The 279211-nt window shown below is 41.3% G+C and overlaps 17 protein-coding genes and 3 long non-coding RNA genes across 31 annotated transcripts; 12 read left to right on the top strand and 8 right to left on the bottom strand.

Moving 5' to 3' along the window:
* Positions 1-656: 656 nt before the first annotated feature.
* Positions 657-10882, bottom strand: syngr2b (synaptogyrin 2b). The gene is made up of 4 exons (XM_086034532.1): positions 10421-10882; positions 5694-5931; positions 3224-3360; positions 657-2657 (listed from the first exon to the last, which is right to left on the bottom strand). The coding sequence occupies exons 1-4, from the start codon at positions 10529-10531 to the stop codon at positions 2415-2417; spliced, it is 729 nt and encodes a 242-aa protein (XP_085890658.1). The 5' UTR covers positions 10532-10882; the 3' UTR covers positions 657-2414.
* A 2762-nt stretch (positions 10883-13644) lies between these two features.
* Positions 13645-23337, bottom strand: LOC147145669 (platelet endothelial cell adhesion molecule). Its single transcript, XM_086033859.1, has 13 exons — positions 23198-23337; positions 23090-23116; positions 20400-20523; positions 20137-20312; positions 18509-18695; positions 18297-18403; positions 16440-16712; positions 16050-16355; positions 15866-15967; positions 15748-15775; positions 15381-15426; positions 15189-15254; positions 13645-14169 (listed from the first exon to the last, which is right to left on the bottom strand). Exons 1-13 carry the CDS (start codon positions 23229-23231, stop codon positions 14110-14112), a joined length of 1536 nt encoding a protein of 511 aa, XP_085889985.1. The 5' UTR covers positions 23232-23337; the 3' UTR covers positions 13645-14109.
* Positions 23338-23553: 216 nt separating this feature from the next.
* LOC147145668 (Fc receptor-like protein 5) lies at positions 23554-30551 on the bottom strand. 2 transcript variants are annotated; one of them, XM_086034234.1, is made up of 11 exons: positions 30471-30551; positions 29022-29039; positions 27026-27304; positions 26655-26951; positions 25797-26069; positions 25373-25705; positions 24486-24542; positions 24300-24401; positions 24164-24188; positions 23994-24089; positions 23554-23798 (listed from the first exon to the last, which is right to left on the bottom strand). In XM_086034234.1, the coding sequence occupies exons 1-10, from the start codon at positions 30508-30510 to the stop codon at positions 24002-24004; spliced, it is 1512 nt and encodes a 503-aa protein (XP_085890360.1). In that variant the 5' UTR covers positions 30511-30551; the 3' UTR covers positions 23554-23798; positions 23994-24001. The 2 variants fall into 2 exon arrangements, with proteins under 2 accessions (XP_085890360.1, XP_085890361.1); XM_086034235.1 differs by having other exon boundaries at positions 27026-27326; positions 30471-30543.
* An 80-nt stretch (positions 30552-30631) lies between these two features.
* Positions 30632-41003, bottom strand: tmc8 (transmembrane channel-like 8). 3 transcript variants are annotated; one of them, XM_086034231.1, is made up of 16 exons: positions 40487-41003; positions 40098-40320; positions 39735-39877; positions 38925-39059; positions 38768-38820; positions 38528-38667; positions 37996-38143; positions 36700-36870; positions 36454-36605; positions 36299-36368; positions 35594-35691; positions 35290-35476; positions 34074-34237; positions 33806-33961; positions 31948-32026; positions 30632-31025 (listed from the first exon to the last, which is right to left on the bottom strand). In XM_086034231.1, the coding sequence occupies exons 1-16, from the start codon at positions 40521-40523 to the stop codon at positions 30921-30923; spliced, it is 2061 nt and encodes a 686-aa protein (XP_085890357.1). In that variant the 5' UTR covers positions 40524-41003; the 3' UTR covers positions 30632-30920. The 3 variants fall into 3 exon arrangements, with proteins under 3 accessions (XP_085890357.1, XP_085890356.1, XP_085890359.1); XM_086034230.1 differs by having other exon boundaries at positions 39735-39883; positions 40487-41001; XM_086034233.1 differs by lacking the exon at positions 38925-39059 and having other exon boundaries at positions 39735-39883; positions 40487-41002.
* Positions 41004-42355: 1352 nt separating this feature from the next.
* On the top strand, positions 42356-59912 carry tmc6b (transmembrane channel-like 6b). 2 transcript variants are annotated; one of them, XM_086033764.1, is made up of 21 exons: positions 42356-42428; positions 47935-48099; positions 48859-48989; positions 51093-51251; positions 52500-52655; positions 52988-53096; positions 53183-53267; positions 53739-53996; positions 54781-54995; positions 55118-55262; positions 55777-55932; positions 56147-56325; positions 56434-56524; positions 56609-56706; positions 57505-57600; positions 57695-57770; positions 58013-58146; positions 58274-58450; positions 58600-58678; positions 58933-59019; positions 59396-59912. In XM_086033764.1, the coding sequence occupies exons 2-21, from the start codon at positions 48044-48046 to the stop codon at positions 59408-59410; spliced, it is 2502 nt and encodes an 833-aa protein (XP_085889890.1). In that variant the 5' UTR covers positions 42356-42428; positions 47935-48043; the 3' UTR covers positions 59411-59912. The 2 variants fall into 2 exon arrangements, with proteins under 2 accessions (XP_085889890.1, XP_085889891.1); XM_086033765.1 differs by having other exon boundaries at positions 58892-59019.
* Positions 59913-60874: 962 nt separating this feature from the next.
* On the top strand, positions 60875-72962 carry aspscr1 (ASPSCR1 tether for SLC2A4, UBX domain containing). The gene is made up of 17 exons (XM_086033766.1): positions 60875-61004; positions 61218-61273; positions 61593-61707; positions 63236-63336; positions 64195-64252; positions 64339-64412; positions 64521-65088; positions 65949-66008; positions 66095-66234; positions 66510-66591; positions 66681-66747; positions 67547-67609; positions 69171-69223; positions 70628-70679; positions 70815-70884; positions 71473-71663; positions 72672-72962. The coding sequence occupies exons 1-17, from the start codon at positions 60915-60917 to the stop codon at positions 72680-72682; spliced, it is 1851 nt and encodes a 616-aa protein (XP_085889892.1). The 5' UTR covers positions 60875-60914; the 3' UTR covers positions 72683-72962.
* A 2841-nt stretch (positions 72963-75803) lies between these two features.
* LOC147145664 (myeloid-associated differentiation marker-like protein 2) lies at positions 75804-79420 on the top strand. The gene is made up of 2 exons (XM_086033812.1): positions 75804-76152; positions 78380-79420. Exons 1-2 carry the CDS (start codon positions 75872-75874, stop codon positions 79032-79034), a joined length of 936 nt encoding a protein of 311 aa, XP_085889938.1. The 5' UTR covers positions 75804-75871; the 3' UTR covers positions 79035-79420.
* An 11795-nt stretch (positions 79421-91215) lies between these two features.
* pycr1b (pyrroline-5-carboxylate reductase 1b) lies at positions 91216-112506 on the top strand. Of its 2 annotated transcripts, none has more exons than XM_086033252.1 (9): positions 91216-91334; positions 91815-91908; positions 98717-98787; positions 99853-100032; positions 100131-100238; positions 100729-100842; positions 105304-105396; positions 105537-105700; positions 111644-112506. In XM_086033252.1, the coding sequence occupies exons 2-9, from the start codon at positions 91842-91844 to the stop codon at positions 111822-111824; spliced, it is 978 nt and encodes a 325-aa protein (XP_085889378.1). In that variant the 5' UTR covers positions 91216-91334; positions 91815-91841; the 3' UTR covers positions 111825-112506. The 2 variants fall into 2 exon arrangements, with proteins under 2 accessions (XP_085889378.1, XP_085889379.1); XM_086033253.1 differs by lacking the exon at positions 111644-112506 and adding an exon at positions 108848-109971.
* LOC147145662 (uncharacterized) lies at positions 108624-116176 on the bottom strand. 2 transcript variants are annotated; one of them, XR_015087114.1, is made up of 3 exons: positions 115953-116176; positions 109977-111801; positions 108624-108984 (listed from the first exon to the last, which is right to left on the bottom strand). It is a non-coding gene; the product is annotated as an uncharacterized LOC147145662 (long non-coding RNA). The 2 variants fall into 2 exon arrangements; XR_015087113.1 differs by having other exon boundaries at positions 108624-111801.
* Positions 116177-122407: 6231 nt separating this feature from the next.
* On the top strand, positions 122408-145288 carry mafgb (MAF bZIP transcription factor Gb). 4 transcript variants are annotated; one of them, XM_086034212.1, is made up of 3 exons: positions 122408-122671; positions 138152-138217; positions 139323-145288. In XM_086034212.1, the coding sequence occupies exons 2-3, from the start codon at positions 138182-138184 to the stop codon at positions 139800-139802; spliced, it is 516 nt and encodes a 171-aa protein (XP_085890338.1). In that variant the 5' UTR covers positions 122408-122671; positions 138152-138181; the 3' UTR covers positions 139803-145288. The 4 variants fall into 4 exon arrangements, with proteins under 4 accessions (XP_085890338.1, XP_085890337.1, XP_085890341.1 ...); XM_086034211.1 differs by lacking the exon at positions 122408-122671 and adding an exon at positions 122782-123178; XM_086034215.1 differs by lacking the exon at positions 122408-122671 and adding an exon at positions 123241-123346.
* A 2179-nt stretch (positions 145289-147467) lies between these two features.
* Positions 147468-162116, top strand: cp110 (centriolar coiled-coil protein 110). Of its 2 annotated transcripts, XM_086034514.1 has the most exons (11): positions 147468-147751; positions 148026-148158; positions 150300-150425; positions 151793-154040; positions 156369-156478; positions 157791-157892; positions 158512-158628; positions 159495-159593; positions 159747-159863; positions 160929-161011; positions 161343-162116. In XM_086034514.1, exons 2-11 carry the CDS (start codon positions 148036-148038, stop codon positions 161497-161499), a joined length of 3282 nt encoding a protein of 1093 aa, XP_085890640.1. In that variant the 5' UTR covers positions 147468-147751; positions 148026-148035; the 3' UTR covers positions 161500-162116. The 2 variants fall into 2 exon arrangements, with proteins under 2 accessions (XP_085890640.1, XP_085890638.1); XM_086034512.1 differs by having other exon boundaries at positions 147468-148158.
* Positions 162117-164024: 1908 nt separating this feature from the next.
* On the top strand, positions 164025-171098 carry sirt7 (sirtuin 7). The gene is made up of 10 exons (XM_086034616.1): positions 164025-164200; positions 164303-164440; positions 165760-165864; positions 165941-166011; positions 166111-166183; positions 166260-166358; positions 168471-168707; positions 168895-168975; positions 169081-169187; positions 169707-171098. The coding sequence occupies exons 1-10, from the start codon at positions 164096-164098 to the stop codon at positions 169906-169908; spliced, it is 1218 nt and encodes a 405-aa protein (XP_085890742.1). The 5' UTR covers positions 164025-164095; the 3' UTR covers positions 169909-171098.
* Positions 171099-172889: 1791 nt separating this feature from the next.
* Positions 172890-186346, top strand: pcyt2 (phosphate cytidylyltransferase 2, ethanolamine). The gene is made up of 12 exons (XM_086032699.1): positions 172890-173149; positions 177125-177213; positions 177536-177697; positions 177781-177932; positions 178700-178741; positions 178850-178988; positions 180403-180485; positions 180594-180671; positions 180793-180858; positions 182335-182400; positions 182909-182997; positions 183100-186346. The coding sequence occupies exons 1-12, from the start codon at positions 173022-173024 to the stop codon at positions 183197-183199; spliced, it is 1194 nt and encodes a 397-aa protein (XP_085888825.1). The 5' UTR covers positions 172890-173021; the 3' UTR covers positions 183200-186346.
* A 2341-nt stretch (positions 186347-188687) lies between these two features.
* gnav1 (guanine nucleotide binding protein (G protein) alpha v1) lies at positions 188688-229531 on the top strand. The gene is made up of 9 exons (XM_086032700.1): positions 188688-189169; positions 193131-193222; positions 199627-199719; positions 200108-200268; positions 203965-204093; positions 224277-224406; positions 224506-224577; positions 227404-227491; positions 228622-229531. The coding sequence occupies exons 1-9, from the start codon at positions 189040-189042 to the stop codon at positions 228810-228812; spliced, it is 1086 nt and encodes a 361-aa protein (XP_085888826.1). The 5' UTR covers positions 188688-189039; the 3' UTR covers positions 228813-229531.
* A 269-nt stretch (positions 229532-229800) lies between these two features.
* On the bottom strand, positions 229801-231862 carry npb (neuropeptide B). The gene is made up of 2 exons (XM_086032701.1): positions 231435-231862; positions 229801-229995 (listed from the first exon to the last, which is right to left on the bottom strand). Exons 1-2 carry the CDS (start codon positions 231693-231695, stop codon positions 229867-229869), a joined length of 390 nt encoding a protein of 129 aa, XP_085888827.1. The 5' UTR covers positions 231696-231862; the 3' UTR covers positions 229801-229866.
* A 2705-nt stretch (positions 231863-234567) lies between these two features.
* On the bottom strand, positions 234568-249472 carry sgsh (N-sulfoglucosamine sulfohydrolase (sulfamidase)). Of its 2 annotated transcripts, none has more exons than XM_086033756.1 (9): positions 249092-249472; positions 247565-247725; positions 246434-246539; positions 245988-246358; positions 245077-245158; positions 244790-244993; positions 237844-238010; positions 236120-236244; positions 234568-234888 (listed from the first exon to the last, which is right to left on the bottom strand). In XM_086033756.1, the coding sequence occupies exons 1-9, from the start codon at positions 249177-249179 to the stop codon at positions 234705-234707; spliced, it is 1488 nt and encodes a 495-aa protein (XP_085889882.1). In that variant the 5' UTR covers positions 249180-249472; the 3' UTR covers positions 234568-234704. The 2 variants fall into 2 exon arrangements, with proteins under 2 accessions (XP_085889882.1, XP_085889881.1); XM_086033755.1 differs by having other exon boundaries at positions 236120-236337; positions 249092-249471.
* LOC147145655 (uncharacterized) lies at positions 243978-244603 on the top strand. The gene is made up of 2 exons (XR_015087173.1): positions 243978-244083; positions 244411-244603. It is a non-coding gene; the product is annotated as an uncharacterized LOC147145655 (long non-coding RNA).
* Positions 249473-249934: 462 nt separating the features above from the next.
* Positions 249935-252639, bottom strand: LOC147145653 (uncharacterized). The gene is made up of 4 exons (XR_015087172.1): positions 252218-252639; positions 251008-251120; positions 250685-250724; positions 249935-250616 (listed from the first exon to the last, which is right to left on the bottom strand). It is a non-coding gene; the product is annotated as an uncharacterized LOC147145653 (long non-coding RNA).
* Positions 252496-264459, top strand: slc26a11 (solute carrier family 26 member 11). Its single transcript, XM_086033754.1, has 16 exons — positions 252496-252782; positions 253291-253489; positions 253567-253734; positions 253844-254102; positions 254962-255154; positions 255361-255446; positions 255657-255879; positions 255969-256147; positions 256232-256304; positions 257336-257447; positions 257557-257612; positions 258295-258435; positions 258519-258646; positions 260232-260331; positions 260406-260539; positions 262051-264459. The coding sequence occupies exons 4-16, from the start codon at positions 253890-253892 to the stop codon at positions 262153-262155; spliced, it is 1743 nt and encodes a 580-aa protein (XP_085889880.1). The 5' UTR covers positions 252496-252782; positions 253291-253489; positions 253567-253734; positions 253844-253889; the 3' UTR covers positions 262156-264459.
* Positions 264460-268548: 4089 nt separating this feature from the next.
* Positions 268549-273692, top strand: LOC147145651 (uncharacterized). Its single transcript, XM_086033569.1, has 11 exons — positions 268549-268571; positions 268656-268741; positions 269239-270024; positions 270107-270592; positions 270796-271110; positions 271192-271400; positions 272056-272207; positions 272577-272819; positions 272903-273062; positions 273167-273242; positions 273327-273692. Exons 2-11 carry the CDS (start codon positions 268678-268680, stop codon positions 273344-273346), a joined length of 2511 nt encoding a protein of 836 aa, XP_085889695.1. The 5' UTR covers positions 268549-268571; positions 268656-268677; the 3' UTR covers positions 273347-273692.
* Positions 273693-279211: the final 5519 nt, after the last annotated feature.

Below are 279211 nucleotides of genomic sequence, written 5' to 3'. Positions count from 1 at the left end.
TTTTACATTGCTGATTGTGTCTTTTTATACATTATCAATGTAACCACAACACTTTCAGCAGGTTTTATTTTAATAAATTATTGTATAAGTATTCACTTGAGGGCTGTTTTTCATGTTTTTTGTTTTTAACATGACTTGGTTACGTTTATCTATCTTTTTGTATGTATACTTTAGGTTGCATTTTATGAGGGTACATTTCTGATTAGTGTAATCTGCCAGTTATGTTTTTTCTAAACAACTCTGCCTTTTTGGTGGTTTAATATGCAAAAACTTCTTAAAGCCGCAGGTATGCAAGGTCTTATGTAGGAGCGTGCATTTAATTAAGACAGCCTGTAACTGGGCATTGGTTTATAATTTTGTGACATGATTTGACTTAAAGTGATGTTCATTGCTTATTAATTACCGGTACATAAGATGTGACAGTACTTATATGATGAACTGATATATTTCTGTGCATGTTTCACATCACTGTGTCCCTTACAGTTTCTTTGAGGTTTTTAGAATTGCATGGTGGACTGGATCTGACTTTATGGCCTGTGGTAAACTTCAGTGTCCGCCCTTTACAAATAGCCCAATGTAATGTGCTTAAATCCTCCCAGTTGACGTGGCTGTGCAGTGAAGTGATAGGCATTGAAATGATCTATGTTTATCTGCAGTTTAGTAAAGCAACTCCAAAAACACATTTTATTGCATAAACGAAGCTGTTGTGATTACAAGTCACTGATATCAAATAGATGTTCTTACCTTGGCTAAATCTTTAGTTGAAAGTACTAGTTAGGGGTGTGTGTGTCTTTTGGCTGGAAAGAACAAGAACATTGCTCAAGACACATTTTTTTTTTTTCCCTCTACATTGTGAAAAACTTCCCTGTCCAAATTCATTCATACATTTTCTCAATCCAATGTTGTCAGGCTGAACAGGAATCATTTACGACCGAAAACATTGAATATGCACATATGTCTCCTACTATGTATCTAACCACTTGTTGCCGTCATGTCATAGTCTTGTCATTTCCAGCTTTCAGATACCCCTTCAAAATAAACTATTCGAACTCGAGATTGAATATTTGTTGTCCGAAAAGAAATTTAAATATTGTCGTTCTTGTACTAAGCATACAATAGTGTAGGCTACACACAAGCCAGTTGATCGTTATTCTGTTACATGGCTACACTGGCTAGAGGAAATATACTGTTAACTTCTTTTTTCAAGGAGGGTGAGTTTAATAGTGAAGTGCAGCTATGCTACAGTGTTTAAAATGTATTCATGACGTACTATTCCCTTCAGTTTGTCTTTATATGTGTGTGTCTACTGTATACAGCGTGTATATACAGTATAAATAATTTTTTTACTCTTCTTGGAACCCAATGGGTAAATCATTAGTGTTTCCATGTTTGTTACTGAGGTAACCCATAGCAGTGTCAACGAGATTTAATGCCAGGTTAATCATTCAGCTAAACGTAGGTCCAAGTAGGGATGTTGCTATAATAATGCATAACCAAGAGGCACAAACTGAATAGTACACACATATTGTCACTTGACACTGACAAGCCTTCATGACAGAATGATCTTAAGAAGTGTACAGCAGTGTCAAAATGAATTTGCATTAAGAGTAAGCATGTTGAAACTTCTCTTGTTAATTAGTTACTGTTCAATGGGTGCACCCTTATCTGCACTCCCACCCACCTTCACTATCGTAATTCAAACTACAAGCTTAAAGGGCACCCGAATGAAATTTCACACAACCAGTACTCTATGGACAGTTATTTTTTGTGGCAAAAGAGGAAAGACCCTAAAACTGTCTCAAAGATGTTTTATGATATGACTAATTTAACTGCACAATCACAACAATAAACAGAGGAAAATCTTTGCGCCGATATTGCCATAACTACTTGTACTCAAAGTAATACCTTCCGAGTTGTTTACGGCTAATAAAGAGAATTCAATTCATGGGAGATGAAAATAAGTTGTGGTACACAGCAATTAAAATGGCAACAGTTTCACAAGGAAATACAAATGTAAGAGAAACACAGTGTTGATCACATCAACTGAAATTGGCAGAGTCACAAGTAGTCCAAAATCCTGGGTGCATCCATTTGCCTATCAGCCTGCTTGAGGTAAGCGTTGTGTCATAGCACAGAGATCAGCTGATCCAAAGGTCACATCTAATGTCAGCGTGCAGTCCGATGCGAAGATCTGATCACAGAGCAGAGAGCCTCGGCCCCTTGCCGTAATAATCCGCACTGTCCCTCTTCTATTCACTTGCATGCAGTTCTTTCACTTTTCAGGCTTAACAATTAGAGAAGTGTTAAATCCGATGAGAAGCCATATCGTCAATGAAGAAATGTCTCGGACACGCCGGCTCTGTGCCCAACCAACAGTCAGGAGCCTTGCTGTGTCCACACCAGCGCCCTCCGCATCAGTAATTAGGCGGCTGATAGCCGGGCGTCGGCTCCAGGTTCGGAGTGAAGGCAGGCTGCTGGCTCAAGTCGGGATAGGCGCTATAGGTGGTGGGAGTGTATGGCGTAGGGTTGTAGGAGGCGGGGGCGTAGGTCGGCGGGTAAGGCGTGCGTTCGTCGGTAGGCTGCTCACTATAGGTCGGGATGGCGACGTCGTCAGCGCCTCTACGGAAACGACCCAAGGCGAAGTAGGTTAGGATTCCCTGCATAATACAACAAAATAAGAGATTGGGGTGAATACGAGTCTGAGTGCTTCATAAGCTTTACACACTTTTTCTACTATTAAGTATACAGGAGGTAAATTATTGTGTGTGACAACTTGAGATAACATTTCACAAGTTGTAATACATGCACGTTAACTTCTTGAGCACAAGCCTTATGAAAGCTTTCAGCTACACTACAGTATTCATTTATATGAAGCAAAATTCAATTATTCGTAGTTTCTATAACATAATTAACTAGGCAGCTTTAACAAAACACTATCTTTAAGCATGTATGATAGTTATGGTGGTGTCTTTTCAGATAATTCTAGTCTCCAAGTCAACTGATTTGTTCTCAAGCTATTTTTCACTTTCAATTGGTTGATAATGTATATAAAAATAACACACTGACCATTAGGATTGATGAAAAAAAAAAAAGACCATATTTTGACTTAAGGGGTCTCTGCCCGACAGCAACTACATGCTAAAAGACTCACACGGTGTTGTTTGTTTGTGGCTGCTGAGTTTTTGAAACAAACAAACAAAAAAAAAACTGCTGCATTGCTCACCCAGGTAGCGATGGAGAAGAATGAAAAGGCCACAGTCGCATGCGCAGCATCCTGGGGGATTCCGCTGACGTCGTATGTGCGACTCCATTGACTGGCCAACAAGCAGAAGCACACAAACCACAGAAAGGTCCATGTCCCTGATACGAATACACAGACACAGATGCAGTCGCTGCATGAGAAAATCAAACGTCACTGATTTGTAAAGGCATCAAAAAGAGAAATGACAAAATGATTTTTGTTTCAAAGGCCTCCTCTACTGTCCACCCATCACTGAGTGGCCATGTACCCCTGCACTAGTGACTGGATTCTTTACAGATTTTACAAGTTTTGCCATAAAATATTGGGAATTTACCAATGAAAAGATAGTACTGATAATGTCTTAGATTTAGGGAGCCCCATATTTCTGGCATGTATTGTATTGTGAACTGATGATGTAACTGTGTCTTGTTATTTGGCAAAAGAACACATTCAAAAGAATCAACCTTTTGTATCACAACAGCCGCGCAACTCAGAATACAGATGTGGAAACCTCATTAACCCATATCGCATTATTGCTAACATGTCAGTTCACTTTAATGACATTAGGCAACAATCGCAGAAATCTATGGTGGGCCAAGCATTTGGAACGTGGGCCTTCAGTGGGGACTTACCCAACACAATCCATCTACTAAGCCATCAATACTATACAAAAATGCAGTACAGAATCAATACTTGTTTTAATTACATGACAAAAAACATACAACAATTCAAATACATTATACTCACAAGAGATGCTGATCATTAATTGTATTAATGTGTGCAGATTGCTACGGATGTGATTTGCTGGTCAAATTTGGCTGCTATGAGTTTGATTCTGACCAACCAATCAGAGGACAGAAAAATGCCAAGGTCATTGGCGGCCAGCTTGCTGGCCCTGTGGGGAGGACTTTGAAATCAGATTCTTTCAAGCAAATGTGTCAAACTCAAAGCCCGGTTGTCTAATTGCAGTGTACATATCCACATCAATGCAAATTGAGAAATATAAATAATGAGCCCAAATTGTCCTTTGAGGGCCACCATGACATTCCCATAGCTTAAAATAAATAAATAAATAAATAAATACATTTAAAAAAGTGCTAGTGATTCACAAACATAGGCTGATATCTAATTGGACAAAAAAAAAGATCATTGACATACATGCAGTGCAGCCAAGAGAAACACTATGAAATGAAGAGGCGAGACTGTTGGGAATAAATGCACACAAATTTCACCTAGCACTGGGTAAAAACAGTGGAGGGTGTCTTCCATGATGCAATTATCCTAAATGACCACAAGGTTCACAGTAGCACGTCTTTGTTTCCGTGAAGAATGTCGAACAAACACCGTCATGTCCAGCTGATGAATTTAAAGGGGATCTGTGAGGTCATCCTCGCCCTCCGCTATGCTCACTCAGCATCATCGGCTACCGATTGCAACAATGAATAATGCGTTTTGTGATGCAAGGATAACAGTGAGTAGTTTGTCTTGCATTATGGAACACTAAGGCTCTCTGTATGAGGCGGGGTGTCAAGGGAGTAGAGGACCAGCGGTGAATCGCCAAAAAGAAATGATCACGAGTGGCTTCTAGCATCTCCCGATGCTGTCAGAACTAACTGTACGAAGTGCGTATAGCCTATACAGTATAATATTTGTAGCTGTGACACATAATGTGAAGAGTACGGACTGGTTCATACGTACTGTATTTTAGAACACTTAAAGTGAAAATCAACCCGAACACATTTTTTTCAAGAATATGTTCCCAGCAGGCCCACTAGTTGAAACACGGCATTCTGGTGAATATTGCGTTTGTGGAATATGAGTTAAGCAGCAAAATCCACCCCTTTTTAGCTATCTCAGGGGGCGGCCATTTTGTCACTTCTTTTGCCTGAAAATTCCATCACAGCATCTCAGGGCTCAGATAACGACCAATCATGGCTCAGCTTCAGAAAACAGGTGAGCCGTGATTGCTCGTTACCTGAGCCCTGAGCAGTTGTGATGTCAGTCGACAAAAGTAACAAAATGGCTGCCCCATGAGATGGCTAAAAACGGGTGGATTAACTCTTATTCCACAAATGCAATATTTATCAGAAAGCCTTGTTTCAATTAGTGGGCTTGCGTAGAATATATTCTTGGAAAACATGTGTTTGGGTTGACTTCCCTTTTAAGAGAAAATGTTGATATAAACATGCAATCTGAGAGAAACATATCTGACAGTTATTGTACTACAGTAATGAAGAAGAGATAACATCCTGTGTGTCACGGTCGGTGAAGTGAAGTGATGAAGAAAATAGATGAAGCAAATGCAGTTCAATCAGTATATGCACATTTCATCCTAGATTCCTAATCCTAGTTACAGTAAGCAACTAATTTGACACCAAAACAACAGCCAAAAAAAGAAAGAACCACAGAAATGGTTTCACTCTGAAAGCCATTATGAAAGTGATGTCCTCACCAGAGAATCCCAAGTCTGCCATGACAGCGTATTTCCTTTGCTGTGCGTTGCTCATAAAAGGCATGTAAACATCCAAAAGCAGAAATCCCACACAGGCCAGGAAAGCGATCACGCCGATGCCGACGGCGTAATGACATGCCGAGTCGTTTTGGTTGAAGATGCACTTTGGCTCGGCACTGTAGACCGGGTTGATGTAGCCCTCGGTGGCGATGCAGGCAAAAACCACAATGGCAAATAGCTACAGTGAGACAAGGGAACAAGAGAAGTTAGAAAATACAGTCAAGGAACAGCAATTATGATTTACTTTTCTTGACCAAACTAGACAAACCTGTCTTAGTGACTACATGGTGCTCATTAGCAATATTGACATGTATGATGACTACTTTGAATTCCTGTTTGAAAAGTAAACTCAATTTATGAGCTAGGGATGTCACGATATCCAAAGATCACGAAACGATAATATCACGATATGAACCTCACGATACGATAATTATCACAATATTGTCGGGAGGTTGGCGATATGTTAAAAGCTCACGATACTGTATTAAATCTCACAATATTGTCAAACAAAAGCGATATTAAAAATAAAAACATCCATTTTTTTTTTACATGATAACAGCATTCACAAAGAAATTAGATGACCTACAATGACCAAACACCTAATATTGAGGCACTTACTTGCTAATACACGCACACATTGTGAATCGGGTCAATTTGTGGAGGAACTCAAATGTTCCCCTTTATCTGGTGATTAGCATGGGTCTTAAACATCTATCCAGCCATTATAGGTGGCAAACAAATTGCATCAACTTAAACTGCACTAATAAACTAACCATCAGAGAGTGCTGGAACTGCACAAATGGAAAACAGATTTTAAACAGATTTGCTGCTATTAATATCATGACACGGCGACGCCGATATATTGTGGCAATTTTAACATCGCAATATCACGATATTGCCGATTTTGTAACATCCCTAGTATGAGCATATTCCCATTGTCAAGTTATACTTTGATGGGGCAAAACAAAAATGAACATCTATGATACAGTTGATATATAAATGCTGAGAATATATTATGATTTTGATTATGTCTAAATGTTTGTTAGCAGCAGGTAACACATTTGCTAAAAGTTGTTGGAGTGGTGGATTCACATTTTTATTCTAAGATATTCTAACTCCAGTCTACTGAGTTTCATGAGAGGTCCTCGTGCACATGGCCGTACAACGGGAATAAGGCACAGCATAGCACCTAAATAATATGTTGATTAATTTTGGTCAACTGGTTCCTGGGGCCATCCCGTGGTTGTTGCCATCCACATTTGCAAACCACCTCATCATGTGACCTAGTTCTGAGTGCTGTGGCCAGTCTTGTGACTCCAGAGACATCAGCAGTCCCCTAATAAGACTCATAATGAGGTCTGGGAGGAGGACAGAGAGGGGCTTTTGGGCTGGTGGGGAGGAGGAGACAAAAGATCCAGACAATGACCTGTGGGGTGGGAATACTGTATGTGGAATCTTAAAAAAGGCAAGACTATTCCATACTATTAAAGGTAAATTGACATGAATTATATGTTGAATGACAACTTTTTCACCACTGCGATCAACTATAAAAGAAGTAGAGTGGTACCTTGACTTATGAGTGCCCCAAGTTACGGCTTTCTCGAGTCATCCATAGCTCAGTCTATTTTTTTTTTTTCATTTGTAATGTACTGTATATGTACTGATGACGCAGCATCAGGAGCAACTGGGGGTTCAGTATCTTGCTCAAGGACACGATGGCCGGGGGTGGAACCCACAACCTCTGGATTGGGACACAACCACTCTACCACTGAGCCATGCCGCCCCCAGCTGTGTCAACTAGGACAACCCCACAACATCCAGAGCCTTTTGGAACTCCACCTTGCCATCAAGGAGCTTTTGAAACCACGTCAGCGTCAAACGGCGGCTCCGTTCCTCACAATCACGCCCTTCAAGGTCTCCCGAGCCACAACATACAGGCAATAAACCGGTGGGGGGGAATACTGTAAGTATGCACACACTGGGCCTGCTAGGCGCCTCTCATCGCGGGCAACTCAAGAGTGGAATAGAGATGAGACATAAACTGGAAAGGAGGTTCAGCCAGGCAGAGATATCATCTTACCTGCAAAAAGCACCTGTTTAGTGACACACACACACCATTGACTGTAACGCCATGCACACAAACACACGTACACCCGCAGCTCCAAGCACATTCTGTCCTCACCCACCATTGGTAACATTTTTAACTTTGTGACACAAGTCTGTGAAATTCACGATGTGAAATTCACGACAGAGAGCAAGCCAAGGATAGATGGCATTGGAATGAAAGTGCTCTGAAGAGTTCAAACATTAATCCTACAACCTGCTACCTCACATCAGTCAGGGTAAAGACAGCACGCATTATTTAGCTTGCCAGGTTGTGGTTAATTTTGGACTTTCTATAATGGGATCCAAACCACAGACTTAAAAAAAAAAAAAGTAAAGTGTAACAGCAATGATCAGCACTGTGACACTTCCCAGAACTGCTCCAGCTGTGCCAGGGGAAATGATTTAATTTCACTTAATTAGACCCAAAATGAGTTTATTTACTACAGGTACATCTGTGTCCATCAATTTCAGCCAACGACAATTAGTGACCGGCGGAACAATTAAAAACGCTACCGGTAGATGGCAGAAGGTACAATTAACCTGTTTATGCACCTGTTGCCATTCATACAACAGAGTAAATGGTGGCTTCCTGTGACTGTCAGCTTTGTGTTCAAATTAATAGGCCCAGATTTCATACTGAGAGAGAAAATTATTTCAATTCAGATTCAGAGAACTTTATTGACCCTGGTGCATCCTAGTTTTGCAGCATCTGTCATTGAAATGTGCATTCAGCTTTAGCAATATAAAAGACACAACAAATAGCTTGTCAGACCGCTTGTAAGATTTTTTTTTTTTTTTTAACGAATATTGAGAGCAATACAAAACAAGTGTGTCTTCATTAGGGGCACACCACGGTGAGGCCAAGTGGGGGGCAGGAAAAATTCCTTGGCAAGAACATGTTCATTTGGATTTGATGGCCTTTTTGGCCTTTTCAGCCACCTTTTTCTCCCAATGAGAGCCCAAGACTCTCTCTGCTTGACAGGGTTTGTCTTTGACTGACAAACCCACTGACCAACAGATTAACAAAAAGAAAAGTTAAAAGGCCTTCAACAAAAGAATAATTTAAAAAATACATAATCTCGTGTAAAATGCGTGAGTAAATTGAGAAGAGATCATAATTATGTCCGTGTATACTTTGTATAATTTTTGTGACATTTTTGTTCGGTGGTGTGCCGTGAGATTTTTCTCATGTAAAATAAGTACTTTGGGTCAATAATGGTTGTGAAACACTTAAGATAAAGTAAGGATCCTTCATTACTGTACTTAAATAGATTATTCAGGTATCTGTAGTTTACTTAGAATTTATTTTCCTGACAACTTTTTACTCTTACTCCCTACATGTGACAACAGCTCTGTACTTTCTATTCATATTTTGTCATGATAGGCTCATAATTTTTTTCAACTGCTACGGAGGGGGAAAAAGCAGGAGACATTACAACATATGCAACAGATTCGGAGAAGCAAGATATTCCCCATCCACTCAATTATTTAAGCGAATCGTTTGATGTGGTCGGCTACAAAATAGAATTGTGGCTAATGTGTTTTGTCCTGTAAAAAATCGTGGTTTAGTGTAAAAATGTAATCTCGCCTGTTTTAGATTATTACTTTCCTAATCTTGGCCTTATGACAGTATCTTTTCTTTTTTTTATCACTAAATTCGAACAGGCCTTACAACAAAGTCACGATGCGCACTAACAAAACCGGAAACGGAAACTTTGCAACCAATCACGAGAGCAGCATGGAAGAAGAGCGGCGAAAATGCGACTGAGCATGATGGAGAGAAAATTGAAGAAGCTAGATGTAGTCTTTTGAATAATGACCCTGTAAAATTCACAGTCTGTAAAATCTCAGTCTGAGACTAAAAACTATAACTTGTCTAAATGTGAGCAGGTGTGAGATGATCGCTTTCCAAGGGTTTGACTCAGGTAGCTCAATTGTATTTTTTAGTTGTTATCCTTTTGCAAATTTCATTACCCAAATCACAACGTTAGCAAATCTATGGGAACATATTTTAAATAGAATAAAAGTTGAGCCAATGCTGGCAGTTTACTTTTGTACGTAAGTACATTTCAGAATCAGTTCTTTTTTGTTGCAAGTGCAGCAGTTGAATCGGTACTTTTACCATGTTTACGCAGTCATCTGTACTTCTACTTTTATGTACAAAGTGAGAGCTTGTACCACGTCCGCCTCTAGCCAACTCTTCAACACAACAATTAAATTACAGAATGCTCCGACTGACACAGTTGAAAGTGAGTCGTAGAATTATTAAGTACTGCACATGCAACGGATACCTTTTCATTGTTATCTAACTTTATAGTTTCATTTAAAAGCATGCGTTTTTTGATCATAGGGTGCATGCTGTCACCCGACAGCTGCATATGCAACATGACGCCTCTTAAGACGCTTCCTTGCGCTTGTGTCCGAGCTAAGTCGTTTAAAAAAAAAAACCCATGGCAGCTAGCGGACGGGTGCACCTGTTCGCCTACTATTCTCCTTCTTCTTTTGTTCAACCTCAGGACCTTGCATATCCAGTAATTTCTTTTCCACATCCAAGTACTCACCCAGCTCAGCAGCCGCACAATGGTTTGCGGTTTTCGGGCAAACTTAACAACGTCGAAGCCTCCTCCGGCGAGTGAAACGCCGTACGCACTCGTGGCTCCGGTCTCCTCCATGTCTGTCTTCTTTGACAAGCAACTCCCTCTTTCTGTCGCTAGCCAAGTCGGTTGGAGACTCGTCGGGAGGCTTGAATGTGACAAGCAAATACCGCCTCCTCATTCCACCGCGTTGCTTGATTTGACGCCGTCAAGAGGAGTTGATCTGCGGAGTCACAAGGGGTGGAGATTTGTCTATCCTGGTGCTGGAGGGGAGGGAGCGCCTGATATCTTGCGCCTCTACTGTACAGTATTGATTAGCATTTAACTACTGTACACGGGTAAATACACGGTCAAAGTTATTTGAAGCAACCAGAGTTAGCAAAAGTACAGCATGTGGAAAATAACAGAGCTGGGCGTTCGTCTATGCTTTAAGGCTGACCTGTTTTCTGAATCTGAGCCGTGATTGGTTGTTGTGAGCAGTTGTGATGTCATTTTCAGTCGACAGAAGACAAAATGGCCGCCCCAGAGATGGCTAAAAACTAGTGCATTTTGCTGCTTAATTTATATTCCACAAACGCAAAATTAATCAGAATGTCATGTTTCAACTCGTGGGCCTGCTGGGAACATATTCTTGAAAAAATTATGTTTGAGTTGTCTTCCGCTTTAAGTAACAGTTGCTTTATTTCTTCTTTTTTTTTCAGACTCTCAAATGTACTTAAGTACCTATGTAAAAAGTACGAAATTTGAAATGAGAATTTTTGGTGTCAACTATATACAGGCCCGTCACCAGACCTCATTCTTTAGGGGCAAGGCCGAGTCAAGAGGGGGCTGCCACAAATCTCGAGAGGGCATTGTGCTCCGGCACCTTTTACCAGTGCTGGGCATTTTACTAAAAACTTGTGGTCCATTTATTGCCTTCCGCCTACAGCCGGTGTACCCTTCCACCATTTATCCGCTATTTTGTCTGGCCAGACCAAATAGTAATCGCCTATAGGCTGGTCCAAATATAATTTTAAACAGAGCTGGGCATCGCCTAACTGTCACTGAGTTCCCGTCTGCATATTTAAACGACCCACGTGCCAATCGGGGTCGAGAACATAATCTTCACGAGTCCGACACACGTAGGCGTCCACGAGCAGACACGCCGCCAATCAAAGAAAAAATATCAAACAAAAAGAACCGACACACACACGCACAGCATGGTGATCGGTGAAATAAGATAAGATAAGATAAGAATGCCTTTATTGATGCCACAGTGGGGAAATTTTCATTGTTACAGCAGCAAAGATATAGGTCACAGAGGGACGGCGGCATAATGTAGCCATTAATGTATAACATTGACGGCAAACATTCAGGATCAAACCTATGTAAATATACGCAGTAACGTGTATATACACATGTATATACACACCAACATACAAAAACATACAAAAACAATATGGGACACGTCATTGCGTCTGTCAGACCGCAAGGCACACAACACTGTTTTTAATTTTTTTTCCTTACTCGCCCGCGTATCAGGTGTCCTGCGTGTGACATGGTACAGGTTAAGTCCGTTCTCTGGCTGACTCGGACCGACTGGGACCACGTGGGTCATTTAAATATGCAGATGGGCCATGCCCACCTCTGATTTTAAACTAGCTGTGTAATCTGAGTGCAAACATATACACTCATCGAACTTAATTTGCAGCATGATATGCTGTTACGCATTCGATTCCCATCAATAAAACAAAACGCCACTGTTCCTTTATTTTTTTAATGTCTGAGTGATAAACAACTCAACACGAGCATTTCTTAACCCAAGAATAGAAACTATGATGGGGGCGTTGTGCTACTTACTTACTGATTCAGGTAAATGAGCTGTCTCACCAGTGTATTGGCCAAACACTACTTGAGGCCAACTCAAAATGATTCCCAATAATACACAGGACCAACTAGTGGGACTTCTGGGGACATATTCTTGAAAAAAATACGTTTGGGTTGATTTCTGCTTTAAGCACGGTTAAGATAGCAATATTTAATCAGCAATTCTGTGTATTAGTAGCTGCATCTCCTAGTCTGTGCTACTGTGAGTTATGCTTTTTTTCTCCCTTTCATTTCCATTTCTCCGTTAGCGGTAATGTGCTAACGAGAGAGAGGGAGAGAACAAATGGTCTGTGTTTGCTTGCTAGCAGTCATCCTCATCAACAGAATAGCTCTGATTCTGTTTCCTGGTCACATGGACACATTTGTGCAAACAACTTGTTGCTGTGAAGAGTTGAGGAACACCATTATTTTGTTCCCAAAGCCAATAAAATATTGTTTTTTGCCAGCCATGCTCATTATGCTGCTAGCTACCTGGGAAACCTGGGACAGAGGGCTACACTGCCCCCACAGCAGAGAAAGGTCGAGGAGTCCAGGCAGGAACAATAACCTTTCTTCCACAGGACACTAGATAGAAGTGACATCTGTTCGTATGTAATTTGTACATTATTTTTATTAGTTTGAATTTCTTTAGCTTTTGAGCATATTACTGTAATTTACCGTGTGGCTCCACCGGGGGCGATTATGGGATTAGAAATTGAGGGTTGCTGACAGTTTTGGCATCGGATCATATCCGATAGGGGGGCATTCACTCGGCAAGGGGGATGATGGGCACTTCACATTTTACCATTCAAAAACATGCACACACACACACACACACACACACACACACACACACACACTAGAGATGGGCATTCCGTTCCAGGGATCCCATTTTGTGGACGGACGGAGGATGAGAAGTCTAATCTAATGATAATGTGTTGATATTGAGTGGTAGAACTCAAAGTAAAATCAATCCAAACATAAGAATATGTTCTATGCAAGCCCACTAGTTGAAACAAGGCATTCTGATAACTATTGCGTTTGTGGAATAAGTTTTAATCCACTCGTTTTTAGACATCTCTGCGGGTGGCCATTTTGTCTTCTGTCGACTGAAATTGACATCACAACTGCTCACAACGACCAATCACGACACAGATTCAGAAAACAGGTCAGCCGTGATTGGTCATTACTTGAGGCCCCTGAGACACTATGATGTCCTTTTCAGTTGACAAAGTGAAATGACAAAATGGCCGCCCCCAGAGATGGCTAAAAACAGGTGGATTAACTCTTATTCCACAAACGCAATATTAATGACAACAGAATGCCTTGTTTCAACTAGTGGACTTGCATAAAACATATTCTTGAAAAAATATGTTTGGGTTGACTTGCACTTTAAGTAAGGTAGGGCTTTTAAACTACTCCATGTAACTGAAAGACGCGCACATATGCTAGGCTCATGGCTCAGTCAAGAAGTGATGGGAGGGATCGGGTGGATCAAACCATTTTTACCTTTTTACCATTTTACCTTTTTACCAAGTACTGTGTAGTTTTAACGCTTATCTAGCTTGTCAAAAAAGGACATACAGTAAATAAAATCTTAAAATCTCTCAAAGTTTGGCAATGCTTAGATTTACTTTAGGGGTGCTTCAGCACTCTCAAAAGCAGGCTAGATACACCTAAGGGCTCCACAGAGAGAGGCCTGAGCTAACATTCAAACTTGAGTCTTTTGACTCTAAAGCACCTGCTCCCTAAAGATACAACTTTGTTGTGAAAAAGAAGGCAGAACCCCAAAAAAACAGCAATTTGATCTCTCAGTGCTCATCAGCTGGTTCATCCACAAACATTGCATCGTCTTCAGAGGTTTGTGATACCTGAAAACAACACACATTCAGTAACTCAAGAGGCCACTTGCTTTGTTAGAGCGACATTTAGAGTTGAAAGAAAAACTAAATGAACACTTTGAAAATTACTTCATCTGGTTTTATGGTTTAATTGGTCATAAAACATGAACTGATCTTCATCTAAGTCACAATATTAGACAAACATTTTTCTTAAACTAATATCACACAACCAATTACATATTTTCATGTTTTTACTGACCCCTACATTTAACCGTCCTATTGCAGGTTGGAAAAAGTATGGGTTAAGTTCTCCTGCAAAATATCTTGATAAAACCTGGGAATTCATTTTCCCCCAGAGACAATAGCAATGCATCCCCGAGGGAGCAAATGAGCCCCAAACAGTGACGTCACCTCAGTCCTACTTCCAGAGGTAAGCACATAAGTCCACCAGTCACAATTGCATCATTATTTCAGGCCGGCCGAGTTCGTCAGTCGTCGGCGGCAACATCCAATCGGTGTCGAGATCATACTTATTACATCATACGAAGGCGCAGCACAAGAAGACTTGAGTTTAAAAAACAAAATAACAAAACGGTGTTGTATGCCTTTCGGTCTCACAGACCGCAATGACGTTGTCCCATATTGTCTTTATTTCGCCAATCACTACCACACTGTGTGTGTGTGTCTGTTGTTTTTATTGCGTGCGTCTGTGTGTGACGTAGTAAGCACATGTGTGTGTGTGTGTGCGTGTGTGTGTGTTTTACAGGGCAGCTTTAACCAACACCTCCAATCTTGTTACATTGATTGGATTGTTGGTTAGCTGACTCCTCTTAGCTTTTAAAGAAGGCACTAGCCTAGGTTTTCACATACTTTTCCCACCCTGGCATAGCTTTTTACATGGTGTGTGCAATAAAAAAATAATTGTTTGTGTGGTATTTGTTTCAGAAAGACTTGTCCTTGTATTAGACATTTTAGGAGCAATTAGTGCTGAAATCCAAGTAATTCCACTGGGTTCATATACTTTTTCTTGTAACTGTATTTTATCTTACCCGATCGAACTCATCACTTCTGGCTGACCTCACCACATCATTGTCCTCGTGGTAATCTGACATTGCCTGCAAGAGTAGATTTAGATAGTAGTTTGAGCATATGCAACGGCATGCTTGACACCTCCATGTGATCAGCCTCTAGGAAGAAACACGTTTCTTCCTAAACGGCAAATATCCAGAAATCTGACAAACCAGCTCATCCTCGTATGCAGCAAATGTCTCCATCTCCTGTGTTACCCTGCGAGATAAAAGAAAAAAAAACAACAACACATTGACAACAACTTTGAACTTGCAGATGATTCGCTGGCATTCGTTATTTTGTTTTGTGTTTAAAATTTGGGACTATATTTTATTTATTCAGAATTTATATACTCTAGTGAAGACATGAATGCGTGCCAGATTAAAGTTATACATAGATAAACAACAACTTCCTAGATGATGATGGTTTTATGCCAGATTAAGAGCTCTGGAACTCCCTTTGGTTTTAAATACGTGCTATATTGGACAACAATTTTGTTTGAAAAGAAATAAAACCAACAACAACTGTGCTGGAACTCACAGGCACTCTTCTCCACTCTTTCCTCTCCCTGAAAGAAGAGTTAACATCAATACACAACTCTTTGAGAAGAGAAACCAGAGCAATTAAAAAGCCAACATCCGTGACTGATTGGACTTACTAAAAAACACTCCAACGAAACAACAAGCAGAGACCAGGACGCCCAAGAAAGCGAAGCATCCAAAGACAACAGCCACCACAGAAACAGGGAGACGATTGAGCACTAGCGGGACGAGAAGAAGACCGGAGGCAGATCAAAAACCTTCAATTCAATCCAAGCAGAAGGAAGACTGGAATAAGATTACCCTTTTTGTCTATATACTGCTTCTTGCTGCTGATGGCAGTGCTGTTGTCAAAGATGTCAGATACTTGACAATGGTACGTCCCTGCACTGCTGCTTCCGACAGACAACAGGAGGATGGACTGGTCTGGTGGCTGATTGACCGTGTAGTAAAAGCTTCCTCGACTTTGGAGGAGACTTTGGTTGAGGAACCACTGGTACCGTGGATGAGATCCTTTTGTTGCCTTGCAGTAAAACCTCAGGCCAATGACAGCATAGTTTTGTCCAATGTCGTAGTCATAATGCATCATCACCGGCCCGCCAACACTAACTGTTAAGAATAGACAAATTCAGACTCATTTAAAGCGGTCGGTCTCGCAGTATTTGCAGCACCTAGCAAAAAAAAAAAACCTACCAACTTGTAAGGGCAACCACCGACTGTATGCAATCTCATCGCCATTATTGACTTGGCACTGGAGCCACCCTAAGTGTCTGTCCAAAACCAATGGAAGCTTGAAGTTGACTTTTCTCTCTTCAACTGTCGTATTGAAAGCCAATTTTGTTCTGTTGTAGAGGGAAAAGGTGATGGGCAGTGTCCCTCTGGTTGACTGGCAGGTGACCACAGCAAAATAGTTGCTGGAATTCTCCTTCAGCACGTTGAAGGAAATGTCCGAGTCAGTCACCAAGTCTGAGGGAAGATGTTGAAATAGGCTTTGTTAATCTTCAGTCAAAATAAATCCAATCCAACAACATACCTAGAAAAGCTGTTGTGCTCCATCTTACAATGCCCGGAATATCTGCCCACTCATCAAGTGTGAAATGATACAAGTAAATATTTTGTTATCTTTTCTACTATATCTATTTGAGAGGTTAGGGAAAGGAGTGTATAGTTAAATTAGTTAATTAAGTGCTGGCTTTGCACACACCCTATTCATTTGTCATCTGAACGCGGCGGGTCGAACATTTTCTGCTCTGGACGGACCTCATTTCAGAAGTCTCCAAAACCTCCATTAAAAGTTGCTAGACTTTTGGGATATAGTTTTTTTTTTCTCAAGAGATGTCAGAAAGGTCTCTAAAAATAGTGACAAATGAGGAAGTTGGCAACACTGAGTAGACTCGCTTCATCGCATGACCAAGCTCTTAACTGTTATAAATTGTGCTGGGAAAAAAAGAAAAATATGTCTAATTTAAAGGGGAAATCAACCCAATCATATTTTTTCAAGAATATGTTCTCAGCAGGCCCACTAGTTGAAACACGGCAATCTGATTAATATTGCGTTTGTGGAATATGAGTTAAGCAGCAAAATCCTTCCGTTTTTAGCCATCTCAGGGGGCTGCCAGTCTGTCATTTCTGTCGACTGAAATTGACATCACGCACCCTCAGGGCTCAGATAACGACCAATCATAGCTCAGTTTCAGAAAACAGGTGAGCCGTGATTGGTCGTTACCTGAGCCCTGAGTACAGCGGTACCTCTACTTATGAACGTCTCTTCATATGAAATTTTCAAGTTACGAAACGCCTCAACAGGAAAATATTGCCTCTTGTTACGAAAGATATTTCAGGATACGAAAGGTAAAATTATGGGGTGACACTCGTAGTATGGGCTGCTAATCGCAGCTCCGGAGTTTCCTGAATGCAACATACTCATAGCTGCTCTGCCATTCGCTAGCCTAGCATCTTCCTGGCATCCCATTGGCTAAGAGGGACCTCTTCCGTATGTCTCTGTGTGTGTGGATAGACAAGTAAATAGATAGATAGATGCAGGAAATGCCCCAGTGTGTGCGCGCCCTAAATAACCGTGTAGTGGCTGATGATGCTGTGCCGTCGCACAAATAACAATTTTCCTCTCTAAACAATATTTAAATAATTGAATCAGTGATCTGTATTGAATATGAATTACATTTGAGGAAAAACAGCACCGTTGGGTGCAGCATGTGCCTCTGCCCTGCAACAATACAAACTTTCAATGTTCACACTCATGGTTTGAGTCCTGCTGCCACTGAATAAAATGGCAGCGATCCTCCCACATCCCCAAGCTCAAGAAGCGCAGCACAGTTTTTGTGCCCCTTCACTCATCGATCCTTGCCCGCACATGTGCGATTCTGCTTCTTTATGTGGTGTGCAACACAAAATACACGGCAGAGTTGAGGCCGAATTTCCCCTTGAGGGATTGTAAACAGTAAAATAAATGTTTTTTTTTAAAATAATTATATTGAATAAAACAATTGTTTCCCCCCTAAAAATTATAAATGGAATGACAGTTGAATTAACCTTTGACTGTGATTTCCACTTCTGAGCTATTAGATGTGAAGACTCTTGTTGTGTTGTAGAAATTTGTAGCAACACACATGTATGCGCCACTGTCTGCAGAGGTGGTTCTGAGGGTGACACACATCATCATATCTTAACTGCCGTTGTTACATACTTCTTCTTTCAAACATGTTCATTCAGACCAAAATGTTTGTCATTGGGGGATGGCTGACCTGTAGATGAAAAGCTGGTCCTTTGCAACATTGTGGAGCGGCGACTGTAAAACAGGCTGAGCATTTACTAGCCACTTGTAAGAGACATGATTCCCGGCTGTAAGAGTACACCTCAGCTCCAGTGTCCTCCCCTCAAAGAACTCCTCTGCACCCGATTGAATGATGACCTTTGCACCTGCAACTGGCTCTGTAGAGCAGATGTAGTAGGAATCATTATGGATCATATAGGCTGTCATTTGCATTTCTGGATTGTCCAATTAGAATTGCTTAACAGGTGAAAGTATTTAATGTGCATATGAGCTATGGTTTGCATATGATGGTAACATCACATGTTGGTCTTCCTCCAGGATTCTAGTTATAACCTCAGTTTGTAATCCACAGCCAAGTCATTGAACAAATGGCAAAAAGGGGGCCACAAGACCGTGAAACTCTCAATTTGTTTCCAGGTCAGGGGCTGACAAAGTATTAAGCCATTGAAGCATTCTGCATTTTGAAAATTTCATTCAGTGATTCTTTCACACTAGAGGGAGCCCACCTACAGTATCACTCACTGGTGGTGCTCGGTAAATGAAATTAATTTCAGAAAGTGAAGGGATAGTTTATATTACCTTTCATTTATTTCATTTTCATCAAGTAAATTGACAGCAGTTTTCTTCAACTATATGGTACTTCTAAAACTATACGAAAACTCAAACATGTTCTGTAGATCCAAAAATGATGACTAAAACTCAATCACATTTTGGTTAAAAGACTTTGACTAAGGGACGGCACGGTAGTCGACTGGTTAGCACGTTCTCCTCACAGTGCAGAGGTCATGGGATCGAGTCCCTGTCCTTCCTGTACGGAGTTCGCATGTCTTCCCTGTGCCTGTGTGGGTTTCCACCGGGTACTCCGGTTTCCTCCCACATTCCTAAAACATGCTAGGCAGGTGAAATGAAGACTGTAAATTGTCCCTAGGTGTGTGCCCAGCAATTGGCTGGCAACCAATTGAGGGTGTCCGCCACCCACTACCGGAAGACAGCTGGGATAGGCTCCAGCACGACTGCGACCCTTGTGAGGAGAAGCGGTTTGGATGATGGATGGACTTTGACTTTGAAATTAAATCAAAATTTGCTGTCAAAATTAGCACTGTTGAAGACTAAATTCCCTATAGTGTGAATGCGAATGGTTGTTTATTTGTCCTGCGTCTGGTTGGCGACCAGTTCAGGATGTAAACTGCCTCTCGCCCAAAGTCAGCTGGGATAGGCTCCAGCTCACCCTTGATCCTAAAGAGGAAAATAACCAATAGATGGGCTTTTTTCTATTATTTTTCATGACAAATTTATATACTGTCTCAGTGCAGGCATGTCCAATGTTCATAATTTACAGTGGATTAGAATGTGAGAAGTCGTCAGGATCCTTTAGAATATTGTTTCCTCAAAATGATCTGAAAAGATCAGGCATTTGAATCTCATTTATTTGATGATGATATGATTGATATCTCTAAAATAATTATAGTGGACCTTTCTCACTACCCCCGAGAATAGGAGTGTTCCACTGACATACTACGGTATCAATGATGGCTGTATATGTACCAGTATGTGTGTGTAATGGGTAACACATTTCCCTTGTACAATAGAAACACTTACCTATTACCTTGAGGTTGTGTATATAGCTGACAGAGGGCGACACGTGAGAATTGTTCTGCGCTCTGGCCACACACTCCAGGTTGCCCTCATGAAAAGTTGAGATTACAATCGGGAAGGATGCAACCTGCCCGGATGGGGATCTGTAGAACCCCAGCAACTTGTTACGGTTTTCCTCCCTGGCAAAACAAATCTTAGGGATTTATACGTTTGTAATGTATATGGAAGAATAAATGATGGTATGTTTTTTATCATGTAATACGCACTTGTAAAACTCCAGTAAGATAGTTTCATTCTCCGGGTAGATCAACAGTTGACAATTAAAGACGACAATGTCATTCACCAAAGCCAATGATGGACCAAACAACTCCGGACGTGCCAAAGTCAGACCTAATTAAAAAAGGGATTAGAACCTCCGGAAAATAAAACCCCCGGCAAAAATTATGGAATCATCAGTCTCAGAAGATGTTCATTGAGTTGTTTGAATTAGAAAAAAAAGCAGATCACAGACATAACACAATACTAAAGGCATTTCAAATGGCAACTTTCTGGCTTTAATGGGGAAGTCAACCCAAAAATGTTCTTTACAAGAATATGTTCTATTCAGCCCCACTAGTCCAAACACCGTATCCTGATTAATATTGCATTTGTGGAATATGAATTAAGCAGCAAAATCCACCCGTTTTTAGCCATCTCCGGGGGCAGCCATTTTGCCACTTCTGTTGACTGAAAATGACGTGACAACTGCTCAGGGCTCAGGTAACAACCAATCGCAGCTCAGCACGTGACCAAACTCACCCGTGATTGGTCGTTACCTGAGCCCTACCTAGATAAAAAAGGGTGGATTTTGCTGCTTAATTCACATAGCTGGCCACTTGACACTTTTTTGCCGTCCTCCGTCCGCGACCAGGGTATCCCTCCATCCTAAACTGCTTCCGTCCTTGAATTCCATTGGTCCACCTCCCCCCAAAACGCCAATAACAAACAAACAAACAAAAAACACAGCTCCCTGCACTTATAAACATTATTTAAAGATCGTTAGCTGGCTAATTTCCATTTAGCGGCTGCGAGTTGTTTACAACTGTTTAACCAAGATAGCATTTAGCTGCATCACAAGATCATCGTGATGTGATGAAGACGATGATGACGATGATGCCCACTAGAGCAAGCCGGGGGATACCAGGAGAATATTTAAGATGGAGTAATAATGCAATACTATTGCATTTTATTTCAAAACCTTTGCGTTTTAACGCAAGACGTTTTCATTTTTTTATAAAATAGTTATTGCAAAATAACGCACGTTATTTTAAGGGAAGGAAATCAAAGACTTTCACTTCTAGGTTGTCAGCGCTGGCAGAGATTCTTATGGTCCAAAGGTGTCCCACACAAGGACGTACTTCGCATTCAAAGGGTTAAGGTACTAAATGTTAGCAGTTAGTTAACAAAAGAAAATTGCATTAAGCAATATTAAAAGAAAGAAGAAAAAACATGTTACATTTTTAGACTAAGCAGAATGAAAAAATTATGAAATGACCCTGTGAATTTCCATTCCGAAAACTAACACCTGCATCACATTAGATCGGCTTCTTAGTTGAACAATAGTGCTCCCACCTTGGAGAGCTGTTGCACCAAGTGGACTGACATGAATCATGGCTCCGATACGGGAGATGTCAATTGACACAAAGGAGAGATGATCAAACGTCTTAAAGGAGGTAAATCATCAGGCAAAGTTGCAAAATATGTGGTTCTTTTTTTCTCAAATCTGGACCATGTACAAACAATATGGGAAGGTTGTTAAAGGCAAGCGTACTGGTAGACCAAGGAAGACATCAAAGCGTCAAGACAGAAAAGTTTAAGCAATATGTCTTGAAAATAGAAAATGCAGAGCAAAACAAAAGAGGAACAAAAATGGGAGGAAACGAGGGGTTGGAGGCGGGTTTCAATGTCTGTGACTAAACTGTAAGAAACCACCTAACGGAAATGGGATTTACATACAGAAAAGATAAGCAAAGGACAGCACTTAAGAAGAAAAAAAACAAGGTTACAATGGGCTACGGAAAAGCAATCATAGACTCTGGATGACTGGATGAAAGTCATATTCAGTGATGAATGGCAAATCTGCATCGGACAAGGTGAACTTTTGTTTGGTGCCGTTCCAATGAGATTTATGAAGATGACTGCTTGAAGAAAACATGCAAAGTTCCACATTGATGATATGTGGCTGCATGTCAGGTAAAGACACTGGGGAGGTGGCTGCCATTACATTTTCACGTTTACATTGACTTTGGACACTTTTCTTATCCCATCAATTGAAAGTTGCTCAGGGCTCAGGTAACGACCAATCACGGCTGACCTTTTTTCTGAAGCTGAGCCGTGATTGGTCATTACCTGAGCCCTGAGCAGTTGTGATGTTGTTTTCAGTCGACAGAAGTGGCAAAATGGCCGCCCCCTGAGATCGCTTAAAAGGGGTGGATTTTGTTACTTAACTCTTATTCCACAAACGCAATATTAATCAGGATGCCATGTTTCAACTAGCGGGCCTGCTGGGAACATATTCTTGAATAAAATGTGTTTGGGCTGATTTCCACTTTAAGTCTATGCCACTGAGACTGCGAGCTGTTATAAAAGCCAGAGGAGGTGCAACAAACTACGAGTGGTGTGTTAAAGTGTTCTGTTGTTTTTCATGAATCAATTTTTTCCTTAGAATTGAGTGATTCAGTTGTTGTTGTTTTTACTCTGCATGAGCTAAACAAGTCACTTTTACTGACTACCACATTCCCGCCTTGATTTCTTGTAGTGGTTCTTCAAGCCAGTAAGTTGCCATTTGAAATGACTTGAGATTTCTGTGATCTGCTTTTTTTTCTACAAATTTAAACAACTGAATGAACATTATCCGAGACCACAAAAAAAAAAGCTAATCAAATACAACCACATTTGTTATGAAGAGTTCACTTACTGCTTTCCTCGCTGCAGTAGCATGACCCTAAGTAGGACAAGAACAGCTTTTAAAACTATCAAATACAATGCGTGCTGCAGTGTACTTACTTTGAATTTTTCTACTTACCTAGAAGCATGCCCACAAGAAGGTATGGAAACATTCTTGAAGAATATATTGAGGAAAATCTTGTTTATGTTGTGTTGTAATAAGATGAATGCATGAAGCATGAGTTTTGAGAGTTTTCCAAGACACACACACACACACACCCCCACACACACACACACATACACACACGCATGCGCAATTCATTGAAAGGTGCAAATAACTGATAGCATGGTACACCTCCCTCCCATGGCCACCCCCTCTTTCACAGTACATCAAAAACCAATTCTCTCAGACTGTCATGCTATTATTTACATACTGTGCATATCAGTGAAAGAGCAAAAATTCATGTTTGCTGAATGGAAAAAAAAACCACCTCATTTTTAAATTCACAATTTATTTGTCAGAGACTCCCAGTGTACAGTAAAGTTGGTCTTTTAAATGTGTCTTGAAGGGATTGCTTTAATGTCCTCATAAGCAATATGGGTGAACTGAAATTGTGTCAATTACAATAGCATCAGAACTGACCGCAGAAAATTTGGATGAAAAAAAAAAAATTGAAACAGTGAAAATATGCTTGAAGAGTCTGATGATAGGTGCACTCTCATACAGGGATCTCCATAATCTAGAACAGCAAAAATGAACAAATGTCATGATGTTGGCTCGTAGCTGATCTAGAGTTTCTATTCAAAGCAGAAAATATCATCTTTTAATTCTGGAGCCACAGTCAACGAATGTTACTCTACACAGGTAAATACTATTTATTTTCGTTTGTTTTTTGGGGTTTTTTCAGTTCAGTAGTTTTACTTTCTTGTGTTACCTGAGTGTTTATACTGCAGTCTGCTGAGCATGTATCAGCCTGTTGTCCTCCAAACGGAAGATAGGTATAGACAAAGGCAGTACATCAGAAGTGGCACTGGAAGGGAGAATCCTTTACAAACAACTTTGTTTTTGTCATCATAATACAGATGGCAAAGTATAATCACTTACATTGGGACCGAACTGGAACGAAGACCTGAGTAAGATTGGCGTAGGGGGAAAAAAAAAATCACATTGAATTCTGCAGCCATGGAAATGCCCTCTCGCTTTTACGAATACACGCAGACACATACATATACACACTCACCTTTTTTGTTGTCAATCATCGTGTACACGCAGTAGCTGCTGACTGCCAAAGTCAGGAGGAGAAAGCAGCAGAATATTATGGCAATGATCTCCGTGGTCACTTGTGTAGTAGAAAAAAATGAAAAGTTATCGAATTTGCATACATGGTAAAGCACCATTTAACTGACAAGTTTGAATAAAAACTTTTTACTTGGTGATGTTTCATGAGACGCTGCTTCCTGGGGTGTGTTTTCAAACATCCAGTCTGGTGAAGAATTGGAAAAAAAAAGTGCACAAATCTTACATAAAAGGATAATTAAATGTGTTTTGCATTCTATTAAAGGCATCATTTGGTATTTTTGAAATACAGTCCAGCATAGCTTGGGAGATGAAGTATTGATTTGCTATCTTCGTGCACCATTCGGTGGAATCTAAGTGTACTTGGTAATCCCACTAAATACACCATACACTTCAAATCTCATCTCTATCATTTAAAATTTGCAGAGAATTGACAATTTATCTTGTTATTTCGTCATTGTTGTCCAGTATTGTACAGATAGCATGTTCTTTATAACTTAATGGCGAAATCAACCCAGACATATTTTTTTTCAAGACTACATTCCCAGCAGGCCCACTAGTTAAAACACGTAACCTGACTAATATTGTGTTTGTGGAATATGAGTTAAGCTGCAAAATTCACCCCTTTTTGGCCATCTTAGGGGGCGGCCATTTTGTCATTTCAGTCGACTGAAAATGATCACGGCTCAGCTTCAGAAAACAGGTCAGCCGTGATTGGTCGTTACCTGAGCCCTGAGCAATCTGGTTGTGATGTCATTTTCAGTCAACAGAAGTGACAAAATGTCCGCCCCCAGAGATGGCTGAAAACGGGTGTATTAACTCTTATTCCACAAACGTAGCAATTTATCAGCATGCCTTGTTTCAACTAGTGGGCTTGCATAGAACATATTCTTGAAAAAAAATATGTTTGGGTTGACTCCCTCTTTAAATGGAAGATACAGTGCAGCGCTCCACTTCTGCATTTCTGACCTGGTATTCAGAACAATACATATCAACTTGCATAATTGAACTTTTCACCTTTGACTTGGATGAGGACAGCTCCACTCTCCAGCCAGGAACCGGACTCATCATATCTGTCCCTGGCCCTACACTGGTAAAAACCTGAGTCTTTGGGGTCCAGCTTGGCTAGGATAAGAGTACGTCTCCGGCCCATCAGGGCATACTGAGGACGGACCTGCTGCACCTCGGAATCCATTTGTGTTTCAGAAGGAAGTGTGGCGTTATTAAAAAGCCAAGAGATGAAAGGAAAAGACCCTCGACTGACATGACACGTCAGTCTGGCCGCAGCCAGTTTGGAGTCCGATCTGTAGAGATATTCAACTTCAACGTTTACGTCACCTCCAACTGGGACTGGATAAGCAGAGAATAATGAATTGTTAATAAAAAAAAACCCACACACAATAAGCAATTAGCAGAGTTCCTACACACGGGTAGCTCATACCCACTTCCAGTGTCAGAGGCTCACTCATCAACTCCTGCACCTCATTTTTCACCCAACATCGAGCCGCGCCCATATCTAGCCCAGGGACCACTGCTACAGTGAACCAGGCACTGACAGAGTCAGAAGCCCTAACGGAGGCCACCATCTTGTTGTCCACCGAAAGAGAGAAGTTGACAGGAGGAGTTCCTCTGGATGACCAGCAGGTCACGTTACCACGGTAACCCATTCCCTCTTTGAAGATGGAAAGAGAGATCTCTGGTTTCAAAAGATGGACTACAGTATGAATGAAGAGGGAAGAAAACGATGAGAGATGACAAGTAGAGTTAGACGACAGCAAAAAAAAACAAAAAACAAAAAAAAACAATTGATCCATTTGCTTTTACTTTGGAAAGTGACTGGACGATACTGCACTGTACTAATAAAACCTCATGGTGCATGTGTACAGCATTTCTAACGTGTCATCAAGGTAATTGTTTGGTACCTCATAAAGTGTTTCCCTCCACAAATTTAGAACAAGGCACAATCCAGTGAGACAAATGTTACTCTCCTTAAATCAACTTTTTTTAAAAACGTATTTATCTGTCTTCATTAATCCTATACGGAATTTTAAGAAGCAAGATTTTTTCTGCTCACGCCCATTTTTAAAATGTGAAATCCCCTTAAGTGTAGTCGAGATGAGCCAGACAGTACATCACACACATAAGCCTTTTTTTTTTTTAATCTTATCTTGTAAGCACATTACATTCCCAAACTTCTTTGTCATTTCTCTTGTGGTGAATGATGTTATACAAAACACTCAACACAACCAGATGCTCGATTTGTGCCCGTCAAAAGCGCAAGCATCAGGTCGCTCCTTACCTTTGACTACCACCTTGACTTCTGAGCTGCTGGAAAACCTTTGGACGTCCTGCACCCTGGACCATGCCATACATGAATAGTAGCCAGCATGCTCTGGAGTTGCCCTTTCCATCACAAGCTTATTCCCGTTGAGGTGGAGCCGAGGTGAGGTAGCGGAAGTAACTTGCTTTCTGTTGAAAAACCAGCTGTAGGAGAGGTGGGAGCCCTTTGCAGCGTCGCAGCTCAAAACCATTCTGGACCCCTCATATAAGACTGCTGGGAAGGGGTCAGAGTTCACCCTGGTGTTTGATGCTGGAACTGCAAGTGAGGTAGTTGAAGATTAGTGTGGACATCAACTTAAAAGAAAAAGAATCTTTTAGCTTGATACTCACTTACGACACTGAGTCTGATGCTGTTGCTCATTACCATGCTTCCTTCGGTCTTTGCCTCACAACGGTACAACCCTCCTGATACCACAGTCACCTTCAGCAAGAATGATGCAGGCTGCTCCCCTTGGATTTTTGTTCTCGCCTCAATCAGGAGGCCGTCCCTTCTCAGTTCATATGTGACCGGTGGAGAGGAGTCGGGCGCGATACAATGGAGAACCACTTGTGAACCAAGGTATGCCAGGCCAGGACCGTTCAGCACCGGGCGAGAAGTTATGGATCCACCTGAGGAAATCCATGACATGCACTGCAACTAGTTACTCACCTGAAACGGTTGGTAAAAGTGGGGGTGGGCTGTCATGTTTAATTATTAACAGAGCTGGGTGCTCCGCCTATGTGACGGCCCGGTCCGTCTATCAGTCACTGGCGGACGCCCTGGCTGACGATTGGCTGACGATTGATGGGAAAAATTTTAAACTAGATGGACTAAGCATAGACGGAAGTCCCTTTATTTAGTCCGCCATTTGTCAGTAGTCCACCATTAGTCTATTTTTTGAGCGCGGGTAGGATAATAGTGAGTTGTTGCTGCTTTTGGCGACATATTTGAGTGAGGGACCAGGCTGTGAACAGGCTTCCAAAGCGCTGTGAGTCACTATGGCCCATTCCCAAAGGCCACACTTGCACTCCTTGTGCCCCTCACTTGCGCGTTCCCGCCAAGGGTACACGTGTGTAGGGTGTCACAATTCTGCGAAGTGCTGTCGCCCCGCCCTCTTTGCGCCCTTGTTCCGCACTTCGTTTGAGCCCGCATCCATGGCCCCTAAACCGAAGCAATTACCCACAATTCATGGCGGATTTGACCCAAATAGCGGGAAACTGACGAATTTCATTGGAAATCCTGCACATGTGCCAAAAAAGCCTCAAGAGTAAATATCGAATTATCACAAAGTTGATCATTTCTATATGTGTAATTTAATCTATGTTTTAAAGTCACAGTTTAACCACTAAGTATTAAGTGTAGCTGCCTTACTTAACAACCTTCTGCGCAGGAGCCGCAAGTAGTCCCAATAATGGAGCCATAGGTCCCACCGACTGGAAGACCGAGCCTGAGTTTTACTTTACTACTACTTTACTGAAGTTTTAATATAATTTTAAAAAGCAAAATTGCCAAAACAAAAACCTGTGCCGCCATGCTCGCTGATGTAGGGGCATACCTCCATTACGTCACAATTCTGCAATTTTTGTACTCTTTTAACCTGCGCCCTCGAACCCTTCGTGCACTTCGACAACGTGTGCACTTCAGCGAGGATTGTAGGATGCAAATGTGGGCATTGGGATTGGGCCTATTTCTGTTCAAATATCGTCCAGCGCGGGGGGGGGGCGGTGGTGCTTGTGAAAGTTTAGTCGGAATCGCCGACAGAGAGGTGCACCGGCGAACAGTATAGACAATTTATTTGAGCCCCGGAAAAAAGGCGAAAGACGGACGACGGAAGGGTACCCACGTTGCCGACGGATGACGAAGAACGGACGCTCATTTTGTAGTAAAACGCCCATCTCTGATTATTAAGAATTTGGTCAATTGTGTGGAATTGACTAACTGAAAGAAATGATTTCAAATTGAGCAGACTACTTGACTTCAGCCAGCAGGGGCGCTGTTGATTTAGTCTAAACTTTTGTGTGATCTAAAACAGTAAGAACAGAACAGAATAGAACTTCATCATCACTGTCACAAGAACATTGAAAATCAGTTAGGTATCTCACAATTTTCAGCACTGGGTAAATTTTTTTTTTTTTTAAAGTTGAGCACGCAGTTATCAGAAAGACACTTTTTTTTCTTTTTACAGAAAACACAGCTATACAGACATTCAGGTTAATATTATATAGGTATATGTAATATAGTATTAGTAGTATTGTATAGACCAATATCCTAAACTAACTGGAGAACAGTATGGATGTGGCAAACGTACTGTATATCAAACAGGTCAACATTTGGATAATCACTTACTTGTCATATTTCCCCAGGCTGAAAAATAGAATGGTATAATATTAGTCCTTGAAGGAATTTTTATTTGTAGTGGCAAAGTTTGTTTTCTATATCATTCGTTGTAAAGGGTTTACGTGACATACATTTTTGTTATTAGTTTTTTCTTAAAATCTTAATGTTTGTGCAGAACGTTGGTTCTCCCTGTGTAGTTCAATATCGATCTCAAACAAATTGCTATAGTTTCTTCCTAATTAAAGGAAAATGAAGACAGTAGAACCACATTAAGCAAGTGACCGTTTTCATGCAGTGGCGAAAACAAAAAATCTTTCTGCTGATGGAAAGCAAGGAATAGTCCAATGACTTGCAAAAGGAATGAAAACACCGGACATTTCACACTGCTAAAAATTGTGGGCATCCCATACCATTGAAACTATGGCTGCAAAAACTGATGGAGTGGCCATCATCATCTCATGACCACAACACTATTGAGAACCTTTGGAGCAGAAGTCAACCCAAACATATTTTTTCAAGAATATGTTCCCAGTAGGCCCACTAGTTGAAACACGGCATTCTGATTCATTTCGGGTTTGCAGAATATAAGTTAAGCATCAAAATGCACTCGTTTTAGCCATCTCTGGGGGAGGCCATTTTGTCTTCTGTCGACTGAAAATGACATCACAACAAGTGATCACAACGACCAATCGCGGCTGACCTCTTTTCTGAATCTGAGCCGTGTTTGGTCATTGTGAGCACTTGTGATGTCATTTTCTGTCGACAGAACACAAAATGGCCGCCCCCAGAGAGGGCTAAAAACCAGTGGATTAACACTTATTCCACAAACGCAATATTTTTCAGAATGCCCTGTTTCCAGTAGTGGGCTTTCATAGAACATATTCTTGAAAAAAAATGTTTGCGTTGCTGATGGGCTGCAGTAGACTTCCAAACAGCAACTATGGGAGTCAATTCTTGCATCGTGAAATGAGATGCGGGCAGACACTATGCGTGGGCTCATAAGTTCAATCGATGACAGAGTTGTTAAGGTGATATCGACGAGACACTCCCATGTTAATATTTAACTTGATTGGCAATTGGTCAAAATGATATTTTAAAAAAAAGAAATATGTAATGCAAAATATTTGAGTTTTTTATAACCTATGTACAGTGTATATATTTTTGTGGAAAATGTTGAGCATGGTAATTTGAAACATGGTATTTTTAGTAATGTTACTTTGGTTTTGTTCAATAGACTACCAATTATTTTGGAAGCCAAACGAGCCTCGAGAGGAAAAGCGGTTTGGATAGTGGAAGGAAATAATTATTTAGTATCAAACATTTTTGTATTCATTGCGAATTTCATTGATTTTTATTTATAGATTTTACAAAAATGAACTAAAAATGCATATAGCAAAATAATTTGAAACACGGTGTGTTTCATTTTCCTTTTCAAACGAAATTGTTTGTTTCACTCACCCAGAAGTGGCAGCAAAAAAAGTGCGTGTAAAGTCCTCATAACACTGCCCCAAATTCACCACTACACATTTTTTTCTCTGTTTTCATGTGCTTGCGTAAATTCTATGAATCCTACTGCAGTTATACGCATGTTAGAAATAGATAACAACTTAGACGTCATATTTGGCTTCATGGATGGCTTTACTGATAGGTACTTTGAACGTTAATGAGGCTTACAAAAGCACAAGCAAATGAAAATGTTTCTACAGTATTTAACTGAACATATCTAAACCTACATTAGAAGCACAATTAGTACAGTATAACCATAAAAAAAAACAATGAAAAAGGGTGTTACATTGGTTTTTACATTGAATTGATCAAGAACGTGTTGAGAGTATTATGTAATACTGAAATGCGGAGTGGGTTAGTGACATGTTCTGGTTTCAGTAGAAGGAAGGCCAATAGTCCAGTTCATGTGTGTTGAGTGGGCATTCTTCTAGCATGCAGAGAGAGCATGTTCTTACGTCGGAGCACCGTCGCATGCTTTTTCACCAGGAAACGCTTATCTGAACTGCTCTGTGAAGACGAGGAAAAAAAAACCCCAGTATATTATTCAGAAATAAAATCTGTTGCAGTTGTCTACAAAAACATGCAGTACTGTGCAGAGGTCTGGCTTTCTGCTTAAAAAGCCTTTTTGTCACAGCAGTCCCTTTTGATGTAGTAAATAGCGGGAAAGACATTATTTCGGTTTCCATTCTATTCAGACAGGTTCCTGCAGCTTTAACATTGGTGTTTTCTACCAGTTTTTTTCTTTCTTCCAGCTAATAAATAACTTTGCAATGCACCATTTTAGTAATTGTTCATTTGTTCATATTTTTATACAACAATAACTAAAGCACAGTGTTCCCCTGCATATTCCATGGTTCACTATCCGCAAATTGACCTACTTGCAGATTTTTGGGGAAACGAACGTGTGTTATTTGTTGAAAAACTTCCCTACTTGCTGTTTTTGACTAAAGCCACGTCTAATATGAAATCTTGTTGCCTAAGAACTTTGTTAAAGTGAGTTGAGGAGCTCCATTTAGTCATGCCGTAACCCTGTCTAATACAAAAGTAGTGCTTTGCCACCAGCTTGCAGAATCTATGGGCAAATATAAACCAATTAGTTGTGTGGATTTTCGTTATTAGGATTCGGTCCCTATCCCTTTGGCGGCACTGCATATACAATATGTCTAACCCTATCCATCTTCATTCATAGCAAATTTGCATCAACAGAGTGATTTTCCAGTCAATAAAACACAAATAACACAAAGACAAAACAAGTGACTAATAGAAGTAGAATGAGACAACAAAGTAAGTCAAGACAAAGTGTGTTTTCTGGCTGCATTCTCATAAGCACACTTAGAAATATTCATATGGCATCATTGCAGAATCTCTAAAACAACAAATGTACTTTTGCACAATACTGTCCCGTCCATCGACAGGCCTTTTGACTTACCATAACCAGCATATCTTTGAGTCTCTCAATTGTCTTTTGATTGGCTCGTCCTCGTGACACATACGAGGTTAAGATAACACTGAGGGGAAAAAAATGTCACACTTCACTTTCAGGCACTGCCAGCAGATCTGATCAAGTAACTGGATGAGTTCAATAATGACATTTACTGTTAAAGTGTTTGCAATTGTGAACATAACTATAAACGGTTATCTTTGGCTATTTGTTTTTGGATGTGATTCTCTCATTATACCCGTCAGTTACATATAATTGATCCCCACATACTCATGGTTCGCCACCCACGGATTTGCATATTTGCAGATTTTTTTCAATATTTTTAAATTATTTTTAGTTTTTTCCCCATTTCCCCTTGTTTTTTCCATTGAAAATCTATTTGAATGTTTATCAACATTTTTGGAAGATTTTTTGTGGTTAAATGTATTCATATTTTTCCATAATGCATTTCAGTGGGCATCAATTACTATATGTGGATTTTTGCTATTCGAGGGCGGGCCCGGTCCCTATCCCCCGTGAACCACAGGGGTAGACTGTATTAATGAAAGGTAAATATTTTGTCTGTCAGAATGGATTTTTAATTCTACCATACAATAGAGTTGTCATACTTAGAGCTGGGCATACCGCCTTTGTGACCGACTGGTTCACCTATCCGCCTATGACGGACGCCCATTTTGTAGGCGATAAACGATGGACGCGAAACTTAAAAAAAATAGTCGGGACTAAGCAGAGTCGGAAGCCCATTTTTTGCCGTCGATGTAATTGTCTATTTTCTCGCCCCCCCCATCCCTATGCTGACACTGAATTATCTTGTTGTTAACTGACGATCTTTCACGGACCTGACTGAGGCATTGTAGATACGCTGTTGGCATTCAAGCAGGAGTAAAGAAAAGCTATCTACATGCTCGCAGTTGTCCCACGTTTTTATTTGTTTAATTAAATAACAGGTCACACGGCATGCGTGTCAAGAAGTAGTCAAAGAAGAAGAAGAACGGAGATGGAGGAGTCAAACGCAGGAGAACTCAAAAAGATCATCAAGCATCTGTGAAAAGAGGTGATCCTGTAAAAAGTAAGCCATTTTAAACTTATAAACTTTTGGGTGTTTTAAGTTTGAAACTAAAATAAGTGCATGTGATGCTTTGTAAAGCTCTTTGGGCAGAATGATGTTGATGCACAAAATAACCTCATTATACTGCACACTATCTGTTCATATATGACATAATTTTTGGGGGCGTGGGGGGTGGGGGATATTAGATGGCTAGACGGATCAATATTAACGCTAACAGAAGCCCATTTAAAATCATAGGCGGACCAGCCCATCGCCGTGTACTATTTTTTCCGGCTGGACAAAATGGCGGTAAAACGGGACGGCAGAAGGATACCCCGGCTGTAGACGAAAGGCAATAAACGGACCACAATTTTTGTAGAATGCCAAGCTCTGGTCAAGCTCTTCTTCATTTCATGTTCAATGCAAAGTTACAAGACAAAAATCTCATGTTTGGGGTGCACAATTTTGTGCGGATTTGATGTTTAATTCAACTTAACTAACTTTTATTCATCACAATCATCCTCAGTTTCTTAATAAAGTGTTCTAAATTCACTTTGTACATGTAAGCATGTCTACTGTACAGTAGTTATGTTTTTAAAAAGTTGACAAACACATCCATTCATTTAAAACATTATTGGGTTTCAAAGAAGAACAGCTTGGAAGTAAAACAGCCAGAAATTGTATTACTTTGTGTACTGCTTTCTGAAGTTGCTTTTAGGCATTTAAATAAATAGGCCACATATACAGAGCAGAACCCTTTGATCGTGGTTCAAACTATTGAGGAAGTGGGTGACTTACAGCTCAGCAAGTATGAGCGGGAGTGCAAAGGCCTCAGAGGTCAGGTAGTGGATAACGGTTTGTGCGAGGGTTGGAAGACTTTCCACACACACTCCCGTCACATTAACAACACTTTGTCCATTTCCAAATGGGCCACAGGGGGAATGTTGAAGGAATCTGACACACAAGGGAACAGCACAACATGAAATTGATCAGGAGAGTACAAATATTGTATAAGAATAAGCCTCAAAATCAAGTCAGTTTCTTTTGAAGTGAACAGACGGAGTACATGTTTTTTTCCACTGGAAGAGGTGTTTGTTGCTGGAAGAGGGTGAAGCCCAGCGTGGTGGCAGCCATGACAAAGCCGAGCAGCAACATGAAGTGGAATAAAACGGAGGAGTTGGAGGCTCGAAACATCCTCTGCTCTGCCACACAGCACCGCAAGACTGTGAACTGACATCACAGGGATGAAGATGTCAACATTCGTCTTAAACATAATTCATCAAAACTATTGTATTCCTCCATGGAGAGTTCCTTTTTTTTTTTTTAACAATTATTAGGTTAACAGTGGCACGTGTCATTTCCTAATGGTAGATATATACCCCCCCACACACATACATACATACATACATATGCACATGTACATATATATACATACATACATATATATACATACATACATACATCCATATACAATACAATACAATACAATTTTATTTGTATAGTGCATTTCACAACAGCTAGATCAATAAATTAACATAAAACACTATACAACAGACACCAGAAAAGAGACGACATTTCAGGTCTCAGGTCGGATCAAAAGCCAGATACATGCATATATGACATATATACAGTACATATACATACATACATACATACAGACATATACATATATACATACAGACATATACATATATACATACAGACATATACATATATACATACAGACATATATATATATATATATATATATATACACACACATATACACATACATACATATATATATATATATATATACACATACTGGATATATATGTAGAGTTGGGCATCGCCTATTTCCCGTCTGCATATTTAATCGACCCACGAGGTCCCAGTCGGTCCGAGTGGGCCAAACGACATTGAGAACGGACTTAACCTGTACCACATCATTCGCGGCCGAGTGAGGGAAAAAATATAAACTCAAACAGCGTTGTTACCTTGCGGTCCCACAAACGCAATGACATGTGTCCCATATTGTTTTTATTTCACAGATCACGACTCTGTGCGTGTGTATTTGCCTGTTGCTTTTGTTTGATATTTTTTCTTTGTTTGGCGGCGTGTCTGCTCGTGCGGCGCCCGCTTATGACGTGAAGATTACGGTCTCGAGCTGACAAGCGATGGACCTGGACCACGTGGTCGATTAAATATGCAGGACGGAACGCGGTGGTGGTTAGACGATGCCCAGCTCTGTTTATATGATGTATTTCCTAATGGTAGATTGTAGATTAGTAATTTTAGCCAACCTTCTTGATGTAGAACGTCAGTATCAGCGTGACAGTTCCTATCAGAGGCAGCAGAGGGCAGAAATAGACGCCCACCCAAGACACAGTTTGTCCATAGACCAGGTCCAGCACATTGAAGGGGACCAAAAAATGTTGCTTCCCTGATACCCGGCCTAGTAATGATGAGTTGAACTTCTCCTGCACCAGCCTGATAGTCAATACAGAGAATGCCGGGATAAACCAGGTTGCTTGGTACAATTGATCTTTAAATTCATAATGCAATCATACGTAAAAAATAGAATAACATAAAATAAAACAAACCCACTTCCTGGGATAGTTCACGAGGAAGGCATTGCAGAAAGTGGCAAGGAAGTTAAAGATACAGAGCTTGTACATCTCTCTTCCAAATTGATTTTCAGCGCACTATAAAACAGAAAGTGAAAGGTCCAAGGTTAAATGGCAGTTTTCTTTATATGCAATGTGGAAAAGAAGGTGCACCAAGTCAAATTATTTATGTAAGCTATAATTACAAAAGAGTCTAAAAGGGCTTTACTAGCTCACGGTTGACAATTAGACATCCCCTGAACTAAAATCCCCAAGAGGCTGAGGCTGAAAAACTCACAAACCCATAGAGGGGAAAAAAGAAGAAACATTGAGAAGGGACCACTTTGGTCGGCTCTCATGCTGAGTCGGGGTCCCCCAATATCACTGGCGGAGTTAGGATTTTTTCCTTGGTCCATAGTGGGGCCAAGGATATCTCAGTGTGGCTACACAGTTTTTTTTTTCAAAATTCATCAGAGAACCCTGATAAAATTTCATTTTTGTTCCTGACGGGGGGAAATGTACAAAAGAATTCACAGAAAAAAAGAAAAAAGATCTGAAATTACCAAAATATAAATAATCTGGTCTGGCACCTGGGCCCCGGAGGGTCCAAGCATTTTTCAGGGGGGTGCAGTGCACCAGCGACCCCCACCCCCCACCATGCATGAATGAGCAAAAGTGCTGGTCATGAAAGTAAAACATGTCTTACTTGCTCATGTGTTGTTGTGTAGACAAAAAATAAGTATATCCCCAGCGAGGCAAGCTTCAAAAAGATACTCCTGAAGAAAGACAATCTGAGCTCAGCTGTGTGTGCAGACACAAAAGCCTTTCCTTATACTGTGCGCAGTATGCTGTGCTTCTTACCTCACCAACGTGATATTGACCTGAATGGTGAAGGAGTAGTCCTCATAAAAGGAAATCTTTCGGAAGATGTGAGGGAGGAAAAGGTTAACAAAGGTGATGGTGATCGGCGGGAGGTACTGGAGGAGGAGCCTGACCAACCAGTAGTCATTGTTCTGGAGAACACGTGGAGATTCGGTTGCGTCACAAAGAGAAGAGAATGATTTTCAAGTCAAATCCAGCATATTACTGTCCGTGAAGTCCAACTACCTTTCCGATAGACTGCGATGTTTCAGTTGCAAAATAGATGAGGTAGAAAGCTCCACCCAGTAGAGACAGAACAAGCAGGTTGAGGATGAGCCGGAGCAGGTAGAGACGCACCCGCTGACACACTGTCCTCCTTGCCTCATACTGGGAGAAACGCTGTTCCTCCAAGTATAGCTGAGAAGATAAAGAACGTGTGTAACACCCCTCATACTATTGATTTGATTAGAATTATTACTTGGGCTTGGGTTTAATTCACTCGATTTACTCATATATAATTGAAGACTCCAAATAGTCCGTCGGTGTGAACGCGAGTGTGAATGGTTGTTCGGTTATTTGTGTCCTGCGATCGGCTGGCGACCAATGCAGGGTGTACCCTGCCTCTTCCAAAGACAGCTGGGATAGGCTCCAGCACGCCCGCGACCCCGATGGGATAAGCAGTACAGAGATTAGATGGATGGAATAAATTAACAATACCCCCGAAAATGAATTAAAAACACATGTTTTTAATCAAGAAAAATACCATTGTATAAAAACATAACTGAACATAAATACCATTGTATTGGATAAAAACATAATCGAACATAATCAAAGAGATTGTAAATGAACTAATTCTATCAAGTGGAATTACTGTACATTGGGAAAGCTGGAAGTCACAGCAACAGTGCACCTGAGCTGGGTGCTTTGAAGGGGCGTGGCTTAGTTAGGTATTCTCATTGTGTGAGGGTCTGGATGTGAGTTTCGGTGAATGTAACTCAAATTTTGGCTTGCAACACAAAGCCAAAAAATGAGTGCAATGCTACAATAATAAACGCAAATCCAGATTTTTTTTTTTTTACCACCAATATGGAATGACTTTTTAGCCTTAGCGACGCGGTTAGCCACCAGTTATGACGGTCTCAAGGCACTTCGCTTTGTTGACAAATCAGTTTTGAAGTCTGCATTAACTCTGTGCATATTGTGCAGAGCGGGCTTCCTTTGTGTGTGCAGATCACACAAGTCTGATATTATGGATTCTGAATTACTGTTGGACAAGAGGTCCTGGCACACAATCGCTGTTCAAGATCACCCCACTATGGTCAGGGCAATCATGTCACACTACTTCACTAGATGCCTTCTTCCACAGTTTTGTTTATATATAAATATTTGAAAATGTTGAATGAAGACTTCACAGTTTCCATTAGTTGATGGTTGAAATGAAGATATTCCCTTCAAAATTTGAAGACCCCACTTTAAAATGGTGGTAATGGCAATAGGACATATGGCATCATGCATGATGGGTCTGTGTACGTGTCCATTCACCTTGAGATCATTCCTCAGGAAGCTGCGGTTGAGCGTGGCTGCATCAGCCTCCTTGATGGTGAAATCCCAGCCGCAAAAGATTTTAAAGCTCACATTCATCCTGGAACGCTTTCCCAGCATCCATGTGTGCTTGTAGCCGACAGTTGTCCTTGTTATACGTTTGAAAAAAAAAAAAAAAGAAGGAAAAAGACAAATCAACACCGGTTCAAATAAAGGGGGAAGATATTTTGTGAACATTCGCTTTAAGTTGATTTCTGCCATGTTTAAAAGACTCATCACAGAGAGAACGGCACTTATAGTTATATCATGTGTCGCATTGCAGTATCTCAGAGAAGATATTGTCATTCAACACAGTAAATTAGCAATGGCACTCGTGCTAACAGAACTTGAAAGGTGTTCATCAATATTGAAAACTGAAGTGCTGCTCTTGTTCCAGTGTCACCCGTGCAAAAAGAAAAATAAATGACGCTTATTCCAAGCCAGCGTATCAAAATCAATCTTACTGACACAGATTTTTTGTTGGACCACTGACCTACGGATCTCCACGATTATAGTGAGAAGGAGGATTGCAATGATGCCTATGAGGTACAGCAGTGGAGTATTCAAGCAGGCATAATTGAGTGAACCACGTGTATAGAAACCATAGAAGACAGGAGAACGATCCAGGTAGCCCTAAGCAGATGACATAAAAGAGTTACTGTAAAAAAAAAAAAAAAGAAAAAAAAAAAAGAACATAAAAACATATCATGCACACAAACACATAGAATATTACCGATCCCAAAAAGAAATCCAGAACCGAGTCATTGCCTCCAAACCTTAATGGGTCTGTGAATTGACACACAACAAACACTGATTTGTGAATCTACAAAGTCTGTCAGTTGTGGTTCATTTCCTCCTGTCATATTACTCTTTTCGGCTAACTCACTCACCATTTTTGTTGCTTCTACCAAAAAATGTTGTAGGCCCCAGAATAAAAGCGCATATGAGAGCACAGTGTATTAGATTCAAGTATACCAGGTATCTGAGGAATACAAAATAGGCATTTACGCCTACACCAAACCGGCCTGAAACAGATCAGTCAATGTGAGGGTTATTCTATTATAAAATATCATCATCATCATCATCCATATATTGTCTGAACCAGTGGTGGAAAGTCAGGGTAAGCAAGCCCCTCTTTACTGGCCTAAACACTATCATAAAGACGCAATGACCTACATTTTTAACCTAAATTATATATATTGCATGAAATTGTATTCATTTATTCTCAACATTACATTCTCTTCATTTCATAGTGTTTCTCTTTGTTGCTTTGCTAACAGTACTGTATGTGGAAGTTGGATTTTGTTTTTTGGCCAATAAGATTTCAAACCTCTATGTGCTCCCACGTCAATCTGCGCAAGACCTTCAGAATCAGTAGTGCTGGCTGCTGACCTTTAACTATAGGTCCGAGACCATTTCTTTAATAAATCATTTTAAATAAATATAAACATGAAGAAATTTGGGAGGGGGGGCTGAAGGGAGTCTAGAAATATTTCTGACGAGGCTATAGTTCAGTTATAGTAGCACCATGTATCCAGATGATATACAGTACTATACATGGGACAATTTCATGCTGTTATATTGTGTTTTAGTATATTATTGATGATTTTTATGTTGTATTCTGAGGTAGTTTAGTCCCCACTGAAGGTCCAGGTACCAAATGAACCGCCCGCCACTGGTCTGAACAATCTATTCAATACCTTCAATGACATGTAACGTGTGCTGCCATGGTAACAGTCGTGAAATAACTCCTCCCAACTTGGACCACACCCTCTTGGTGTTGGTAATTTGACTCAGCCTCCATGACTCACAGAAACCAATGTTGCTGGTTTGCATCTTCCTTCTGTTCCTGAGAAACCCCACAGGTTGTAAAAATAAATAAATAAATTACTAAAACTGAAGAGCATGTTTACCTGCCGATTTTGGAGCATTGTACATTAGGCTTAAAAACACAATTACAAACAAACAGTTATTGCAGCAATTGTAATCATGTACATTTGCAGTGCAAAGTGAAGAAATAAAAAGAGGAAGCATTCAGCTTCATGTATGGTCAACCTGCCCACCTGGCATGTCTTTTCCCTTGAAAGCACATAGTAAGATTCCTGAATGGCTGTGTAGAAATCTTGTCTCTGGGTCCTTTGGACATGTGTCCGAGCCCCAAATCAGCCTCTGAAGCATCCTGTCTGATCTGCTCAGGCCGTAAAACCTGGATGCTTGGCAGCTGGTCATATATTTCTGTATGATACTGGCAGGAGTCTGACGACGGGGTGGAACAATTGCTTTCTTCTGCAGCCAAAATAACATTAAAAAATATTATTAAAATTAGAGAGCTGTAATTTTGTTTTGACTGTTTAAAATGTTTTAATCTAAGTGTCAGTTAAAAAAAATCCTCTAGCCTCCCATACACAGATAACAGATTTACAGATATATTTGGAATATAATGTTGTGTTACCTGATAAGAGTCTTGTGAAGTTGGCATTAGTCTCCATTTTATCTCAATGAATTAGCTTGTCAATAAACAAAATGTAAAAACTCTCAATGTCCGTCCCGCAAAAATATTCACACAGAAAACATTTTCTTCTCAGCAGCCACCTTGCCTTAACAAAAGTTAGTTCCGCAGTATCAATCAAAATATCCAGTTTTGGACCGTCGAATCATATTCCAAGTGCCTCACTGCCTGATCTAGAGTTAGCATTGGTCTTCAAAGTCGCGTTTGAACAACTGACATTATATTCAGTGGAGAAGACGTCAGATGTGCACTATATTTGACCGAAAAATACACTTCGACTCTACGGTTGACAGGAAATCACATGACAGGATGCAGGAACATGAGTACAGCGGTAATTTGTCAACACGACAATTTGCTGAGAAACATCGACCACGACCACAATCTTAATGAATTAATCCCTTCTCTAAAGAGACTCAAAAGCTTCACGGCGTCTAAAGCTCCGCAAAAGTAAAACTACGTTGTTGTTGTCATCACCAATAATCATCATCATCATCATCATCATCTTCATCATCATCATCATCATCATCATCATCATCATCATCATCATCGTCATCATCATCATCATCATCATTATTGGATTTCCAAGAATAAGTAGATGCAAAACAAATAATTTGTTTTATTCTTAGGAAAAGATTGATTTTTTTTAATTTTACTTTTTAAAAAAATATTTGTTGAATAAATTGTAAGCCACAAACACACAGGAGAAAAATAATAAAAATCAAACAGCAAATTTAACAAAATAAATAAACCATTACGTTTCAGCGCGTGACGGCCGCACTCCGTCGCCGACTACGTTTCGGCTCAAGACAGCCGGTCGACGACAACTTTTTAGCACATGACGGCCGCACGGCAAATTCAGATCACTCGACCCCCCACCCCCCGATCCCACCGTGCTCCGCCAGATTTAACAGGGAACGCAGTCATAACAGGGTCGCTCCACCCAGAGTGAATAATATTGACAAACTTAAGTGGATGGGATCTGTACAGCCAAAAAAAGAGCGTATATCTGCGCGCCTTTTCTGACTTGAGAACATGGGACATTATGCCCCTAAATGTAAACATTTGCCAGAAATGTCCACCCTGCCAGTGTCCACCTTGTCAACATGCATACATATCGTGTTGTTTCCATTTATGTTGTCTGCCTCAGTGCTTGCAATTAATTTAGGAAAAAATGTCAGGAGCTTGACCATTAGGATTCCTAACTGGTCAAAGGAGAATCTCAACGGTGAAATGGCTGGCCATGTATTGTTAGCTAAAATATATTGTACAGCCTGAGCCGATATTGTAAATTGTATTGCAGGGCTCACCAACCTTTTTTTGAAAGGGAGCGTACGTACTGTACTTCTTATGTTTTGATGCGAAAGGGCTACCAGCTTGATACACGCTTCTGATTGAATTAGGAAGTACAGTATACCTGTACTTCAGAGCTGTTAAAATCGACATTTACTTGAACCACTAAATCTGAATAATCTTCAGAAAGTGGTCGACTCAACCTTACACAGGCACTATACATTCTATAAATTATATACCGGTACTGTACTGCGTCGATTGTGCGTATTCGTGCGAATCAGGTGGAACCACTGCGAGAAATGCCTGGGGGGATCCTATAGGTTACTTGCCTATCAATCAAAGTGCCATGTCGCTAAATACATAATTTCAGTGTTGGCGCGAATGACAAAAGTCGTAAATAGGATGTATGACGTGTCGAACTTAACATAGCATTGCGCTTTTGCATTTTGTGCAATGCTAAAAACAAACAAACACCCATTTAAGCATGATGGTTTCCCCCGTGCGAGTTGGGTTGCTGGACTGAGGTGCTGCTCAGTGCTGACTGTTTTGACTACTGGTAAACTTAGAGTTGGCAGATTGCGAACTTTCAGAAGTGGTGAGTAAATACTAACTTCTTTGACTTGATATCATATTCTCTCAGTCAGATTAATCCATTGTAGTTATACGTCGCCTGATCGAAACGTTTGACAACTTTATAAAACTATTTGACGAAGTCCCCGGCACCAAACGAAAGAACAACTTTCCAAATTAACAGCGGATAATGTCGCAATAAATTGCCGAATATATGAATATTTTAATTTTTTCTTGTCACCCAGAGAAGTATGCTTGGTCAGCAGAAAAAAAATGCAGACATTTGAACCAAACACCGAGCCGGGTGAATGAGCTTGTGTCTTCTGTCGAACAATGGCAGGATGGTTTATTGTTGTTTAAAGGTTCCACGTATAAATTGTATTTGAGCTTTCCCACGTTCCTAGATGGGTGCATTGTGCTGAAACACGCAATGGGGGCTTTTCGGTGCCGATGAAGCCAGGATTTACCCTATATTTGCCCCTTAAGGTCTAAATGAATGCGTGCCCGCAAACCCACTTTTAACAATAACGGACTGAATTTGTTGCAACCGCCCCCCCCCCTTCAATCTTTCTAATATGTTCCAATAGACAGCATCATTCTTAATGTAGTGTAAATACATGCATTTGCTTTTCAAGGTATGCACACAATCAAGTTCAGTTATGGTTCTGTATTGTTGTTGCTCTTAGAACATATGTACGCTTTTTATTTGTCCCTCTGGGAATCTTCCATCCCATTCAGTAAGTTGAGCATTTCTTTACAATGACAGATGTGATACCACTCCTTTTTCCTGTTGTGATTTAATCGGCCTGTACGCCACTTTGAACACTCTGGCCATCTATGTCTGAGTTGTTCCAACTATTTGTTTTGGCAGTAGTGCAGCCTCCTCCCCCCAAGTGGCTATGTCACCCCCACACTACTCTGTCCTTGCTGTTACTGTCCATGAGAACAAAATGCACACTTTGTCATTGCGCCATTTTCCCACCAATTAAGAAGACAGCATAAACGCAGAAATATTATGTACAGTATTTTTCTGATCAAGACACAGAAAGGATAAACAGTTACAGCATTCGATTTAAGAAAGGGGGAGGGGGTTGTTTGATTGTTTAGTGTGCCGATGCAGCAGATACATTGCCCCCACACCGAGAATGGCGTATATACAGGTTACCAGAAACTGCTGTTGTCTACTTATGCTATCCTGTGCGTGCTGACACTTGGGATAGGTACCGAACCCCGGTACTAAACTGCCCCCGGTTTTCTGCCAAAATGTCCTACCCGTGTGAAACGTCCTACCGGAGGTTGATTTGACAGCCTGTTTTCCCAAAATGGCTTACCCTAAACCTAACCCTAACCCCAACGATAAGCAGTATCATTAAGAGTAGTAGTATGGATAACATCTTATCGATACCCATTCCTAGCTGACATTGCAGCTCTGCTCACCTTTTTAGTTTTACATGTGCTTCGCTGTCGTTGCATCAGTCTGGCAGTCTAGCTGCCATTTCATGGGCAAAGAAACTCACCGTGGAGGCAATATTATGCAAAATTCAAAACAGCTCACTCAAAGACACATTTTTGGAAAAGAAAACATTTACTTGGGTGTATCTTTTCACAGTTGATGGGTGGGCAGGCAGTCCCAACACACAATCATGATTTTGGAGATAATCAGCGAGTAAAGAAAAAACAAAAAACAATGATAATCAATCACAGATTCGATCAAAAGATGGACCATTTTATCCAATCCTTTTAAGATATAAAATAAACTCTTCTGAACTTGTGAATGTCCTCGGATGGTCCCTCATTTTTTTTCTCAGCTGAAAATAGGGATTTGAACTGATCATGCTAAAATGACATGATCGGACCATTAAGTCACTCAGGTTGTGTTGGACGCTATTCAGAAGTGAGCCCTAATTTGTTTTTGGTTTTGATATCAACAAAAGAGAGCAAGGTGGTCGACTGGTTAGCACGTCCGCCTCACAGTTCAGACGTCGTGGCTTCGATCCCGGCTCCGGCCTCCTTGTGTGCAGTTTGCATGTTCTCCCCGTGCCTAAATTTCCCGTAGGTGTGATTGTGAGTGCGGATGTTTGTCTCTGTGTGCCCTGTTGGCAACCAATTCAGAGTGTCCCCCGCCTACTGCCCGAAGTCAGCTGGGATAGGCTCCAGCACGCCCCGCGACCCTTGTGAGGATAAGCGGTATCGATAATGGATGGATGGATGGAAAAGAGAGCAACCAGAAAGACGTTAACTTAAAAACAAACATTCAGTCACACTAAAAACATTTCTTTACTTGAATGGCTTGGCAGGGCTGGAAACAATTCCCTCCAGCTATATTTTTTATTTTATAATACCGATGATACTGATTCCTCAGGAAGAATGATAAGGCAGAGTACTGGCCAGTGTCTATATGATTTTATTTGATTGGAATGCTTTCTCGGTTAAAGATTACTGTAACATGGTGTGTGTGTGGGGGGGAATGGCAAAGGACGTTTTCTTCATAAAGTACAAAAGGGAGAAGACTTTGTGTTTGTGACAGTCATGCCTGGTTGCAATTAGATAAGGAACTGGATACACAGTACATCCATTTCAATGGGAAGTCAACCCCCCCAAATTCTTTGTTTTATGCAACCTTACTATTGCGTTTGTGGGATGTGAGTTAAGCAGTATGACTGGGCTCAGGGCTCAGCTAACGACCAATCATGACTCATCTTCAGAAAACCATGAGCCATGATTGGTCGTTACCTGAGCCCTGAGCAACTGTGATGTCATTTTCGGTCGACAGAAGTGACAAAATGGCCGCCCCCTGAGATGGCTAGATTTTGCTGCTCCACTCATATTCCACAAACGCAATATTAATCAGAATCCCATCTTTAGACAAGTGAAGGCGCATAGACATATTATTGCAAATGTTTTTTTTTTCTTTTTTTTTTGTTGACGTCCACTTCAAGCTTCAGTCATTTCAAGTACAGCAGTGTAGTGTTTGACTCGGCTGACTTCCATGCAGCTGGCGTGGATTTCACTCAGTGATACTCTGAATGTGAATGCTGGTTTCCTCTGTGTGCTCTGCAATTGGCCCATCCAGGGCGTAGTAAGCCTATCGTCTGAATTCAGCCGGAATATGCATAAACCCTGACTAGGATAAATGGTGTCAAAAACGGATGGACGAATGGATGTCAACACTGCACATCCTAACTATGAGTGCATGGCTGAGGGGACAGAGGAGCATGCATTCAACAACATTTACAGGGGGGCCTGCAACGTGGAGCACAATCCATTCCAAGACATTTGTCCGACCTTAGTTGAGATTTCTAAACAGTTCTACCCATAAAAAATGAATCAAATTGCAAGGAAACTGTTACAAGAGTCAAACTGATGACTTCATAGAACCCAAAATAAGTTAGCCTTAAATTCTTGACGAAATGCAGTCTAGTATGAAGAGATATCGCAAGATTGGCTTGCCAACGTCTAGTTTGAGTTGGCACATGATGATGATGATGATGATGATGATGATGATGATGACGACGATTCAAGGTTTCTGCACTATTTTTGAAGCATAACCCTCCAGAAAATACTGAGGTACCAGTGTATTGTTATGGGGGGAAATACTTACTCTAATACAGAGGATACCTTAAAAATGTTAAGGATAGTTTATTATCTGTTAACACAGATAAAAGACACAATTTCAAACAGTGTAGTGATATCCATGCCCAACCCCCCACACAAACGAGTTGTGACAATACAACAGTGGAGGAACAAACAGAACAATAGTTGCGGTTGACATTACAGGGCGTCTTGGTTCAGGCCAGATGTTTGGAAGCCCGAATGTAAGGTTGTTTGGTGCGTGTTTGTAAAGCCGCTGGGCATATCTGTTCTTGGTCTGAAGGGGAGATTTATTGACACATCGAACCCAGAAAAGAAGTGCAATGAGCACAAACACATAAACTTCCTCTATGACACGTTTGTCACTAGCTTTAGGTAATGAGGGCAAAATCTTCCGTTATTTAAGGTATGGGAAACCCCCAAAGTTGCAGCTTGAGAAAAATTAGCATACAACTTATTTTTACCTTCATTCATGGTAAAGCTGCTGGGCGTAGCTTCTGTCGCCTCCTAGGCCGGAATTCTTCATTACAACAACAGAGTCATCGCTTTGATATGACATAGGCTATGCCTAGCACCTCCCTCCCTGTCTTGTGATTCGTTAGAATGTTTTTATTCTGTTTTGAAGACAGCCACTGAAGAAAATAGATGGATTCTTCGGAAGAGGTGATTATTGTGTGATTATGTCCTGCTACAGAAATGTATAGTAATATGTTAAGTTAGCTTTAACAACGGACGACAAAGGGGCCACAGCTCCAGTCGACGCAAAATATAAAAGCTAAAATACTGAAAAATAGTTCAAGATTTTAGAGGAGCTGAGAGGCTTAATCAGCACTGTGTTATCTCGTCTGGTGGGTGAAAATGGAGGAAGTTTACGCACTGCAGCTTCAAAGGAAACATGGATGTTGGTCCTAGCATGTGTTGGGCTGAAAAACTTTAAGGACTTTTGATTTGTTTTCTAACCGTGACTGACTGTGCTGTTGGACAAGAAGTAGCACTTAGTGAAGCTTTCTCTGTTAACCAGAGCTAGCTATATGGATGTTGACTATAGCGATATAGATATTATTGCAATATTTAACATGTACCTGAAGAAATAACATTTTTGTTATCTAATGGAAGAAGGAACATTGCATTTCATGCGACAGAATAAGCATGCTCAATGTGATCTTAGAAAATTGATTGTAATTCCCATAGATAATGTCCAACTATTGGGTGGCGATGCACATTTAAGTTTGCATCCGACTGATCAAAATCAGATAAAAGAATACAATTCCATAAGAAAATTATTGCATGTCTTTGCGATAAGCATATTGCAAAGGCCATTGTTGCGACATTGATATTTTTCCGATATATTGTTCAGCCCTATTAACAAAGCATGTGGATTTACAACGCAATGGAACCTTGTTAATACATGTGACAATAATGCACTTTAATCCCATGAAATTGTGAATGCAGTTGCGTCATGCGCACACTCACACACAATTCTGACAATGCACCATTCTGATTTCATTCATGAATATTCATGTTACAAGGGACACGGTGGCATCTGACTCAGTCCTCATCACATGCAGTTCTACAAAGGAGCTCTAGTGACTGCGACACAGTGACCTGACCTCTCATGACAAGCCCACAGTGCTGATTAATTTGGAAGACCCACAACCATGGATGCATACATTTTTCGGAGAGTCCTACTAGGGTTTAATAACTCAACTATGTGGCTGTAATATTCCTTTTTCACCTTACTAAGAAACATACTTGGACAGGATCTCAGTGATCATAAGCTACATAGACTTACAACATGAAACTGAACGAGTGCACCGGGCAAGTCAGGACTCGTGTGTCCAGATTCCAAAGTAGTGTGCTGGCTTTCCTTCCTACCTGTCGTATGCTCGTCATGTTCTCATGGTCCTGCCTCCTCTTTTGTGTCTCCTCCCACCTTTCAGCAGGTAGTAGAGTCAGCGCCATGCTGGGAGTGGAGTGCATTTATGAGCTGGTAAAGGTGTGAGCCCCGCAGCAAGTAGTCAACACACGCAGAGTCAACGGGAGAGAAGAATGGCTCGGAATGTTAACTTCGACCTGGGCCACCCCCTCATTGAAGCTGGACTGGAGTGAGTATGGAAATCCTTTTATTTTTATGCTCTTCCAGTGTCGTCTTGTGCTTTTCTCCTTGGCTTGTTTCAAGCTCCCCTGCCTTTGCTCAGCACAGTCAGTGGGCGGAGAGTAAGGAACACAGGTGGTTGGACAAACAAATAAATGCAGAGGCTTTATTTGTTTGTTTGAACCCTCCCTAGTTCCATAAAGAGCCTTAAATTGGTTCACAAGTTTCCCCAGTCTGAGACCTTATTGTTCCTTTGTCTCTTGAGCAGAGAGCTCCACTATAATTACTGTCGCACAACCATGTAGGCAGACTTTGACAATATCACCCAGATGCATTTAAGTGAAGTATTGGAACTCTTTGAAGTGAAAGAAAGATAGACACATAAAAAGGAGAAAGAAAATGATTTGACTGAAATGTTCTGAAAAGAAATATTGATTGATTGATTGATTTATAAATGCATTGTAGAGTGATTTCTATACAAGTGGGCATTTTATATAAACTATTATTGTTGTTGTCTCCAAGTATGTCTCTGTGACTGTGCCCTAAGAGCACCGATGTGAACTGCTTCTGTGTATTTTGTGTTGTCGGCTTTTGACTTTCCGTACATCGAGATAACACATCTGTTAACTGTTCCTTCCACTAGGGCCTCAACTTCTCTCAGTGCGGTGTTTGTACTGAAATGGCACATAATTCACCCTTGTATCTTTGTGCTTATAGTGCTGTTTCCTGTTTTTGTGTATGTGCTCTTATCTTTGCGGCATGGTGTCAGGAGCCCAGCAGATGAGGAAGGTGTTCATGACTCATTTCATCAGCTGATAGCAGAGCAGATTCATAATGGAGGCATGGGCGAAGCTTTCGAACTACAGCAATTACAGAAAGAACTGGATGAGGAGAGTCGAGGTACATACAGTAAGCTGCACCACTGCATTCCATCTACTTGCCAAAGTTCTTTTGACATTGAGAACTGTATAGCTCAGTGCTTATCAAACTTTCTACACGAAGTACCACCCAAAAAAATGTATACAAGTACCTCTCCAAGTACCACCATAATGACCAACATTGAAATACAGTAACGTAGTAGACCCAAGTGTTGATAAAAAATAAATATGATTTAGTAGGCCGAAGTGTTCAGCAAAAAATCAGGCAGAGGTATATGATTTATTATTATTATCAGTAGTAGTATTTGTTATTGTAAGCCACAGGAGTCAAAGCCAAGGCCCGGGGGCCAGATCCGGCCCTCAAGCTCAATTCATGTGGCCCGCAAAGGCAAATCATGTGTTTGAACTTCACGTTTCATGTTGCTAATTGTTTTCACTTTCAATAACACTGAGATATGAGATATTATTTGTTTCCAACCCTCCACTATAAAATAAAGTGAAAAATAATTTAACAATTTCAAATACTGTAATTACATCAATAATTTCAAAGCAACCTATCCATCAATTTGTTGTGTATATGTGATCATAAAAGGCGATCATACATTTATATGGGTTCACAGTCATAGCGGCCCTCCGAGGGACACAATAACTACGATGTGGCCTCCAACAAAAAATGAGTTTGCCACCCGAGTTGTAAGCCATTGTAACATTATGCACAGTTAGAACATTGACACTGCGCTTAAGTGTAGAAAAAGAAAAAAAATGTGCTTATAATGTGTGCACATACAAGGTGAATAAAAAATGTTTAAAAACAAGCAGTTCTTAAAGATTAAATGCAAATTTATTATAAGGTACTCACTGTAAGTTACAATACGTTAAAATGTGCTGTACTAGATTCAGAAAATTTTAGGCTATATGTCTAGCTAGCTACAAATCTCATAAGTTTGATTGAACTGCATGTGGCAGCACGCTGGACAGGCGCTTTGCACATGTACCTTACAGCTCTTGAGTTTAGGGGTTTGAATCTGGTCTACGGCCTTCCTGTGTGCATGTTCTCCTCGGGCTCGCGTGAGCTTTTCATCACACGTTCCAAAATCATGCATGTTAATCTCATTGAAGACTCTTAAGTTTCTCATAGGTGTAAATGCGAGTGTGAATGGTTGTTTGTATGTGCCCTGGGATTGGCTAGCAAGCAGTCCCGGGTGTTTGTCGCCTGTTGCCCGAAGTCAGCTGGGATAGGCTCCAACACACACCCCTTATCCTAGCCAGGATAAGTGGTATAGAAAATGGATGGATGTTTTTGCATGTTTCATTTGTATTTTTAAATAGTCAGGGATTCTTTTTGCGTAACACTAGAAGTAGAGAGAGCCCACTTTCAACTAGTGGTACTCAAACTACACTTTAAGTATCACTGGCATAAATCAAGAGTCGTATAAGAGCTACGTTGATATAATAAAACATACATTAACTTTTTGTACTGTTGGCAAGAAATGTCACACAGGGTCCAAGTTTGTACCAGTCACTAATGTTTTACAAACTGTTTTAGTTTGCTGAATGCTTTGATTTGGATACCTTAAAAGTACCAGTCATCACGTTTTAATCATGTGCTTGTAATTCAGTTTCTTAGTTACATCTGTGAGTAAATAATGTTTGACTCTGTGGTGTCCTCAGTCATCCTAAATGTTAGTCTGCAACTGCAAGTTGCTATTTTTTTGTCACGACTGTAGCCAATCAGTAGACGAACTCACTTGACATTGACTGGTTGGTTTTTGAGTTGTATGGTGAAAAAAGTGGGTGGATGTTACATTCATGTAGATGTATATGCATGTACCTGTATCTACCGCACACGTACTGAGCAGTCCCAACATTAGTTCGCAGTTACAGTTCGTATTGACACTGTCTAACGGGTATCAGTTTGGTCATTTGTTTATTGTTGCGGTTGTCGTTTAAAATTTTGCTAAGCTCTATTATTAAGTTGCATGAGAGTCCAATTATTGGGAATGACTTTCAATATGAAGCTATGCAGTCGCAGAGTACACCACAAATAATGGAATAATTACATTTGTAGTATGCCCCAGAAATTCTACAGTGACTTTTACTTTGAATTTTTGATTGAATTCCTTAGATTATGTGGCCTACCTGTCCAGCCCTGGACCAGAGCACAGTGAGCGGAGGAATCAGGTGGGAATGCAGGATGATGAAAGAGAACCTGACCCTTCCACTGGCGAACGTTGGTCTTCAGCCACCTTGAAGATCCTGTCCTCCATGCCCAGTCGCACCATCGGTTGGTCTTACCAAGCCTGTGGAGGAATAGAACTCATTAGCAGTTTTTAGCCGTCTCGTACATCGTCACTTGGCAGATAAATCCTTTCACATAACACAGTTGAATAGTATTTCCTAGTCAATCATGGAAACAGCATGGGCCTTATTTACTCAAGTTTTGGACGCGCAAAAACTGGTTAAATCTGCGCTCGTAAACAGATATGGAAGCTGATCGATTAACTGGGCATAACCAAAATGGTGATTTTGCACATTGCAGCCAAAGCTGCAAAATACTGGGAAGAGTAGATATAAATAAACAAATTTGGACACGTAATGTGAATTTTCAAACCAGAGACTTTGGCTAATTTGGATTCTTTAAATGCAGCGTCTGAAAGGCAGCTGTAAAATGTCACCGCTGTCTGCAACGACAGCTCCGGTTATTGTGGCGAGGCGGAGGCCTTTTGGGTTTTGAGTAAATCAGGCCATATGTGTGCATTTGGTTGGTGCTATCCTACCAATGTCAGCTAATGTTGTACCAGACATGCAACCTGACTTCAGCTGAGCAGAGTCTCATGGGGAAGTACACTGTGTGCTTTTTCCCTGTCAGCATCTTTGGCAGGTCAGGTGCTTCATCTTGTACAGTATGTGGCGGAAGCTTGAGTTATTTTTAATTCATCTTAAAAACTTAAAGTGGAATTCAATCCAAACATATTTTTTTCAAGAATATGTTCTATACAAGCCCACTAGTTGAAACAAGGCATTCTGATAAATATTGTGGAATAAGGGTTATTCCACGGCTCAGCCATGATTGGTCGTTACCTGAACCCTGAGCAATTGTGAAGTCATTTTCAGTCGACAGATGTGACAAAATGGCCGCCCTCAGAGATGGCTAAAAAGGGGTGGACTTTGCTGGTTAACTCATATTGCACAAACGCACTATTAATCAGAATGCCGTGTTTCCACTAGTGGGCCTGCTGGGAACATATTCTTGAAAAAAATGTGTTTGGGTTGATTTGCCCTTTAAGAACCACGTCATGGGAAATCTTTTTCTTTTCTCTTTTTTTTTTCTTTGCCTGTTTTCCTTTTTATTTCTTTTTTTTTTTTCTTTTTTGCTACTTTACAGACATGCATACCCGAATCCTGAAGCTATTTTACAGAGTTTAGCTGTCATCTGTGTAATTTATTGACTTTTCTATGTTGTGGAGCATGTAGGAGAATGAATTGTAAATGGCGATAACTGTTTTCTGAACTGGTTCTTGTGCTCTCTCAGGCCGCAGCAGGGGGGCCATCATCTCTCAGTACTACAACAGGACCATGCAGCTCCGGAGGCGCAAGCAGAGCAGACCCTCCATCCAAGACTTCTCACGCTCGGCTAGACCGAGCATACGAGGGTATGGCATCGAGGCAGACAGTACAGATGCAGAAGGTGAGAAGAACGTTTCACAGTTGAAGCAGGCAAATTAAATTAAAACAAAGGTATCAATGTGTTAAAAAACACTGTTGGATAAGTATTAATTTAACGCTATGATCATAACTGTTGTAGTTTAGGGACGAACTCCACTGCACCTTACAATATAGAGAGGATTTTCTAAAAGTTGCCCTGAAATTGAATTTTCATTGCAAATGAAGATTTTAAAATGGCTCTCGCGTTGGTTGCCTTTCGATTGTGAGAGTGTTCTGTACCTATTTTGTGGCTATTGCCTGCTGTCTCTTATGTATGTTTGTCACGTTTTTTTATTTACACAAACTGTGTTCTAGTTAACAAAAGGGATCGTCTAGTGAATAACTTGCAGAACCTGTCGGTAAGCGACAGAGTCAGGATGCTACGGGCTATGCCTCTCAGTGTAGCAGAAAAGAGCGAACTCAGGTACAATATTGTTTGATCATATCATTTTGTATGGACGATTTCTACTGTCCACTGAATATTGCGTTTGCCTCTGTGCTTATCTGCAGAAGGTTAGCTTTGCAAAAGGAGAGACGCACTGTGCCTGGCAATCGGATCCCCTGCTGCAGTCGACTCAAATATTACGTCATCATTGTGAGTTACTTTCACCTCCAGTGTCCCTTTTGTGTTTACAATACTTGCCTCTTTTTGTGTTAGTTGTTTGTTTCCACAATTACCCCGGCTATGAATAAGTGTAGTTAGCACCATTCAGTGTGTCTTTTTAAATTATGACAGTAAACCATATTCAGACGTTTGATATATGGCTCACATTTTTCAATGACCACATCATCATCACATGACAAGGTAAAGGTAGGGAAGGTATCAATACGTAAAAACCTATCAAAACAATCTTGTTTTGTCACAGTACACGCACAAAAGAACAAGCTTCTTTCAGTCCACAATTCAATGTCAGTTGTTTAAACATTGTAATCACTCACGTATTTACTGACAGTGGTTAACAGAGATGACATATCTGGACATTTTTCCAAGATGCATACTGTTGTGATCAATGCAAATGGTGTTAAGAAAAACATTGTCTGCTCACTCTCACTTCCCTACTCTCAGGCTGCAAGACAGAGTTGGTACAGTTGGCTGTCTTTCGTGCACTCCCTCCAGCTGTGGCAAGTGGCACTCAAGCGAGTGAGCGGCCGATTCGGCAGCGGGGTCCTGTCGTACTTCCTGTTTCTCAAGACCCTGCTCTTCTTCAACCTCTTCCTCTTTCTGATGACCGCCGTATTCGTAGTGCTTCCTCAGGCGGTGCACCCTCCGGCTCTGTCTGACGACAGACGCTCCTTCACTGGACTGGAGCTTCTAACTGGGGCGGTGAGATGAGTTTTCATGGTGTTGTGCAAATCACGAATGCCATTAGGTATTTTTAGAATATCAAATAAAATAGTAGAATAATAGAAATAAACAGTGGTTCCCAACCACTGTGCCGCTACACATTATTGCGCCGTGAGAAATCATCACTTGTGCTGCGGGAAATTATCCAATTTCACTAAATTGGTCTGAAAATTTGTAACTTTAAATTTGTTCATTTAGCTTTGCCAGTGACAGGCAAAACAATTATATACTCTTCCACTAGATGACAGAATATACAATTATCCTGTGCAACCATCTGTTGCCATTCATGCAACATGATAATAACTTTGTGTTAAAATAAACACGCCCACATTTCACACTGAGTAAATTGAGACCATCCTTATTTCAGTACACAATATATATGTTTCTGTGCCTTTCTCGTCAACTTTTGTTGCCGCGCCTCAGTTTTGGTTGGGAAACACTTTAACATGCACCTGATTAGGTTCACCTTTACATTCCATAGAGATCCAATAGAAGATACAGTACATAATAGAAAATGAGGTACCAGTAGTTTGCTTGTTCTCCATGTGGTTGCGCAAATTATCATAATGTGCCGGCGTCCTCCCACATTGCAATATTAACGCATGTAAGGTTAATTGATACGTATATTGCACGTAGGTACGAATGGTTGCATATTGTTTTCGACTAAGTCTATATAATATTCATGCTTGATTTTAACCAGATGAATTCCATTGCCTGTAATATTTTGAGAGAGCTAGCAAGTGTCCATCTGCTCATGTTTCAGGGATACTTCTCAGACACGGTGATGTACTATGGGTACTACTGTAACTACACGCTGCGTATGAACTGCAGAAATGAAAGTGGAGGGCAGTCTATATCTGTGTCCAATGGAAGCAATCTGGACTGCACGTTGAAGCGCCTGCCTTACAAGATTCCCCTTGCCTATTTCTTTACTATAGGCATGGCCTACTTTTTCACATGTATCATCCTTGTGTACAGGTATGTATTCTTTGTTGAGTGATGTGTGCAATGTAAACTCTCACTATTAGACCACTAAAGTCTCGACTGAATCACATACATGTAGCTTTTCTGATGCATACTCGCACGTTATCTCCCACCAGCATGTCAAAGTCATTTGGTCGAAGCTTCCGAATTGACAAATCTCATAGCATCCTAGCCATGAAGGCCTTCTGCTCCTGGGACTTCAAGGTCATCAAAAAATCTTCCATTAAACTCATGTCTGGGAATATCTGCACCCAGCTCAAGGTACAAGGAAAAATAACCACTTTATTTAACTGTAACTTTCCACCATGCAGTAGAGTTGAGTTAAGCCCACCCACTATGTACTAAGCCTCGTAATTCAAGTAGTAACCAGAACATTTTGTGTTCTACCTTCTGGGTGTATGGCTTTTTTTTTTTTTTTTTTTTTTAAAGGAACATTTCAAGGTTCTTCCTTTTTCATTACTGCTGTGAAGTACTCTCTCTACGTTTTCTATTCCAAGTCCCGGCCAATCAGCAGACTGCAATTTTCTACGCCTAGCTTTTTACTGCTCATTGGCAATCATTTGTGGGGACATAAAACGGCAATAATAACGTGCTGATCTTTCTGTTTGGTACCCTTCACACCTGATAATAGAAATACAAAAAAAAAAAAAAAATGGCATATCGTATCAAACAGAAATGAGCTTCAACTACTTGGTGGAAATGGGGCCATAATTGGCATAGAAGAATAATGCAAAAAAATGTTCTCACATCATATCTGTCAATGCCCACTTTGCAGGAGCTGCTAGCAGAGGTGATTCATAAACACTCCAAAAACACACAATGCCAGAAGCTATGGAGATTGGCAGTCCACTGCCTGGCGTGGGCTATATGTCTCGCGAGCACCACCGCTTGCGTGCTCTCCATCTACTACTTCTCTGAATACATGCATCGGGTATGGCGCTGAAGTAGCATTTTTATTACATTGATACCTATGTGACACTGTTACTAAATGTACAGTATTACAGTTTGGTCCCTCAATTAAAGACAAGAATGTAGATGTAGTGCTCTTTTTGGATTTCACTGAATTAACTTAACTTCTGAACTTAAAATCATGCTGGTGATTTCACGTCACCCAAAACTGTCTTGCTCTCCCCGTCTCTCACTAGAACCTCCAGCAAAGTTCTCGCAGTGTGAGCACGGCTCCGTTGTTGAACGAGGCCAGCCTCCTGGCTCTCCCCGTGGTGGTGTCCTGTATAAACTTGCTGCTGCCAATTATGTTCAACCTGGCATCTTGGATGGAGGACTACGAGTCACCTTCCGTCCGCACATACGTTGCCATTGGCAGGTACGAGTACGACTAACCGGAGCAATTCCTTGTGCAAGAATTCTATCAGGCTGTTAAAGAGGCATCAGAGTATTAAGATGTAGTTACCACCAGCATGTTGTTTTCTAGAAACTTGATGTTAAAAGTGAGTGTGCTTGGAGTACTTTGCTACCATTGGCTGGGTCGAGTGGCTGCTGATCCAAACAGTATTGGCCTCAAGGTACCTCATCATAAGAAGAAGAAATCACTTGTCGATTGTGCTGTTTTGTTTTCTTTGACGTTTGATGCTTTCTTTGATCCGCAGTGCTGGGAGAGTTTTGTTGGCCAAGAACTTTATCGCTTCCTCTTAATGGATTTCATCTTCGCTCTTCTAGACACCTTGTTTGGAGAGTTTCTGTGGAGGTGGGTTGTTCACAATTAGGTCTTTTGGTCACTGTTTATTGGTTAATTAGAGCAAAAATGTGTGGCAAGAGATTGTATTTTCATTAGTGTGTGTTAGTTAGTTAGTTGATTAGCTAATGAGTTAGGGGCTATGTGCGGCAGTGACCAAAAACATCCAGCATATGGTGGTGTTGTGGTGGTAAAAAAAAAAACACTTTCTGTTTGGTAGGTAGCACCCCCTGTGTCCCTACAGGCCTGGAATGGGAGTGTAATGCCAGTCAGATAGACAAGTTTAGGATTTGTTTGGTCTCGGCACACGTCTGCCCTCTACTGAGTGCCATTCTAGAGAGACCTTGAATCACCATCAGCCAATGACCATCAGCCAAATACCTTCTGGGCAAAGGTTTTATGGTCACGATATGACAAACACCGAGCTACTTGACCACAATGTGAAGAAGTACGTTTAGAGGCACAGGATGAAGCGTTTAGCCCTGAGCATGTCAATGGTAGCTTCATGCTGTTCGGCTGTTTTGCTGCCAATGGTGCGCTATATACTGGAATAATGAAGGACTACATCCAACTTTTTCAAATTTATCTCAAATTGACTGCCAGACAGCAAAAGATAACTCTATAGGGATTTGAGAAAAATACCAAATGAATTAACATTTCCAAATGTTGAAACAAATTATTGAAGTTGAATGTTAGCGTTTGCGTTATCGTTCCACCCTGGAAAAAGAACAACTCAAATAAATCTTTAAAAGCCCCAAATTAACATAACATATCATTCCATCATGTCACTTTTGCAATTTTCTTCTGCAGGTTGTTTTCAGAGAAGGTGCTGAAGAAGAAGAGGAAACCAGTATTTGATATTGCCAAGAATGTCCTTGACCTCATCTATGGGCAAACGCTGGCCTGGTACAGTATGCGCTCCTCTGCCTCTGACTGTACAAACTTCACTGTTGACTGACTGACCGATTACTACCGTTACACGGAACATTGTGTCGTTCAGGCTGGGCGTTCTTTTCACACCTCTGCTGCCTGCGGTGCAGATACTGAAACTCCTGCTGCTTTTTTACATTAAAAAGGTACATTGTCATTTATAGAGAGCGTGTAAATAGATGCATATACTTCAAATGAGGCAATTTGAGGACAGTATGGGAATGATTGTGGGACAAAAATCAAGTCATCATGTGTTATGTATAAAAGACTTCAGTGTCTGGTCGTGGTGGTCTAATAATTTGTTTCATGGCTGTCGTTTATCCTACTATATGTAATATTTGCATGTAAGCTAAAGATGTACACTGTTTGCAATTCCCCCCCCCCCTAGAGCAGTGTGATGATGAACTGTCAGGCCCCCAGTAGGCCGTACAGGGTCAGCCAGATGACCACCATCTTCATCACTCTACTCTGCTTCCCCTCCTTCCTCGGAGCCTCTGTGTGTGTCACCTACACCATGTGGAGGTAAACGCACAATGTGCATAACATTCAAGCGGTCTTTGTTCATCACTATTCAAACAGAGACCGCCTCTGACCATAATACTGTTATCGCTTGTCTCATTGACATCATATGCATTTTCTTTCTCTCCAGTCTCACGCCCTCCTCATCGTGTGGCCCCTTTCGTGAGCTCAAAACAATGTTTCAGGCTGGAAAGCGTTGGGTGGAGGACGTAGAAAAGGAAAATCCCAATTTATCAATGTTGTCCAGGGCTCACTCCTATCTGGTGGAGAACCCGCTCTTCCTCTTTGTGGGAGCAGGCATTTTCTTGTTAGTACTCAACAATGAAAATATCATATCATTGCATACAGATGCTATTGTGACAGTCCAACACAACATACCTGTACTTGCAGTGTCATATAGTTTGTGTATTCTGTAGTGGTATTGATTGAAGACACAATATCTGTTATTCCCATCAGGATCGTCATCTATTTCCACAGTCAAGTGGTGGATGGTCAAAGGAAGATCATCGGCTTACTGCAAGAGCAGATCGAGAATGTGTGTTAAGTTGCATATCATCACTGTCCTGTGAAAAACACTTATGTCCAATTTTTAATTTTTTTTAATTTTTTTTTTATTTCATTTTAATGTTTATGTGATGTCTGTAATGCGGAAACACCATTCATGTAAAAATAAGAAAATTGAAAAAAATGGACATGCGTTTTTTTCACAGGACAGCAACTGTGTAATACCTGCCTGAATGTTCTTTAGGATTATTTTCCCAAACGTCCTTTTATCTCTCTCCTACACAGGAAGGAGAAGACAAGAAGTTTCTCATCACTCGCCTGCAGTCCATCCATGAGCAGAGACGAACCCCCGCCCGGAGGCTCACAAGCCAGGTGAATAAGTCTGGGTTTACACTTTGTCTTAAAGGGCTCAGTTCCAATTTTGTGCCTGTATCAGTTTTGTTTTCCATTTACCGGTATTTTTTTTTTTTTTTATGTCCGTTCACTTGTACATGTTACACAAGTGTGTAGTTGCATTGACGGATATCCAATTCATATCTGATTAGTATTCACATCTGAAAGAGACCGTTTTTCAATATGAGTAGATGACATGTTTTTTATTCTCTTTCCATTCAGGATGATAAAAATCTAATGTCCTTTGAACAATGCAGTGTAAAATACAGCCCAAGATACTTTGATGATAGATTACATCTACAGTACATAGTGAAGGAATGTAAACCCTGCTCATCTCCAACATATTTCTTTCTAGGACTCTACGTGCTGAGACACCAACTACTGTACTCAAGCAGACAAGCTTCCTTCAAACCTGAAGGCCATTTAACTGGAAAAATCACTTGACAAGGGTAGTGTTCAAATGTGTTCAAAATTCAAATGTGTAATGTGCATTTGTTGAACTGAACATAGGGATATTTGATGAGTAAAAGGTTCTCTTGAGGAAATGGAAGATGAAACAGGTTTTGGCATAGGTAAAATATCTGAATTCACATTTTAGGAAGCCAAAGTAATGGACTGTATAAGTGATAAGGTAACTGATTTATTAATCAGGTTTTTAAAAAAAATGTAGATGCACTTTCATATGAACTGTGAACTGTTTTTACTTTTTAGCTCTTGTGTGAAAAGTATACAGTTGTCTTTTTTTACATTGTGGTATAATTTTCTATGTGTGTGCTGCAGACAACTGATTGCTGGAAATGGTATTTCATTTGTATGTTTTTAGAGTTATAACTATTTAGTTATACTATTAAAATTAAATTATATTTTATACAGATTGTCGTGTTCTCGTAATCAATCACAGGGCACACACAGGGGACAAACAAAAATTCAAGTCTAGACAATTAGAGTCTCCAATTAAGCTTACATGCATGTTTTTGGAATGTGGGAGGAAACTGGAGGATCCAAAGAAAATGATGCCAGTATATGGAGAAAATAATGCTTCACTGAAAGGTCTGAGACCAAGATCCAAACACAGAGCTGTTGCCTGGTTCACAGAATCGGAATACACATGCACCTATATGCATTTCACAGCTAATATTTGTAATAATTGGATTAACTTTCTGCTTCTTCAAATGCTGAATATTTTAAATGTAGTACACAACAATAGCTGTTAATGATACAATTGGTATGAAAAATAACTAATAAGGTTTAGATCAGTAGAACAAAGTATGTAAACAAGTATACAGTATGCTTTTATACTGCACTGGGATGTGCTAAATTTAAGTGTCTCACATCATTCTACAAACCCCCATTTTGTTTTGTTTGTTTGTTTTTTAATGCCCACTTACAGAAAGTGCATTCCACAATTTGGGTCTACTATCACCTTTAGTTTTTAATGTCGTGGGAGGGACATTGAGTAAAAGTTACCTGCTGACAGGACAACAAAATTATACTAAATCCCCATGTATGCAGGAGCCTATTGATTGAGGACTCTGATCAGTAAGTGACTCTTAAAATGTTGAACTGAATCCTAGAATTAACCATACATAATGTATAGATATCCCATAGGCAGAACAATAAACATATGTAGGGGAAGAAAAACACACCTTAAAGAATCATAAGTCAAACAAAAAAGGGAAAAACAAAAAAAAAGTGTCATGATACTACCCACATCCTTACGTGTTTAACTCCTCTAAGCTAATATGAAGCAGCATATTTTAATGTTTTTTTAATCGTCATTTCATATCACACCTTACAATTAAGTAGTGCTCGTACGTGTGTGTTTTGCTATCAATAAAGGTTGTTCAAAGAACAGTGTGACGTCACAAAACGCAATGGCAGCTAGTGGTACATCCGTGACTGTCCTAACTCCAAATGGAAGAAGACAGACAGTTAAAGTGTCCCCAAATACACCGTTATTACAGGTAATATTCATTTAAACCATATTTCACGTTTTCTGTTTGGGGCAGTTTGTTTCAGTGTTGGTATTGATAATTGTGCTCTCAATTAGCTTGTTTTGCTAACTGTAGCTATAGCTAGTGACAGCTCAGTTTCTGTGTTCCTGGGTTTTGTTGTGCTACACTTTGGTCGCACAACGTAATGTTTTGTATGTTAAGTTTTAGTTGTTTTTCGTGTAGGTGCTGGAGGAGGTCTGCAAGAAGCATGGATTCAATCCCGATAATCACGGCTTGAAGTAAGTAGAACGGTACTTAGTTATTGAGGGTTAGAATTCAGCAGTGAATTCAAGTTAACATGTTGTGATGTTCGTGTACAGAAGAGCAAAAACGTAAAACCAGCCTGCATGAAGTTGTGACTCGAAAGGTTTGACAGTCCACTATGTAGCTCTCAGCATAATCTTTCACGTTGATTCCAACAAATATACTGTTGATCCCATTCACTGTTAGGTCACATAAAGAGTGAATTTCTGACTTGCGCATAATTTGTATTGAGTTAATTGGTGGATGTGATTTTAAAATACAATTGTATGGACACCAATTGGCCTTTTTTGGCAGATTTCAAAGGACTGTTCTCGACCTGACGCTGCAGTGGAGGTTTGCCAACCTGCCCAACAACGCGAAGTTAGAAGTGGTGCCAAGTACAAGGACACAGACCGTATCTGACAGTCAGGTCAGTTACAAGACCGTATGCGCACTCTGAGCCATGTTCTCCCAAATAATTTTTACGCACTTATGGTGCATAAGCTGGCAATGAGCACTGAAGTACCCCCCAAAAAACATGATTCACTGACAGGATGGCTTCAAATCATGGAAACAAGGATTTTTCCTGAAACTTGTGAATGTCCTTGAAATCCATGAAAAAGATCAAGCGTGTAATGGGCCAGTCATAACGTGCGGACCGCTCCAGTTCCACTTATACTTTGAAGCAGAGGGTGTGAAGTGGATTAGTTCGTGAAAAAAAGTCTAAGTGCCCATATAATTTTGGAAATAATAAATCGGTACTAGCCGACTCAACTCGTGTCTTTGTTCAACTTGATAAAATGTTTTACTGAGGACCTACTGAGGACCCTGATCTAGCAGCATTAACAGCATTTTACTTACACAATAGATTTCAGATCTGTTCTTAATCAAACCAATAATGAAAGAAGAAATGCATATACCATCTGAAACGAAATGAGAGAAGGTAGACAATCAATTCTGTAAACCAAACAATCTGTCAGCAAGTCATTTTGCCAACCAGCTAATGACTAGCCTTTCACCTTTCTCCCTGGTCTTACTTAAACACAAATCAATGATTAGTGCAAAACTGTCACTCAATAATACAATGCTCTGTCAAGCTTAAGTACGCGAGCACCGGCTGGCCAGAGGTCCGCTGTAGAGGAGAAAAAAAGTGACGCCTTTCAGACGTTGAGTTACTTGCTCGCGGGTTGTATTGTACATGCGGGGCACACACTACACTGCAGATCTATTTTTTTATTAACTAAAGGCCCACTTGCCTGAGCAAATAGCGGAATCGCCGGTAGCCATGGATGGTGTTGTAGTTTTTCCGGTATGCGCGCTCGTGGGAGGTAGCGGAAATGCAGAGGAAACTACGGTGGCTTAGGTACACCAAGAATAAAAAAATCGAACGTGCCGATTTGAACGTTTTTAACATCGTTTTATCCAGTTAATACGGTTTTGGTTCAAAATCGCTTAATCGAGCAGCCCTAGCTCGAAGCATTAGGTCAGCCATGTGATTGATCTGACGGGGGAGTTGAGCCTTCATGTCCCCGTTTTGTATATTGTAATTGCATTCACACTTCAAGGTTAATATGATGCTGCACCTCCCCGGGGTGCTTGACTTACTTCAGCCTCTAAAGCGCAGAAGAGGAAATGTGCTTAAGGCGATGGGAGATTTTGCTCAAGGCCATATTTGACAGGGAACATCAACATTTTAGGGTTGTGCCACCTAAAAAGCATTTCACGGAATAATGATAAACCGGAGTCGATGGGAGCAGCCAGAAAAAATGTGCCCCTATTAAGCACAGAGGAGAATAAGCCTCAATTAGAGCTGTCCAGTAATAATAAATCCTTTGGCACAGCTAGCTTGTTGAATGAGCATTTTTTTTACTTTTTCCCCAATTATCCCCACTAACAATTTGGTGTTATTTAATAGGAACACTTGCTAAATATGTGTACTTGCCTACTGTATCTCCCAGGTGCGAATTGCGCTGCAGATGGAGGATGGCTCTCGTCTTCAGGGTGCCTTTTCTTGCGAGAAGAGCCTTTGGGAACTCCTGACACATTTTCCGCAGATCAGGTTTGTGTCGGGCTAGTTTAATGGTGCCCAATGTTTTTTTTTTTCCTCCCAGTCCTCAACTATGCATTAAACAGTTTGGCCTCAGTGTGTCTAGTAGTACACTGATGTCACACAAAACAAACTGTGCTCACACAGCTGTTGTCCAGCAGTTCCAGGTGTGCACTTCCAGTTGCTAAGCATCCATCAAACACTCATCTCAAGTGAATTGCATCACTCCACATTAGGCATGGGCCGATATTAGATTGTGACAACATGATAACTGTGAGCAAAAATCTTGCAGTATCTCAGTATTAAAATTACAGCTCTACAATGTCCTTGGTTAAAATATTTAGGTAAATAAAAACAGCATTTTTTCCATTGAACACAATCTATTTTTTTTTATACAAAATGCAATACATTAAGAAAAGGGTATAATGTTAATTTTCAATAAATAATGCAAAGGCACCCATGTAACTCTTCTGTCTTTCGTCTAACACCTTTCCTGCATCTCTCCTCATCCTCTTCTTTTTTCTATTCTGTTTGTCGGCCGGGAGCACCGCAGCGCATGCTCGCTCGCTCGAGAATGAACAGCTCAGACAGACAGTATTGGCGGTTATTAAAGCCTTGACTTTTTAAAACCACGGTAAATCGTCAAACGGGTTATCGGCCCATGCCTCTTCTACATCCTGATTCTTTTCCAACAAAGTTATGCCTTTGTAAAAAAAATGTTTCCTTTTTAGCTGGCGTTGATTTTTTTTTTTTTTTTTTTTTCAGAATTTAGGCAAACAATAGTAAAACATTAATACTTGCATGAGATTGTACTGTTTGTCACATGAGGTTTTATTTTTGTTGTTGCCCAATGATATGGCCTTTCCGCAGTGTGTCAGAGCTGTCCAAGTCTGGGTCCACTCCTGTGTGTGTTTACATGAGAGATGAGGTACGAAATGTACATTTCCCTGTCACAACAGCAAAAATATTTAGTGTGACACCCACCTGTTAGAGCATTTGACTGTTTGTGTTTAGGTGTGTGGCGAAGAGGCCCTCAAGAAGGCCACTCTCAAGTCATTAGGCCTTACAGGAGGAAGTGCCATTGTCAGGTAAATTGTCCTTTGAGGTTTACCTGTGATTTCAGATTCATAACCATCAAAACCCAGTTCATAAGTAAATCATTTAATTGTGTTGTGCTTATAATTTGCTCCGAATAGGTTTTTACTGAAAAGGGACAAAGCACCAGAAGATTGCATGGACCCAACCGAAGGCGCCATTGTGCCAGTGCCCCCTGCTGTTAATGAAGCCAAAAGCTCAGCCTCTCGGGCTCACCCTATTCCTTGTCATTCTGAAATCGCAGTCGCATCTCAGGAGACGGCTAAAAACTCTAAGAGTCAGTTAATGAAAACTGTCCCAGTGCTCAATCCTGTTTCTTCCACGAGTACACGTCCTGTGCAGCAGGAAAAAATCCAGGATAAAAATCAATCAAAGGCTCCTCCTGAAATAAGAGGAATGTCAGAGGCCTGTGGCGAGGAGGCAGGGCCGTCAGGACTGAACTCTCAATCATCGTCATCATCATCATCCTCGTCATCGTCATCATCATCATCTTCTGATTCCGTGGTGCCATTCATTCCTTTTTCCGGAGGCGGTCAGCGCCTCGGTGGTCCGGGAAGAAGTGCAGTTGGACACATACTTTCCTCATCTTTGTCTTCATCACTGTCAACGTCTGCCGCGGAATCTCCCAAAGCCAAGAAAGCCAAACCTTCCCATAGTTCTGCCACCAAGGTATGAAAATGTGAAAATGGACATGCCATTTATTTTTATTGTATATACAGTGGTACCTTGACTTGCAAGTGCCCAAATTAGCCAACATTTTTGAGTTGCGAGCTGCTGCTTTATGTTTTTATTTCTTTTTTTTTTTTAACACTTTCATCAATTTATTGTATGGGCCAAAGCACTTGCAAGTAGCACGTTGGAGATGCTAAGGGCCTGTTCACAATGCACTTAGTAGCGTGCAGTGACGCCACAATGCCATGTTGAGGCGCAGTTAACAGGGCATTTGCTGAAACAATGACTTACCTCTAAACAAACAATGTTCAATTCGAGCGCAGCTTCGTCGTGATGTCAGAAAGCACTTCCAATAGGGGAGGCTGGCAGAGTGATTTCTGATGAGTGGTGGATTTTACAAGTCAACGCCAAACGGCATGAGGGAAATGGTGGAAACACTAATGAGAGCGGCGAGAATTGGGCTGACTGTGCTCACCCTGAAATATACCTTGAGGCTTTATTGATGTAACTGCAGCTCACGAATGAGGTTAAACTTCTAGTTGTCGATCCTTTTGTATGGGATGCACCCGTTCGCTGTTTTTTCTGCTGCTCGTCTCCTCCTTAAAATGTGCAAAGTTAGAACTTTCTTTTGCAACAACGACAGGTGCATCTTGATGAGATGTGGTCTACATCGCATCTAAATCAGCGGGAAAATGCTCCCCGTTTACTTCCTGGTAGGCTGCTATGTCAGCGCTTGCAAATATGGGCGAGGTTGCGCACCATCGTCCTTTTGAGCTGCCTCACGGACCTTTCACGCTGAGCACATACATTTGTCTCAAATTCCCAACATTTTCTAATCGGAAATTCTTCCTCTGCAGTATCAAGCCACTGCCAAACAGTCAGATGAGATTATGGACGGAGCAGTACATTTCTTGGCGGTAAATACTTGCAATCGTTAAATGAAATTTGCTGGGAATTTGTCATGTCATGTCTTCAGCTTGTCGTTCACTCTCCATCACTGCAGCCAGTGGAGAGAGAGCCTCTCATCTACCACCTGGAGCGCATGTCCCATCGCTCTGAAGATGATGTGGAGCTGCCAGATGAGTTTTTTGAAGTGACTGTGGATGATGTACGCAAGCGTTTTGCCCAGCTAAAGAGCGAGAGGTTAGTGGATGTGACAATTGTGAGACAGAATATCAGTCTGCTATTTTTTTGTCTCAGGGTACATTATTGATGCACTAACAACCAAGATCCTTGCAGCAACTGTTAAATTTAAAACTCGTCTCTCACCTCTTGGTGAAGTTTGGCTTCACTTACATCACAAGTCGCCACACGTTGGAAGCTATCAGATATATCTAAAGGGATTGCATAAAAAATATTTGATTGATTTGACCAAAAAGATGCTGCGACTCAGCTCTGTGGCCCTTTCTTCCCCTCAGGAAATTGTTGGAGGAGGCACCGTTGATGACTAAATCTTTTCGAGAAGCACAGATGAAGGAGAAGATGGACAGATACCCCAAAGTGTGTCCACATGATACACACTCACTCCTGTTTTGAGACACGTGCCATTGTAATGTACCTACATACGCCCACTTGTGCTGTTTGTTCAGGTTGTGCTAAGGATCCAGTTTCCAGATCGCCATGTTCTACAGGGCTTCTTCAGGCCCCTCGAGACAGGTTTGTGAGCACTCCAAGTGTGGCAATAATCTTGAAGCGATTTGTGACCTCTTACCAACAGAAACAACAAATAATTGGGAAATTTCAGTCTAAAATAGGGCTGAACGATTAATCAATCTCGGACCAACGTCACGATGTAGTAGAATATCATTTTCAAATTGCAACGGCTGCGTTTGAGGGAGAACCTTCCGTTAGATTAAGCTACTAATGTCGCCACATCCACTTACATCTTTCTCTCTCAGCCACTCACTCGCACACTATCTGTCTATCTGTCTCTCACACACACCAGCATTTCTCCCCTGTAGTAGATTATTTGGAGTGGCCACTGGTCAGGTTAAGACCAGGTCCCCCTACTGGAGTATTTTATGTGCGCACAAGCACGCTCGCTAGAGTTTAGCATTTCCATTGTTTGACATGGCCATTAACTTATATTGTTTAACATACCATCCACAGTCACGATTTCATGAAATAAAATGCAAATGCATTTCTGAATTGCTAGCTTAACAGACCGTGTGAGCATTTCTCAGTAACGGCTGATGCCATTTTTCTTATTAAATCTGATGACAACTGCTCCCCAATCAACGGCTCATTCATCCAAATCATATCTAAAGCATATTCTTCGCAAGCACAAAGATAGAATTGCTAGACTTTATCTAACAGCAATTGCTAAAGAATTCGCGAACAGAAATGATAAGCAATTTTTTTTATACTCCCTAATCATTCAGCCCTTGTCTAAAACATAATTCTACGCCACACGAAACATGCTATGATTTTGATTTGTTTTTTGTTTTTTTCCTAGTTGGGGCCCTAACGGATTTTGTAAGGAGCCACTTAGAGGATCCACTGCTCAGTTTCTACCTCTGTAAGTGCCATGAAGTCACCCACCACACCTGTTTACTGTTAAAATATTCGGCGAATCCAGTCAAAGCACTTACAAAAGTATCTTAACCTGTTCACTACCTGAGTTCCTGAGTGCCGATTTACTTGGCAAGGTCATAAGGCAACTGTTATGACTACATCACAACGTGATTTGATAAAACGGGATTTGCTAATTGCAAGGGCTGTGATTTGACTGGTCATTGGGAGCAGAGCGAGAGGGGTCCGGCGTGCGGAGTTTTCGATGAGTTTTGTGAATCATGAGACCAGTATCTAACATGTTTGATCTTGGCCTCGGAAGTTTTCATTTAAAATAAATAAATAAAAACCGGTATAATCTTCCCCGTCCTCCACCGAAAAATGTGTGATGTGATTGGAGATTAACTTTTTTTTTTATATACCTATGCATTTTATTTTTCGATGTAGATGATGAGTGTTTAAGATGTGCATTTCCTATGTTTACATATTGTGTTTCATTAAACATAAGGTTGGATAATTTACTTTCGTGAAAACCTCCAAAATAAACACTTTTCAGGAGAGCCCAAAAAATTATTAGCATTGCATTGTGAAAGAGAGCAAGCAATTTTCCACACGTGAGATTCGTCAATAATGTGTAAAAATAACACACACACCTGCAGACTTATTAATAGTGTCAATTTTTTTTTCAATATAAAATTCACCAAAATGTGATTTAGGAGGTTTTGGCCCGACGCCAGCCATATGTTGAAGTGGTCAAATTGTAATTTGCAATTATGTCCTGATTTACATTATATGTTTACATCACACTTGTGTGACTTATGAATTATGTTGTCATGGTAAATATTGCAAGACTGCATGTCCAAGTATTTAATATGTTTACACCCGGAATTGCAGTCGAATATAAACATTCACAATTAATTCTTAATATGCTTTTATCTTCGTAAACTGGAGTGTATAATAGATTTGATATTGTTTATTTTAATTAAGACGAATTAATTGTGTTTGTTAAAAGTACAATAGAAAAGGACCTTGGAAAAATAATTGCCTGTTGAATGGCCATTGCAATTTTGAAGGGGAACCTTCCATTGCAATACAATTATATTCCATAATTGTTCAGCGCTACTCACAGCCAAAGCACTAAAAATATCAGCAAAAACTTGTTTGCAAATGTTTTTGTATGATAGTATTATAAAAAAATATACTGTACAGTGAACCCTTGTATACTCAGCTTTGGCACAAGTGGATTCACATTCACTGAGTGTAAAAAAAAAAAAAAAAAGTTAAATAAATAGAATTTAAAAAAAAAAGATTTATTTTATTAATTTTTTTTTTTTGGGCTTCTTTCCCTACCATTTATCCCCTACCTGATGGTGTTTCAAAAAGCAGACCTGGTATTTTAATTTGCGCTTAAATAAGTATCAGTGATACACTGCAAGGTCTGGCTCACCAAATAATAATAATAATAATAATATGAATGAATATACATCAAAATAAGAATAAACATGTTAATACCACTGTATATATTAGCAACATCCAACAACTCAACTTGATTTCATTTTTTTTTTCAGTTATCACACCCCCCAAAAAAATTCTGGATGATCCTGCTGTCACACTTTATCAGGTAAGAGGCATTACATTGTTGGGAGCTCACGGAGCGCAACCATTTAATTGAAGGATTGGATTCAAGCAATCCGCATCTGTCACACTCTTCTCTTGGAAAAATAGGAATTGGACTTTCACTATCAATACACAGTACACACACTGGCTGACTCTTATCTTCAAAGGTGCTCTACATTCTCGTTCTCCCCTGGTTCTCTCCTACTTGTACTCGCACTTGTTTCTCTCTCTGCTGTCCTTGACTCCAGCTGGACTTGATTTTACCCAGGCTGGCCCATAGGGTTAATACATGCTTCGCTTTGATCCACGCATGCACGCACACATCGGCACAGCCATTCTCATACTGAAATGAGGGAACGTACCGAACGAAATCCATAAAATGTAATTAAGCCGAAATACTCACTTGGAATTTTGACTTTCTTGGGAGCCATACTGAGGACTCATTTCCAGAACAAAGATACCCACAATACCCATTTTTACACTGTCTGAGAGAAAGCTGAACAGAAACTGAACAGCACTGAGCGTTGATGCCAGGAAGAACATTTCGTGAAGCCAAGCAAAATTTGTCCATAAGGTTTGTCTGTAACTCGATTTGTTAGTGAACTAAGGTTTCACTAAACTGTTCCACCTACTGTAAATTGCTCTGTTTTCTTTCACTTCTTTATAGTCTACTCTGGACTATGGAGTAGGGTGGCAAGATAGAAACCTTATCTTACAAAACAAAACAAAACATCCAAATAAAGGAATATTTTTCAAAAATGCATGCTTGGAATCGCCCAAATACATGCGGGACATTTTTTTTTTTATGGTCCACTGTAACTAATGTTGACTATAACAGCCAGTCTATTACTGGGCGAGTGAAGTGTTGCTCGGTTTATCTTGGTCTGACGCGCCGCAGGCTTTGTTTACCTGTTGCCTGTTTGTGTCCGTCAACAGAGAGTCCATAAGCCATTTGCTAACATTTGTGCTTTATTTATCACTTTCCAAGACTTAAAATCTCCATAAAACACAAAGCGTCTATAATCATAACAAGTTCTGCCAAAGCGGTCAAAAACCTGCATGCCCTTCCCAGTCAACCTTTCCACTGTTTCCTTCTCCTTTCTTATATACTCTTAAGTGACAGCACCACACAGTGTTCAACACAAGTAATACATACAAAACATTTGACCCATCTTTGGATCTTCTTATATTGACATTTTTGGCATTCTTGTTTATTATCAAGGTGATAAGTACAGTGTATGTCCGCGACCATACTTAAAGTACATCATCACAGTGTGCTTATAGCAGATTTTTCACTTGTTGTGGTTGTCAAATGCGATGTGTACTTGTTTGTACACCTTAATTGTATGGTGGATACCTGTGTCCAACCATCTTGTAAATTGATCATCTCTTAATGCGTTATCACCAGGCTGACCTGTTTCCGGGTGCGCTGCTGTACCTCGGCTCTGAAGTGAAGACAGGTTTCTATTGGTCTTATTACTAATGATACTTTTGGAATTAATTCACTAATACTTGTTGTGCTCCTTTGAAGTAGATCCCAGTGTGGCTTGTTCTTTATCACTTGTCTGTCCGTGTGTGTGTGTGTGTGTCAACAGAATTATACTTAAAGAGGGAACTCCTCGAATCTTCTGTTTCTGCTTTGCAGGCAAACGAATCCATTGCAAGGTACGTCACTGCACGTGTGCAGTTTATTCAGTGGAACAACTATTGGAGTAGGACAATTAATATTTTATTTTTTGTAAGGGAATGTCTCTGAAGTTACAAAAACAATATAACCACCATACACGAGTTCCTGTAAAATCGCAATCGAAAAACACCAGAATATTTTTTTCTTCGGGTTTCTTTTTCTTTTTTCAACATTCTTTGAAAAGCCGTCACACAGTACATGCCACGGGTGTCGGAATATCGCATGATACATGAGCTCAGTTCAGCAAACGGGAAAAAAAACGCGGTTGGATATTCACTAATGTAGCCAGTGGTTTAAAACTGAATGACTGTGGTGGACAGCACATTTACACTGTTAGACAAATAGTACGATGTCAACCTAACGTTAGCCAAATGTCATTTCCTCAACGTTGTCCCAGGAAATGATGTAATAGAATATGTACAAAAATGTGAGGCCGGTACAAGATTCATTTTTGTCTTGTATTTCTCTCCTGGTAGCAGTTTGCCTTTAACTAAAGTACAACATTCTTCAGACTTTAGTTGCCAACCTTCTTTTCCCTACTTTGTAACCCACCTCCGACATCCCAGCTGCATGCTCCAGTCAACAAAACACTCGCCCAGCTCTTTGGCCACTAAAGAGCTGCTGCCTCCTCCCGAGCCAACTGCAGACACTGGCGTCTCCGCGCAGGACCATCAAAAGCAACCGTCAACAAACACCCAGGCTGCTAAGCCTGGCATATCGGACGTGGGCAAGGTGCCCAAATGGCTCAAGCTTCCAGGTGAGGTTGGGGCACATTGTTCGCTCATGCTTTGAATTTTATCGTTTGATCCCAGACATTATGCAGAGTTGCTGACTAGATGTTCTCCATGCTTGGCAGTGCATAACTTGTGCAGGCAGATGCTCAAACACTTCATAGGCCATGCATGGACACACATTTCCAGCTCAATTTTTGTTTCTCTATAGACTGTTATGACTTGGGTTTAAAAAAAAAAAAAAAAAAAAACAGCAACAAAATAACCCTGAGCTACACAGATAATGCCAAAAGAAAAACATTGACATGTTTTACTTGGTTTAAAGCACCGATCCACGAGTCGTGCAATTTGCATGCACTCTTATTTTTCTCTTTAAAACCTTAGCGAGTTGTCGGATCAGGACTCGTTATCGGTTGATCCTCAAAATAAGGTGACACTCGGACTCGAGTGCAAAAAAAAAAAAAAAAATGGGATCAGGAGTCAGGACATCCCTAGCCACATCATACACCATGAGCAGTGTTGTATTTGGCCGTTGTTATTGTGATTGTTTTGTTGCTAATCATAGCGATGCTTGTTGGCAATACTGTAGCTGTGCTTTTCACTTTGTTCCACCGTGGTATTCATTTTTAGCTAGTTTGTGTTAAAAGTTTGGTATAGTGCAAGCATCACCAGAGACCTGGCTTGCAATGGATTACATTATCTTTTGGAATGGAGAGCTAATTTAGCATATAGAAAAAAAAGTTATCATGCTGTAGAAATAATGAATGCAATTAGGTATCTTATATTTCTATTCATTTGTACAATGTGAGATTTGTGTTTCTTTGTTCTGTTATCTTCATTCTAATTATTTACTGTATTTTAAGCAAAAGAATAACATTAAATGTCACTCTGATGTTTTTTTTATGTGAGAGTGTTGGGGAGCGTCACAAGGGGGCGCCAAAGAGGGGTCTCGCTCAGTGCACCATTCAAGCCAGGGCCGCCACTGGTAGAAGTAAAAGTGTTTTTAATTATGATTGTTTGTGCGTTCCTTCCAGGTAAGAAATAAGAGTGCGTGAGGGTGAGAAGTGCAACCAAGCCAGATGTCGGACACTCACTGCCTTGCACAGCCAATATATGCACTTCGACCTCAGCTTTGTGACTGCTGCGCACTTGGAAGATGCCTGTCACTACTGTGTGAGGTAACCATTGCTGGAGTGAAGAATTCATATTTGATGAAAAGACTGATGTGATTTCATTCTGGTTGATGCGTGTGAAGACTGCTGGATGTGTTTTATTCAACACAGCTAAAGAATAGTTCAGTAATAAAAGATGCTGTTTGAACAATATGTGATAGTGTTGGATACTGTTTTTTTTTTTTTTTTTTCCTACATTTTATTGGAACGTTCGTTTTCATTCTGATCATTGTTCGTGTTCTACCACAGTTCCATTCAGCAGAGGCATTCGTTTTAATATATTGGCGTGACAATTATTATTAATTTTTTTTCAATATTTTATTTGATTTTCAAGTTTTCCAAAACAAGCAAATACAAACATGACAATTGTTTCTGTCATTTACTTTCAGGATGTAAGACCGGGTGGTGGGTGAATAATCTTTGTATGATGTCTAAAAAAGAAACATCATTTTAAAGTTGTTCTTTTTAGGGAAGTGCAATATCAGTTAAAAAAAAGGTAAAGGCACAATGGGAGCATTCACACAATATTGCAGTAAATATATCGTGATATCAATACAGTTACAAAACCAAACCGTTAGCTTTTGATATTGTTCCAGCGGGTTTGTCTGATGAAAATATAATTTTGGCCTGCGATAGGATTGCTAGGAAAAAACTTGGCCTGCGGCCAAACTAAGTTGCTGACCCCTGTCTTACACAAAGTGAACAAATGCTGTGTGTGCGAGGCCTTGTTTGATCGAACGGATTACATCAATCAAGGTACCTAGTGCACTTTGACACAAAATGACTTGGAGTGGAAAAAATGTTGAATAGTGTTGGCCTACCAAATACATAATGGCAAGCCATTCATTCTGCCTCGGCATGATTCGAACCTTTCAAGGTTTCAAATCTTGAGCAGCACTTGGGTTCCCTCCATTCAATCAGCAAAGAGGAATTTCAAAAGGTGAATGAACTTCTCAAACACAGATTGCTCATTTAAAGGTCGGGCAGAAAAGTAGACATCGTTCGCCCCCAAATTTATGAAGCACTCGTATCAACTTCTTTAGAACATTTCACCGGCTACAAAGGTGTACAATGAACGGGAGTTCATCTAAACATGGGGACGTGACGGAGCAATTTATGTATGCCTATGTGTAGGGATAGACCGATATGTTTTTTTCAGGGCCGATACCGATTATTAGTAGTCAAGGAGGCCCGATAACCGATATTTGGAGGCGATATTCATTTTCAGCAAAAACGAAAACATTGGCGTCAAAATAACAAAAAGATTACAACTCTCAACTTTGTTTAAATGTTTTTGCAAAATGTTGATTATTATTATAAATTTTTCCAATATACATCTTTGTTGCAAAATTCTAACAAAAAGCTTGTCTTAGAAAGTGAAATGAAAACTTCAACAATAACTCCCTATATTTTCGAAAGTAAAGAAAGTTCTCCAAAATTTCAAAATGACACAAATGTTCAAATTTCCCTTATCTTTGTTTTGATTTCAAACAAAAACAAAAAGGTGCAGAATGTTGCCAGGGTCAGTACAATCTCTTATAAAGTTAACTGAAAATTGACACGAATAGTTCCTCGAAGTTAACGCAGTTTTAAATGGATTTATTATCGGCCATCAGGTTTTTAAAAAAGGCAGATACCGATATTCGGCATTTTCGATCATCGGCCTGGTCGATAATCAGTCCATCCGTACACTCAAAATTGTCGCTCCTTGCCTTTTAGTGGTTAGCCACCCCTGGCATATCTTAAAAACAGATATCTTACTATATTGTATGTATTTAAGCCAAAGGGGGAGTAATGACTTCAGAGTCTTAGTTTTTGAATTTCCAAGCCAGAAAGCCCTGAACTTTGCAGGAATTCTTGAAGAATTAATGAGGTCTGTACTTGTGTTAGAGCAGCGATGTCAAACTCATTTTCATCACAGTCCGCATCGTTATGCTTTCTCTCAGATGGCCGTTGCGCCTGTCAAATTGCATATTATTACATATTCACAATATCCCCATGCACTTGATCGCAAATTGCATTTGAAATTAGAAGTCACTGAAAAGGCAGCCACGCAAATATTTAAGTATGCAACTATTCTCAGGACATTGACTCGATTGCAACCGGACCGTCCTGGCTGTCTTAGAAGAAGTTCCGTCTCTCATCTGAGCAGGCTTCACCGGTTCATGCAAGAAGAGTTGGCTAGGTTTGCACCTGTCTCAGGTGTAGTGGGAATGAAATGAACTGGATGAATAAATGAGAATATTCATAGGTCTGCAGTTAATTTTACCAAGGCTTTTATTGGAGGAATAAATTTTAAAAGATAAATTACAATTTCGGTGCAGATTTTCGAGCAAAATGAAAAGAACAAAAAACAATAACAAAACTTATCATGCACAAAGGAATGAAAGCACAGAATCAAACCTGTTAAAAATGAATACGTCTGCTTCCTTCATTATGAAACATTGATCAATTGTTTGATTGGTGATATTCTTTCAGGGTTCAGTCGTGTAATTTTTAATCGTCCCTCCGATGTGTCTCCTTGGCTGGCACCCCCACGTACACACCCCTCACACTCATTAGGCCGTGACCCGTCCCAACCCTAAATAACTTCCATTCTGGTCTGACTGAGCCCCGGCATGCCATCCACACGGCACACGCTCTTTGCAAGGCAGCAAGTGTGTGAGGTCGAACGACATTTGAGAGCAGTCACATTTTGCCTTTGACTATTTTCTTTCTTTTGAAATGATCGACGAGCTTATCGTCACACAGAAGAACTTTTTGCTACAAGGGCCTGACTACTGTACATGGACTTGTGATCTCGGAGCGGATTGCAGACATTTTTCATTCTCCACGCGCTGATCACGAGGCGTCGAGAAGTGCGGAAAAATCAGCAGCGAAAACGGGGCACGACTCTTCACCGCGAGAATGCCCACTGGGAGATTTGCCTTCATAAAGAGCCAGACACCAAGGACGGAAAAGGTTTCAACATTAAATTCAGAGTGAAGGTTTAAAGTCGGACGTGATTTTAAAGAGCAGCGTGGCCTTCAGATTCCATTTGTATTCCGTTCAACCACCCGGTGATGGATTCGCAGGGCGGCCCGTACCTGAACATGAGGGCGCTCCTCTCCCCTCTCGGCGCCGCCCGCCTTTGCCAGCTGACAATGGGCTGTGCCGTGATCGCCATGGTGATCCACACGGCCGGTTACAGCGGTTCCCACGGCGTGTTCTGCATGGCCGTGTGGTGCTTCTGCTTTGCCATGTCGGTGGCGGTCTTCTTCTTGGATGCCACTCGTCTCTACAGCTGTCTGCCAATTTCCTGGGACAACCTCACCGTCACGTGTGCCGCCTTTGCCACACTCGTGTAAGTCACGTCAACGTTGCGACACTTGAAAACATGGACATCGGGGGGGGGGCCAAACATACTTTTGTTTTTTTACAAACTAAAATAACTCATTAGATACAAATATCTACTGCATCTATAACGGATGCACAAAAAATATTCTCAATATATAAAACATTTAATAAGGTAAATAGTGCTACAAAATGTTATGAATTGACATAGTGTTATTTTAAAAATACTGAGCAAACCAGTGTCATAGTAATTAATAGTTCATGACTATGTTGAACATAACAGATTGAATGAACTCCGCCGTGCTTGTCTTTCAAGAGAATAATTCAAATTGTTGTAGTCTGTTCGTGTGCCAGAAATATCCCAGTCCAATTTATTCTGTTTATCTCGTAATATGTTGTCATCGACTGCATTCCCTGAAACCCAAAAAGACAATTCCCAAATCAGAAACGGTTGTGTTTATTCTACAGGATAGATGATTGCAGTCGGTACATTTGAGGTACAGTTGGTTAAAAGAAAAAAAAAAAAAAATCAACATCCGTATTTGCTTGGGGCCAAGAATACGTTCTGGCTCTGAAGGAGTTGACTTTGCTTTTGCTTATGTATTTTCCAAGGCTTTGGGGAAAGAGCCTGCTTGAGGCAAAATGTTGACAGGAGTGATAAGAAACAAGTTTGGACTGAACTTTTTTTTTTTTAAAAAACGTTAAAAGTCACTGGTTTTACACAAGCATAAAGTGAATGTTTTGGAATTCAGGAGAAAGTCGAAGTACCTGGGGAAGAGCCACTGAAGCGCGGGTAGAACGCGCAAATTCCACACAGGAAGGCCGGACAAGATTCAAAGCTTGAACCTCGGAACTACGAGAGAGCCTTGCTAACCATGCACTCGCACATTGCTGCCCCAATGCAAATTCGAAATTTGGACATCCTGTCAGATTGTGTCAGAGAACAGGAATGAAGGGCTCAAAATCATATGGCCTGTGCTTGCATGGGAAATATTTTCCATTCATGAAATAAAACCAGACTAGAATTGAGGCGTTGGGTGTCGCAACACTCTTCCCCCACTTTTTTCGACGCTCACACTTTTCCCAAATATTGAGTATGTTTTGGGCCACTGAAAAAAAAAAAGAAAAGCAGGCCACAAATTGCCCATGGGCCATAGTTTTGACACCACTGATATAGAGAGCCCATGTGAAAAACACAATAATCAGAGGTGGGCATTTTACTCAAATTTGCGGCTCTGTCAATTGCCATCCTTCTGCAGCCCGAGTACCCTTCTGCCATCCGTCTATCTGTCTATTTGTTAAACAGGGCCAAATAGTAATCGCCTATTGGTCATGTCATCTTCCAAACCGCTTATCCTACATAAGGTCGCGGGGAGTTGCTGGAGCCTATCAATGGGCGAAGGCAGACTACACCCCGAACTGGTCGCCAGCCAGTCGCAGGGCACACATAGACACTGTCACTGCACACAACTCAGGCGTGTGTACCACTACACTATCAGGGACCCGCCTATTGGTCAGTCTGTCTATTATTTTAAACATGCTCCCGTCTTACCCTCCACGGCAGCTCACCTGTTTTCTGAAGCTGAGCCATGATTGGTCGTTATCTGAGCCCTGAGCAACTGTGATGTCATTGTCAGTCGACAGAAGTGACAAAATGGCCGGCCCCTGAGATAGCTAAAAATGGCACAAATGCAATATTAATCAGAATGCCTTGTTTCAAATAGTTGGCCTGCATAGAACATATTCTTGTGTCTTCACTAGTCTCAACACGGCATTCTGATTAATATTGCGTTTGTCAGATGAGTTAAGCATCAAAATCCACCTGTTTTTAGCCATTTTGTCACTTCTGTCGACTGAAAATGATATCATAGTTGCTCAGGTAACGACCAATCAAGGCTCACTTGTTTTCTGAAGTTGAGTGAAGCAGAAAGCAGTGTTTGGACTAGTGGGCCTGCATAGAACATTTGTAAAAAAAAAAAAAAAAAATAGAAAATTGGGGTTGCCTTTGTCTTCAACCTCAGTGCTGGTACAGTACCACGTTGTGTCACAGTATCATTTTTAGGAGGATTTACAGCAGTACCACTGGTATTAAAGGATGATTATGATAAAAATCTGTGATACAGATTTATTCCATATGATATGAACCACGATAAAGCGAGGCTTCACTTTACATTATGTGTTTGTTTTCATGACGCCATACTGCACGCACGTCTACATCCCCTCGTGTTTATTTGCAGGTATGTGACGGCCTCGGTGGTCTACCCCCTCTTCTTCGTCCGATCGGAGTGTCCCTACGCCGGCTGCCACGTGCGCAATTTCCGCATGGCGGTCACCGTCTGCTCCATCCTGGGCACTCTGGCCTACGGGGCCGAGGTGGCCCTGTGCCGAGCCAGACCGGGCCAGGCCGTGGCGGGCTACATGGCCACGGTCTCCGGCCTCCTCAAAGTGGTCCAAGGCTTCGTGGCCTGCATCATCTTTGGCGCCCTGGCCAACGGGAGCCAGTATTCCCTCTACGCCGCCACCATCTACTGCGTGGCGGTCTACGCTTTCTGCTTTACTCTGACTGCGCTGGTGGTCATCATGACGGTGTGCGGGCGCACCAAGTCGCTGCGCTGCATGGCCTTTGATCGCTTCGTGGTGGTGTGCACGCTGCTGGAGGTGCTGCTCTACCTGAGCGCATCGGTGGTGTGGCCCGTGTTCTGCTTCGACACCAAATACGGCTCACCCTGGCGACCGTCCTCGTGTCCTCAAGGGAAATGTCCATGGGACAGCAAAGTGGTGGTGGCCGTTTTCTCCTTTGTCAACTTGGCGCTGTACGTCGCGGACCTCGTCTACTCGCAGAGGATACGATTTGTCTCTTCACATTTGGCCAACGCCCCACGCCGGCCATAACATTCGGGAGTAGGGAGGTGGCTTAGAACATTTAGCTTTTTTTTTTTTTTTTTTACATTTTGTTGCTGGAGGTTGCTCAAAACAACGTACCTCAAAGGTGAAGTTTTGGAAAATATTACCTCTATTCATGGTTGCCGCCAAGTATTTTGGCCCCTCAAATGGCGCAAATTAAAAATTCTATTTTCTAGGTCCCCTTTCAATCATGGGCCCATAAAGTCGTCATCATCAAGCTCGGACAACGAAAGCTCCAAAGGGCAATCCGTTATTTCCAACTTTAATGCAATCTCCAATGCAAAATCACATACCGTTAAGTCACATTATGAACCAACTTCTAAGACAATGACGTGTGTTCAAAAGACATTTAGTCTGCCGGGCAGAGAATCGGTCAACACGCATCTGCGTAGTGTGACATCAAGTGACATTTAGACGTCCTGGACATGCATGCCTATCACAGGGGTCATTTTGACAACATTGATCGTGAAACTTTTCAGGAACCTGAAAGGTAAATCTTCCGTTTTTTCACTATGGATGTTCTCCGGAATGTGAACTTGGAATGTAACCAACACGTGTGCTTGACCACACCCCAACAAAGTTGCAGCTTGGTCCTTTGAACTGACCCCTCCTGCCCTCCGAGGGGATAAGGCTGATGAGAAACCTCACCCAAGCGGTCGCTTGGTATGTGCTGTCACATAAATTTTGAACAGGGAGCTCATGTTTCCTTTTGTATCCTCCCGATCAAAATAATGCATACAAGTGTGGAATATAAATAGTACATCTGCTACTGGCATCCGTGGTATGGCTGTTATTTGAAAAACTAATGCCAGGTGATAGAAATGTTACGGCCAAAAATAAACACACACGGCTTTCTGCACAGCAGTCAGGTAAAAAAAAAAAAAAAAAAATGAAATAAAATAGCCAAAGTTTAAATACACAACATTCATGATTGCACAATTTAAATATGGTCAGTTGACACAAATGAAATGTTTGCACAGACTTTGAAAGTGAACTCGCAGGCACAACACAATGATCATGTAACTGTTTAAAGTCTGCGTGCAGATTCACGCAAAACGTTTCAACTCCAACTTCAGCAGGATCTTCACACACACATACTCTGTAGTTGTGGTGACAGGTTTACATGTCATGTTTTGGGCTATTGCTGATTCATTTCATCCGTTCTTTTTTTTTTCAGTATAACATCTTCAATGAGTTTTAAAAAACAGAATTGGGTGCACAAGTTTGAAATTTGTGTTTTGGTATGCATGAAAAAATCATACCATTCCACTATAATTCCCCAGGTAAGCTCAAGTTTCAATTTGAGCTGACGGTCTTTGTAGCTTGTACAAGGGACTTAAAGCGGAAGTCAACCCAAATATATTTTTTTCAAGAACGGCTCACATTCAGGAAACAGGTCAGCCGTGATTGGTCGTTGTGAGCAGTTGTGATTTTCAGTCGACAGAAGACAAAATGGCCGCCCCCAGAGATGGCTAAAAAGTGCAAAAGTGCATTTTGCTGCTTAACTTATATTTCACAAGGGCAAAATTAATCAGAATGCCGTGTTTCAACTAGTGGGCCTGCTCGAAACATATTCTTGAAAAAAATATGTTTGGGTTGACTTTCGTTTTAAAGACCTTGTGTGATGTAAACTTGGCCAACTATCGTTTGAGTAATACTAACACCGGAGCCAACGATCTATGCTATGAGCTGGCATGACTGTGGATGAATGAACATTTTCCTCTTGGAAAACTGCTAATCAAGTCAGTCTTAGATTAGATTAGATTCACCTGCATTTTATGATTTATTAAATATACCTTAGTTGTGCCTATCAGTTCTATCACAACCAACCCAGTATAACGTACGTGGCTCTCAGTGCTAGCAGAACATATGGAACAAATACAGGTAATCTCAACGTGTGTAATTTACAGCAGCATTGGATTTCAAACAATAATGCTAGGTTAATAATCGTAGCTTAGTTAGCTTGTCAGTGGGTCTCATCTCCACTCCATGTCCGGTCGTTCGGGCGCAACGTTTTCATCACGCTGAGCATTTGGCTCGTACATGTACTGTTCAACATGCATTATGACAACAACCTCCTCCTGGTCCCCAAACACCTGGATCCCCTCAGAAAAATTCGAAATATCGCTTTCTGAGTCCGTTTCTGAGTGGCTTTGTACACTTTCCCCATTGACCGATGCCATCGTCGTTCATCTAATGACGTCGCACTTCCGGTTTCGAGCTTGTCATCCTCTCACTTCGGAAAAACTGTGATTTTGTCAAATATACCAAATACAAATGATTTTTTTCATGCTCTATTTTTTGTATCATGTTTAATTACTTTGCTTGGATTTCTTTTGGCATTTTCTGAAATTAGTTCACATTTGGTCTTTAATATTCGACCACTCGTCTGGGCCGAGGGTATAGAGTTCATTTCATTGATTGGTTCCCTGGCACCGATCTGACATTGAAGCGTAACCCACATACTGTTTGATCAATAGGGTTGAAGTCAGGTCGTTGGGAAGGCCATTTCAGAAATTTAAAGTTCGTCTGCTATATCTATCCCAAAATGAGTTTGAATGTGTGTTTGGGATCATTGTCCTATTGGACCCAGATGCTTGACAGTTGGTACAATGCTCTTTTGGAATGCCTCCTCCCATTGTATTGTCAATGTGACCATGCAAGTAGCTCATTCTTATGAATCTCATCTGAGCATAACAGTACTGCGAGTGTAACGTTCTCACTGCATCGGTGTACTGTATATTGTAATGTATAACGCCACATTACATGACACTCTCCGTCTCACAGTGCTGCCTCAAGACTGAGCAAACAGGTCCAGCGAAGACTGGCTGCTTTATTTATCCAAATCTGTCTCCGTTTTGAGAAAGCTCCATCACACCTTTAAACAGCGCCATTGTTTTGTCAACTACTTACACAAATAGTGTGCATATTATTCAGGAAAAGTTGTAAAAATGATGTGGTTTTTTTTTTTCTTTTCAAATCCAAACATTAAATTGGTGTTGCTAACCATTTCCAGCTTAAAGGTGTGCCACTTCCGAAACGGACTTTCTTGTGATAAATCCCACAGGGATATTTCCCATTAGAGGCAACTCTTGCATCACTTGCGCATCCATCCGAAATGACTGAATGAAGAGATGGAGCATCAGTGCAATACAGAGAGACACCTAGCAATAAAAATCAGGAACATTGGCCATGCTAGCACTGACAGCAAAACAATGACTTGTTGCCTCAATTTAAAGAAGGGCATATTTATTTTATGGTCAGGTGCCTGCATTTTTCAATGCAATATTCTCAGAAGCACTAAGACATCCAAGTGCACTGAGAGCTGTATTATATAGACGACTGTATCCCCATGATTGTCCACAATGATAGAAAAATAATTGAACTACAATAGAACATGCACATTCCTTATCCCCCACTGCCCCTCCGACAACGTCAATATGCAAATTCTTCCTTTTGTTGGTCGTTACCTGAGCCCTGAGCAGTTGTGATGTCATTTTCCAACGACATAAGTGACAAAACGGCCGCCCCCAGAGATGGCTAAAAATGGGTGGATTAACTCTTATTCCACAAACGCAATATTTATCAGAATGCCTTGTTTCAACTAGTGGGCTTGGATAGAACATATTCTTGAAAACACATGTTTGGGTTGACTTCCACTTTAAACTTCAAAGTAATTGTTTTCCTACAACTTACAGCAAGGGTGTCAAACTAATTTTTGTCGCAGGCCACATCGCAGTTTTGGTGTCCCTCAGAGGGCCGTTACAACTGTGAACTGATGTAAATGTATGGTTGCCTTATTTCAACACCTATACACAACAAATTGATGGATAACAAGTTTTGAAATCATCAGCCAGTAAATAGTTTGCTAAACTATGTTTCAATTTATTTTAAAGGAGGGATCAGTAACAAATGCTTGAAATATCTCATATGGACTGTAAAAAGTGAAGACAATTTGAAAGAAATATGTCAAGTCAACACACATGATTTGCAGAAACAGACAGAAAGTAACCTAGACTTTGGCCAACTTTACATCATCCGCAAGTGGAGATCTTCTTCTCCTTCCTTATAAAGTTCGCACCGAACTCCTGCACGGACTCCAGCGAGTCCGTTATTGCTTCTGCCATGTGCCTCTCCTGCGCTGAATTTAAAGGGAATGAGGGGAGCCGCTTTGATTGTCTGTATATTGGTATACACAACAACACCATTTGCATTAAGTCCTACCTCTGCCATGAATGTTATGTTTTTGGAATGTGTTATGTTCATTACACGCTAGTAGCAAGTTGCAAAAGCCATGAATATCAGTGTAACCTTCTGAATGTCTTTGAAAGCAAAAGACACTTATTTTGTACTCTGGACAGAGAGATAACATTTTTGGTCTTTTCTTCTGACGGTGAACGTGCACATCATCTTGTCTTGTACTTGCCATGGGAACAAACACTTCAACACCACCTAGGGCCTAATCACTGCCAGAAACAAATTGTTGTGATCATTTTGCGTAGGCTTACCTGTCAAATGTGTGCCAAACTGAAGGGGAAAAGGGTTGTCTTCTGTGGTGTTCTCTCCCCACCAAAAAATAAAGAATGCTGTCACACATTGGCACTCGGAGTGGAGTCTGAGTGATAATTACAACAAGGAGGCCAATGGATTTGTGAGATTCAGTGCATTGCGAAATATGCCCAATTTCTACAAATGACACTTAGAAACCTGTTTCGTTTACTGCACCATTACGCTGTTATTAATGCTTGAACTTGTACCGTATTTATAATTAAAGGGAGAGTAAGTAATTAGTCATTCAGTTTATCATCACTTATGACAGTTATTTTCTTTGGCAACCAGGCAGTTGTGTCAGGGCCCTGTGAATTCTGCCCAGCAACAGGCGCCATACAGCAATTTCAATTTTTACAATTTTGAACTGAATTAGAATTTTTTCAAAACTGGATTTAAGAAGAAGAAAAAAAAAAAGCACACGAGTACAGTTGTTTTGCTGCTATAAAAGCACCACTTACTGAGACAGGTTTACTTCATTTCTTTATTTCAAGACCGCTCTTCAGATATCATGAAGCTTCTCCTTAGCACATTGACGTTCTAATTGGATCTGTGCGGTTATATTTTAAAGTGTGGCAGCACAAGTTGCATTTGCAACACTAATCCCGCTTTACACCAAATTGGTCTTTTTTTTTTTTTTTTAGACCTGTCGATATCGCAATCCCACCGATCAAAGGAAAGCTTCAAACCTGAGTGGCCTAAAAACAAAAATGTCTTCATTACAAATAGAAATGAAGTTGGCGAGGCCAAGCCTCCTGTAATGAAATAAAAAGTCAAGTAAACCTGAAAATAAGTTTTTAATTTTCATACTTGTGCAAACGTTCCCCACCCCATTTCATTTCAGTCTCTCTATGTAACTGCTTCAGGGCAAAACTATGAACTTAAGGAATTTGAGTAATCAGCCCATGCTAATAATGCAAGTGGACTGTCTGTGTTCTAACCCCCCTACAGCCGCTGTTATCAATGCTGCTTTTCTATTAAATGAAGAAAAACTTGACGTCAAGTCAAAACCAAGACATCAGCCAAACGGGAAAAAAAAAGAATCCTCCAGAGCCACATAAAACGGTCCATCAAGCGTTCACAGGATGAATCGCGCTCGGCATGACAAATAACACATTTCACGTGTAAAATTGAGTGTATGAATTGAAAAAGAACTTGGCTATTTTACTTATTCTGCACATACTGTTCTTGCAGTGTCTATTAGAAAACACTTTCTCCCATGCATCTTAATCAGTGTCAGCCAAATCAAGCAATCATGTCTGAAGATTTTAACCAAAAAAGATGTCCACTTCATGTGGGTGAAAATCTACGAGTGTATTTTTGTGAAGACGGAAAGGATCGTAACAGCTGGTGCTTTTTGGAGGCCAACCCCGGGGTGTGCTCTCTGCTTTTTATAGATGTGAGCAATAAGCAATCCTTCAGCCTGCATTCCTGTCCAGTAGCACGGTGTGAAAATAGATGTGAAAGTCGGCCACGCAGAGGTGACTTCATTTCACACACAAGGGAGGACCTGTCTCAATCACATGTGCACTTTGAGAGTGAAACACCAAACTGACAGTTAGAGGGAGATAGAAAATTGTTCAACACCTGAGAAGTGGATGAGCCTGAATTAAAATATGAATAGACAAACATTCATTCATATCTACGGACAATTTGGAGTCTTCAATTAAGCCAACGCGCATGTTTTTGGAATGTCGAGGAGAAAGTGGAGTACCTGGAGAAAACCCAGGCAGTCTCAAGTATACGGAGAAACATGCAAAATCCACACAGGAAGGCCGGTGGTGAGATTTAAAAGACTGATGGACCCAAGGCAGTGTTTCTTAACCTTGTTGGAGGTACTGAACCCCACAAGTTTTATTCGTACGTGAGGCAAACCGTTCATAATTGTAAAGATACAATGTGTTCTTTTTCTAATTCAAAACATAGGTATTTGTGATATCCGTTCACAAAATGAACCGTTCATCAGATGCACACAAACAAGCTCAATAAAAACCAAGAAATCATGAATTTCACTGAATGGATATTCACTGCAAATCAACGAAACTTTTGCTTACAAAGATAAATTCGGGAATACTCAGCTTCACCTTGCCAAGAACCACTACCATCATTTTTTTTTAACCAAGTCTGTTTTCTTCAATTTTATGTCTACCATCCCAGATACGTTGTAGCTAACAGTACGAGTATGACAACGGCTTTCTAAGATTTGGTTAGGCCAAAAGGCTGAAAGAGTTGTTGTTGTGAAGAGTTGTCACAAATCCCACGAGTGGGGCGAACGGAAGTGACGCACAAACGGACCTCCACTGAACCCCTGAGACTGGCTCACAGTACCCCTGGGGTTCAATCGAATCCAGGTTAAGAACCACTGACCCAAGGTTCTCGTGTGGTCAGCACGAAAAGAAAAACAAAATCATCATCACGGGTTGAGATTTAAAACCACAGCCTCTCAACTGTGAGTCAAACGTAATAACCTCTAGTTCACCGTGCTGCGCCTTAGAAAATAATATTTTCGGTTTGTGGCGATGAAATGCTGGGGCCCAAAGTGATCATGGGCCCCTAATCCTCGGTAGTACCGCTGGAGCTGGAGCCAATCATCCTAGCTGACATCAGGCAAAACGCACTCTGGACTGCATGGTGGCCACTCCACAGGGCAGATACTCTATAAAGTTAGACAACCATTCACATTCACTGTCACTGACTTATTGGAAAGTTGCTTCAGCATTTATTTGATGTCCTTGACATCTAGTTAAAAGTCCATGGACAAGTGCACTCTTTGCACTCACTCGAAAGAAAATTCGGCGCATTAGTAGAACAACTGTCTCATTAGTATTTATTTGAAGGGACAGTGCAAGTAGATGAATGTCATGAACAAAATACAGATGTAAACAAGCCAGATGATAGCCAGGCTGATGTCCATCTGTTGTACCCAGGCAGATGTTCCCTAAAATAAAAAAAATATACAAACATAATCACAATAAAGATAATCGTGTCGTAAAAACAAATGCAAATATGTAGATTAACAAATAAAGTGCAACGTGCAAATGTTCAGAACGACATTCAAGAAAGGAAGTTTCGCAATGCACGCGCACGCGCGCACGCACACACACACTCATCCTAATCCAACGAATCCCGCTAACCATTACCCCTAGTTTAGGAAATAAATAGCTCTTGAAATAATAATTCGGATAGTAATTTTTGAAAGTGTGTACAAGACTGGTTTGACAACCGCCAGTGTTTTCGCTTTATTTTAAAGGAAGTGTAAGTGGGGCACTCTCTAACTGTCAGTGGTAGGCTGTTCCACAATTTCCCACCCGTGATGGACAGAGCTGCCTGACCGAAAGTGGTTCACCTGTAACTATAAAGGATTGCACAGTCTCCTCTCTCTACAGCTCTTGTTAACCTGGCTGAGGATTGAATATTTTATGAATTTCTTTTTTTAGTGGAGGAGGGGCCAGGTCGAGTAATGTTTTGTCCACTTTAGATTTACGACTTGCTCTCTTCCCACAAAACACGTCAGAGTCCAACAAATGAAAAATCCTATTTTGTCAAAATGTTAAATGTATTGGTAAATGGAGTGCACATATACAGATTTTTATCTTCTTCATATATTCACTTATATATCACTTATCTCATTCAAACGTATTAAACTGTAGCCTACACTGGTGCGTTGATGTGGCATAGGCTAAAACCGACGGAAAGGTTTTCCTTTTTAGTTTAGAATAACTGACTTTTGATCTCCATGTTACGCTGCCATAACATGGCCAAAGGCAGAATCCAGGATTTTGTTTCTATTTGGTCCAATTTTAAATCCATCCCCATGAGTGTTGCATGGGATACCGGTACCAGAACAGTACCATGATTTTTCGGATATGTGAATGGCATCCAAACATTCCTCTCTGACGACAATACCCGTTCTGACTCCAATCAGAAAATTCTGATCAGAGAATTCGGATTCGGTGTTCGTTTTCAGTGGCCAATCTGCAACTCAATTTGAGTCACCACCGATTCGTGCATAGCCCTAGTTATTAGTCATGTTTTTCCACTAATAGTGCCAGTTTGGGCTACTAGTACACAGTTAAACCTTACAGCTACGGTGCTGCACTAGTCGGGCCTAATAGTATGCATGTGTCACCCTGTAGTGGCCTGCTGGACTCTACTAGTGGGACCAAAATGCCCTCTAGTAGTTTTGCCAAATTTGACCGGTGTGCAGAAATGGTGGAAGGCAGAAGCGGGAAAGAAACATTGTTAGTGAGACAGTCAATCTGCCAGTGCACGGAATTGTCTTACAACGATCTTGAGCAGGATATCAAATAACTGCTCAAATGGGAACGCTGCCTATACATAAGTCAGGCGAACCATGACACAGAATGTGACTATTTTTCAGTCATGGCAGTGGGAGTTGACTGTGTTAGTAAATGACACACGCTGTACCATGAACAATTAATAGCTTAATAGGAAGACCATTGTGTTCTTCGGTCACGGCAGCACAAGGTGGAATGCATCAGAACAGGTTGGGCGTGGGTGTGGATTTTTATGTTGAGCAATGGATGTGGTACATATGTGAAGTAAGGTACAGTATTTGTCACACACGCCTCACAACTCACTCACATATTGATTTTATCTTGTGTTACTGCTCATTTTGCAGCACTCTTTATACTGTATACAGTTAGTCGTGACTCAGGGGGCAAAAGTATTCACGCATTGTACTTTAGTGCTGATACTTATGTCAAAAATGACTCGTAAAAGTAATGCACTTCTTTTTAAGTTCAAGTTTAAAAGTAGAGACTGCAGAAGTAAAAATGAAATTTTTTTTTTTACTATCAAATATATAGCTGGTTTGGTGGTGGTGCGATAGCCCCAAAGAGTAAGTTATGTCACATTTCTTTTTTTTTTTTTATCAAAGTAAAGAGCTATTTAGCATAGGCAGAGTTGGTTTTGCTATCAAAATGAGTACCCAAAGCTTAGCTAATGTGGGGAACTGACTAACAAAATGCAACTGAAAAAAATACACCTTGCCTGTGTGTTTTTTTTGGATTAGAAAGCTGATTTCTGGAAAAACAGAAAATGGTGGTTTTGAGGCTGGCAAAAGACAAAACGCATACACTATCATTCTTGGTGCCTACAACATTAATCGTGCCAAAATTGTATTACCCTATTATAAAATTTCTAAGAACAAACTAGTCATTAATTACATGCAAGTTCTGGAAAATAATAGGACACATATTCATATTCATTTCTATTATTTTTAAAATTTTAAACACTTTTCTAAGAACTCTTTGCATGCTGCTCGGTCCAAACATTTTGCTTATTCAGTGGTGAAAAGAAGAGGTTGGAGAAGGAGGGATGGCTGCTCCATTCTGAGCAATCTATTTAGCTGGTATTGAGGGTTAACCAAATCTCCAAAAATAATGCCATGGATGGGGGATACTCCAGGTGGCAAATGCAGGTCCGGAAAATGAAAAGCTTGCCACAGTTTGGCAGGTGCTTCTACTCAATGGGCATGTAAACTAGCTAACTTACCTGCCGGTTGTGTATAAGCACCTGTGGCCAAACATTTGCCACCTCTGGGAAATACATGTACCTTGTTTCTCGATTCTCTTGAGTCATTTTCATTGTTGCTCCCTGGTTTACGTTCCTCCATGTGGGTGCTCACCCCCCAAACCCCGTCCCCCTGCCCCGCCTCCATTTAAGTACCCAAGATCTAAATCAAATCAAGTGCACTAGTAGAATGACTAGGGCACACTATCAGACTGATTCTACCTCCCGTGATGTTTTGTCCACGACTGCCACTCCCGTTTGACATTTCTGCAAGCTGGCAGTATTACTAAAGCACATTAACAGAATTCCCAGGGCGCAATAGTATAATAACTACATGTAACTAGAAGGGCAAAACTGTGCATCTGTGTGCAACTAATGACATTATAAAATCATGCTAGTTAACATCTAGCACAGTGCCCAAGTCCAGTCCTCGAGAACCCCTATGCAGCCTCTTTTACATCTTTCCCTCTTCAAACACAACTGATTCAAATGATCAGGATCATTATATAGGCTTCTGCAAAGCTTGCTGATGAGCTGATCATTTTAATCAAGTGGAATAGAGAAACGTGTGAAACAGGCTGGATAGGGGCTCTCGATGACCAGACTCAGGCACCCCTGATCTAGCACTTATTTAAGTAGTGCTGGTATGGTAGGGTGTAAATGTAAAATATTGCACTGGTTTGACTCAATAGCAACATTTACAAGTGTGCAGAAATATCATTTAGTGAAAGGCAGTAGTGGAAAAACATCCCTACGGGCTGATCTTGACAAAGCCACCAGTATAAACTGCTGATACCTCAAATGTAGTAAGTAAAAGTAAAAAGTAATCAGAAAAATGGACTCTTGGACAGTAATTAAGTATTTGTACTTTGTTACTCCCCACCACAGGATTTATTTGGTTATTTTGTCATTAGTCCAAACACGTTAAACTACATGTTGGGTTTAATAGTTTGTCAAGTATGCTTTACAGCAGGGGTAGGCAATTAATTTTGCAAAGGGGCCACATGAAAAACTGGAATGCTTGCAGCTTTATTCTATTTTTAAAAAAAAATGTATTTAGGAAAAGCATATTAGTTACAAGTTTCATTAAAATGCTATGTATTTTGATGTGGTGTAATTAGGAAATACGCATTTTAAACAAAATTATAAGCGGTCATTCAAACAACATATTTATATATAAAAAAAAAATATTAATTTTGTGCACCAAACACCAACCATATTAGCTGTTCCTATCCAGGACTCCCAAATATACAGATGAGTGGGAAATATTGTTTATTGACTGTGATGTTTACATTGTTGACATATAATACAACCAACACATACAGTATATGAAACTGTAGATTTGCGTACAGTATCAGGCCAAATCTTTTTGGCCCTCTTCCCTCCAGGGTGAAGGAAATAAGAATGTTGCTAGCATAAGTATCACTGTTGTGATTTTTGGCCTCTTTTTGGGGGAAAAAATGTTGCCAGAGAGTTTGGAAAAGTTTGGAGGGTTTGGAAAAGTCACTAATATAACGAAAACTAAATAAACGAAAACGTTGCTAAGTTGGCATCACTGCAGACAAATGTTGTAGATCTTGCTCACTTCCTTGCTTGTAGCAATATCCACACGGGTGCACATACATTAGAAGCACAACTTTAAAAAAATAAAAGCACTTTCATGTTTTCTTTTGACTTTTTGACTTGGGTCACTGTGAGGGCCGGTCAGAGACTGTGGGCGGGCCGGATGTTGCCCCCGGGCCATATTTTGCTCATATTTGCTTGAGAGTAAATACATTACTTCATCCACAGCCATAGCTGCATGTCAACCCCGGGATGTACATTATTTTCGAATGCCTGCTACCATGTTAACGGAAATCAGTGATGTACATTGTACATTTTTTAAAAGATGTTTCCACCTGTACAAATTATGCCGAAAGTGTACAATTTGCCAGGTATGCCACATCCCAGAATAAACATAACCTACTTGTCAACTCAACACGTCACGCTTGATGAACCTGGCTGTGACGTTTTAACATATCCCGCCCAAGACCTGACAGATGCGTTCTGATTGGCTGCTGCTCCTGATATCCTCAATGTGATTGGTCTGCTTTGTCTAAATAACAATTGTGGAGCACTTAGCTCAGAGGTTTCTGTGTGAGGCTGTGAGCGGCAAGCCACGTTGACACCAAAAAGTGCTTGTTCCTTTTTCCCCGACGCCGTAAGGTATGTGTCGCGTAGACAGTTGTCATCTGTCAGTTACGGGTCATCACTTCGTTTACCCAACCAAAGGTAGCCATCCCGGCTTAAGCGCGTATTTGCCGTGTTTCCTGCTCATACTACTAAGTAGCTAGGAATGCTTGCTAACACTGTAGCTATCTAGCAGAGGACAAGTTGACATCCGTTAGCATGTCGTATGTTGCATCAGCATCTTTTGAATCAGCATCAATATTTGTATCACTAGATCAGTGAACTTGGCATGTGTGATGCATTTCGATGTGTATGATGAACAGAAATAGATTTAATGTTGCTCCTTAATGTCAAAGATCCGTGAGCTTCCGAAAGTTTTCAACTATTTTTTTTCTAAAACTGTTTTGGCATTCTCACCAAAATAAGACTTTATAATAAATACGTAATTTGTATACGATTGATTATAATGTCATTGGGGTCCATTTTGCTTTAATAATGAAACTTTTTTTCTTTCAGACCACAGAGGCCACATCATCAGTCAGAATGAGTGTTGGATTCATTGGAGCGGGCCAGCTGGCTCATGCACTGGTCAAAGGTTTCACGGCTGCAGGTGAAGCCAGTTTACGTTTGCCAGAAAATTGCTTGTTAAGTTTATGCTCAAGAAAAAAAACAACTTCTACTTGTATTTCTGTGCAATGCAAATACAACTTTGCATATTGAACCAAAGTGGTACTTCTAAAATGTGACTTGATGCAGTATAGTTTTTCTCAACCAAAATCAGGTTAGAATCTGACAAAAATCTCATGGCACAGCACCAAACAAAAGTGTCTTAAAAAGTATATATACTAAAAAGGATTATGATTTAGTGTAATCACAAATTCACTAATGCTGTGTGACTGTAACCTGTCCTTTTTCAGAGGTGGGCATTTTACAAAATTTTGCTGGTCCGTCATCCGTCTGTGGCCTCAGTACCCGTCCGTCATTCGTCAGTCCGTCATTTTTTCAATCTGAATAGAATTGTAATCACCAGTTGGCCAGTCCATCAGTTAAGTCCGTCAGAAGTCTGTTGGTTACACACAACAAGTGAATGAATTAAGATAAGATAAGATAAGAATGCCTTTATTGATCCCACAGTGGGGAAATTTTCGTTGTTACAGTAGCAAAGATATAGGTCACACAGGGGCGGCGGCATAATGTGGCCATTAATGTATAACATTGACGGCAAACATTTAGAATCAAACCTATGTAGATATACGCAGTAACATGTGTATATACACATGTGTATACACACCAACCTACATCTACATAAAAAATATGAGGAACACTCATTTCGGCCTGTACATAGTACAGAGGAAAAAATACTCTAAGTGACAGTGCTGCAGTGCTGTAGTGAAATGTAAGGAACAGCATTGGATAAAAATAAAACTAGACTAACAGTAGTGGGGAATGTTGAGTATTGCACGGTATTACAGTAGTGGGGAATATTGGGTATTGCACGATACGAGCTCAGGTGCAGGACTGCACAATTGCACTAATGACCGCCAGTTTGTAGAGACTACACAATGTTCTTGTTAAAGAGTCTGACAGCAGCAGGCAAGAAGGAACGGCGGAATCTCTCCTTTGCACAGCGAGGGTGTAACAGTCTGTCACTGAAGGTGCTGTGGAGTGCTGTTAGGGTGCCCTGGAGGGGGTGGTCCGGGTTGCCCAGCATTGATGACAGCTTGGCCAACATCCTCCTGTCCCCCACCGAGTCCACAGAGTCCAGGGAGCAGCCCAGGACAGAGCCGGCCCTCTTGACCAGTTTGTCCAGCCGCTTCTTGTCCCGGGCCGAGACGCCGCCTGCCCAGGTGACCGCTCCCTGGAAGATGACCGATGCAACCACCGAGTCATAAAAGTTCCTGAGGAGTGTCCCCTGAACCCCAAAAGACCTCAGTCTCCTGAGTAGGAAGAGTCTGCTCTGACTCTTCCTATAGAGGGCGTCTGTGTTGTCGCACCAGTCCAGTTTATTGTTCAGATGAACACCCAGGTACTTGTAAGTTGAGACTCTCTCAACATCTGTTCCCCGGATATTCACTGGTGCAGGTGAAGAGTGCTGGCGCCTACCGAAATCCACCACCATTTCTTTGGATTTCCCCGCATTGATCAGGAGGCGGTTCTGCTGGCACCAATCCACAAAACCCTGAGTAAGTTCTCTGTACTCCCGATCATCTCCGCCTGTGATGAGGCCGACAATCGCAGAGTCGTCAGAGAACTTCTGCAGGTGACAGGTAGGGGTGTTGTAGTTGAAGTCCGAGGTGTAGAGGGTGAACAGGAAGGGAGCCAAGACAGTTCCCTGTGGGGCCCCCGTGCTGCAGAGGAGCACGTCAGACACACAGTCCTGTGTTCTCACATACTGTGGCCGGTTTGTGAGGTAGTCCTGGATCCATGTGGTGAGGTGGTGCGCCACCCCCGCCCGCTCCAGCTTGTCTCCCAGTAGGGTGGGCTGGATGGTGTTGAAAGCACTGGAGAAATCAAAGAACATGATCCTCACAGTGCTCCCCGCCTTCTCCAGGTGGGAGAGTGAAGTGTGGAGGAGGTAGATGATGGCATCATCCACACTGATGCCAGGCTGGTATGCGAACTGGAGTGGGTCCATTGAGGAGCTCACCAGGGGGCGCAGGTGGACAAGGACCAGTCTCTCCAGGGTCTTCATCAGGTGAGACGTCAGCGCCACCGGTCTGAAGCTGTTGAGCTCCTTCGGGTGGGGGGTCTTTGGCACCGGGACCAGGCAGGATGTTTTCCATAGCTGGGGGACCCTGCCCAGCTTCAGGCTCAGGTTGAACATGTGCTGGACAATTCCACACAGCTGGTCTGCGCAGGATTTGAGGAGCTGGGGGCTGATGCCATCTGGACCCGCTGCCTTCCTCGCCTTCATCTTCTTCAGCTGGTTCCTCACCTGAGATGTTGTGAAGGCCAAGGCTGGACAGGAAGGAGTGGTGGCTATCTGGTGTAGCTGGGAGCTGGAGTCTGTGGAGAAAAGAGGGGAGGGGGTGACACGCCCAGCAGGAGGAGTAGGTGGAGACTGCAGCAGGAGAGACTGAGTGGAGGCAGGCATCTGATCGAACCTATTGAAAAAGAGATTCAGCTCATTTGCCCACTGCAGGTCCCCCTCAGTCCGGGTCTTGGGTTGTCCGTGGCCTGAGATGGTCTTCAGGCCCCTCCAGACTCCCCTGGCGTTATTCTGCAGCAGCTGCTCCTCCATCCTCTTCCTGTAGGACCTTTTCCCCTCTCTGATCCTCCTCCTCAGCTGGCGCTGCACAGTCCTCCGCTCCTCTATGTTGCCTGACGCAAAAGCCCTCCTCTTCTCCTTCAGGAGAGCTTTTATGTCTGGTGTGATCCAGGGTTTGTTGTTGGAGAAACACCTTACTGTCCTGGTGGGTATGGTGTTCTCCATGCAGAAATTTATATAGTCTGTAACAGTGTCCGTTAGACTACTAATGTCTTCCCCATGAGCATCGCTGAATACTTCCCACACAGTTGTGCTGAAGCAGTCCTTTAAGGCCTCCTCGGCCTCTCCAGACCATCTCTGAACCGTGCGGGTCACAGCTGGCTGCCTGCGGACCAGAGGTTTGTACACAGACTGGAGAGCCACCAGGTTGTGATCAGCTTTGCCCAGCGGGGGGAGGGGCAGTGATGTGTATGCCTCCTTGGTGTTGGCATAGAAAAGGTCCAGTGTTTTATTGTCTCTGGTGTGGCAGGTGACATACTGTGTGAATGAAGGCAGAGAGGAGGAAGGGGAGGCATGATTGAAGTCACCAGAGATGAGTACCAGGGCATTTGGGTGCTGTGTTTGTAGCCTGCTCACTGCTGCAGTCAAGACATCACAGGCTGTGTCGCAGCTGGCAGCTGGTGGGACGTAGACGGTCACCGCGATCACGTGACTAAACTCTCGCGGGATGTAGAATGGCCTCATGCCAACAGCTAGCAGCTCAATATCCCTGCTGCAAAGCTGCTCCTTAATCGTGATGTGCCCAGGATTACACCATCTATCGTTCACAAACACAGCCAGCCCTCCTCCTTTCCTCTTTCCACTCTCCAGCGTCCTGTCCGCGCGTATGATTTGGAAGCCGTCCAATTCTACGACCGCGTTCGGCGTTAGCGTTGTTAGCCACGACTCCGTGAATAGCATCAGGCTAGCCTCCCGGAAGTCCCTCTCGTGCCGGGTAAGCGCCGCTAGCTCGTCCATCTTGTTGGGGAGCGATCTAACATTCCCCATGATAACAGACGGGAGGACGGGATGGTATCGTCTCCTCCTTTCCCGGCGTTTAACCCCCGCACGAGATCCCCGTCTCTTCCTCCTCAGCTCACGGGGGATATCGGGTCTCGCCCCGGGAGCCGGCGCATGGTTAGCACGGAGTGCTAACAGCTGATTCCGGCTGTAAACAATGGGGGCTCGGCTCCGAGCCAAGTCGCCGGACACGATCGCGCAAAAAATAGCAATCAGCAGCAGCAAGAATACCGCAGTTTGGGTGTCCATTGCTACGCAAGTTACGACTATCAATTATACGAAAAAGGTATGAGGTAGAGTAATATTAAAGAACAAAAACACACGAAAAGGCTCACCGATGAGCCGGAGCTACTGTAGCGGGCTGCCACTCGCGCGGCGCCGGAAGTCGACATTAGCCTTGACGTTAGCTCAACCAAAATAACTTATGCCTTAAGTCAGCCCATTTGCGCCACGAGTTACGTGGAAAACTTTAAGCACAATGAAATTGATCACAAGCCGATTGTTGGATAACAGAGTGCAAGTAAATGTATACAGTATATGTTAACAGGACAAGTTGGGACAAAATATCAGTGTGGCGAGCCCTCAGATGTCGCTTGAGATTTGTCATTCTTTCCACTTTGTTTGTGGCCACATTCACCGTTACCGCTGTCTACAATGCATTATGTTGTTCTTTCTGCTGAGTTCTGCAGAAAGTATGTCTATATCCTTCATTTCGTTCGTTTCCGACCACTAAACCCATTTGCTGTCTCTGTCGCCATGGTCCGTCAAAGGAAATCGTGTCGGCGTGCGTGAGCCGAGACCAATGACCGCAGACCTGTTCGTGTTTTGTTGTGCTGGTGTGTGCGACGCGTGCGCTCTGCGTGCTGTCCCGGCGGTGGGCGTGCCCAAACGAGGATAGGTTACACCAGCATTGCAATTTTTTGAAAGACAGATTACGTGTACAATAGGAAGGGATGTCATAAATTTTGAACGTCTGACGGACCACACTCTAACAATTTTGTCCTGTCTCGTCTCATGTACATCACGTGGCTCCAAAGAGCCACGTTTAGCTCGTCATCGTCTCGTTATCGTCATGAAAAAAGAGGGCGTGAACTAAATATTTTCGTCATCGTCATCGTTGACGAAAACAACACTGCACCACAACCTAAAAAACAAAAACAAGAAAACAAGTCAACAAATCGGGCGTCTGTCATTGACGAACTGAGAGTTCCGTCGGTACATTTACTCTGACGGATGAAAATCCACATATCTCAGTGCTTAGTCCGTCATTTTTTAAAGTCCCCGTAATTCATCAACAAAACAGGCGTCTGTCAGTGACGGAATGGCGGACCTGTCAGTCATTTTGTACCCGCTGTCATCTAGTGGAAGAGCATCTTAATTATTCTGCTCATCACCATACTTCGCAGGCATGGATGGATACAAACAAACATATATCGTGTTAAATAACTAATACTTCTCACACCTATTCAGTGAAATTGAATCATTTCCTGTGGCAAACCCAATAATTTCTCACTGTAGTTTGGATTCAGGAATCACTGACCTAATGGTCATACAATTTGGAAATTGACCAAAATGTAAAAACAGCACATCGATGATGATGGAAAATAATCTAATTTTTTTTTTCCCCCATAATAATTGCGATTGCATTTTTTTTTCAAGGTACTTTCTAATGTATTTCTCAACAATTAATCTTTATTACAACAAACAATATTAGATCTGTTATGTATTATAGAATACTGAGGTAAAGGCAAATTAAGCATTACTTCATATGAAAGACAGTTTATCTACTACAATTAGAGGTACAGGTATATAGTTACTAAATATTTTGATGTGTAGTTTGGTAAGCGTTCACCACAACGTAATTCTGCCGCACAGGTTTGTTATAAGCATAAGTATATTGATACTATACTGTAAAGGCACAAACCCGAAGTGTAGATTATAACAATGTAAAACAAATCATTAGTTTTGCCACTTCCTACATATCACTTTGTTTCATGAAACATATGTAAACATGGACTACACTTTTTAAATCACTCACTCAACTTAACAATACATAAAATATACTGTATAAAATCAAAGCTTACCTGATCTCCAGTTAGTAACATCACACACGCCACCTGGTAGGAAAAGTAAGATAACGCCTGCTTACGACGTCATATTAAGCGTCAGCGGGCATTACCACTCGGCGGCGTCCCAACAGCTTTTCGTCTTTCTTTTGGTTCGAAACATACAGCCGAATTAATCCTCTTATTTCACCGCTTGACAACTTTACACGGATGCGGTTTTGTCGTGGCCCAAGAAGCCGCACACTGTCGTCTGCGTGTGTGCGCTCAAACTTCGAACACACACAAATCGAAGTCAACGGTGGCACGCACCGATGCCATGGTAGACACTTCCTCACACGCGCTCCGACATACGACAGCAGCTAAAAAATCACAAAATAGACAACACACGTACACGGTGAGTTTTTTTCCCCCCGCATGCGGGAAGTTTTAACCATGCGAGGTGAAAAAGATCAGGCATGCTGTAGCTGCAACGTTAGCTTCTGGTCAGTGAATCCCTCTCCCCCCTGTGCTGCCAATAAAACAATGACCGCAACCGCAGCCTTCACGATAACAAAATCTCAAATTGCGATTATATTGCAAATGCATTAATTGTTCATCCCTAATCAATAGCTACTATAGGTAATCATTTTTCAACGTTAACAATAGTTTTTATCCATTGTATCCCTTGCGGTGTAAAAAAAAAAAAAAAGACGCTGCTTTTAATAGGCACTTCAATATTTTAATGTTTCAACACTAACACTTAGTGGTTAACTTACTTCTACACTTGCATGGCAGACATTTCTATATAAATCCAAGTTGTTCCTATCATTTAAAAAAAAAAAAAAAACATTACCTACACTATTTCCTGTACAGTTCCTAAGGGTTTTATCATGTTGAGAATTTCATCCCAGATTGGAAAAATTACATATCACTATTGTCTTTCGGGAAAATACTGAATTCGGAATGAGCTCTAAGTCAAGCAGCATCGTATTCATATCCTATTGTACATACTATAAATTGTAGTTCAATAGGATCTGCCCCCAGTTTTCCCATCTTTTGTTTCTTTTTAAAAGTAAAAAAAAAATTCTTTAAATGTCATTCCTCAGGTGTGATCGCAGCACACAGGATCACAGCCAGCTCCCCAGACACTGATCTGCCGACAGTGACTGGCCTTCGGGTGAGTTTAACCTTTTAAAAATATACGAAATGGTCAGCTGCTGTATGTTGGGAAATTGGTCAAATTTAATCGTGATTTTGATTTTGGCTTCTCTCGATCATAAAACCATTATTAATTGAAGAAAAACGATTCAAGTGCTGACTGGCAGTTTCTCTGCAAGCTGCTGACATTATGAAAGTACCGCGAATGTACCATTTTACTTGTGCAGCAGACATTTGCCCTAAAGTCGTTCTCCCTTCCCTGAGCAAGCTTTAAACATTTTAATGACACCCCAGTTGGAGTTTACTGTAAAACTAAACTGTAAAACTAAACACACAACAAAAATGATTGCACACACTGTATATTTAAATAAACGACATGCTCTTTTTAAAAACATTGCCAATGCTAAAGTCAATGTAAAATTCCATTGACATGCGAATGGCAAAATTATCAACGATTCGCGAGAGTGATATTCCTTCAAATAACAAATATAAAAAAAACATATTTTAATAGAGCTCAGTCACAAATTTCTTCTAATCTTAATTAATCCCTTGACTGTTCTCCATGTACGCACGCATGGCACCACGCTGCCCCTGCAGGGCCAATGCACACACAGCAGGAACAGCCGATATTTCGGGGTTTTTTTGTTTTTTTTAATTGCTATTATTTTAGTAGATTCTTATTTTACTTTGTTACTAATTTGTCTGGTTGTTCTTTCAAGTTATATTTAAAGTTGAGTTTTTAAGGATTAAACGAATTTTAATTGTCGTACCAGCACACATTTTCACTTGATATGGCACAAAATACAATACCAGAAGTCCCAGGTTAGCCCAATAAGTCCCAAGGCTAGTGGAAATAAAAATAGAACAACAAAATAAGCTAAAACAGATATGATAACAAGATAAGGGAGATACTGTACTTATTCATGGTTTGAATTTTGCAATGCCGCACCAAACAAAAGTATCTTAAAATTTTTTTTCCCATAATTGCTCATTGAATGTGCGCCCATCGTAGGCTTGTCCTGATGCTGCTTGGTGCTGTCATTACATTATTTTATGCTGTATCTAAGTTACTTCTTTTTTGTAGAAAATGGGGGTGAGCCTGACCACGAGTAATAAAGAGACGGTCAACAAGAGTGATGTGCTCTTTCTGGCTGTCAAGCCACATATTATCCCATTTGTTTTGGATGAAATTGGGCCAGACATTGAAGACCGCCATCTGATCGTCTCTTGTGCTGCAGGTGTCACCATCAACTCCATTGAGAAGGTCTTTTTCTTTTTACGTATAACACGTAGTCTACTCATCGTTGTTGTATCTTTGTTATTTATAAGAGTTTCTTTTATCTGACCTGTGGCAACTCTTAGAAACTGCTTCAGTACCGCACAGCCCCTAAAGTCATGAGGTGTATGACCAACACGCCAGTGGTAGTGAGAGAAGGAGCGACAGTATATGCTACTGGCACACATGCAGAGGTAATGAGAGAAACCTGCAGGCACGCTTTGTGAACGTCATTGCAATGTTTGGTCCTTTTCATTGTTTTAGCTTTAGTCTGTTGTTGGTCTAATTTAAAACTGAGTGGATAATGGCTAGATGTATCTGTTGTCTTGTTAAAAAAAAAAAAAAAGTAATGTACTGCATATGTAATTGACATTAATTTCTTAAGTTTTTTTTTTTTGTCTGTTGATGACATTATACAAAAACGTTTTAGCAGTTTGTGCCTAAAATGTAAAAATGTCATTTTATTCTATATGATCTTGTCCTAGCAGTTAGCACATTCGCCTCAGTTTTGAGGTTTGCGGTTGAAATCTAGCTTCCTGTGGAATTAGCATGGATGACATCCCCTGGTTTGCTTTTTACCAGTTTCCTATGGTGTCCTCCCACAATGGAATAGTTGTTTGTGACCTGCGATCATCTTCGCTTTTGTTGAAAATGAGCTTATCTGTGTTGCGTTCTTCCCATCAGGTGGAGGATGGGAAGTTGCTGGAGCAGCTGATGGCCAGCGTAGGCTTCTGTACTGAAGTGGAGGAGGACCTCATTGATCCCGTCACTGGCTTGAGTGGCAGTGGACCTGCCTATGTAAGTTACTTGGTGGACAATATTAACTACTTGAGAATTTTGGCAGTCACCGTGGTACTGGAGATAATATTGTGTGATTGAATGAGCACAACCTCCACCCTTCATATTAGCAGTTAAGCCACAGCAGGTGTGGTTGTGCTGTTCCATTTCGCCGGCATCTTTGTAGTTTGACTTTCACAGCAAGATTGTTGCGTTGAAAATGAGGAAACAGGAAATTGGCACAGAGCCTACACTTCGTTTTTTGGTGTCTGAGATACCAAAAAAAATGAAGAGCAATAATACTTTTGTCAACATTTTTACCACCCACCCAATCATTTAAACCTCAACATTTTTACCACCCACCCAATCATTTAACCCTCGGGCCTTCTACTTTACTACCCTTTCAGATATTTTGTGGTCATTTCTGGCCACATGGTCTTTTTTTAATTTTGCTTCTTGTACCAGATTTTTAACTTGCACCAGTTCTTGTCATTAGTATCCATCCATCCATCCATTATCTCCCGCTTATCCAAAGCCGGGTCGCGGAGGCAGCAGCTTCAGCGGGGAAGCCCAGACTTCCCTCTTCCCAGCAACATCTTTCAGCTCTTCCGGAGGGATCCCAAGGCGTTCCCAGGCAAGCCGGGAGACATAGTCTCTCCAGCGTGTTCTAGGTCGTTCTCGGGGTCTCCTGCCGGTGGGACATGCCCGGAACACCTCACCAAGGAGGCGTCCAGGAGGCATCCTAACCAGATGCCCGAGCCACCTCAACTGGCTCCTCTCAACGCGGAGGAGCAGCGGCTCGACTCTGAGTCCTTGCCGGATGGTCGAACTTCTCACCCTATCTCTAAGGGAGAGCCCAGACACCCTGCGAAGGAAACCCATTTCGGCCGCTTGTATCCAAGATGTTGTTCTTTCGGTCATGACCCACAGCTCATGACCATAGGTGAGAGTAGGAATGTAGATCGACCGGTAAATTGAGAGCTTCGCCTTTCGGTTGAGCTCCTTCTTCACCACGACAGACTGATACAGGGTCCGCATCACAGCAGACGTTGCACCAATCCGCCTGTCGATCTCCCGTTCCATCTTACCCTCACTCGTGAACAAGACCCCAAGATACTTGAACTCCTCCACTTGGGGCAGAATCCCATCCCCTACCCGGAGAGGGCACACCACCCTTTTCCGGATCTCATCCACCCCCGGGGCTTTGCCACCGAGGAGCTTTTTGACTACCTCGGTTACTTCAACCCCAGAGATGTGGAGAGCCCACCTCAGAGTCTCCAGGCTCTGCTTCCTCAGTGGGAAGCGTGTCGGTGGAATTGAGGAGGTCTTCGAACGTCCCGAGTTGAGGTCAGCAGCACCCTATCTCCACTAGGGCCAAGGGTATCCTGGTCCCAAGTGCACATATGGACAGCCTTATGTTTGAACATGGTGTTCGTTATGGACAATCCGTGATGGGCACAGAAGTCCAGTAACCGAACACCGCTCGGGTTCAGATCGGGGGGTGCCGTTCCTCCCAATCACACCTCTCCAGGTTTCACTGTCATTGCCCACGTGAGCATTGACGTCCCCCAGCAGAACCATGGAGTCCCCAGGTGGAGCGCCCTCCAGCACACCCTCCAAGTACTCCAAAAAGGGTGGGTACTCTGCACTGCTGTTTGGTGCATAGGCACAAACAACAGTCAGGACCCATCCCCCCACCCTCAGGCGGAGGGGAGGCTACCCTCTCGTCCACCGGGGTAAAACCCCAATGTACAGGCGCCAAGCCGGGGGGGGGCAATCAGTATGCCCACACCTGCTTGGCGCCTCTAACCCTGGGCAACTCCAGAGTGGAAGAGTGTCCAACCCCTCTCGAGACGACTGGTACCAGAGCCCAGGCTATGTGTGGAGATGAGCCCGACTATATCTAGTCTCAGAACCTCTCAGCCTCACACACCAGCTCGGGCTCCTTCCCTGCCAGAGAGGTGACATTCCATGTCCCAAGAGCTAGTTTTTGTTGCCAAGGTCCCTGTCTTCTGCCGCCGCCCAGCTCACACGGCACCCTACCCCTTTGGTCCCTCCCACCAGTGGTGAGCCCATGGGAAGGGGGACCCACGTGTCCTTTTCGGGCTGAGCCCGGACGTGCAATCGAGCCAACAGGCGCTCGCAATCGAGCCCCACCTCCAGGCCTGGCTCCAGAGGGGGGCCCCGGTGACCCACGTCCGGGCAAGGGAAAACGTGATCCATTAATTGTATTCTTCATAAGGGGTCATTTTGAGCCGTGCTTGGTCTGGTCCCTCACATAGGACCTGTTTGCCATGGGTGACCCTACCAGGGGTATAAAGCCCCAGACAACTTGGCTCCTAGGATCATTGGGCGGCACAAACCCCTCCACCACAATAATGTGACGGCTCATGGGGGGGTCATTAGTATAGAATATCTTATTTTAAGAATATCTAGAAAAGAAAAAAAAAGATAGTCATTGGTATAGAATGTCTTTTTTTTTTTTTTTTTTTTAACCATTCAACTTTCACTTTGTACAATACCCTGGTTGGAAAACGTCTTACATGAAACTTTCATATTCTCAGCCAGCAGAAAGCTTCCACTTCTTAAAGGAACACTTGGATGATCTTAACATTGGCACTTATATACCGTATTGGCCCAAATATAAGATGGTGTTTTTTGCATTGAAATAAGACTGAAAAAGTGGGGGTAGTCTTATATTGGGGTCTAGACATTATACCCATTCACAACGCTTGATGGCGCCAGATATCATTGAAGCGAATGCTGAACTCCGCAGGCCAAAGCAACCCCTGTCACGTGAGGATGGGAGGAGCCAGAGGATGGGATTAAAGCGGAAGCCAACCCAAACATATTTTTTTCAAGAATATGTTCACAGCAGGCCCACTAGTTGAAACACGGCATTCTGATTAATTTTGCGTTTGTGGAATATAAGTTAAGCAGCAAAATGCACTTGTTTTGAGCCATCTCTGGGGCCGGCCATTTTGTCTTCTGTCAACTGAAAATGACATCACAACTGCTCACAACGACCAATCATGGCTGACCTGTTTTCTGAATCTGAGCCGTGATTGGTCGCTATGTGTGGATGCTATGTGTAGATGTTAACTACATCGTAGCTCGGTGGAAATGATGTGTACGAAGCGCACAATTTTATTAATTTGATTTACATGGACACATTTATTTGCGTTACAGGACAGGGACAACTTGGATTCTGAGAGGGGGTGCGACTTATACTCCAGTGCGACTTATGTGTTTTGTTTTGTTTTTCTTCTTCTTTATAATGCATTTTATGGCTGGTGCAACTTGTACTCCGGAGCGACGTATAGTCCGGAAAATACGGTACTTTTTATGTCCAAGAGATGCCGTCAATGCAGCAACGGCGCAAGATGAATGCTACCGTTTACTTATTTGGCGAGTGTCATTTTCAAAACTTATTACCGGTAATCAAAACAAAACAAAGCGGATGGACCAAGCAGACGATTGTAATTTGCAGCCATAATTTCAATCGTTGTGACTTGGAAGATGAAGTGTTTTGGTTGCAGTTTGGAAGGAAATGGCTCCATTGAACAAGAATCCATGGCTGCCTCACTTCGGACCCATGTCTTCTTTCCAGCTTAAGTTAAGGCGCAGCTCCTCAGGCTTGGCTGTCGTGGGAACCTCCTTGCGTGGGCATCGTTGTCTCCGTACCAGGGCTATGGACCTAATCGCCGTCACGCTCTGTGACAGACTGGTGGCAGTAAACTTCCAGCTGCTCACCCCGCTGACTAGACACTGGAATGATTTTTCCTTCAGCTAGACACTGGAACGATTTTCCTTGACTTCTGATTTAAAATCTCCTTATCCATCAATTTGTTGGAAGTACTTTATGTAATAATATGATGAGGTGATTAGACATTCATAGTTGCAGTCACAACTGCCCCGAGGGAAAGAATAACAACAAAAATGAGTTACCCCTGATTTATCAAGACCCATTTGCAAAGTCTAGTTGGAAAGGCAACTTCAACCTGAATACTACACACCAAGAATTTTGAAAATCCCTTCTTTGGTTAGGTGACACTAGTGTCAGATTCAATTCCATCTCCCAAGCTGTTCTCCAAGCCAACCAGCCTGCAAAATTGCAGTAAAGTCACGTCCTAAAAAATGCTCAAATTAAATTGGAACATTATTCATGAGAAGAGCAGTGTGAATAGGTCGTCTGCGTACTGTAGTCATCGTTGTTTTCTAGTGAATGTACTTGCCGTGGTGGATTTTCGAGGCATTTGAAGTGCTCATTCCGTGTTTGGAATATTCCACCAAGATGGCTGCCCCTTGTCACATTGCTGCTTTGACCATGCAGATTCATCTGCAGCATGTGTCTTATCTGTTGCAGAATGTACTGACAAAAGGCAGACAGCACCCTGGTGTAGAACAAAAAACTGCAGAGGATTTTTTTTCAATGACCGATGAATGCGATGGTATCCTGAAAGGATGTGTGTGTTTAAACAGGCGTTCACAGCGCTGGATGCACTAGCAGATGGAGGAGTGAAGATGGGGCTACCCAGGAGACTCGCTGTCAGACTCGGAGCTCAGGCCCTATTGGTCAGTGGCGTTCGGTCGTTCGTGTGTTTTTCCCACATTTAATTCTCTGATCCACTGGCAGTCTGCACACAGGCAGAGAATATTCTTATGTCTTAGCTTTCAGTTTGTACTATCTCAGTAATCCTTAATTTGTTCTGCAGGGAGCAGCGAAGATGCTGCTGGACTCTGAGCAGCACCCTGGCCAGCTGAAGGACAATGTGTGCTCACCAGGTGGCGCCACCATTCATGCCCTCCATGTCATGGAGAGTGGGGGCTTCCGCAGTCTTCTGATCAATGCAGTGGAGGCCTCTTGTATTAGGACACGGTAAGCCAATTGGACCTGGAGAGGCTAATCTGTTCCAAAATTGATCTTTTTTTGTTTTAGATGTTATTCTATATCACCGATATTTTTTGGGACTGTTTATATATTCTATTTAAGAAATTGTATTCTATTTAAGAAATTATATACATAAGTGTAAATATGTGCCACACTCACATATATACTTAATGTTGCTGTTGAGCTGAATCCCACTCCAACACCAATCCTTTAAGGAAGTTTAAAAAACAAACAAAAAGGCATCTTGCACCACACCGTTCTCGTCATTATTCGGTATGTCACTGATTAAAATGTGAAGACACGTCACCTACGCCAGTCATCCACATCAAAGTCCGCACTCATGCCAACCCCTGACCAAACTAGCTTTAAGGGTAAGTCAAACCCCCAAATTTCTTATTATCTTCTATGCAGCCCCACTAGTCTACTGTAAACATGGAATCCTGATTAATATTGCGTTTGTGGAATATGAATTGAGCAGCAAAATCCACCCGTTTTTAAACATTTTGGGAGGCTGGCCATTTTGCTACTTGCTGTTGACAGAAAATGATGTCACAGTTGCACAGGGCTCAGATAATGACCAATCACAGCTCAGCTGGCAAATGTCACATGACCAAACTCCGAAAACAGCTGAGCCGTGATTGGTTGTTATCTGAGCCCTGAGCAACTGTGACATCATTTTCAGTCGACGGCAATTGACAAAATGGCCATCCTTTTTAAAATGAGCAAAGACTGGGCTTTCTTTTGTAACAATGAAAGATGCATTTTGTAAACCAGTGTGAAAAGTCTCACTTTTTACTTCCTGTTCGGCTGCTAATACATAAGCACTGCCAAATATGGGCACGCTGTTGCTGCTTACCTACCAAGCGAACTTTCAAAATGGGAAGGAAAAAAAACAAGAGCATAAAAATATGAAGGTCAACACAGGACACGTCAACAGTTTTTGTTGAATGTAATGGCAACTCCACTAAGAAAGAAACTTTTAACAAAAACAAAACAGCATCACCAGCACAACTAGACGGCTAAACTAGCATAGCTTGTGATCTCATATGCTGGGAGGTTGTCTGCAAGGTCATTCTGCCTCACATCTTTGGCATCATTTGAGCAAGGCTTCACATCTTCAGCGTACTGAATTTCGCAAGCACAAGTTGCTTTCTTTGAAAGGCCAGGCAGGAAGTAGACACAGGTGTTCCTAAAATTTATGAAGAATTTGTTTCAACGTGTTAGAGTACTGCATAAGATAAAAAGAATATCAAAATTAGGGATGTCAATAGATTTAAAAAATTTATGGGTAGATTAATTATCATCTGATGGACTATTAAGTAGCTTTCCATGCTCAAATCAAAATGATAATGCTAATGTTAGCTATAGGAAATTTGGATTGCTAGCAATAAATAGCCATCAGCTTGATAGTTCGCTATTTCACACTCACGCAAACAGCCACGCAACAAACTCAAGAAGCCTGTAGAAAGAAAGAATAATGTGATGACTGCAAACCGCAAATACACCGTTTGAGTAAAATATATAGGAAACAACTGTGGAAAGATCAGCCATACTGCAATGTTTCCCCCAGAAAAATTGCTGAGCCTGGCGGTAGAAAAGCTGACCGGCGTCATAATAGACATTTCATTTTCGTAAACATGTAAAAACATGTTTAATGACCAAATAAAACAGTTGATTAAAAAAAAAAATCACTTACCATAGCTGCACTTCAACAAGCCGTGGCTGTTTGTATTCCAACAAGTAGTATGACGGTAACGACACAGTGCGGTATCGTAGCGTTTGCTATCCACCCACCCATCCATCCTTTGCTGAACCACTTGTCCTCACCAGGTTCGCAAGCGTGCCATAAACTTGTTAGTTAGCACATCTGCGCAGCCCCGCTTTTGTTTACGTTGCCTCCAGTGCCTTCACTGCCTGCGGTGGGTGCCAGGCCAGACAACAATGCGCGCGAGTCCTGCTTTCTCGTTCGGGATGTTGAAAGTGCAGTAAAAAGTCGCTCAAGCTCGTCCCTTTGGACTGTGAGACAATGTCGGTTAAATCCACACGATTACAGTATCCAGTGGTTAAGTTAAAAGGGAAATGCACGGCTCATTCGTCATCACACTCGGGCGTCATGGAGGCTGAAGCTGCTTCCCCGGAGGAGGGGTCACCACCAACCAACCCCATCCCCCATAGGCCGTCGGAAAGTCGGTACTAGCCGTCTGTTTGGCGTGTCCCGCAACGTCGTAAAGTCGGAGCTGTTGTCAGGCGTCTTCAACATGTAGAACTGGGTCGGGCTGTCGGGACAAATGATCAGTGTGATTGGCTGTTAGCTGGCGAATCAGGGCACTGGACAAGAAAGGGAAGTGACAAAGGCGGACAAATGGTGAAAATCGAAGCTATTCCTCAGGAACTACATCAACTTCGCTCATTTTTCTTCGCTCATGGCTGGCTGGCTGGCTGGCTGGCTGGCTGGCTGGACAGAAAAGTGCAAAAAAAAAAAAAAAGACTGCCTTTATTCGACATCACGGTCAAAGGCTGCGCTGATCGAATGATGCAAGGCAAGTTATGGGAAGCTAGTGAGACACAGCTAGTTATACCAGGTAGGACTTATTTTTATACTTGAGTTTATTTTGATACAGAAACCGTAATTGTTTGGTATACTAACTCCGAAGCCCTGGAGGGAGGTGGCTCTACTACTCACGCATGCGCAAAAGGTCCGGAGTAGTTGGCGTCTCCGTCGGCTTTTGCAGTGTGTTCTTCCGTCATTTTCCGGTCCGACGTGCCGACTTTTAGGCCAATGCGACAGTTGGCCACGGCGGTCAACGTCAGATTGGTGTGTCGAGACCTTAATGGTATACTGGGTGAAATATATTGGGCGCGACAAAATGTAAGGACCGAGGTGCTTTAAAAAGGATGAGGACGGACTGGGTCGGAGGACGACCATTTTTATTAATGAGGAACGAGAACAGAAGGGCACCCCGGTCACGCATTTGGAGGATGGACCGGCAAAAAAGGGTAAAGTGCCCATCTCTGCATTTATCAATGTTATCATTTAGTTATTTCAATCATTTAATTACATGTTATGTAAATTACCATCATCTCAAACAATATACTTGTCATGGTAAATATTTTTCCAAGTAATCGTATTTTCAGGAGTGGCCACAGAGATAGAGGTGGAGACGGACATACAGTGATGACACAGCCATGGATCAGACTTGACGATGAGTACCCTCAGCTGGAGCGTGTGACTTTGAGGACTCCGTGAATGCCGAGATGCCACCGGAACAGAGCTGCGAGAAAAGTTTAATCACAACATACAAATGAATGCACTTGACAATATCATGAGTAGAAAATTGCACAGATGTATAGCACATCATTCTTATTTGTAGTATTATTTGTAAAAAAAAAATAGTGAAATTGTATTTCAATTGTTTTAATTGTGGCCTTTGTAATCAGCGAAAACGTCGTCCTTATTTATGACACCATACAAGAATTTACACACTTTGATATATACGGGGGGGTGCAAAAATAGGTATGCAGTGGTGTCACATCGGTGAAATTAGTTACATGATGAATCTATTTTTCCTGTTTTCTTAATAAACAGTAAGTATTATATAGGTTATAATCTCTTTTTGTAACTCTACACCTACTTTTGATCCCCCGTATATTTACAGGTGATCTATTACAATAATTTCAAGAGAAAGAAATGTCATGGGGCATGCTGAACAGGAATGCTGATGACATTGTTGGAGCCGGGCTGATTTGCCCAGAATGTAGAAGCCACAAAAGAAAAGAAAAATAGTTGGTTAGACGAGTGTTATACGATCACAAGTATGCATTGGAAATAGCTACTGGGACAGACTGTGGCCCAGAATGAAATATTGACAAACTATAATCTGATGCATATAAAACGTACAGTGACTTTTCATACCATATCTAAATTTTGATTATCATTTATGCATACAGTAATATACATGTGTATATACAACACACTACTTCAGAAAAATACTCCCAACTTGTGAATAATTAACATTTCTACCACACAATCAGGAGGGCAATGACACTCTCAATGATTAAAATGAATGTTAGAAGACCTCACTCGCGTCACTATCTTTCAACATAAGATAGCTGGCAGTATAACACGATCGGACTGTAATCAGATACAATATCGATCAAATTACGAGGCATGTGTTTAGCGTGAATTTTTTGCATTATGTCCTTGGCTATTGTGTGCTATGACTACTTTTAATTAAACAATAAAAACTGAGTGACCAATACTTACCGAGTGCTTGTCATCACTCTGAAGATGACCCCGTTGGGTCAGTGACGTTAGCACACACTGGGTCAAACTCGCCGGGGGGGGCCAGTGGGCGTTCCCAGCTCACAAAAATATTGAGTTTCCTGCATATTTTGAGTTTTTTTTCATTGCTTTTTTAAAAAAAAACTTTTTTAACCAAAGTAATAATTGTGATCTTATATGTACTTGTACTCCTCTTTAACTCATTCACTGCCATTGACGAATTTACTTGTCTTTTCAGTCCAGCCATTCAATCCCAAGAATTTGGGGACAGATCAGTAGTATCAATTTCTGAAAACATGTGAAAATGACCATTTCTGTGCATATGAGGTTTTTGTGGGACAGTGATGTGTATATCAATGTTCCTGTGCCTATTTGCAACTCACTATCTGTTCTGATGTTTTCTAACCTCTCCTATTTGCTGAAACTCAGATGTTTGCTCTTTTTGTGCTATTTTTCAAACGGCCAAAGCTGCTACAAGATGGTGTCAAAGCCAGGATTAATTGAAAAGCACTGCTTTGACATCAACTTGTGGCCTTTTGGTGCCAAGGGACTAAGTTGAAGTGACGTGAGGAGCTTCTATTAGCAAAGTTAAAGCCCCTTCCACTTGAAAAGTCTCTTGTGGCATAGGTTCACACCGCAGGCAAATGCGTCCCTGATCTGATTTTTTTGCCCATATGCGACCTGTATCTGTTTATGACAGTCTGAACGGCTTAATTCCGATTTTTTTTTTTTCAAATGCGACCAGGGTCGCTTTCGTATGTGGTCCTAGATCGGATACGTATCCGATCTTTTCCATTGCGTTCGCGGTCTGAACGGCCAGGTCACATATATCCGACATTGACGTCATCCGAAGCCCAAAATGCGCCCCGCGTAGGCGGAGTTACAGTGCTGGCAGCAGGGAGATTGAATCTACAAAAGTTGTTTTGAGAAACACTATTGACTTGATATTTTCTTTAATTTAATCCCACTTGAAACATGAAGCATAAAATGGACATTTACGGCGATCGTAGTAATTCAGCCACGATCGATTCATTTTTTTTACGCACGGTTGTGATGTGACGTCATCGTTAGTGACGTCTCCATGAAATGAGATATTAAAGCCTCGCCTCGTGATTTTCCCCAAATACGGTATTTATTTCTACCTCCTACCTAATCGCTTGACTGTATAAATGCCCCAACACGCTGGACCACTTTTACTTCCGCAAACACAACGTCGTCGTCTCTTCTTCTGCGCATGCGGGTCACTTTCGTGACACGTGTTCATACTGCAGGCAAGACCGAGGTCACATTTAAAATGTAATATGAACGTTTACACCAAAAAATCCGAATTGAGCATTAAGACCTGCAGTGTAAACCTAGCATATGTGTCTCCTGAAGGATTTGCGCTATTCGTGTCAGGGTTTGTCTCCTGTAATACTGGATGGATGTGTAAAATGTACATCTGATGGTGCAGCCATTCAATCTTTAAAAAAACAAAAAACAAACACGGTCAGTCATATAGCATTTGTCTTGCTCATTCCTAATTGCCAAGTTACTGTCCAGACCAAATGAATGTTTGTCAGGAGCTTTCACTTGACTCTCCCTGTTCTTAATGGCAAGTGAAAAGTTTGAACCGAGTTTGACCGTGAGCTTCCTCTTTCTTCCTCCAGGGAGCTCCAGTTTCTGGCTGATCAAGAGCGCATCTCTCCAGCAGCCATTAAGAAGACCACGCTGGACAAAGTGCTTCAGCAGCCCGGAGTCACAGTCAGTGGAGTGGGCAATGGAAACGGCAAATCGGGGCTCAGCCTGTTCAACAGCAATCGCAACTCTGGAATCAAGAAAAAGAACTGAAAGTAACGAAACACAGAAAGACAAACAAGCATATTTCAGATAACCAACTTACAGACGGCCATGCGTCTCATATAGTGTACATCTGTGCCAGGCACCATGCTAGGCTGACTCAGGTGGTGTCTGAAATGGCCAGACCAATGATACATATTTCCGTCACCAAATTATTTATTTCAGCCTATTTTCTACGACAGTGTCTCTTGTGAAGGCACGTGTGCATCTATGTTGCGTTGCACCTGTACTGTCTCGCGTGCACATCAACATAGATGGGCAACGGATAAGCGCATATTGTCTGTTCAAAGGCAATGTATCGTTTGTCCGCTCAATAAACACTCAATAATATTTAAAAATTGGATGTTACCAAGCAAGATATTGACTCTTGTTTTTCGGAGACTTTTAAACAATTTTTTTCTTATACGAACACCATCTCTATGGACATATTGAAGACTGATGTTTCTTGTACAATAATGAAGGCATTAGTAACCCTTTTCAATTTCACAAGTGTCCAATGTATCACACGGTCCTGTTCGACCATGATTTAAAAAGTATCACTTAAGTGCAGTCCGTCCTTATTGTGTGTTTTATAATTTCCCAATTGTTTTGAATCAACCTTCATTTTGGAATGGCAACCACTTGTGGCTTGGTATTCCCATTTTATGCCACATTAAACAAATTGAAGCAAAAAGTCGTTTGGCTTCCATTTTGGTTTGTTGTGCTTTGTTTTCATGCTATTGATTACACATGGAAACTAAGCAGCTCTTGCTCTCCAAGCGATGATTGAGGATACACCCAGGCCTGCGGATGGTGGCTTTTTCTTATGTCCGTCCATTTGCATGTTTATGTAAAGCTCCAATTTGTCTATTGCCCTAACCAGTAGAGCTGGGCATCGTCTAACAGCCACCGCGTTCAGTCCTGCGTATTTAATCGACCACGTGGTCCCGGTCCATCCCTCGTTGTCGACAGCCAATCGGCGTCGAGAACGTAATCTTCACGCCACAAGCAGGCGCCGCACAAACAGACACGCCGCCAAACAAAGAAAAAATATCAAACAAAAACGACAAATGCACAGCGTGGTGATCAGTGAAATAAAAACAATATGGGGCACATGTCATTGCGTCTGTGCAAGGTACACAACATGGTACACAACACTTTTCTTTTTTATTTTGCCTTACTTGGCCGTGTGTCAGGAGTGCGGCACATGCATGTGACGTCGTACAGGTTAAATCCTTTCTCGACATCGTTTGGCTGACTCGGACCGACTGGGGCCACGTGGGTCGATTAAATATGCAGACAAGAAATAGGCGATGCCCAGCTCTGCTAACCAGCATCTGTCACTGTCATCTAAACTTAGTAAGGTTAGGGCTGTGTATAAATAATCGAAAAGCTTAGTAGTAGTGACACACAAAGGAGCTCGAGATCTAAACCCACCCCTAACGGAGTATGGCAAAAGAACTCGGCACTAAAGTAGAAGTGTGTGTGGGGACTGGTAGAAGTACTGATTCCACTCCTTAAAAGTTAAAAAGCACAATGACTTAAAATGTACTTGTGTATAACAAATACCTGTGATTAACATGGCACAATCTGCAGAGCTGGGTATTTTTCCCAAAATTTTCCTGGTTGGTTTATCACCTTCCGTCTGCAGCTGGGGTTTTGTTCGGCCGGACCAATTAGTAATCGCCTTGGGCTATGTGACAGACCGGTCCGCCTATGACGGACTCCCATTTTATAGGCGATAAACAGGAAACTTCAAAAAATAGTCGTACTAAGCATTGTCGGAAGACCATTTTCCCCGTTTCCCCACAATCCGTTGGAATTACATCGTTTGTACAAATGGTTCGTGAGTTGCGGTGATATGAAAAACATGTCATCTTCGACACTTTCCACTATGACGCCCGGCTTCCCCCGCTCTGTAATGTATGTGGTATCGACAGAAAGCTCCACTTCTCTGCTTTCACAATCAGTTAGAATTACCACAGCTGGGTATTCCATCAATGTGCCGAATGCCCATTTTGCTGACGGTCGACGAATGACGGGCCAAATTTTAAAATAGACGGATTAAGCATCGAGGAAACCTCTTTATTTAGTTCGTAAGATCTAGTTCGTAAGTAAGCTGTTTTAAGAAACTTGTTTCGTTGTTGTTTTGCTGAATGCGTCGTGCTTGGGTGGCTGAGCGCGCTCCGCTCGCAGGGCTCAACTCTGATTAATTTAACGGTATATTTGAATAACTTTATGAGTTTCCGAACAGAACATTGTTCAAAAATGCCGTTCATTGATTAGCGTGGACGAGACTGGTGAGATACAACAAGGGATATGCCGGGTGAGGCTGCGATGATGATGATGATAAATCCAGCCGTGCTCTCCTATGACTTCTCGCGCAGGGGTGTTTATAGTCAGACACGCTAGCAAAAGCCCGTTTAAAATTTTAAACGGCCCATAGGCAGGCACTATTTTTTCCGGCCGGACAAAAAGGCGGATAGACGGACGGCGGATGAGTACCCCGGCTGTAGGCGATAAACGGTCCATGAATATTTAGTAAAATGTCCAGCTCTGGTAATCGCCTATAGGTTTGCCTATCACAAGTGTTAGCGTTTCCGCCTACCAATTTCGACTAACTTCCACTAGCATCATCGTGACATGAAAGCAAACGTCTGAAGACAGATATTAACCAGACCCCACATAGGAGTGGTAGTATAAGAAGCCTCATGTAAAGATGCTAGGCTCTGTAACAAGTGTGACGGGGAAGCATGGCACTGTGGCCTCGGCACCTGTCAGTCAAAGATGAGTTCCCGCCGGGTGCGCAATACACATCGAAATACTGCATGAAAATCATCTAATTGAAAATGAGGCGACAGAGATTACATTATACATTTAAAAATAGATGCAGAAAACACTTTTTTTCAACAAGCCAGAGCAAATTTTTGTGAGAGGAGTGCAAAACTACAGAGCCCCTTAGGTGACATGGAAGTAAAAAAAAAAAAATGCGTTCCCTCGAAAAAAAATTTGCACAAAAATTGAGAGCTAACGCAAAGTTTTTTGCGAGGGAACGCATTTTTTTTTTGAATGCATGTTTATGTACTTACGGGTCATTTTCCGGTTAAACAAAAGCAACAAAGGGAGCGTTTTCAGCCGTGGGCGAGTTTAATTGAATTGCTTTGAAATTCGCCTGAAATACAAAGACATGAAATCAGTTTTTGACATTAAGCACGGTTTCCAAATAAGCTAAAGACATTTGAAGCGAGTGCTAAACAATAGAGGACATCTCTTGACCGCAAGGAGCATTCCAAGTTCTCCTCCATTATTCTTGCCGGCCGTCTCCGACGTACTGTCGTCTCTCAAACAGCCGCGCATTAGAGGCTAGGCTCGGCTAGCTTCCAAACTGAGCCGGAAGTATACACGCATTTAAAACAAAATGCGTTTCCACGCAAAAAACGTTGTGTTATCTTGTAATCTTTGCGAGGGAACGCAAAGTTTGTTTTTTTTTTACTTCCATGTCACCTTAGGGGCTCCGTACAAAACAAGACTTGCGCAACGTGATCACACGAAAATGGGGGCATGAAAAAGGCCGGAAACTAGTCAGTTGCCACAGACCTACATACTGCTGCATTTCACACAAGCACCATAATTCAGACCTTCCCTGAGGTGGTCAACTACCAATCCTCCGGCTGAATCGGAGTCCTATAGGCTCTAGTCTACGGCGCAATGACTCCAATATGGCAGCAATGACCCAACGTCAGATGAGCACGACAGCCACGACACATGTAGAGGGCGAAACAGCACTCGTGGTTGTATCAGCAGAAACAGAGGACCACGCCGAGCAGAAAAGACCACTGTTGGTGGAAACATCAGAAGCAACAGTCACCACATGGCCGAAAACGCACCGTTGGTAGAGTTCTCAGACGCCAACACGCCAGACGAGCCAAACACTCGAAAGGAAACGACGCTGAGAAGCAACGTATGGCTTGGCCAAACACAGCCAAAGCCACCATCAAATCAGCTACTTGGTGGTAGCTTTGAAGTATGATCAAACACAAAGCAAATGACAAAATATGTGTCGCCCTGTAAGTCTGCCAAAGCACCGCTGCTGAACCAAAACGGCCACAGTAAGAGAAGGACTGAATAAAAGTGTCTTACCTTTAGACTTACACTTCACCGGTACCGGACTTGACTGGCGATCCAGGTAGATTCCAGCATGAACAAGTGTAGCTCACGCGGCACCTCCGGGCTCGCTACCCCAGTTGTGATCCAAATCACAGGTCACTATGCAAAAAACGATAAGCAGTAGGAAAAGGAACGAGTTGTGGACTAAAGCTGGAAACACAACTAGCCACAACCACACTCTACCAAAGCACAAAAACAATAAAGAGACTTGCCTTGTGGTGACACGCGCTTATATATGCTAAGGGGCGGCAACGCTCACATTTGACTTTGTTCTTTTTCACATCTCGCCCTCTGCATACGTTCGAGTGTGCTGGGAGTCAGGGGATGAAATAGGATGGTATCCCTCTTTTATACCTCAGGCTTTCTTGCTGTTCCCAGCTGTCATAATGTGAACTTACTATCAAAAAGATGCTAAATTAGCTTGTGAAGCAATCGAAACCTTATATAAGATGGACAATTTGAACGACCGGAATCTGGTGGTTCTTAGGCTTGTACAAGGCAACACGTATGCCATGACTCATTCTTGGACCTGACAACATGAAACAATTCTCATAAATGAGGCCATGGACAGGGAATATCTTGCTTTTCCAAACCTGTTGGGTCATTGTCGTTAATGCACCCTGGGTCGCGTTCATCTATGTCGCTGCTGTCCCTCTTTTTTCCACCTTATACATATCCACAATCTCAATAAATTAACCACAATCTCTCTATGTACTTCTTTGTTTACATCGTTTCGTGTCTGCCGAGGTTGAAAAAAACAACAAGCCTATTTTTGACAAAGTAACCAGAACAAATTACAGATTTCTGTTTACAAATATGGGGAGAAAAGGTTATCAGTAAAGATAAAAAATCTACCAAAGTAAGTATTTGTACTTCATAACTTCCCACCACTGCACATGATTTACAATGCAGGGTCTTTTTTTTTTCCCTATCATTGATCCAGAGGCACAAGTCGATTGCTGTTTACTTCAATACCTTCAAAGATAAAGCGGATGTCCACCCCAAAATTATCTTCACAATAATAAGTTCTATGCAGCCTCACCAGTCTAAACTTGATATTCTGATTAACATTGTGATTGTGGAATAGGGCTCAGGGCTCAGGTAACAATCAGCTATGGCTCAGCTTCATTAAACAGTGCTGAGCAGCTGTGATGTCATTTTCAGTCGACGGCAAGTGACAAAATGGCCGCCCCCTTAGATGGATAAAAAAACGGGTGGATTTTGCTTCTTAACTCATATTCCACAAACGCAATTGTAATCAGAATGCCGTGTTTAGACTACTGGGGGCACTTACAACATTGTAAAGAACATTTTGGGGTTGACTTCCCCTTCAAGTACAAGAAGGGGAAATCAATCATAGACGCTCGAAGTGCAGTTCTGATGACCAAGGAAGTTTTTGTACTTGTAAGATGAGATGTGTTTGATCTGCTCCTGTAGTAAGTCCTGTTCCCTTTTAAATTAACAGATGCCACTTTGTGTTTGGCCTAAAATGTGCTTGTGGATCTCTCTGAGGATACGCAGGCACATTAAAATGGGTCAAGAATGATGGAGAAAAAGGATGGTCGTGTGTGAAGAACCACAATCTCATTCCAACTGAACAATGTATTGCTGCTTCCTTACACTAATATGCCCTTGCTTGTGTCACTTGCTTATAATGTGGCCACCCGCGTGCGTTTATTTAGGCCCGCAATGGCCGCTCCTGTTGTGTTGAAGTGTCTTGGTAGTCCCTCTTTTATGCTCAAACATTCAGTGCTTGCAACTGCTGCCAAGATTAGACATACCCCCAGATACATTCACTTTGGTCTCATTGTTAGATTTCTGCTACTTTGTGTACGCCGGGCACCTCTTGAAAGACTTCTTTTTGTCAGTCAATTCAACACCAGAACTACAACATCAGTACAGCGGCAGATAACACTTAGCGGATCGTGTCGAATGGGGGATTTGGTTTGTGCATACCACAGTCCAAAATGGGCTTTCTATCTACAGGTAAACCAGATGCTACCTGTCATCTGCATCCAATCAATTTAATCACTGACCTTTGCCAGCAACATGCTTGTTTGCATATCAAGGATGAGGATGCCAGACACCAACATGACTGAATTCAGTGAAGCACTTTTGCAGTCATCCGACAAAAGCAAAGAACATCTAACACCTTCCACACTGAAATGAACAATCGAGACAAGTGTGGTAAGAGGTGTTCTGAACATGTGGGGTTTTTTTGCACTGCTGTGAAATCCAGGCCGGTATTGTGTCAGTTTGATGCAGCTGTCACTTGAAACAATAAGACAAAACAAAAAAACAGTTTCTATACATGTCATGAATGTATTTAGTCGGGAGCTTCCGAGATAGTCCTTCAGGACTTGTCAGTGCCTTTTCTAGGGGGCTTGTCCTCCTCATTATAGAGTCACAGATGAGCTGCAGCCTAACCCAGCCGACTCGGGGCGAGAGGCAGGCTTACACCCTGGACTGGTTGCTACACAATCACAGGGCACATACAGTAGACGAACAAACAATTGACTGTAAACACATTCAAGCCTGGTGACAATTTAAAGCAATTTAGTGGCTGTCTGTGACTTTGGAAAATAAATCAGGAGAATTTCATTTAAATTTAAAGTAGTTATTTTTTGAATGTAATTCTAAATTAGAAGATGATGTTGATCTTGTAACGGTAGGCAAACAAACCATGAATAAATTAGAGAATAAAAAGAAAACAGAACGCATAATGCTATATGTGCTGCATGAACTGTATAAAAACAACAACAATCAATCGTGTGTGAAAATGAAGATGACATCTGTTGCCTTTATGTGCCAACGCTGTATGCTGAGGTTCACGAGCAAAAATTGTATTAACCAAGTAAAATTAATATTTTAGTTGGCTATTATTTTGCAAATATAGATTTGACATTAAGTGAAGCAGTTGTTTTTAACTCAGGTTGACAACTGAGTGCACACTCTACAAGCGATAAATGATTCAAATGATGGTGTGATTTTTGGTTCGCTGCAAGTGGATAATTTCAGTTGGGCTTGAAGTTCATGAATGCAAGGCGGAATCAACTAGACATTGAGCATTTTATTTGAAAGAAGCTTCGGCCAATCGTATTTTTTCAAGGTTCAAAATGTTTTTGTTTACATGTTCTCCATGGCAGGTCATTGATTTGAAATGCAACACAATATTGTTTTTTATATATGTACATTCAACAAAAATATAAACACGACTTTTTTGTTTTTGCTCCCATTTTTTATGAGATGAACTCAAAGGGATAAAACATTTTCCGCATACACAATATCACCATGATAGTGATAGTGAGCACTTCTACTTTGCCGAGATAATCCATCCCACCTCATTGGTGTGCCATATCAAGATGCTGATTAGGCCTCATGATTAGTGCACAGGTGTGCCTTAGACTGCCCATAATAACAGGCTACTCTGAAAGGTGCAGTTTTATTTGATGTTGCAGTGCCATCTGCTCCCATGGACTGAGCCAATGCAGGGTTAGTTGCAGAACTGGGCATTTTACTCACATTCCCGGCCCGTTTATCGCCTTCCGTCTATTCACCTTTTTGTCCTGCTGGACCAAATAGCAATCGCCTATGGGCCGTTCCGCCTATCATCTTAAACGGCCTCATTAGCATTTCCGTGTACCAACTTCAACTAGCAGGCTTGGATTTTAGAGACCCAACTGAATGTTACCATTCACTCTGGCCAGGTTTTGAACCCTGATTCCTGTACCCAAAAGTCAGTGGCGTTACCCACTGATCCATCCAACTGGCTCTAACGTCTTCAAAGAATGTTACATTCAATTTACTTCCAACTTCAGTAGAGCTGTCCAAAATGGTGAGCAGCTTCATTTCTTCAGCCCACCCAATTCAACTTTCAACCCAATCTGCTGGGTCAAAGTAATTAACCCAACCTTGGGTAAAAATAACCCAATCTGCTCAAAATCCACAGCTACCATTGAGTGTGTTGGGAAAACAAGCCAGCAATTTTTAACGTGTAAACATGCAAGTGTTGTATTTTGTCATTTTTGCACAGCATTGTTTTTGGATTAACAAACTTTCTCAGGTGTGTGTGACTTTTCCATCACTGTACTGTGTACCCTTTAGATTGATACTGTTGGAATGTTTTGTAGGTCTCGAGTTCATAAGCCCAATTAGTAATTTACAAAACAACTACTTACTCAATGCGTGTTTGTTTTATCTTTCAAGAAGGTATCCAATGTAAATAAAGACTCACACAAGTTGAGTGAATTTTCTCATCAGTTTTCTTTTCCATCTCTGAAGTTCAGGAATCATACAATCATCAGATCTGGGCAGCTTTTCCATTCTCCCGAATGCTCTCACAGAAAAGGGGCATGGACTAACATGCAGCCCTCACATTTATACTATCTTGAAAATCTAAACATAATGTGGGCTGGTCTCCTCCCCGGCTGGCCCTGCCTATGGGGCTGATCTTCTCTTTTAGCTGACTTTTAACTGATTATGCAATGTGTAATTCCTATTTTGGTTTTTGGTTAACCTGTTGGCTAATATAAAGCCATTTAATCTAGATCATAAAATAAATTTCATCAACCAAATATATCATGTCATGTAGGATTTTTTTTTTCAAATGCATCACGACACATCTCCCTGCTGTGTGCTTGCACAAACAGAGGCGACTACTTGAGATACCATCTGCGCTTATCTACTCTATGCTGATAAAATAAATGTCTTAGATGAAAAATAGTGCCTTGGGGGAAAAAAAGCCTATACAAAGATCCTAGAAGCATAACTTTAAATCAAGTAATACCCTGTTCAACTGATTTTAGGCTTGTGTTAGTTTTATACATTGTTTTTTTCTTAAGATGATGTATGCTATCGTGAAATCATTTCTGGCAGGAAGCTTTCAAAAACCCCATTGCACTGAAACAGTTTCTTCTTCCAAGCCAGCATTATCAACAAACCATGTCCCCTTCTTTTGACATATTATTATTTTTATTTATTTTTGTAATATTACTCTACAGTCTTGTGTAGGTTTCCTCCAGGTACTCTGACTTTCTTCCGCATTACTAAAAACAACTGTGAAGTTAATTGAAGACTCTAAATCAGGGGTCCCCAACCACCAGGCCCACAGATGACAGAAAGAAAGAAAAAAAAAGACTATCAAATATCAAGGCAAGCTCAAAGTAACATTTTCTTTGAGGAGCAATAATGCTAATCAATGACTTCATTTGAAGAACACTTCACAAATTTTAAAGAGCATTGTTTTTTTATTGCAGGTTAATCCCATGGACCTGAAGCAAGAGTTTTTATTTAACAATAAAAATATGACAATATAACAGCAGGTTGAATGTAGGGCTGCACCGATCGAATATTTCAGTATTTGAATATTCTCCTGAAAATTCTATTGGATAATTTTATGTTATTCTGATAAACTACATTTTCACATTGCATTTTACTTCATAACAAACAATCAATTGGTTTCCTTTTTAAGAGAATGAAGAGACTTTAATTCTTAAACTAACATTGTGCATAGCAACAATTAGTATTTTATTATCTAGAAACATTTTCAGTGAGACAATTTCAAACAAATATTAATTTAAACTAAAACTTAGAATTTATGTAGGGCACATCAGTTGTGTTTATCTTGGGCCCCAAATGACTAGATACGGTTCGGTGACATACCGAAAGTGTGTTTAGTGGCTCGTGCACAGAAGAAGAAGGCAGTTAGCTGTGAGGACTAATTTGAATTGCACATTGACCATCGACACTATGCTTCAGTTTGGCGCAAAGACTGTCTCACACACAAGTTAACCTCTCTTCCCAGATCGGTTATACTGAACCCACTGGGGCTGCTTTTTAAAAATAAACATATTTGTAACAATCATAACGTGTTACGGGTGTAATGAGTTAGCGTTCAGTAACATATGGCAATTTTGTTCCAAAATCCCATGTGCCGCCCTAGCATTTGCCATGAACCATTCTTGGAAATGACATCAAACAATTCTCTTAAATAAGACCATGGATGGGGAATATCTTGATTTTCCAAATCAGACCTATATCAATAAACCAGTCAAGCGCTGAATTGTGGAGGACTTCACTTCTCTTTTTATATTATATATTTTTTTACATCCTTTTGTCATTTGCAATAATAAGCTTCCAATATAGGAGTAAAACGTAATCAGAAAATAAATACAGGACAAAACCTTTAAAAAATCTACTGACAAGCTCAATAACAAAGTAACTGACTGTTTGTTAGGATACTTTTCATGACTGAATTTGGAACTTTTTTTATTCGAGTTTACGGGGTTTGAAAAAAAAAACGTAAGATGATAGGCAGCCTTCTGTCTTGGTAACCGAATATCCAGAAACGAAATCCTCCACTTAATCCTCCACTTGTGACTCGAGTGTTGTTGTTGTTGGTAGTAGTAGTGGGCCGTGTCTCTTTAAATGCGGGTTACGTAGCGCCTTCATGAATGAAACCATGTGATCCAAACATCACTTGACGTCTCTCGCCTGTGCCCAGACCGAAACAAGCGAGGTAGGAGTGGATCCAGCACACAGACGGTGCCACAAGGCGTCAAGCGAAGGAGAGGGGCCAGACCTTGCTCCTTCCTTCTCGCTCCGCAACCACTTGAGCACCTCCAACCGTCGGCCAACGCCGGCCATCGAAGGTCGGGGGCGGACGGACGGCGCCGGTCCGGTTTCCACTTCTGGTGAGTCAGCAGTCCAAATGCCAACTTGAAATCTCCACAAAGTGCTGAATGAAAGTGGCGTTGTTTCGCTGAGTGCGCACGGCGTCGAACTGTTGTTTTAAACGCCACCCCGCCCCCGTAGAAGCGCTGAATCATCACGACCCGGCCGGCCAGCCGGCCGCTCGTCGTCTAGTCGGGATCGAGCGAGCGGGTCTGAGCGGTGATTCCACAATCCGGACAAAGGGGGAGCACGATGTGCACGATGTGACGGGCAACCTTGTAAAGAAGAAGGGGCCATGTGTCGGAATGAGAAGGGCGAGCTAGGGCACGTTGACAGCAAAGGTCGGTGGAGGTGTCGACTGTCTGCTCGCCATTAGGCGTGTGTAGCAGCCGAAAAGCGGCAAAGTCGGCAAATGTGCTAAGTAACAAGTCGGAAGACGGCGAGCGAGGAACTCGCCTCGCCTTCCTCGCCGACTGTCCCCGCGCGGAGGTGCTGAAAGCGGCTCCATGGCCAGCGCTCGTTCGCAGGTACACGACGCGCACAGTCGCACACGCTCAGTTGTTTTGGTTGGTGTTGTTTTGCTGTCGATGTGTCGTTGTCTCGCCCTGCTCAGATTGACACTTTGAATTCAATTGGTGGCGGAAACGAGCGCCGTCTGTCAGCGGCTAGCTTGGGAGCGCCGTCGAGATGGAGCTGTGAGCGTGTGTTGTTTTGACATTTGCTTTGTTGCCCTCCGACGGGCCTTTCCTCCCACCCGGAGGAATGTTGAACGAAACGCGGCGGCGACACCTCGCCTCGTCGAGTCTCGTTTAGACGGCTGCGGTTCGGTTGTGTTTCTGACGCCGAGTCGTCACGTCGGTGTTATTTGTGAACGTTAACGGGGAGGCACGAGGGAGCCATGGCAACATGGCACCGGCGGGAGGCGGGCGGCGGGCGGACAAAGGTCTAGTAAGCGAGGGAAAAGCGCTCGCTTTCTATTGGGGGGCCTTGCAAACAAGTGCGCCCGCCCATCGCCATGAGGACGGTAACGCTTGACATTCGGAATTACGAGTGACTTCAGCCTCAGTTTGTCTGCTAACCTTTCTTCAGACAAGGTGCATATTTTACATTCGCAAAATCTCTGGCTCTACCCAGCAATCATGATGTGAGGTGGGAGCGGAAAAGCGTCTCTACCTGTGACTATCCATCACCTGCATAGATAGATGACCTAGGATACACAGTGTTTTACTGTAAATATTTTAAAATAGAGTATGCAATTTAATGTACAAATGACACAAATTGCATTGGTAAAAATCACACACATTTCACTTGACGAATAACGTTCAGTAATATATTTAACTTTGAAGTAACATACATTTGCATTCAATCTTTAAGATGTTTGTTTGTCAACATGTATTTAGATAGAATTTTGTAGATAGCATACATACTTGATGCAAGCTGGAAGGCTTGCAGTGTATCTATTGTGCTCTATTGCAATGGGCCTATCAATGACCTGAGCGATATACCTGAATGGTTCGACCCATGAAGTGGATGGTTGAACGGCCAGGCACCGCTGCCTTTGTAATAATAATAATAGGTAGCATTGTTATTTCACTGTTAAGTGCAATAGATTTCAAGTTAGTCATTATTTTAGTGCAGCTTTTGTTTTCCTGTCGTTAAGTGCAGTGTTAATACTCAAGCTGTGCATAATGTTTCAGTGCCTGGCAATAATATGTAATACTTTTTAGGAATAAAACTTGCCTTGTTTTTGATGAACCTTTGGGCCAACTATGCCTCTGACTTTTTTACGTCGGTCATGGTGGCAGTACTTGGGGGAGATAAGTATTTTTTTTTAGGTTGTGCTTGGTGTAAAATGTGTGCCAACCACTGAATTAAGTGAAATCGGTTATGCCCACACGTAAATCTGTGAGATCACACAGAAGATCACATTAATGGTGGGGCAGTGGTACCCTCTCCTGACTTCGGTATACCGTCAGTTGGATTCAATTCCCGGTCCAGGTTGTAGCCTGCCTTTCTCTCAAATGCAGCTTGCATCAGCTCCCCATGACCCTGAAAAGGATAACCAGTCTAGCAAATGGATGGATGGCTAACGGCCTGCTTATATACTGTATCTAAATTCATAATGAAACAATTGGACATATAAAGCAATTATCTCTTGGGTGTTGCAAGTGAGTGGCTCCTCCTCATTGACTTCTTATTACATTACCTGCTGACTGGTTGCAACCTGTGCGCATTGCAACTCAAGAGTAATAGCGAAGCTCTGTGGACCCAAGAAAACTGAAACTTCACCCCCTAATGATTCCAAATCAGCAGCTTTAGTCAGACTCAGCACTCTGCAGAGTGTATCAAAAGTATGTAGTAAGCAAGTTGGCAAGTACTGTAATAGAGGGTCATAATGATGAAATAGTTGTATCACTATTGGATAGAAAAGCACCCGGCCACCCCCCTCTCTCACCCCCCCCCCCCTCTCTCATACGCACTCAACGCACAGGCACACACACACAACCTAGGGGCTAAGCTTTTTATACTTGGTATCAGTATTTAATCAGTGCTTGAAGTGCATTTCTCTGTCAAGTACTTTCCCCATCCTTCCCTGGTGTTCACAGTAATTGAACGCTGACCAATGCTTATGTGTGCAACTTTGCTGATGGTGGCGAAGCGGCGGCAAAGGCGCGTGGAGCAAGGGGGGGGGGGGGATGAAGGAAGAATGAGAGATGGGATTTGCGGAGAGATTGAGAACAAGGACCTTTTTGTCTTCAAGGCATTCCCCTGAAAATGCTGAGGCGAAGCAAATGCTCCCTCGCTTGACAGATGGCGTTTTCACTTGTTACTTACCACAGCGAGTTTCTTTGACTTGTCCTGTGTACGTGCATGCGTGTATATGTGTGTGAGTGAGCGGGTGTGTGAGAGAGGGTGAACAGAGTAAGCAGGAAATGCGCCTAGATACAAAGATCGAGCCCGTAAGAGACATTTACCGGCACACACCGAGCAGAGGCGGCTGGCCGTGGGGCCCGAAGCAAAATTTGAATTTTGGGGCCCGAAGCAAAATTTGAATTTTGGGGCCCTCTGTTTCTTCAAATTAAATTGATTATTGATCATTCATAGGCCTACTATAAAGTTATCGCAGCCGTGATGAAGCATTAAGTAGGATACTAATCATGTCATTTAGGCCTACTAGGACACTGTTTATTGACTTTAAAAGTGACATCTGCTTTATTATTTTTGGTGTTTGAAAAAAAACTGCCACAGCAATGTGCAAAAGATATTTTGTATCACAAGAAGAGGAGTAAATGCTACAAAAAAATCGCATAGGTATAAACAAAATAAAATCACTTTTTGAAAAAGTTTAATAAAGTAAACTAAGGACCCCCACGTACCACTTTCAGTTCAATTTCCGGTTCCGTGGTCATCACCATACTTTCCCTTTGCAGTTTTTGGCACCCTTCCATGGTGCTTTTGTTACAAACACCTACACACACACAATCTGAAAAAGCAAAACACGCATCTGCTGGGCTGATGCCCTACTATGAGTTACAAATCTCACGTCACGTGAGACCCTCGAGCTCGGTTTTTGTGTGATCGCGCCCCCAGAAATTGTGCTTCCACTTTTGCTGCCTCTTGAGGCAAGGCCAGAGCAGGTTTGTATCTGGTGCACCGATTGATTTGAAAGTTAATAATACACGTCATTGTAACTTTCAGATGGTCCCGAGATTTTATTTTTATTATTCTAACAAATTCATTGCATTTTTGGCTCAAACATGAATGGAAATCAACCATACGGCAACCAATGTTCCCACCAGCTGCACTTTTGCCCATCCAATTGAATTTTGCAACGTACACATTGTACAAGTACATAATGTCTGCCCTGCTGAAATAAAGCAAACGAGTGGATTTCAATTTAATAGTGTATAAAAGGAACTATAGATTAAAGAGGATTCTCTCACCGAAAAATAGTGGACGATGTAGTAGACGTTAGATGGAAACCAAGCTGTGTGCGCTAGGAATGAACCAGGACAAATATAGAAATGAATGCAACTCTTCAGTCATGGAAATACTCGCTAACATTTGACCTCCCTTTACGTTCCTTACTTTCACAAAAACATTACTGATCTTGACTACCAGTTTTTTTCGGGGCTCTAGATTGCTCATATGGAGGGGGAACAATGTTTTTTTCCCCTAGTTTTTATCCACCCTCTCTCCTGTATTTCACCAAAGAAGGAATGGCACGAAGGAAGTGAATTGAGTATATCGAAGAGCCATCATAATGGATTTTTCATAATGTCGTGTTCACCTTCGATGAGTGTTTTTGTCAATTTTAATGGTGGTGTGTGTTGAGGGTCTTTGTTTGCTTATTTTGCTACTACACATTTCAGAAAAGTCTACTGAGAGTGAAGTGGAAGTAAAAAAAAGACGAATAAAAGACAGAAGAAGCACAGGGAGTATGTGAGGGGGGAAGCAGTTGGGCAGATCAATAGTTGAGCTTTTTTTTTTTTTCTCCCCTCTGTGGTAATGATGAAATATGGTGTAAGCAGATCTGGTGCATAATCATCTCTATGCTCCACAGTTTTTTTTTTGTATCAGTGTATGTTGCTTTTGCTTCCTGTGTGCGTTAAATTAGCTCAAACTCCAAAGTGTCAAAAGGTGTTCACCTCCCAGAGGACACAAAAAAAAATGTGAAATTAAGACATATCCAACATAATTTTTAAAACGGAAAGCTGGTTTAGTTGAGTTAAGACACTTGTTTTACTGATTTCACCCTCCAGTGGTGAAATGATTGCGGTGAATTCAAGCACCGATAGTACAAAGCAGCTCGTATTTATCACTTATCAGTAATCACACTACGACCTGTGCTCATGTCTTGCACCACTTATGTTTTCCTCCCAGGGGCTGCAGCATTCACTTTGGATCTCTTTGAAGAGGAGACACCTTGTTCGCACAAAGAAGTGCTCAAAACCACATTAGCGAGTTTGCTTTTCATGCCACGTTGAAATATTGGGAGTGGCGTGTAGCGCTTGAGATGCAAGGTGTTGGTCACAAGAGCATCTGTGTGAGCGGTTTTCCACCAGTTGCATCATCTTGCGCATTTCTGACTGCAGTGTGATGATACCGGAATTGTGGTTGGAATTCATGAAGCGTACTGATTTGGAAACGTGCACACATTGTGTCAAGTTCAGAGAGCGAAGAAAAGATAAGCGTGCGCATCACATGAAGCATCTCATCATCGCTTCCGTTTACCAACAGCGGTTTGTTGAAAACAGATGTAAGCTTGCAACAAAGCACTTTCTTAAATTGTCCTGTTTAATTGTGAGTGCCAGGGGTGGGCTAGTCAACGGGGAGGCGTGGTTTCCCTCGGTGGGCCGTGGTCGGTTGGTCCGAGGGGGAAAAAAAAGGGAAAGAAGTGTACGATATGACCACTACTAGGAATAGGTTGCGAAAGAATGCGTTAACTCTCTGCCGACTGTTAACTAGACAGACAACGAAAGTGTAAGAATATTATCATGAATTTAAAAAGTGGCCATTAAAATATATATAGCACCGAGTGACTGGCTGTGTTAGGGTGTCAGCAGAAGTCATAATTATTTAATACCAAAAATAGCAATAATTTAGTACATAACTAGAAATAACCCCCTTGTAACTATATTATGCCCTCCTTTTACAAAATAACACATATACGGTATCAATGAATACACTGTCACAAGTCTTAATTTTAACTGCAGCAAAGCATTGTGGGAATGACACTTTTTAATGGCCGTTGTGAAGACCACCTATTAATTGTGTAGAAAATGCCACAAAATCATTTATGCTTTAAGACATGAGAATGAAAGTTTGCCACGTAGTTAGCGCATGTGCACTGGGGCACGTGTAGCAGTCAGACGGCTGAAGAAAAAGTGTTGAATTGGCCATAGTCCGTTTCCAGCACAGTATTGAGTTTTGTGTGATGTTCCTTCACGTGCCCGTCACGATGAGATGCTTGTTAAGTTAGCGGCAGTACGCTAAGCTGTGCACCGGACGTTTTGTGACTGGGTCTCAAGCAGTGTTCATTTTGACAAGATATTTCAGTTTAGTTTTAGTTATAGTCTCTTGAATTAATGAAGGTTTTAGTCATAATTTCGTCATCTGATTGTGTTTTGGTTTTAGTCCAATTTTAGTCTGCGAAAATAAAGAGCAATTTTTTCCACTTTTTCTTTGTCTTGTGTCGACTGAAAATGACATCACAACTGCTCACAACGACCAATCACGGGCTGACCTGTTTTCTGAATCTGAGCCATGATTGGTCGTTGTGAGCAGTTGTGATGTCATTTTCAGTCGACACAAGACAAAATGGCCGCCCCCAGAGATGGCTAAAAACGAGTGGATTAACACTTATTCCACAAACACAACATTTATCAGAATGCCCTGTTTCAACTAGTGGGCTTGCATAGAACGAACATATTCTTGAAAAAAAATGTTTGCATTGACTTCCTCTTTAAATGTAACAGCATTTGATATCTCTGCCTTGTGTCAATTTTCTCACCCCATGTTATCTACGTTTTGCCAAGTGGTCCCTGTCAAAATTGTCAATTTTAATTATTTATGCTCTAATATTTGTTCGAATGAACACGGTCCGCCTCTAATAATACATACAGTAACCCTACCCATAGTTAACCACTAACCAATCAACCGACACCCTCAGCGATCGTAACCTCGTTTCATGCAGTTCAGTTAACTAGTTGAATGAGTGGTTAGCATCTGCCTCAGAGTTCTGAGATTCCGGCTTCAGCCTTCCGATGGGGAGTTCTCCCCGTGCTTGCCAGAGTTTTCTCTGGGTACTGCAGCTTTCTCTCACTCTTCCAAAACATCCAATGTTAGGGTCACCAAAATTGTCTATCGATTTGAAAGTGAGTCTGAATGGTTGTAAAAAAAAAAAAAAAGAAATCTGAAAACATTGAGAATGTTAAAACTTGTCATTTTAGGAGCAACAAAAAAGCGTCATCTTGTACCATTTTATGCTTGGATCGTCTTTACAATTATTATGAAATTGGACATAATGGGAGACACACACACACACAACTTAATAAGCGTAATAATTGAAATGACTCAAGTGAAGTATTTAATATTATAGCACAGTAATTGGGTTGAGTGCAGCAGCACAGTGGTATAATGGTCTATATGTGCCCTGCAATTGACTGGAAACCAGTCCAGAGTGTCCCTGCCTGTTGCCCGTGAGCTGGGATAGGCTCCACTAGAAGGATGGATACGTGGATAGTTTCCCCCCCCAAAATTCCAGTTTTAATTCATGGCGACATGCAAAGCACTTCACTAGCTGTGGGCCAGAAATGCGGCCTTCTGGTGACCATGAAACCTCACAGCTCAAGTGGACTAACTACACCAGCTACAAGATGTACGCTTTCTGAGATGAGCATGTGCTCTACTTCAGAACTGTGTGCACACTTGTCAGCAGAGAGCACGGAGTGACAGATGCACTTTGCATCTCTCCTGGGAGCACTGTAGTACAGCAAGGTAATAATAACATGTCATGATCGCACATATGAGTGCGTGCGTAGGCTTACACTACGAATGCAATCTGAGTAGGCTGTTTTAACTTAATAAAAGAGTGACAATAAATGGTATGTCTCACTACTTTTTTGTCAATATTGCTAAATGCTACTATAAGATATCTGGTGATGCTCTCAGAAATACATGTTACTGCATTGTTGAAGTGAATTGTTTTCATTTGGATGGACATAATCGTGAAAGAGTGGCACTTTACATGGTTTTACTTGTCAATAATGTTTTCCTTGTGGCCCTCTGACTATACACGCCAAATGAAAACCAGTTGGACCAAGGATGTTTTTCTCTTAAAAAAAAACAAAAAAAAAGCAGAGCCAGGGCTCAACAGTCTGACGATGCATTTTTTTTGCTTGTGTTGGGAAAATAGTCATCACACTCCGACTTACTACCTGCAATGGGAAAAACGTGTTGACGCCAGGACTTTTTTCCCTCACTTTTAATAACTCACTTTGCACAATCACTGGCTCATGCACACTTAACCATCTTGCACTCACAGGTAACCCAATTTAAACTCTCGAGAACGTGATTATTCCTAGATTTCTGTACATTTGCCGGCTAGTAAAGTACAGACCTCCAACAAGGCCAGACAATCCGAATGTGTCCCGGCGTTTACGCTTGAGGTGTCAGGCGATACTGTTCCCCTCTAGTCCTGTAGGTGGCCGTAATGCCCATCATAAAACATTTGGCACACACCGCAATGAATTTAATTGTGACTGGAAAGGAGTCCAGGGCGAGCCCTGCTTCTCGCTCAAAGTCAATCAAAGCTTGGTTAAGCTCCAGCTCACTGGTGACCCTAATGAGGACAAGGGGCATAGAACACGAATGGATGCAGCTTATGTAGAATTTACGTAATCCTACGCACGCACTATTCAACTAATTAGCTTACTATCTAATTTAATAACAAACTAAGGTCACTCACATTAGGCAGTCTGTACCATGCTTGACAGCTTGAACACATAAATCAGAGCCAAATTGAGGCATGTACTGTGTAGTCAATGTAATTGTTCCTCATGCCAGTCATTAATGATATATGGCACCTTGCACATGCGACAAGAACGACCGAATTGAGCCACAAAATACCAGGAAAGTTGCATCGTTGTCACAAAGCGTTGGATGAAATTTGCTGAAGCATGGATGCAGTTAGCACAATGCTAATGAAAATATAAACTTGCTCTTCATGCTTGTCGGAGGCATAATACTCACTTGTAACTTTGACTGGGGGGCAGCTCGGTGATCTAGTGGTTAGTACGTACTGTCCCGTCTTCCTCCCAGAGTCCAAAATCAAGCTCGTTTGGCCCGCCGTAACAGTAAAACCAAATAAGTGCATTATCGCCAGAAGTGCGATGCTATGCCAAAGATCACAGTTCAGTACATAGCTTGGTTTAAAGGTCACGGTTCGGCTCACATTCGGCATAGTAAAGGACAAAAATGCAAATTAAACAGAAATATTTTAAAACAATATCTAAAATGAAACAAATATATTTGGTCGAGTTCAACCTGAATAGTTAGGAAAGGAACAATACAGGCAAGTGCAACATTGTAAAAACTTTAATCCTGGCTCCATTTAACGAGCTCTGGAGAGTCTATATAAAAGCTGCTTGATGTTGCAATTGTACAACAAGTAGCCATGACTTCAGCTCTTCAGAAGCTGAGCTGCACTGTGTTTGCTTACAAACTTAGCGTGTGGCTAGAGCGCAAGGCAGTTCTACCTCTTGTTCCGGTCTGTAGACTGCCGTTAAATGGTCCCATTTTGCCCGTAAAATTTGAGATGGTGCGAGTTGATTTTTCTGACCAAACTCCGCCCACACCCATTTCTGCCTCAGCAACCAACAAAGCTTCATTCTGCTTGGCTGCCAGTACCCATCACCAGTCTCCTGAGCCAAAGGCCAAAAAGGGCCAATAGGGCTCCACCTTAAGCTTGGTCACATCCCTCATTGGGTGTTCACCAATGAAACAACAGTCAGGACCCTTCTCCCCACTTAAAGGTGGAGGGAGGATACCCTCCGGTCCACCGGTGTGAATCCCAACATACAGACACTAGTCTTGCTATATCTAGTCAGAACTTCTCCAATTCAGGCTTTTCCCCTGCTTGATAAGTAATATTCCACCTATCTCGAGCCAGCTTCTGTAAGCACGTCCCTTGCCCTTGATGACCCTTGGACACAGCTCAGGGTGGAGGCTGAGGAGAAACGCTTTAGAAAATGGATTGCTGAAGGATTTTGATTGACACTGTTATTGAACTTTTTTTTTTATGAATATAGTGTTGATTGGGGTGTCTCTGTTAGCCACTTAATGTCGACGTGACCGTATAGTTACTATTGTGGATGGTGGATGTTTTTTGCCATTTATGGGACAAGAGTTTTACTCTGTCTTCTTTGTCCCAATATGTTCTCCGTGTCTTCTGCTTCTCTCTCCATTTCCTCACACTATTTCACGCTCTGCAAACTTCCCATTTAATAACTTCCGGCTCTCTTTTGCACCCCTCCCCCCCCCCTTCACATTCAAACACACATGCACGGAAAGTGTCCTCCCTTGTATTCACCTCCTCGCTGTCTCTATGATCTCTGCTGCGAGGCCACTCCCACTCTCACAGGTTGCCATTATCACTGATCTGATTCCTAAATCTCAATTAGCCTCCCTGCAGAGCTCAACGTTAATTATTCACCAACGCTCACATCCCGCATACTGTAGATCATTGAGCACAGGTTTTGCTCCCCTATTTACATAGGCAAGGTGAGCTGTAGAAGTTGTAATTCTCCACTGTGATTAAGGGCTATATAAATAAACTGACTTGCCTTACATTTGCCTTTTGTCATCCGTGTCCTACTCCACTCACTGTTGTCCCCGTTTTGGGTGATTGCTGGGTCACTCGAAGGCACAGTTAAACTCTCTGTTATGCGAGGATTACTCACTAAATATAAACTTGCCGCTGCATCACTCGAACAAGCTACTGTATTGTTAATCATTCTCTCTGTGTTGACTTGTTTGTGTTGCGTACATCAATGCGCACAAGCCCCCGGGTTTATTTTAGTGTGTGTGTTTAGCAGGTGGGGGGGGGGGGGGGGGGTCGGAGCACAACACCAGCTGGGAGTCGCTTTCTAAGAAATTCCTCTCTGTGATGTTATTGGCCTGGCGCAAAAGGTTTTTCTCAAACAAGATTAATTAGGGTGCAGTCTGAGGAAGATATGCGCACGCGCACACACAGATACACACACAAGCACATATTTACAAAGACGCACAGTGGCTTCAGTCAGCAGTGCATGCAAAGTGTTTACTCTTTGGCTGTGTGTTGAGCATTGTCACTCTTTCACCTGGTCCAGGATTATGTGTTTGTGTGTGTGCGTGTGTGTGCGTCAAGATGCAGCAGTAGTTTCGTTGCACTGGATCAGCTTCAGAACTTTTCTAATTGGAGGTTTTAGCCGTGGTCGTTGCTGAGCTCAGTTCTTTTCTCCCCGACCCCAATCCCCCACCGCTGCAACCCCACCCCCCCCCCCCCACCCCCCCACTGGTGCTCTCTCTATCCTCCCTCCACCCACCTCCGTGCCCAACAGCTAAGCTCTTACAAATGTGTTGAGGATGCATTTTCACCCAAACACCCTCCCCTCCCACCCCCTCTGCCTCCTCCTCTCCTCCCTTGCCGTCCCGTCCCTCCATCCCTACCTATGCCCCCCCCCCCCGCTCAAGTTCTTTTCTGTCTCCCTTGTCATTTGCACCCCCCAGCCCGTCCTCTCTCCATACTCAGCATTTTTCCTCAGCTGTGGGTGTGATGTCTCCGCTGTAGCCCTAATCAGCTCTGGAGACGTCAGCATTCTTTCCGTCCTCCTTCCAAGCTCCTCCAGCATCACCTCCTCTCTTACCTTTTCTCCTCACCGTCTTATCTCAGCTTGTGTTTTACCCGTCTCCGCTGCATGTCATCTGTTTGCCTGTGTGCGCGTCTGCGTGTATGTTTGTGTTTGTGTTTGTGTGTGCTGTCTTTCAGCGGTAACCATAAGCAGCTCCGCTCTTGAGTCGTCAGCGTTCTTTCTGTGGCTACATAAAAATACAGCCTAGCACAGCAGAAAAGCTGTCTGTTGTAGCAAGAGTGGTCGCGGCATTGACCACAGCACCCCCGACCACCCCGCGTGCACTTTGGGAAGGACGCTAGTGGCAAGACCAAGATGAATGGCGATACCTTTGCTCAGCAGATGATCCCTAACCTGGGTGACTTACACATGACCTGTGCTGTCCAAGACAGTTTTGTGCAGCAGGGCACCTTTTTTTTTTGGGCTATGAAAAATGAGCTTCTTTCTTGTGTGCAGCACTTACTCGCAATTGTTCCCCCAACATGGATAAACTAAATGCTGAGTGATGTATCTTCACTTCAGAGTGTTTGTTTCCTTAGTGTCGATAGAACATCATGTCCACCTTCTAAACCTTTTTAAACACCCACATAAAATGGATATAATTGATACCTATGTATCTTTTATTTTCATTTCTGCCCATAGGGCTCTATTTTTGTAGACACTGAACTTGCGCTTGGGCATAAAAACTGGTCTATCTTGGTCCTCCTGCAGGTGCAAGCCTCCTTTAGCATGTTTAGGAATTTGCCAGACCACGTTGTGCCATGCTGGGTTTTCAGGGCGTTTTCTTTTACACAACCCTGGCGCACCCGTCAATTTGCTGGCTGAAAGCAGGTCTAAGTTGTGGCGCAGGTGCTGTAATGCAATTTTGGTGGATTTGATCGAGATGCAAGCAGACAGATTCTGAGCTCCGCTCCATGTGTAGGGGATGTCACTGCATTTCATTCATAAATATGACAACAGCATGGACCTGCTACCATTGGCGGGGAAGCAAGTCAGCTTTGTTGACTCCCACAACGGCGCAAACGCCTGTTTCTAACTTTGCGTGTCTACGAAAATACCAAAGGAAAGAAAACTCCACCCATGTGCATAGTCATACCGCACTTTGCGCTAGACGTTTGCTCGCCACGAAAATAGGGCCCTGAATGTTATCTTTTATAGTTACCGAAACCTCGGCTGAGTGTGAAAAAATAAAATACAGACCATATATCAGCACCCACATAAACATGATAGAAGTTACTACGATACACTTAATGAATAATGTAGTTGAGTGCGTGAGGATAAGTGTCTCGGATAATGGATGGATGGATGGATGCGTATGAACACACATTCACTTACAGATATGTTGCACTGATATCTTCTGTCAGGCAACTGCTTATCTTATCTTAGATGCACTGCGCTGTGACCTAAAACAAACATCATATTGTCAGCGATGTCACATGTGCAAATTACACATTTTCTATGTGTTATGTATTATTTATTATTATATTGTGCAGAATCATTTACAATCAAATATATCCACCATTTCTGTCAGTCAGGTTTATGCATTCCTTGGCGGGTAAAAAGGTCTTTTTTCTAGTTTGATTTAATTGATTTAAGTAATGTTGCTAACCAACCAAGTAACAACACGGCAATGAAAGCAAACCTTTGTGGGGGTAAGACGTTCTATATTTGCTCAAATACAGTATCTTACTTGACATCATGCCCCAGTTTAGCACTGGGTGTGCCACACTAGAATTACCGTTAATATGACATCTGATATCACCATGTGCCACGGCAGACATATTTACAACATAGGCCACCTACAGACCAGAGATGGTATCTGTAAAGCTGGTGTTGGTACGAAAAGTTAGGCTGTGGTTAGACAAAAAGTTGGAGCGTATTCTTTCCCTGTGAGATAAACATGTCCATAAAATGAAAAGCAATGTTTTCCCTATATGTGTTATACTTTGATAAATAATATTTTGTAATTAAAGATATGCAATATTATTGTATAAATGTATTTGTGCCATAAAGGCCTATTTTACACACACACACACACACGAGGAAATATGGTGCGGTACAGTGTGGTCCTCATTGCTGTGTTGATTGGGACCTTCCAGTGCTAATAGCTTCATTACGTTGATTTTTATGTAGCTCTTATAATTTTATGTCTCATTCTAAGGCACTGATGTCATGACGAAATCTGGACAGTCAGCTTGACTGTTTCCTTGACATTGCTTGCGTTGTGTTTAACTTGAAATTTGACCGCATTTGCACGTTTGGGTACTAGCAGTGGAACATGTGGATATTATTGTGCCCCCCTAGCATGGCGGCAGGGGAATGTGTTGGCATGCTTTTTGTTTGTATGTAAATGGGGGGTTATGGAGGTTGGGGGTTGGGCACGGGGGAAATAAACCTGTGCCTGGCAGTAAAAACGCCTCTTTTTTTTTTGCCTCTCTGTTTTCACTTCCCCCACCATCTCTCTACCCCCACCCCCAAAGGCACCCTTAGTCTTCATGTCTTTGATCCATCTATTGTGTGATGATGATGCACCTCCAGCTGTGGGAGCGTACAATGCATCCCAGCACACTGCATGCACAATTCAAGAGAGCTACCAGTATATATATATTAAAAAAAAAAAAAAATCTGCCTTTACAAACACAATAATTCTCAGTTTTGATTGACGGTCATAGAGAGATATTATATTTCTTTAGTGTTGTATTTTGCTGCCGTGTTGAATGTTTTGACTCTTTCGCGTCGTTAAATGAGGTCACCGAGAATGTTAGAATCTTTCTATAAGTGGTCATAATGTTGGTGGTTAGTGGATGTATTGGAAAGAGCAGTTGAAACTATGATGGGCGTAAAGTAATAGTGGCAGCGGCAGCACAGTTGTGGTTTCTGTCTTTAATGTGCGCTGGCTATATAGCGTATGCGCTTATAATGTATAATTTCTCGGATCTACTGCTATTTTTAACGACACACAGACCCACAGAGGTGCGCTGCGGGGGAGGTTGACTGCTCAGTGTTGCCAGGCCAAACTTATGCCGATATATGATATGAATTGTAAAAATAATAAATGACACTGATAGCGCTTTTCAGGACACCTAAAGATGTTTGAAAAAGCTGTTTTTTTTTTTTCTAAGCGTTCCTCAACCTGCAGCTCTAGTTACGGCAGTCCCATATGTTTGGTAGTGATGCGTGTCCTGTATTGTGTGTAAAAGGCGGCCCGATAGAAAGTGACAGAAGCGAGTCGAAATTTACGCGGCAGGGGAGGAGAGAGCAGAGGGGAGGAGAGAGAGTGAGGCCAGGAATCTGCTGAGTCATCGTGACTGGTCTCATGATGATCGCTTAGGTCAGAGCAGCAACAAGAGACACCCTTTAATGAACACACACACACACACACACACACACACCCACACACACACACACACGCACACACAGAGGTCTGAGAGATGAGAGACACACTAGCACACCCGAAGACAAAGCATCCCCTTGTGGAGATGTGCACTCGGAGCACTGATGTCATGTTTTGCACTCCTGTGTTGACTTCTTCATCTCCAGCCTTTTGTCTTTCGGTTCCACGTTTGACCAACTCCATGTAAACCGTACACATGCATCATGTTTTTGTTTCTGCCGTTAGACATTTGTATTCATGTCGAGTGTAGTTCTGCTTTCTCGTGTGCCGCTGCGAGCTTGGCTTAGGTGTGTGTACGGATTTGTATGAAAGTGTATGGGCTGAAACAGTTGACTTTCCCCTGGAGTCCTTCCCACAAATTCTATCACTTCCTCTTCTCTCAGTTCACTTCTTAGCGATTGGCCTGAAGCCAACCAATAACGCGTCAACTCGACAAAAGCAGTGGGCACTATCACTGTAACGATCATGAAACAGGAAGTCGGGGAAATTCATTGCGTGTCACTTTCACTCATACAACCTGATATTGATGCGCAACGTCTAAGATATTCAAACAACAGTCCTCCATAGACACAATAGGATTTGGTTTATCTGTGCTTGACGTGGTGGGTAGTGATCCACAAAAATTAATTGTGAAAATTATAAAGGTCTTTTCATCAAGCTGTTATTTATAAAAAGGGTGGATAACTGTGATGTTGTTTTCTGCATTTGTGCAGGTCTGTTCAGAAGAACAAGGCTCCTGTGGCATGACGACGACAAACAAAGGAAATAAAGCCTTAAAGGTGAGGGGAAAGCATCCACCAATCGGTACACATCAGGCAGGTTCACCACGGTATAATTGGAATCAAGTGAACCCCGATTAGGCTGCCATTTCCATTGCTGAGTTTTTAGGCAACATGGTAATAGCTGTGTTAGCTGCATAGATAATATCACATCATAGTTTAGTAGCAAAGCAGCATTTAATTTGACAATTAAGTAAACAGAAACTGGACATGACTGTGCGCAGTGCAGTGTACTGACAAATTGACAAATGCCTGCAAACAAGAACCACAGGCACTTTTTAGTTTCTTTATATTCAATCCATTGATTGTAACAGGGAAGAAGGTGCACCATTCTCAGTCAGCCTATCAAAAGACACCCTTCACCCCAGAGGAGGCTGCCATGTTTCGCCGCCGTCTTTGTGCTACGGATACTCGAAGGACACAAATTTAGCAAACGCAGTTCCTAAGCATCATGACTACTGCATGTGTAAAGAATGCATTGCACTTACTTCATGACTTGAGGGAATACTACAAGTCGTTTGTGATGACATTTTGCTTGCACTTCTGCTGCAGAAACTGTTGGTAGGCTTGCGACGTGCGGTCTCTCGGAGGCACCGTAGCGCGTGTGCTTCAAAATGCACGTGCTTCCATCCTGGGTCATTGCATTCTATTAGTTGACCTCTAGATAGCACTGAATTCTACACATTGTCCTTTTAATGGTGTTAATGCTACATTTTTAAAGTGACACAGTTGTCCAAGTAAGCTGGTCTTCAAGCTGTTTCATTGTCACTCCCAGATAACATTTACTGTGAAACTTGCATTTAAAACAAAAGAGAATTAAGCATTGTTTATTCAAACACCAAAATGTTCAAGGAAACCATACCGTATGGCATGGCATCTACTTAACATCCAGTAGAGCTCAACGCTGCCCGGCATGTTGTAGCACAACATGCTACACATTCAAGGCCCGCAACTCTAAATTCAGAATAGTCTGTAAACTGTAAAAAAAAAAAAAAAGATAGCCTAAAAAGATAGCGAGGCCGCAAAAGACGAGCCTCGATATGTCGGGAGTTCACTGCATACCACTCGCGTTGTTGTATTTGATTTGACTCCTTACTTTGTGTAGGTGAAGCGAGAGCCAGGAGAGAATGGCACCAGCTTGACAGATGACGAGCTGGTGACCATGTCGGTGCGGGAGCTTAACCAGCATCTCCGGGGGCTCACCAAGGAGGAGATCCTGCAACTGAAGCAGCGGCGGCGCACCCTGAAGAATCGAGGCTACGCCGCCAGCTGTCGGGTGAAGAGAGTTACCCAGAAGGAAGAGCTGGAGAAGCAAAAGGCTCAGCTGCAACAGGAAGTGGACAAACTGGCCAACGAGAATGCGTCCATGCGCCTGGAGCTGGACGCTCTCAGGTCCAAGTACGAGGCCTTACAGACCTTTGCCAGGACTGTGGCAAGAAGCCCCACCGTGGGGGTCGGAGTCAGGGCCGGAGGGGGAGGAGGAGGGGTAGCGTCATCGGTCATCGGTCCACTCATACCCGGCAAGGCGGCAACGGCGACCAGTGTCATTACCATAGTCAAGTCCAAAACAGATGCGCGGTCTTGAGGGAGGTTTCGATTGACAAAGGTGTGTCGGGATGGAATTCAGCTGCGTCGAAGAATTTCCGCTTCTCTGCTTGCCGCGCCTCCTTCACCGCCTTCGCGAGCTGTGTCACCGCACTGACTTGACACAGGTCACGAGCGCAGCGAAGGACGAGAGGGAAGCAAAGTATTTGGTCAGCGCTTGTTAACAAAGGATCAGGCAATTCGAAGTTGATCATTGCAATGAACTGTTGTTGTCGCGAGGACCCAAATGTTCCCATTCCATGGCTAAACAAACAGATGGATTTCGAGGCAGAATAGTCTGATAGATCATCCATCTTATGTGACCCGCTAAATCCATCGAGTGCAGATGAGTCCCGTCCAGCTGCAACTTTTTCATATCAGTACGACGGGATATATATAAGAAAGGCAATTGTGTTACCTGTATTTTTACTGTTTTGTACCGTGTCGTCATTCACATGAGGTTCAAAATGTATTCTCTGTGTGTGAATTGTTATATACAGTATCAGGAATTCTGTGAAATTCGTGATTGTTTTGGTATTTGTTAGGTTTGGTCAAGTTGTCTTTCTTTTTTTTACAGACTCTTCACTTCTCACTCATATTTGCTCTTCCCGTTTTTTTTCCGTTCCAATTGGCTTCTATGACTACACGGGTAGCCAGCAGATGAAGGACTTAGAAACCAAGGAAAAACTACAGAGAATTGTTTGGGGAAAAAAAAAATCTTGACACATCTTTTGTATGATTCTCTACAAGTAGTGTATACGTTTGGGAAAATTCTGAAAGGCAAGTGCCTTGGTCTGCTAATTAAAATGTTCAGAGAAGCGTTGATTATAATAAATGGGCCGTACCTGTGATCAATGGGGTAAACTGACTAGTCTGGATGTCTATGACATTATTAATGCTGCGTTGTTCTATGAGCGGTGTAGTAACCACTAATAATAATAATGATGATAATAAGACCCATTTATGTGATTTTGCACTTGTAAGTGCTGTATCTACAAATTGATTTTATTGAATTATTTCTCTAATTTCAACTTTTTTTATTTTATTTAGGAAACTCCCAACATAAAGCTTACTGAATGGCATCGTCCCCTTCTCAGAGTAGTTTAACCAAAACTGAACTGATTATTCCTCTCTTTTTTGTCTTAAATGTGGATTCACATACATAGGGATACATTGACACAAGCTTTACAATAAAAGTAATCTTATGTGGTGTTCTCTTTAAAAAAAATAATAAAAAAAGATTTTTTTTTTAAAATAAATTAATGAATCATTGTTCATGTATGGTAGTGTCTCAAAATTTTATAAAGGCAATTAGCTTTGCATTGTTTGTATTGACCTGTGACAAATAAGGTAACAAAATCAGTTTGATATACAGTATCTCTCTATTTTGCAATTGTACCAAAAGTGGCTTACCTACTGAATAGCTTTGTTCTTTCTCTAGTGACTAGGCACGTGTGTGTAGCCGTGAACTAGCGTGTGATGTGCTGTGTATGTGATGGGGAAACTATACTGTATAACTTTCACCGTATTTGATGGGTACAACTTCGATCCTTGTTCGATTTGAAGGCGAGTGATGACACAGCTGGTAACCGTGCTTGTTCTCTCATTACAAAGTGTGCCCCAGGACCATCTGAACATGTTAGATCATCTGGCCATAATCTGCATTTATGCTTTTTATGATGCTCCCTTTTTTTTTTTTGTAGCCCTATGTCCGCCTTGTTATGTTGTGCTCTCATTAGTGCAGACAGTGGCCAATTCTGGTGTGCATGGGTCACGTGCTTCAAGTTCCTATATTTAATGTTATGTTTGATTTTTATTCATGTCTTTCTTTGATAAAAGTCAGGGGAGTGACAACATGATATTGTACATGATGTCTTACAGAGTGAATGATAAATGTTGCTATTTGCAGGGGTGCACATATTTTTTTTCATGGGGTACTCACATGAGTACCAGGAGATTGTCTGTGGTACTCACTAGTGGTCCAACAGATCACATAAGTCACGGTTGGATCGGTCCCGGATTTTGAGTCACGTATCGGATCGTTTTTTTTTTTTTATCAGAAAAATAAAAAAATACGTTATATAGAACTTTGTCTTCATTTATTTTATAAAACGTTTTTGCCCATAAAAAAATCAACTCCTAATGTCTAAAATGGCCATTCTGGATATAAGAACACAACTTAATGCAATACAGTATAAGGCAGAATACATTATTTTGTAAGTGGTACGGTGTATAAATTCCAAGGTATCCTGCCAGACATTTTGAGCTGAATGTTTTCATTGAATTATTTATTGAGCAAAAGTGTTTTTATAAAATAAATGAAGACAAAGTTAGATTTTTATTTTATTTATTTTTCATAATGAAAAAGACCTTGAAGTGCAATTTAAGGCAGTACTGTAAGCCAAGGAACAGCTGTTGAACTACCAGCTAATGATAACAACTGCTAGCCACTAACGCCAGAGACTTGGAGCGTATCATACAATGACAGCGTAATTAACCAACGGTTTGTTCACGTCCTAAATTAGACACTGAATATGAATATGTTTCGGGACGACATTGCGTTAGTTTTGGTGGCAAGCTTTAAAATTGCCAAACATCGAAAATGTAAGTCACGTTAGCCGTTGCGCCACCACGCGGGCAAATTTCAAAGTAAGAGTCCAATAAAGCATTGGTATCAATGACTCAATGTACTTTTTGGTAAGATTTATTTTGAAGATAGCCTTTGCGGAAGCGGTGTGTTCATTGAGTATGTTTGCAAAACGCTCTCGTACATGCGACTTATGTGTTATCTTGAGGTTTTTCAACTTCCTTTGCTGAATGCAGACTAGCATTGCCTTAATGTGAACGCCCACTGTTTTTTTTCACCAACCATTCTGCAGATTGTGCCCGTCCTGAACCGTGATGCTTGATCATTACCGATCACGGGCCAAAGATGATTCGTTGCAGTACACCACTAGGGTGTACAGGTACGCAAATGCGAGTCGTCACGCAAATGACGGTACACATCAGTGATTTCTGTTGCGCATGCGTACCCGCGTACCAGTTATGTGCATCCCTGGCCATTTGGCTCATCTATCAAACTGAGACTTTTGGTCTTTGGAAAATTGGAAAACCTAATTTGAATGGATGATTTTGTCGAAGCAGATGTCAAATATGACGCTGGATCCTGATTTGTTTTGCTGAAAGTTTGAAACCATTGTTAAAGAGGAAATCAAAACAAACACTTTTTTTTTTTCAAGAATATTTTTCCCAGCAGGCCCACTCGTTGAAACATGGCATATTGCGGAATATTGCGTTTGTGGAATATGAGTTAAGCAGCAAAGTCCAACCCTTTTTAGCCATCTCTGGGTGCGGCTATTTTGTCACTTCTGTGGACTGAAAATGTCATCACAACTGCTCAGGGCTCGGGTAACGACCAATCATGGCTCAGCTTAAAAAAAATAGGTCAGCCGTGATTGGTCGTTAGCTGAGCCCTGAGCAGTTGAGACGTCATTTTCAGTTGACAGAAATGACAAAATGGCCGCCCCGAGATGGCTAAGAATTTGTGGATTAACTCTTACTCCGCAAACGCAATATTTATCAGAATGCCTTGTTTCAACTAGTGGGCTTGAACCACTTTTGACGTTTTCAAAAAGTTGAAGTTCACTAAGCTAGTAAGTCGTGTGCACACAACAGGCAGAAGAATCAACAGCTGATGCTAAGAAGGGGTTCCTGATTTAACAGATCGATTAATTGTCTAGAATCAAACAATTATAAACTTATGCAGCGAATGATGTGTCAGATAACAAAGTTAAATAAATGATGCTATTCATTTGCAAGCAAATCGTGTCCAGAATGCAAACATATATGTTTCATAGGCTTTACAAGTTTGTTCTTTTTTTGTTTGTTTTTAATATATTGTTTCCTCGTAACTGTGTGGTTTCCTCTCCGTCTCGAGCCGCTTGTTAAATGCCTTCATTGTGTTTTTGACTGTTGTGTTTGATATGGTGTACTTGGTTCTGTTTTTAAAAAAGGAGGAAAACGTTTTGCTGAAATTCTCAATGTCAAACGCACTGTCTCAACCTTCAGGATGAATACCATACGTTGTGAGTGTAACGGTGTCAAGATGGTGTTTAGTTGTCTTTTAATATGCAAACTGTGTAAGGCATAAGTAGAACTCCTGTCACACAGGGGCTGTACTGCTATTGTGGCTTGTGTCAAATTGTTCAGGTTCAGTGTGATGTGGCAAGGTTAAAGACTTTATATTCACAGTGTTTAGCAATATGTGACTGGGTATCAAATGTTTTTGCAGTTTATTTGTTTATATCTGGATTATGTGTTGTGACTTGCCTTGCTTCTCCCCAGCATATTATTGTATTTATTAATGTGCATAGACAGGAAAAATCAAATATTTTTCTATCCATTTCAGTTTTAAAGGCGGCACTTCCTGTAGTTGTGTTTTCCTCCTGTGTGAAGCTGTGTGTTTGGTCTTGAATGTAGTTCATCCAAACATTAAGTTAGCTGAAAACAGTGACCTTTAGTCATTATCAAACAGGGTTTCCGTAACGCATTTTTTTGAGCTTGACATGTTTTACTACTTCCTGCGCAGACATTTTACCTTACTAATGAAAAGACGTTTCCTCACCAGCCCAAGCAGCCGCTCCTAAATCATATTCATAAATATTTTATGGCCCAGGAGAAGAAATAGTTGTGACGAATATGATAAAAGTGAACAATTTTCATGCACAACAGACTGAAATAACCGGGCCTTAGTTGAAAACCTCATCTGATTGTGTCGAGGATGCTTATCGATAAATCCTTTTATCATTCTGCCGGGCCAATTGTTGTGTAGTCACTCAGTTATTTCCCTGTGTAGTCAATCACGCATCCAGACTAAAAGCCCTTTCACCCGCCTCCAAAGCTGATCAATGAGAGTAAACGAACCAAACATTCCTTTGATCGTTTGTTTGGTGTGTCGATCAATAATAATGTTTGTTTTGCTTCTGCTGGTCCTGCTCTGGCATCAAATCATTTCAACATATTTTTGCAGTTTTCTTCTTTTTCATCCCATTGATGAGAGTTTGCCCTTATACATTAAAGCTGGGATATTTTTGTGTCTGAAAGTAAATAATGGTCGATTTGAAGTTATAGAGAAGTAGTGAGTTTGTCTGACTATGACGCAGCCTGTTCAGAAAAGGCCCTGTAATAAGAAATTCTGTGTTTTGTACTATTTCTGTATGAGGTGTAATAAATTATTATACTGTTCTTTCTATGGGAAAATACTGAAAATGTGACAGTCTTTGTAAGTATTTATCTTCAACTAAATTATTGTTTTTTTTTTGTTTTGTAGATACTTAAGTGATGATGACAAGGTACTGGTAATTATGGAATTAACTGTTTCATCATCAGTCTAATGTTCTTTTAATTTATTGATGTATATACTGTATGTTTGTCAATAAACAGTTTACTTTATTTTGTATATGACCAATAAACATGGTTTAAAATAGATACAGTTTTGATTTCTCTTTGAATTGTTATTATAGCAGAGTGAAACTACATGAAGTATATTCCATTTCGATTTGATACACAGTTTTGACAGCATTTTTCCCCCAATATATTTCCACAAAGACCAAAGGACCAAAGGGACATTTTAGATGAAAAAGAAAAGGCACATTTGGAGTTCCTTGCTGGAGAGAGGAGGTGGCCAAGGCTATCTTTATAATGAATAAAATTTGCAGGCACTCACACACACACATATATTACACACAAAAAAAAAAAAAAATATATATATATATATATATATATATATATATATATATATATATATATATATGTATATGTACGGAAAGTATTCGGACCCCTTAGAATTTTAACTTTTTGTGTCATTTCAGCCATTTGCCAAAATCAAAAAAGTTAATTTTAATTCTCATTAATGTACACTCAGCACCCCATCTTGACAGAAAAAACAGAAATGTAGAAATTTTTGCAAATTTATGAAAAAAGAAAAACTGAAATATCACATGCTCATAAGTATTCAGACCCTTTGCAGCGACCTTCATATTTAACTCACATGCTGTCCATTTCTTCTGATCCTCCTTGAGATGGTTCTGCTCCCTTATTGGAGTCCAGCTGTGTTTAATTAAACTGATTAGACTTGATTAGGAAAGGCACACACCTGTCTAAATAAGACCTTACAGCTCACAATGCATGTGAGGGCAAATGAGAATCATGATCAGAGACAGATATTCTGGCAAGGCACAGATGTGGCCAAGGTTACAAAAAAATTCTGTAGCACTCAAGGTTCCTAAGAGCACAGTGGCCTCCATAACTCTGAAATGGAAGAAGTTTGGGACGTCCACAACTCTTGCTCGACCTGGCCGTCTAGCCAGACTGAGCAATCGTGGGGGAAGAGCCTTGGTGAGAGAGGTAAAATCGAACTCAAAGATCACGGTGCAGTCAGGAAATGGGAGAAAGTTCCACAAAGTCAACTTTCACTGCAGCCATCCACCAGTCGGGGCTTTATTGCAGAGTGGCCCAACGGAAGCCTCTCCTCAGTGTAAGACACATGAAAGCCCGCATAGAGTTTGCCAAAAAACACATGAAGGACTCCCAGACTATGAGAAATAAGATTTTCTGGTCTGATAAGACCAAGATTGAACTTTTCTAAGCGATATGTGTGGAGAAACCCAGGTACTGCTCATCACCTGCACAATACAATCCCTACAGTGAAACGTGGTGGTGGGAGCATCATGTTGCCGGGGTGTTTTTCAGCTACAGGGACAGGACGACTGGTTGCAATTGAAGGAAAGATGAATGCGGCCAAGTACAGAGTTATCCTGGAGGAAAACCTCTTCCAGAGTGCTCAGGACTTCAGACTGGGCCGAAGGTTCACATTTCAACAGGACAATGACCCGAGGCACAAATGAGCTAAAATAACAAAGGAGTGGCTTCAGAACAACTCTGTGACCGTTCTTGACTGGCCCAGCCAAAGCCGTGACCTAAACCCGATTCTGCATCTCTGGAGAGACCTAAAATGGCTGTCCACCACCGTTCACCATCCAACCTGACAGAACTGGAGAGGATCTGCAAGGAAAAATGGCAGAGGATCCCCAAATCCAGGTGTGAAAAACTTGACAAGAAGACTCATGGCTGTACTAGCTCAAAAGGGTGCTTCTTCGCAATACTGAGCACAGGGTCTGAATACTTGACCATATGATATTTGTTTTTCTTTTTTCATAAATATGAAAAAAATTCTTCATTTTCCGTTTTTTCTGTCAAGATGGGGTGCTGGGTGTACATTAACGAGTACTAAAATGAACTTTTTTGATTTTGGCAAATGGCTGCAATGACACAGTGAAAAATTTCAAGGGGTCTGAATACTTTCCTTCTTTCATGAATGAATGAATTTTATGTTTCCATGTTGTATTATCAAATCCATGAGTTTTTAGACATCTTGTTTTTCATCCCATTGATGAGAGTTTGCCCTTCAAGCTATGTGTCTAACGGTGATCATTTCGTCCGATTATACATTAAAGCTGGGATGAAATTGACCCATTTTATTTGAATGTTTTGTTTTTATGGAGCTGATTGGTAGAATGGTTGGACGTGCATTTTATACAAAACACGACCTGCCTTTTCCATTTTAACGGGGATGCACTCGTTTTGCCTGTAGGGGGCAATGGCGTGTTTGTATAACAGCGCACTTCTTCGCGCCCTGCGAACTGGAGCTTGTGAAAATATGGACTTCAATTACTTTTTAGAAATTGATACGTACGTTTATAACCAATTTGTTTGGTGGTAACGAGGGATTAACGAGTGTAAAGTTATGTATGAATTCTTTATGTTTACGTACATGTAATGTTTTTGTCCGTTTGGCATAATAAATCCGTGATCATACTGGGATCCACCCCTGGTCTTGCTGCTCTCCAAACTGTCACCGGTAGTTTCTCCGGGAAGAGAGGCGGGTAAAACGTAAACAGTAAACACTTCACTTGCAGAAATTGCGTTTAACTTTATTGACTTTAGTATTGTGGCTTATCCCCGAGTTTCCCCACCGATCTAGTGTAGTCTTGGTAGACCTACTACTCTCTAGTAGACTATTCTGAGAAATAGTGCGCTACTTGAGTATGTACCAAGATGTCTGTCTGTCTGGCTATAGCTAGCTAGCTAGCATTATCACGTCATAGCTACCGTTATAAAAGACAAAATAGCGCTGGACCCAAATGTGATCCATGACCAACTTCAGGAAAAATCCAATGGAGGACTACGACACATTTGTGCGGAATCGTCTATCACATCTGCGGGACGATGAGGAGGAAGACAAACAGCCTGCGTCTTCTGTCATTCGTTTCTATGGAGCGCCCATCCTTCCTCCAGTGGTATGAGCATTTGGTTTTACCTACCTAACTCGCATTGCATTCGAAGTAAACTCGACATCTATAGGGGCTTTAAGACCATAGGAACTAATTCTGGAACTTCCTTATGTTGCCTTTTGGGTACAAAGAGACTTTTCACTGGGGTAGAAACCTCTAAGATATTTTCCTTGAGGGTTGACTGTTAGAGCTCACTTGTGCTTTTTTTGATGGAAAAGATATATTACTCACCATAACTTACACATATTCTACTTTTGGGTCAAGTTTCAGGATGAACATATAATGCGCTATAATCTATACAAGATAACACATTTTGACCATGTCTACATTTTTTTTAATGCACACAAACTGTCCAATGTTTATGTACTTTTTGCACAACTTACTGCTCTCCAATAGCGAACTGAACGGCAAGTGTTTGTTCCATAAACGGACCAATACATTTCTCTGTTCAAATAGAATGATGATTTGAACAGGACCCTTCATCTGATTGATGTTCACATTTTGACACCGGGAGACCAAGATGAGACCAATTAGTTGATTACTAGTACATGATAGGTGGTCAAATAGCCACGTTTATTTATCTACAGTAGTCCTTAATCGCAAAAGAGTCTCAAAAGGCTTCACAACCCCGTACAGTAGTTGACAAATAATGTATTACAAGATCCGCTGATGTAAGCCCCCCAAGCGGGCAAGGAAAAACTCAAAAGCCCATTTGGGGGGAACTAAAGAAGAAACATTGCGAAGGGACCACATGTGGGAATCCACCCTCTAGGATGACCATGCTGCAATGTTTTGCAGAGTAAAATTGTGCTATCCACCTTATTCCTACACCCCATGAACCTTGCGTGAAATAGGTGTGCGTTTTTTTGATTGAGGCTGAATCACCATTTTTAGCTGATTTCATCTGTTGAGATGTCAAACTTTTTCAGCTTTTAAAGGGTTAAAATCCCAGCTGATGGCCTAACCTGCTTTTAGAAATTACTTTCCATTCATCTTTAAGCAGTTCCCAGCAATTAGGGATCAATTATCTTATCTTGGCTATGGACTTTGAAAGATGTATGTATCAAAATTTTAAATGAGCTTTTCCTCAAAACTAGTCATTTCAACCTGGAAAGAGAAGGTACTTTATTGGTCAGCGTCGCTGTCTGTCGTTGCGGTGTATTCCTCCAGCATGACGTGCCGACAGCCGGCCGGACGCCACAGGGGGTAAGCGCCTGTCACTGTTGGCCAGCGTCTTTTTGGTCTATTTAGGCCTTTAACCAGAGCCCATCACAAACATTTCAACTGAGGGAGCAGCTCTAATTTCCACAGGAAGGGCATTCCAGAGTAGTGAAGCCTGAATAAAGAACACTCTTGAAACTGCAGACTTCTTTTTGGCTCTGGGAATCACCAAAAGACTGGCATGTTGCTACAAAAGTTTTGGGATGGAGCTATCACTAAGTCAGCAAGATAAGGAAGGTGCTAAGCTGTGTAATACTTTATGAGTAAGCAACAAAACCTTAAACTCACTTCTGAAGTGGGCCGTGAGCCAATGCAAGTGTATCGATATCAGTCAGTATCATCAAACTTTCCTGTCCCTGTCAGGAGTCTTGCTGCAGAATTGTGTACTAACTGCAGGCTTTTAGGGAAAACCAGAAAGCAACACGTTGCATTAGTCAAGGTGAGACGTAACATATGCATGAACTATGGTCACTGCTTCACTAGGGAATCGAATGGGATTTAGCGATATTGTGGAATTTTGGTAATATTCTTGATGTGCATTGAGTGGTCCTTTGAAAATTTCATAGATCGGACACCTTTTGTGAATTTTGCCATTTAGCTCCTTATTAGACAACAGCAAGTTGTGCAAAAATAGTATTGAAACACTGAACATTTGCACATGTGCATTCAAAGGTTTAGTGAAGGCCAAATTAATTTCACCTTTAAATTTTGAATTATATTTTTGGTTCATCCTAAAAATTCCACCCCTCGAAGGATATCCCCAACTTTTTATGAGTAATGTTAGTGTATAATGGAGTCAATGTTTGGGTACTTAAGTGAGTCGTTTACACCACCTAATCCGATAACTCAATTCAGCAATGCTTTACTTGTGATGATGGTTATCATGCGTTTTGTTATGTCTCATGACTACTTTCTGTTGATAACAGCTCACAGGCACACGGAGAGAGGAAATGCAGCAGCACAAAGAAGCGGCGCAGAAAGATGCTGTCAGTCGAAGGATGCAGGGCAATGAAAGATTGGCGTATGTGCAAACAATTCTACATAGTGTTCAGGTACTTGAGATTTGGTATATCCTCCTTGTACGGTAATCACAATAGGTACAGTATATATTGTGGCGTGGACTAGGGCTGAATGATTTTAGGAAAATATTAAATTGCAATTCTTCTGTCAGATATTGCGATTTCAATTAATTTTTTCTTCAAATCAAGCTTCAGTGTAAAATTCACTCTCTACAGTGACAATTGCAAATATGACAGACAATTACATCATACCATTGAAACCTTAATTGCTATCCATCAACGCACAGACACTAAAGAGGCTGTGTAAGGGAGGAAGCCCTTTTTGACGTTTTTTAAAATGGTTCAATAAAGCAAGACCTACTGGTTACCATCGTACATGTAGACGTGTGCAATTATGTGCACGGCCGTACCGGTAAGAGTGTATCTAATATCGTAATAGTGGATTTTTTGGACACTGCTCCATGCTGTCAGGATCCACTGGAAAACCTCAGCAATATTTGCTCTTGTAAGCAAGTTAGCTTAGCTCGGAGCTGATTAGTTAGTCCATGAGCATCATGCCGCTTGTGGTTGGCAAGATTGGGGTAATAAGAGAGTATTTAATAACCCAGCTTTGACGATCGCGAAATCGCAGTGGTCACGAATTTGACCCCAAATGATAATTTGTTCAGCCCTTATACAGACATTTGACATTGTATCCTTCATTTGGTTTAATGATGTGACAAGGGGTGCACGTAAGTGCTGCAAGTAGGGCTGAAAAGTATATCACGATATAAGTGTTTCATATTGATCAATATCGATATATATTGAATTTTTACCCCCTTTTTTTTTTTTAACTGGTCAATATAAATATTAGATAAACTCAGTTTCAAACATAATGTGCTTATTAGTAGGGCTGGACGATGTGTCTGAAAAACTGTCACAATCTACGTATTCGATATTTTATATAATTATTGCTTTTGTTTTAAACCTATTTAAAAAAATAGTTAAGTGTTTTTGTGTACGTCGTTATGTAGCATAATGTGCAGTTTCTCATCCACCAGTGGATGCATAAAAAATCATTAAAATGCGGGACAGTCCCGCGCAAATCGGGACATATCCACACCCTATCTGACGATGCATATGGGAGTAACTCTGTCTGCTCACACATGTAAATGGGTTATTCAAAAAATTTCAGAAACCAGAATTTGGCCATAACACAAATATTCATGTTTGAAATTTCACACACATATACAGTATACGTTCAGTTAATCCAGTGAGGTTGGTAGTTTAGGAGGGAAAATGAACACCAATCAACAACCTATGGTGCTCCTGAGAGAACCAGACCAAAATGGTTATGTGCACCCCTTGATATGATACATTTTCTTTACTTAAAACATCAAGGTTTTTTCTCTACATTACAGATGAGGCAGTCGCCAACATTGGAGGATTTACTTCAGGAATTGAAGGTCACCCCAAAATCTTTGGATTCCTCACTCTCCAGTGAATCGAGTCAGCGAAGTATAACTACAGTGGCAGAAATGAATAGTCCACGCATCCGACCAATGTCATCAACAACAAATAGTGCCTTTTTCACCTCTCATGTGAGTCCTCAACCAAGTCACAAGGGAGGATGCCTTGTTGAGCAGTGTGAAAACCAACAAGCCTCGGAGTCTGAACCGAGCTCCTTTAATAGTGTGAATCACTCATTAATTATGGAAAATACCAGTGGTCTTTCAGAAAGTCTTGACATAAGGAGTATTGGCCATGGCCCACAGGGAACGAATAATACTACTGACTTCTTCCTACACAAGACCTCAAAGACAATTGTCAATATGCCAGATATTATTAGCTACCCGCCCATAGATGGAGAGGAATTGGAAAGAAGTGGACAAGAGTCATCCATTTGTCATGATTTTCTAACAATGAGTGACAGTTGTTGTACTGTAGTTCCAGAGGATTCCATCAGAAGTGATTATTTCTCTGGAGAGAGAAGTGAAACTAGTCAAATGGAAAGTGCAGAGAGACAAGATAATCTTCCCACGTCTACTGTACTTAACATGAAGGAAGGCCAAAAAATTCAGCAAGAGTCGATCCGTGTCCCCTTTTTGGACAGCTGTAGCGCTTCAAACCTTCCTGAGTTACCTCGAACACCAAGCATTACTCAGAGCAACACAGGAAATACAGAATCTGTGCAGGTACCCCAAGCACAATCACAGTCTCCTAATCGGCCAAGCCTCCAGGACCTGCTGAGGAAATCTCAGGAGTACCGCCGGCAACAGCGCTTGCTTAGGAACCAAGCCAAAAATGCTAGAATCCAGGGCAAAGCACAGGAACAGCCAAGAGTAGAGGAGAAGAGCCTCTCCGACAAGGAGAACAATGAGTTTCACAATCAAAGTACAGAGGGGAGAAAAACCAAAGAGAAGAGGTTTGTCAAAACAATGAATACCAACTGCAAAAAATACAGTGAAAAGAATCCAATGTTTCTGGATGAGTTGATCTGCAAAAAGGCAAACTATGATACTGAAAGAGTATCTGAACAAATCACCCTTCCTCACCCCCAGCCCTTGTCGCCATCCCAAACTCAAAAAGTCTATCACATGACCAGTGAGCAGGTAACCACAGACCCGGTTAGTTATCTGGAAGGGCATGGAACCCATCACTCCCACATCCCAGTGCCTAATTTCTGCCAGAGTCCTGTTTGCAATAAGAGCCCAAGTAGTTTGTCAGATGAAGCAGATAACTTCCGGGGGAAAGTTTTGATTAGCTCAAGCTATAATGAAAGCCACCAGGCTGATGAAGAACGTAACCTGGGACTGCGAAGGGATGTACCAAGCGTCATAGTCCAGAGTTCACAGCACATAAACCGGCTGGAGTCCTGCCTGTCCACCTTAAAAGAACTGATCTCTGATCTGGGCTCATCCCTCATGGAAATTGAAGGGAAATGTGAGGATAGGCCTGATGAGAGTGACGTAGGAAAGCAAGACCAGAGGAACAGTGAGGGTCCGAATAGGCAATCCTTTGACTCTTGCATAAGCATGCTCCAAAACACTGATGAGCAAAACAAGAGCAACAAAGACAACGTTCCGTCAATCTTTCAGGACAAAGAAAAAGAGGTTGTTAATATAGCAGAGCTCAGTCTGGTCAACACCTTTACCCTTCAGGGAAAAATCAATGAAGAAGCATTCAACAGGAATTCTCGACAGTTCGAGGGAAGCAGAAATCAACAGCCGCCAGCTAAATGTGTGCTCTCGGTAGCCAAGTGGATGCCGATTCCTGATGTTTTCAGAAATGTTCGATCAGAACCCACGGTTCCTCATGATGTTTCAGTACTGTTGAACAGCAGTTCGCATAATATAGAAGGAAAGCCGGAGTTCATCGAGGACTGTCGCAGCTCCACTAGCGTGCTCGCTGTCAATAGCCAATCGCTCGATGCTGTGGACACAGCATCTGAGGTGTGGCTCCTGGAGAGTTCGGGATCTGAGCAGGACTCAAGCGACCACTTGATTCAAACCAAGGGACTGACCCCCGTGAGTGTGGCAGCTATTGAGGGCACGTCATCCAAGGTCAAACGGAGACTGCTTATGCATGCGACAGCCAACCTGGACATGACTGCAGCACCCAGCAGTGACGACTTGTCAGAGGTCAAACCCAGCTCCGCTACTTTCAGAGGTAAGATCCTCATGTCAAATGCAGTGCTGCAGATATTAATTATATCGTTGGCTGTCTCACTAAGGCACCTTGGGGTTTTTTTTTACGTGTTTGGCAATTTATGTTGTGGCACAAATCTGAACACATCTCTAAGGGCTATGATATGCTCTACTAAGATTGTGATCTTTTACTAAAATCTCAAATAGTGGGTGCTGAAATGTGTGTTAACTCACAATAATGGATTGCAAGACTGCTGATGGTTTCACCATAGAGAATTTGAGAGTGCACCACAAGCACCAACTCCGGTCCTCCAGGGCACCCATGTTGCATGTTTTCGATGATGATGATCAGCTCATCAGCAAGCTGTGCAGAAGCCCGATAACGACCCTGATCAAGATTTGGTGGCAGACCATTCAGAAGCTCCAAAATTGCATTGCACTGATTAGGCTATATTTCTGGCATTTGGAATATATGTATGTATATGTTAAGAAACATGGAAAGTGACTATTTAGTCTGTATATGCCTTGTGCTAACACTGTGGGTATTTTGGCCCACTGATTCATTGGCTGGATGATTTTTAACTGCTTTCAAAATAATCAAAATCGTACGAAGTTTGTTGATGAAACGCCGATATATTCTTAATTTTCTCATGAAACTGTAAATAGTGTTAAGTGTCGCGCAGAATGATATCTTGCACCGTTTGTCCACTTGAAGTACTGGAGGTCTCATCTTGTGTTCCGTCGGATAGCGTGATGTAAAATGGGACATCGTAGTCAAATATTTCCACACACTTGCCTTGTAGCATAGTGATGCCGTACTGCGACAAGCGTTACGACACAAGTGTCGTGATGTAAGTCCTCCTTGGCCTGCTGCAGGGCGGCGAGGCTGAGACATCTTCTGACCCAGTTGTCCCCCCATGGAGCTCACTGCCTCCTCGGCAACCTCTGCGTGGTCAGCGTCAGTGCTACTCCCCCGGCCAGGGCAGCAGCAGTTTGAAAATAAATGTTTGCAAAAGTCCCTCTCTCGCTCTCTCTCCCTATACCTTTCCGCACGCCTGAGCAACGTCCAATGTTAATGACATAGAGTAGACAACAACAACACAAACAATCACCAGCATGGCAAACTTTGAGCAACAGGCTGATGCAGCGCTGCAGTTTGTCATCGCTTTTGACTTGGACTCGCGGTCAGGGACTTGAGACTTGACTTGGATTTGGCCTTAGAGACCCGTGCCCGTCTCTGGACCTAACCTATAGTGTCCAGTTTTTCCTGAAAGGTGCGCCTTGAAAGTGAATTTTTAATCACGGTCTGATATCATCCTCCATCGTAAGTCAAGCTTCGGTCGCACTTAGAGGTGAACCAATCAGAAGCGATAGTAGCTGAAACAATGAGAGGACAAAGAACCTCACTTGGCCTGTGGTCTGATTGGCTAAAAGAAAAACACGCCCCAAAAAAGTCAAAACAAAAGCCTGCTTGTAGAGTTGCTCATTTTAGATGACTAGTAAGATGAAGTCCTGTGATACTTGACAAGCTCTTTAATGCCACACATATGATGATGGTTTGAATTTTGATCCATACATAACATCTTTGTGGAAAAATTCATTCTAACTGGAAAACGTTCCGACTGTCTAATGATAGATTTGATGGATTTTTTTTTTTCAGCCATAGACCGCTTAGATGTTTACTTCCACAAGAGAGGACCACCTTTGTGTTTGGCGTCCTCCGTGTGTCTCATGTCAGGTTTTTCTAGATGTTGGAAGCTCTCAATGTGAATTAACTTCCTAATTACATTTATGGAATTACACATAGAAATCATTGGGAATTTAGCACAACTGCAGGTTAGCCTATCACCTACAAGTGACTATATTTTCAAAGAGGAAATGTTTACTATTTTTGAGTTTGTACGTTCTAGCCTGCACTGTGCAAGGCTCAGTCACATTCCCCCAGCACACAACAGTGCAAGTAAGGCGACAGACACCCTGATCATTCCTCCATCACATGATCAGATTATTTCTGAGATATTAAAGCCTGTAATACCACCAATTATTACCAGCAAAGTAAGGTTTGATATTACTGAGCCTACATGAAAATAAATCAGCAATAAAAATAAGACTTAGCGTGCATGTGTTTTTTATTCATTGAAAACAAGTGATTAGAGTCACAAATAAATGAGTCAGAAGTGTAAAAAGGTATTAAAGGAAAACCAGTCTGGGGTGTAACCAACCTCTTGCCCAAAGTCAGCTGGAATAGTTTCAAGTGTCACGTCTCAAGTGCGCTAGAAAATGGATCAATGGAATAATAATAGGTGGATGTTGTACTAACGAGCTTCCCTTTATCAATTTGCATTTTCAGTGGCTTCGCCGGCGAGTGACTGTTTTGCGGAGGAACTAAAACAGGTGCACGCTGCTCAGGTCAGAGCCCTGCAAGAAGAGCACAGGAGACAGCAGGATGAACTGTGCCAGGTGAGACTTAATTATTGTCAAAGATTGATTTCAGTGTGATAACAGAACGGAGAAATTCTTGGCTGCGGCTGTCAAGTTGTAGGGGCCAAAAGCTAGAAAGTGCAGGAAGAAAAGAATGTTGTTTCTCCGTGGCTGAACTACATGCAGTCCTTATTTATTACACCGAACATGATAAGTCCCACAAAAGTCATCCATCCCAGCGGGCCGCTTCTTGCATGATGTTGCATCACTTTCTGCAGGTCTAATAGTAATTGCTGTAGAGCAGCCATAATTCACTTCGGCGAGGTTTGCGATTTCGCCCAAAGTCACCTATACGAGACTGAAGAATCAATGTTTGGCCCATATTTTAAAGATTGGATGACATCAAAAGAGTCTGAATGAAAATATCAACCTTCATTTGAAACATTGGCATGTTTCCATACGCGCCTTGTGACACACACTCAAAATCACGTTGCATTACCTGATTGAGTGTTTTCCGAAGAGCCGGGTCGTGGCCAGACTACAGACATCAGCTCATTACGAGAGACCTTCAGACTCTTCTGATCCCCACAGAAAAAAAAAAAAAAAACCTAAGGGATTCCACATCCCTAAGAGTTGAGACGGTATGGCCGTCTGTGTGTGTGTGTGCGCACTTCAAGGGCTCCGTCTGTTCTTTGCCATCTACTTCTTCCATCTCCAACTTGTATCTGTACGTGTTCTAGTTCACTGTTCTCGCCCTGGTAATCACAGGCTCTGCTTAATTGATCTATCCTTGACAACAATAAAATGAACTACAGCTGTTAAATAAGAAGACTCCTTTTCGCGTCCCCTCTGCCCTGCTGTGATTTGTGAAGATGGGCGCTCAAGCTGGCCGCAGCCTTTGCTGAGAGGGAGGAGGGGAGCGAGGGAATTGACAGAGAAAGGAAAGGATCATTTGTTTAATTCATGAGTGTTCGTGGTTAAGTGCCAGATCGTCCTGCCGTGTGCCACCGCTAATGGTCTCCTTTTTTTTTTTTTTTTTTTTTGTCTCTCATCCCTCACATTGTTTTGTCTCATGCCTCCTCTGCTGTCCTTTTTGCTCTCTGGCCGTATTATTTCTGCCTTCTCTCCTGTCTCGTTATCCTCGTCGTCCCTCTCATGTGCCCCCATCCCTCCACTTGTGCCTCTTCCTCTCTGCCCTCAATTAATTCCTTCCTCCTGCCTCATTTTCTCTCCTTTCCAATTCAATATTTGCCAACCTTGTCTGCTTCCCCAAATACATGCTGGCGCTCATACATGCGCACACACACACACACACGCGCTTTTCTCACGTCTGCCCGACTTTCCTTCTTAGGCACTGGCAGTGCGTTACCGCCTGCTCCAGGGCTCGTCCTTCCCGTGCGCTCTATCAGGCTCTCGTCTTGGGGACACAGTGACATTCTCGAAGCTCTCTCAGGTATTACTCTTGCCTTTGTCACCGATATGAAACATTCTGCCGTTTATCTATTCATCACCAGTTGTTCTACCCTTTCAAGTAAAAAAAATAGTAAATTCCCCTAACCCATGTTTTTTATCAATTCTGTTGTATATGCCATTGTGTTGAAAAAAAAAAAAAAATGCCAGCCTCTAAGGCAAGGGTCACCAACTCTGGTCCTCGAGCTGCACCTGTCCTGCAGGTTTTCAATCTCTCCCTGCTGTAACACACCTGATTCAAATGATCAGCTCATCAGCAAGCTCTTGAGAAGCCTGATAACGACCCTGATCATTTTAACAGGTGTGTTACAGCAGGGAGGGATTAAAAACCTGCTGCAGGGCAGGTGCCCTCGAGGACCGGAGTTTGTGACCCCTGCTCTAAGGCTTACCAATCAACAAGTGAGTGACAACAACCTTTCAGTTGTCTATGATTCTGTATTAAAGCAGTGCACGTGCATGGATGCACTAAACAGATGCCAACCGAAAGACCTTGAGAGTCTGCAAAATTAATTGGTTGTCACTGGTGGAATTAGCATTCTCCTCTCTCTTCCCCTCCTGTTTTCATTATTCACCCGGCTCATCACTCGTTCCCTCTTCATTAGCCCCCCAGCTCTCACCTAGAGCACTGCCGCCCCCTGCTGTTAGCTGCTGTCAAAGGCTATCTGACGCGCAGGCTGCTCAGGACTGAGAGAGTGGCACAGCTGGTGCGCACCATTGGGGTGAGTGAAGCCTGCCATTCGCACATCTGCTCGAGCTGAACAGCGGTGCTTTGGTATGTTCGAGTGCCATTTTCGCTGTTGCTGGAGTTGTGGAAAGTGGGGTGCACACACATTGATTTTTGACATTATGGCATCCGGACTCTGGAGTACAGTGGACCATGGTTCAGCATTCACAAATCAACATTTTATGTTTTCGCCTCTATTATCCATAAAAAAAATAAAAAAATTGCCACTTGCTTAATTTAGACAAAAGTAGTTCTTTGACCCATCTTGTGGGATCTATAGGCAATCAGAGTAAAGTATACGCTTTTTTTAAGGGGAGGTGACAGTTACTTGTGGATTTTCAGCAGGGCACCATCAATAACAGGGGGAACACTGTAGTAGAAGACAAAATACAAGAAATGAGGCTAAATGTTAGGTTATCTGGTAATTACATTATGGTAATGAACCCTTGTCCTTGTCATTTTATTTGGGTCAAATTACTTTGGAGATGTGCAATAAAAACACCACAGCCAGTTACTCCTCCATTTATGTCCGGCAACAGTGCAAGCTTCAAGTCAATTTCTAATTGGCTGTTTTAAGTCCCAATCAGAGTCCTTCGATTGGCTGACATTGTGTTGACCACACAAAAATGTGCATCCAACTGATGTAATCTTATATTCAGACGGACCCTTGCTGACTGTGATTGGATGCAAGGAAAAATGCTGAAATTGGCCCCGGTTATTTGTGTGTTTATACTCTGCTCAAGACGAAACAGTACCGACTACAAATGAGGCGTTTAATTGAATTCCCTTACTATTAATTCTGTGATTTAAATATTTATTACCTTCTGTGATTACCGTAATTGTGTGTGTTTATTCTTTCAGGACACACAACAATTCCTGCAGGCTTTCCAGCTCCCTCCGTGCAGAGGCGATAGCTGTAGCAAACAGGATCGTTTATTGCAGCAGAGAGTCTCTCTGCAGGTATTAAGTCAGCCACATGTTGTAGCCATCTGTTGAGCTGCCTCCTGCCAATGCGCATTTATCCTTTAAATAGCAAATTACCCAGAACAGATAGTGAGATTTCACACGTTCACTCAAACAAGCGTCTGCTGTGTGATTGTTTCCCTCCTGCAGCTGCGAGCGGCGCGGTACGAAATGTACGATATCTTCTTCTGCCTGTCAGTGGCCGAACGGATGCATCTGATTAGTTTGGACAGAGAGCTGGCCAGGGAGCGAGTGCTCAGACGACAGGTAATTGATAGCTTTCACGTCATGTGGGAAACACGTGGGAAAGTCACTTTGTGACCCACCATAGCAGTACCCCGAGCTGTCTCTTGGTCGAATTTTATTTCTTTATGTTTGGATCTGTTCTATTTATTTGGTTATTTTTTGCTTCGTGTTGCCAATCAAAATTTGAGCACAAGAAATCCATCTCCTCGATTGAAGCGGGGAACACAAAGAAGCACACTCACTCATACGCTTTCAGCTGTTTATTGAATGGGATAATTAGCCAAGTGCACGAATACAAAATGAGAACACTCGCAAAGAGCATGGAACTGACAGTCCCGTCAGTGACTAAAGGCAGAAAAAAAAAAAAGGGCACTCACCGATGCACTTTCAGCCATTTATTGAACAGGACAAGAGCTGACTAACTAACTGAAACTACATTGTGTTTACAAAACTATTAAAAATTAACTAATTATAGCAAAAAACAACAACTTTATTTTAGTGTTAGTCAATTTGTACGTTACATAAGCTTTTAAGGTTAATTTTCAGTGTATTCATTTCATCCAACGGTCATTTGGAAATTCTAGTCTACTTACTGTGTGTGGCCTCGAAGCGACGTCATCGGCAAGTGCGAGACGTGCGGCGCCCGCCAGTGCTTGAGACAACAACACAGACCATAACGCTATGCTGGCTATCATGTACTCTAGTTTTTTGGGTAATGTATGAACAAATCGATGCTGTAAGTTCAAGCTAAAATAAACCAGGCGTGTTTTTTATCTGTCTGTCTGTCTGTACTGTCATAAGTAAAAGTAAGTGCGATAACGGAATGAATTAAACTAAAAAGCCAAGGTACAACTATATATTAATTTAGAATCATTTGGCTTTGCATTGTTTGATCCAGTTTTGTCAAAAACAGAACACCGGCCTGTCTGCATCGTTATAATATGGAAAACAGATGGATATTATTTGTCAGCAGCAGCTTTTGATTACAGTTAGCAAAGATTCAAATGTTAGCGGTAAGCACATTTCTGTGCTGCATCTGGGGGAATCACACCAAGACAATTCCAATGTGAGATTTTGTCTGTTCAGATGGGGCACACAAGCTGTCCAAAAGGAATGAGTTCTCTGTCTGCTGCAACACAGAAGTCACTTCTGAGGAAAAGAGGCATCTTGTGAGTACTCCATTGTGGATATTTGAGTCAGAACCAGCTCCTTTCATGAGACCTCTAAACCAAGCATACAAAAAATGTCCAGATGGAATAGGCACTATCACTATTTCAGCGGTAACACAATATCGTCGCTGTCCTGTGAAAAACGTATGTACAATTTTTTTTTTTTTTTTTTTCACATAATGGGTTGTCTGTAACGCAGAAACCCCATTCAAAGGCCTTGTACTACTAACGAGTCACATGTTCCATGTATGCTTTTATTAAATAAACCATTTTGTAACAGAGACAGAACCTTTTGTCAGCAGCTGAATTATTGCTGTCTTTTACCCTCCAGGATCCAGAGGAAGGTGTCAGAAAGACGCAGGGGAGTTGTGACGACCGAACACAAGACAGGATTCACTAGCGAGCAGCCGCTTGAAACCAAGCGAGGGCGGTTGAGAACAAAGCCTGCACTGAACTCTCAGAGCTTTTACTCCTGCAGACCCCGATGACACGTGCTCATTTGCCACCGCTGACAACTCAAGTTTACATTTGCCAAATCTGGGCTCCCTTTGAACTACTGTAGTGTCTTCATACCCCGTATACAACACCGGATGCGTTCACATTGACGCACTGAAATAGCTGAATTTGATTTCTGGATGGATGCAAATGGACATTGTTTTGCATTGGATCCAAAAATATCAACCTAGCTATGCCAGTGACTTCAACAACAGCCTTGGGTTCAGCAAATATTTGCTTGTGAAAATAACAGAATGTTGCTGTTGTTGTTTTGTTTTTGTAGTTTGTCATCCAGTTTTTCCTCATTTCAAGACGGAAAGCATATGGGTACTACTGAACTATAGTTTTCTATAAAGAATGTTATCAACTCACTGATTCAGTGATTTATGTTACAGTATTTTGTGGTCTTAGTTTGGACTATTGTTCTTCAATAAGTCTGCTCTCCCTCAAGTGTGGCCTTAATTAACAGGCCAGGATTATTGGTTTGCTTTACATACAGGATCTACCAAAAAAGCCTCTCGTTTTGTTTGATCAAGAGTCAAGTTTGTGTGTTATTTATATTTTTTGGTATGCATATTGTTAGTATGATAATAAAGGTTTTTAAACATGACCATTGTTAACCGTGATTTCTGTGAAGCGGACAGGGTGCCCTCGGTACCGATTTGTGACATTTCAAGGTTGCAAATGACTGTCATTGAACTACGTTTTCACAGTGGCAGAAACATCTCGTCACGCAGCACAAGGCGGCACGCTCGGTTACATCTGTAGTTTATATAATTTGAGCAATGACTAGTTTGTGCAGCAGTGTGAGAATGCGTCTCAAAAGACTCACTAAGTTACTTTTTCATTGTTTTATGTGGTATTTGTGGCCTAGAAGTGGTTTTCAAGCAAGTATTTACTGTAATTAAGAGATTCTATGTTAAACATGGTGCAATTAACTCATTTGCTCAGTGTAAGAATACATCACATCAAGAAGGCACACTCAGGTACTGAAGGACTAACTGTTTTTCACTTGATTGTTTTACATAAAGTATAAACTGGAAATTTACACACACTATTTAAAAAGATCTGCTTATTTTTCCACTGTCTGACATGTAATCAGAACAAACATTTACTGTTCTAGGCCAATTAGGATTACCAAAATTATTTGGTTTTGCTAAATGCCAGTGTAACGGGAGACATATAAAGATTTCAATTTTTCGAAGTCAGACGCTGACATTACATTACTACTGTACCATAGCCCTTCAAACTGTATGACTTGGGTCAGACGTTTTAAGATAATCGTGCCACAAGCTTCTCACAATCGCGGGCAGGAATTTGGGCCCATTCCTCCAAGTTTGTTAGCTGTCTTTCTCACAGATGCCTTTTCAGGTCTGCCCATGCATTTTCACTAGGATTGAGATCAAGGCTTTGTGATGGCAACTCTAAAACACTGACTTTATCATCAAGCCACTTTGTAACCACTTGGCAGAATGCTTTGTGTCATTGTCCATTTGGAAGACCCATTTGCGCCCAAACGTCAACTTCCTGGCTGATGTCTTGAGATGTTGCTTCAGTATTTTCACCTAATGTTCTTTCATCATGCTGTCTATTTTGTGAAGTGTGCCTGTCCGACTTGCAGCAAAATAACTCCACAACACGATGCTGCCACTCCTATTTCACAGTTGGGATGGTGTTCTCAGGTTTACATGCAAGCTTCTCCATTTTCCACCAAATGCAATGATGCTCATTAGGCCGTCCAAATTTAGTCTCGTCAGACCGCAACACATGTCTAAAAAAATTAAAGTTGTTGTCCCTGCATGCAATATTGCAAACTGTTTCAGGCTTTTTTTACATTTCTTCCAGGCACAGTGGCTTTTCAGCCCATGTCGGTACAGTACTCATTTGTTTTGCTTTTGTTTTTGGGCTGATAATGCACATTTTGGACCAAATCATGTTCATCTCATCTGAAAAAAAACCCCACCTACCTACAAATAGGCTTTACTTTTTTCAGTTGTAATTTAACAGTTTTAGTTTCTCAATTTACAGTGTTAGCACAGCTATGGAGACACCTTGTTTTGATAGCATGAAAGCATAATTATGTCAAGGTTAGCTGGCTCTTAAAAAGCATGTGACAAATATGATTTACTTCTTCTTAGTACACGTATTATGGAAGTTAAACGTTTTGTTTTCTTTCTTGTGCAAAGTTATTGAAATATTTTTGTAAAAGTAACAGTAAAAAAATATAATTACTTTTGTACATTTCAGAGTATGTATTTTATTACTATTTATTTATTTTGTACTTTTACTTAAGTACATGAGCTGACTCAGTACTTCTACAAGAGCATTTTTTCCATAAGTGTCTGCACCTTGGTACAGAGTACTTTTGCCATGGCAAGTAGTAGTAATTATGACTTTGCTACTGCAGTTAGACTTTACTCAGCAGTTTAGTATACACTGTAAATGTAGCTGTGCTTACAAAGAGTATGCGCACTCCGAGCCGCAGGGGGCGCTACCCGCTTTAGAGTCAACTTACATCAGCACTGGTGCGGCTGTAGTTAAAGGGAGTTTTGTTTTGAAAACGTAGCCGCTTAGCTGGTTAAATCTGTAATGGCAAACGAGACGGACAGCGGCGTCTCGTCCCGGGCGGAGAGAAAGGCTTTACAAAAGGCCAAGATACTGCAAAGAGAAAACGAGAGGGACATAATTAGGCTGGTAAGCTAAAAGAGAACAACGACATGCACGCTGTCTCCCAACTAACAAAATTAGTCGGCGATAGTCCTGTGGTAGCTGACCGTGGTTGGTCTTAAACTTCAGGTTGGACGGATCCTGAAGAAACCTGAGGCTGAGAGATCTGAGGAGGACGCCTCCGTGCTCGTGTTGCACAGAGACACGGTGGAGGAGCTCTGCAAGAGAAAGATCCGCACAAATGAACTCAAGCGGAAGAAAGAGGAGGTAAGACAGGTTCACACATGCTGGTCACAAAGCAACAATGCTGTACTGTATTTTTCACGGCATCCATTCATGATGCACATTAGTTTAGTTGAATACCAAAAATTCTCAAATGAGCTGTAGATTCCAGCTCACCCACGACCCTTATGTGGACTAGCGCCTTTGAGAATTGACTGGTGAACCTAAAGGGAGAGAGATTCACCAGGGAATTCCCGGGAGTGGAGGGAGTTTAACGCGTTTCTGGGTTCATAGAGACTATAGACGTGAACGAGTTGAAAGGGAGTAGCCTGGGGCTTGCTGTGAACAGTTTTGTTGTGGAGAGTACAGAATATTACGTTAAAAATTTGTAATGTTAATATTGAACGAGTTTTCGAAACAAAATTCCTTGGAGTTATGATAGATGATAAATTAACATGGAAATAACATATTAACTATATAAAAGGAACATTTTCTAAAACAATAGCAATATTAATTGAATAAGTAAAGACATCTTCTAAATCATAAAGCCTTACACATAATTTATTATTCTTTGATATTTCCCTATTTGACTTATGGCGTAGAATTGTGGGGATCTACACACAAAACTGCAATAAATGCAATTGTAGTTCTGCAAAAGACAGCAATAGGAATTATTAATAAGACTCATTATTATGCACATACAGACCCACTCTTTTTCAAATCAAACATTATGAAGTTAAAAGACACATATTATTATAAAATTATGCAAATAATGTTTAAAGCAAAAACTCAATCTCTTCCTCACTGTATACAAAAGCTCTTTGAAATCCGGGAGTCTCAATACTGCGTAAGGGTTGTAAGTTTGTAAGTTCAGCGTTCAAAAAGCAGTTAAGGGAATTAAAAGATGTGTTTCTATTGTCGGGGTGAAATATTGGAATAATGCAAATATACATTGGAAAACCTGTGAGCCGCTTTTTTTTTTTTTAATTGTTTGCAAAGCTATTTTGGAAAGTCGCAGAAAATGATTTAGATGATGAGTTATTTATTGCTATTTTTTGTGTTTTGTCTTTTTGTTTGCATAAAATGTAAATAGGTAAATGTAGTTTTTCATTGCCTTCAGGGGGAAAAAAGGCCAGGCTTAAATAAGCATTAGCTTCTGCCTGTGCCATTCTGTTATGGGACATAGGATTCTAACTGATATGTTGTGTATATATTATGGATTGTAATGATGACTGATGACAGAATAAACGATCAATCAAATCAAATCATATACCGCATCTCAACCGTTGGATGTGTAATCATTATTTTGTACTGCAATTTATTAAAATATTGACCATTAAAAAAAAATAATAAAAATCTTACAGGTGTTTGATACTGCTGATGACCTGAAAAGTAAAGTGTGGCACCTGGCTGTGGCAGTCAAACAAGCAAAACACTTGGTGGTTTACACTGGAGCTGGAATAAGTACAGTAAGAAACTCATATTGTTCTTTGACATTTTGCTTTTCCATCATTTGCCTGGCTAATATATTTTTTTTAATGGTAGGCAGCCTCCATCCCCGACTATCGAGGGCCCAATGGTGTTTGGACACAACTGCAGAAGGGCTGCGCCGTCAGGTGTCATGTCTATTATCAGCTATGATGGGATTTTAATTGTATACTGTAATCTGTTTAATGGGACCATCCACCATTTCCCTTTTTTTGCTTTTCAAACAGCTCCTCTGACCTCAGCAAAGCAGAGCCTACACTCACACACATGTGCATTAAAATGCTTTATAAGGAAATGCTGGTATGTTTAGTCTATGTGTAGAAACATTTAATGGTAGTCATTTCACGAGTGTTTAAAAATGTGCGTGTTTTTAAAGGTGAAGCATGTTGTGTCTCAAAACTGTGATGGACTTCATCTACGTAGTGGTCTTCCCAGACACGCCCTGTCTGAACTTCATGGCAACATGTTCATTGAGGTGAGACAGAGACAGACAGACAGACACGCACACACGCACACACACACACACACCCACGCACACTACGGGTTGAACGGCGTCTGTTTATTTGTATGCTTTGTATGCTAAGGTGATGATAGTCGAGTCAACATTGACTAATAAATGATGTTGTTTATGTTTGTCGCATGTCAACCAGTCGATAACCGTACAACTGTTAGCCTCCAGATACAAAGCTCACTATTTCTGCCACAGACATGCAGTATATTGCTTGTCAATATATTATTTTATGCTTATATAGTAAATGCCATTATGTAGCATTACAGCACAGTATTTATTGGAAATGTAGGAGTCACTGCCAGGGGTAAAAACAACCATGAACATAGCATAGAGGAGGATTGGAGATCGTTTGAATTCGGACGATTCCGGTTCCTTGTTTCCATTCCGATTCCAAACGATTCTCGTTTTATTATTCTTTACAGGGTGTCCAAAGTACGGCCATTCATTTTTAGCGGCTCGCAACACAGGCTAAAATAACATTTGACACAGCCCGTGTCCTTTGCCTACCTTGTACCACGGGACTTAGTTGCAGGAGAACACGCCCTTGTTTTCAACCCATCAGTCATCATTTGATAGGCCATGCCAAAATCTTGAAAAAAAACATTGTTTTGATGTATTGTGTAGCTGTTTTTCTTTTTCAAACTGTACAGTAATATATTATAGCTTCACATATCCTTACCGACAATGATGAATCCTCCACAAATGTATTTCTAATATCACCTTTGAATTTTTAGCCAGTATTATCAAATTTCTGGACTTGAATTTATAAGTTATTAACGTTTTACTTTTACTAAAAAGCTTTTTTAATTTTTTAAAACCATGTGAAAATAAATTCACACATAAGTGTAAATGAGTGTACACTACACTGAGATCCAACTGATGGGCCAACCTGCTGTGTCGACAGACTAAAGAGCAGAGCAATTTGGCAACCCGGTTCAGATTGGCAGCGGTAACTGTAAACAGTAATACACACTGTACCTGTTGTGGGCACACACGCTCGCATGGTATAGAAAATACCGTGCATATGCTAATGTTAGCTAGTTATTTGCATTTGGCACGATTTCCCTCACGCATCACCGGTCAAACTGGCTTGTAAATTTTTATCATCACCTGCCAGAATTTTAAGCCGGTTGGCAGGTGTTTACTTAGAACCCTGATTGTAAAACTAAAGACTCAACAAAAAGAATTACACACAATGTATAAATAAATACATCACATTTTTCATCTAAGAAACACAACCAGTGCTAGTACTAGCAATCTACGGGAAATCCCATTGACTAGAAAATGAGTGTAGGAAATTATCCGGTTGACAGTGGCGCATAGCCAATCAGACAGCGAGGGGACGGGGCGCCGAAGAAGCGTGGTAGGAAACCAGTCCATGAAAACAGTCATGCCGCAAGGATCACAAAATCTTTTCTTTTTGTGTCACCTTTTCCACTAAAAATAATTCTCAAACTAGCGCCTCTGTCAAGACACGACCTGAGACCCCTTCTGCCTTGTCATCCACCATGTTTGTTCACTCCGAATTCTCGTTTAATCACGAGGGGTTTTGTGAGATTTTCCGTCCGATGTGAGAATATCTGTGAATGAATGGGGTGCATGTGTGATGTGTTGATGTTGCCGTATGGCTGCACACCACACACGGTACGTTCAAAACTGTAATACGCATGATTTTTTTTTTTTAGTCGCGTGTGGGGTCTCTGATAGTTTGGAAGTCATTTAATTTATAATTTAGTATATAAAATTAATTCATAATTTAATATATAAATAATTTATGATAATATTAATCCTGCCGTGTGAACCAGGCTTTAGACAAGGATATGGGGCGAAGTTGTTCACTTTTACCACTCGGTATCAACACATAATCAATACCAGGCATAATTTCTGATGAATGTAACAGTAGATCACTGTTATGTTGTTAGTTTGGTGTTAGGTGGCACCCTATCGGATGTCCTCTGGCAGTCAAAGTGCCGGCACCCGTTAACCTCTGATCCAAGAATCCCCCCTGGTGTACAATATTGCATTTCTTTTTTTTTTTTTTTTTTTGAACTTGTTGCATTTTCCTCCATCGTTCAGGTGTGTACTTGCTGTTCTCCAGTCAGGGAATACGTGCGTTTATTCGATGTGACGGAGCGGACATCCCTCCACCGGCATTGCACGGGCCGCAGGTGCTGCCACTGCGGCAGTGAACTCAGGGACACAATTGTGCACTTTGGGGAACGAGGAACCTTGGAGCAACCTCTCAACTGGAAGGGAGCTTCTGAGGCAGCTAAGGCGGCTGACGTTATCCTCTGCTTAGGTTCCAGTCTGAAGGTAGATCTTGGCAATGACTTTGGTCCTTTTTTTGTCTAAGTTTGTAGTGTTTTAAAGATTACTTCAGATCTCGACATGGGCCTTATTTAGATCAATTTTGAATTGATGTTATGACATATGTCCTCTACGGCAGTTATATTTTTGTATTGCCGTATCTACTGTATGTTAAAACAGACTCTCTGTGCAGGTGCTGAAGAAATACGCTTGTCTGTGGTGCATGAATAAACCAGCAAGCAAAAGGCCCAAACTGTACATCATTAACCTCCAGGTACACTATTGTGAATAAAATGTAATTCACTGTAATAGGTCTTGAGCTGAATAAATAGTGCTGCACAAGAGTATTCACGAATGCCATTGTGCTCTTTTGTTTTAGTGGACACCAAAAGATGACTCTGCTGTACTGAAAATCAATGCCAAGTGTGATGACGTCATGAGACTTCTCATGGAAGAGCTTCATCTCCAAATTCCTGTTTATGACAGGTATGTCTATGCAAGTCACATTTGACCTAGGGGAACATTTTTTATGCCGTACTAGAATAATGTGTTATTGCACAATCATCACAGCCTATGGCAGAGACGCACATTTAATTTTATTTTTTAATTCAGGCAAATTGCTGCACTTCAAATCTTTTCTGTTACAGACTTAAAAACAATGTAAATTTAAAAAAAAGTTATTCTTCTTAAGTTGTATTTTTTTTTTTTCTTTCTAACAATTTCTTAGAAAATGCGACCGTCGTGAGGACAAATCGGTTCAGATAATGGATGGATGGATCATGCTATTTATAGTCGCGGCGGAGAGTTGGGGTTGGGCCCATAATGTTTTCTTGTTCCGACGGGGACGTAACAGAAAATAATTGAGAAGCTCCGTGTTAAACCCTCCCACGGGAGCCGAGTCAGTCGATGTCTAGACACAATTCCGTGTTATGCCTACAACGTGTACATTAAGTCCATCAAGTCACAGGCACTGATTAGCTGAACTGTTTTGTTTTGTCTTTTCAGGGCAGAGGACCCCATCTTCAGCCTTGCTGCGCCTCTGCAGCCTGAGGATGAGGACAGCCACACCCGCGCGGTCATTACTCTCCACGCCGATCCCGTTGACTCCTTTGCTCACCCTGGAGAGGCTGAGAAAGCCACGGCGGTGCAGGGTGGGTGGTTTGGAAGAGGCTATGGCAAAGGGAGGAAGAAGAAAAAAGCAGCCTAGAGGTGAATAATGGGCAAGAACATTGTACCAGTGATTCATCAGCTGGATTCATCGTTCGGTGGATAAGTTGGGACTGAGGTGCTAATGTCTTATTTTTCTTCATTCATGATGATAGTCCTAGACATATGTTTGGGACTATCGTAGGATTTTGGTTTTGAATGTTGTATCAATGTATTGATATAGCATCAGTTATTTATTAATAAGACAAAACAATGGTATAATGGATGAGTGAGCACAAATTCTTTTTTATAATCTTTGGATCAAAAAATGGGGTCAATTTATTCATGTGTCAAAAGCTTTGTTCGGCATGTTTACATTAAAGGCTTGGTGCGGTGTTGGTGCTCCCCTGGGACCTCGAGTGGCACCGGATGTTAGGCGGAACCACAAACTGCTTGTTCAAAGTATTATTGGGACTTTTCCCTGTGCTGCCATAAGGTGCGGCTAAATATTGTACTGTATTAGTGCAGCTATCAGTGGGTGTTTATATGTGGTTGTTTGTGCTTGTATAATGCCAGATTAAGTTTCTACAACCACTCTGCAGGTCTAGAACTAAACGAGTCAGTGCAAAGTCGACTTTTACTTGAAATTGAATTTGAGAGTAATTAGTATTGAGTGAAATGATAATAGATTCATTTCAGTAAGCATAATTCATACACATTAGCGGTCATAGTGCTTCTTTGTGCTTGTAAGAAATGTTGTTTTTCCGAGTGGTAAATTACTGCAACAAGCTTTGGCAGCTAGTCCACTGACAGTTTTTTCTACAAATGTATTCTATTTTTTTGCTTTCATCAATGAATGTACCAGACTTCCATTTATTTTCACTTTTTGCTGATGTACCTGATGGCAATTGATTTGGAGTTTACTAAGTTGTTGATCTGTGCTGTTTACATTCCATTTTTAATGTAAATCGAGGAAGTAGCGGTCCAAGACCTATACTATAAATTTGAATTTTTATTTTGTGGTTGTTGATTATTATGCTAGTCACTGTTTACTGGATTGAGGTTGAAGTACATTACGCCCATTCATTTGTCTCAGGAAGCTGCCATTGTGCACCATTTGTCTCTAAGGTTACATGGGGCCAAAGTAACCATATCGAGTGATGGACGACCATTACTAACACTTGTGCCAGAGTTACATTTGAAGATTAATATGATCTCTGTGTATTTTGCCCAATAAAAGATGGAAATGTGCTTCGTGTGAATCAATAAACCATACTTTATTTTGACATTGGTTTGTCCTGAAAATATTGAAGCCTTCTCTTACTGGTAAATAATTTCCCCATTCACCCAGTAATGTCACAAAAATATTAGACCACCTTTATTTCTTCATTATCTAATCCATCTTAAATGCCAAGTACAACTGATGATCAAATCAGTGATTTTGATGGGCTCCAGAAACAAAATGGTATTAAACTTTCTCACCTGTTTCACACTCTAAATTACCCCAGCTTTTAAATGACTCTTTATGAAAAATGATCAAATGTCAATTATTTTTATGGATGTTTTATTTTTTTTTAAAAAGTTAGTTTGTTCATTTATCATCCCAACCACATATAATACCAGGCAGAACAATCAAATGATCTTCCAGTAGATGACAGAAGGTACATAATTAACCTAGCCATCCACTAATTGTAAATCGGCAGCAACTTTTTATTGCAGAGTGGTGTGCCGTGAGATTTTTTTTTTCCGATGTGAAATATGTGCTTTGGCTCAATAAAGGTTAGGAATCAGGTGTAGAAGTACCTTTGTACTGCCTAAGTCATTTTAAAGTGGAAGTCAACCCAAAATTGTTCTTTACAATAATAGGTTCTATGCAGCCCCACTCGTCTAAACATGGCATTCTGATTGATATTGTGTTTGTGGAATGTAAGTTAAGTAGTAAAATCCACATGTTTTTGTCCATCTCAGGAGGCGGCCATTTTGTCACTTGTTGTCAATTGAAAATTACATCAGTGGCTCAGGTGACAACCAATCATGGCTCAGCTTCAGAAAATAGGTGAGCTGTGATTGAGCAGATACTGTATATTTTGCATCAGAATACTCACACAGTCAGGGGCTGTCAACTTTCTTTTTATTCACTACAGTCACTATTTTAGAAATGGGCTGGAAAGGGCCAAACAAAGGCCATACAATGAGGGGTTCACTCTGACACCTAATACCACTTTAAGACTGGTGTGTTCGGAGAGGCAGAGTGTGCTCAGAGCGTATTTCCGAAACCACTTGAGAGCGTGACCACAGGTCTGCTGCCATCTTCTGGTGAAGTATAAAATAGTTTTTTTCCCCCACGTGTACTTTCTACTGTGGTACTGACAAGTCCACACATTACTCTTTTTATGGCTGAGGCTGCGGGCCGCATTTGGCCTCCGGGCCAGACTTGCCTGCTTTATAGCTATGTACAAGGAGCACTGCCTTACCGCCGCTACTATATTTTGACATTTTGAAATAACTCACCTTTTCCCAAGAATGATGACAGTGTCGGGTAACTTTGTTGGGTTACATATGTCATTGGCTGCGGTGTCTGATGGTGCCAGCTATTCTGATCACTAACCTATCACGGGTAATCAATCACCAACACTGATGGAAAGCTATGTAAAAAAATGTATCCCAAGCTACTGTACGCCTCTTGCCATCCATCACGTGGTACACCACTCTTGCTAAAATGACAAGTAGACTTGGCGTTGAAAATGACAATGTTTTGAACTTAATTTCTTCTTCTTCTTTTTTTTTTTTTTTTTTTTGCAATTAGATTTTTCCAAAAAGGGTAAAAGCTGGGGTGGTATGGAGTATGACACCGGTATGAAACGCCACGCCAAGTAGAAATATTATTTCTTTTTTAATTTTATTTCTAACGTTAGCCGAGCCGCTCTATTTTCCCATGCAAAATTGTCGAAAACATTGCCACCCACAAGCAATTGCGGTATTGGCTACCTTGATCACGTGATCGATCAGGCGTAGTTGGAGGCGTTGTCTGAAACAGTGACGTCACTACCCTAGTACAACCGACTAGAGGGCGTACTGCATAATCTCCGTGAAAACAAACCCAATCGTGAGTGACTGTTTTAGCGACTATTAATTGGTATTACAGTCGATCTGTTTGTGTGGAATTCCGTGGAAATGATTAAAAACGGCCACCACGACACGGAGGAGCAACTTGGGGAAGGCGGCCATAGTACTCAGCCGGCAGGTTCAGGGTGCAGCCCGGAGAAAAGGAAGCGCGTTGTCCGGCTTTGGTGTGACGGCTGGTAAGGTTGCATTTAACCTCACTGCTGCTTTTATATCGGTGAAATCAACTCAATGCTTATCGCAGGATTGTCACAATACAGATGACTGGTCACTATTCTATGCATAGCATACTCCAGCTAGCCGCTTGGCTATGTCAGCAATGGAAGTAGTGCATAATTGTACTGCACAGCGATGTAAATAAGATTTACATGTCGTTTTGACGACTGTCTTTGTTCAACTGCGGTCATAAAAACGCACCATTTATGTTTTTCCGATTTCATTAGATTAGTGTCACGTTACGTAACGTCATCGTTCGGTTAGAAGTCATGTCCAGGGCAAGATGGGGACAATTTTGTCCGCAGAGACACCATTTATACTTGAACAACGCTTGAAGACAAGCATGGCAAATTCCAATGTCATCATGGGTCTACATTATGTAATATAAATACGATTCTGCCATTGATATATCGTATCTTCATTGGGGTCACATGTTAGACTGGAGCCTATCCCATCTGATTTTGGGTGAGAGGCGGGGCACACCCTGGGTTGGTGGGGTACACCCTAGACAGGTCGCCAGCCATATCACAGCACACAAATATATGAACAACCATTGATGCTTCCTACTGACACCTGTGGACAATTTAGTTTTCAATTACACCAATTTTCATGTTTTGGGAATGTGAGATGCAGCCACATTACACGAAGGGAAAGTCCACAATGGAGTGCCTGGGCCGAGGTTTGAGCCCAGAACCTCTCAACTGTGATACGGGCACATCTGCACTATGCTGCACCTCTTGAATGTCTATCCATTTTCTATAACGCTTGTTCTCATGTGAGTCACGGATGAACTTCAGCCTATCCCAGCTGTTTTTGGGTGAGAGGCAAGGTGCATCCTGGTCTGGTTGCCCAGCCAGTCATGTTGCATAGAGAGAAGACAACAAGTCACATTAACATGAACCCCAATGGAAGTCACCTGTTTTGGAATGTGGGAGGAAGTCTACCTATAGAAAACCCACACAAACATAGAGACGCCACAAAATATATTTAGCAGTTTTTTATGCTGCATTGGTTTTATGTGTGCAAATGGCTACCATGCTACCATACATGTAACGTCCTATTTTAAAGGTCAAAGGTTATTGAGGATTTTAAATTGCTGACATTCAGAGTAGAGGCAGTCCTTTTGACAGAGCAAATGGAGGTGGCCCATTGAAATACACTTCTTGCATAATGGTAAAGACAAACATCTTAATAGCATCGATGTCAGTTGCGCAATTGACACGTGTTGAGTCTGTTGACCTTCAAACTCAGCAGATACAAGTGCATAAATGATCCAAACGACTCACTAAGCCCATTACACTCTTGTCTTTATACAATTGTGATAAAGATAAAGACATGCAATAATTCTAAAAGATTCTTAAATTTATACTTACAGTGGAACCCCGCTATTCGTGAAGGAAACGGACCGGGCCAGCTCACGAAAGGCAAAAATCTGCGTTTACCTGTTGCCCATTCAATTACGTTTAGGAGCGGGGATTAAAAAGTAGAAAAGAAAAAGAAAAATTCTAACAAAAAAATGCTAATAATCATTCACATATGTTTTCTAGGAAAAATGGGGCCAAAATGGGGTGGGGGGAAATCTCAGAAAAACAAACCAAAAAAAAAAACTAAACATGAAAACGTTGGAAAAAAATATGGGGGAAATCTGCGTCTAGTAGTAACTTGTGCCACGTGACAATGTACAGTTGTACATTGTACGTGACATCGACAGCCTTGAAATGTTGCTCACCATAGACTGTGGACCCCATTTATAAAATGCAGTCTGTAAATACATTTGTTCAGTCGATGGATTTTTGGAAGTAAATGTCGCTCCAGGCTTTCCTCAAAAGCACCAAACACCCTCTTGTCACTTCATTAAGCACCAATTATAACATCCATATCCGGAGTCTTATCAATAATTTAAGATATGTTTATTACTAGAGGGAAAAATCAGTTGAAGGGTTCAAGTTAAGTCCTTTTAAAATAATAATCCGTTTTGATTGTTAGACTGTATGTTGAATAGTGTGGCATTAGTTTGCAGTGATACAAAACTGCGCTGCACTATACAGTGAGCTAAGATAAGAAAAATGGACACTTGGCTAATTGGGAAAAAATAAAGATCAATTCATGGATAAGTTAATTTTGAATCTTTTTTTATTATGATATGAGATATATAAGAAAGCTATATAAGAAATAAGTCTAGAGCTACTAACCTACTTAGGTTATCTTGTCAACCTCTGAACAAGCCAGTGTCTCTTATCACTGCAAGATTAGCGCTATTTAAGATTAGATCACGAGTCGACAAGGCACTATTAATAAATGACATCATTATGACCTACGATCTAGACTTATTTCTCCTCAGTGAAAAAATAAATTAAAAACATTCTCCTCAGTGAAACCTGGTTAACAGAAAGTTACCAAAAACTATCATGAATGACCAACGAGTTTTAGTTTCGTGAACAAACATTGCAGTGGTAGAAAAGGAAGCGGAATTGCTGCAATTTCTAGATGCTTATTTCAGTGTCAAGAAATGTCATTGCCTGATTTTAATTCATTTGAATATCTGTCTTTTATTAAAGTGGAAGTCAACCCAAACATTTTCATGACAATAATATGTTCTATGCAGTCCCACTAGTTGAAACTCTGCATTCTGGTTAATATTGTGTTTGTGGAGTATGAGTTAAGCAGCAAAATCCACATCTTTTTAGCCATCTCAGCGGGTGGTCATGTTGTCACTTTCTGTCGACTGAAAATGACATCACAGTGGCTCAAGGCTCAGGTAACAACCAATCACAGCTCACCTGTTTTCTGTTTTCTGAGCCATTATTATCGTTGTAACCATTTATAGACATGGAAGACAAAAAGGCAAATTTATGAAGCAGTATTAGAGGATATGCCTTCAGTAATCTGGTCATAATCGGAGACTTTAAGATTCATGTTGACAACAATTTCGTTAAATATAAAAAAGAATTTTTATACTACATGATCATTTTGGTCTGTCACAACGTAAAACGTTCAACACATGCTCAAGGTCACATTCTTAATCTATTTCTTAAGATTTTGACATTTCATTTGTTGATGTTCAAGATCTGGCCATTTCAGATAATTTCCGTGTGTTCTTGGAACTTCAAATAATCCCAAAAGTTCAGGCAACCACTTTAAGAAGTAACTGAGGCTGTGACTTATGCTGAAGACATGATTCCCATTAAAACGGTGGAAAACGAGGGCTTTAAAAGACTCTTCAAAGTACTAGACCCGCGTTACGAGCTGTGTTTTTATATTTACATTATGTTACCTTATGTCACTATTCAAATTACAACCTGTTCAGAAAGCTTAGCTGGCTTAAAATGTCTTTTTTTTTCTTTTACGGTTTTAGATTAATTTTAAATATGTTTTATGACATCATAAAATCACAATCGTGATTTTATTTTTTTTAAATCGTGATATGATGTCTTTGCCTGTCTGAAGCACATTGAGTTGGTTTATGTATGAAATCTGCTACATAAATAAAGATGCCTTGCATTTCCTTGCCTATATTTTACAGCCGTTTATACCAACACATTCTTTGTGTAGGAATATGTTTGGGTTGACTTGGGTTGAAAGGCATGTCTGCCTCACAGTCAAAGTCCCGGGTTTGAATCTCTGTTCAGGTGCTCGCAAGTAACACATATAAAACATAATCGGCCGATTAATGGGTAATCGTTTTTTGTTTTTTTTCTGCCAGTCAGTTAGGCCCTAGACAATTCATGTAATGGTAATCATCAATTCCCCTCAATCATCAGAATTCTTAACAATCATTTAAATGATCACTGATCAATAATTCTGTCCCTTGCGAGTTATTTCCCAATTTGGTGAAGGGCAGCAAGCACGTATTTTCTTGTTTACTGTATACAATCTTACTGTGTTTAGATTTTTCCCCACGCTAATGTTGTTACTCTGTTACTCTAACTTCTTTGTAGTTATGACATGGTCCACTATGGTCACTCAAATCAACTGCGGCAAGCTAAAGCCATGGGCGATTACCTCATCGTTGGGGTGCATACAGATGGTAAGGACCCAATTTACAGATTCACTTGATTTGATTGGCTGTGCTGTGTTGTTTTAGTTGTTGCTCCTCACATTTGTTATAACACTCCCAATTACCAATGCTGCCTTTTTATTTTCGACTACTTTTGTGGTGAACAGCTTTTGTAATTTGAAAGTCACCATAATATTAAAAGCAGCTCTCAGTGAAATAGTGAGCAGCTCTACACCACTGCAAACTACAACCACAAAATCCACTCCATTGAATTGGAGTGCATTAGTTTATTGTTTCCTTGTGGGAATGTATCAGTTGTTAGTTAGCATTCATTGTCTCATGCCATCAAAAGCGGAAATCTCCAAGCACAAGGGCCCTCCAGTCTTCACCCAGGAAGAGCGCTATAAGATGGTGCGGGCCATCAAGTGGGTGGATGAGATTGTGGAAGGGGCACCCTACGTCACCACCCTGGAGACTCTGGACAAGTTCAACTGTGACTTCTGTGTGCACGGAGGTAGAAATCTGTCGTCAGGATCCTCCGGCATGATGCCAGCAATGAAACTGGCCTCTTTTTAATTTTTTTTTTTTTTTAAACAGATGACATCACGCTGACTGTGGATGGCAAAGACACATATGACGAGGTGAAGAGAGCAGGACGTTATCGGGAATGTAAACGAACTCAGGGCGTCTCCACCACAGACCTTGTGGGACGCATGCTTCTCATGACCAAATCACATCATAGCAACATGGTGAGCTTACACATCGTTACGTTGGATCTTCTGATTGGGGTGCTCCTCCATTCGATTGTTTTCATTGTTAAGGTGGGTAACTCATTTTTCAACAAGAGTCAAGGAAAAATATGGAAGGGGCCAGCTAAAATGACCCGGAGGGCCGCTTCTGGCCAGTGGGCTTTGAGTTTGACACCTGTGGTTCTGAGGAATCAAATGTGCAAGAACACATCGTAATTGCTGTCACCTGTGTTTGTTGTTTGTTTGTACATTTTCAACTATTCAGTCCACATGCGGACTAGTAAGTAGGCTTGGGTCAAATCGCAACAGCGCCGATATTTTCATTCATCTTTCAAACATTGTGCAGTGTATGTGAGGAACTGTATGTCTTTGTTCCAGTTCGAGGTTGTGGCACTCAGAAGACAAGACAGTAGTCTGGTGCAAACACACAAAGCAGAAGGAACACATTTACAAACCAGAACATTTACATGTGCTGTGTGCTGAAGCCGAATGACATTTACGTTTCAAACATGTTTGGCCTTGAAATGGTCTGCCTGATTGACCTTTTGACAATTGTTGTTTGGACTTACCTCTTTGTTACTAATTGCTTAAAAATTTGGGTCACGTAAACACGAGCACTTAAATCTTAAATTCAAAATAAGTTCTACGACAAATCAGTCACTTTTTCGATTTCCAATTGAAAATGAAAAGAGCAAATGATATGTGGATTGGTATCCTGTATTTATTTGCTTAAGAAGACCCTACTTTCCTCTAATAATTTTTTGCAGGATAACCCAGATTATCAGAAGCATACAGACAATTTTGGGAAGGTATGTAAATCTCAGTAATTTATCATGTGAGTTATTAAAAAAAAAAAAAAAAAAAAAAAAAAAGAGTGAGTCTTTGTCACAATGACATGTTGTGGTCTTGTATTAAAGGGTCCTAAAGGCCACAGTCCATGGACTGGAGTGTCACAGTTCCTACAAACGTCTCAGAAGATCATCCAATTTGCCTCGGGGAAGGAGCCTCAGCCCGGCGACACCATCATCTATGTAGCCGGGGCATTTGACCTCTTCCGTATCCTTACATTGACAAACCAACCTCAACATTTCGACTGTGGCGTGTGTTGTTCACAAACGTTGAAAATGTGTCTCAAAGTGGATGCTTTGAACATCATCCGCTGTGTAAACACTGAAAGAATGTCACGTTCAGTCATGAATGGCGGAGCACACACAGCTTGATATCACGCTTTTCCAGCTAAGTGATATTTACTGAAAGCAGCAGGGACACATCAGTCACATAACTCAAATTCTCATCTCAACGATAGGCCAAAGTGCTACATTCAAAATGTGCTTTTGGATGAGAAGGTGGTGCGGGAGCAATTGGTGTGCTTGACAGCGGTATGGACTCATTTGTATGTCTTGAACTCTTTCTAAATGGGGATCGTTTTTATGTGGCTGCACGAGTGCATTTTGCTGCTTAATTTATATTCCACAAACGCAAAATTTATCAAAATGCCGTGTTTCAACTCATTCGCCTGCTGCAATAAAATGCGCTCGTTTTTAGCCATCTCTGAGCTATGATTGGTCGTTGTGAGCAGTTGTGATGTCATTTTCAGTCAACAGAAGACAAAATGGCTGCCCCCAGAGATGGCTAAAAAGGAGTGGACTAACGCTTATTCCACAAACGCAATATTTATCAGAATGCCCTGTTTCAACTAGTGGACTTGCATAGAACATATTCTTGAAGAAAATATCTTTGGGTTGACTTCCGCTTTAAGTACAGACAGCCAGAGGTGGGCATTCTGCCTGTGTAATGGACCTGTCCGTCTATCCGCCTATAACTAGGGATGCTATTCTTGAAAAAAATATGTTTGCGTTGACTTCTGCTTCAAAGCGGACGTCAACCCAAACATATTTTTTTCAAGAATATTTTCCCAGCAGGCGAACGAGTTGAAACACGGCATTTTGATAAATTTTGCATTTGTGGAATATAAGTTAAGCAGCAAAATGCACTCGTTTTTAGCCATCTTGGGGGTGGCCATTTTGTCTTCTGTTGACTGAAAACGACATCACAACTCCTCACAAGGACCAATCACGGCTCAGATTCAGAAAACAGGTCAGCCGTGATTGGTCCTTGTGAGCAGTTGTGATGTCATTTTCAGTCGACAGAAGGCAAAATGGCCGCCCCCAGAGATGGCTAAAAATGAGTGCATTTTACCGCTTAATTTATATCCCGCAAACGTAAAATTAATCAGAATGCCGTGTTTCAACTAGTGGGCATGCTGGGAACATATTCTTGAAAAAAATATGTTTGGGTTGACTTCCGCTTTAATGGAAAAAAACCCCCAGCTATTTTAACTAGATGTCGCCTATTGCCATCTGCTGGATATGTTGTGTAACTGCGCTTTATGCACTTTACAGAACGTTTAACATCAAATGTAAAATAACTTTTTGTATTAGTTGTTGCCTTTACTCGTGACACGTGGCAGACATCGGCCATGTTGACTTCTTAGCAGAGGTCTACAAGCTGGCAGAGAGACCCTACGTCATTGTTGGTCTGCATTTTGACCAGGTATGCCTCATAAGGTGCATCTCAGCACCTACCGCATAACTTTTAAAAACATTCAGTTTTTTGGTCTGGCACCTTTAAGCCACTGATGGAGTTATTTATTATACTCAGGAAGTGAATCGGTACAAAGGAAAGAACTACCCAATCATGAACGTCCACGAGAGGACCCTGAGCGTCCTGGCCTGTCGGGTAATAGCACAGACACACACGCATACCCGCCAACATTCATTTTCCTTTAAAAGCACTAAACTCATGTGCACAACCAAGAGTGCTTGATGGTGAGACTACAGTTGTCTCTCCATGTGCGCAGTATGTGTCCGAAGTGGTGATTGGCGCACCCTATGCAGTGACCAGAGACCTGCAGGATCATTTCAAGGTAGGTGCCTTCTTTTGACATTTTTCAACTATTTATAATACAAATTACCTATTTTAAAACCAACTTGCATTTTTCAACTGCATTCAAACTAGGCCTGCACGATGTGTCTTTTGAACATCGCGATTGCGACGTGCGCACGCGCGATAGTCACATCGTAGGACGTGCGATGTTTTAACTTTTTTTTTTTTTTTTTTTAGAACACGCAAACTTTTGTTTTGCTTCAAAAAAGCAGCAAGCTACTCCGTGCTCTTACACAGCTTGTCTCGCTCACCCCCTCCTTCCTGCCAATCAGTCACCGGCCCCTCTCCCTCCACTCTGCTGTCTGCTCTGAAAAACAGGCGAGGAGACGACAGCGGCAGAAGTGGATTTAGTCCCCAAAAGAAAGTCAACATCCAAAATATGAAAGTATTTCGGCTATAAAAAGGAAGATTCAGAACAACAAATCATCTTTTGCCAACAGTGCCTCACCAATGTTGCTGCAATCGCTGTCACAAGCCCCTGTATGAGCAGTTCAAACTAAGAAGTCGACTCAAAAAACAATTACAGGCTCCTTCGCCAGCGTAACTCCTTATGATAGGAAGTCCAAACAGCACCGACAAATCACGGATGAAATATGTTTTGCAGACCGTTCTAGTTATTGTTATATTTTTGTGAACAACTCGGGACTAATGCACCTGCTCTTTAAGTTTTAATATTTTTGTTCTAATTTGTTGATAATTTTGCTGCAGTTTCACAAAGGTTTTTCTTTTTTTACCTTAATGTTATATTTTTGTAAACAACTCAGGCACTAGTACACCTGCTTTTTAATTTTTTAATATTTTATAGTTTAGTTTAAAGATGTTTATCTCTGCTGCTGCTGCTTTAGACGTTTTTTATTTTCTTCTATGTTTTGAAATGACTCAAGGGTTTAGTGCACCTGCCCTTGTTATTTTTTTGTTTAAAATATGTTTAATATTTTGCTGGTGTTTACATTGAAGTGTGAAATACAATGTTAAATAATCTATTATATTACAGAGACATGCCCTCTGTGATCCCTTTTATATACAGCAATCATCATTCACAGATGAACCCCCATAGTCTGGATTAAACGATATTATTTGAATACAATGATGTCATGGTGAGTTAACCAAATTATTCCCAAACAAATCTATTCAAGTCATCTGGTGAAAATTCTATTTTTAACATCGCAATATCATTCGCAACCCCCCCAAAAATCGTTATGTCATTTTTTTCCAACATCGTGCAGCCCTAATTCAAACCATCTTGCATTTTTCAACTGCATTTTATCCCCCGCTGTTTCGACTGAAAATGTAGTCATACAAAATAAAGGAAAATATGTGATAGCCAAATATGATCATGTGATAACTAAGTCATCCTAATATGTGAGTTCAGTCAGTCTTTGAATAAAATTATATTTTTTGTTTTTGGAAGGTCGGCGGCTCAAATTTCAAATGATTTCTTCTTAATTATTTGCAGGTGGACCTGGTTTGTCATGGCATGACAAAAGTCTTTCCTGACAAGGACGGATCGGACCCCTACGCAGTGAGTACAGATTCATTTTGTGTGCAGCACAACTGATTTTATTATTTGTTATCATTTGAAGGGAAAAAGTTATTTTTGCCCGAGCATATTCATGGGTGACATCCGTCTGTGAACTGATTCTGTACAGAGACAAGGCCTTCTTCATTTAAGTCTACCCACTTTTGTTAAATTCAGGACCCATTAATGCAGAAATTCAATTTATAGATTCAAGTGGAACTCATCAGAAATTAAACTTGTGGAAAGTAAAAACTTGCAATTCTGAACTTCTCAAACAGTCCTTTTTTTTTTCCAAACAGTGCACCTTTTACAATTAAATATGAATTCACCATCGTTACTGTATGTTTTATTAATCCAAGTATCACACTGTAAATATTGAAAATCCTTGTTGTATTTTCTGTTTCGTAATGCTGATTCGTTATTCCAAATGGCACGGCTTGTTTCAAGCCTGTAGGTCCTAAATGGTGGTAGAATACTGTAACAGTGTGTGTCTTGTGTCTTTTCACTTCAGGAGCCCAAGAGGAGAGGGATCTTTAGGACCATTGATAGTGCAAACAGTCTCACCACCGATGATATCGTACAGAGGATCATTGAAAACAGGTCATCCCTTGAATTGCCTGCTTCTTTTGGTCATTTCTGTCTGCATGTCTTTGCCTCTGCCGAGGTCCCGTTGTCGCTAACGGTCAGCGTCCTCTTGTGCAGGCTGCAGTTTGAAGCAAGGAACCAGAAGAAGGAGGCCAAGGAGATGGCGGCGATTGAGGCCTTGAAGAAGAAAGAGGAGCAGAGTGAAACGTCTCACTAGAGAAATGGGACTCAAATGCATCTATATGCAATGTCCTGGCTCTGATACGTGGGTGAGCTGAACCAGGGTGGAAGATCCACACTATCTCAACAGCTGCATTCCATCCGGCTGGCTACAGACACTTTTCTGGGTGCACAACCCTGGTTTGTGTCTGGATGCTGCTGAGTGGCTTCTCTCTGTCTTCTGCTCCAGACTCGGCTTGACCTGTTTTAAACCTCGATCGTGTGTTAATTTGTTGCTGTGATCGCACAGCACTTGCCCCAGTAGATCTCTAACTTATTTGAAAAATAATAATAGTCAGTTATATTGGAATCTTAACTCAGTTTTTACAAATGATATTTTAGACTTGTTGCCAGTATGGTTTATTTTTAACTAGGGATGTAACGATTTATTGAAAATCGATACAAAATCGGTATGAATGCTTAAGATATGCATCGATTTAAAAAAGATGAACAAATAATCGATTCGCAACGCCGTGTTAACAATATCCGCTCTATCGTGTCCTGGCTTGTCTGCAACGCACATGCGCAGTAATGGTAATCCGGGTCATCCGTGATCTAAACAAGAAGCATTGTGAGTAATGGGTGTCATGGCTACTTAAGTGAAAGTTAACAACGCTCTTTCATAGCAGCACGGCGGTGATAAACGAGCATCTAAAAAGGAAGCACGTTGTGGCTGATGCCCGATTTCATTTATGACATAGCGACAGTCGTTTCTGGAAGCTAGCTAGTTAGCACACACAGGCTACGTCTGCGTCTGAACGCCGCACGCAAGTCCTGTTCTGGTACGCTAACATTTTGTAGCGTCTGCACAACGGACTATGGAGGCATTAGTCAGCAAACTCACGTTTATTAAAAACCAAAGCACAGTTTTTGTATACCCACGATCCCACTGTTGACATCAAATAGCAAGCGAGGATGTCAACATGCGCTGCCTCACAGTCACTGTGACCACGTACCGAATGTTGCGTTTAAGAACTCGGAAATCCTATCACTCAGTTGACACAACATGACTTATTTTACACAAACCTTCAATGGCAACACCTAACGATAAAGGACATAACATACCGAGGTATGTTGTTAGAATATACTAAATTAGAGTGGTAAAAAAAAAAAAAAATTTCCTCCTAATCTAAGTTTTTTTTTATTCCGAGTGCATACCACATTTTGAATGTGTATCTCTAATTAACGGTATGCATATTAGAGAAGCAAAACAAAACGTTTCGGATCAGAGTTAAATAAAAACAAAATTAAAAATGTATACAAGTGTTTAGTTTAGTTTTATTTAGCATAGTGCTTTTACCTAAGTTGACTCATATGAATTCACTCTCTTCTACATTTAAAAAAAAAAAAAAAGAAAAGTTAAATATGTTTCCAAGTATTTCTTTTAGTATTTATAGGTAGTTTCATAGTATTAGTGCAACTCAGCATAATGTATTGCTTTGGGTTCCATTTTAAAAGGCACTAAACATTTATAGCTAAAAAAAAAAAAAAAATGAAGGCCACAGTATCGCCTTCAATTTCAATTACTCCATCATTTATAAACATGTCAGACATGTTGGTACAAGCTGCAAGGTTTAATACATGTTGAATGTAATTCCTTTGTGCATAGCTGAAAGAATTGTAGTGGTAAACTACCAATGGTCATATAAGAGCCTGGTGCGATTATGCCGCGATTTACATATGTTCTGATTAGTCAACTATTCACGATTACTGTTGGTGATTAGTCGACTAGCAAAATAATACTTTGCGGCAGCACTACTTGACACGCTTGCAGCAAACATCATTGCGTATTGCGTTTGTGTATGGCAGCAGCACCTCACTAGCGCAGAGAGAAAGCGAGTATAAAAAAATCAAATCTAATTAAAAATCGTCAACTGAAAATCGAATTGAATCGGGGCGTGAGTGAATCGTTACGTCCCTATTTTTAACACAATAAGAATGAGAAGGGATTTTAAATTGAAGTTTTTGTCAGTCTTAAGAACCTTAAAAAGCACACAATTTATTTTTTAAGTAGTCTTTGGGCCTAGATAGACCAAAAAGACGCTGGCCAACAGTGACAGACGATTACCCCCTGTGGTGTCCGCCCGGCTATCGGCACGTCACGCTGGAGGAATACACCGCAACGACAGACAGCGACGCTGACCATTAAAGTACCTTCTGTGCATGCGTGAGATGTAATACCCTCCCATACCATCGGCGGCGGTAGTCACCATTTCTCATGGTTAGAAAAATCCAACCGGAAAGCTGTTGGCCGGGGGTGGATTATAAAAACGTAAACAATGCATTCAGCTATGTTCTTCGCTCACGATGAACTCCCACGCGAAGTAAACCATCACGTTCTTGACACGGTATTGCGAAATACTTACATTGTCATCCCTCGCTCTTGCACTTGTAAGAAGATTAAGGCGGCGGAGGCGCGCTCACTGATTTTTCCGCATTTGTCACTTCCCGTTGGTGCTCAGAGCGCTGATTTGCTAGCTAACAGCCAATCAGAATGACCAATTGTCACAACTTGGAGACGGGATACGACACTACGACGGTGGCCACTACACCAATCAGATGGCGCATTCAGACGCCACGACGCTTCACGACCTCCGACGTCGGTTTGGTCTATCAGGGCCCTTATAGGTATTTTATAAACTGGATCTTCAACTTCCACTCAGTTACCTGAAGAGGTGTGTGCATGTGTGTGCGTTGGTGTGCACGTGTCTGTGCGCTCTAAATGCAGCATTAAAGGAATGTTGGTTTGGCTTGTTAATTAAAGACATCTGTGCTTCATTCTTAAAGCTATAGCAAATGTCAGGGTTACACGTAAACTAATTCAAATGTTGACTTCATGTCTTCACAGTTTTTCTCAGTCCCCTGAGAAATGTGCTTTAGAATATGTCTGTCTTCATTTTTGGAGACTAAGGACTTAAATATTTCTATGTAGTTACTTTGCAACAGATTTTTTGCAAAAAAAAAAATGTCTGCAAGGTTTTGCATGTTCCTATGACAGAACAATGCAAATTAACATTCTTTGTTTGTCAGACAATGCATTTCTGAAGTGCGCCAGTGGGATGGAGATAACTATGTAATATGATTATTGAAAAGTTTCCACTAATTATAATATTGGTTAATGTAATAAACCTGCTATGTGGCAAAAGAGTCTTATAAATGACCTTGAGTGAAAGAGTTCCAGTGTGCTGCCAGGCATTTGAAGCACTGTGGAAAAAAACCAAAACAAAACTAACTTCTAGGGCTCCTGCCACTCATGGGCCTTTTGGAATGGCCATCAGTTTCAGTTGCCTGACGGCAACCTCGCCGATGACAGAGCTCTTTGTTGCATCAGCGTGCACCACGGCCCACCGAGTCCGTGAAATGAGGCCATGGCCGCGTCGAAGCTGCCAAATGTGATGGGTGCGCTCCAGTACTGGCCGGCTGCAGAAAAGTGCAAACCGTCAGCCCCATTATGAGAACAAAGAGCCGTGGAAGAGCTTCTGTCACAAGAATGGGATGGCCCAGCTGAGGGACACCAGAAGCCTGCCGTGGTAAAGCCATTCTGTTTGTAGGTTTACACTGCACCGCACTCAAGCCAGAAGTGGGCCTTGATGCCAAAAACAGCTGAAGCTTTGGTCACCAACATGTCCAGTTCAGTGAGGAAATTGTAAAAGACATATTTTAATTTCTGTAGTGTGTTTTGAAACAGATTAAGATGTTCTTGTTTTGTTTTTTTTTCCCAGTCGAACGTTTTCTCAGGTCTGTGACTGAGCAAAGATGACTGGCCTGATTGATGTCTCTCTCACCAACCTGTTAGTTTTGTAAGGGTCAAGTTAAAACGTTGGCACTTTCCCGAAGACCTGACTGGTGCTGATATATTAAAGGGGGAGGAAAGTCATGAGGATTCTAAGGACCTGTGAAAGACGGGCCCATGGGTGAAATCTTTTTCTCAGGGCCCCAAGTCCCTGGAGGCAACCCTAGATGTATCCTAGCAAAACGGCTCTCCACTGAGCTTAACATGTCAGTTTTTGAAACAATCGTCCTATCTATGAATTGTTATGTCAGTGTTATAGAAAATGGATGGCTCAATTGATTTATTGCAAATATTACATTTTGGGGGGGTTGCGAGTAAAGCAAAATAAATGATTTTCCAATACTATACTGTCTCTCATGTATCTCTCAGGCCTTGTTTGAAGAAATGTAGCCAGACAATCTAACAATACTCATTGGCATTAATTCTTTATCCTCTGCAAAAAATGACTGCAATTAATGCAGTTTACAGAGTCACAGAAGCTGAGAACACCTTCTTCGTTTGTATTGGCATGAATCCTGACTGTATTATACTGCCCCCTGTGGCCAAGTCATGCAGACCAGAAGAAGACGCAATGAATTAGTTGAGATGCACAAACAATTAAATTCTTTTCATTTTATTCAATTATATTAATCAGGGCTGCAACTAACTTATTTTAATAATCGATTATTTTGTTGATTCGTCGATGAATCCGATTTTAAAAAGATGTTATATCCCTCAGGCCTTTGTTGATTTAACTACTCTTTGAACTTGTTCACACATGCATGTGTATCATATGTATTTTTGTATGCATTTATTTATTTTTTGCTTCTTTTAGTGCATAAAGGTGTCCAAGAAAATAAAAATAAAGCAATTTTCTATTTTTTAACCCTTCAAAGAAATCTTTCTAATTAAGTAGGCTACCAGCTTTTTTCCCAGTCTTGGCAGCAGAGGGAGTTTTCACTTAAAAATGAAAATCGACCGTAACGCATACCATAATACAACACAAAAGATTATGCAACATCAGTCAAGTTATTACGTTCAGAAGCGGCCACATGAAACGATGATGAAGACACGAGAGCACGCCGCACAAGTAGCGCCCGTCCCCTCAAAATTTACATGTCAAAGAAACCCTTGTCATCCTGCACGACGTGCCGTAACTTCATGCATTGCTTGCTGGCAACTTTCAAAGACATGACATCAATCACTTCTGAGGTGCATAAACGATCATGAGTAGAAGAGCACTTTTCATGGGTTTCAGGCTACCGTAGAACCAAAAAGTACTATTTGATGCGAACAGGTCACGGTGAATGACATATTTAAAGAACTGGGTTTTTAATTAGCAAATCAGTCAAAAATCCCACCGTTGGAAAGTTTCATTACAGTTGCACTAACACAGCTAAAATAGTTAAAAAAAAGGAAGGTGTGTACACAAACGACCATCGTAGAGTCCAGAGATTTATTTAGGTTAACTTCAATAATAAATGGTAAATCAATTATAATTAAATGGGATTTTAATATGGATATATGAATGAGTATTCAAACAAACTATGATTTTGAAAAAAATATATACAGTATAATCTTAATCTAATCCGCGAATGAATTTGCCCGTCTGGCCATTTTCAAGATCCACTGTGGCGCACAGCAGTTTGCCCACCCGTGATGCAGCCTGCGTGCGCGCGCGTGCGTGGGTCTGCTGACCCTTGCATCCTGTCACACACTTCAAGGTGCCAAATCTGATTGGCTGCATGATGACGTCACTTCCCACGAACTCCAGCGCGTTCCCATCTGGAGTGGGAGGAGACACTGGATTGTTTGGGGTGAGCGAGCGCAACAATTTGGACTTGTGGTGAAGTCAGCGAGCATAACCGGGAGCGATGCGTGCAATGAGTTTGGCCTACAAAGAGGACTTTTTCGAGGGATATTTCGCACATGCTAACGTCACTTTTGTGCACGCCGAGACCGAGGAGCTGTGAGCATGCAGTTGAGTTTGACCAAACTCGCTCGGTTTGAGCCCAGTCAGGACTTCGTCTGAGTCCAGCTCCGGGAGGAGGACATGTGTGCTCGGGATGGGACTGTGTCTCGGTACCGACGTTACAGAGGAGGAGAAGAAGGCGAGGACACTCAGTGCCAAGATCGACAGAGACCTGTACGAGGGCGCCAAGCGGGAGATGAATGTGGTTAAAATACTCCTACTAGGTGAGAGACGCAAACTTTACAACGTCCTTCGGGGAACACTACTAAAATATTTCGTATTTTCTATGGTTCTAATAAAAATCTCTTGTCAGTCGTCGATTTTAACAAGCAACTTGTATCAACTTGGTTGTGCTGAAAAAAAATCATACCTTTCCAGCCACTTGTTGCTCGGTAGAGTTCAAAGGAGTTAATCAACTGCTCCTCACAGGCCAATGAAAAAAAGGCAGATTTTAAACAGTTACGCCCACTGGGCTGTTGAATGAGCGTTTCCCAAACTTCATTGAACCAAGAAATATATTTTACATTAGGAAAAGTCTCACGACTCACCACCAAACAAAAGTGTCACAAAAATTGGGTACAAAGGTGTGTTACATAAAGTACCTACTTCCATCTAATGCAAGGGTGTGTGTCAAAGTAACACATTTTTGTCAAATTGTAGTTTCCCCACAGGTGGCCGTTATGACCATATACATTTTTTATAGTTTAATTTTCTCATATATTTTAAAAACTACGGAACAAATTGATGGATAACTAGTTTTTAAATCAGATGTAATTGAGAATACTTTGTTCAACTATTGTTCTTGTTACTGTAAAAAGCAGTTTGGTAATAAAAATGCTTGCAATATTTCAACACTATTTATCAGAGCTGGGCACTTTACTCTTTTTTTGCCGGTCTGTCCTCCGTCCACGACCTAGGTAACCTTCCGTCCTCGTCCCTCCGTCCTTATTCATAAAAGTTATCGTCCTCCGACCCTGTCCGTCCTTGTCCTTTTGAAGCGTTTCCGTCCTTGCATTATCCGTAGGTCCGTAGCTGTAAGTGTTTTACAGAACATATAACATAAAAATATTGAGAATGCAATCATAACTATTCCTACATAGGGTTTGTTGTTTGAAGCGGTTAAAGATGAAAGAGTATAGATGAAAGAGGAAGCATTCAGTGGATCAGAGTCACCATCACAGCATGCATGACGTCACACATGTCTGCTACAGGCTAAATTGGAAAGTAAACAAGCAGCTGTAGTGTCCGTTGACGAGTAACATAACTAACATACAGAAAGAATAGTTTAATTCTATAGTCGCATTTAGATCCACTTCAAAAATTTTGATGAACAAAGATACGTTATTTGTAATAAATAGATCATTTTTAGATCAATTCGGTGAAACTGGATGATTTCCCACATAGAAATTAGGAGTTGAATCGATCAATTGACGTGTCAACTTTGCCATTTCTCATTGATGGGAATTGCTTTTCACGGGTACCTTGCTGAAATCAACAGGTGATGCTGAGCGGTTTGTGCAGCAAACTAGCAGTGGCACCTCAAGCATGAGAAAATATTTAATTAAAAATGAGACAGATAGCACAGTCACCTGAAAAATATGCATGAATGCTCTTACCTACAGAAGCACTTTTCAGGAGACCCCAAAAATGGTATGTTTGTTCAGCCATTAACATTACATCATCAAGGAGAACAAGCCATTTTCAACACTTTAGATTGGTCAATAAATAGGAAAATAACAATAAACAGGAAACAATAACAATAATTATTAAAAATAACACACACATATGGACTGACCAATAACAGATTTGTGGAAAAAATATAGAATTGAGCAAATTGTGACATAGGAAAAATATAGAATTGAGCAAATTGTGACATAGGAGGTGTCTGCCTGACGCAAGCAAATTATAACAAAGACACAAGTGCAATGCACATGCATCTGCAAAGGCACCCACTAACACTAGCTGAAAAACAGCCTTATATCCTCACGTCAGCCTTTGGCAAATTCACCAAATGCCAACAACAACTGTAACAGAAAAAAAGAGTGAAAACACTGTAGTGTCTGCTGACCGGTTGAAATGGATAAAAGCCATTGTCGATCAAGAACCTCTTCACTGTAAAAATGAACTGTTATGCCATCAAAGAAAATGAGCGTTTCTCTCTACAATCAGCCAGGCATGGGCACCTATGATCCTGGCACCCTCATACTGGTCTTTGGAGACTTGAATTTTACTAATCTCTCTCTACAGTTTCACACAAGTACAACAAGAGGAAATAAAAAAAAAGCACCTCCTGTGTGCTAAATGCCAATCTAAAGGAAGCACTTTTATATTTTAGTTAGAAAATAATATTTTTTAATTTGTATATTACAGCATTTTTTGTTTTATATACAGCACCTACTGCAGCTATTGTTGAAGCGCTCTAGAAGTAAAGTTGAATAAGTTGACAAGTCAGTGCGGGCAAACCCTCGCCTTCCCGTTGATGGTGTGAGCAATCAGTAAGCCCTACAACTTTTCCTCTTGTTGAAAAAGTTGTCTCTTTTGGAAATTCTTCGGCTACTGATATTTGCTAGAGGAATATCCAACAAGCGAAACTTGCTTGCAAAGAGTGGCCGCAAGTGGAGGCAATACAGGGAAGTCAACGCAAACATATTTTTTTCAAGAATATGTCTATGCAAGCCCACTAGTTGAAACAGGGCATTCTGATAAATATTGCGTTTGTGGAGTAAGTGTTAATCTTATGTTTTTTAGCCTAATCTGAGCCGTGATTGGTCGTTGTGAGCAGTTGTGATGTCATTTTCAGTCGACAGAAGACAAAATGGCCTCCCCCAGAGATGGCTGAAAACAGGTGGATTTTGCTGCTTAACTCATATTGCACTATTAATCAGAACGCCTTGTTTCAACTACTGGGCCTGCTTGGAGCATATTCTTGAAAAAAATATGTTTGGGTCGAATTCCTCTTTAAATGCCAAATTAAACTTTTGTGAGCACCACCCATCAGTCTGGGCCAAAATGTAATGTTATGTTAATATATTAATATGAGGCTGTTTTGAAATGAACATTCGCAACCAGATACGAGAATTACCATGCCTATGATTGGCAAAGTAAATACTGTGCTGTGGACTTGCTACAGAGGCAGATAAAATGGGTAACTAGCATGGCTAACTAGCATGGCTAATATCAGCTGGTTTCCGGCGTGACATGAGTTCACATAGAGGAGAAGAGCTGGGAGCTAGCTAATTGTTGTCAGAGAAATAAGTGGTTTTACTACAATTGTAAAAACAATACTGTTTATTTTTGTATTTATTTTTACTAATGTACCAAATATTCAATTTCTTGTTTAAAAATAAAATAGATTGCATTCAAAAGAAAAAAGGTGTTGTTAGTTAGCCAAACTTTTCCCATAGACCTGCACGATATGATATTGTAGATACAATCTAAAACATCTATTGTATGATATAATGGTATATACAGTACAGTATATAATGATTTCTTTTAAAGATTATGGATAATGTGTACATCGCAGGTGTTTTAACTTCTTCATTTGTGGGCTGCATACAGAAAAATGGAAGGATGCAATATGCAAGTGCCGCTTTGACCACCTTTTTGACCATATCGTACACTTCTACCGCCCATGTCTGTTCCCACGACAAATGTCACATGGCACAGTGGTAGAGAAACACTGAACCAGAGGCTGAAGGTGCTGGTGTGCCACTGTTAGAAGGATTCTGACACAACCTTAGCACGTTCATTACAGTGGCATCTACACTATATATTTGAATGCCTCTGAAATGGTGAAGGCCCTGTGATTGGCTGGCAACTAGTCCATGGTGTTGCCCACCTCTTAACCAAATTCACTTAGGATAGGCTCTGGTCCACCTGCAACCCGAATGAAAACAAGAAAATATGGACGGGTGGATGAAGTTGTATGACCAACATTTTCTGCATGAATACTATATGTCGTCATGGGAGACTTCAGTTCAGCTCCATAAGTGTTTAGGTTTGTCTTTGTTTTTCTTACTTTCTGTTGTGTGGCATAGAGGAGGAGACTTTGAAGAATTGGCAAAAATTGGAGTAAAAAAACAACAGTTTCTGTGATGCTGCGCTTGCAGAAACGGTGACAGAACTGATAGGACAGAACACAACCTAATTTGTACGTCATATTCCACACCTTGTGATGCCGTCCAGGTGCAGCAGAGAGTGGTAAAAGCACTTTGGTCAAACAAATGAAGATCATCCACAGCAATGGATTTACCAAGCAAGAACTCAGCAGCTTCAAGGTCAGCAACACACATTCAAACACACAAGAACACGTATCAGAGGACATTTTGTGACTTCTCTATTGTGTGTTGTTTTTATTTTGTTGTTTTTTGCTTGACTTGATATTCGGTTAATTACCATAATCAATAAACAACCATGAAAATAGAGAGTGTGAATTGAGCAAACCTTTAATTCAACCAGGGGATCAAATAATGATTGCCCTTCTTGTATATCTTTGACCATATCTCACTGCTGGTTGGTGAATTGAACCTGGGTCTTTAATGTGGAAATTTTCATTATTCCTCCTTTTTGTTTGCACTGTGATTGGTAGAGAAGAATGGAAACACTTGTGAAACGGAAACCGTTGTATTCTATTTTCTATCAACTCTTATCTTTAGCCACATGCCTCTCCTTCCCCCCCCCCCCACAGTATTCTATCCTCCCTCTGTTTCACCAGTCATTTCCTGTCTGCATTTCTCTGTATATCTTTCCACTCTGGATGGAGACTAAAAGGGTTCAATGCAGGCAGATAACGGTGATTGAATTGACCACTCTTAACAATCTATTGCGTTTTGATTCATAATATTCACAAAACAAAAGACTGATGCTCGCAGGGGGTTGCACAAAGACTCATATATATATATATATATATATATATATATATATATATATATATATATATATATATATATATATATATATATATATATATATATGTATATATATATATATATGTATGTGTATATATATATATATGTGTATATATATATATATATGTATGTGTATATATATATATATATGTATATGTATATATATGTATATATATATATATATGTATGTATATATATATATATATGTATATGTATATATATATATGTATATGTATATATATATATATATATATGTATATATGTATGTGTATATGTATATATGTATGTGTATATGTATATATGTGTATGTGTATATGTATATATGTGTATATGTATATATATATATATGTATATATATATATATATATATATATATATATACATACATATATATATACATATATATATATATATATATATATATATATATATATACATACATATACATATATATATATATATATATATATATATATACATACATATACATATATATATATATATATATATATATATATATATATATATATACATACATATACATATATATACAGGCATGTGTTTCCAAAGTTTTAACTTAAGTGCCATTTGACATTCATTTTTTCAAGTCAAGTTTTATGATTAAATAGGTCATAAACGGTTCCAGTAGCTGTTCTGACACACCGGAATGCAACATAAAAACAAATAAAAAAGATAAATAAAACTCCAATCGCAAAGGTATTCTGCCCGCCCTGAGCAGACTGAGTACAGTTTGGCAAATAGCGAACAGCCCCTCAAAAAGAATCCAATCTTGCTGCTTTCACGCCGTTTATTACACTCCAGCTGGAGTTAACTGTAAAACTAAACACACAAAATAAAGGGAATTACACATTGAGAACATTCGAACATAAATCACAGCACTTCGTTTTATTTCCCGAATGTACTTAGTATACGTGGACCCACACGTCCTCCAAGTGGCCAAGTCGTGCACAGCTTGAACAGCGCTCCCATCAAATACACGTACACACACACACCCGCACACACACACCCGCACACACACACACACACACAAACAAACAGGGCCATGCATAAGATATCAAAAGTATTGAAACTTTATCAACGTATCAATACTTGGTATCGGCACAAAAAGTACATCGCAAAATGTTATTTTTTCCCAGCCCTAATACTATAATATCATAAACAATCACAAGGTGCCAGTTGGAATACAACAATACATTTCTCGTTTCATATTAATATTTTTTGTGATTGATATAGTACGGAACTACATTGGACCACGCTGAGAGGCCTTTTAAATATTTTGGTTCCTATAACTACATTTTTCATTGTTTTTGTGACTTTTGCCTTCTCCTATCAGCAGCAGCCACAGCCAGAATGTGAGTCGGAATGGTTGTTTGTCTCCAGGTGCGCTCTGATTGTCTGGTGACCAGTCCAGAGCGTACCTCACCTTTCGCTCAATGTCATCTGGGATAGGCTCCACTTCAACAGTGCTACAGAAGAGAATGGATGGATGGAGGTTCATTTACAAGTGCTCTTATTAACAGTGTCAATCCAGAGTGAGCCTTAGTATCCTTACAAGGGTGCTCCAGTTCTTGTATTGCTTCATATTGGATTATTCAGGTGTACAATGTCTATTGAAATGGGTGTGTATAATTTGTATAGCAAAATAGTCGACATGTACAAGCTTGCGCTAGTTATTGCTGTAAAAACCTGTTGTTGTCTCTGCTTTCATTTGGGTTTCGCTCTCATGTGAAACCATTTCTATTTTTCTGCTGGAAAACGGACACCTCACCCTAAACGTGCTCGTCCGTGACTTTTTGACCACCCCTACCCACACACCCACACTGTCTTGTGCACACACTCACTCCTGATGTCACCTCTCTTTATTGGTTTCTGCGCGTGTTTATTTGGTGCGCCACCTTGCATCAATAGAGGAGGAGCGCTGGTCCGCTTGGCAGCTACTTCAAACTACATGCTATGCTCTCTCTTTAATGTCTTGCATCTCATTGAGCATGCTTCCCACCAACTTTGCGTCACATTAGGGCACTGCCATGTCTAATGTCCGGCATAGGGGAGCAAGGGGACTGACTGCTTCCCCTCTAATCCTTCCTTTATTCATAGCCAGAGGCAGCAGTGTGTTGACACTTGACTCCCGTACATTGTGTCAACAAGAAATATGACTTGTGTGACAATATGTGCAGCGCAGCTACTAATTGTATTGGTATTTGTCATTGGAGGAATTGTTTGACTTAATATGCCACTGATCTAGCACTTTTGACAGCTTGCTGTGAGATTTGGGGAAACCAATTAAGCTTAAAAGGCGCGCGCACACACACGGAGTTTAGTTCAACATTGTTGGCGCCGAACTCTGTGGTTAGTAAACATTAGGCTGTATTCTTTGTTGTGTACACGTCCCTCGTGCTGTGACACAAGGCGACTGTTTATTTTGTGTGTTAAAGATGCTGAGCCAAACACCAAGCTGGACAAGAACAATAGTTCAGTGTGCTGGCGTGGATTCAGGGATTACTGAGAGTTGTTATACGGCTGCTGACGCTGCTGCTGTTCCCTCTGCACTATCTCACGCATGCACACGCATGCGCGCACACACAAACACACACACACACAGACCCACACTCACATACAGGAGTCCAGGTGTCTTTTTACTCTAACCTTTCCCAAAAAGATTAGGTGGCAAAAAGACGAATTCAGATTGATATACTATCCAATGCGCTTTAGGCTTCATGCTAACTTTTTTTCTGTGTGAGAGAGTCTCCTTTATGGTAGTGGTTGTACTAGAGTGTCGCTAGTCTTTCCTTAAATATATGGTTGTTGATGTCAAATTATAACCCATTCAAAAATAATTTGTCATGCAGAATGACCCAACAAAGACTGATTAAGGATGTTTGCGTCCACTTGTGGACATAAAGGTGCGTCACGGAGGGAGAAGCAGAACTGGAGATTAAATAAAACAAAGGTGAAAGGGGCCAGGAAGAAGAAAAACACGAGAACGCATCCAAGGAATCCACTGTCTCTGCCAACAAATTTCCGACAGATTTGTATCTATGAAATGTGTTTTTGCTCATATTGTCGCTGTCCATAAACACACAAATCTCCAAATTTAGGCAAGGCAAGGCAGCTTTATTTCTAAAGAACGTTTTATACAAAAGGTCACTCCATGTGCGTCACATAAGTAAAAGTACATTTAAAAGAATTTGCAAACAAAACAGTGAAAGGCATTTAAAAGAAAAGTAAAGAAATGAGAAGTAGCTGACTAAAATGACCCCCAAAAACCTGGAGTGCAAATTGGGTTGGGAGCTTAGTCCATTTGTGTGCAGCATAACCTCATCACCTTCATGTTTGCGTTGACCTCTGGGCTCTAAAAGGTTGGCGCATACAACCCTTCACTCTGGATATGTTTTTCAGCTGGTAAAAGGCTGTTTTAGTGATTGATTTGATATGACTGCTGAAAGTCAGCACACCAGGGGTTTTGGACTTCGGTTTTTAAAGATAGTGAGACTCCCAGTGTTTACGAACAGCAGTCCTCTTTTTCTTTTTTTTTTTTTTTATTGCCAAAAACAATGACCTCAGTTCTGTTTTGGTTCAGTTGAAGGAAATGTCGGTTCATCCAGTTACTTCTTTGTTTTAGAGCAGTGACACAACACCTTAATTGAACTGTTGTCATTTGGGGACATTGATAGACCAAGTAGGACCTGAATCATTTTAAGAGTGTTCCATTTATCAAATTATCAAATTCTGACATTGTTATTCCTGGATGGGTGCTTTTCGGTATTGCATCCTTTTATGATTTTTTACTTTGAAACATTCTTTTGACCGTAAAAGGTGTACACAACGTCACGTAGCTGTTTTATTGGTATTTCTGGACTTGGGAAACTTGCAGGGAGCAAGAAAACGCATCCTGTGCTTTGCTGTTCCTTTGTCGGTATGTATTATTTAAAAAAACAAAAAAAAAAACAGATAAAGAATAGTAGAGTACAGGGGAGGAGCCAGAACGTGGCTAATGGGTGAGCCTGGAAAAATCAGGGTGGGCCTGAATAGTTCTCTCACTGAGCACAATCCTCCTGTCTCGACACATCGCACATTTAAATAAAACAACAACCTGAATAATATGAAGTTCATATATTCCTTAGACAACCATAATTATGCCATTTTTAATATTCAACAAAATTAAAAAAGCAAAACAAAACACTAAGTCAAAAATAATTCAATAATAATTTACTAACAGTTTAAAAGTATAGATGTTTATCATGAATCCCACTGGGTGGGCAGTCTGCCAATCTGGGTGGGCCTGTGCCCACCCAGACCCACCCATGGCTCCGCCCCTGGTAAAGCAGAGGAAAATGTTTGTTGCAGAGTGTCTGAGGATCCCTATCCCATTCGTTTATCACTAATTTTTCTGTTAAACTTAGGGATAGACCGATTATTGGCACTGCTATTTGGCTTTTTGACGAATATTGGCATCTGCCTTTTTTAAAACTCTGCTGGCCGATAATAAATCAATTTAAAACTGTGGAAATCAAAACACAGATGTATGAAAATTTAACATTTGTCATTTTGAAATTTTCATTTACTGTAGAAAACTACATTGCGCTATTGTTTAAGTTTTACTTTATCCTTTTTAAGACACGCTGACAATCCTGGATGCTCCCTGAACTTTTTGTTCGAATTTTATAACAGAGATGAATACTGTCAAAAATGTCTTGTAATAATGATTTTTTGAATTTTATAACAGAGATGAATACTGTCAAAAATGTCTTGTAATTATGATTTTTTAAAAATCACCATTATGCAAACCTGAAACATTGTTCAATAAACATGCTTAAAGACGTTACAACAATGTTAAGAGTACATTTTCTTTAGATTTTGATGCCAATATTTTCTTTTTCACTGAAAATGAATATTTTATATCGGTTATTGGCCTCCTTGACTACTAATAATCGGTATCGCTCCTGATCTGGTCTATCTCTATTTTTTATGTTATAATAATGATAACATATTTTTATTTGATATTTTTAATGGGCACAACGCACTGCCCAGTTCGATGTCGTAATTAAGCCTAATGTGCCTAATGTGTTGTAAACAAAGTTCTCGTAAAAGAGACCGATGTTTAAATGTGAAGGGGTGTCGCTTCAGGCTGCACCAATTCCGCTTGTGGACACTCACAAGAGCAGCCATCAGACTGTGATAGAATCGTAATGGAATGCAAAGCTTATTGCTAGCTGGCAGGAGACTGACGGGTCAGGTGGGGGTGCTGTTAAACACACACACCCACACACCCACCCCCACACACAAATACACACACACTTTTTTCATTCTTTGTAGGCGCCTCTCTGCTGCTAAATCAATTAAATCCCTTGTTTTCGAGCACTGTTTTGTACGTTTTTGTTATCGGGCTTTTGTCTGCACATTTTGCGTTTGTGGTATATAAGTTAAGCAGCAAAGTGCACTCGTTTGTAGCCATCTCTGGGTGCAGGCATTTTGTCTTCTGTCGACTGAAAATGACATCACAACTGCTCACAACGACCAATCACGGCTGACCTGTCTTTTGAATCTGAGTCTACTGGACCTGCTGGGAACATATTCTTGAAAAAAATATGTTTGGGTTGACTTCCGCTTTAAACTAGCATTAAACTGAATTTTTGTATTTTTTTTTTTTTTTTAGATTTATGCATGAGAATTGGCTCTGTTGTTACACTATGACATTCTTCAAAATATTTGGAACACCCTGTAGGCTATATTAATGTGTTTTCATCTGTCAGCCTGCAGTGTTGGATAACCTCCTGACCTCCATGAAGTTTGTTCTTCATGGCATGGGCATCCTCCGCATCAACCTGGCCAACAGCAGGAACAAGGTAAGCCGTTTGCTCTCAAAGTTCATCCTTTTTTTTTTATCAGTTTCATTATTTCTTGTACTGACACCAGATCACCACTAAGGAGCAGTATCTCACCGCTGTGAATACCTCATCCTCCCTCTCCGGATTCAATTGTATGCATGACTGACAATTTAAGATTCCTAAGGGGTATGATTTGATGTTAATCTCCTCTGTTAACATAGTAGAGCTCGCACACTTTCCACCCACTAATCACATCCTGTTGGGAGAAGATGACGATCAAAATATTTCCTCTGCTAATTGCCGCCAGTGTGTATGTGTCATCTGTCACGTTTACAGTGACAAATACATCTAGAGAGTAGCAGCACACTATGTGTTCATTTATCCAAATTGGTGTCTTTTCTTCCAGGTGCACGCCCACTCTGTGCTATCGTGCGGTCGCTCTTTTGATGAAGATCAGGTCTTTTTTCCCTTCCTGAGCCACGCCTTGGCCTGCTTATGGGCTGACCAAGGGGTGAGAGCTGCAGTGGCCCGGGGATATGAGTATGAGCTCAATGACTCAGCGCTGTAGTAAGTGCTCTCCTCGCATGCAAAGACGCGCACACACACTGTGCTGAAAAGATGCAGGGGTCCAATTAGCTGGACTTTACAGCTGCTTCTCAGCCATGTGCTTGCTGCCACTGGGTATTAATCTTACAGCGTAATGATATACAAAAACTAGAATCGCACCCAGCAGGACACAGCCATATGCCAAGGACAAACAATCCTAGAAATGTCTGGCTTTGACTGAAATATTACGATGCCCCCATCAATATTAGCTTATTCTAGGCTTGTGAGTGGCAGTAATTACAAAATGAGTTCCACACTCGCAAGCTTTTTTCATCACATCTCATCACCAGATGAATCTGGTGCCTCACTGCCCAACCCAGTTGTAATGGCGAAAAGATCACGGGCCACCTCTACATGGTAGCTTCTAGCTGATTATCCTAACTAATCAACTACCAGCAAACGGTGATCAAAACATGACCTCTTGCCTCACATTATTCTGCACTTGACGGAGGTAAACGTTTGCATCCTAAGACACTTATACTGCATAAACGGGTTTTATTTGTAAATAGCTGCCATGAATTTAATTCTAATTGTCCATGGCGGAAAGTCAGAGCATGATGAGAACTCAGAATGAAAGGTAACCGTCGAGCTGATAACGTGGGCAATGCACAAGTATGTCAGAGCTGGAGGAGGCCGTCTGGTCTCATTCTCCACCCAGCGAGAGGCTGCAGCTCTGCAGTTATCTACACCGACAGGCCACGCTCGTCCCCCACCGAGAGCCACCAGTGGTGCCATAAGTATTCACAAGTACAGATACTTGTGTAAAATAAGAATCTGGTAAAAGTAGTATTGCTGATTCAACTCTTGTATTTAGGTAAAAGTAAAACACTGTAGACTGTGAATTGTACTTAAAGGGGAAATCAACCCAAACATATTTTTTCAAGTATATGTTCTACGCAGGGCCACTAGTTGAAACAAGGCATTCTGTTAAATATTGCGTTTGTGGAATAAGAGTTAATCCACCCGTTTTTAGCTATCTCATTTTGTCACTTCTGTCGACTGAAAATGACATCACACCTGCTCAGGGCTCAGGTAACAACCAATCACGGCTCAGCTTCAGAAAACAGGTCAGCCGTGATTAGTCGTTACCTGAGCCCTGAGTAGTTGTGTTGTCGTTTTCAGTCGACGGAAGTGACTACATGGCCGCCCCCAGAGAACTGTTATTCCAAAAACGCAATATCTATCAGAATGCCTTGTTTCAACTAGTGGGCTTGCAAAGAACATATTCTTGAAAAAAATATCTTTGGGTTGAATTCCACTTTAAACAAAAGTGAACAGTAAATATGAATTTTCACCGTCAGTTATATACAATGCCCAATTTTATATACAATACCCGCTTGGATAACACAAAAAGGCAGAGATGGGCACCTTAACCTTTTTTGCCGGTCCTCCTCCGTCTTTATTTATAAAAATGTTGTCCTTCGACGCCGTCTGTCCTCATCCTTTTAAAGCACTTCCGACCTTACATTTCGTCTGTCCATCAATGCCCCGCTGCCCCCCCAAAAAAGCGTCTGTGCATGACACTTTTTCAAGCTCATTAGCTGACTAATATCCTATGCACAGCCACTTAACCGGCTGTGAGTATCGCGAGTGGATTGAATTGTTTACAATTGTTTAACCAAGATAGCATTTAGCTGCCAACACAAGACTATCGTGATGAAGATGATGATGATGATGATGATGCGGACCGGAGCAAGCCAGGGGACATCGCGACAATATTTAAGAATGCGTGATAATGCAATACTATTGCGTTTTATTGCAAAACCTTTGAGACGTTTTGAGTTTTTATTGGGTTATTTCACAATAAAAAGAATCATTTCAAATGAACGCAATGTTATTTTAGGAGAACGAACGTCTTCTACGAATGAGCATGGCAAAGTCACACCTCAGTGGGTTCTGTATGAAAGGCGCAGGTGAATGAAATTCTGGCTGTACTACGATGCCTCTAATGTGGCAGTTCTGTGGAAAGATTGTCAAAGGGGCTATTTTTTTTTCTACATGTGCCCTGCAATTGACTGTGATCAGTCCAGGGTCTAGAGAGACCGGCGTCAAGTGGGATAGACTCCAGCTCAAGCTTGACACTAAACAGGATAAGTTGTGGAAAATGAATGAATGAATGGATCATGGGTAGGTTAATATTCAAGTGAAGTATAAATGCACTTTATTGAGAAGTCTCTGGGTGTCTGCCTGTGTCCCAGCGGCAAGGTGAATCCATTTACATCATGTAAATACCAACACCTCATTTGTCTTTGATGACTTCCGTCATCAGCCAAGGCAGAGCTAATCCTCAAATGCATCTTGGTGCCTGAATCATTTCGCTGTCACATAGCTTTATAAGCTTCGGGGTCTTCAAGGGGGAGTGCGTCATTGCTTGTATTCGAAACGCCGCTTGTAAAAATTGGATGTGTTGTTGTAGGAAGCCATTTTAGGAAGTGATCTCCAGCCGACCAACATAATTATTTTGAACTTAATCCAAGTGTAATCTACATTCAGGTGTTCACATTTAGAGCGGTACCAAGCAATTTACAAATAATTCACTGTTTTCCAAATTATTAGGCAACTGATATTATTAGTATCTTTCCCAATGCAAATTAGCAGAACTTCAAAGCAAATATTAGAGTAAATTTGAATATTTGTTATCAAATGATAACACTATTTTTTCAAAAATGAATAACCTGAAGTGCAGTCTTCCAAATTATTACTCACCACAAAGTTTGAAGACATTTTATAGGTTGTAAAGAACTGAGGTAGCCTGAAGTAGGAGGTCCAAAATGGTAGTTTTGTCCGGTCGCCATATTTGGAGCCCTCCTGTACCCACCCCAAAGGCCGGAGTGCCTTGAAACTCTCGAAGTACGTAGTAGTGTTGCCAAATATGATGAGAAATCAGATGAAACCAACACAAAAGTGGTGCTTGATCATTTAGTGCTTTGTAGGTCAGCAGAAGGATTTTAAATTCAATTTAACAACTTAACTTAGTTGCAAAATTACTATTGGCAGCTCACTTGGTGAAGAGCAAATTGAGGCTTTAAATGCGCAATTGAAAATAGTTTAAAAAAAGCTAACGAGGAAACCTTCAACTCAGATTGCTCCTCACAGAGAAACAAAATCAGCAGCACAATCAACACACACACGTCGTTTGTGCAGTGCAGCATCTTCCAAGCAGTGTTGTGCTGTGTTTACTAAACAGCAGGATGCATGCTCTTGTCCAAGAAACTGATTCAGGATGACGACTTGAGAATGTCACCTCGCTACTTTTAGATGTTTTGTGTATGCGTGTGTGCTTGTTTACACAAGGATCGCACTTCCGCAGGCACACGGCACACTTGCTTGTGCTAATTGTCTTACTAGCGAATCTGCGTTTGAAAGTTTGCCTTGGAATGTTACGATGGTAAACCACAGTGTGAATATTCATCACGATGAGCCACTGCGCCCCCTGGGGCTTCAATCTTATCATTACACACTCAACCTGCTGCATCTTGAAATGGCCTTTTAACATGTACACACATTTGCAATTTGTTCCTTGTTTTCACTTTGATCTCAAGCTTGTCTGCAGGTTATTATTATTATTATTTTTTTTTTTTAAATTTTGCTAATGTCTCCTCTCTTTTTGACCTTTTGCGCCACTTTTTCTCCCTCTCTCTATCTCGTTTTTTTTAGTTTCTTTGAAAATATGAGCCGCATCTCGTCTCCGGACTACATCCCCACAGAGATGGACGTTCTGCGCGTGCGGCTGAGGACTACAGGCGTGATAGAGACCCAGTTCAAAGTCAAGCACCTCACTTTCAGGTAGGCTACATACACATTTGTTCACCCATACTCTGTGACATATTGCAGCGGTCTCCAGATGCCTCAGACTACTGAAGGTCTTAAACACGTCTCCGAAACACCTTTCAGCCGAAGTTACTCCACTTTTTGAGCTGCGGAACCCTTATCTCTGTCTACAGCCTTGTGATAGGGTGGAGATGTAAGATGGAGATAGGTGGCTTCATTCATCAACAAGTCAATACGGCAACGCACACACACGCACACACACCAAGTCAAAGGCATCTCTGTTGTGGCCTTATCAGCATAGGAGCAGAGCGTGGATGTCAGATCATCATATTCATCCGTGATCAATGGGCCAGTGTCACATAATACCTCCTCCCCCTCCCCTCTCAATGGCTAACCTCATTTCCACAAGCTGTTGATGGTCTTGACAAGGGTGACAGATAATGAATTTAATTTCTTTATGTCCTTAGTTGAACACTCCCATAATGTTCGGATTTAATACTGCTGCAAATATCAGACCATTGAAATGGTCATGTAAATAAAATGTACTGTACATACATGCTGTTGAGGATATTCAACATATATTTTTAACAAATTATCACTGAATCCATCCATCCTTTTTCTGTACCACTTACCCTGGCAAGGGTCACTGGTGATCTGGAGCCTTTCTCAGCTGACTTTGGGTAGGAGGCAGGGTGCGCTCTGATTGGTTGCCAACCTTTTACAAGGCCCAAACTGTATAGACCAGAGCCCTCTTCCGATCTCGTTGTTGCCAAGGAACTTTGCTTTCCTATCTTAGCCGAGTGAGATAACCCGGAAGTACGGAGCGGGAATGGGAAACAAATCCACGGGTGCCCAACTGCGAGTCTGCAGGGGTCGACTGTAGTTTTAAGTTGTAATATCAGCAATCACCACTGAATGGCAGACTTGTCTTAAGGCCCGGATCAGGGGTGGACAATTCCGGCCCTCGAGAGCCTGTGTCCTGTTTTATGTTTTATGTCACCCTGGTGCAACCCAACTGGTTCAAATGATCGGGATCGCTATCCAGCTTCTGTAGACCTTGCTGATTATATGATCACTTGAATCAGGTGTGTTGCAGTAGGGACACATGGAAAACAGGCATGATACCGTCACTCGAGGGCTGGAATTGCCCACTCCTGGCCTAGATGGACCATGCTCCACCAATTACATGTAGGCATGTGGGTCTCTGTTAATTATAAAATGCAATTAATTTGGAAGCTGTTTGTGTTGTGTGGCCTGTCATCAGCCTATCCCCCGCCCCTCTTCGCCTTGTGGTGCATTATGAAGCTCAAAATGGACAATGGAGACACCAGACTACTGAGCAACGGAAGTTGTACATGGGAAAAATGGGAAAGAATTCCACCTAAAGCTTCAACAATTGGTGTCCTCAGTTACCAAATGCTTAGTGTTAAAAGAAAAAAAAACATGATTCAGCCCCCAACCTCAGAACTTGCACCAATTATCAATGAAAGATGGTATCTGGTAACTTTCATTTATGTCATTGAATGACATTGATTTGAAAGAAAAAAGATGCAACAAAGATAATGCGGGTTTTGTTTATTTGACTTTCATATTGTCTTGCAGCTGCTGTTCGTGCTTGGCATTGTTGCGAAAGCGCCCCATTTATTGTCTCTAAATTAAATCCATCCATCCATGGGTATTGAAGACGGGGCTATCATGAAACCCGAGAATTTCAAATATTAGCGTCTCCATTTTGTTGTGTGGTTCATTTCTCCAAGGAGAACATAAGACTAACAGTATTGTCAGCACATGCATTTGCTAAAAACTGAGAAAATAATATCAGTAAAATTTGGTATACTGCACTATAATCACAGGTTTTCTGGGGTGACTTCATTTTTTATTTGAACAGAATGCTAGTTTAGATCAGAACAAACAAACAAGCCGCGAGCAGCTTTATAGGGCCCTTGCAGCTCTGGCCACATTGGGGTATTGTATTAGCACATTGGAATGTGATTTTTTATTTTTTGATGGCACAATAGACCTTGAACATATGAATTTTTTTTTTGCCAGGCCTTATGTGTATGCAAAGTTTAATGAGTTTTCACACGTTTAGACCCTCATCTGTGGTCCTTTCTCAAACTTTTGTCTTTTTTTCTGAAATGGGATTTTGAGTTTTTCCTTGCCCGGTTGGGGGTTTGGATTATAAAATGTCGCCAATCTTTGTCAGCTGTGGACCTTTGAAGCCCTCTGAACTTGACTTAACTTTACTCTTGTATTTGCTCTTTGGAAACACAAAACCATGGGAATTAATCCCCCATACACAATTTCTCAAGAAGAAACATCACATGAGTTTTGGTGCATTTTAGGCCTTCAAAAACAGCAGCAGCTTTTGACAAAATAAAAAGTCTTAGAGAACTTAATTTTCAATATCTTTAGATAAACCTCATATTAAATCTCTTGGAGAAGTTTGATAAAATCTGGATTATGCAAAAGGTGGAAAATGAGGCAAAATTTGAAAAGAAATTAAAAATGTTGAACTTTATGTTGGATTTAGGGCAGGGGCGGAGCCACGGGGGGGCCTGTGTGTGCACAGGCCCACCCAGATTTGACAGACTGCCCGCCCAATGAGATTCATGAAAAAAATATATACTTTGAAATTTTTAGTAAATTATTATTACATTATTTTTGAATGTGTGTTTTTTTATTCTACTTAATATTAAGAATGGCATAATTGTGGTTGCCTAAGGAAGTTCTGAACTTCATATTATTCAGTTTATCATTTTATTTGAATATACGATGTGTCGGGATAGGAGGATTGTGCTCAGTGAGAGAAATATTCAGGCCCACCCTGATTTTACCAGGCCCACCCATTAGCCACGTTCTGGCTCCGCCCCTGGTTTAGAGTATGGCTCCAATGCACTTTTCGTGTTTGTCTAAGGCTGTATGCCTCCATGTTTTCTTAGGCGTAGGTGAAATGTGGAAACGGGGCTGCTTTGTTCAAAATTTGTTTGTGACTCTATTGATTATTGCACTACAACCCTCTTGAACATTGAATTTATTGCTAGGCCTGATGTGCAAAGTTTCATGACCTGCCACTCATGTTTTGACCCACAAAATCAGTATAATCTTTTGGGGGTGGCAAGCAGCACCACAGCAATAGCGTTCATAGTTTTGATGTCGAGTTTTGTGACGATCTTACCTCCTAGAGCTAAAGTTAACTTATTCACTGCCAGACATTTTCAGACCCTCTTTTACCCTTACGTTTGAAATAATTTGAAAAAAATATAAACAAGTTCCTGGGATTGAATGGCTGTACTGTGAAAAGCCAAATAAAGACGTCAATGGCAGTGAATGAGTTAATTTGACAGCAGAGCTTAAAGATAGATTGCTGTAGCCTATATCTCACCGAGCAGCGAATGTTTGCAAGTGTGAGCGCATGTAGCAAATGTTTTTTTGTCAGGGTTCGTTCAGTATTGCAAACGGTTGCAAAGACAATTGCCAGACATTCCCAAACTGTTTTAATTGTTGAAAAAAAAAATTCGTGTCGCCATCAAATTTTGAACATGTTCATAATTTCTTTGTAACAAGATAAACTGTTAAAATTGTTGGCGAACGTCTTTGGGACCCTTTGCGACCTTGAAATGAAAAAACATTCACTAGGCGTGCACACATTTACAAACATTTGCTGCCCACTGGAGTACAGCTTTATGGCTTTAGCCTAGCCCATCTAGTTACTTCAACAGGCCCAGACTTCATTTAACTGGGAGTGAGGCCATCCACACTGTTTAATCCATTGAAGACACCGCTCCAGATGTGTTTTTGGCTTTGGGAATGGAAAGAATAGGTCTCCACCTGACAAAACTCGTAGGATACCTGGTGCCCGATTTACATAATCCATGGGCACATTGCTTCACCATTTTGCTTGTTGGAGGTCAACAGCTTGTTGGAATTTTTTTTGTAAGATATTAAGAATTTTTTTGTATCCATGTTATGGAAGTCTATGGACTATACACAAGCTTGACGGACCTTGACTGTTTAGGGATGTGGTTTGGTTAATGGTCAATTCAGTGATGTTTTCGCAATATTTTGTGACTCTTCTGACCCCTCTAGCAACTTTTTTTTTCCAAAAAAGAAACTAGCAAAAAATAACAACAGTGGTCCCTAATGTTAGCAAAATTCTTATTTCCTGCATGGTGGACTGAAGAGGGCCAAGTGGATTTGGACTGATGATAATGTCCGGCAATCTAAAGTGTCATAGACTGTACATATTGGGTGTATTGTAAGCTATCCATCACTATATAATATACATCACTTCAATAATGTTATACTTCCCAATATCTATATATTTGGGAGTTCTGACTGGGAATGGCTAATATGAGTTGGTGGTTGGTGCACAGAATTAATGAAAATTCAAAATTTGGAATGTGTGAGAATGTAATTTTAATCAATCAATCAATCAATCAAGCAATCACATTTTATTTAAATAGCACTTTTCATACATGAAAATGCAGCTCAAAGTGCTGTGCAATAAAAACATCCAAAATACAACATAAAAAGAAGACCCGCTCCCTACCTCCCAAACATACACAAAGACATATATCCACAAGCACATCAGCACTTACACACAATAATACAAGCTAAGAACTAAAAACGGTAAGATAAGGTAAAAAATAGTCCTAAATCAATCAATTAAAAGCGAAACTAAAAGGTATGTTTTGAGCCTCCCCTTAAAAACATCAACAGTCTCTGCAGACCTGATGTCTTCAGGCTGGCTATTTTATAGCCGTGGACCAAAATGGCTGAGGGCAGCCTCACCGTGTGTTTTGGTTCTCACCCTAGGAATAGTTAAAAGGCCGGTGTCAGAGGACCTCAGAATCCGTGAGGGCTGATATGATAAAAGCAGGTCAGAGAAATAAGATGGCGCCAGACCGTTAAAACATTTAAAAACTAATAAAAGCACCTTAAAATCAATCCTGAAAGAGACGGGGAGCCAATGCAGCGATTTTAAAACTGGTGGCCTAATATTCTTAAGATGATAAAAAACGATCTTAGTTACATTTTGAATTATGAGTAAAACTGAGCTCGAGTCAAAAATGACGCACAGTTTCTTCACACAATGTTTAAAATCTTGTCGTTTGGGTAAAAATTTCTTTCTCTCTTTGACCTTCAGGGCCGATAACTAAAACCTCAGGTTTGTCCTGATTGAGCTGTAGGAAATTATCTGCCATCCATGACTTAATATCTAAAATGAAATTTAAAAGGGTATCAATGGGCCCTGAGCCATCAGGAGACATGGCAATATACAGCTGTGTGTCATCAGCGTAGCTGTGAAATCTGATGCTCTGTCTCCTGATGACGTCCCCAAGGGAAGCATATAAAGATTAAAAAGTATCGGGCCTAAAATTGAACCTTGGGGACCCCACATTTAATTTCATGGGTTTTGGAGGAACAAGTATCCATACTTACAAAGAAACATCGGTCTGTGAGATAGGAATAAAACCAGTTAAAGGGACGGTGGGGCCGGGACGGCCATGTTTTCACTATCAAGTTCAATGAAAAGAGTTGTCATTTTCTATTTTATCAATAAATTTGGGAGAAATTAGGGAATAAGTGACTCCATGAATAACGCCCCTTGTTAAAGGGGAGTATGGCCGCGCCCCCTAGTGTTCTATCCTTGTTCGGCCGGAGTCACGGGAGTAACCGATTCCAAACCCTCCATTGGAAATCATTGTAATTTCATTGATTATAGCGTCCAGAAACGGCGATCAATTGGCAAGAAAATTTATGTGGACATCTCTACTAATGCCCACTTCAACATATCAAAAGCATTAACCTCTCCGTGGCTGATTTATATGAGAATGAGGAAATACGGAATTGAGCAGTGCTAAATAGATTTAGGCTGGGACCAGCGCACACTGCTTCTTTGCCTAAAAAGAAAAAACAAAACAAAAAACACTGCTTCTTTGTTGATCACGGTTAGGACGAGCAAGGCATTTGACACCAGTCAGGATATTTACAGAGACTGAAGTGAAAATGAGACGTGCACATTTATTTAGATGAGGAATGGCCCCATTTTCCCAACCGACAACACACCGTCCAATTTGGAATGTAAACAGACGAAAAGGTACGTTCCAATGCGACCACACTCGGTTGTGGAGTCAGCCTCGCTGGAACTTTATGTTCGCTGAACATTGACGCTTGTTCGATGAGGGCTTAACTCACTCTCTGGCGGCTGCAAGCTGTGTCTTGGCGACTGCTTGGGAGGCAACCCCGCGACTTGAAGATCGATGCAGGCTGGAAGCAGAGTAAGAAGCTAATGTTGTTGTGCTTACACCTTTTGTTTTAATGACCTGAAGCTAGTTGTTGCTATTAGCCGTCCCACTATCCTACCTTAAGCCGGGGAGAGAGTGGGGGGCGTAAAGCTCCAATCTGCCTGCTGCTGCAAGCCGCCGTCTCCCTCCTGAGAGTTGACACGAGTTTAGCGTCGCTAAATGTCCTAAACATAACCAGTCGGGGTTCGTGTGTCCGCTTCAGCTTGTGAAAGTGGAGGAGCAATCGCCACAGTATTTTTCATTTTGTGGAGGTGATCATGATGAGATCACGTTTTATGTCAATAAATCAAAACTATTGTCCATTTCAACCTGTGAAAGTATAAAAGTGTTCTCACTTTTATACTTTCACAGGTTGAAATGGGCAAGAGTAGTAATGTGCATTTGCATTTTGGTGGAGATCGGTCACCATGTTAGACAACAGAACTGACAAAGCGAGCAATATCACCACGCTTGGCTCCCTCCCGTGACGTGGATAGCTGAGACTGGAAACATAACATAAGCCACGCCCCAAAAAGGGGCGTTGAAATTTGCCGTAAACCTAATCACAAAAAAAGCCCTTAAATCACTACAGAGTCTTTTGAGGTGGACATTTTAGTACTAATGTCATTTTTACATGCAAACCTATTATAAAAGTGCCAATGTTAAGCTCACCCAAGTGTCCCTTTAAAAACAGTACCAGAGATGCCCACTAGGTTTTTAAGTCTATTTAATAAAATTTTGTGATCTACTGTATCAAAAGCAGCACTTAGATCCATTAGCACCCAGACTGAGAGTTTTTTCATGTCTGCAGTGCACCTGATATCATTGAAAATCCTTAAAAGAGCAGTCTTCGTACTGTGGTTCATATTTGTATTTAAAAAATGATTTAACTGGAGAAAAAACTGTTTTTCTAAAATCTTACTTAAAAATGGTAATGGTAATGGTATGCAGGTCTGTAATTATTAGAAACGCTGGGGTCAGAATTGCTCTTTCTTCAGAAGGGGCTTCACCACCACTGTTTTAAAGGGAAGGCAGGGAAGACACCCGTCTAAAGAGAGCAATTGACTATATTTAAAATCTGTTCCTCAAAGAATCCATAAAATGTCTTAAAAAGACATGTGGAAATTGGATCCAAAAGGCAGGTTGGTGGATTTACCTGGGAGAAAACCCAACCAAGTGTCCTTGCATCAACCAGGACAAAACTTTCCAGTGTTTCCTCATGTAAATATGATTGTTACTTCTGAAGTGGTCTGCAAAGTCTTCACAGAGAGCGTCTGTTGGTCTCTGCGGGGAACTGTTAAAATCAGAGCTAGTTAAGAGTTCAAAGGTGGAGAAGATAAATCTGGGGTTATTTTTAGTAATTGTAATGTTCGAGAAATAGGAAGTTCTTGCCCGTTTGACTGTTTTAGTGTAGGATTTTAGTTGTTCACATATTTCATAGTGCACTGTAGGTTTTTTTTTCCACCTCCTCTCTACATTCCTGTATTTTTTTTTGATGTTCTGATTGCATTGTTTCTCCACGGGGGTACAGTCTTTGTTTTTATCGTTTTTATTAAAAGTGGAATTACGGAATCTAATGACGATTTCAAATTCTTGTTAAAATTGTCAACAATAAATTCACACGGTGCAGGTAAAATGTCGGCAAGAGTGCTCTTTAAAATCTCTACAAAATGTGCAACCACCTCAGAAGATAGGTAGCATTTCCTCAGTTTTCACCGGGGCTGCCAGATAGTTAAAACTGGCGATGTTAAAGTACACACAGTAGTGGTCTGACACAGCCAGGTCATCAACTGGACACACCAAGCGAACATGCCATAGGTTATGACCAAATCCAGGGTGTGTCCTCTGATGTGAGTCGGTTGTAAGACATGCTGTTTAAAATCCATGCAGTTTATAAGGTTTAAAAATTCTCTGGACAGCGGGTCCGAGATATCTTCAACATGTACATTAAAATTGCCGGTTATTCAAATTCTGTTTTCTGTAAGTAGAATATAAAATGGATAAGAATTCTGAAAACTCACTAATAAAAGAAGTGGATGGGGAGGTCTGTAAACACTAATGCAGAGAATAGCGGGACTGCTAAGGACATGATGTTAAAATGATAAATAGCTGCTAAAAATGATCTCCTTTGAGATAAGAGTATTTCTAAATATTGACGCAGTCCCGCCTCCTCTTACTATCCCTTGTAGAAAATGAATCAGTGGGCAAGCCTCGGTGAGAGCAACTGGAGCATCTGTACCAAGCCATGTCTCAGATAAAAGAATACCGTGTAAATTATTGTCTAAAACCAGTTCGTTTATGATCAAAGCTTTGTTTAAAAGGGAGCGCACGTTCAGCATGGCCAGGTTAATTTTTGTGCTGAACGTGCGCTCACGGTGGCACGAATGAGAATTGTTAACATATATGAGATTGCCATTGTTAAAACCACGTTGTTTGTGTGTGCGAGGGAAGCATCTGCCTGTGATAGTTTGAATGGAAAAGCTGTCCGGTGGTGGTAATGATAACGGGGGCCTGCAGGGAGAGCTGGTGAGGGGGGTGGTGCTGTGAGCAACTGGAATTGGCCTATAGGTTGGTGTAGTGAAATCATCATTGCAGTGTTTAAGGGTAGAAGAAGAAGCGGGAAGACTAAAAAGTTTGGATGAACACCGTCCGGCTTGTAAAAAGACGGTTCCAGAATAGGTTAAAATTGTCAATAAAATCAAAATCAAAGTGGCCACAAGTGCGTAGTAGCCATGTATCCCGGTTTAAAAGGCGGCTGAAGCGCTCGCCCCCGCAAGACAGCGTCGGCAAAATGCCGCTCACCCAGACCAACAGACCACAGGTTCTTAGCAAGGCAAAGAGGGCATGAAAGTCTCTCTTCGTCTGCTCCGACTGTCGGCGTGTTGTTTCATTTGTCCCTACATGAGGAATGAGGCGGGATATGGATGGCGGAAGAGAATCAAGAACAGCGGGCAGGATGTTTACTATGTCCATAACTTTGGCTCCGGGATAACAGTGGGTGATAGTGCCGGAATAATGACCGCTCATAATTTTAAAATGTGTATTTCCTAATTGTAGCATTGTATACCATATCTACACATGAGGCATTTTATTGAAACATGATAATATTCTTTTCCTAATACATTAAAAAGGATATAGAAGAATGTTGGTGTTGGCTCGGTGCCCAGCAAGCATTCCAGTTTCTCACGTGGCCCCTTTGCAAAATTATTTGCTCACTCACCCCTGATTTAGAGGTACAAGAATTGTTTGAGCAATGGTCAACATCTTTGTTTCTCACAGGTCTTTGATGCATGTGGAAATACAACCTTTAGGAATGTGTTTTATAAAGACAGCCGGAAAAGATTAAGGAGGTTTTCCACTGTTAGTTGAATTGGACTGATGTTAATTAGCTGAGCTAATTGGTAGTGTTATTGTGACACATCTGACTAGCCATACACACAGTGTTGGGAGGGATATGTATTACATCAAAATTGAATTATGTGCTCTCTGTTGTTAGTAATGGCTACCTGAGGACTTCCTCGGCTGTGAAGCTTCCACAATATTAACTTGTCCCTCATCCCCACATCTCATATTGAGTGATCGTAATGAAACACATTAGGTCTGCTTTTCATAAGTATGTAAACAATATAGCCTGAGTCAGTTTGTCAGCAGATTACTGAACTCAACATCTAAATGTTGTTTGTTTGTCTCTGGGTGCTGCTGACTTATGGTTCTTTTCTGATATGCTTCGCTAATGTGTGTCATGTTGAAGAACATTACCCAGCCCCCTAAAAGCCACACTCTCTGTTTCTTAGGCCTGGCTCTACTTTGCTAACTGTACGCATTTTGTATGCCGTTGTTCCAGACTCTCATAGATTTTTGAAGGGTTTAAAGTCTTCTTGGTGAACAGTCTGTGTCAAATTGATGCATTTTTTACGATATCTTATCTTTCAATGTTGAAATATAATGTATTCAGCATATTAGCATCTTGATGTTGGGGCTAAATGATTGTTTTGGGACTGAAATTGTGATCTCAGGCAATGTGATTTTGTGATTGTCAAAGATGTGTTTATCGCAGTCTTATCCCACCAAACTCACCAATCAGAAGCGGCATGCTACTCGCGGACAGATCACACTAACCAATCAGCTGCGAGCTTGTTAAAAAAGTGTGGCATCCACGTCACACTGTCTACCATCGTCCCTGAAGTCCTTGCTCTCCCGACTACTCGCGAAAGCTAGGCGCTAACATAACTTTTTCTGCACAATTGCACATTGTCTGTGGCCAGCAGCTACAAGATGCACGGTGCAGATCCTCTCCACTAAGTAACTAATCCTCGCCTTCGTGACAGCAAATAAGCTTCTTCTTACAAGTAGCATTAACACTAAAGGCGACAGGGAGTCGCTTAGGATCACCGAGCAAGAAGAGAGAACAAGAGAAGTTAATGCTAATCACTACGGACAGACTGACAGACTTCTAACAGACTAACTGCCGATTACAATTCTGTTCATCTTGGATAAAAAAATGACGGACTGATGAATGATGGACCGGCAACATTCAGTAAAATCCCACCTCTGTAAATAACACACGAACTGTGGCCATTTTTTTCTTTTTTAGCGTTAATAAAATGTTTTCTGACTTTTTATTAGTAAAAAATATATAAATAAAATGCACGCCATAATACCCTACAGGCAATTCTTACTTTGCTCTTGCGAGCACCTTGGTGCGTGGGCACCAGTGTTGGGCAAGTTACTTCCAAAATGTAATATATTACATATTACTAGATACTTGCATGTGAAAGTTTCTTTACAATATTACTGTATTTGTCGAGTAATGCATTACTCACTTTTAAATTACTTTTGAGTTACTCCTTTTTTTTAAATCAGGGATTGATTTATTCAACTAATTCACTGCCATTGACGAATTCACTTGTCTTTTCACAGTCCATCCATTCAGTCCCAGGAATTTATTTAACAATTAGTGTCCTCAGTTCCCAAAAGCGTATTGAGTGTTGTTAAAAGGAAAGGTGATGTAACACAACCGTAAACATGCCCCCGTGCCAGCTTTTTTGAAACATGTTGCAGGCATTTAATTCAAGATGGGTAAATATTTGCAAAAAAACCCTATAGTTTAGCATTATATCGTCATATCGTTGAACATTAAATATATCTTCGTCGTATCGCATTCAATGGAATATAGGTTGAAAAGAATTTGTAAAATGTATTCTGTGTTAATTGATATTTTCCCAATGTCCCAACTAAGTGAAATTAGTTTTTTTATGTATAACTTCACTGCTGTTTGGTTATGTTGTGTAATTTGTTGGATTAGGGGACAAGTATGGGCGCCATGTGCCTTGATGCACTCCCTGAAATGTCACAAAGATGACGCTGGTAGCAGAATGTTCTCCACAGCGTCCCTCTGGATCTACCAAGTCTGTCACATTTGCTCAGTGTGAACCTGCTCTCATCTGTGAGGAGAACAGCCCTGCCAGCGACCGATCTGCCACTTCTGCCATTCTTTGGCAAAATCCAATCGGACTGCATGGTGCCGGGCTGTGAGCAAAGCCCAAACTTGTGGTTGTTTGGCCCTCATTTCACCCTCGGTGTTGGTTTCTTGGAGTTACACTTTCTTTTGCTTTTCTTTGTTTTCCTAAGCAGTGTATATGAATCATTTCAGTCGTGGTAGTCACTATGCAATGGGAAGTTCTCTCATGTTAAATCCAAAAGTTCAAAAAGTTTCATCAACATGAAACTACTTTGACGTCAATGAATTGGTATCACGTTCTGATTAATGTTGCCTTTTTGCTCCATTCTTATTTTTTCTTCACTGATGAGTCACCCAGTGGCACATTCTTGCGTACATTAAAGCCCTGTAACTGAAAATAAAATGTCTTTTAAATTTGACACACCGCAGAGAAATGTTGTAGAAACCCCGCTCCATGAGCCGTCACCTTACCGTGGTGGAGGGGTTTGCGCATCCCAATGATCCTAGCTGCTAAGTTGTCTGGGGCTTTTTGCCACTGGCAGGGTCACCCATGGCAAACAGGTCCTAGGTGAGGGACCAGACTAAGCACGGCTCAAAATGACCCCTTATGAAGAATACAATTAATAGATCACGCTTTCCCTTGCCCGGACGTGGGTCACCGGGGCCCTCCTCTGGAGCCAGGCCTGGAGGTGGGGCTCGATGGCGAACGCCTGGTGACCAGGCCTGCGCCCATGGGGCCCGGCCGGGCTCAGCCCGAAAAGGCAATGTGGGTCCCCCTTCCCATGGGCTCACCACCGGTGGGAGGGGCCAAAGGGGTCGGGTGCTGTGCGAGCTGGGCGGCGGTTATAGGCAGGGACCTTGGCGGTCCCATCCCCGGTAGCAGAAATGAGCTCTTAGGACATGGAATGTCACCTCTCTGGCAGGGAAGGAGCCCGAGCTGGTGTGTGAGGTTGAGAGTTTCTGAGACTAGATATACAGTCGGGCTCACCTCCACTCATAGCTTGGGCTCTGGTACCAGTCGTCTCGAGAGGGGTTGGACACTCTTCCACTCTGGAGTTGCCCAAGGTGAGAGGCGCCGTGCAGGTGTGGGCATACTTATTGCCCCCTGGCTCGACGCCTGTACATTGGGGTTTACCCCGGTGGACGAGAGGGTAGCCTCCCTCTGCCTTAGGGTGGGGGGATGGGTCCTGACTGTTGTTTGTGCTTATGTGCCAAACAGCAGTGCAGAGTACCCATCCTTTTTGGAGTCCTTGGAGGGTGTGCTGGAGAGCGCTCCACCTGGGGACTCCATCGTTCTGCTGGGGGACTTCAATGCTCAGGTGGGCAATGACAGTGAGACCTGGAAGGGCGTGATTGGGAGGAACGGCCCCCCCGATCTGAACCCGAGCGGTGTTCGGTCACTGGACTTCTGCGCTGACAGGTACCGGCTGCCCAAGCGGAGTGCAGCTCTGGAGGTTGCTGATTCAAAAACCCGGGTGTGGGAGGAGTTTGGGGAGGCCATGGAAAATGACTTCCGGATGGCTTCGATGAAATTCTGGTCCAAAATCCGGCGTCTCAGGAGGGGAAAGCAGAGCATCATTAACACTGTTTATAGTGGAGATGGGATGCTGCTGACCTCAACTCGGGACGTTGTGGGTCGGTAGAGAGAATACTTCGAAGACCTCCTCAATTCCACCGACACGCCTCCCACTGTGGGCTCTCCTATCTCTGGGGTTGAAGTAACCGAGGTAGTCGAAAAGCTCCTCGGTGGCAAAGCCCCGGGGGTGGATGAGATCCGCCCGGAGTTCATAAAGGCTCTGAATGTTGAGGGGCTGTCATGGTTGACACGCCAACCGTCTTAGGACTACTTTTTCTTTTTAGCGGATTCATTATTGCCATAGTCCATTCATATTTTACTTGCTTGATTTTAACTTGAGTGCGGTGCCGAGGGTCGAATATGGCTAACTGGCTCTAGCAAACAAACAACAATGCATACAGTGATTTTATTTTCCAGTGCAAAGGATCTCTTACATACTACTACTATTCAAGGATGGCACAAAACTGCTAAACAGACAACAAGCTCATTTTGTGCATTTTTTCACAAAAATCAATTTACTCAAAATGTTAATATGTTTGACGTACTATGTTTGTCCTGCATATCATTCCGAGTCCGCAAAAAAATTATGAGCCTTACTCGCACCCACCGAGCCATGTCTGCCATCTAGTGGGGAATGGTGCTATTACAACTCAAAACTGCAGTCGACATCTGCAACCTGCGGTTCGGCACTCTGAGTCGCATACTGTCAGATGCGTCCACACAACAGAGACACTGTAGCCAAACATAACAAAAAATTCTTCATGGAAAGTGCATTTTTTTACAGGTTGTAGGCATAGCTTGCTAGCTTCTGTAGACGTGGAAAAGGAGCAAGTCATTATTTCTAAATAACTCGCAATTGTGCAGAATAACCACTGATGGATTGAAGACGCTCAGTACAGTATATAGTGGGGGAGGGCTGACTTGCCAGAAAGCCCAAGTGTGTCTCTGTCTGGCCTTAGTTTTAGCCACGCCCCCCCCAAAAAATCCAGTGAACTGAAACAAGGCAAAAAAAGTTTAGCGCATCTCAACAATTCAGTGCTACAAATGTCCTTATTCTTTGCATGTTTTCAGCAATTGACGTTAAACATGTGTAACGTATTTCGAAACAAATCTCTGAATCCACATTATAAGGGCTATAAAAGAAAATGTTTGTGAGTATTTGTTTGCTTTGAAGCAGGTGGAGGTGATTTCACCAACAATGTTACATTTGATTAAGAGGAGAAAAGTCCCAGGTGGTGTTGCAGGATGATCTCAGATTCCTGCCTCTAACACACCTTCCCTCTTATCTGCCAGAAATCTTGAGGATATATATAAATGACTTTGGTTAATTCACACCCAGCATTGTGTGCATGTGTGAGTGTGCACACACAGTTGAGTTTAGAAACAAAATCCTGAGTGTTGCCAAGGGATCATATTTTATATGAAATTTGCAAAGATAGTAACTGGATTACAGAGTGTGTTTTCAATAGCTGTTTGTTGGAAAGAGAAACATAAGGACTCAGAAATACAATTTTTGTTGCAGTGAGTGCATACAGACAGTACATTTTCCTTGTGTCATGCTAAGAGCTGTCCCTCTTTAAAGTGTACGGATATGAATGTTGACCATCATTACCAGCATCTGCACTTAATAAGTACACAGGAGGTTAACTTGAGCAGCATTCCTAATGCATTGCAATTAGTGTGACAAGGACGTGTACAAATATGCAGTGTAGCTTGCGTCATGGATGGCGCAGCAGTACTTTGAATATCTACACTACAACAAACCAGTCAGTGGGCATATGAAGTCTTTAGACTACACTTTTTTTTTAAATTAAAGGTTATATTGGATACAATCATGTGAGTTTATTGGTGTTGTTCTTCACTTGGGTTAATTAGAGCTGTTTATTGCATAGAGTGGGACAAGAGTAGGCTTGCACGTAGCATTTATATATTTTACAGAGGTAAACATGTTCGTGTGTTAATATGTATTTGCTTGGTATTTTCACACTTCCAAATAGGGCTGGGCGATATATCATATATTGTATGATATCTGAAATTAAGACAATATCAGTCAACTATGCGGAATTTGCATGTAAAGCTCAGGCCAACCAACCATATAGCTCCTTTCAAGTTTGCTGTTGATTGACAGCTAAAGCCAGCCAATGGCAATCATCTGACCGAGGGAGAGAGAGAAACACGCACACACAGAAACGCAGAGGCACATCAAACACATGAGAAATCCATCTCCATTTTATAATCCAGCAAGTCACTTTCACGCGCTACCAAGCCGTAGAAATACAGTACATACAGTACACGTATATTATGTTTTACAACAATACTTAACCATATTTGCAATTTCATATGTACCAGTGGTTATAATAACAAAGCTTGTGATAAATATGTACGAGCTGTGCGTGCTTCGTCAGTCCATTAAAGTGAATAGGAGCAAACCTCACCTTTCAATACATCCACACTTCCCTCATCATTATCGCCTATGTCTTCTTTTTGTAGCAACCTAATGTGTTCTTCGGCTGACTTTATCTTTTTGCTTTATCTTTTTGTGGATTGAAAAAAGTGATATGATGTAACATATTGTAACCTCATTGAACCACAAAATGTGATACACATTGCATGGACTGCATTCCAGTGTCTGCCAACAGTAATTTCTTGCGACAGTCATATCCAAGTTGGGTTCGGAAGCATCGTGCCATGTGCAACGTAAGCAAAAAAAAGTAAGCAATTTAATTCTTATTTATTGCTGACTTTGTTAATGTTGATGAATTATTTCAAATTTAAAAATCTGCACTTTCCACATCCTGTTGGGTTAATATTTTACTTTTTCTTCAACAAAAAATAGTAGTTTTCACTGAACTGATAGTAATATCGTTATGGAGATAACTGTCATGAATAGAAGATGAAATTCAGTCCGTTTCGCCCAACCCTACTTCCAAGACTGCTTGAGGATCCATTTTCTTTGCTCTTGATTTTAATTGTTTGCCACTGTTCACAAGCTGTGTAACAAACAACCATAATAATCCAAACCAAAATTGGAGGCAATAGTTTGGAAACCTGAGTAAGGGATATGAAATGACGGTTTAGAATTATGGTTTGGACAGATACCTAAACCTTCCAGCAGCTGATCACAATTGGATTAAAAAAAAACAACCCACTTAATTCATACACTGCCAACCCTTACAGTTCCAATGCATATTTCACATCTATAGTATAGCTTAAACAAAACACAAATTTAAAACATGAAACAACTATAAGTCTCCTTTTGGCCCATCCTATAGTAACTTTGTACCTGTAACAAATACTCAGGTGATTTGATGTCACTTAAAACGTTAATTACGCCAATACAGTACGACAACCGTTCAGTCAAAAAAGAGCAACGGCTCTCCTGTCCGTCCTTTGCTACTCTCGATCATATGCCCTCCCATCCAGCCGCACAATGCATTCATCAACCTCAGAAACAAAACAACTTGGCAAGACAAAAATTCGACAACAACACAGATAACCCAATTCGTTCCACTATTTCTGTAATATATTTCTTTGCATCTATGTTTGCCTACCCCTGGCTGTTGTTATAACGAACATTACCGCTACTTTTCCGAGGATTGTCCTTCGGTCGTCTACGTGCCGACTGAAGACTTCACGTCACTTTTCGTGGCTTTCAGAATCGGATTGGGGTGAAAGGTTATTTGGAGTAAAACACACTTTATTAAGAAATACTTCATGTTAGAAATCTCACGTTTTTTATTATTAGTAATTGTTGGCATTTGATAAATTCATTGAGTTTCGATGTAGTCCTGAGATGTCCCACACTGTGATCTGGCATTGAACGCTCCTCGAGCGCTAAGTGTTGATAGCGAGAGACGTGGTTTCTTTTCTTTTTCCTTCTTTGACACATAGCTAGTAATTTGTTCGTGCCAGCAAACTCAGTAGTTGCAGATTTCCCGTGTTTCACGGCGTTTGTTGTTGTGTGTAAACGTTAGTTGAGTTTAATCATTTAGGTTCGTGTCAGGTAACTGCTGTACATAATAGCCTAAATATGTTCTTGTGAGTGATGTCACAAGTTAGTTATTTCGGCTAATATGCTAACTATTCTAGTGATGAAACGTGTGAATGTGTATTGTATGTATTGTTTGGCTGATTAATTTCTTAATACAGTGGATTGTAATGTTTAGGCATATTGTTAACAAATGGATATGCATTGGATGATGTTGCTAGGTTATTCTTTGTCTGCGTTGTTGCAGACCACAATAAATAGACGTGTCAAGTGGAATACGGGCCTGTGTTTTCTGACAGGATCACCCACATTCATACCTTGCCACTCTAAAATAGAGTCAGCTGGAGACAACATACCAATCATATGATCCTCACCGTTTTACTTCACATTATGTACAGTTCGCAAAATCTTGCAGCCCGTGTCAACCAGAAAATTGTTTCCAGTTTGGCAGGAGAAACGCAAACGGAAGTGATATACGAGCTGCCTCGCAGAAGTAGTAGTAATGTACTTATTTTATTTGTTATTCAGTAACTACGAAGATAAAAACACAACAGCGACCCACTTCACCAAAGTCATCTTCCTGCGGCACTTCATTTGATTGACTTTCACATGATTTTAACCAACATTGTGTAGTATTATGTGTTAAATGTTGCCCACTCGGCATCCATTGAAGCCTGATCATCCTGGAAAGGGGATTCCCTGATCTGTGGTCCCTTCTCAAGGTTTCTCATGTTTCCTCAGATGGTGTTTTTTGAGTTTTTCCTTGCCTTCCTGGGGGTTAAGATCAGGGGACGTCGTTAATATGTTGTCAGCTATGGGCATGTGAAGCCCTTTGAGACTTTCCTGCGATTAAGGGCTATATAAAATACATTTGATTTGACTTTAAGCCTGTAGATGAGAGGCAACATTGTGGTGTGTTGAGAGGAAGGAAGATTGAAAACTATTTAGTCAGTGTGTTGTAATTGTGTTTCCGTAATGGCAGACTGTATTAACCTCACTGATTGAATGAGTGTGTGTGGAATATTTCCATTTGAAAGCTGTTTTTTTTGTGGCTTGACATCCAATGTTTGTTTCCCTCTCTGTGTGTCTTTGTTCCTTTCCCCTCTCGATAAATGGCTGTATTAGGTCCAAGTATGCTCCAATGAACGATGGCGCACCTGACCAACTGGTGACCAGCTACTGCTCTTCTCTCTGCCTTTCATGTTGTTTGTTTCTTTTTTGTGCTATTGTATCAGATTGACCTCACACTCCATGTGTTTTGGACAAATTGAAATATATTGTTAACACTGAGAGGTCCAGAAAACAAAATAGTTGCAGTCTATGTGGGTGTCTTTATCACATGGATCAGATCTTCCCCAGTATGGAAGGTCATGAACACACTCATGTCTTTTAAAATGAATGCAAGTATGCTGATTTCACGTATCTTTTCCTGGATAGTGTCAACGTACACAGTAATTTCCCTTTCATGTACAATGACCATATGGTCCTCTTTTGGGGAATGGCTGTTGTAAAAAAGCCAAAGAAAAAACAAAGCACATGTGGAGTAAATGCTTTCATGCACGCTCTGTTCTTGCTATGTACACTGCTGAGGTCTTGTGCGATGTCATGCATGATCTCCAAATGTAGAGGCTCCACTGTCACACAAAATGATCTGCTATCACTCATTACTTCACATTGACTCTTATTATTGTTGATCTATTAAGTATGCATTTGAGGGTGTTAAATAAACAGCATTGGTATCATCCATCACAACGCCTCGTTTAGTAATGTATATGGTGGGTGAACCCCCGTTTATTGGGGTGATGTTCTAGACCGGGGGTCTCAAACAAACTCCGGTCCTCGAGGACCACTTTCCTGCATGTTTGAAAGAATATCACTCCCGGAGTCGATGCTAATTTCCCGTTAGCATTTGAATGTGATATTACTTTAGCATTAGCGATGTTTTAAAAACAAAGCATGTTTTGTGTTCAACTCATTCACTGCCAGACATTTTCAGACCCTCTTTTACCCTAACGTTTGAAAAAATTTGAAAAAAATATAAATACATTCCTGGGATTGAATGGCTAGACTGGGAAAAGACAAATAAAATCGACAATGGCAGTGAATGAGTTAAGAAGGCCTGAGCGGTGGCATCAAATTACTTGCTTTTTTTCATGGGGAGAAAATAATAGTTCCATGTAAGAGCAAAGCTTAAAGGGGAAGTCAACGCAAACATTTTTTTTTCCAGGAATATGTTCTATGCAAGCCCACTATTTGAAACAGGGCATTCTGATAAATATTGCGTTTGTGGAATAATCCACTTGTTTTTATCCATCTTTGAGGGCGGCCATTTTGTCTTCCGTCGACTGAAAATGACATTACAACTGCTCACAACGACCAATCACGGCTCAGATTCACAAAACAGGTCAGCCGCGAATGGTCATTGTGAGCAGTTGTGATGTCATTTTCAGTCGACAGAAGACAAAATGGCTGCCCCCAGAGATGGATAAAAACGAGTGCGTTTTGCTGCTTAATTTATATTCCACAAACGCAAAATCAATCAGAATGCTGTGTTTCAACAAGTGGGCCTGCTGGAAACATATTCTTGAAAAAAATATGTTTGGGTTGACTTCCGCTTTAAACACTCATGTGTACCACCTGCACTTTGGGGACGTGAGAAACAAGCTGGTATGGTTTATGATGGTAAAAAGTTATGATAGGATTTGAGCTCAAAGCCGTGTGACTATCTACTTGTATTCACATTTACAGCTAGTTCCACATGCACCAAAGTCAGTCAATTGGTGAAAAACAAATCCAAGTATGCCAAGTGTGCATTTCCATCTTGCGAAACGTTGCTTGCTATTCTTTCATTTTTCTGCCTCTCCCGACTTTGGGTGTGTGTAGGATGTACGATGTCGGAGGCCAGCGAACGGAGCGGAGGAAGTGGATTGGCTGCTTTGAGGATGTCCGGGCGGTGCTTTTTGTGGTGTCGCTCAGCGGTTATGACATGACCCTGGTGGAGGACCCCTCCATGGTAACGCTTTGATGCAAACAGTTGTTTGGTTGACTCCCTACTCTGCCCAGGTCATGTGGAACGTCTTGAATGTTCTCTTGGTCTTTGTCTCTTGTGTAGAATCGCCTGCAGGAGAGCATGAAGCTCTTCTCCTCCATCTGCAACAATGTCTTCTTCCGAAGTACATCCATGGTGAGAAAGACCTCTCTCACCCCATCACTTGGAAAATGAGACTAGATATGCTTTGAATTGAGCTGGTCATGTTATTTCTGAAGGATTTTCAGAAGCACAGCCAAGCTTTTTTTAATATTTCATACAGAGTAGTGTTTAATTTGGAAATGAATGTGTTTGCATAAGCCCTTAGGTTGTGATTCAAACAGCCTGGTGGGCGCAACTGGGGTATGCTTCATTTTTCATTGGCCTTAGGGGCAAGTGTGATTAAGAACTACTGTTCGAATGCTGCCTAGCAACTGCCAGGCAAATGATTTGACCAGGAACAAGAATCCTGAAAATGTTGATGATGACAATCCCTTCCACGATTTGGGAACAATTTTCCCTCAGAAAATGCCAAAATGTAAATAAAAATAATCCAATCCAGCATTCCAATTGTCACCATCGTAAAACATTTATTAACTGTACTGACAATGTTTGAAGTGCAATTGACATTCCTAATGGTCTTGCAAGTGTGATAAGTTCTTCTTTTTAAAGGGGAAGTCATCCCAAACATATTTTTTTTCAAGAATATCTTCTATGCAAGCCCACTAGTTGAAACAAGGCATTCTGATAAATATTATAAGAGTTAATCCACCCGTTTTTAGCCATCACTGGGGGCGGCCATTTTGTCAATACTGTCGACTGAAAATGACATCACAACTTCTCACGGCTCAGGTAACGACCAATCACGGCTGACCTGTTTTCTGAAACTGGGCCGTGATTGGTCCTTACCTGAACCCAGAGTAGTTGTGATGTCATTTTCAGTCCAGAGAAATGACAAAATGGCCGCCCCTGAGATGGCTAAAAAGGGGGGGGATTTTGCTGCTTAACTCACATTCCACTAACACAATATTAATCAGAATGGCATGTTTCAACTAGTGGGCCTGCTGGGAACATATTCTTAAAAAAATATATGTTTGGGTGGATTTCCGCTTTAAGTTACATCGACAATAAAATATTCAGAGCCAAATTCACTCAAGGATTGAGTGTCTTTTGCGTGTCACTAACCGGTAAAAATACAGCAAACAGATGCACGTAATTCACAAAGCATGTGCAGATGGTGAAATGCATCCCTGAGATGGCAAACAGAATGCGTCTCGGTGCGCATATTTAAATGAGCTAATACGCATATATTTGGCGGTGATATTGCCCATACCTATGCAAATGAGCCTCATTGATTAACGTCAAAATCTTTTAACACCAGCGCTATTAGCCCCAAGCAGTGTGAGAGAATCGAATAAAGTCTGTACAACGCTGGTGTAAAACTGGTGCACCTCACGAGGGGCCGCGTTGCCACCTGCTCCATCTGACCAGTGTGAGGGAATGCTCTGACACGTGCAAGACATGGCATCCTAAATGACATATAAGTTGGCGATATTTCGGGTTTTAAACCCCGTCAGGATTTTGCTTTGGGGTAACATTTCTACATGAAGCCGTTTCAAATTTCACTCTGCATTGAAAACATTCAGTCTGATTACATAGCAGAAAAAGTACTAATTACCTGGGTGTAATACATTTATAAAAGACATACAAAAGCTTCAAGCACATTTGACTGAGTCATTCCCCTTCACAATGTTTCTGACCGTGCTCAAATAAACTAATTAGCTCTGATTAAGTGATATTCTGCATGAGCTGTGGTGGCGTTCAAAATGTAAGTGGAACATGCGCACGTAGTGCCCTATGTCTATGAGGCTTCTGTCACTTGTAATTAAACGGTAAGTTTCAATTAAGATGAGCTTTTCCGTTGCCGTTTCTGCGAAATGATCCCATTAAGACAACGGTGAGGCGAGCTTGCGGACTTCTTTCCACTTAACTTGCGTTTCAATCCATTTGCGTTGCAGGAAAGTGCTTGTGTCCGTCAACGGAGGTGAAGCCCGCGCCGCTTTCCGAACTTTTACTTCCCGTCCAAGACGCGTGTTCAAACAAGAAACGGTCATTTGCCGAGCCACGCGTGCGGCCTGAATGAAAATGTTGCTTATTCATTTCGACCTGAAAATCCCGTTAGGACCAGCCCAATTAGTGTTTTTTTTTTTCATTCTGCATGCAGTGTCCCAAAAGTCACTGTCGTTCCTCTTTTGTACTTTGCGGAGGGGGTCTTCAGACAAATAGGGGGGCCATCAGCATTTGACATCTCAGGCTTTGCCTTTTTGCATCATTCCTCGGCTCGCCAGTCGACCTCGGCACAGGATTGTAAAATTGGCAGATGGCAAGAATTGTTTTGTCCGAAATGTAATTTCAGTTCATTGGCCATCTCACTCCTCGAAGACTTTTTCACTATCGGTGGTGAGGTTCTCCAAACAGAACCTGCTCTTGACAAAGCACACAGCGGAAGGCCTGCTTTGACTACGATTGAGGAGAACACCCGAGAGCAGTCTTTCGTGCAAAAGCCTGTCAAAGTCTATCCGGAGGGCTGCGCTGGAATAGAGCAGCAGCAAAAGCTCGATTCAGCAGATTCTTCGGAAGCGGCAGGTTGTTCAAAGGCTCCAAGTGGAAGATTTTGATGCTCAAAAACTGCAAAGTCTATGATGGCCCTTCAACAACATTTTTAAAAAAGTGTATTGTGACTTTTGGACATCCTGACCCGTATTAAGTCACAACCACATTTTTGAAATTTGATTCATTGGTTTCATTGCTTGCTGCATTATTGCATTGCTACAAGTGGGAATAACTAATCTGGTCCCTGTTGATGTTTGATGATATTTGAAAATAATTTTTCACTTCCACTTGAGAGAAAACCGGTGACTCATGATGAACGTGTTGAAGTCCAAGCGGATTTTTTCCCTCTGTCTGTTCTCTTTGTTGCAGATTTTATTCATGAACAAAATTGACCTTTTCCAAGACAAGATTCTGCACTCGGGGCGACACCTGCGCCATTACCTCCCTCAGTTTAAAGGTTTGTCCAACAGTTAAGCCTTTTACTTGCCATTGGAACTCAAAAATGAAAAGTCTGTCAATCACTCATCAGACAACTTGCCATCTCATTACATCAATCTTTATGGAAATTAACGCCTCCTTCAAATAATGGCCATATAAATCTCTGTAACTGAGTAAATAAATGCCCCTCGCTGCTTTTAGAAGTATTCATATTACAAGTTCTGTATTTCTTTTTGCACTTGTATAACCATAAAGATGATAAATGTTTCTTTGTAATTGGGGGATTAGGTTAAGGTTAAAAAATAAAATATAAAATAGAATAAAAAAATTAATATAAGGTTAAATCCTTAAAATAAAGAATGCTCAATTTTTAGTAAAATGCCCAGCCAAAATTGAGCGTCCTTTATTTGTCATCCGTCTGCAGTGTGGGTACCCGTGGGTGGGTTGCCTGTCATTCGTCAGGGGGAAAAAAATAGGACCCGCCTCTGATTTTAAACGTGCTTCTGTCAACGATTCCGTCCGCAAACTTCAATAGCACAGTAACTTGTGAATTTCACAATTCGGCTCCTTGATTGAGAACAGAAAGTTGTGCAATAAGTAATTGGAATGTGGAATAAGATGGACGTGTGCATACAAAAATGTATATATGGTCAAATTAAGTTCACTTGTAAAGGTTGTAGTGCATTTTAGATTCGTTCTAAAATTTCACCGGAAAGCCCAATATCCCAAACTTTTTCTGAGTAGTCTATGCTTAAATCAGTTCTAGTCTAGGCCAGCACAGTAGTCGTAGTGGCGCATCTGCCTCACCGTTCTGACGGTCTGCTTGTTCAAATTTCAGCGCCGACCTTCCTGTGGAGTTTGCTTGTTTTCGCAATGCTTGTGTGTTTTCTCCAGCTTCTTCCCAAATTCAAAAACATGCATGTTAGGTATACTGAAGACTCTAAATTCTCGATACAAATCGATCCTAGATACGAGTATGAATATGACTGTTTTTGGTCTATATTTGCCCTGTGTACGCAGAATCTCCCCCCAGCTCCCAAACGAGGAGAAAAAAAAAATACAAACACGAATCTCACAGCACCCTCTGATTTGTGGACTTGCTTGAACCACCAAAAGCAACGTTTTGAACTTGGCAATATCATCTTCCAGGAGCCGACTGTGACGTGGATTCGGCCGCCCGCTTCATCACCGCCGCCTTTGTCTCGCTGGACGCGGCTGCCAGCAAGCTCATCTATCACCACTTCACCACAGCCACGGACACCTCCAACATCCAGGTGGTCTTTCAGGTGGTTATGGACACCATTATAAAAGAGAACCTGGAGGCCGTGTCTCTCCTGTAGCTGCCACAAAAACTCTTGATTTCCTCAGAACTCAAATCTAAACGGACTATCAGATCTTTGGATGTGACGCAGGAGTGTCAGTATCATTTCACTACAGCTTGCCCCTTTTCTATGAGTTCTGACCATTTCCAGGAGCTTTTGCAAAATGCCCCAAACAATTAAGGACTACTTTGCTTATCCTTTGGGCAACTATATTTTGGCATGTACTCGAAAACCACAAGTGAAGCAGTGGAGATCTGCTTGTCTGTGTGAGTGGGTTGGAAATGTACTGTTTGTCCACAAGGTCAGATGGATGGTCACTCATGCCTACCATGAGATATTTTTCCACTTATACATCATCATGGCGTCGCACTTAGCAAAATCCTCATTCTTCATAACAATTAGTGTTCTAAAAACCCATTTGTATTTTAAAAAGATGTAACTTAGGAAAGTGTTTCATTACCTGTCTTTAACATTTGGGATCTCACCAAAACGAGTGCCTTTTAAATGTGATTCGTAACGCCTCATCAACGCTGCAGCAGCTGTTTTAAATGTTTTTTGTCTCTTTTTCATGTTTGTGTCTTGACTGGAAGTTATGTCGTGATTTTCTCTTAGTAATGTTATTTTGTCTTTAAAAGTGAAAGTGCGCATTGTTGCTCTTTATGTTACCTGTGTGTTATTCAGTTCAGTCATTGTCCTGAAACTGCAATATGTAATAAAAATGTGTGGCTGGAGTCTTATATCATGTTCCTATTTTCCTTGCTATTGTAGAAGAGACACATGTACACAGTGGGTTCCAAAGATGTGTTCATTTTTAATCGATACAATAAAAAGTTATATGCAGAAATCAACTTTCTCACATACAGCAGTGCTAGTGCACGTCATGGTATAGAACACTCATGTGAAGTCAGTAATGATTTACACCAAACAAAGAAAATCAAAATAATGAAAACATGATTGCACCTTTAAATATGCGGGGGCTGGGGGGGGGGGGGGGGGGGGGGGGGAACATTCAATAGTCTATACTGGGTTACAATGACCCTCCTTTTCTGTACAAGTTGAGCGCACGGTGGACTCATGCGGACAGGCAGTCCAGCGAGTCCAGGGTGAGAAAGACGTCCGCCTTGCACTGGAAGGTGCCGGTCCCGTCCCGCAGCAACTCGCAGCTCTTCAGATTCGGGGAGATGTCCTTCACGCAAATAGCCTTGAGTGCAAATGACACATTCATAACAAGAATAAAAATAATTTACTGAGCGTAATAACTTTGATCTTTTTTTCGGTGCTATCATAAGAGTCCGATGATACGATCAAACAGTGCCACATAAACGCCATGGTTTCACTTCCAGCAACATGTTTTCAAGACCCTAATCGAGTTTGAAATTCATTCCTTGAATTAAAACCAATGTAATGGCACTTTCACTTGCACCGCGTTTACGCAGGCTCCGATATGTATGGGGTTCCATTTGTGCCAAAAATATGTTATGTGTCGATGATACGTGTCTGTTACACGTCCATGATACGTGTTTATGTTATGTGTGGATGATAAGTGTCTGTATATGTTAGACGTCGACGATAAGTGTCCATGTTAGACGTCCATGAGAAATGTCAAGTGTTTAATAAAATCATTATAAATAAAATCATATATATAAAAGTATGTATGCGATCCTGTTAGCTCATTCCCACCACCGTTGCGACACTTTATTTACAGCCGGGATCAACTTTTGGGCATTTCTTATTTTCAGCATCTATTAATTTCTTTCTATTTTTTAATTTTTGAGCTGTGTGCTGTGCGCTGTTTCTACACCTAGATGTCAGTAATGCCAAAGGCATTGAACTCAATGCGGCCATGACGTGAAGGACAAGAAAACAAATTATTATTATTATTATTATCATTATTATTATTATTATTATTATTATTATTATTATTATTATTATTATTATTATTATTATTATTATGTGAAGGCAAAGGCCTTCATTATTATTATTATTAAGTCCGATTTATTTGGCGCTTTTCTGTACGTTGCTAAACGGACCAAAAACTCTCCCCAAAAGACCTACGGAAGGCAAAGCCCCAGCAGGTCCTCAGAAAAAAAAAAAGAAAAATAAATTTATACAGGCTGAAAATAAAACACTCGAAAAAATTGATCCCGGCTGTTAAACAAAGCCGCGTTTCGCAACGGTGGTGGGCATGAGCGAAATGAGCGAACAGTACCGCATGCATACATATTATTAATTTCATTAAACACTGTCGACATTTCTCATCGGCGTCTAACATCGACACTTTACATAGACGTCTAACATAGACACTTCTCAGCTACACATAACATAGACGCTTATCATCAACACATAACATATTTTTGGCACAAATGGAACCCCATACTTTGGGGTAACCCCATACTCGGAAAGCGCGCGACGCTCGCCGTGCGTACTTTTACGCATGAGCTTTTACGCACGGAGAACATACTGGATGTGTTGATAAATGTGTTGTTGTTGTTGTTTCACATGACAAGCAATTCCAAAACGAAAGAACGAATGTGGAAGGGTGTTCAATTTCGGATAAAAGTGCGAGTGCGCAGCTGTAAGGAACAGCTAAGCCCGTGGAAGAGAGTGAAACGAAATCATCACTATCTGAACAACACTCACCATACTTTTGAGCAAAGAGACCTGCCTGTCAGTCTCCGGAACAACGTTCGCACCGAGCGTCTCTCCGCTGTCCATCGTTTCTTGGGACTCGGACCTACGCACATAAGGCGACCTCCGGATTCCAGAGAGCAAACCGGAGGCGCGACCCACAGAGTAGTAAGTGGGGCTGGTGGACTGCTTGTACCAGGCCTGGACGGAATTACAGGAGATGAGCAGGGACACTCCAACGCACACCACAGCAAACCTAAGGGACCTCTCCATGTCTGAAAAGCACTTGTGCCGTTACGCGGAGCTTTTTGGGTTGAGTTCTTCTCCTGCGTTGCGTTTGGTTGCCTGTTGGGCGAATTTCCTGCTGCTTTTATAAGCGGGCTGCCAGACGTATCGTGACCCAGGACGTTCGTCAAATCAAATTGGAGGAGAGCAGATGATCGTCCGTCTTGATGAGTGAGAAAGGAAGGGTGGGAGCGGGGGTGGGGGGGGGGGATTCTTTCGGGACGGTTTCCAATCGATCAATTTGTGATGGATTGGGAGGTGTGCGTGAGAGAAAGCGAGCGAGAGAGAAATACGTCAAAAGCGTGACGCTTGTGGTAAGCGATAAGTAAGGTTTACACCAGTGGTCCAAGACAGTGACGTAAGTAGGCCAACTCAACTCCGCAATAACCGGGACGACATTTTATGCGGCCGTCTATCCATCTGTACGGCTTGTCTTCATTAGGGTCTCAGGTGGTGGTGGGAAGGAACAAAGTAAGGTACTTCCTGTACTTGTACATTTATCAGGTATCTACATGTACTACTATGATTGTTTGCGTTACCTATGTTTCAGAGCTGGGCAGTCCATCCCTGGGCTGGACCGGTCGGACCCTCCAGTCCGGCCGGATGCTCATTTTTGGGGCGGGTGGTGACAAATTTTAAAAAATGGCTGGACTAAGCATGGCTGGACGTGGATTTTAGTCCGGCCAACTAATCGGCCCTCATGCGTGTGACGTACTCGCGAGGCGGCCAAATTTCATCTCAGCCTACTCGGTGAAAGGCTTCTTTTTAGGCTTCTTTCAAAACAACTTGTGTCCGGGAGTATATTCAAGCAGCGTGCAGCACTCAAGTATGACACTGGCACATCATGCACTTTCCTACTGCCGGAAATACGCTGTAGCAAAACTGCTGTGTAGTGGTTTGCTGATATGCTTTTATTTTGAAGGCCGGGAAGTGTGAAGGAGGGGAAGTGTGGAAAATAAGTAACTTGTTGAATGCCTGCAGATTTGTCGTCTGTTGGATCCAAATAATCATACAATACGACAATGTTTATGAATATGCCCGGGGGGTCACGGCCGGAAGGGTTCCCAAGTCAAGGTTGGACGGTCGCGGCCGGACGGGCAAAAAAGGGTCAAGTGCCCAGCTCAGCTATGTTTTAATAAAATATGTAACTTTTTACTTCTTACTTGACTCCTTACTTTTTTCTAACTCCTCAGATGCTGACACAAAGAGAGGTACAGTCAACTGCGGTTTAGCTCTTGATTAGGATCATGCCAGTGTTACGGTTCAAGAGGCTTCCAGATTAATTGGCTCCCTCCAGGTGTGCCGTGAGGGCAATATCAGTCCAGTAATTTCGTGTTTCCTGTCTGCAGATTCGTCACAAACTACATAAAAATCGCTCAACTGCATACCTGTTCAATTCTTCAACAAACACTTGTCACAAAACGTCTTGTTTACAACTCCCGACTGGGTGCAAGAAATTGTAAACATAGTAAAAAATAAAAATATAAAAGTAGAGAGCGGTATTTGAACACGAAGGAGGGGGAAAAAGTAGTAGCAGCTTCGGAGGGAACACACTAACCACTACTGAGTACGCCAGGAGCTGGCACACTTTACCTGGTGCAAAATGTGTACTTGCAGATTTAAATAAATTATCCGGCGAGGGCACTAATATGCTGCTCATCGTATACGCCCATGTCAACTGGCTTCTGGGAAGCAATTTGACAGGTCGCGATCATGTTGTTTTCACCTTAATTAAAGTTCATATGGGCAGCACGGTGAATGACTGGTAAGCACGTCCGCCTCGCAGTTCAGAGGTCGTGAGTTCGATCCCGTCTCCGGCCTCCCTGTGTGGAGTTTGCATGTTCTCCCCGTGCTTGCATGGGTTTTCTCCAGGTAATCCGGTTTCCTCCCACATTCCAAAAACATGCTTGGTAGGTTAAGTGGACACTCTAAATTGCCCCTAGGTGTGATTTGTTTGTGTTTGTTTGTCTCTGTGTGCCCTGCGATTGGCTGGCAACCTATTCAGGGTGTCCCCAGCCTGCTGCCCGAATACTGCTGGGATAGGCTCCAGCACTCCCCTTGTGAGGATAAGCGGTATAGATAATGAATGAATACAGTTCATACATTTCACTCCCATGGTGTGTGCAACATGCGTGTGTGTAATATGCGCCGAAATCAATGATGACAAGAGCAGGTATGTAGGCTATAGATGTAAAAAGAAGTGATGTAAAAAAAAAAAAAGAAGCATTAACGCGTTTGAAGCAATATTGTAAACTTGCTCGGATAGGAAAGGAACTTTCTTAGGCAAAAAAACAAGAATTCAAAGAAGTTTTTGCCTAATGCCCTTAAGTCGTTCCAACCCTTATAGTGGTCCGGCGATGCAGAGTCCATGTTGGATAATCATCACATAAGTAAAACGTGGAAATGTCATGTCTGTCCATCTACAGTATAACCGAATGTACCAAAAGTGTCATGGTCATCCGTGAACTCATGTGGGAAACACCAATAATTGGGTTAGTGCTTAACAAAGAAGAACAGCTTGTGGTTGTATAGCTTACAAGACTTGCAAATGAGTAAACCTGGATTTTGAGTTAAAGAAAATGTTGTGCTGACAGGAAAACAACAGAAATGTATCAATACAGAGTGATTTGCAGATTGTTACTGATTTCACTCGCTATACATCATCAGCTCCACCCCCTCCTGGGAGAAGAATAGTGAGGTATGCACTCCTCCAATGAAATAATGAAATAATACCACAGTTAAATGTCATGGATGGCATTTTGCCTCTCCATAAGAGACTCTGGATGATACAATACTGTACATGTATGGAAACCGATTAGAGACCCCATCCAGTAACACAATCAAGCATGATACTTTACCATTATATGAAGGGGATGTAAAATGTTTATTTTTGACCATTAAAAGCGGCATGACATACACAAATATAAATAAACACGATTTATTATTACTTAACGTGTACTGAGTTCAGACTGATGCCCATCAAGATACGCTTAGCCATTAGAGTCCATTGTAAAGTGGTCTGCAGTGTGGCTCCAGCTTGTCCTCCAGGACATAGTCTGCGCCACAGACCCACGGGTCCCCTGTCTCCCACTGCCATTTCTGGAGATTCTGCTTCAGGCTCTCCAGTACAACACTGTAGGACGGGTCTGATGCCAGGTTCTTGGTTTCCAGAGGGTCTCTTCTGCATTGGCCATTTAGTTGAAAAGAAAGGGGGGGAAAAAAACATCAACACTTCAGAAATACATTATTTAGAAATAAGGAGCTGCAAAAAATAAGACATTGACTTTCAATTTAGAAGCCAGGATGATATTTAAATATAAGACATTCCAATTTTGTGACAATATACATTGGAATGAATCAGAAATGTGCAAAAATACTGCAATAACTTGTTGATTCATGTATAGTTATAATATGCGGGTGCTTAGATCATTCCTAAAAAGTAAGACCCATGAGATGTTGTGAATGGAATCGATTTTGAAAATCTGAATCGATACAGAGGCCAAATTTTAATCGAGTTCAATCGCAACTTTCTTCTGTTCTCACTCTGAGTGTACTACATTCATGCACGGCCCCACACTGCCCCCAGAGGCCAAATGGGGGTGGTGGCCTGGGGCCGCCGCTGGCGGGCTTCAGACAATGGGGGGGTGACGATGACGAGCCAGTGGCAGCAACTCAGTATTTCAGTATGAATGAGCGCTCGCTCTGACAGGTGAATGGACCCGGCGAGCAAGCAGTGCGTGCCGCAAACAAGCTTTCCTATTTCATCCACAGTACATATGAAATTGCAAATATAGTTAAGTTTTGTTATAGAACACAAACGAGGCATGTTTACTGTATGCACTGTATTTTGGTCTCGGCGGCGAGCGGCTGTGTCTCTTTTGCTTAAACCCGGAAATTGATTAATCTGTGTGAAAGCCTCCCTGCAGTTGATGGGCTGTAATTTGTGCCGTCGTCACATCGTGCAACAGCGATTCATAGCAAAACCGGTGGGCGAGACTAACCATTTGTGAAATTTTATGGCTGAACACGCTGCGAGTGTGGACTGTGCAGTGGAGGCTTGCACAGTTCAGTTGATCCGGCCACCTGTTGTAACGGAAAAGCAAAGAAGGCCAGGCCGGGCCAAGCTGTGGTCTCAGGCCGATCTGGAGCCTGTTACTGAGGATCGTTCGGAGTGATGTGGCTTGGGGCTTATTATTTTCATAATATTCAAAGGAAAATCTATTTCAACCGATACACCAAATGGAGAAATGTTTATTCATAGTGACTACCCGAAAAAATCCTGAAGAAAATTGTTGAAAAGTGGGCTCATCACTAAAAGTCAACTTTGGTCCCTCAGGAGTTTCATCAGACAGTTTGATGTTTTATAGCCCAAAAAGTGTGAGAATCTAGTGTTGTTGGTGATGAAAGCAGACCTGATATCGTACAGCTCCCAGCGCTCTCTGTAGTAGTACTGCTGCAGGCTTTTGAACCAGTGTGTGGGCTCACTCAGCCTGGTGCGGTTCAGCAGGTCCTGGAAGGTGGCCGAAACATACAAGTCCTGGTCGATGGGAAAGGGCATGCGGTAGTGCAGGTTGTGGAGGAGGCGGTATGCCCCCTGGTGGACACAACGGATTGGGTAGTACATGCTCACCTGGTTGTAAACAGACAAAAAGGGCTGAAGGACTCACACACGCTACTTAAATTCAAGTAGATAGTTGTGTAAAAAACAAATGAAAATAAAAAAAAGGCTGGTAAATGAAGTGAATAGTGTCACGTTAGAACTCACCCAGCACTTATTCTAGTGAAAGGAAAAATAAGTGACGACTCTGAAATTCTGAATTTTTTCTCTTTCATATACAATGCCTATTTTTTTTATATATAAGTTAGCTTAAAGCACATTTGACCACAAATCATCCTTGCACCCAACAACAAATTCTCTTAAATAAGGTCAGGTATGGGGAATGCCTTGCTTGACCAAATCTGTTGCGTCACCCGTTAAAGCTCCCTGGTTCGTGTTCCTCCATGTCACTACTCTCTTTGTTTTTGCAGTCTTTAAAGACAAGCTCAACCAAACGTCACTCATGCTTGACATCTTTAACAATACCTTCTTCTCTGACAGCTTGGTGGAAATCCTTGAAAGTCACTAACACCACTCTCACACCATCTAACTTCACACCATTCTGGTACAACCCTGGAACACACCCATTCACTCATTTCAATATTTGGTTCAGCCTCAGGGGCGCACGGTATTTGGAATATCATCAACTCACATCTCTGATCCAAAAAGTGTACAAAATGAACAGATATTAATGTCACGCCTCACCCCTTCTGTATCAACAGGGACACTAATGAATATTAAGTCAGGGAGAAAAGTTGAACGACTCAAATATACAAATTCATAATACAATCCGATACACATATGGCAGTACCTCACAAGAAATGGGAAGATCTGGGAATTGCCGCTGATGCCAGCTTCTGGATCCAAATCTGCATTAATACCTATAACATGTCCAACAATGTCAAACTTACACCTCATCCAATAGAAAATAATTCCCAGATGCCATCTTACAGGACAGAAAATGGCAAAATTCACTGCAAATACTGGAAAATGCACGCAAAACAGCACTGACACATACATGCACGCCTTATGGTTTTTGTTTGTCTGTCCACATATTCTCTGCTAAAGTGTGTGTACACGTACCTATTTGTCGCTCTCCGTGTATGTTTGTGATCTATATGTAACACTCTCAGTTACTACAAGATGGCACCCAAGTCCCGGCTAATAGGAAGGTAGTAACTGGCAGAGCTGGAAAGGGGTGACAGAACCACTCTCTGCCCTCCTGGACTGCTGCTTCCCACTTTCTCCATTACTCTGCCTCAACTTTGACAATACTAAATGCCAAATTCACCTTGGTAGCCCTAACTATCACCAAGAAAACCATACTCATAAACTGGAAAATAAAAGACAAAATCAACCTTCAACAATGGAAAAAATCTTCTTGACCACATTTCCGTAGAACAGACATTAAATCGCTTTTCAAACGTAGGAAATAAAAGTCCACGGTTATCAGGAAAGTAATCACTCAAGTCACTCGGATACTTCCCACCACCGCTTGCGTTTTGTCACGCTCAAGAAAATGTTTGCGCACTGACAGACCTCGTGTAGTGATTGGCTGGCGTAGACTGTGTGCCAGCTGCTGGGCTCAGTGACCAGGGCAGGAAGCAAGGAGCGACCGGTGAGGTGGACTGGGGCCGTGGTGCTGCCAGGGAGGCTGTATGACGGGTAGGGAACAGAAAACCAGTCCAGGATGGTGGGAGTGAGGTCTGCCAAAAGACAATTACAATCTTTGAGAATTTAAAGGGAACATACTTTACATAGTGGTTCATGTTTGCACAACTCATTACAGTAATCAAAGTATTACTTTGGCACCATCTTGTGGGAACTTGGTGCTAAGGAACTGTGTTGACATGAGTTGAGAAGCTTCATTTAGAAAATAAAAATTTAGGCTATTATCCTTTTAAGCAATTACTCATGGATTAAAAACAGTGGTGTAACACTGTATTATCTAATACATAAATAAGATTCAAGAGAAGTCAACGCAAACATTTTTTTAAAGAATATGTTCTATGCAAGCCCACGAGTTGAAACAGGGCATTTTGATAAATATTGCGTTTGTGGAATAAGTGTTCATCTACTCGTTTTTATCCATCTCTGGGGGCAGCCATTTTGTCTTCTGTCGACTGAAAATGACATCACAACTGCTCACAATGACCAATCACAGCTCAGATTCAGAAAACAGGTCAGCCGTGATTGGTCGTTGTGAGCAGTTGTGATGTCATTTTCAGTCGACAGAAGACAAAATGGCTGCCCCCAGAGATGGATAAAAACGAGTAGATGAACACTTATTCCACATGAATAAGTGTCATGAATTGCAAAAATTTGCAGGTATTTAAGCCCCCCTCAATAACAGCCTGCTTTAATAGTTAAAGTTGTAAATATACCACAAAATATGATCCCCAAACTCTTTTATATAATTTTTAAAGTTATCTTAAAAGTAATTGGCTAACGGAAAGAAAAAAAATATGCACCCGAAATGAAAGGATGTTGGCATGTGTTAGTCATGTAGTGTTGTTTGCCACCTTTACAACAGTAAAAATAGCAAATAGCAATAACCAGACCTCCGTCATTTGAGGTTTTATTAGCCACTGACTCATCAGAGCAGAAACAAACGCACACAGCAAAGACACTTGTGACTTCTTCATCAAACAACACGGGCTAAATTTAGCTCTTAAGATACAAGAGCCAAGATACTAAAGATCTTAGTTTTTGATGTCTCATTTTAACATCCTGTCTTGCCTTTTAACACCACTCCATAGCTGGGCACTTGACCCTTTTTTGACGGTCCCTCCTCCATCCGCGACCTGGGTACCCTTTCATCCTGCGTCCTTATTCATAAAAATAATCGTCCTCTGATCCCATCCGTCCTTGTCCTTTTAAAGCGCTTCCGTCCTTACATTCCGTCGCCCCTGGAGTTATCTCGCAATAAAAATAATTATTGCAAAATAAGGCAATGTTATTTCAGGACGAGAATGAATGTCTTCCACTTTCGGGTAATAGCTTTCAGTAATTGTTTTCCTCGTCAGTGAAACGGGTGTCCACTAGAGGGCAGACTATGCCTTTGAGAACAATACTGCAGGAAGGGAACACACATGAAAAAGCGCACTCCAGTGTTGTGCAGGTTTAGCAAGGCAGTCTTGATTTTTAAAAGAACCCAACACAACACGATCGGCGGGACGGACGAAAACCTACCTTAATCCGTTCTTAATCACAAAAATACGTGGAGTGTGGCAAATAGGTACGTGTTACAGTAAATAGCAGAGAATAGGTGGAAAAAAGGGGGCTGGGAGTTTGTGAATATATGGGGGCCACTGACTTCCACTTCCGGGCCGTTTAAATGTATACGCTGGTCGAGATTTTTACGGTCTAAAGATGTCCCACACAAGAAAATACTTTGCAAGCAAAGAGATAAGGTACCGGTACTAAATGTTAACAGTTAGTTAACAAAACCTTCCCGGATTACACATACAAAACAGGCTGGTCGTGTTTCTGTCGGTGAGGTGAATTGGCTCACTCCTGTGGCATTATCCATGGTATTACATGAGGTGAACCACTAGAGGGCAGAATATACATGTGCAATCTGACTACTGGTAAGCACATCAAAAGCGTTGTGCAGGCAATTAATGAAGGCGGCTCCTAGAAGAGAACATGCAGTGAGCGCTGTATCTCCTGTTGAAAAATCTCCTGCGCAGTTGGGTAACTAATGGCACGTTTGAAGTGTTCTGAGGCAATTTTTGTCGTTGCCCATTTGCCAAGTCGGTTGAGATGAACTTTGGCCGCATGAGGGCCAATTAGTGGGCCGGACTAAAATCCACCTCCGCCCTTGCTTAGTCCAACCCTTTTTTAAAATTTGTCGCCCCGTCCTCCATCCCAAAAATGGGTGTCCGTCCGGGACGGACAGTTCCATCCCCTGGATGGACTGCCCAGCTCTGGAGATAAATATATTACAATGTTTCGTTCTACACTTGATTATTTATATTTATAGACTACATGTCAATTAAACTTTAAGAATTTATTTATTTTAAATGCCACTAGTAGAAAATGTGCACAGAGGTTTATAGATCCATTAGTGTGACATCTAGTGTAATGCAGTATTGAGCAGGTTCTGATCATTTTCATGGCCACATATGCAGCTCTATAGCCCCGATGCTTTTTGGACACAGAATTAGCCAATTCTGACATTAAGAATGATTTTGGACACAGAATTAGCCAATTCTGATATTAAGAATGATTTTTTTTTAAAAATAATGAGATCAATGCCTGCATTTATGTTTTTATAAGGATAATTTATAAATAAATAAATATATATATATATATATAAACAAACACTTTAACATTATATATATATATATATATATATATATATATATATATATATATATATATATATATATATATAATGTTAAAGTGTTTGTTTATATATATATATATATATATATATATATATATATAAACAAACACTTTAACATTATATATATATATATATATATATATATATATATATATATATATATATATGTAACGGAGTGAAAAAATAGAAACGTTATTAAATTATGGCGGAAGTGACGCAACAGCACATAGCGTGGCACCTGCATTCTGCCGCTGCGTCAGTCAGACCTACGAGGAGTGCACAGTGATGACTATCAGACTGAATGCGACTTCATCAATGCTCCCACCATACTGTGTTGCAGTGTTGCAATAAAGAAACCACACAATATCCACCTGAGTGTGAGTGTCCATGGTGTGTTGAAGCGACAGCGACGTGGGGCTGCAAATTGCCACACTCAGGAGTGGCCCGTCACATATATACATTCACTATAAGTTTTTAGATTACTGCCATATTCTTGACTTCTATGACTGCTATTCTAAATATATATCTATTCTGTGACTGCATTTCATATTGACAATACATTTGCACAGTTTGTACAGCCAAGCAAATATGTACATTTAATTGGTAATGACTCAACGTAATGCCGCTTTGAGTGTGTGTGTGCATGCGTGTGTCTACCCGGCTAGTCGAATGCCTCGTCACATTATACAAATTGTGAAAAAAAATAATTCACACTCTGCTTATTTTTGAGTGAAGTGTTAGAAATGCATCACAACCTGGAGCTCTTAAAACTGGCGGTCTGGATGCCGATCAGCAAGGTGCTTGGCCAGATTGGACGTGTTCCCACCTAGAGCCACGGTAGTTTCAAAACAAGTTTTCCAGATGCGCTCTGTCATGTTGGTCGGCTTGCCATGGCTTTCGGCCATGTAGGCAAAAAGGTTCCATATGACAGCGCATCAAGCTTAAAAAACGAGGAGCGGAGGAGCAGCGAGCGGCAGGGCACCAGGCGCTTCACTCACTGCGGGAGGCCATTTTCCTCTCCACATGCAAAAGGAGGCGTGCCACTTAAAGGCGCTTCTGACATGTCGGTAGACAGGCGCCGATGCGCTTATGTATACTTGCCTTGAAGACAGAGTTGGTGAGCTGCGTATTTTTTGGAATACTGGTGTTTAAAAAAAATGGTATTGAGCCGTTTTCGATGCCGAAATATCACGGTACGGTGCTGGTACCGGTATCCCGCGCAACACGAGTCGGAAGTCCATTTTTCCCATCTACGTGATCGTCTATTTTCACGGCCGCCACCCTCTTACGGAATTACGTTGTTCACTTAAACGGTTCATGAGTTACGGCGATTTGAAAAAAATGTGTCATTTCTGGAAGGTGCTAAAAGGAGACGCATTTAGTCCCCGGTGTGGCTGTGAGTCTTTTGTTTAAACTTTTAATTTTTTATCCTAAAATTGGCTTACCTTAAATTCATTTTAGCCAAAGGTACAATCCTAGTGGATGAATGCCTTTTTAAACCCTAGTTGTTGTCGTGCAAAGCAATAGAGTGTCAATACTTCTGCTGTTGTTCATGCTTCTTCTTCTCTTCTTTTTAAGACGACGAAGAGGAAGAAGCAGCAGCAGCTCTGTCACTGGAAGTAATCATGGCAAGTTAACTTTCGATTTCAATATCAATAAGGACCTTTGGATAAAATGCAACACAGGATTCTAGTTAGGGTAAGATGTTTTGAGACAAACTTTAACAAACACTTTTGCGATCCACCCATGCTCTCATTTTTCGATCTCGTGCCGGTGTTACGGTTCAACTGGTTTCCAGATTAACTGGCTCCCGATTACAGATGTGGCCGTTATGGCAATGTCAAAAAGTCATTTGTGTTCCCTGTCTGCAGATTCGTCACAAGCTACGCGGAAATTGGTCAAGCGTATACGTGTTCAAATCCTCAATAAACACACGACACCAAACGTCTCGTTTACAACTCCCGATTCGTGGCTACAAGTAATTATAGACGGAGTAAAAATGAAAACAAATTTTAAAAAATAAAAAAGAGGAGGACGGTGCGGTACTTGAACCCATGCCGCGGTGAACAATAAAAAACACATGCCGCTGCCTAACCACTGCGGCGAGGTGGCACAGATTAATCTGGTGTTAAATGTATACGACCATGTCAACTGGCTACTGGGAAGCAACTTGTCATGGTTGCGATCGTGTTGCTTTTCACCTAAATTAAAGTTCGTACCTGACACTCCCGCGGACACGGATGCGCCGAAATCACTGATGAGTGATGAATACGTGCATAGATGTAAAAATAAGTGGTCAAAAAGAAGCATCAACATGTTTGAGGCGATGTTGTAATCGGCTCCATCCGAAAAGGAAGATATATGCATAACTGCTGTCTGTCGTCTGATCGCAGTTTTCCAACTCATTCATAAATAAGCACGCGGAATAGCACACGTGGACTTGTCGTCTTGGGCAACAGCAACATTCTTATTTTCATTATTCGACCATTTTGCAGCGATCGGAACTGTGTGTTCTATATACAGTATATGTCTCATTAAGGGGCGATTTCGGCCCGAGTGTCAAAGTCAAAAAACAGCGGCTCGTTCCCCACTCTGGATCGGCTTCAAGAAAGTGGGCAGATAAAAGTTAGAAATAAACAAATAAAAAGATCTGGACAACGGGGGTATTCGAACCCATCACGTCAAAATGGTACAGAAGGGTGCATTACCACTGCTCATGTCACAAGCCTATACGAATAACTACAACGTACGGCGTACAACTGGTCCCTATAGATTAAAAACATTGGCTCATGGAAGCGCTGATTGCATTTGCGTGTCAACTAGCTTCTGGGAAGCAACTTGACATGGTTGCGTTCACAGGTATTTGTTTATTTCTGACTTTTACTTCCCCAATTTCTTGCAGTTGATCCAGAGTGGGGAACGCGCTGCTGTGTATCGCCTGTTTATTATTGACTTCACTTGGGCCGAAATCGCCCCTAAATGAGACATATATAGAACACTCAGTTCCGATCGCTGCAAAATGGTCAAACGAAAATAGGAAAATATAATGAAAAAAGGAATGTTGCTGTTGCCCAAGGCTAGTCCACATGTGCTGTTCCACGTGCTTATTTATGAATAAGTTGGAAAACTGTGCGATCAGACGACAGACAGCAGTTATGCGTACCTTCCTTTTCATGGAGCCGATTACGACATCGCTTCAATTTCTCTCTCAGGCTAACACGGAAGAGCTGATGCATGCTTTTATTTCCTGTCGTTTAGATTACTGTAATGCCCTGCTCTCTGGCCTCCCCAAAAAGAGTATTTTTTCTTTACAACTACTGCAGAATTCAGCTGCTCAGGTGCTGACGAGATCCAGAGGGCGGGAGCACATTACACCAGTTTTAAAATTGCTGCATTAGCTCCCTGTGTGTTTCAGCATCGATTTTAAGGTACTTTTATTATTTTATGTGTGTGTGGGGGGGGGCGGGGGTGGTTGAGTGCTGATGTACTGGTGGATATGTCTTTGGGTTTGTTGGGAGGGACGGCGGGAATGGGTCATCTTTTTATGTTGTGTTTTGGATGTTTTACGGCACTTTGAGTTGCATTTTTATGTATGAAAAGTGCAATATAAATAAAATGTGATTGATTGATTGATTGATTGATTGATTGATTGATACAAAACACTGAAAGCCACTGCGCATACAAATTATCTTGTCTTGTACATTAAATGCCATCCACCCAACCACATTCTATTTCGCTTGTCTTCATTGTTGCAGCCCAGGTGAGCTGGAGCCTATCCGAACAGACTTTAGAGGCGGGGTAAACCCTGGACTGGAGTCTTCACCTAACACACATCCTTTTGAAAAGTGGAAAAAAGATGGAGTATATGAAAAAAAAAGGCTGTGGTGTGGTGCCTGGGTTCTAACCCCCAATCTCAGAGCTGTGAAGTATATAAATGAATGTATGTCATTATGGCTTTCAAAAAAACTATACATGCATTTTATTTTTGGAGGATATTCAGGGAAATCAAATCAGGTCTATGTATTACTGGATTATGTGCAGCGGATCTTGCAATTTGAGCCCAGTTTCTGTACTATAGTCTCCCTCTGCTGGCCAATTAAGAAGATAACAATCACACTATATCCCACCTCTTACCTAATAAGCTGACATAGGCTTGGCTGGTGCCTCCCCATCGCTCCCTGTGCTCTGGAGAGGACACCAGCATGGGCTCTGCTGTGCCGGAATGATACAGGTTGGTTCTGCCGTTGGGGAAGGGGATGCCGTTGTCCGAGCTGTAGATGATCAGAGTGTCGTTCTCATATCCAGCGTCCCTGAGCTCTTGAAGAACTAATCCAATACCTACACAGAAAAATGAACTCCATTGAAATGATTGATTCATATTAATGAAATTGTGCTGCGCGTGTATCGGGCACGTCCCGTACCTTGGTCCAGTCGGCTAACTGTAGTATACAATGCGGCTAAGTCAGCTCGTGCTGCAGGTGTGTCCGGTACAAAAGGGGGGACCTGGATTACACAAGAAAGACAGGTTAGGATTCATAGGGCAATAAACTCGGAATCTGTATGATCATATCGTCAGATACAATTGACGAAATTAAAGAAATACTGAAAACATTCAACATCCCGGTAACTGTATTTAACCCATTAAAGCCTAAAGCGCCTGGCTCAACAGCTCCCCAAAACCTAAGGTCGTCTTTGGAATTACCATTGAAAAGTTTTCCCAGAAATTCAACACCTACAAAAATAATTAATATCTCAGCCCCCGCAGCAGACAGAAACATAATTCCAAAAGATTTTGAGACCTTAGACATGTGGCTTGCACACAGGCCCGAGTTTATTAATCTTTACTGTTTTAATCGAAGATGTAAAAATAAAGTGTCACTGTAAGAGATGCACTATTTTTAATTTTAAAAATCGAGTGGTAATTACCGTCCTCTATTTTGTTACCAAGACGTCGATATTGTCATTGTCTACAAACATATACCTAAATGTCATTGTCTACAAACATATATCTTAACCATATATCACGTTCGACTGGTTCAAAGTCCACAAGCGCATCGTCTATGTATCACTGCTGTTACTCATTTCAAAGCTCCCGCAATCGATGGCGTCCGCCGACTCGAAAGAATTCCACAACATCCTCTGCGGGCTCACGACACTGTCACGTGTATATTATGTTGCATGTCATTGGTTAAGAGAACAAAAATTGGATAATAGAAAGAAAATGACGTATATGCTCTCCAGGCTTTAAGAGTAGAAAGACGCAACAGCGCTCCAGGCTTTAAGGGTAGAAAGACGGTTATGCACTCCCATCCTTAATGGGTTAAGCACTGACCTTAACTTGCTCTGGTGTGTAATATTGTGGAGTCCAGTCGGGAATTCTGCCCATTCCCATCTCCCCGTTCCCAAACTTCTCACAGAAAGCGCCATACTGGGGCTGGGAGTGCCCACAGCGGTGGGTGTCATGAAAGGCCACATAGAGAAAAAAAGGCCTTTCTTCATCTTTCAAATTGTTGACTGTGTCCTCTTCTGCATTTCGCTTTCTGACAAAAGCTTCCTCTTTATGGGTCTGGAAAAACTTTCGAACGAGAAGTTTGATGCGGGTGATGTTCCGCCCCACTTGAAGGACAGAGTTGTTTTCCTCTGTGTACGCAAAGTCAAAAGGGTATACAGACCCAGGACCAACATGTTTCTTTCCAATTATACCTGGGAGTGAAAATGACAGAAATAGGGATGAGCACAAGTTGTATATAGCTTGGGGGGGTAAACTTCATTACTAACCCGTGTGTATGTTAGCTTGGCTGAGGAGCAGCGGCAGACTTTGGACGCCATCGAAAGAGTTAAAATGATGGAAGCCCTGGTGAAGTCCATACATGCCATTCTGGTGCTAAGAAGCCAGAAAACAATTGTTATTTCAGTGGGCAAAATGAGGACCTGGCATTTTGTGTTGGGGTCCCCTTTGCAGCTAGAGTAAAACGCAATTCTGGGAATACGGTCAAACCTTCAGGAATTACATTTTTGACCAAGCTTGTAAATCAATTTGTTCGTATACTAGGGGTGTCCATCTCTCCACACAAGACAATTCGATATGATTCTTGACACATAGAGAACAATACGATTGAAGGATGTAACGATTTTAAAGTATAACGATTCGATTCAGTTCGATTTAGTGGGATTACGATTCAATTCGATATGGTACAACTGTCTCTTTTATTAATTTTATTAATACACAACAACCTGTAAAAGCTCTCCAAAGCCCAATGTATCCATGTTACTTTGGAATTGAATTCAAAGAAACAACAAATCATCAGCAACATCGAACCAATTTATATCTGGTGTACATCTTTCACCAAAGAAGATACATGGGGCTTGATGCGATTCAAGGATGCATCAATTTTAAAATGTAATGATTCAGTTTGTCAAATCGAAAACGATTTTGCGATTCAAATCGTTTTTTGTTACACAACTAAACTATACCAAATCAATTCCCCCCACTGCAATTGATCAAAACGCCATTAATCCATTCCAGTCCAATAAAAAAAACAAAAACACGGCCATTTTTTTGTTACACGTTTTTAAGAGAGGGGCCAATAATCACAACAACAGCGCGTGTCACACTATTCCTTCTTATTGAAGCTATGTATTCGCTTCCTATATTCCTGGTAATGTACCAGTCACTTTCCACTGTGACATGGTTTCCAGTTGACTATCGTTAAAAGGAAAAAAAAAGGATGTACAGGATGCTGCGATTCTTGATCCAGAGGGTGTTTTGACGAAAATGTAAAAAAAAGGGTGAACTGTTTAAAAACAGTGAAAAAAAATTCATCATAAAAATCACATGCAAAAGTGGAGACCAACTATCTGATTGATGAAATACTTCCTAAAAACAACTTTGATACGTGTGTGCGTTACCTGCGGCAAACCACTGAGGATGGTGGAGCGGCTGGGGGAACAGCTGCTGACAGAGGTGAAAGCGTTGTGGAACACGACACTGTGCTGAGCCAGAGAACGTAGGTGAGGGGTGTGGACCACTGAGTTGTTGTACACCTCAGTCTCAAACCCGGCATCATCAGCTGAAAGAGACAAAAATTAGGTCTACACCGATTATCGTCCGGGCTCATTTTCTGCATCACATATTCGTCAAAATGTCGAATATTGACATCATCTTTTTTTTTTTTTTAATCTGACAGCCGATAAAGACATCAATGTAAAACTGGGTTAAGGAGCTATGTGTATTTATTTAAAATTTGAGTTAATGTATTTTAATAGAAAGATATGATCTTTCACTATCACTATATGAATTGTGGTAATATTACTAAGCATATTTTATGATTACCGTAGGTAATCTCCTGAGTTAGCAGTTGTTGATAGTGGAGTGTGCAAATTGCTGTTAATTTGTCTTGAGCTAAACAAAACACAAAATTTGTGTCTAAAACTAAAACCAATATTTGTGTCAACTAATCCTTTCATAATCCGAATTACTGTGTTTCACAACCATGCATATCATGGAGCTGATGCTATGGTGGGAAGTAGCAATGTCCAAATAATTTGTCACTGTACTGTATTTGAGTAGATTTTTCAGATCTTCACTTGAGTATTTATTTTTCTCATGACTTTTACTTTTAATCCCTACATTTGAAATGATACCAGTACTTTCTAGTGCTTACTTTGTGAAAATTGCCTTGTTAATTTGCTACCTCCACAGATGACATGATGTTTAACGAGAGAAAGAAAGTCAACAATGGTTGAGCTCTTTGGGGCTTATTAACAACAATGATGCAACTCATTCAGAGAAACCAGATATTCCCCATACATGGCCTTATCAAAAATGGCAAAAGCGCTTAAAACCACAAGCTTCTGGTGTTATAGAATCCATTGTCTAATCTGAAAAAAACAGACAAGGTATAATTTTTTTGTTATCATCAGCTGCTTTAGAAATTTTTGTTAGTCCGTTCATAACATTAGCAATTGTTTTGAAGGCATAAAAGCCTGAGCCTAGGCAGCTCTTGGTTTAAAAAAAAAAGAAAAGTTTTTACTGTGCCAATTTATCTACATGGGAATTGCATTCAATTGACAATACAGATTCATTTAAATGGTACTTTTGTATTTCAGTACATTTCAGAGTCTATTGTGTCGATTACTTCTACTTTATCCAGTCTTTCTTTTTAACTGTTATGTGTACTTCTACTTAGGTACAAACTGCGAGTACTCCTGTACTGCCCACATATACACTAATGCACTGCACTTAGACTGATTTATTGTCATTGCAACGTGAAGGTGAAACAGTTAACCGTTTGTACTTCGTTGAAGTCATCGGTGGAGCAGATGCTGAGGCGCCAACACTTTTGCCTTAACTTGTATTCAGCCAAATCAGCGAGACGTTTTTTGGTTTGTTTGTTTCCCCACCTGGCCCTAGCAGTTTAAAACGTAGCCACTTACCGATAATTAGAAGAACATTTCTTCTCTTGGACTCCCCGAGTCGACAGAGAAGCAGAACCCAAAGAAATGACTTGAGTAACTTGGTCATGTTAATAATGTGCGTAATAGTAATTTGGAAACTTCTTGTAGTTGAAACGGAAATAGTTGAGAGTATTTCACATTGTTTTGTATTGGAATGAGAGCTACATTAGCCTGGAGTAAAATAATGATAATAAAATAAAAAGTATCGTCTTCCGCAAACAAATCCGGCCCCGTGTTATCACATGACCATAGCCATGTGACGTTTCACAACCGGAAGGCTAGATCGGGATGCTGTTTGGAAAGTGGTTGGCGCACCCTGACCACCGAGCGGCAAACCAGTCTCCCAAGGGGATCTGGCCGGAGCAGGGGTGATCTCAGACAGGGGTACTGACAGACCGGAAAGGGTATTCTCAGAAAGGAAGTGGTGGTGGTCGTAAAGATTTGCAAATAAAGGCGTTTAAATTTTGCAAATAAAAGCGTTTACATTTTCAACACGAAGTGATGATAGTAAGGATTTGAAAATAAAGTGATGAAAATAAAAAAGATGACATTTTCACAACAACTTGTAAAACGTGCATTAACGCCGCTTACTATTGCCCCAACTACTTCCTATGTATACATTATGTTGCATCATTGATGAAATAACTGAATATGAAAGATGGGATGGACACAATCATTTATCTAAGATACTCTGTTCTTGTCTTTGATACTTTACCTTATAGGTCGAACATCATTTGCCATGATTAATGATGACAAAAACTGTATTCTGTTTGTACTCAACTCTGTGTACAATTGACTGTTTGAAAAGACACATTCCAAAAGTTTAGTGAGGTCAAATTTATTAAATGAAAAAAGTCTCAGGGCTTTAAAAAAGACCACGAGGACATCCCCTCATCTTAACCCCCAGGAGGGCAAGAAAAAAATCCAAACACAATTGAGAAAAATTGAGAAACCTTGAGAAGAGGCCACAAATAGGGGAGATCCCCCTTCCAGGATGACCAGGCTGCAATGGATGCTGAGTGGCAACAGTAAATAGACAATGCAGTGCTATACAACGGAAACTCGAATAGTGTGTAAGTCCATTTCAAGATAAAGCACTGCAGAATCACTCCTTTGGAGAAGTAGGTCCTCCTCAGAATCCGGCCGGCCCGGTTAGTCAATCTCCAGTGCAGCACCACATCATCTGTTAGAGCTCCATCTTTATCACATGTGAGTACAGCCGATAGATGTTGTTGTTGCTCCTCTTGCTTCTATTTTTTTTTTCATTATTCAAATACCATTTTTTTAAGTCAATAGCATCAAAGTTTTTTTATGTTTTTTTTTTTAATCATAAGGAAGGATTTCTCAGTGAAAAGAAACTAAATGAAAATAAATGAAACCATTGATGAAATCAACCTCAGAAGTGTTGTCCAGCTGGTGCTTCCTAAGTTAGAACACAGGAAGGATTTCACCTCGCAGAAATGCCTTTGAAGCATCCGTCCAGCGTGCAAAAAATTTCCCATAGCTGAAATAAGACATAACATTACATACCATTTTTCATTCAAACAAATTATACAGTTGCACAGTACCAACCTGCCAAGGATGAAGTTTTCCATTAGTAGTATACACCAGTCTAAAAAAAAATAATAATAATAATACCAGCATTTATTTTTATTAGCCATGTAGAAACACACAATAAATGTGTGTTAGTTTTGAGCTACAGAAGTATTAAAGTTACAAGAAACTATAACTAAAAGAACATTTGGGACGTGACAGGTGATGCATTACCAAATAATTACTGCTGTGCAAGTGATAAAGAGAGTCATCAAAAAGTACTGTCAATGTCAATGAAGTCTTCTAGAGCTTACTTAAAAAAATAATCTAAAAAAAAACAAAAAAAAAGATGGTTAACTTACAATGGTGAAGTCATAGGCAGCATCCAGGACTTGGTAAATTTAAGAAGGGGGTCACATGATGTTGGACTCCATGTTGGAACAACATAAAGGTCTGCAACATATATGGTCTTTCCCTGTGTAACATATTGTAGACAAGATACCATGCACTAAATTACATAAAGTATAAGACAAAGCACATTTAGACAACACATTTTCTATAAATTTTTTCGCCTGTGAATGGGCAATGTGCTGAATGAGGTCAAAGCAAGCATTTCCGATCAGCAATTGAAATAATGGTTGAAATTGTTTGACTTTTCTTTATATGTCAATTTGAACATAATCCAAAAACATCCATCTGTGGGTGACCGCCCGTTTATTTCATTCCATTGTCCATCCAAAGGTTGGCAAGCATCAGGGCAGCTGTCTGCATTTTCACTATCACTTCTTTTCCTGTCTTTTTAATGTCCAAGTTGTCTAGTTGTTTAAAACACACATTCACACAAAAATTTATTTTTAAACAAAAACACAATGTAGCACTCTTACCAGGTACCTTATGGATGGATTCAATATACTATTCAATAATACATAACAGCTGCTGTTGGGCAGAATGTAATTCTAGTGTCCATGAAGTGTCCACAGATGCATTTTAGCAAGAAATACACAAACTGGCATTACCTTGAAACGTAATTGCATTTTTTTACAGAGACGAGTAGGTTTAAATTAGGGGCAAAGCGGGCAGTGTATTTGCAGCATTGAGTGCAGCGCGGCATTGCAAACTTAACATTTCCTTGAATGATCGAGTGATGCATCTGCAAAGAGTGAATGTTAAAATATAGTGGATATAAAAATATATAACGTGGCCATTGCATTTTGCATTTTTTGGTAAAACGACATGAATTACAGACATGAAGTCTGACTCCAATGTGGAAATAATTGACGTCCAAGGAACTTACACTTTGAATAAAACAACTACCTGTTTGAGGTCCTGATGACAAATGATTGTAGTGATTACTAAATATAGAATGACATTACAATAACTAAGCAAAAAAGTTATACATATGTCCTTTGCCGACAACACGGCATTCTCACGGAAACAGAGCGAAATATACGCAGGTAACGATAACCAAAGTTATTTTTGATGATGATACAATCATAAACAGTCATTTCTATATTTTGCTTAATCTAAATGTAATATACAACATATTTTCACAGATAACGAAGCGTCACTTACCGTTCTCTCAAGGTGTCGTAGTAAAAGGCATGGCTCTTTGACCGCTGATACTGATGCCCTGTCAACACGTAGCCGGGGTTTTTGAAAACGCCGGATGTAAGCCTGCGGGTAGCCCTATCGTCCACACGTCCCCGGAGTTTTTTTCAGTGAAAACGCAAAACTCCGGCCGCAGTGGAGATTTTGGGATATATCCGGAGATCTCCTGATCCGCGTTTTCGTCTGGACGGGTATTAGCCGGAGACTTACGTCGTCACCGTGCGACAACAATGATTGACGTCACTTGCGCGACTTGTGTTTTCATTAGCGTCAACATGACTCTTGTTAAGAAAAAAAACCCGGCTATGTGGAGACAAGGTGTGAGAAAGTGACGCGCTTCTGTTTGCAGGCAGGTTATGTCACAGGGAGGAGTAAAAACAAAGAAAAATAAAAAAGAAAAGACCACCTCTTCCTTTCCGAGAATACCCTTTCCGGTCTGACAATACCCCTGTCTAAGATTACCCCTCCTCCGGCCAGATACCTCTCAAACGAGGACCTGTGCAATCGCAATTGGAAGATGGAACGACAAGTAATGATCATATTTGAACTTGTATCCTCTAGGAATTTGTCTTGTCGTTTTAATGCTCGTGATCTAATCACCACTTTGATGACAGTTTGAATGTCTTAGTTTCAATTTAGTCGCACTTTGTGCAGGTTTTAAACAATATATTTATCCACAGTTGTCAACTCGAGACCACCCATGTAGCATAATTGTTTATATGAATTTTTTCAATAATGAATGCGTATCGACGCCTCTCACCCTCTTGAGAGACAGTTGCTCCATTGTGGAAGTCGGTTAGCGAGCATGTCATATGATTCTCATGTGCTCATAATCTATAAACGTGTTATTGTTGCTGTGGTCCTCCGGCGCCGTCCTGTCCGAGGCTCGAGATCAGTCACACGCCCGCTATTCTCCTGGCAAATATCCACCCGGGCTGCTCTAAAACCTTTTGAGGATGGCAAATCCCAAAACTTCCTTTTATTGTCAGTGTCTTACCTGGTTGTTGAGTCTTGCGAGTGTTGTGTTGGTCTTTCAGGATTTGCAGACCGCCACGGGCTGAGTGCTTTATATCGTCGCCAGCCACCGTGGGGACACCAGTTCAAGAACACCCACCCTCAGCATCCACATGGCTGTGGTGGCCTTGAGCAAGACACTGATACCCTTTGTGCCTTAAGTGACCCTCTACTCCAGTGTGTGTTAGCTGTTTCCGCTCCTGTGAGGGGTGGAATGCAGAGGTCAGATTTCATACGCGTGTCCATGGCAAATAGAGAGGAATCTTCTTTTTCACATGCATTTGCTTTGTGCTTGTAAGTTCAGTGTGACAAAATCAGGAACAAAGTGAGAAGAGCAGAGATCTTTTCCAGAATGCACATCATGTTGCAAAAGAGGTACCAACTAACCAAGTTAAAGGAACAAATCACCAGTCCAATAACAACATGAGTGGCATATAAAGCAAAAGGAGGAACTTTCATCTTGCTGTGTAAGTGGATTTAATATTGCAACTACAGTACTGTACCCGTGTGTATTGTTATCTGTATTTAAGGAGACTTCCCTCAACTTGTGACTTCTGCCAACATTCACCTCTGCAGGTTCTCCTCTTGGCTCTTACACATACAACTCAACCTTTTCGTCGCCATGGAGCAACCTCTTCTGCAAAGAGAGAGGAGAGAAAGACAGAGAGGCTGCTGCTCCAGCAGTATGCTAAAGGCATGGTTGCCGATCCTCTCCTGGCTACCCAAATATAAGCTTGAATGGCTTCAGATGGATCTCCTTGCTGGCCTCACAGTCGGGCTGACAACTGTCCCGCAGGCCTTGGCCTATGCAGAAGTAGCAGGCCTTCCCGTGCAGGTGGGTCCTTTTTGCAAAGTGGTTGAAAAATTATTGGATTTTAAATTCAAGTTTAGAATATACTTTGTTTTAACCTTAACCATAAAAAAGTGCACAAGTAATGTGTTAATTAACTTTTTCGCATCCGTAAGTCATACCAATGTAAACAAGTTAAACAGACTAAATAAATGTAAAATACAACAAAACTACTCACTCAATCAAGAAGCGTGATCGTGCCGTAACCTCTCTCGTTGCGCAATGTGCAAAACAATGGCTGTTACCATTCATAACCTCCGTAACATTCATAATATATCCAGCCATTATCTATACCGCTTCTCCTCGCAAGGGTCGCGGGGCGTGCTGCAGCCTATCCCAGCAATCTTAGTTTGCTGAAAAAGAAAATAATACAAACACAAACCAATTCCTCGCCTATTTCTATCATGGTCAACTTTAATATATATATATATATATATATATATATATATATATATATATATATATATATATCTTGAGAAAAGTGAGCGCAACTGTGATGTCATTTTCAGTCAACAGCAAGTGACAAAATGGCCGCCCCCTGCGATAGATAAAAACCGGTGTATTTTGCTGCCTAACTCATATTCCACAAATGTAATATTAAGCAGAATGCCATCTTTACACTAGTGGAGGCACATAGAAGTTATTCTTGTAGAGAACATTTATGGGTTAACTTGCACTGTAATCATATGTACTGTACAGTATTTACATTATGCTATGTTCATGTTGAAAATAGCATGAATCAACAGCAGTATCCAAATTATTAATCTGTTTCACTGAACTGACTTTCCCCCTCAGTGTGATGATATAACCTGATCATTTGTTGCACAATCACTTGCGCACACAGTACGGGCTCTACTCAGCCTTCATGGGAGGCCTCATCTACACCTTCCTGGGGACATCCAAGGATGTGACGCTGGGTCCCACGGCCATCATGTCACTGCTTTGCTTCTCGTTGGTGGGGGGCAAGCCGCACCGAGCCGTGCTGCTTAGCCTCCTCTGCGGCCTCATCCAGGCTTCATTGGCGCTACTGAGATTAGGTGAGCGGAGGGAAGCACTTGACTCATGTGAAAATGGAGTGATTTAATTTTGTAATACTTGACCTCACAATAACAAGAGTTATCACATTCTGTATAAGGATTTGTATTCTATATGAGCATGACATAGCGTTACGGTGTTCCATTTTGCTGAATCTACTTTGCCACACTGTAGGTCAAAATGTGACACCTAAAATCTTCCTTTGCAGGCTTCCTCTTGGACTTCATCTCATTCCCTGTTATAAAAGGTTTCACTTGTGCTGCGGCAATAACAATTGGCTTTGGGCAGGTGAAGGTGAGGTAATCATTGTCATTGCACAAACACTACACGCCAGCAGTTCAAACACTCCAAATGTCCTCTTGTTTAACTATCGAGAAAGTGAATTGAATCAAAATAACAAATTCACAAAGTTGAATAGCCATCACATTATTTCACGGTTTATCTGATCAATTTATCCGTAACATCTTGTTGTCTTCCGGCATTTTTCATCTTTTGAAATCCTAGAACATCCTGGGGCTCCAAGATATTCCCCACGAGTTCTTCCCACAGGTTTACTACACATTTCACAAGATCCCTGAGGCCCGAGTAGGAGATGTGGTCCTGGGTCTGCTCTGTGTTGCGTTGCTGGTTATGTTGACGTTAATGAAGACAAGTCTGGGACCTGATGATGATGATGCTCCCAGATTCTCCAGGGCTGCCAGAAGACTTGTGTGGGCTGTTGCTACCAGTCAGTAACAGTGTACAACACTCCTTTCATTTGGCCTGCAGCATGTCTGCACAACAGTTCTCTTGAAATGTCGTTTGTGTTTTGATCAGTGCGCAACGCCCTCATAGTCGTGGCTGCATCTTGTTGCGCCTTTTCATGGGAAGCTTATGGCCTTCATGTCTTCACAATCACCGGGGAAACCTCCCGGGGGCTTCCACCCTTCAGGCCCCCGCCCACCTCGGACACCACCGCCAATGGCACTGTGGTAACGTTTGGAGAGATTGTAGAGGTAAGGAGTCCAGGTGAGGGTGTGACATCAGTTTTGACCATCTCACGGCTAATTTCTTTGTCTTCCTCTTTGTACGGCGAACAGGACTTTGGAGGAGGTCTAGCCGTGATTCCTTTCATGGGATTGCTGGAGAGCATTGCAATAGCAAAAGCATTTGGTGAGTTTTCCAATGGGATATAGGCCTGGGTGGGAAAATATCTCCATAAGGGTTTTGTCAGTTAAAATTACTGAAATAATAAGTCGGAGACCAGCATTAGATTAGATACATTAGATACTTTTATATTCTTACATGAAGGAAGAACAACCGTACCGCAAAAGCAAGCGTGCACAGTGGTTGTTCCAAGAATACTGCTGAACGTATCTTTTATAAATTTGTAAGTCACGGCCCATTATCTTCACTAAACATGGACGGTGATGCTCTATGTGACTACCACTGTCTCGCCCCATCCCAGGAAGATGGTCTCAACTGGCTCCATCATCCTCTAATTCAGGGGTCACCAACCAGGTAGCCCCCGAGGACCACATGAGTTTCCCGCGGGCCTGTTGCAAAAAATAGCTCACTAGTGATGCGGCATTATGATTTCCTTGGAATGTTGTGTAACTGATCATTTGGAAATGTATACAATGAAAAAGATTTATAGAAATATTTGTAATTATATGATTACTAATAATAGTGAGAAATTATGAATAAGATAAGAGTCTTCACATAAATGAAGGCATGAATTATTAATATTAATAATAACTAGGTCTGTTACCAACACATCTTTTTAAAGTAGACCATCCGCCCATTTCAAGTCAGACATTTTTGTGTCATCCAATTTTTGTGGTCGATTTTGCCGCGTTACATGATTTTTTTCCCCCCAGCCCTAATTATAACATAATAACATATGATTTAACGTAATTTAAGAAAGTTTGTTATTTCAGAAGTGCGTATCAAACTGGTATCCCTTTGCAGTAATCAGTAGCCAAAAAGTAACTCAGTTTCAAAAAGGTTGGTGACCCCCCCCAGCCATGAACATATTCAAGAGCTAGACCACAAGTGTAAGACATACAGTGCAGTTACATAAGAATGTATCGAAATTAATCGATGATTGCCTCAATAATCTTAGGTGTCACAGAAAGGCTTTTCTACTCAGCACGATATTTGTGTAATGTTGGGCTAAGATTTTGACTTCTTTTTGTCCTCAGGCAGGCAGAACAATTACAGAATAGATGCCAACCAGGAACTGTTGGCAATTGGTATGACCAACATCATGGGCTCCTTTGTCTCAGCCTACCCTGTTACCGGCAGCTTTGGCAGGTGTGTGAGGGTGTGTGGGCAAGCATGCGAGTGACAGAGAGAGAGAGGAGGAAGAAGCGTGGACAGTGTGTACTAAATGTACAAATTCATTTTTTGTTGTCATGTTTAGGACTGCAGTGAATTCTCAGACTGGGGTTTGTACTCCAGCTGGAGGAATTGTCACCAGTGAGTCCACACACGTTTTCATTAATGTATTTTAAAAACATTATTATTAGTCTTGCAACAGCGCATTTCCATTATATCTTTATATTTTTTCATCCTACCCACCTCCACTGACAAGTCACAACATCATGTCCCACTTGCACACCAATGTCATTTAATTAGAGCCAATACAGGACCTGTATGTGGAATGTGACCTTTACAGAGAAAATTTTCAGTTTTGCTTCGACACTATTGCCTAAACTGTAGGCACAATAATAAAATCTTATTGATTATGTGTAGGTGGCTATAATGCTCTGGCTGGTCGGTGTAAAGTATGTCAATTTATCAGCAGCTTGTAATGTGTAGTAATCTCAAAACAATCTCTAATTAGCTGTCAGTAGATTTATCTGAAATTTGTTGAGGTGACATGGAGAATTTACTGATTTAAACAAAGGGGACCTCAGTTACCTCCCCGTCATGTTACAGAAATCCTTTGAAAAATTCTTATATATGAATGTATAAAATGACTAACCCTAACCTGCCAGAGCGCTGACAAGTATAATGTGAACATGGCGATTCTATTTTTGGAAGTTCAGGAGAATTGAAAGCACTGACGAAAGTGTCTACACTTTACAAGAGAATCTGATGAATGTTAATTGTTTAGAATGAAAAATATTATGTTTATTTTGATTTTTTTTTTTTTCAGGTGTGATAGTGTTGCTATCTTTGGCGTTCCTCATGCCGGCCTTCTACTACATCCCAAAAGCTTCTCTCGCTGCTGTTGTCATCTGCGCAGTCGCTCCTATGGTTGACTATCATGTCGTGGCTAAGATGTGGCAGATCCATAGTATGTTTCTGCATTTGCACATCGTCTACTAGTGTACTTTCACAGTTTTACCTCACTCCGTTGTTCCTCTGTGTCATCCCCAGAGCTTGACCTCCTTCCCTTCATTGTGACATTCCTGATGAGTTTCTGGCAGGTGCAGTACGGAATCATAGGAGGTGTAGCTGTATCTGGAGCCTTACTGATGTACACCATGGCTAGACCTCGATTAAAGGTATTCCAGTGATGTTTATTCTCGATGGGAGCTTGTTGGCTGGTTTTATTTTGAATCTGTGCAGATTCAGGTAGCTTTACAGGTCATAAGAATACCAATCACGGCTCAGCTTCAGAAAACAGGTGAGCCGTGATTGCTCGTTACCTGAGGCCTGAGCATTTGTGATGTCATTTTCAGTCGACAGAAGTGACAAAATGGCCGCCCCCTGAGATGGCTAAAAACGGGTGGATTAACTCCACAAACGCAATATTTATCAGAATGCCTTGTTTCAACTAGTGGCCCTGCACAGAACATATTTTCTTGTAAAAAATATGTTTGGGTTGACTTTCCCTTTCAGTAAATTTACTGTAACATTCTTATAAAACGTCAGTGGTGGCTGGATGACCCAGTGGTTAACACCATGGATTTAGGCCTGGGGTCAAATCCTGGTCAGGCAGGTGGCCCATCTATGACAAATGGGTGGGTTTGTGCAGGCTGGTCATCCAGTGTAAAAACTGTGCCAAGCGCATCATACAAGTGACTTACTGTGGCAACCCCTGACAGGGAAACGTTGCTCCTTCTTCATAGGAAATGTTAGTAGTAAAATTAGTATTATTTTTAACCACAACTATACTGATAACCCGGTAACCCATTTCTTGGTAGCGTTAACTCAACGGTATGGGTAGTTTTTATCTGTGTTGGATCAAAATCTTGACCCAACATGCTTGGTCAAATCCTCAACCTAATGCGCTGCGTAGAAATAATCTAGCATTGGCTCTGTCTATTTTGGACCCGGCACTGGGTTAGATATTTCACCCAATTTGGTTTCATTTTGACCCAGCACTTGTAAGAGTGTAGCAGCATAATGGTAGAGGTGTTACTGCTTACCTGAGCCGGTTGGGCTGCAATCGAGAGGCACAGGAGATGAAACACTGTAACCTTCGAGAATAATGGATAGAGGGATTGGGACTGGGATCAAAAGACAAAATACGGAAGAATTGTTTCTGCTAACAATAATATTGGTATAGTGATAAGCAGAGGTTGGCATTTTACTAAATGTTGCCAGTCTGTCATTCGTCAGTCCATCATTTTTCATGACAAACCGAATTGTAATTGACAGTTCGTCAGTCCCTCAGTTCAGTCCATCAGTTAAGTCTGTCAGAAGTGCGTCGGTCCATCAGTCTTTCAACCCACCCGCAGCCCCCCAAAAACGCCAGCAAAACGGGTATCCGTTAGTGACGGACTGACAGACCATCACTGACGGACGCCGTTAGTGCCGATTACTCTCACAGATGAAAATCCACTTGCGTCAGTGCTTAGTCCGTCATTTTTAAAAAGTGTCCCATCATTCGTCGATCGTCAGTAAAGTGAGTGACAAGACTAATGCAACTGTCTCTCCACCTCTGGCGATAAGCAATAGTGATGGATGGATATCAATTATCAACATCATTAGTACTGGTATTATGTCTAATTTGTGTAAAATAATGAGGCAGCCAAACAATTTGTTAACTGCATTGTTCTTGAACGATACATTTCGCACAACATGCATCTGCGCTTATCACGGTTGTTGACTTGTTGTATCTTCCATGTTGCCTTTTGTGTGCAGATGTCTAATCAAGGTGTAATGCTAATTCAGTTGGCCAGTGGGCTCAGCTTTCCTGCTGTAGAACATCTGAGCCACATGATACACACTCAAGCTCTACAAGGTAAGTGTTCAATCAAAGGATCAAAACAGTCAACTGTAGCCGTACGAGTGATGAACACAACTTTTCTTTTCCAGCGTCTCCTCCGCGCTCAGTTGTACTGGATTTCCATCATGTCAGTGTGATAGATTACACAGTGATTAATGAGCTGAGCGACTTGGTGAGGCAGTTCAAACGCCAAGATGTGCATCTGATCCTTTCCGGATTGCAGGTATATCCAATTATCATTTCATGTAAGGAGTACATGTTACCGTTCTGTTCTGTTTTTTTACTGCGCCCGCTTCGGCTAGTGCAGTATTCTTTTCTCTCCCCTCACCAAACCACCAGGGATGGCATGTGAGTTATCCAAAAGGCAGCTACATGGCTATTACAAAAAAAAAGGCAAAATATGTACTTTCTCATCTCTGCTCACATTTCCTCATTCTCATAAATCAGCCACGGAGTGGTCATTAGTAATAATGTCCACATAAATTTTGGTGCCAATTGATCACCGTTTTTGGACGTTTGATTAAGTAATGAAAGTACAATGATTTCCAATGGAGAGTTTGGAATCGGTTCCTCCAGTGACTGCGGCCGAACAAGGATAGAACGGTAGGGGGCGCGGGGCCATTCTCCTCATTAACAAGAGGCGTTATTCATGGAGTCACTTATTTCCTAATTTCTCCCAAATGTATTGATAAAATAGATAATGACAACTCTTCCCATTTTCCTGATCAAAAAAATAAATAAAATGAACTTGTTAGTGCAAACATGGCCATCCCGGCCCAACCGTCCCTTTAAGTTTTGGCACCCTGCGATCGTCACAATTTTTCTGTTACAAACTGATCCTGACCCCCCATCAGAGAAGGGAAAAGTTATGTGGCCCTCACAGGAAACCATTTGTGGACCCATGTCTTACAGGATCCAATTTAAAATCCTCTCAACCACCTATAAAGGCCTCCAAAGCCTCCACTTGCGGATGATGAAAAGTTGGCCGCTGTGGATGGGCCCTTGGAGAGCGCCTTCCACCACCGATTGTGCGTCTATGTGTGACAACCTATACACGGGCCCAGAGCTCTGCCGTGGCCATTTCAAAATAAATGAAAGATGATCATAATAATAATGCGTTGAATGAATTGAATTCTACAATGATTCAAGGGGTTTGATGCATTCATTACACCACCTGCGCAACACCTTGGACCTGCTTTCAGCTTGTCTAAAGATTAGTCTACTTTCAGCCACCAAATTGTCAGATGTGTGGCTCAGCGCAGTCTGCCAAATTCCCAAACATGTTAAAGGAGACTTTCACCTACGCGAGAATCAAGATGCGCCAGTTTTTCCGCCCGAGCGCACGTCTGATGTCTACAAATACAGAGCTCACTGTGTGCAGTCCATTAATCACTCATTTGTTGCAAACAGTTTTTCTTGTCACCGTCAAATTTTGAGCACGATCAAAATTTTGAGCACGATCAAAATTTGTTTGTGACAAGAAAAATGGTTTGCGGCCATTAAAACTGTTAGCGAATGTCTGGCAAACGTCTTTGCAACATTTTGCAATCTTGAACGAACGCTGACAAATAAAAGAACATTTGAGCCAGCGCAGTCAAAAGCCTTCTCGCTCATTGAGATACGGGATTAATTCACACTTACTTTTAGCGTGTTGTGTATGTAACGCGTCCTTTAGTGCGCGATGTGTCCTGTCTGCTAATATCTTTTCTTGTCTGTTTTTGCTTCCCCGTCCAGCCAAATATCCTGGAGATTCTTTTAGCTGCAGATCTGGAGGACCTCAGATATGCTGACGATGTTGAGACGGCATTGCAAATGGGATCAGGAAACCTTAATTTATAATGCAGGAAGTGTCCAGCCACTCTCTGGGGAAGAGATGTTTCCTGATGCACACTAAACTAAATGGCTGATCACACAAATGGTTGGCGTGGAAGGTGGTCTCCAAGTACCCACTTCACAGACCTGTGATCTCCCTGGCCAACTGTGCATCATCTTCCCCCGGAGGTCTGCTTGCAGTTCCTTATAAATGTACATTGTGCACTTCGATCGCCTGCATTAGTTTCTTCTTGCGCCATGTCAAGTACTGTGCCTCTTGTGCACTGATTTTAAACAGAATAAGAGGAGTCACTTCAATTAGCTGCGGCGTAAGTTGATTCTGTACACACCCACAATGGCGCAACCCCCAGTTTCTAACAGTGTGCTTCTGCGAAAATACCGAAACTAGTCCAGTTCACCGATTGCGCGTAATTACGCCGCACCGGGCGCCAGACTTGTGCTGGGCATGAATATAGAGGCCCAAATGGCCCGTTGTGTTCACGCCCACAACAGTGCAAACCCCCTGTTTCTAAGTGTGTGTGTCTGCGAAAATACCAAAACTAGTAAAGACAGGATGGAAGACAACCGGTGTAGGCTATGCAATAAAAATTCTCATAGGACTGCCACAAACGATTATTTTGCTAGTCGACCGATAGCAGTTGTAATTAGACTAATTTGATTATATGTAAAGCACAGCGTATCGCACCAGTAAGCACATACAAACTAAAAATAAAGACAATTAAGATGAAATTACATTCAACTTTGATGAAACTTTGCTGCTTGTAGCTGCATTCTTGACATTTTTTTATAAAAGATGGTGCAACGTCTAAGGCGATACAGTGGTCTTAACAGTTTTAGCAATACATTTTTAGTGTATTTTAAAATGGAAGCAAATACTGCTACATACACTGCACATACCTGCACTATGAATACAATGTAAGTATCTATAAATACATGTTTCACTCTTCTCAGGTATCAATCATGTTTCAAGTACAAAAAAGCACTGTGCTAAAGAAAGTTTAAATGAACACTTGTATTGGTTTTTATTTTGTGTTTATGTAACCTTTATTTATCCAAAATGTTTTGCTTCACTTCGCTAGTATGTGTAATTTAAAAACATTGAATTATGTATAGCTTAAAATAATTAAATTAATCAACAAAGTCAAAATGGAAACTAAAAAAAAAACAACACACAGTTGCCAGTTGGATTTGTTGCCATGGGCTGGACGGGTGGAGTGGAGCGCAAACGCTTTCTGTCTTTCTGTGTGTCACTATGCCATACAGTCGCTATGCTTAATAAACGTCAGTTTACTGTCTAATATCTCCCATGAACCTTGGAAGACTTTTCTACGTATTGTTTTCAAAATATCATTTAGTATAGCCAGCCAGGCACAAAACCTCAGTGTAAGATAGATAGTGCTGCCGCGGTGCCTCAAGAACCCCTCAATTTCTAAATCTAGTACGCTGCTTCCTACATTGGACATAAGTTGTCACACTTGACAGACCATTTGAACACATTAAACAGACTAGACTAGAGCAACCACAAACATATTAGCGCTTACCTGACAGTTTGTGGTCTGCCGCACATGGTCAAGTTAAAATGCACTAGGCTTTTTCTTTCTTTTTTATCTTAATTTCTTTTTTAAATAAGGGGGGGTCGCAGTGGGAGTAAATTCTAAACACACTTTTTATACACACTATTTATAATAAAATTTAGAATTTTGTATTGATAGATTCATGATCAACAGTGGTGGCACCTGGGGTGTGCAAGTCGTTGGGTGAAGGTGGCAACTGCCTCCCAATGACTGAAATAAGAGTAAAGTACTTGTTTTACTAGATGTCTACGACCCACCCAAATGGGTACCGACCGACAGTTGAGAATCACTGTTCTAAGATACCGGGCATTACGTACCAATTTTAGAACTATTACCGCCAGTGTGTGAAATACTACATGACCGCAATGCTGGTGATATTGTGTATTAAACATTCTTGCCTTCCCCTTAAATAATCTATTAAAATACTGTGATATAACCTTTTTATGAAATTATATTTTTGGTATAGCTGTTTTGTATTATTCTGACTGAGATGATCGACTGCACTAATAAAAAACATTCCCCTTTATGATTGATGAATTCTTCCCGGCTGTTAATTTGACACAGCTCAGGATGAATAATCATAGACTGGAAATACATGTTTGTTTTATTCAAAAGAATGACTTGATGTTTTTGACAGTACCTCTTATCTTAAGTACATAACCTGTAATGAATTGTGCTTTGATTTTTCAAGAGGATTTTGTAATTCAGGTAATAAAGGAATTGTGCATTTGTCTGAGTAGAATTATTTTATTTCAAATATAGTTCAATTAAAACTAATTCTTAATATATTTTTTGCCAAGTACAGGATGGAAACTGAGAAAATCATTTTCAGTCAAAGTTGAGTTAGTTACAATTTTCTCAGATGCTCATTTACTGCTGAGTGACCACACACTAAAAGTCACTTGCCATAAAATTTTGTCTATCTGTTTCATTGAAGTTGGGACGTAAATAAAAATAGACTACAATGATTTGAAAATCATTTTCAACCTATATCTAATTGAATACACTACAAAGACAAGATATTTAATGTTCAAACTGATAAACCTTATTGTTTTTAGCAAATAATCATTAACTTGGAATTTTATGGCTGCAACACGTTCCAGAAAAGTTGGAACACGTGGCAAAAAACTGAGAAAGTTGAGGAATGCTCATCAAACACCTGGTTGTAACATCCCACAGGTGAATGGGCTAACTGGAAGCTGGTGGGGCCGTAATTGGATATTAGGGATGTCACTATCGGCAATATCGTGTTAATTAAAATTGCCACGATATATCGTTGTCGCGTCACGATATTAATAGCAGCAAATCTGTTGAAAAGCCCAAGTTCTTTTCCATTTGTGCAGTTCCAACTCCCTCTGGTGGTTAGTTTTTTCGTGCAGTTTATTTGATGCAACCTTTGTTTAAGACCCACGCTAATCGCCAACAGGAGTGCATGACTGGCCAAGCCTATTTCTTTGTGAATGCTGTTATTATGTACAAAAACAGAATATTGTGATGTTTGATATAATCTCCTCTCATTCTGTTTAATTAGTGTGTTCATATCATATCTTATTGTATCGTGACATTTGGATATCATGACATCCCTATTGGGTATAAAAGGTAGTCATTCACAAGTAAAGATGGGGCCACCTCAACTGTGTGAGAAAATAGTGCAACAGTTGAAGGACAATGTTCCTTAACGTACAATTGCAAAGAATTGAGGGATGTTATCACCTATGGTACATAATGTCAACAAAAGGTTCAGTAAATCTGGAGAAATCACGGCAAGACAGAAATCCAACATTGAATGCCTGTGACCTTCGATCCCACTACATCAAAAACCGACATCAATGTTTCAAGGATATCACTATATATGGCTCAGGAACATTTCAGAAAACCAATGTCAGTAAATACAGTTCGGGGCTACATCCATGATTGTAACTTAAAACTCTACTACGCAAAGCAAAACCCATTTATCAACAAGATAAAATTGACTGATGCAAAGTGGAAACGTGTTCTGTGGTCTGATGAGTCCACACTTCTCATTGTTTTTGGAAATTGTGGGAGCGTCGTGTCCTCCGGGCCAAAGAGGAAAAGAACCATCCGGACTGTTATGGACGCAAAGTTCAAAAGTCAGCATCTGTGATGGTGTGGGACTGTGTTAGTGCCAATGGCATGGGTAACGTAGACATCTATGAGGTCACCATTTATGCTGAAAGGTACATACAGGTTTTGGAGAAACATTTGCTGTCATCCAAAGCAGCGTCTTTTTAATGGATGCAGCGTGGCTGCAGGTACTAGGCTGGTCTGCCTGCAGTCCAGACCTGTCCCCCATTGGAAATCTGTGGCGCATTACCAAGCATAGAATATGACAACGGACACCCCAGACTGTTAAATAGCTGAAGCTATACATCGAGCACGAATGGGAAATAATTCCACCTGCAAAGCTTCAACAAGTAGTGTCCTCAGTTCCCAAACGTTTATTAAATGTTGTTAAAAGAAAAAAATGATGTAATACAGTGGTCAGCATGACCCTGTCCCAGCTTTTTTTTGGAATGTGTGCCAGCCTTAAAATTCTAGCTTCAAGTTTATCAGTTTGAACATTAAAAATGTTGAATACAGCACAAGTAGTGTATACAATAAAATATGGGTTGAACATAGTTTGCAAATCATTGGATTTTGTTTTTATTTACATTTTACGCAACATCCCAACTTCAATGGGATTGGGGTTGTACTACTAGTAATAAGACACACTGATTCTATTGTTTATTTATTATACATACATACTAGGTCTGGGAAAAAATATCATATCGCGTTGTATCGTGATACTTTTTATACGGATAAGCAAATACGATATGTTGATAAAGTATCGATACTTTCAATACCTTATGTTATGTTGTGTTTTGCACGTTCTATAACATACTCTTAGAACATTTGAGGTCCTTAAATTTGAGCTTTGTGAATGGAGTTTTATTTATTGCATTTCTGTGTATCAGGAACAGTTACTGGAACAGTTTATGCACTTTTCCATCGTGACACTTGAATAAATGTCAAATGGCACTTAAGTTCAAACTTTGGAAACACATGCCTCAATTTATTCAATTTTAATATATATTTTTATAATATTTAAGTATCGCAATATGTATCAGATTGCAACCCGAGTATTGGGATCCGTATCGGACTGGGACAAAAATGTATTGTCCCAGCCCGAATACATACATATAACTAAATATACATTTTATAAACATACCGTTGGTATTTTTTTTATTGGGGTTTTAATTCTTTGTCCATAGTATAGACAAACACATGAACCATGAGAATCAGCTTTTCGTGGACACTATCATGAGCAAAGCGAGATAATTTTTTCCACCCTCTGTAGCTCAAATGGCTTAACGGAGGTGCTCAATAAGGATGGTTAGAAATGAAAAATGTCCATTCATATCCTAACTGAAGTGACCCATAAAAGAAGTGACCTTTTTTGTCTGAGTCCTATCGCCACTGATAAGTGTTTGAGCAAGCAAACTTACACAAAGCATCCTTAGAAATAAAGTTATTACTTATTAATAATGTGTTCTTCAAGTTTTTGTCCCCAAATCAATGATTTGCTTTGTTGCATACTTTCAGTTTCAATTCATACCAAATTAACACTTACTGGAATGGAGAGCTGCTTTTGGAATAAATCAACAATTTACTTCAGACGGAATTGGTCCTTTATGAAACATTACTGGAAGGAGCACAATGCTCCTGTTTATAATGATAGGAGTGGCGACCACACCGACACCCCACCATCACCACCACCTCACCACCCCAAGAAAAGTTATTTTGAATTAAAATTTCTTTATTTTTACAAAGGTACAATACTACTACTACTACTACTACCACTGCTACTAATACTACTAATAATACATTCAACTTATAATGCACTCTATATTTGGGCAACAAACCTCTTAAGTGCACAGTACAGGCAACAATAAAAGTAATACAATCAAGCCACAGATAAAAGAAAGGGGTATATATATATATATATATATATATATATATATATATATATATATATATATATATATAAATCAGTCAGGAAAAGCTTCTTTTTTAAAAAAAACAGTCTTGAGTCCTTTCTTAAAATATATTAATCAACATTTCTTACAAAAGTAAATATAGCAGATTTAGTTTTCATCTGTAGTCCCTTTGCAGATGTTAATTTTCATTGTTTGCTGCCTTTAATATGTATTCATGTGCACTATGCAGCTCTTTTTGTTATTCCATAAACATGTAAATGAAAATACTTAAATAGACTAGCCTATATCAAGGGAATTAATAAATAGGTACCATATTTTAAGTATATTAAGTATATTAATATGTCGAGTTTTTTCTAATTAGGCTGTACTGTATAAGAGCAGAATCAATGCCCTTACAAACATTTTTTTCAATGTCCTCAATATGACAATTGACGACTGATTTACTCAAAAGCTTCTATTTGGTTACAAATAAATTATTATAAGATCTATTCACTCCCCTATCATTCCATGTGTTACACTTTGACATTTGCGTGAGTACTTTTGAGAGGAAGGGATAAACTTCATTTATCACTCACTATGGGGTGTTTTTTTTTTTTTTTTATCTCAAGCCCTACTTTGAATTTCTGTAATGTGTGTTGGCTCTGGGATTTGTGTGCCAGCTCTGTTTGATTGTATGTCATATTTACCAATTTTCCTGTATCAGTGCAGTCAATGACCTATTTTTGTGTCAGACAAATGGTTGCTTTGTATAAACTTTTGAAACCAAAGGCTGGCTCACAGTATAAATTATCTCACACTCTCGTCACCTGCAACATTATCAACCACTACGAGGCTCCCTTCATTTCTCAAGGTAACTCTCAAGGTAACTAAAAAAAGAAAATGTTCGAATTTTACATTTGCAATCTGTCTAATTTAGGGACATTTGTCTTTTCAGGAAATTCTGCGTGTGGTCCATTATGAAGACATCTGGAGGGGTCTTAGTGGCCCTAATCCTGTTGCTCAACACTGCAAGGATTTCAGGTATGCAATTTTTATAATCACACCCAAACCTTTTTGTTGGTTTGTTGTTTTTTGGTAAAAAATTCTAAAATCACTTTTTGTAAATATTAAGCGGTTCAGATATTGTATGGATGAATAATTTTTTGACGTTGTATTCCACATTTACTTTTCACTGCCATAATAAAAATGTCCACACCAAATATACACTACTATATACAGTACTACTGTATATTGTACAGTGTTTGGGGGGTTAATAAAGATTGACCAAAAGTTCATTGAAATAGCTTCCCGATAGCCCGTTGCAGCCATATCACTGTTTAATTTAAAAGCATGATTTACTCAAAAATCTGCATTCAGTTTTCTATATTGATTTGATAAAGCAAATCTCAAATTCTGACTGTCTATTTACTGTAAAGTATTTATGTTTCTTTGGACCGCATCCAAATGTTTTCTATACCGCTTATCCTCGGTAAGGTCATAGTGTACTGGAGATTTAAAATGTTTTTTTTTATTCTTAGGGTCAGTTGCTTCCAGCTGTGACGCGTGCCATGAAAAAGCAACGTGCCAAGAGTCACACCAAAGAGGCGACTCCTTTACCGGCTTCTCATGTGTCTGCAAAGACGGCTTCGTCGGCGATGGTCTCACTTGTTACAATACCTTAGCATGTGCGGATGGCTCGTGTTGTAGCCAAGGATATGAGTGGGTACCTAGCAGTGGCTGCGTGGACACTGACGAGTGCTCGCTCCCTGACTCATCATGCACGGCACCTCTACTTTGCCAAAACACACCCGGCTCTTACGAATGCCTGAAGCCTGCCGCACTATCCCGATCCGGCGTTTCCTCACAATCAGTCCAGTTCACTTGTGGAAACACAGTGTGTCCAACAGGCATGGACTGCATTGGAAATAATGGGACAAGATGTGCTGACCCCTGCGAGGTCTACTCTGTCCTGGATGATGACTGGCGTTCGACACAGCATGGAATGACCTCACCCGCAAAGTGCGACAGAAATGTTGAGTGGCATGGCTGGTATCGCTTATTTCTTGGGCAAAACAGTGCACATATTCCTGAGGGATGTGTCCCTGGATTTAAGTGTGGAACTCATATCACCGTTTCACTAAAGGAACCTCATCCCACACAGTCTGGTGTAATTGTAAGTCGTGCTATGTGTAATACCTGGAGTGATGATTGCTGCCGTTTTAGCTCACAACCCATCCATGTGAAGCTCTGCTCTACAGCAGCTTCTAGCTACTACGTCTACAAACTTGTGAAGACAAGAACGTGTTATTGGGCATACTGTGCAGGTACAAAAGAAAATCACATTTTAATGGTCTGTTTGTTTAAATGTTTTGTGGAGTCATTCGAACAGAACTCTTCTGTCCTCAGAGGTTAATGAAACAAGTTCTTTTACGACACCTGAACCTGAAGGTCCTGGATTTGAGCCAACAACAATCACCACTGAAACAACAACCCGTGTCATCGGTAGAACGACAACAACAACAAGGACCACTGGTACAACATATTCTTTCTCAACAACACCAGCGCGGCCTGTAGCTGAGGGAGAGGTCCGTCTGGCTAATGGCGGGAACAGCTCCTGCTCGGGCAGAGTTGAAATCTTCCACCGCGGACAGTGGGGAACAGTGTGTGACGACATCTGGGACCTGAAGCACGCACAAGTGGTGTGCAGACAGTTGGGCTGCGGCAGGGCCCTGGCGGCCACCCATAGGGCTCACTTTGGACAGGGCACAGGGCCCATTTGGCTGGACAACGTCAGATGCACCGGAAGCGAAGCAAAGCTGGGCCAGTGCACTCACCAAGGGATTGGATCGCACAACTGTGGTCACCATGAGGATGCTGGAGTGGTTTGCGAAGGTAAGAACTGCTGCAGCCAACAATTACGATACACAAATGCCAAAGGAAAATCTTTGAGGAAGTTTCATTTGGCTCCACCTATGATAACCATACACTTAATGTGTGGACTTTGACCCAAATCTATCAGCACCATCCTCGTAAAAAGATCTGAAAACACCTTTTGATCTCTGCGGTTGTCTTTTATCTGTATGTTGTTGTGTTAGCCGCTTCACCCGTGAGGCTGGTCAACTCCAACAAGCGCTGCTCTGGAAGAGTTGAGGTCTACCATAACGGACAATGGGGGACTGTGTGTGACGACATTTGGGACCTCACCAACGCCAACGTGGTGTGTCGACAGTTGGACTGCGGCAGGGCTCGCTCAGCGCTGCACAGTGCAGCTTTCGGACAGGGCAGCGGACCCATCTGGTTGGATGATGTCCGTTGTTTTGGTAATGAAACCTCAATAACGAGCTGCAGACATCTTGGCTTTGGGAGACACAACTGTGTTCACAGGGAGGATGCCAGTGTTGTTTGTGAAGGTAGCTTTCATTTATTTCGATTAAGTTTTGGTGTAATTACACAATGAAATTAATGAACCCGTATATTTTTTTTTTGTTTAGATAATGAAGCTTCACTCAGACCTTCTCACCTTATTTGTGGTCCTGACAAAATCCAAGTGGGCCTGAATTCAGTCAGCATAACAAGCGCTGGTTACAACCCACTCTCTGGCAACCTGGCTGTCCGCAACTGTTCCAGGGTCAGGGTGCAAGGTCAAATTGTGTGGTACGAAGCTGATACTAAGGCAAACGCCTGCGGAAACACGCTCACGGTAAAAGCAAAACAAAACAAGAAACACCACACCTTGACACATTTGTTCTCTCGGCCCATATTTATGTAAAAAACGGCTTCAATAGAAGTCTGCTTATAATGAATTTGATGTCATTCCTGCAGTGATTTCATACCTCAAATTCACTCCAAGTAAAGTGCTGTCCATAGTTGTCCTGATTTATTGACGACTATTATGTAATGTTATGGCGTCACCAATGTGCTCAAATCTCATGTGCAACTAATTGCCGTTATTTTGTGTAGTTTCATGTATGCCATAGAAAATATGGATTCTGATTCTTTTCACGCCACTGATTGCTAGGAACACAAAGCAAACAAAATTGGCCGAGCAACGGCTTGTACCGCGAAAACCTTGCCGTTTGGGTCATTTGCGAGGACCAATGTTTCTTTGTACCAGCTAAACAAGTTAAAAAAGCTAATGATCTTTAGCATTGGCGATTATACTGCACTACCATAGTCTGTACTAGCGATCCAAATAATCTCTTCTCTTTTCTGTGCCAGCGTACAATATAATCAACATTTTCTCTAACACCACCAACTCCCACCCTCATACGCTACATTTGCATTGCATTCAAGATCAAATCAGATCAGATCGCAACATAAAGTGCTATTTATCCTAACCATTATCTGTCTTTCAGACCAACCGTACACACGCCATCTACTCCAACAGTTTATTCATCTACCCACTGAACAACACATCCTTCTCTCCTCCTGCGAAACTTCCCTACTCGTGTGCCTATCCCCTTGACACAGACAGCAGGCTTAATGTAGCTGTCAGACCATTCCTGGAGTGAGTAATTATATCATAAATGGGACATTGTTTGCTATGAAGTCATTGATCCAGCTCCTTTGGAAAAAATGTGATTTGATCATATAGTGCTGTAGCAGGTGTACAGTACTGTATTTCTAGTCAGTGCTGATGGGAAATGTATTGATTGAAGTGCATATATCCAGAGTCCTTGTCAGATAAAACAAAAAGCATTTCTATGTTGCAGATATGGTAGATATTTATTGCTGTAAAAAGCTAATATTCTAAATCAGCAAAGATTTTTGGACGTTATAGGATTTATGTAAGTCTAATAAACTATGTTAAGAGTTGTAGATTAATAGCAAAGAGAGACCACCACGTTGATTGATGATATGTGCTCTTTCTTGACAGTCTGGAAGGTGGTATTGTTGGCTCGGGTGACAAAGCCAGAGCCTCCATGGTCCTGTTCCGCAACTCCAACTATACAGAGCCTTATGCAGCGGGTGTGGTCTTCCTTCCAGTGGGCTCACCGTTGTATGTGGGGGTCTCTGTGGACAAGATAGATCCCAGCTTTGCAGTTGTTATGGAGGAATGCTTTGCCTCTCACTCCCCAAACCCTGACAACCCTGAGCGATACTCTCTCATCCACAACAAGTATGCGTCTGCTCAGTTGGGATGACTACAGAGTCATGACTGAAAGATGATGCTAACCAATCATCTCCCCTTGGCTGCGTTAGATGTCCCGCTGACCGCCAACAAGTGTCAGTGGTTGAGAGTGGCTCATCCCTCCGGGCTCGTTTCGCGGCCCTGTTCTTCCTGCTTCAGGGGGAATACCGAGATGTTTACCTCCACTGTAGCCTCAGCCTGTGTGACCGGAGGAGGCACTCTTGCATTCCGGTAAGTAATAAACTGTATTCCATTTGATTCACAGCATTGCAGCTCCATGTCCAGTGGTTATTAACCACTTATTTCTGATCTGTATCGCTTTTCACTTCCTGTAGCCCTGCGCAAGGAGAGCACATCGCTCTGTCTCAACCTCTGCTCCAATGAAGCCACTCACCATTGGTCCAATCATTTGTAAGCATTCTCATTCAGTTATCAAGCTATACAGTATGTTGATACAATAGAAATAATTGCAATTCTTTCCTTTTTTATCTACAGGGGATAAATCATCTGAGTGACATCCACTGAAAAGATGACCTGGGTGGGAGGTGGGGTACACCCTTGAGTCTGTTCAGCAGTCAAACACAGGCCACAAATAGGCAAACAATCATTCAAACCTGTGGGTAATTCAGAGTAATTCATTAACCTAAGAAACAAGTTTTCAGGTTGTGGTGGTGGGTCGACTGGAGAGTCCGGAGAACATCCACTCAAGCATGCGTAGAAAATGCAAACTCCACACTGAGATGTCAACAGATTGGACTCGGATGTCCTGACTGTGTGGCAGACGTGTTCACCGCAGATCTCACCGTGCAACTGACATCATGATCATTTATCACAAAATTCAATTCCTTTTCTAAGTGACAATCTCTGACTAATAATGATCAACAAATCATCTTCAAAATAAAGCATCAGATCAATTTGAAAAAAATATGTCTTGGTCTTCTTCCAACAAAAACAAGTGAAGTACGTTAATTTGCAAAAGAATGCTAAAAAAATGCTAATTTTTTTAAATGGATGTGATAATATTGCCCATAGCTCAGCTTTAGAAAACAGGTGAGCCGTGATTGGTCGTTATCTGAGCCCTGAGTAGTTGTGATGTCATTTTCAGTCGACAGAAGTGACAAAAATGGCCGCCCCCTGGGATGGCTAAAAATGGGTGGATTTTGCTCCTTAACTCACATTTCATTAATCACCATATATAATCATGAATCATATTGCCTTGTTTCAACTAGAGGGCCTGCATAGAAGATATTCTCGAAAAAAATATGATTGTGTTGACTTTCGCATTTAAGGAAAGTCAACGACCTTGCTCAGATAACGACCAATCATAGCTCAGCTTCAGAAAACAGGAAGAAAATACGTTTGGGTTGACTTCCTCTTTAAAGGTTTTCTGCACAATATTAATCAAAATGCCTTGTTTCAACTAGTGGGCCTGCATATAACATATTCTAGAAAAAAAAAAACGTTTGTGTGGACTTCCACTTTAAGATGTCAAATAATTGTAATATATTAAAAAAAAACAGGACAAAATGGCCTAAATTTCGTAACTCACTTTTTGTAAAAATTGAACTAAAGTACAGTGGGCTGGGGGTCTCTGATTACGTTTGCTTTGGGCCTCCAAATGACTAGCTACGGCCCTGAACTAAGCCAGCCAAAGTGTTTTCATTTGCAACTCGTGCATTGGTGATGAAGGCTGCTCGAAGCTGCCTGAACTTGTTAATTGTACGATACAATGACCACCGACACTTCACGCATGCGTCGCTGTACTATGCTTTTCAGTTGTGCGGAGATATTCTCATTCAGCATGGAGGTTTTCCCCCCGGTCAGTTGTGAGTCGATTGGTGAGGTGACGAGTGGACAGCCTGAACACGGGACAACGTTCAGTCATTTTCAATCATTTTAACCCTGTCAGTGCAAGGGTAATGTTTTGTTAGTAAAGTACATTAATATCACTGTAAAGAAGCCACATGGGACCCAAGACCATTAAAATTAACGTAGACGTGGCTTCAGCGGAAAGCAATTAGAGGGACGGTGGGGCCATGTTTTCACTAACAAGTTCATTTTATATATTTTTTGATCAGTAAAATGAAAAGAGTTGTCATTTTCTATTTCTATAGAAATGAGGAAATAAGTGACTCCATGAATAACGCCTCTTCTTAATGAGGAGAATGGCCGCGCCCCCTACCGTTCTATCCTTGTTCGGTCGGAGTCACTGGAGGAACCGATTACAAACTCTCCATTGGAAATCATTGCACTTTCATTGCTTATAACGTCCAAAAACGGTGATCGATTGGCACCAAAATTTATGTGGACATCTCTACCAATGCCCACTTCAACATATCAAAAGGATTAACCTCTCCGTGGTTGATTTATGTGAGGATGAGGAAATGTGGAAGTGAGCACAGCTACATAGATTTAGGCTGGGACCAGCACACACTGCTGCTTTGCTTAATAAAAAAATAAAAAAACACTACTTCTTTGCTGATCACGGTTAGGACGGGCAAGGCATTAAACACCAGTCAGGTCATTTACAGAGACTGAAGTGGAAATGAGGAGACATGCAAATTTATTTGGATGAGGAATGGCCCCAGTTTTTCGACCGACAACACGCTGTCCAATTTGGAACGTAACAGCCGACCGAAATGGTGCGTTCTAATGCGGCCACACTCAGTTGTGGAGTCGGATTTGCACGTTCAAGACACTCCCGGTGTTTGATGAGGTCTTACCTCACTCCGACGCCGCTTTACTCTCGCGGCTGCAAGCGGTGTCGGGCAACGCACGCGACTGCTTGGGAGGCAACCCCGCGACATGAAGACGCATGCTCATCACCTCCACTTGCTGCACACTAAAGAGGTAATGTTGTTGTGCTAACGCCTTTTGTTTTAACGGCCTGAAGCTAGTTGTTGCTATTAGCCGTCCCATTATACTAACTTTAGCCGGGGAGGGAAGAGGGGGGCGTAAAGCTCCAATCTGCCTGCTGCTGCTGCAAGCCGCCATCTCCTTCCTGGGAGTTGACACGAGTTTAGAGTCGCTAAATATCAACCATTCGGGGTTCGTGTGCGCATTCATGCTCTTGTCCGCTTCAGCTTGTGAAAGTCGAGGAGTAATCGCCACAGTATTTTTGATTTTGTGGAGTTGATCATGATGAGATCATGTTTTATGTCAATAAATTGTGCAGAACACTTTTATACTTTCACAGGTTGGAGTGGACAAGAGTAGAAATGTGCATTTGCATTTTGGTGTGGATCGGTCGCCGTTTTAGACAACAGAACTGACAAAGTGAGCAATATTACCACGCTTGTATGGCATTAGATCGATGCCACAATTACATAAGCGTAATGTCAAATACCGCATACAAAAATGTGTTTCGCGTGTATGTAATGTGAATTACCACGTACAAAAGTGTCTCGCGTGTACAAAAAGCATGTTTTGTGCGTTCAAAAATGTTTTTCGTGTGTACAAAACCATCCACACGCACGCACAAGATTTTTTTACGCTTGCTTATTCTCTCTACTATGCGTACAATACGCTGACTCATGCTTGTAATTCAGGCGTTGTAATTGTGCCACAATTCTTAACCAATCAGGAGTCGGACAGTAGGGCTGTCATGGTCTGTTCTTGTTGTGGTCATGTTTTGTTTTTGTTGTTCCTGGTTGCTCCAGTATGGGGAGTAGGTAGATCCTCTGCAGCGCACCTGTTTGTAATCTTAATCAATGGACTATTTAAGGACTGCCAAGCAGACAACTCCTTGTCGGCTTATTTCTCTGCTTGCTCGTGACCATAGCATCAAGTATTGAATTTTCTAGATGTCCCCTAATGTTTTCGCCATGTATTTTGCTCCTTTTGTTGCCTCAAGTTTTTCGCCATAGTAAGTATTGTATCTTGTATTATTAAAGCTACCCTCGGTTGAACTTTTTGGAATTGGGTGATCTTGTCCTTTTACAATTTTCGTTATTTCTTTCCTTGCCTTTTGCAAGCGTTTTGGTTGCTCTCGTTTTCCTGGTTTTGTCATACCAGCGCCTTTAGTTGCACTTTGTCGGTCTTGTGTATTTTTGTGTAATAAACCCTTTTTGCTCAAAACACCATCTGAGTCCACGCTTTTAGAGTCTGCTTTGGTTCCGGGTCCTCCCGGAACCCTGACCTGTCAAGGGCTAATTCTGATTGACTGTTTACTATCCAACCGTAACTAAGAAGGGGGGAGAAACCGGAAGAAAAAAAACTGCTGGTGTCTCAAGGGGCAATAACGTTAAATCAAACAAAGATACTTTGAAAAAAAAATACTTTTTTGAATTATTACCACAACAATATACCACACCCTTCCATCGACTGTTTGTGTTTGAGGCTTCCTGGATGTCGTACTTTCTGCTGGAAAATTCAATTGGATAGAAAACAGCCAATAGGAATTAGCCCCATTGTCCGACTCCTGATTGGTTAAGAATTATGGCACAATAATAACGCCTGAATCGCAACCGTGAATCAGCGTATTGTACGCGTAGTAGATGTATGCGTGCTTGTGGACGGTTTTGTACACGCGAAACACATTTTTGAACGCACAAAACATGCTTTTTGTGCGCTGTCTTTCACATTACATACACGCGAGACACTTTTGTACATTGTATTTCACATTACATACATGCGAAACACATTATTTGTACGCGGTATTTGACATTACGCTTACGTAATTGTGGCATCAATCTAACGCCATACGATTGCCTCCCACCCGTGACGTAGACCGTCAAAACTGAAAACATAACACAAGCCACGCCCCAAATGGGGGCGGGGCAATTAGTCATAAATCTAATCACAAAAAAAGACCTTAAATCACGACTGAGTCTTTTTTTTGGGGGGGGGGGCATTTTAGTACTGATGTCATTTTTACATGCAACCCTATTATATAAGTGCCAATGTTAAGCTCACCCAAGTGTCATTTTAAGGTTCGTGTGACAATGACATGGTGCTCCCCTTGTATTTATGAATGCGTTGAAACAAGACCCTGCTCAACTCTCAACCATCAGTCAAATACCACTATGTTTAGCATCTTTTTTATGACTACCGACTAGGCATCACTACATGTTTTGAGCTGCTAAATATATCCGCACTGGTTAGCACGTCCGCCTCACAGTTCAGAGGTCGTGGGTTCGATTCCGGCTCCGGCCTCCCTGTGTGGAGTTTGCATGTTCTCCCCGTGCCTGCGTGGGTTTCCTCCCACATTCCAAAAACATGCTTGGTAGGTTGATTGGACACTCTAAATTGCCTCTAGGTGTGATTGTGAGTGTGGATGTTTGTTTGTCTCTGTGTGCCTTGCGATTGGCTGGCAACCAATTCAGGGTGTCCCCCGCCTACTGCCCGAAGACAGCTGGGATAGGCTCCAGCACGCCCGCGACCCTTGCGAGGAGAGCGGTATAGATAATGGATGGATGGATGGAGTATATATCCCATGGGGGCGTCGAGGGGCTTTGCATGCCACGACGAGAGGCGCTACAGCCACCAGCTAGCTCATAAGCTAACCAGGGCTCCTCCCGGCCTGGTTGATGGCCCTCCTCGCTTGGTGCTGTCTGTGTGTGGGTCCACATAATAGTATTTGCACATTTTCAACATGTATAATATATGTAGAAAAAAATCTTTGAATTCCCTTGACATGGAATCCATCCTGTAATAAAAAAGGATGGTCAGATTACTTAGGGAGATTAATCCTACGATACTCATGAGCCATGAGTCCAGTGATTTGTCATCGCATTCACGTCTTTTGTCCACCTCTGCTGATAATGTGCTCCTAGTTACATAACTGTACCCAAATTACAGTAAGTGCTTGCTTTATAGCATAATTTCAGGAACATGTAAGTGCAGTTTACTGGCACAAAGAATTTGCCCGTATTGGGTAAGCACTCTATGTAAGGTAACAAGTTAATCAATTACTTTCACGATATAAAATGTTTTCAGACGGTGTACTGTACATGCCGTTATTAAATTAATTATTTAGACAAACTATTGCATAGCCACACTACAAAATGCAAAGTGTAATAACATTTGTTTATTTATCATGCTTGGTGAGAAATTATTTGAATGACATAGAGGTAATCTACTGTATATTAGCTATCATCTTCCTAAAGTAATGGCCTAAGTCATTTTTTCTTTTTTTCAGATTTCAGAAAACAAAAACAAAAATTGAACTAAATGCTGATATTATAGTAATTATATTATATTATATATATTATATTATAGTAAACCAGTCACACACACTCCTCTCACCAAGACTCACTTTCAAAAGCTTTCCCCCATCAACTTACTCACTGCCATTGACAAATTTATTTGTCTTTTCACAGTCCAGCCATTCAATCCCAGGAATTTATTTATATATTTTTTCCTTTTTTTTTTTTTTTTTT

Source organism: Filicampus tigris, chromosome 6, assembly GCF_054856515.1.
Source record: "Filicampus tigris isolate MCC_2025a chromosome 6, RoL_Ftig_1.0, whole genome shotgun sequence".
NCBI lineage: Eukaryota > Metazoa > Chordata > Actinopteri > Syngnathiformes > Syngnathidae > Filicampus > Filicampus tigris.
Note: the sequence above shows the minus strand (reverse complement) of the source record. Positions and strands in the feature narration are given on the sequence as shown.

What these genes read in the sequence shown, in the direction of transcription:
- tmc6b (XM_086033765.1), top strand. Translation starts at nt 48,044, where the DNA reads ATGGCTCGGAATGTTAACTTCGACCTGGGCCACCCCCTCATTGAAGCT. An exon ending in TCTCTGAATACATGCATCGG is followed by an intron (nt 55,933 to 56,146) that starts GTATGGCGCTGA and finishes GTCTCTCACTAG; the next exon opens with AACCTCCAGCAAAGTTCTCG. An exon ending in CAAACAGTATTGGCCTCAAG is followed by an intron (nt 56,525 to 56,608) that starts GTACCTCATCAT and finishes TTTGATCCGCAG; the next exon opens with TGCTGGGAGAGTTTTGTTGG.
- LOC147145651 (XM_086033569.1), top strand. Translation starts at nt 268,678, where the DNA reads ATGAAGACATCTGGAGGGGTCTTAGTGGCCCTAATCCTGTTGCTCAAC. An exon ending in TTATTGGGCATACTGTGCAG is followed by an intron (nt 270,025 to 270,106) that starts GTACAAAAGAAA and finishes TTCTGTCCTCAG; the next exon opens with AGGTTAATGAAACAAGTTCT. An exon ending in TGCCAGTGTTGTTTGTGAAG is followed by an intron (nt 271,111 to 271,191) that starts GTAGCTTTCATT and finishes TTTTTTGTTTAG; the next exon opens with ATAATGAAGCTTCACTCAGA.
- tmc8 (XM_086034230.1), bottom strand. Translation starts at nt 40,523, where the DNA reads ATGGAGACTAATGCCAACTTCACAAGACTCTTATCAG. An exon ending in GTCAATATCACGTTGGTGAG is followed by an intron (nt 36,369 to 36,453) that starts GTAAGAAGCACA and finishes GTCTTTCTTCAG; the next exon opens with GAGTATCTTTTTGAAGCTTG. An exon ending in ACACAACAACACATGAGCAA is followed by an intron (nt 35,692 to 36,298) that starts GTAAGACATGTT and finishes TCTGTTTTATAG; the next exon opens with TGCGCTGAAAATCAATTTGG.
- npb (XM_086032701.1), bottom strand. Translation starts at nt 231,695, where the DNA reads ATGGAGAGGTCCCTTAGGTTTGCTGTGGTGTGCGTTGGAGTGTCCCTG. An exon ending in TCTCTTTGCTCAAAAGTATG is followed by an intron (nt 229,996 to 231,434) that starts GTGAGTGTTGTT and finishes TTTGCACTCAAG; the next exon opens with GCTATTTGCGTGAAGGACAT.
- gnav1 (XM_086032700.1), top strand. Translation starts at nt 189,040, where the DNA reads ATGGGACTGTGTCTCGGTACCGACGTTACAGAGGAGGAGAAGAAGGCG. An exon ending in TGGCCAACAGCAGGAACAAG is followed by an intron (nt 199,720 to 200,107) that starts GTAAGCCGTTTG and finishes CTTTTCTTCCAG; the next exon opens with GTGCACGCCCACTCTGTGCT. An exon ending in TTACCTCCCTCAGTTTAAAG is followed by an intron (nt 227,492 to 228,621) that starts GTTTGTCCAACA and finishes ATCATCTTCCAG; the next exon opens with GAGCCGACTGTGACGTGGAT.
- cp110 (XM_086034512.1), top strand. Translation starts at nt 148,012, where the DNA reads ATGACCAACTTCAGGAAAAATCCAATGGAGGACTACGACACATTTGTG. An exon ending in CGCCCATCCTTCCTCCAGTG is followed by an intron (nt 148,159 to 150,299) that starts GTATGAGCATTT and finishes TGTTGATAACAG; the next exon opens with CTCACAGGCACACGGAGAGA. An exon ending in AGCAGAGAGTCTCTCTGCAG is followed by an intron (nt 159,594 to 159,746) that starts GTATTAAGTCAG and finishes TCCCTCCTGCAG; the next exon opens with CTGCGAGCGGCGCGGTACGA.
- pcyt2 (XM_086032699.1), top strand. Translation starts at nt 173,022, where the DNA reads ATGATTAAAAACGGCCACCACGACACGGAGGAGCAACTTGGGGAAGGC. An exon ending in ATACAGACAATTTTGGGAAG is followed by an intron (nt 178,742 to 178,849) that starts GTATGTAAATCT and finishes CTTGTATTAAAG; the next exon opens with GGTCCTAAAGGCCACAGTCC. An exon ending in TGAGCGTCCTGGCCTGTCGG is followed by an intron (nt 180,672 to 180,792) that starts GTAATAGCACAG and finishes CCATGTGCGCAG; the next exon opens with TATGTGTCCGAAGTGGTGAT.
- LOC147145668 (XM_086034234.1), bottom strand. Translation starts at nt 30,510, where the DNA reads ATGAGGACTTTACACGCACTTTTTTTGCTGCCACTTCTGG. An exon ending in TGTCCTCATCCAAGTCAAAG is followed by an intron (nt 24,543 to 25,372) that starts GTGAAAAGTTCA and finishes ATTCTTCACCAG; the next exon opens with ACTGGATGTTTGAAAACACA. An exon ending in GATGATTGACAACAAAAAAG is followed by an intron (nt 24,189 to 24,299) that starts GTGAGTGTGTAT and finishes AATCTTACTCAG; the next exon opens with GTCTTCGTTCCAGTTCGGTC.
- pycr1b (XM_086033252.1), top strand. Translation starts at nt 91,842, where the DNA reads ATGAGTGTTGGATTCATTGGAGCGGGCCAGCTGGCTCATGCACTGGTC. An exon ending in CGACAGTGACTGGCCTTCGG is followed by an intron (nt 98,788 to 99,852) that starts GTGAGTTTAACC and finishes TCTTTTTTGTAG; the next exon opens with AAAATGGGGGTGAGCCTGAC. An exon ending in CCATCAACTCCATTGAGAAG is followed by an intron (nt 100,033 to 100,130) that starts GTCTTTTTCTTT and finishes GGCAACTCTTAG; the next exon opens with AAACTGCTTCAGTACCGCAC.
- LOC147145664 (XM_086033812.1), top strand. Translation starts at nt 75,872, where the DNA reads ATGGATTCGCAGGGCGGCCCGTACCTGAACATGAGGGCGCTCCTCTCC. An exon ending in GCCGCCTTTGCCACACTCGT is followed by an intron (nt 76,153 to 78,379) that starts GTAAGTCACGTC and finishes GTTTATTTGCAG; the next exon opens with GTATGTGACGGCCTCGGTGG.
- sirt7 (XM_086034616.1), top strand. Translation starts at nt 164,096, where the DNA reads ATGGCAAACGAGACGGACAGCGGCGTCTCGTCCCGGGCGGAGAGAAAG. An exon ending in TCAAGCGGAAGAAAGAGGAG is followed by an intron (nt 164,441 to 165,759) that starts GTAAGACAGGTT and finishes AAAATCTTACAG; the next exon opens with GTGTTTGATACTGCTGATGA. An exon ending in CAGAAGGGCTGCGCCGTCAG is followed by an intron (nt 166,012 to 166,110) that starts GTGTCATGTCTA and finishes CTTTTCAAACAG; the next exon opens with CTCCTCTGACCTCAGCAAAG.
- syngr2b (XM_086034532.1), bottom strand. Translation starts at nt 10,531, where the DNA reads ATGGAGGAGACCGGAGCCACGAGTGCGTACGGCGTTTCACTCGCCGGA. An exon ending in TTGTGCGGCTGCTGAGCTGG is followed by an intron (nt 5,932 to 10,420) that starts GTGAGTACTTGG and finishes GTCTCACTGTAG; the next exon opens with CTATTTGCCATTGTGGTTTT. An exon ending in TCTTCTCCATCGCTACCTGG is followed by an intron (nt 2,658 to 3,223) that starts GTGAGCAATGCA and finishes TGTATTATGCAG; the next exon opens with GGAATCCTAACCTACTTCGC.
- aspscr1 (XM_086033766.1), top strand. Translation starts at nt 60,915, where the DNA reads ATGGCAGCTAGTGGTACATCCGTGACTGTCCTAACTCCAAATGGAAGA. An exon ending in CCCATAGTTCTGCCACCAAG is followed by an intron (nt 65,089 to 65,948) that starts GTATGAAAATGT and finishes CTTCCTCTGCAG; the next exon opens with TATCAAGCCACTGCCAAACA. An exon ending in AGATGGACAGATACCCCAAA is followed by an intron (nt 66,592 to 66,680) that starts GTGTGTCCACAT and finishes CTGTTTGTTCAG; the next exon opens with GTTGTGCTAAGGATCCAGTT.
- slc26a11 (XM_086033754.1), top strand. Translation starts at nt 253,890, where the DNA reads ATGGAGCAACCTCTTCTGCAAAGAGAGAGGAGAGAAAGACAGAGAGGC. An exon ending in TGCAATAGCAAAAGCATTTG is followed by an intron (nt 256,305 to 257,335) that starts GTGAGTTTTCCA and finishes TTTTGTCCTCAG; the next exon opens with GCAGGCAGAACAATTACAGA. An exon ending in GTTACCGGCAGCTTTGGCAG is followed by an intron (nt 257,448 to 257,556) that starts GTGTGTGAGGGT and finishes TGTCATGTTTAG; the next exon opens with GACTGCAGTGAATTCTCAGA.
- LOC147145669 (XM_086033859.1), bottom strand. Translation starts at nt 23,231, where the DNA reads ATGTTTCCATACCTTCTTGTGGGCATGCTTCTAG. An exon ending in GTGGTTGCCCTTACAAGTTG is followed by an intron (nt 16,356 to 16,439) that starts GTAGGTTTTTTT and finishes TATTCTTAACAG; the next exon opens with TTAGTGTTGGCGGGCCGGTG. An exon ending in AAGAGTGGAGAAGAGTGCCT is followed by an intron (nt 15,427 to 15,747) that starts GTGAGTTCCAGC and finishes TTTATCTCGCAG; the next exon opens with GGTAACACAGGAGATGGAGA.
- mafgb (XM_086034211.1), top strand. Translation starts at nt 123,158, where the DNA reads ATGGCCAGCGCTCGTTCGCAG. An exon ending in TGGCCAGCGCTCGTTCGCAG is followed by an intron (nt 123,179 to 138,151) that starts GTACACGACGCG and finishes GCATTTGTGCAG; the next exon opens with GTCTGTTCAGAAGAACAAGG. An exon ending in AAGGAAATAAAGCCTTAAAG is followed by an intron (nt 138,218 to 139,322) that starts GTGAGGGGAAAG and finishes TACTTTGTGTAG; the next exon opens with GTGAAGCGAGAGCCAGGAGA.
- sgsh (XM_086033755.1), bottom strand. Translation starts at nt 249,179, where the DNA reads ATGACCAAGTTACTCAAGTCATTTCTTTGGGTTCTGCTTCTCTGTCGA. An exon ending in AGCCTATGTCAGCTTATTAG is followed by an intron (nt 238,011 to 244,789) that starts GTAAGAGGTGGG and finishes GTCTTTTGGCAG; the next exon opens with ACCTCACTCCCACCATCCTG. An exon ending in CCAGCCAATCACTACACGAG is followed by an intron (nt 236,338 to 237,843) that starts GTCTGTCAGTGC and finishes GTTTACAACCAG; the next exon opens with GTGAGCATGTACTACCCAAT.